The sequence below is a fragment of the Pristiophorus japonicus genome, chromosome 1 (assembly GCF_044704955.1).
Source record: "Pristiophorus japonicus isolate sPriJap1 chromosome 1, sPriJap1.hap1, whole genome shotgun sequence".
Taxonomy (NCBI): Eukaryota; Metazoa; Chordata; class Chondrichthyes; family Pristiophoridae; genus Pristiophorus; species Pristiophorus japonicus.
The window spans coordinates 39,211,845-39,500,202 of NC_091977.1; the positions used below are offsets into that span (position 1 = coordinate 39,211,845).

At 44.4% G+C, this 288,358-nt stretch overlaps 1 long non-coding RNA gene across 2 annotated transcripts; it reads right to left on the reverse strand.

Moving 5' to 3' along the window:
• Window positions 1-72,539: 72,539 nt before the first annotated feature.
• LOC139278525 (uncharacterized) lies at window positions 72,540-201,175 on the reverse strand. Of its 2 annotated transcripts, XR_011596298.1 has the most exons (4): window positions 200,902-201,175; window positions 93,557-93,659; window positions 73,341-73,503; window positions 72,540-73,103 (listed from the first exon to the last, which is right to left on the reverse strand). It is a non-coding gene; the product is annotated as an uncharacterized lncRNA (long non-coding RNA). The 2 variants fall into 2 exon arrangements; XR_011596293.1 differs by lacking the exon at window positions 200,902-201,175 and having other exon boundaries at window positions 93,557-93,855.
• Window positions 201,176-288,358: the final 87,183 nt, after the last annotated feature.

The window sequence follows — 288,358 nt, forward strand, 5'->3', positions numbered from 1 at the left end:
CTTTTCGCTGTCTAAATTTGCTTAAATGGCCAAAACAGGCATAAGTGGCTGGTAAGGTCCCCTTTTGAAAAAAAAACTGAACTAAAAAGAAACTGAACTAACTCACTGAAACTGGAGCAAACTAAATGTGGAGAATTGTGATTTTTAAGATACTCCAAAAAAAAAACTAGTTGCTCCAAAAAAATAGGAGCAACTCCTGTGTAAACTTGGGCCCACAGTACCAAAACACTTTGCAGCCAATGAAGTACTCTTGAAGTCACTGTTGCAATCTAAGAGAAAAAATAGCAACCAATTTGTGCGCATCAAGGTCCCACAAAGACCAAATAGATTAATGACCAGATAATTTGTGGTTTAGTTATGTCGGTTGAGGAATAAATATTGACTAGGACACCTCCCCTGCTCTAATTCGAATAATACTATGGGATGTTTTACATCCACCTGCAGATGGAAAGATGCAGACAGAGCTTTGGTTTAATATTTCTCATCTGACAGACAGCATCTCTAGCAGTGCAGTACTCCCTCAGTAACACACTAAAGTGCCATCTTAGATTATGTGCTTAACCCCACAACCTTCTGACTCTTGAGGTGAGCGAGCAGCCACTGAGTCAAAACAGACACCTGTTCTGGTTCTTTCCGTTTCTACTCAGAAAGATATCAAAAGCATTTTGAACATAAATCCTTTTATCCTCAAAAATTTCTGATCAATTAATCTTTTTTGCTGTCTGCACTTCAGTTGTTTTCTGCTATTCTAAAACTTACCAAGGTTGATGGACAATCTACCAACTTAATAATTCATTAGGAAGTAAACACTGTTGTGTTCCAATATTCAGAAACCATACATTGCGTTTCTCTGCTGGGTTACCTTCTTGATTCCATTTCTGTAAACTGACATCCTTGTCCATTAATTCCTGCCACCTTTTATGAGAAGTAAACATTACTTTTGAAACGTACAAAATTCTCAGTGCTTGGCAGGGAGGATGTTTCCCCTGGTTGGGGAATCTAGAACCAGGGGTCACAGTCTCAGAATAAAAGGTCGCCCATTTAGGACTGAGATAAGGAGAAATGTCTTCACTCCGAGGGTGGTGAATCTTTGGAATTCTCTACCCCAGAGGGCTGTGGAGGCTCAGTGGATTGAGAATGTTCAAGACAGAGATCGATCGATTTTTTGATATTGCGGGAATCAAGGGATATGCGGATTGGGCAGCAAAGTGGAGTTGATGTAGAAGATCAGTAATGATCTAATTGAATGGCGGAGCAGGCTCGAGGGGCCGAATGGCCTATTCCTGCTCCTATTTCTTGTGTTGTTAGATTCGCAAAGGCTAAAAAGAACATGCCAGTAAAATACATCCTAACATTAATGCTAAAACTGACAAAAGGGATTAATTGCTAATGATCTGAGCAAGAGAGGCATGGATAGGTCAGAAATTCCCAATAGATCCTTTGAGCTGTCTCTTAAATAGAAAGATGGGATGAAAAGCAGCATTGGTAAAGTGGCTTTTTGAAGTGTCACCTTTCAGAATATGTAAAATGATATGCTGCAAAGTGTAATGTGGGGCCAGAAGCAGAGATTAGTAAAGCGATCATTTTAAGAGCTTCCAGTGGTATGCTTATTTCCCATGTAGATCACTTCACAAAATAACACAAACACTTGACTAAAAGGAATATGTGCTTTTTAAGCATGAAAAGCAATAAGAGAGCACTGAATACCTCTGAACTTATCTGGTAAGGCTGATAAGTGGATTATTAAAGAGCTTTGCACTATTCTGTAGTCATTGAACTGAGGTTCGGAGGTCTGCATGCTCCTATTTTTAAACAGAATTTTTTTAATTATCAGGAGTCAAGTCTGAGAGCCACTTACAACCTGCATTTTGCAATACACTGAAGAGTTTAAAGTATACTGTCATCAGAGATTGCTGATGCTATCTTCACCAACCTCCTTCCTTATCTGCTCACCCCACCCACCACTGCTTTCTTGCCAGTGGATCAACAATCACAGCCCTTCTGCACATTTTCTCCTCAATGTTCATTCACTCGTAAACAAGACCCTTTCTATCCATAACATTTGATATTTTGGCTCCTGGGTGATGACACGTGCCCTTTACTGAAGCCTCCATGCCAGTCTATACTTTCGACCACATAGCAGTGTGTCCTTTCTCACCGAATCACACCTAGGTCGCTGACGTTACTCTTTTGGTCACTTCCCCTCCTTTGGGCAGCACCCTCCCTTGTTCCACCCCTGTTACCCTCTTTTAAAACTCTCCTTTTCTACCACCCCCACAAGCCCAATGCAGGTTTCTCCTCCAAATATCCTTCCCCCTTTCCTCGCCCAGCCTCTGTACTGTGCAACTTCTCATCCTTCCATCTCATCTTCTCTTCCTCTCCTTTTCATTTCACTGCTGTCCTATCCTCCCGAAACCTCCCCCCATATAAACTCTCCTATCCATTTCACAGCAACCCCCTGACCTTGCCATATCAAGTGGTTTTTCCACTCTCATGCAATCTATCACAGACAAGGACATCTCCGACCATTTTCTTGTATTCTTCACCACCTATATCTCACTACCTCTTTCGAAAAGGAGACCAAAAAAATTCCCCAAGTCACTTACAAAATGCCACAATGCCGAGACTTATTTTCTCCATTCGTCACAATTCTTATTCAATCTGCTCAAACATTCCCTCACCTCCAACTTGGACACCCTTGTCCACTTACTCTCTCTTTCTCTAGGAATGGCCACCACCTACTCTCTCTAAAGTCCAACGGGTACAGACATGAATGTATCTGGCACATAATTGTTTCAGCCATTCAGTACGAGGACCAGTTGGACCACATGAAGTGCTATCAGGCCTCACTTACTTCTGCCCAAACTGTCCACGACTGCCTGGAGAGCATTGATGACCCCCAGCTTCCTTTTACCACCAGTAACCATCTTCCATCTTAAGCCCTTCCCCTTCCACCCTTGCCCTCATTAGGAAATGTGAGGAGCTCTTGGACTTTTTTGTCACTAGGATTGAAACCAACCACTCGGCTACCTCTGCTGATTCTCCCCTTGCCCTTGCCTTCCAAGCCAAACCTCCCCCTAGGCTTTCTATTCAGCCGTTCAGCCGTTGTGCTTCTCCATCACCACAGATTCTTTTTCCTTCCCCAGATTAGGAAAGGAATTACACGTGAAATGTTGAGATTGTTAACAAGAGCAATCTAACCAGAGGAGAAACTTCTTCACTCAGAGAATTGTGAACCTGTAGAATTCTCTACCACAGAAAGTTGTTGAGGCCAGTTCGTTAGATATATTCAAAAGGGAGTTAGATGTGGCCCTTACTGCTAAAGGAATCAAGGGGTATGGAGAGAAAGCAGGAATGGGGTACTGAAGTTGCATGATCAGCCATGATCATATAGAATGGTGGTGCAGGCTCGAAGGGCCGAATGGCCTACTCCTGCACCTACTTTCTATGAAACACAAGGAGAACCTATTTTACGCAGCGAGTGTTTAGATTCTGGAAGGGTGGTGGAGGCAGACTCAATCGTGGCTTTCAAAAGAGAGTTGGACAAGTACCTGAAGGAAAAACATTTGCAAGGCTATGGGGAAAGGGCGGGGGAGTGGGACTAGCTGAAGTGCTCTTGCAGAGAGCTGGCATGGGGTCGACGGGCCTCCTTCTGTGCTGCAGCTCTGCTCCAGTGCAATTCTGGCAATAAAGTCCAATAGAGAAGACAACTTCAACCATTGATTTTTAAGATGGTGCCTAATGAGTACCCCTGAAATAGCTCTGACTTCAACATCTAAATCAATATTTTTTGAAATCAACTACCAATTAGACACATATCTTAACAGATAATATTTTGGAGGTTATTTTGAAGAAAGGATGAAAACAGGTGCTAACTGGGTGCTGTGCTAATAAGACATGCCTGCTTGAAAGTCTGGTTTCTGCATGCAATTTTGGCCCTAATTGCTGATTACCATAATGTGAACTTGCCTGGAGATGCTAAAACAGACACCTGCAGATTTAGCACTCAAGTGCTGATTAGACGCAATGTTCATGGAGCAGTATATGTGAGCTTCACACACCCACTTCCACTGAAGCTGTGGAGTGTGCTGGCTGACACACAGTGGCATGTTTCAGGATGACTCGGGGACCGAGGGAGAGGGCACACAGGTTCTCGGAAGCAGCGCTGGAAGTCCTGGTGGAGGAGGTCCAGAGAAGGAGGTATGTCCTGTACCCACAGGGGGGGAATGAGTCTACTTCGTCCTCCTGTCTCTCTCTCTATGTTCAGCCATGAACTCATTGAATGGCGGTGCAGGCTCGAAGGGCCAAATGGCCTACTCCTGCACCTATTTTCTATGTTTCTATGTTTCTCCTGCAGCAGTTTGGGCTGCTCTGCCTGGCCTCATGTCCTCCTCCCATTCCACTTGGAGGGACCCCTAGCAATATGCCCGTGACCAAGCTCTCGCTTTCTCCTGATGACTCATGTAAATTGTCCAATAAGGTAGAGTGGCACAGCAATTACTCTTTTTTGGAAAAGTCCTCAGAGAATTTCCGGAATAAGTGTTGACCAAGTGTCCCAGAAAGTCTCCATATGTGCTTCAAAAGGGGCCTTTAAACCTCCAGCAACAAGTGAACAGTAAAAGGTGATATGCCTTTAAGTATCGTCTGCATGCCCGACACAAGACTCCCAAAGCAAGCGCTCTACTCGGAACTCCTACACGGCAAGCGAGCCCCAGGTGGGCAGAGGAAATGTTTCAAGGACACCCTCAAAGCCTCCTTGATTAAGTGTGACATCCCGACCAGCACCTGGGAATCCCTGGCCCACGACCTTCCTCAATGGAGGAAGAGCATCCGGGAGGGCGCTGAGCACCTCAAGTCTCGTTGTTGAGAGCATGCAGAAACCAAACGCAGACAGCGGAAGGAGCGTGTGGAAAACCAGACTCCCCACCCACTCTTTTCTCCAACGACTGTCTGTCCCACCTGTGACAGAGACTGTAATTCCCGTATTGGACTTGTACAGTCACCTGAGAACTCACTTTTAGAGTGGAAGCAAGTCTTCCTCGATTTGGAAGGACTGCCTATGATGAAATCCTATACAACGACTTGTTTAGTCCCACTCAGCTCGTCACTGTTGGGAGAGGGCATTTGGTCAAGTGATATATGGGAAAAGGACGGAGGAGTGGGGCTAGCTGAAGTGCTCTTGCAGATAGCTGGCACGGGCCGAATGGCCTCCTTCTGTGCTCTAACCATTCTATGATTCTATGCACGAAAATGCCGTGCAGCCGCCTTAATGAGTGTTAGCAGGCAATTTAAATGGCAATCTGACCCTGAACGATCCTCCGGGCAGCCGTTCTAGTGCTAGTTTTAATTCCTTTACTAAGAAAAGGTGTCTTACACAAAACGTGGGCTCCTAAATCAGCAAGCTGCCGGGAAAAATAAAAAGAAGTAGTCTTAAAAACATCGAATCAAAATTAGCTGGAGCATCATTTCTGAGTGAAGCTGGTTTGTATTTCCTAAGGGCCCGAACCTGGTCAATGTGAAGGCCTGCTCAAGTGCCACCCAAAGGACTGTGAGAGACCTGACAGTACTTTGGAAGGGAGATTCCTCCAAAAGATCTACAAAGACTGCCCGGCGGTAAAGAAACGACTTACACCGTGAATCTGGGCAACAGCAGGCGGGATCTCCCAATCTCGGCGGCAAATGCAATCCTGGGGGGAGCGGGGGGCAACAGCTAAAAATAAAAATTTGCACAGAAAAAAAAACACTGGAAAACATTCAGGGCACCCCATCCAGATGAATCGCTGCAACAAAAAAAAAATAAAAGAAGTTTACTAACCTTTTTTTGCAGGTCTTCAAACTTACCGTTGGGGTGAGACCTGCCTCCACGCAGCGGTCCTTCTCCCTGCTGCCACCGAATCCCGCCTGGAGGAATCTGCCAGCTTGGCGGGCGGGAGGTCACTTACGCACCTTGCGCGTTAGCAGCCGTCAGCGGGCGGTTCTCAGCGGTCCTCCCCTCCCGCCGGCAGGAGGCCGAGTGGAAACTGGCACCAAGGGGAGACCGCCCAAAAAACTCGGCGGCAGCCGGCGGTCAGGCCACCAAGTTCGGGCCCTAAATCTTTGCCCAAACACTTCATTTTGTCACATGACAATTGCAGTAAAATCTCATGTTGAACAGATACTCTGCCAAAGCACTGAACTACTCCATTTCTGAGTTAGAGCCTGCTTAGTGGGTCAGCTAGTTTTAATTTCCCACCAGCTGATTTTTCTCTGAAAGCTCTATAACCCAGAGTGCATTAACAGGCAAAAACATAAATATTCTGAGCAATTTTTCTCCCCTTGTTTTGGTATGGAAACAGAAACAACTAGAGGTTTTTTATAATCTTTTCTCTTGGTTTCTGTATAACTTCAATGCTCACCTCTGCTGTGATATACAATTAAACAACAATGGAAAATATGTCCCGTAGAGTGGAATCAATTTTCCCTTCATAGATTTCCAGTGTGATCACCACAAGAATAATGTTATGTTAACCAAGCACATACACATGCATATATTTATATCTAATTGTGTGTGTGTGTGTGTGTGTGTGTGTGTGTGTGTGTGTGTGTGTGTGAGAGAGAGACATTTATATTGCAGTCATTGTTAACATTTTATGTCTTTACTTGACACTGTGACCTGACTTGGAGACGACTTCTTGGGCTAGATTTTCAGTTTTCGGCAAAAACGGTAGTTTTACGCTTCCATTTTTAAGCCTAACTTTCAGCCTTTACTTCTGCACATCAGTAAAGGAGGCATTGCACGACAGGACCGGGAGCACTGCAAGAGAGGCCTTGGGAGAGTGTGGGGGGGTGGGGAGGGGGAATATAAATTCCAAAAAATATTCACAAAACCCTTCGCCACTAAATCATTGAAAAAAAAATTTTAAAATTAAAATTTTAACTTACTTATTTTTACAGGTTTTCATACTTACTGCTGCTGGCAGGGCTGCACCGACAGGTTTGACCTGTCGGTATTCTGGGCGCGACGTACGGGTCGGGAGAGTACCGAAAGTGCAATGCAAGCACAATCTGCAGCATTGCACGCCGGCGCACCTCTCCCCGGTGGTACTTGGAAGTGCCGCCGCAAACAGGTACCGTTGGATCCCGCCGACCGGGTTTTCGCCGCGGAGGGTCAAATTGCGGCGAAAACCCGGTTGCAAACCTGGTGAAAATCCGGCCCTAGCTAATGTCATTCGAAAGAGAAAATCTCATTTTTCATCTATATTTAATGGCTTCTATCGAACACCTTACAGCATGCCTAATCTCTCTCAGCTTCCTAAGCAGACGGAGAGTGAAAATCTTATTGCAGGCAATACATCAAGATGGACATAGAAACGTTCATTTTAATCAGTCTATGGGTATATTTGTATTAAAGCAGGTACAAATTGGAACCATTGAAATACTGAACTTTCTGCTATCTTGTCAGTACTGTTGGTTGGGAGGTTGACAATTGCAATGCACTCTTGCGGTTCCTCACAAATCAAGAAAGCATCATCAAAACCTTTGAATATGCTTTGGTATTCTGACAGTGCCAGCCAATATTCTACAAGTCGTATCTTTTTATGTAGAACTCAGACACAGTAAAATTCCATCACGAGAGAAGAAATTCCAATCCTGTTCACTTCCGATGTTGTTGAATGGACAGGCACTCCTGTCAGAGAGAAAGAGAGTTTGTGAGAGTGTGTAGATTTTCCATTGTTCAGACCATAAAGGGTAGTGAAATGTGTCACACAACTCAATGGAAAAGGTGCTTTCAATCAGCAGAGTGCCTAATCTCTGTCAGCCTACTGACTGATGCGCTAATGCCCGATTTAGTATATAAAACACCAATTAACTCAGTAAAATTCTCCTTTGATATTTATGTTCCTACTGGCAAATAAAATTAGGATAGTTTGCAGAGCTGGCAGGCAAAAAAAAGGCCGATCGCGTCTGTAGGGTGAACTTTCTCCCCTGCCCCCCTGCCCCTGCTTAACATAGCCAATGCACGAGAACTGGTTGATGAAATCAACAGTTCAGAAATGATTGTAAATTTGCAAGTGATCTGGCTATAGGAGTGGAGTGCACTATCATTTGGAGTTGGACAGCTTGTTTTGACACTTTTGGGTTTCATGGCTGATCACGCAATCAGCACTGAGCTATTTTTGAGTGTTGGGCAGAGATTTGAAGTGGACCTTCTTATTCAAGGGTTTGTCTCATTGAAATTTGTAATCAGAATGACAACACTTCACTTTTCAAAGGAAAAGTTGTGTTTTGTTTTTAACCAATCCGATCGCTTGAGTAGGAATCACATCCCAAGACTAATACTGTCGACAAAGGTGCATGTGGCAAATCTTGAAAACTTAAGGGGCCAGATTTGACTGCGTCTGGGCATCTCGCGACATGCTCGGTTGGTTAGACTTTCTCCTGCACCTTTCAGCTCAAATGTGTTTTTGCCCTGGAAGTTGCTGATAGTGCGAGGACAACCGGGCATCTGGGACCTTGGCGAATAATGGAACCAACAGTGTATCTCCTTAATCAATGGTCGAAAAGGATTGAGAAATAAACCAAATAACAACTGAGAAGGTGGGTGAATTCGAACGAGTGCATTCGAGTCAAATCGGGTAAGGATTGAGACTCCACACTTTTAATTCTTCACTTTTTGGACCAGAGTGGTTGATTGGCAGTCATTAACAATTATCACGATGTCACAAAGGTACTTGCGCAATTAATTACTTGTCTTCAAATTCTGCGGCGAGTTTAATGGTCAATTAATGTGCAAATGCATAAACTGCATGAAACTCATAGGGAGTTTAAGGGCAAGATGCCATTTTTGCAAAGTTAACAGCAGAGTGACGCAAATCGGCCAGCAACTTGTGCCGATTCGCAATTCACAGTGTATTTTTTCCTCACCGGATAATTTGCTCATTAATGATGGTGTGCATCATTCACACACCGTTATTTATTCAGCAAATTCCAACTCTTTGTTCCTTAGATAGAGTTTTGTCTTTATCGTCCAGGTGCAGAAATGAAAATCTGGCAGGGAGATTTGTCTGGCCCTCACAGATTTTCCTTCCATTAATTTGATGTCAGTTAGCTTCTGTTACCAGCCTGTAAGTGTCCCCAAAAGATTTTGCTTTCTGTGCTCTGCCCAGACACTGCCTAACGCCCAAGCAGTAACAACAAAAAACTAACGCCGTAAGAGCAAAGTGTGTGACAAATGAAATTTTTTTGCCAAGGTGACCGACTTAAATTCTGATCGTTCCACAGAAATAGCTTTGTTTGTGCGCCAAAGCAGAGTTAATCGTTTGACCGGCTGCACTTTGATGCAGAAAAAAAATCCTCTTTTTTTTGTTTAGTCCATTAGTGTCATAAATATAATGAAAAGAGGGCAGTAAATGGATATTCTTCATTTGCAGTTGTACCCAGGCAAATTAGTTATTAGCAAGTAATAGAACAAAACATCTTTCATAGATAATTGGAATTTTTACAGCAGGGCATTATCTGGTTCATTTTTGAGCATGATGCAAGTAGGGAGCCGTGTTTCCTATTGCACAGACGGGTTATTAAGTTGGAGAAGGCAGTGAGCATCACTTACAGACTGAATAGTGTTTGTGGAGCACTGGCTTCAGACCCCTAGTGATATTTTTAAAGAAAGGAAAATAGGCTGACATTGGAATTGAAAAAGAAAAAAAGACTCACATTGTCATAGCGCCTTTCACGACCTCAGGAAGTCCCAAAGCACTTTACAGCCAACAAAGTACTTTTGAAGTGTAGCCACTGTTGGAATTGCACCTTATCACATCGCTCAGAAACTTCTGAAAGCCTTTCACACTAAGTGGATTTCTGACTTTACTGGGTGCGGAGAGGAAAATCTGCAGGAAGGTTTAACCGCCCCGACTGACTGGCCAGATTCTCCTTCCCTTCATAAGGTTATAAGGATGTACGGCACAGAAACAGGCCATTCGGCCCAACCAGTCCATGCCGGTGTTTATGCTCCACTCGAGCCTCTCCCGTCTTTCCTCATCTAAATCTATCAGTGTAACCCTCTAATCTCTTCTCCCTCATATGCTTGTCTAGCCTCTTTTTAAATGAATCTATACTATTCGCTTCAATGTGGTAGCGAGTTCCACACTCTCACCACTCTTTGGATAAAGAAGTTTCTTCTGAATTCCCTATTGGATTTCTTGGTGACTATCTTATATTGATGGCCTCTAGTTATGCTCTTCCCCACAAGTGGGAATATTCTCTCTCTCTCTCCACTCTATCAAAACCTTGTTCAAAATATTCCTTTGATGTTGGGTTCTGTGCAGTCCGTGTTGCAGCGCTCTCAATTTTTATTTCTCTTGAAGTCGATTTGCTGTCACCTGTTTTACACTATCGTACAAAGCCAAAATGAGTTACTTTGAAGTGAAGTTGCTGTTATTACTGAAAGCAAACACAGCAGCCAATTTGGCTCCACAAACAGTATTTGGATTAATGACCTCAGCTGCTTGTGGTGGTGTTAGTTGAGGGTAGAATGTTGGCCAAAACACCAGGGGAAATCCAGGGGCTGGATTTGCGTCTTTTGAGATTTTGAGGCAGTAATGGCGGCGGGGCGATCCGAATACCGCCTAGAAAATATTTGCGCCCTCATCTACAAAATTTTGCAAAAGATGAGGTTCCATGATCGGGGGTGCAAAATCAGGTGTCATACAAAGACGTTTTTGCGCCCAACCGAAAATTGCAACGTTAAAAAAATGTTGTTGATTTAAGGAACTTCATTGCTGCTCAGTGGCCTGCAACATAGCGTTGTATATTGTATGGTTTTATTTTGGTGGGCGGCGTTTTTGTTACTTTATTGCAGTAAAATTTCTGATTCATCCTTTGCCATTGGTGTCTTCTGCATCATTCCAATGTTCACCGGAGATGTGCCTTTATGGAGCCACATAGCGGGTCCAGTATTAGCTCCATCCCTCAGTTTCCTCCATTTAGGAGAACCGGTCCCTTATGATCTGACAACGTGTGACTCTTGATTCGACAGCATCTCCATGCTGCCTCCCCCGTGGATGAGGTGGTTTTCCAATGGGGGCCTCGCCAGGCTCCTCTTCATCATCATCCTCAAATATGAGGTGTCCATGCAATCTGGGAATGCCTGGCCCCTCTTGATGGCCAAGTTATGCAACATGCAGCACACCACAATGAATTCAGGTACTGTTGAGGGGAGTATAGAAGGCTGCCTCCAGAGTGGTCCAGGCATCGGTCTGCCTGTAGGAGATGGCATATCTCTGTCAGCACTTCCTTTCTGAAGCACAGCCTTCTCTCACACAGATCTTCAGAGAGCTGGAGGTATGAGCGTTGGTGCCTGAAAATCCGTGGGGGGTAAGCCCTCCTCCCCAGACGTCTTCAGCCTCTCCTCAACCGTGGGCCGACAAGCTTCTTCTAGCTTGACACCACCTGGCAATAGCATAGTGCATGATACACTGGCGAACTTGTAATGCCACCATTAAATGTTCTTACTCAGCTTGTAAGGGCGCTGTAACGGCAGATAAAAGTGTCTTTTGCAAGTCGGAGTTTCAGGCAGCGTGATGTGCCCAACCGTTGCAATCAATATGACCTGCAATGTTGATCCTCATCTCTCCATTTAAATACGCTGCCAACATTGCCTGCTGCACCCTGGGACCGCCTGTTTTTCAGACGTTTCTTGGGGCGGGCGGTAAATAACGCATTATGGCCGAAATTTGCATCTGGAGCATCAGCACAGCAATGCATGAGGAATGACGTCATGATCGCACTAAAACTCGAGGGCGGGGTGTTAAGTTTTTACGCCGCCGCAAACCATTAGCCAAACATGCCGGTCGGGCAGTAAGAGCTTTTGCCGAGAAAAGCCATTTACTGCCCTTCCGGGAAGCTAACTGAGGTGCAAGTGATAAAAAATCTAGCAGTCTTTCAATAGTGCCATGGGTTCTTTGATGCCTGCTTGAACAGGCAGAGAGCACTTTGGTTTAATGTCTCATCCAAAAGACGTCGGATAGAATGATAGCAAAGAGACGCTCCAATAGTCAGCTCTTCACTATCCTTGCAGATTGAAAGATGATATAGTGAACCACTTGACCCCTTTTTAAGACTTTGGAAAGGTGGCTTCACTTTACAGTGATATGCAGCTTCAGCTTTTCGTGAGTTTAGTGCCAACTGCGAAATAATCGGAAGCATTATACAACACATGTAACATTGGCATGTTGCAAAAGATCATGCCACATCAATATTGATTATAAAGTACAACTGTGATTATACTTTTCTGGAAGCTATAATAGAATCAAAGGTCTCAATTTTCCTCAAAATTGTTGTTTGGCGTACTTGAAGAGTTACGATGTTTTTTTTGGGCCCAAGTACGCCAAAAAAAAACTTCCAAGTTTCCCCATTTGATTTCTTCATTTTGGCACCGCCTAGCCTGTCATTTAGTTTTCAGGGTGGAGCCTTGATCCACGCCAAAAAGATCGGGTTGTCACAGTAACCAGGAACACAATGCAGGCTGAGGCTGGAAAGTGAAACATACAGCCAGCTCGCAACCTGCGCAAGCACATTAAAATACATCACAGCAACTTACTTCCATTAATTATTAAAGTCCCCCCCACCTCTCCCGATGCCGATCCCCTCACCTTTCCCAGGACGAATGGCCTCCCGGTCCCCGCAGCTAGCTATACCCAAAACACTTCCCCCCCGCCCCCGCACCCCCTCCACCGCCTCTCTCCCACTCTCTCTTATCTCTCCTGCTGCTGATGTCTGGGCATCTGCTGCACTGATTTACTTACCTGCGCCGATTTCCTTAACTCACCAGAAGGTTTTTCTGCAGAGGCTATATACGCCGGCCTAAGAAGAACTGGAGTAACTCTGAGCTGGCCAAACTTGCCTAACTGGCCAGAATTGGCGCGGGTGGCAGGTTACACCCCCTCGGACTGACAAGGAAAACTAACCTAAAACAATCATAACTAACTGAGTTACGCTGGTGCAAATTGATTGGGGAAACTTGTATTTTTTAAACTTAGGCCAAAAAAAGCGGCCTGCCCCAAAAAAGGGCACAAATCACTTGGTGAAAATTGAGCCCTGTACAGTGCTGAATTGATCACATCAGTAATAGGGGCTCATAACAAACCTCTAATTCTAATGAAATAAATGTTTCGAAGTCAGTTATTTCCAAGAAAGAAAACTAAACTTTGCAAAAGGAACCACGAAGGCTATGGAAGGCAACAAAGTTTTAAGAGTATACACAAAATGTACTTATGTGGGAAATTATACAGGTAGCCTTGTTCAAAAGCTTAATTGATGCAATTTGAAGGCATCCTTCAAAGTTCTACTCAGCTCATGCAATTGAATTTCTATTCATTATTTTGTCATTATGTTATTGACACCTCAGCAAGGTGTGAAAACATCGGGACATAATTATAGCTTCCATTCAAACAAGGTGGACAAGGTGAAGATTTATAAACCATTAAAACAAATCATGATAATTGACACTGTGGCATTGCACGATTAAAGAACACTTAGCAAGCTATTTTTCTCCATTGCCAATAATAACATGACGGCGTCGTTTGCATTGTGAAGACGTCATTCTTGTAAAAAAAGGCATTACATCACCTAAATGTCTGCAGATCTAGCTCCTGAAAAGGCAATAAACCCCACTTTAAAAAAGGTTATGTTATGCTAAAAATATTAATGTGGTCTGGTATTTTGAATGTTATAAGTGCATATCAGAATGAACCTTTCAAACTGTCAAAAGTATAGGATTTTAATCCTGGGGAACAGAAAGCTTTCCATTTTGGGCACGCTCTCCAAGGTCAGGTGTAAAATGGTTGGATGCCGAGTTAACCGCCTCCATTCTGCCTTAACAGTGCAACTCGCACCCCGCCGCCCCCACCACCACCCTCAGAAAAGAACCCTCCACTCCATCAATGTGTTATTTGTCCATTTCCCACATCAGCCAACCTTTGACCCCGCTCTCGATTTAATACCAAACCAGTGCTGATCTCAGATCAGTTTTTTGCTGTGAGCTCCTGCTTGCTGTGAATTGAGTTCAGACTGCTGAAAGTCATTTTACATTGAACCCATACTGCCAGCAGAGACCGTCACCCCACTGGTATGAGCAGAATTCAAGTCCAGATTCTGGAGGTGAAGATCAATGTCCAACCATATTGTATGATTCAAATCCCTCTCCTCCGTGCCCCCAAGCAGTTATTAATTAGTTTTCTTTTTGTTGGTTGGATCTTGGCTGGAGTATGGAATCCTCCTCTTTCAATTTATAGATGAAACATAGAAACATAGAAACGTAGAAAATAGGTGCAGGAGTAGGCCATTCGGCCCTTCTAGCCTGCACCGCCATTCAATGAGTTCATGGCTGAACATTCAACTTCAGTACCCCATTCCTGCTTTCTCGCCATACCCCTTGATCCCCCTAGTAGTAAGGACCTCATCTAACTCCTTTTTGAATATATTTATTGAATTTCCTCAACAACTTTCTGTGGTAGAGAATTCCACAGGTTCACCACTCTCTGGGTGAAGAAGTTCCTCCGCATCTCGGTCCTAAATGGCTTACCCCTTATCCTTAGACTGTGACCTCTGGTTCTGGACTTCCCCAACATTGGGAACGTTCTTCCTGCATCTAACCTGTCTAACCCCGTCAGAATTTTAAATGTTTCTATGAGGTCCCCTCTCATTCTTCTGAACTCCAGTGAATACAAGCCCAGTTGATCCAGTCTTTCTTGATAGGTCAGTCCCGCCATCCCGGGAATCAGTCTGGTGAACCTTCGCTGCACTCCCTCAATAGCAAGAATGTCCTTCCTCAGGTTAGGAGACCAAAACTGTACACAATACTCCAGGTGTGGCCTCACCAATGCCCTGTACAACTGTAGCGACAGGAACTGTATGAGCTGAACGGGGCATTCTCTTGAACTGATTAAATGGTCTCCAGATGTTGTGGTCTGAGACCTCAGAATCTGCCAGTGATGTTTGTTGAAATTTCAATCAGCATTATGTACAATGAGTTGCTTGAATGAAGATCTTTGAAAAGAAGTCTTCCACAGGGGATATCAATTTAATTATAATAACCTGTTAGTTCATTAGGGATTTTGTTTGTTTTCTGTTAACATTTGCAATACTCTGACGGTGTAGTTGTAACCACAAGTTGTTTTTTGTCCTTTGCACCAGCATATATCCTTTCGAAATGACTTTAAAAGAAACACATGGGCTCAAATGGCAGATTTCTCTTGAGATTTCCACTTATTTAAGCACAAAGCTTAGTCTATAGATTGGATTTTGTGAATACTTGATGGCTGACCACAAATGAAAGACAAATTAGTGATTTAATATGGCCATAAATCAGTGGATGAAAGTAGCTTGGATAGCTGGAACTGAACCATTATAAAGCCAGGCTTTGCAAACCCAGGCAATCTGGTGCTGTAGACTGTACAGTTCCTTCACGTTTGTTTGCACAGGAAATTAGGAACAGCAGTAGGCCACTCAGGCCCTCAAGCCTCTTTGGCCATTCAATTAAATCCTGGTTGATCTATATCTTAACTCCATCTATCAACCTTGGTTCCATAACCCTTAACACCCTTACTGGCGTCCATGTTGGTGTCTTTTACTGGGGGCACAGAGAGCAGTACCACCAGGGGTCGCAATTTGGATCTTTGGCTGTGAAAGATTAAAACCAGAGCTTTTCTAAATGGTTCACTTTTGTGGTTTAATTGAGTAAAACTAAGCAAAGAAACCCAAAAGTCAACTGTGGATTTGAATTTAACCCAAATGGAATTCAACTTCCACAAGCTGGAGCCGAGGGCCAAGTGGCCATTTCTTGTTCTTATGAAAATTCGAAGCTGAATAGCTCAAGTTCAAATGTTAACGCTGTTACAGTAATATAGGACTATGGTAAAATAGTGCCATGTTACTGGACTAGTAATCCAGAGCCTAGACTAATGAGTCATGAGTTCAGATCCCACAATAGCATCTAGGGAATTTCAATTCAATTAAATATATCTGGAATTTAAAAAACTAGTGTCAGTGATGGTGAGCATGTAACTATCAGATTGTTGTAAAAACCCATCAGCTTCACTAATGTCCTTTCGGGAAGGAAATCTGCCGTCCTTACCCAGTCTGACCTATATGTGACCCCAGACCCACAGCAATGTGGTTGACTCTGAAATGGTCTGAAAAGCCACTCAGTTGTATTCCAGAAGGTAGCTTACCACCACTTTCTCAAGGGCAATTAGGGATGGGCAATAAATGATGGCCAAGCCGGTGACGTCGACATCCCATGAAATGTAAATATATTCAATTTACCCACCTTCCACAGTTCTCTGAGGCAGCGAATTCCACAGATTCACAACCTTCTGAGAGAAGAAATTTCTCCTCATCTCAGTTCTAAATGGGAAGCCCCTTATTCTAAGATCATGCCCTCTAGTTCCAGTCTCCTCCATCAGTGGAAACATCCTCTCTGCATCCACCTTGTCAAGCCCCCTCATAATCTTATATGTTTCGATAAGATCACCTCTCATTCTTCTGAATTCCACTGAGTAGAGGCCAAACGTGCTCAACTTTTCCTCATAAGTCAATCCCTTCATCCCCGGGATCAACCTAGTGAACCTTCTCTGAACTGCCTCCAAAGCAAGTATATCTTTTCGTAAATCTGGAAAACAAAACTGCACGCAGTATTCCAGATGTGGCCTCACCAATACCCTGTACAGCTGTAACAAGACTTCCCTGCTTTTATACTCCATCCCCTTGGCAATAAAGACCAAGATTCCATTGGCCTTCCTGATCACTTGCTGTACTTGTTTCATGCACAAGTACCCCCAGGTCCCGCTGTACTGCAGCACTTTGCAATCTTTCTCCATTTAAATAATAACTTGCTGTTTGATTTGTTCTGCCGAAGTGCATGACCTCACAATTTCCAACATTGTACTCCATATGTCAAATTTTTGCCCACTCACTTAGCCTGTCTATGTCCTCCTGCAGCCTCTTTAAGTCCTCCTCATACATTGCCCTTCCTCCTATCTTTGTATCAACAGCAAACTTAGCTATGTTACACTCATTCCCATCTTCCAAGTCGTTAATATAGATTGTAAATATTTGGTGTCCCAGCACTGATCCCTGCGGCATCTCGTTACTGATTGCCAACCAGAAAATGAACCATGTAAAATGCCTTCTGGAAGTCCAAATGCACCACATCCACTGATTCCCCTTTATCCACCCTGTTCGTTACATCCTCAAAGAATTCCAGCAAATTTGTCAAACATGACTTTCCCTTCATAAATCCAGCCTGAATTTGCCTGACCAAATTATGCTTTTCGAAATATCCTGTTACTGCTTCTTTAATAATGGACTCCAACATTTTCCCAACCATAGATGTTAGGCTAACTGGTCTATAGTTTCCTGCTTTTTGTCTGCCTCCTTTTTTAAATAGGGGCGTTTCATTTGTAGTTTTCCAATTTGCTGGGACCTCCCCAGAATCCAGGGAATTTTGGTAAATTACAACCAATGCATCCACAATCCCTGCCGTTACTTCTCTTAAGACCCTAGTCCTGCTGCACCTTGTTCTCTTTCGTCTGTATCCTGCCTTTGATCTCAAACCAGAAAACATAGAAACATAGAAACATAGAAAATAGGTGCAGGAGTAGGCCATTCAGCCCTTCGAGCCTGCACCGCTATTCAATGAGTTCATGGCTGAACATTCAACTTCAGTACCCCATTCCTGCTTTCTCGCCATACCCCTTGATCCCCCAAGTAGTAAGGACTACATCTAACTCCTTTTTGAATATATTTAGTGAATTGGCCTCAACAACTTTCTGTGGTAGAGAATTCCACAGGTTCACCACTCTCTGGGTGAAGAAGTTTCTTCTCATCTCGGTCTTAAATGGTTTACCTCTTATCCTTAGATTGTGACCAATGCTTCTGGACTTCCCCAACATTTGGAACATTCTTCCTGCATCTAACCTGTCTAAACCCGTCAGAATTTTAAACGTTTCTATGAGATCCCCTCTCATTCTTCTGAACTCCAGTGAATACAAGCCCAGTTGATCCAATCTTTCTTGATATGTCAGTCCCGCCAGCCCGGGAATCAGTCTGGTGAACCTTCGCTGCACTCCCTCAATAGCAAGAATGTCCTTCCTCAAGTTAGGAGACCAATACTCCAGGTGTGGCCTCACCAAAACCCTGTCCAACTGTAGTAACACCTCCCTGCCCCTGTACTCAAATCCCCTCGCTATGAAGGCCAACATGCCATTTGCTTTCTTAACCACCTGCTGTACCTGCATGCCACCCTTCAATGACTGATGTACCATGACACCCAGGTCTCGTTGCACCTCCCCTTTTCCTAATCTGTCACCATTCAGATAATAGCCTGTCTCTCTGCTCGCATCGGAGTGTTACCTCCTTTATGACGTAGCAAATATTTTACACATTGTCTTAAAGATGCATAAACAAAGTTGAAGTGTTAACTTGAAAACAAAAGATAATGGTTGTCATGGTGCAGAATGCTATAGCATCTCAGCAGGTACCAAAACATTAGCATTCCTAAGCATCTAATACCAGTCTGAGGAGACATTTTGTCTCCAGTTCAAAACAATGATTTAAACACAGCATTCCTCTTTTCAGTTTTATAAATATTGAACCCCTAATTTCTAACAAGATCCAGCAGGACTAGCTCTGGGCAGAGTTAAAGGAGAATGGCACCACTACTGGAAAAGAATTTTGGTGCTTTCTTTTACCATTGTATTTTAAGACAGTAGTTGTGGCATCCCATTTTAGGGTTCAGCGCCCGGAAACAGGCAGTAATTTGAACGAAAATCCAGCCCGTCATAGTTGAGCGCCCGCAGGAAGATGTTGACAGATGTGCTGAGCAGCAGATATTTTCGATATCTTTGGATGCATGTTTATTTAAGCTGCGACATGCTACCTATCGCCTATCGTGGTGATATTTTTCAAGAGTTGGATTTAAAGAACACATCGCTGTGCACTCATTGACTGCCAAGTTTGGTATTGAAAAATAGTCTTGAATAATTCTGCTAGAATTATGGACATCATTATTTTGATGCTAGCTAACCTCACATTTACAATATATAATTTGTGGATTCATTTGATAGTCTGGGATGAAATATGGTAGCCTTGGGAGTTGTACATCCTATTATATTCTGCATTGATCTCTCTTTCTTGCGGAACTAGCTTAAGAAGTCCTCTCTTCAAACGCAGAGTCTCCAGCTGGACCAGTGATCGGTCATAAAATACTAAGTAGCGAAAAAGTGTTCATGAGGTTTTCATAAGATGGCCCTTCCTCCAGAGGCCAGTCACTTCTGGATGTAGACCAAGGTTAGAAATTAATCAATCTAATTAATTAGTAATGCAAGTAGAGAAGGGAGAGGATAAATTGACTGGATCTTCCAGCTTGGATTTGCTCTGGCCTTTGTTTTCCAGTGAAGAATTTTTTTCTTTTTGTGGGGAAAAGGGAAGGTGTGGAAATAAAGTGGGACAGCTTTTGTAACTGGAAAGAAAATAAAACCCCACAGATGTGTTGGGGTAAAAAGAAGACTTCACTTCCTCAAGGTGGACTCCCTGATATAAGGAATCGACACCCGCCCGTCCGTATAGCGACCACGGAATCACTCAGACGAAAACTTTGGTTCAACCGGTTTTATTCGAGCATGCTAGGGAAGGATCCGATGAATACTTTCCAGAACAACAGTTGGTAATGACGGTTATATATGTTCTGACGTGTGCGACCATCCTACAATACCACCAATTGGTCGACTGCTATTAGCGAAGTTACATTGATTTGTTGACTCTTCTCAGACAGCTCTGAGTGGTTCTTCCCCACCTGTCCATCTCCCATCACATGTCCCCCTCCTGGAATGTGTTGTTCAATGGTGTCAACTTTGCCTCAGTTTCTCATGATTAATTTTGTTTTCTAGGGTGGTGCCTCCTTATTCCTCTCCCAAGAACTCTAGTCAAAACTACCAGTCAATACCATCCTGTTCCCATGCTGCTATAATCCATGTTCCCAAACATTTGTGTCTTTGTTCTGTACTGAATATGTACGCTTCCATGAGTCTGTACTAAGGTTAATCCAACGGATGGTTCATTAACCATCAGGCATTGCTGCTTCCCTCTTCTTAACCCAATGTAAGTGAGTGTATAAGCGTGCTTTACATACATAAGCGAGTTTTACATATAATCGGTTCATCACAAGTCCGACTGGAATCCTGATTCCTCAGAACCTCCGAATACTGATAAGTAATCTGGACCATTTTATGTGTCAGATCAATTCACGACCTTCAGTATCCACTTTCATGACCATCGGTCTGTCTCCACTCTAGTGACCGTTTTTTTTATCCCCTTCCAGATGCTACTATAATAAAATCGTATTAAAAGAACTTGCTTTTATTTTGCGCCTTTTGCGATATCACGATGTCCCAAAGCACTTTACAGCCAATGAAGTACTTTTGATGTATAGTCAGTTATAATGCAGGAAACACGGCAGCCAATTGTTCACAGCAAGCTCCCACAATCAAGTAAATGAGGATAAAAAGCATGGGTGCAGAGATCCCATGAGCCATCTTCTAAACATACCTCTGCTGAGGATTTTGATTGTGGTTTTCCAATTAAAAGCAAACGCTTCCGATTCAGCCAGTTAGAGTTTCACAATTTACTCTTCCTTCAGTGGTTTCACCCATCAATGGATGAAGAAACCTACTGTTGATGTACCCCCTTGACTGCAAGTGCTTCTACAGACTGAACACAGCAGGTGACATTGGTGACATTGTGGCATTTCACAACATGGGGCACAAAAAAAGCATGCGTGTTCAGACACAAAAAGCTACAACAATGTTTGTCCCTCTGCAACAACACATGCTACAACACCAAACAGAAACTGAGGATGGGTTTCTGTTTTACCTTAATACAAATGCCGCGTATCTCCCAGAATCTCCCTCTGCTTACCAATCGTTTTTGACTTTTTCTCGGTGCTTGTCTTCATGATGTTTCTCTCATAACTTTTCTCTCATTTTTCTGCTTTTCTCCTTCGTCCACTTTACCCCTCTTGCATCTACATGTAAAATCTGTCTCTTTTCCTTCCTTAATCAATCTTTACTTTCAGTGTACACAATGGAGCACATAAATATTGGTTAAAATGTTGACAGTAAGATTTTGCTAATGTATTAAACTAACTGCAACAGTATGGTGCCACTCCAGCAATATGGCCTCTCCACACTGCATGCTGCTTCGGTGCACTCAGGAGAGTAGTCTGGACCAGGATTTACTGCACCCTGATAAAAGAGTCAAACCATCTTTAGGAGAATTGAATCTTTATCTTACATTGGATCTAGTACAGGTGAATAGGAAATACATACTGTAATGTATGCACCTGTGAGTATGCTCACAGGTTTGTAGAACTGTTGGGGAAACAAATTTTAATTTGATTTTATGTCTAAAAGTTAATTTGTTTAATTTGCCGGCTTGAGTGCCCCCCTCCCCTTTTAGCTAGGGGACACTTGTATAATTTGTGTTTTGGTGCCCTCAAAAAAAAAACCCAAAAAACAAAGGAGCACCTGAAAAGTATTTGGAGTGTGCCCCCCCCCATCCCCGCCTTTAATCAGGGGTCACTTGACTAAAGTATTACAACAATAATAGTTGCAGAGCTGTTGAGTTGGGGGTGGCTTAGCCAGTCACAAGACTCAATAAAACCCCAACCCAGCCAGTTGGGTTCAGGTGGTTGTGAGCCTGGTGGATGAACTGGTAATGTGTAATGTGATTGTTAAACTTTTGCGATTAAGCCAACTAGTGTTTGTTCTGAATTCTTAAGCAAAGAACCAATGAAGCAAATACATTACACATAGAGAGGCCAATTACCACAACATTCAAAATTGAAGAGAGATAAATGAAGACTCAATCATGCTAACTGGATAGCAACATTTTGACCTGATTGTGGTATTTTGGGGATTTGTAGGAACAGAACCAGTCATGTTTCGTTCATATCAATGTCAGACTTCTCACACTGTCAGACATGGGATTGATTTCTCAGAGAATATTTTGATGTTTTGTGGATTTGCTTGACTACATGGTGTGATCATAAAGCAATAAAAACAGTTAACCAAGATAAAACTCAGATTAGACAGAAGTGCCAGGGTCAAGACCCTACATGCTTCAAGTCAAAGCATGCATTAGTGTTACTTTTTTTTTGACTGCTCCTGTGTACTTCCATTGTAATACAATGAAGTTGCATTGCTTTTGTAAATCAACTCCAATATGGAACTGATATTTGAACACATTGTTAGGGTTCAAACACATTTTGATAGAAATGAACACCCATTAAGTGTCCAGTCTTTCACCTGTGAGTAACCTGATTTAAAATCACTGAAAATGACTTTTAAAAAAATGCTATACAGAACCATTTACTTTAAAAACATAGCTAATAGTACCTGTGTGCCTAAGAAAATGAACGCAATTTGAAGAGCCTTCCTGAACCAGCGCAATCGCTGTAATCTCGAAATTAGTTGGCGAGGCCGACTTCGACGAATTGAATCTTGAACCACCATAAAAGATCGTGGAAAACACGCCTGTCAGTGGTTTTGGGCACAAATCATTGACGTTTGAAATTCCCCGATCTGAAGCGCTGGTTCGGCTGATTCCGCCCAGATCGCGCAGAAATAACCAGCCGAAACTCAACCCCAAGATGTTTATTTATACATTGTTGCAAAGGAGGTGTGGAAGTGAGAGAGAGGTTCAGATTTTGGGTGAAAGAATTGGGAACGCAGCTTGTAAGAGTTCCGTCAGAAAGAGTGAAGCAATTGTTTGTGAGAGGATCGTACTGATGCAATATTCTCGAGCGTGCTTGCGCCAAGACTGTGGAGTGCTGGGGCCTGAGCATGTAGTTAATGGCTAAGCTGACAGAATGATGCTTTGATAAGCATACCAACTCACAACCTAGGTTTTTCAGAGAGGTGAGACTTGGAGTTTAAAAAGTTTAATCGTGTTTTGTGAAATATATCATTTCAGGTATTATATTACAAATCTTATTTTCAACTTTTAACCTGCATGATAGGCTGGGCATAGAAAAAACACAGCTAACATTTTCAATTATATATTTGAGTTTCAGTTTCTCCTTCTTTAACTGGGATATTTAGAGTTCTAATTTGTTGCTCTTTCAGAATTAAATATTTCAGTCAATCAGATAATGTGGTAAGAAACAAACTTGAATTGAAATTGAAATTGAGCTGAATGCCTTTTCAAGTACGTAATTACTTGGATCACAATAGTTGATTTCAGTCTATTTAAATCCACAAAAGTTGATTTCAGTCTATTTAAATCAACGATTTGATAACTAAAACATTGAACTTCGAGAAAATCAATAGGGATAAATTGAATTTGAATTATACAATGTACAGAAGAAATTAAAATGACAATAGATCCAATAGAAAACTTAGGTTTTCTCAACTAAGGAGTCAAAGCATTAAAGACACATACAGTATTATGCTGTCAAAATGTCAGAACAGTAAGTGACATGGTTTGGAGATGTTATGGCTGGAGAGAAGTGTCAGAGATTGCTTTTAATGTCAATATGTGACATTAGTTACTGATACAAAAGAACTCTTAATGGGCCCAAGTTTCCACATGAATTGCGCCTGATTTTTAGGAGCAACTGGTGGAGAACGGACTATCTTAGAAATCGCAATTCTCCGCATTTTTTTTTCTACAGTTCTAGTCAGGTAGAACAGTTCTACTTTGGAACAGAATTTTTTCTTCAAAAGGGGCGTGTCCGGCCACTGACGCCTGATTTCAAAGTTTCCACAGTGAAAACGTACTCCAAACTAAAGTAGAATGGAGCCAGTGAAGATTTCTGTAGAACTGAAAAAACCTGTTCTACACATTAAAAAATCAGGCGCAGGTTACAAATTAGGCGTCCAGAACGAAGTGGGGGGGGGGGGGGGAAGGGAACTCATTAAATTCTACAATAAATCCTTATTTATATTCTACAAATATTATACAAATAAATCCAACCTGAATAAACATTTATAAGCCAAGAAAAGATTAAATAAACCATCTTCCTACCTGTGTGAAAGTGCTTCAGCCAGGAAGAATTCTGCAGCCATTCGTGCTGCTGAGCGGGGGGGGGGGGCGGGTGGTAAGAAAGCCGTTCGTGCCGCTGAGCGGGAGGAGGAGGAGGAGGAGGAGGAGGGGGTGGGGGGAAGAAAGCCATTCGTGCCGCTGAGCGGGAGTGAGTGAGAGAGAGAGAGAGAGGGGGAGGGAGAGAGACGGGGAGGGAGAGAGACGGGGAGGTCGGATTGGATCCAGTCCGGGAGCGGGAGTCGGGTCCAGTGGGGGAGGGGTGGGAGCGCGGGTCGGGTTGGGTCCAGTCGGGGGGGGCGGGGAGCGGGAACAGGAGCGCGGGTCGGGTCAGTCGCGGGGGGAGCGGGTCTCGGGACGGGGGGGGTGGGGAGCGGGTGTCGGGTCTGGTTGGCGGGGGGGGGGGGCGGGTGTCGGGTCTGGTCCGGAGGCGGGGGTGGAGCGGGTGTCGGGTCTGGTCCGGAGGCAGGGGGGAGCGGGTGTCGGGTCTGGTCGGGGGCGGGGGGGGTGGCGGGGGAGCAGGAGCTGGCCGTGGGAGGAGCCTTATTCACGCAGCCCCAGTGAGGCCATTCAGCCAGGGCTAGGGGCTGCGTGCTTCGGGCCCCTCCCACACAGTTCGGCGCCTGGAGCTACTGTACTTGCGTGCCCACTGTAGCGCGCATGTGCAGAGGTCCCGGCACTGTTTTCAGCGCAGGGACCTGGCTCCGCCCCCCCCCACAGCTCATGCTGGCTGCGCTGAGGGCCAGAGGACCTACAGGAGAATACCGAGGATTTTTTTAGGCGCGAAAAACGGGCGCCCAGCTCGGAGGGGCGCCCGTTTTTTTTCTTGTGGAAACTTGGGCCCAATATTTCAGAAATGTGTTCATGACATTGTCAGATTAAAGTGTAACCAGTTGTCATAGTCCCAAAGTAGACAGGACAGTACTAGTATTTTGTTGGCTTGGTGTAATGTAGAAAATGTTAGTAACAGCTCTCTGATAGTTTTAATGAATATTAATGAAGCTGTCCAGAAAAGATAGGAAGAATTGTGACTCGCAGCAGGGACCAGGTGAATGAATGGCCTGTGACAAGAAAAAATGTAACCACTAAGTTAGCTCGTTCAGTAATTGAAAACTGACGCCCATTGAGTTTTGCTTCCTAAAAGTTGCTTTGACTGTGTTAGTGAAATAATAGAGTAGATTTTCAACTTGACGCACAAGTGTAATACTAGCACTGGGGATCGACTGTCCAGAGTAGAAGCTGATGATTTTCAATTCGATTGAAATCAATGGGAATGAAAATCAGGTAGTTTCTGTCATGGGCAGCCGGACACTAAGTAGAAAGTCTACTTTAATGTATCCTTTGTATTTATTGTGTCAAATTCATTGCTGGCAAAGGGAGGCAGAAGGATTATATTGAATATTTATTAATTTCTATGTCTGTACATCTACATGCATATATAAATACATGTTATAATAAAATCACTTTAACTAATAAAAATAAGACAATTGTATGAGATTGATGTTTTCAATGCATTCACCATTTAAGACATGTCAAAGCAGCAACTCAACTGTTTAAAATAATAGCAGCAGTAATCACAATGATAATGTATTAGTGAGTCTACATATTCAGGTGTGTGTCAGCCTGGGCTCAGTTGATAGCCTTCTTACCTCTGAGTTAGAAAGTTGTGTATTCAAGTCCCACACTGGAGACTTGGGGCTAGACTTTCCCCAGAGTCCCTCAATGCCCGATTGCTGCCCAGAAAAACCGCTAAAGTTTTGCAAGTAACGCTGGCGAAAATTTCCATTATTAAGTTAAAAATAATCGCCCGGCGAGAAAATGGATCTTGCACCATTATTCTCGCGGAGGTTAAAGGGGAAACTAAGTGAAACAGGCAGTTCTTAACATTTTTTAAAAATTTATGTTCGAGGCTACAGTTGAGCCTAGGGAGGGGGGGGGGGGGGAAATTTTTCAAACATTTTCACAAAAAAAAAAGTTCAAAAACATTCCCAAGACACTTTTACAGCTAACCGCTGTTTTACAATTTGAAAAAAAAAGAACCTTTAACTTGCCTTTCTTTGTAGAGTACTCACCTACCACCCTGCTTAAGCAGCTTTCACCGGGTGGTTTCCTCGGCAATTTGGACGGGCTTCCGTTGGGGACAAACTTACACCCTGGCCATTTTCTCGGCAGTGCACGTCGGCGGTGTTTTGAGATTTGGGCGGTACCATTCAAAAACTAAGGGGGAAGCTTTTGCCGGCCGGTTTCTCTATCAATATCAGCTGTACCGCCGAGAAACCCACCGAAAATTAAGGTGATAGTTTAGCCCGAGAACACAAATTCTAGGCTGACATTTCAGTGTCGTACTGTGGATGTGCTGCACTGTCAGAGGTGCCATCTTTTGGATGAGACTTTAAACCAAGGCCCCTTCAGCCCTCTTGGCAAGGCGTAAAAGATCCCAGGGGGACTGTTTCAAAAAAAGAGCAGAGGTGTCCTTCCTGGTGTAGGATTTAGTCCTATCGATGCACAAAAATAACTCCGATGGGTAATGGGGGTCAGAAGATTAATGTTCAAGTGGACGTTTGTTCCCATGAACTGCACTGTAGTTCAGATTGTTGTAAAGTGAGATGTCTCACTACCATGGCCAGCTAATCCCATCCATGATGCCATGAGAATACAACTTCACAGTCTCCCTAAACAGATGCTTAGCACACAATTTATGTTCCCTGGCCGTCTGTTAAAATCATTTTGATAATGTAAAATTTGGTAACATGTCATCAACTGAGAAGCGGGTGAAAGTGTATAGAGATATCTCTTTTTTTCCCACTGTTTAGGGATTATAGGTAATTCAGTCGATTATACTTCTTTAATCACCCATACATAAAAGACAGGTGCACAGGAGCATGTTGGTATCAGCACTGTAAATGGAAAACGTGAATGGAAGAAATATTTTGCTAAGTCACAATTTATGCCCAGATTTTGCTGCATGAAGTCAGATGAAAACCCATGATGGGCAGGTAAGGTTTAGATGAGTCAAAAGCAAAATACTGCAGATGCTGGAAATCTGAACTATAAACAGAAAATGCTGGAAATACTCATCAGGTCAGGCAATATCAATGGAGAGAGAAACATAGTTAACGTTTCAGGTCAATGTTCACCTGCTGAAGTTTCGGTGAATGTTGACTGCAAATCTAATTTTCTTGTAGGTTGTAGAAGAAAACTGGCTGGGGAAAAGGCAAATCATCAAGCTAAAAATGTATGCTTGTACTTCTTACTGTTGCAATTCGATGTAATTCTCAGTGTTACAATTGCTTTTTATTGTAAAAAAAGATGTTGAAGGAGCACGACCTTCATCAAAACATGCTTGGCACTTTTCCCCCATTTTTTTTTATTATAATGGTACGACATAAAGTTGTAAATCTGGTCAAAACACTGCCTTCATCTGGCATTCATCACCATCATAGGCAGTCCTTTGAAATTGAGGAAGACTTGCTTCCACTCTTAAAGTGAGTTCTCAGGTGACTGTGCAGTCCAATACGGGAATTACAGTCTCTGTCACAGATGGGACAGACAGTCGTTGGAGGAAAGGGTGGGTGGGGAGTCTGGTTTTCCACACGCTTGTTCCGCTGCCTACACTTGCTTTCGGAATGCTCTCAGCGACGAGACTCGAGGTGCTCAGCGCCCTCCCGGATGCTCTTCCTCCACTTAGGGCAGTCTTTGGCCAGGGACTCCCAGGATATTGCATTTTATCAAGGAGGCTTTGAGGGTGTCTTTGAAACGTTTCCTCTGCCCATCTTCCGAGTAGAGCGTTGCTTTGGGAGTATTGTGTCAGGCATGCGAACAATGTGGCCCGCTCAGCGGAGCTGGTTGAATGTGGTCAATGCTTCGATGTTGGGTGGTAACAGCCTCAAACACCGGCTGTGTGACCAGCTCCATTTTAAAAGGGGCCTAACTATTTACGATACTAGGCCCCTTTTAATATGCAAATTGAGGTGCTATGATATAAATAGGCGCCAAAAAGTTCCACGCACGATGGAACCGAAGAGGCCCGGCAAAGGTAAATGTGAGTTATTTCTGTGAGCCTTTGGGGAAGCAGGAAGAAATATAATCTGGACTACTACCGCCCTGGGACCTCCACCCTCGGCAATCACGACACCCCGCCGCACCACAACTTACTTCGGTGGCCACCCTGGCCTGACTTTGAGGCCTCAATCCAGCGAGCTGTACCGGGTAATCTATTCCTCACCCTGCAGCCCGCCTGAGGCCGGGGTCTCATAATCGTGGGGACCACTTCACCGCTGGAATGTTGAAATCAGTCGCCCACACATCAAAATAGACTCCGTTTCCTTAAAATACGACTATTTGATGTCAGTCCCAAAATGCATCTATTTTGGTGGTTCTTTCCAAATATTAACAAACGGTGAACAATTTGTCGTCGCGATAATGTCCTGGACTTCCCTCTATTGGTGGCTTTGTGGCAGAGCAGGAAAACCATCTGCTAACATAAACCCACTGCAATGTCCTTCCAGGGCCCATTTTTAACATGCAAGTCGGGTTTGGAATGTTAATATTCCTGATAGGAGCAAGAGAAATCTAGCTCTGGTGCAGGTTTCTCATGGCACAAGAATAGAGATATTTCTACTCAGAAATTCATGTCCCCAGTGCAAAGCAGTATTTTAAGCAGAGCTGAGTGAACTAACAGAATATGTCCTGACCAGATCGCCAAAGGCATTATATACAGACAAAGTAAATCCAACCTTCAGCAACAGCACACAAAATGGCTCCTCAATGTGATAGTCATCACAAGGATAGCTTCCTGTGCTTCCTCTCACCATTTATATTCTCAGGCAAAATAATTCAGCTGCAGATTTTCTGCCATGGATTTGAGGTGATATACTCTAAGATGCCACGTTACTCTGTTCATCAACCAAAATGGGCAGTAGTTTGGGCTAAAATCCAGGTCAAAGTCTCTTCAACTAACGCAATTTGAAAGCTCAGTTTCACCCTTCTACAAGGCTGCATAGAAAATAACCAAAAGTATTAATTTAGACCATCTCTCAATTTTGGATAGTTATACCTTGTGTTATAGTATTTAGAAATAGAACCATAGAAAATAGGTGCAGGAGTAGGCCATTCGGCCCTTCGAGCATGCACCGCCATTCAGTGAGTTCATGGCTGAACATGCAACTTCAGTACCCCATTCCTGCTTTCTCGCCATACCCCTTGATCCCCCTAGTAGTAAGGACTACATCTAACTCCTTTTTGAATATATTTAGTGAATTGGCCTCAACAACTTTCTGTGATAGAGAATTCCACAGGTTCACCACTCTCTGGGTGAAGAAGTTTCTCCTCATCTCAGTCCTAAATGGCTTACCCCTTATTCTTAGAATGTGACCCCTGGTTCTAGACTTCCCCAACATTGGGAACATTCTTCCTGCATCTAACCTGTCTAAACCTGTCAGAATTTTAAACGTTTCTATGAGATCCCCTCTCATTCTTCTGAACTCCAGTGAATACAAGCCCAGTTGATCCAGTCTTTCTTGATATGTCAGTCCCGCCATCCCGGGAATCAGTCTGGTGAACCTTCGCTGCACTCCCTCAATAGCAAGAATGTCCTTCCTCAAGTTAGGAAACCAAAACTGTACACAATACTCCAGGTGTGGCCTCACCAAGGCCCTGTACAACTGTAGTACCACCTCCCTGCCCCTGTACTCAAATCCCCTCGCTATGAAGGCCAACATGCCATTTACTTTCTTAACTGCCTGCTGTACCTGCATGCCACCCTTCAATGACTGATGTACCATGACATCCAGGTCTCGTTGCATCTCCCCTTTTCCTAATCTGTCACCATTTAGATAATAGTCTGTCTCTCTTTTTATACATAAAAATAAAGACTTATATTCATATAGCGCCTTTCATGATCACCGGATGTCTCAAAGTGCTTTACAGCCAATGAAGTACTTTTGGAGCGTAGTCACTGTTGTAATGTGGGAAGTGTGGCTGTCAATTTGTGCACAACAGCAATGTGATAATGACCAGATAATCTCTGTTTGTTATGTTGATTGAGGGATAAATACTGGCTAGGACACTGGGCATAACTCCCCTTCTCTTCTTCGAAATAGTGCCATGGGATGTTTTATGTCCAGCTGAGAGAATAGACGAGACCTCGGTTAGCATCTCATCTGAAAGACTGCGCCTCCAACAATGCAGCACTCCCTCAGCACTGCATTGGAGTGTCAGCCTAGATTTGTGCTCAAGTAATAAGGGACTTGAACCCACAACCTTCTGACTCAGAGGCAAGTGTGCTTCCCACTGAACCACAGCTGAAGCTGCTATGTACAGGAGATAGCTGTTGTTGCTGAGCGTACCCTTAGCAACAGATAGAATTTTGTTTTGTAGGGTTATTAAGTGATACAGAACTAAGGCATTCAAATGGAGTTAAGATGCAGATCAGCCATGATCTAATTGAATTGCAAAAAGGCCCGAAGGGGTGAATGGCCTACTCCTGTTTCAATATTCCGATAAATCTTTTTGAAATCATCTTCCTTCATCATTTTGGTGACCAAAGTGTGATTTATCCCATCAAAATTTTGCTTCTTCATAAGATACATTGTTTTCAAGTGATTATAAAAGCAAACCATGATTAAAAAAAAAACACTTGATGTACATTATCATGATAATTTTAATGACTCAGCATTGCTGATGGGACCCCCATTCACCATCTATTGTGGTTAGAAGATTGTGAGAAGTGTGCATCCAAATATCCAATATCTTTTGTCGGTAGCGAGACTCCCTGAGAACATGGACTCGTAAAACTACTTCCTTTTATACTGTCGGAGCTTATTAACGATGAGAGTTCAGAACAAATAGGATAGGTTAAGTTGCAGCAGTACAAATTTAGTGTATGCTGTTCCTTTATTTATTTCCCTGAAAGATTGAGATATATCCATGATATCCTGCTGTAATTCTGCTGTTAGGTCTGTTGGTATTGATGGAGACTGCCTCCACAGGCCTGGCCTTGGAATCTTGCCAATTAGATGCATACTGTATCTGTGCAGCGTAGTTAAGTGAATGTCATACTGGCTCCTTCAAAAGTGACATTTGTTGTGAAATTATTATTGAATAAAAGACTAATAAATAAGAATGGCAATATATTTTTTTCATATAATTTGATTCGATGTACTGAATGCTCTTTTTGATATACTGGAGTTTTTCATTCCACACTCCCACCCTTCTCCTCTGGATAGCTTGCTCCATTATGTCTCTCTCCTGTATTTTCCCAGGTTCTTTGCTGCTTTCACACACATGCTTTGAATAGAAGGATAGAATAATCTAAGCTGTAGATTTCTGAATGGCCACTGGCAGTGCCTTGTTATTGATATACAGGAAGGATACTTTGCTTGGGACTGGCATTTACTGCCATTCCCTAAAATTGAACTAGCAGTTCTGGCCCCAGGGAGCTTGTAAAACCTATTCAATAACGATTGGTGAGTTTTATTAACAGTGAATTGGACTTTTGAACATCTGATTGAAAGTCCAGTACTTTGCCACTTCCACTGAATTGCGATTTGCTAATTTTAGCATATGATATCATTTTCTGATCTAAAAATTTGCAGGGCTATAGGGAAAGTGCAGGGGAGTGTGACTAATTGGATAGCTCTATCAAAGAACAGACACAATGGGCCAAATGGCCGCCTCCTGTGTTGTATCATGCTATGCTTCTAAGATCTGTTTTCCATTTTGTCAGATGGATTTTTTTGGCTGTAGAGTACAAATTGCTTGCAATAGACGGTAGCTTATTAGTTCTGATATTTAACTAGAAAGTCAGAAGTTGTTAGTTAAAATCTCGCCATAATAAATTGTGAAATTTCCATTTTGCATTCCTTTCCTACCGAGGTTGTAATAACAAGCACACATCCTTGGACTATCTGTGGACCTACTGGCAGTTCTCCCAACACCTTCCTCCAGATCATTAATAAAGATGAAGAGCAATGAGTCTATCGCAATCCCTACGGGACCCCACTAATAACCGGTCTCCATGCAAGACCATTACCATTAATAACAACCAAGTGGCTTTGAGAAAGCAACTATTTTCTTATTCACCCCAGAATATGCCCTCTAATTCCACAGGACTCCATATTATAAATTATATCTTGTCAAAAGCCTTTTGAAAATTCAAATGCACAGTGCCGAAAGAAAGTTAGAGTGGATGGGAACATCGGAACAGGAGTAGGCGATTCAGCCCCTCGAGCCTGTTCCGAAATTCGATTAGATCATGTATTTTAACTGCATCTGCCCGCCTTGGTTCCGTAACCCTTAATACTCTTGCTTAACAAAAATCTCATCAGCCTCAATTTTGAAATTTTCAATTGGCTGAACCCTCAACAGCTTTTTGGGGTAGAGAATTCCAGATTTTCACTACCGTTTGTGTGAAGAAGTGTTTCCTGACATTGCCCCTGAATGGCCGAGCTCTGAATTTAAGATATGCCTTGCTCTCGATAGATTTGAATGTTATAAAGCTGAAAGGTTTTAGAGACAGCAGATGCTTTTAGTGGGGTGGAAAGAGATATTTTTAGCCACAGTAGAATATGCCCTCCAATTCCACATATGACATGATGAATTAGTCTGTTGTGTGGTATAGAATCACAGAATGATACAGCAGAGAGGAAGGCCATTCAGGCAATCATGCCTGCGCCGGCTTTTTGAAAGAGCTATCGATTTAGTCTCACTCCCCTGCTCTTTCCCCATAGTCCTGCAATTTTTTTCATTTTCATGTGTTTATCCAATTTCCTTTTGAATGTTATTATTGAATCTGCTTCCACCTCCTTTTGAGGTAGTGCATTCCTGATCATCCTAACTCGCTGCATAAAAAAATATTCTCCTCATCTCCTCGTCTGGTTCTTTGGTCAAAGGCTTTTTGAAAATCCAAATATACTACGTCAAAAGTAAGTTCGGGTCGATTGAACTGAGTGATAAAAAGTTGGAAAGTGTTCGAGGCAGCATGTGAATTTCGTCGGATAGAGAGTGAGATTGAATGCAGGAAACTCACGGGCTCGCCAAATGAGCAGAAACGCAGACAACTGCTTCGGATTGGAAAGTTGAATAGAAAGTCTATGAGAAAGAGTCAGAAAGGGATAAATGTCAGTAAGAAATAACAAACGTGAGACATCACATGTGGTGCTGGAGTGTTGTTTAAATAAGAAAGCAGCAAATGTGGCTGGCATAGTTTCTGCTGTCACAAAGGTTGCAGTAGTTTGCGAATATTTACCTTGTACTTGCATATTATTCATGGTGTCGGAGTAGAGAAGAAAAACAAGAGGATAAAGGGGCTGTCATTGCCGTAACGTAAAGTTTTGGATCAAAAGAGTTGAAGCACAATTCTCTGCGATCATTTTCCCGACCTTGTCAAAACTGTTGTGAGCTGCATCAGCCCATTTAAGCTGCTTTTGTTTCCACACATAAGAGGTAGCAAAGGTTCAATAGCAATCATGTACTGTCGCACAAACTTAATGTTCCATGCAGTAAGTCCAAGGAAAAAGCAGTGGTTGTTGATGATATCTGCAGGGAGCGATGCATCAACAGCTGCAATGATACAAACTCGATCGGGTCGAAATCCTTCTGTTGAAACCAGATAACCAAGGGAAGTGTCATGTATGTAACCACAATGTAACACCACTGTATTACTGTATACACAAAACCTAGATGCACACCTTGACCACAAGGGGTGAACTTGTGGGGGACACTCCTTACCTGATCTCCCAGGTATATAAAGGGAGGTCCCACACAGGGTCATCACAGGTGGAGTGCTGTGAATAAAGAGTTGAGGTCACAGAGTGACTTTGTCCCCAGAATGTGCCTCGTGTGGTTTCATGCTGTCGAGTAAGGACTTTACATTGGCGATGAGAAACGAGAACTCATGACCCACGACAATGGCCACTGGTAGTGCAGAGGAACGGTACTGTGTTGGGGAAGACTGGGACGATTTTGTCGAGAGGCTTAAGCAAAGCTTCGTTATGAAAGAATGGCTGGGGGATGCAGCGGCCGACAAGCGAAGGGCTCATCTTTTAACCAGCTGCGGACCAAAGATTTAGGCACTCATGAAGGACTTACTAGCACCCGAAAAGCCGTTGGACAAAACCTTTGAAGAACTTAGCAAACTGATTGAAAAGCACCTCAAACCGGTGAGTAGCATACATATGGCCCGACACAGATTCTACACCCACCGACATCGTGAAGAACAGAGCATACCAGATTTCGTAGCGGACCTCCGGTGTTTGGCCAGCCTCTGTAAGTTCACAGACGCCTGCAGGGGGGAGATGCTAAGGGACTTCTTTATCGAGGGCATCGGTCATGCGGGAATTTTCCGCAAATTAATTGAGACCAAGGATTTGACCTTGGAAGCGGCGGTGTTGTTAGCTCAAACTTTCATGGCGGGGGAGGAAGAGACGAAAATAATATATGCGCGCAATTCTGCCTCGAACATGGCAATGGATCAGGGAGTCAATATCATCAATGCGACTCAGAGCCCCGCAGACTGGCAGGGGCAGTCTGACATTCCCCAGGCAGCAATAGACCCCAGAGTAGGATTCCAACAGAGACAATGGCAGGCTGAACGGACATTCACGCCATCACAGCGGACAATGCGGCCAGGGATGGGGCCATTAACACCCACTAATAAAGTACTTAAGAACAGTCAAAGGAACTGTCAGTGCGGAATGCCTGGCCATAGTCCCTTTGTCCCCAACAATGGAAACTTTAACTCATGCTGGAGGTGTGGAGGAAAACACTCAGCCAGATCTTGCAGATTTCAACAGTTTCTCTGCAGAAACTGCAATCTCAGTGGCCATTTAGCTCGAATGTGCAGGAAGCCTGCAACCAGACTAATATATGAAGCGGAGGGACCAGAAGAGGGTCCTTTGAGGCAGGATGACTTTTGGGGCAAATCGATGGACGCCGAGATTCAGCGGGTCCATGCGGGGAACAGTTCATACACCAAAATGCCACCAATGATGATGAGCGTTTTATTAAATGGCATCCCAGTACACATGGAGCTGGACACTGGGGCCAGCCAGTCACTCATGGGCGTTCAGCAATTTGAGAAGCTATGGCCACTTAAAGCCAGTAGACCCAAATTAGCACGTATTGAGACACAATTACGGACTTACATTAAAGAAATCATTCCAGTGCAAGGCAGTGCAATGTTGGCTGTCACACACAACGGGTTATTGAATCGGCTGCTGCTCTGGATTGTCCTGGGTAATGGTCCCGTACTGTTGGGGAGGAGCTGGTTAGCCGAGATGAACTGGACATGGGGGGATGTTCACGCAATGTCATCTGTGGAGCGAAGCTCGTGCTCACAAGTCCTACAACAATTCGATTCACGATTCCAATCTGGCGTCGGGACTTTCAAAGGCACTAAAGTAGTGATACACATCACCCCGGACGCCAGGCCAGTGCACTACAAAGCCAGAGTGGTGCCGTATGTGATGCGGGAAAAATTCGAGAGCGAATTGGACCGGCTGTTGAGAGAGGGCATCATCTCGCCTGTTGAACTCAGCGACTGGGCGAGCCCCATCATTCCCGTCCTAAAAGCGGATGGCTCTGTCAGAATCTGTGGCCACTACAAGGCCACTATCAATCGGGTGTCCCTAAAAGATCAGTACCCGCTCCCGAGAGCGGAGGACCTTTTCGCCATGCTGGGAGGCGGCAAGCTATTCACCAAGTTGGGCCTCACCTCAGCCTATATGACCCAAGAACTGGTCGACGAATCAAAACTACTGACCACCATCACCACGCACAAGGGACTGTTCATTTATAACAGGTGCCGTTTGACATTCAATCAGCGGCTGCGATTTTTCAACGAAACATGGAAAGCCTGCTTAAATCCATTCCTGGAACGATTGTTTTCCAGGACGACATCCTTATCACGGGTCGAGACACGGGGGAACACCTCCACAACCTGGAGGAGGTGCTACGCCGACTGGACTGGGTAGGCCTGCGACTCAAGAAGTCTAAACGTGTGTTCTTAGCCCCTGAGGTTGAGTTTCTGGGCAGGAGGGTTACTGCAGATGGGATTCGGCCCACCAAATCCAAAACAGAGGCGATTCGACAATCACCTAAGCCCTGCAACACATCGGAGTTGCGTTCATTCCTGGGACTGTTGAACTATTTCGGGAACTTTTTGCCGAACTTGAGCACGTTGTTGGAGCCGCTACATGTGCTACTGCGTAAGGGTTGTGATTGGTTTTGGGGGGACTGTCAGGAACGGGATTTTGACCGGACGCGAAACCTACTTTGTTCAAACAAGTTGTTGACTCTGTACGACCCCTGTAAAAAAATTTGTTCTGACATGTGATGCATCGTCCTATGGGGTTGGGTGTGTGTTACAGCAGGGCAATGCTGAGGGTCAATTACAACCTGTGGCTTATGCCTCTAGGTCGCTCTCTCAACGGGGATATGGGATGGTCGAGAAAGAAGCGCTCGCATGTGTCTATGGTGTAAAAAAAATGCATCAGTACCTCTTTGGTAGGAAGTTTGAATTAGAGACGGACCACAAGCCATTAACATCCCTGTTGTCAGACAGCAAGGCTGTCAATACCAATGCATCAGCCCACATACAGCAATGGGCTCTCACGCTGACTGCTTATGACTACTCCATCCGGCACCGGCCTGGCACTGAAAACTGCGCTGACGCGCTCAGCAGGCTTCCACTGGCCACCACTGAGGGTGCAGCGGAGCAAAGCGCTGAGATGGTCATGGCTGTCGATGCCTTTGACAGCACAGGCTCCCCCATCACAGCCCGCCAGATCAAAATCTGGACGAACAGAAATCCCCTCTTATCCCTGATTCAGAAATGTGTCCTGACTGGTGATTGGGCGCCCGCACACGGAGCATGCCCTGAGGAGTTCAGACCGTTCCACAGACAGATGGATGAGCTCTCCGTCCAAGCCGACTGCCTACCAGAAGGGTAGGGAGGCATTCATCAGGGAACTCCACAGCGAGCACCCAGGCATTGTGCTGATGAAGGCCATTGTCCGGTCACACGTTTGTTGGTCTGGAATTGATTCAGACCTGGAACAGTGTTCGCAGGTGCACGACATGTGCCCATCTGGGTAATGCTCCTAGGGAGCCCCGCTCAGCCCGTGGCCCTGGCCCACCATGCCATGGTCACACATTCATGTTGACTACGTGTGCCCGTTCATGGGAAAGATGTTCCTTATTGTGGTAGATGCGTACTCGAAATGGATTGAGTGCATCATTCTGAATTCATGCATGTCACCCACCACCATGGAAAGCCTACATGCGATCTTTGCAACCCATGGCTTGGTTAGTGGTTAGTGTTAATGGCCCATGCTTCACAAGCTACGAATTCCGGGAATTTATGTCGGGCAGTGGCATCAACCACATCAGGACTGCGCCGTTCAAGCCGGCCTCCAATGGCCAGACGGAACGTGCGGTCCAAATCATTAAGCAAGGTATGCTTAGGATTCAAGGACCCTCCCTACAATGCCGCCTATCGCGCCTCCTACTGGCCTATAGATCCCGACCGCACTCGCTCACGGGAGTCCTGCCCGCAGAGCGAATTATGAAACGGACAATCAAAACCCGGTTGTCCCTCATTCACCCAGTCCTAACCGACATAGTTGAGGGCAAACGCAAGTCACAAAACGAGTACCATGACTGTAATTCGAGGGGGAGATGTATCGAAATAAATGATCCTGTATTCGTCCTCAATCACGCCATACGGCCCAAGTGGCTTGAGGGTACTGTAATTGACAAAGAGGGGAATAAGCTCCTCGTGGTAAAACTCAACAATGGTCAGATATGCCGTAAGCATCTGGACCAAGTAAAAAAAAGGTTCAGCATCGACACGGAGGAACCTGAAGAAGACCATGAGATGGAGCTCACACCACCGCTAGTGAATGAGCAACAAGAGCAATCAGAAGAATGCACAGTCCCTGCGGTCAGCCCAGACAGGCCGGAATCACCACAGCTGACAGACACTCATGTCAGTGTCTAACAACCAGAGCCCCAACTGCGGCGCTCCACGAGGGAGCGTAGACCACCTGAAAGACTAAACCTATGATCCTAACAAGACTTTGGGGGGGTGGGGGGAAGGTGATGTCATGTATGTAACTACAATGTAACACCAGTGTATTACTGTATACACACAACCTAGATGCACATCTTGACCACAAGGGGTGAACTTGTGGCAGACACTCCTTACCTGATCTTCCAGGAATATAAAGGGAGGTCCCATGCAGGGTCATCACTGGTGGAGTGCTGTGAATAAAGAGTTGAGGTCACAGAATAACCTTGTCCCCAGAATGTGCCTCGTGTGGTTTCATGCTGTCGAGTAAGGACTTTACATGAAGCATAGCTAACTCTTGTCTGAAGTGGCATTTGCCAATAGTAAACTTGGGTTCGGTATCATTAATACAGAGCAGTGTAGCACTCAAACTTCCTTCATGTTCAGCTTGCATGCACGCCAAGAGTCAAGCAGTTCTTTCGGACCACCAAATGAGCCCTGGCCTTTGATCAACGCACTGGCCTTGAAGCTCGGCTTTCAAGACAGGGCTTGATTCTCCAGGCAAGTGCAGTCCCACCCAGCTGGACGATAGAGGAGAGTCGTTGGAGGAGGATGGTATGTCAACTGTGTCAAATGTTGCAGAAGGTCTGGAAGGACGAGAGGAAATAGGCATATCCTCTGCCTTGTGAATAATTCCCTCCCTATTCACTGCCTCAACTTGAATGCATCAATTGATGTCCTGGGCCTACTTTTTTTTTAATTCACTCATAGGATTTGGGTGCCACTGGCAAGGCCAGCATTTTTTGTCCATCCAGAATTGCCCTTCAGAAGATGGTGGTGAGCTGCCGCCTTGAACTGCGGAGGGCAGTTACGAGTCAACCCCATGAGGGGTGATCTAATCGAGGTCTTGAAAATTAGGAAAGGTTTTGATAGATTGGATACAAAGAAAACGTTTCCACTTGTGGGCAACAGCATAACTCGAGGTCATCAATATAAGATAGTCATCAAGAAACCAAAAGGGAATTCAGAAGAAACTTCTCTACCTAAAGAGTGGTGAGAATGTGGAACTCACTACCACAGGGAGTGGTTGAAGCGGATAGTATAGATGCACTTAAGGGGAGGCTAGACAAGCATAAGAGGGAGAGGGGAATAAAGGGTTATGCTGATAGATTTAGAGGAGGAAAGACGGGAGGAGGCTCGAGTGGAGCATAAACGCCGGCATGGATTGGTTGGGCCGAATTACCTGTTTCTGTGCCATATATCTTATGTAATCCTAGGTAAACATTGCTGTTGATCTAGAGTCCCATATAGGCCAAACCGGGTAAGGACAGGTGATTTCCTTCCCTAAAGGACATCAGCGAACCAGATGGGTTTTTGTGATAATACGGTAGTTTAATGGTCACCATTACTGATACTAGCTTTTTTAAAAATTACAAATTTATTTAATTGACTGAAATGAAATTCTCCAGCTGTCGTATGAGAATTGAATTTGTGTCTCTGGATCATTAGTCCAGGCCATGGGATTACTAGTCCAGTGACATAGCCACTATGCTACCGTAACCCGTAAATTGAAAGCTCCTCATCAAAGCTGTCCTACCCGGCTACACATTCCAACTTCTCTTCTTTGGCCCAAACAAGTTGCTCACATTATGCCACCTCCTCTCTTCCCCTTTGTATAATTCCCACCTCCACTTCCTCAAGTCAGAGGGTGACAGATTCAAACAGTCTGGCACATGACCTGAGGTCATTCACCAGCAGATCTGACTTGACCATCTCAAGCAATACTACATTTTCAAATTCTCCATCTACTTCAAATGCAGCTATTACAGGCTTCATCTGACATTTTTACCCTGCTGTCTCCTTCTTTACTTCCAACATCAAGTACCTCTCAGTTTTTTTTGAGTTTCTGTGTTTTCCTCCCTCATTGCCGTGACCCCTGCCCCCTCACTCCTGTTTCAACCCCATATCATTCTGTAGATTCTTTCCCATCTACTCCCTTCAGTCCTCACCACCCTCATCTCCCTTCCTGCTCCCTTAAACCCTTCCTCACCCACCCAACCAGCTCCTAACCATTTAATGAGCTCCATTTCTAATATGCAGAGAAAACTAAGGCTAGGGCATGGAGCAGAGTTGAAGCAATATTTTATGTATTGAGAGCAGTTAGATAGCACTTCTTCTTATGAAGTGGCACCAACCCAGCAGTTACACGCCTGTCAGAAAGTACGGACTCTCATCCTCGGATGTGCCAGGAACATTATTTACAGAGGCTGAGCTTTGCAAACTAAGTCATCAATGAGTAATGCCACAAGCTACAACCTGACCTACAGCGAACCTTTGATACAAGTAATACACAGTCGCTGGTTGTAAAGGTCACAGTAACACTGATCTTTTATGCCACAGGGGCATTCCAGGCTGCCACTGGAGAAATCAGCTGTGCACATGTGCACAAAGCAAGTCACAGATGCATGGTTTGCCAGACCGAGCAATTTTATTCACTTCCATAAGGACAACCAGTGGCAATGTGGCAGGGCATTGCAATATTACAGAGTGCTAAGACACCTCAATTTTCAAAGAGCCAGAGATGCTCCCATGATCAATGCAAGGACCAAGCTCAACAGTAAAAGATTCCACTTGTTTGTGACCAGAACTACTATATCATGCGAGTGAATGCTCACGTCCCTGGCAACTGCCACAGTGCATTTATTTTAACACAATCCAGTGTGCCAGCACTCTTCCACCCTGAAAAGGCAGCTTCAGGGTGGCTTTTGGGAGATCAAGGCTAACCAGCACAGTCATAGCTGCTAATACCAGAGGTAGAAATGAGTGCCCCGTTGGTATGTTGAAGGCACAATTTAGGTGCCAGAATCAATGGATATGCTCTGCAATATGGTCCACTAGGGTCATGCGTGTGTGCTACTAGCTACACAACTCTGTCTTTCAAAGAGGCCTCATGAGCAGCAAGGGAATCTTCGAATGGTTACAGCACAGAAGGAGGCCATTCGGCCCATTGAGTCCATGTTGGCTCTCTGTGAGAGCACTTCAGCGAGTCCCACTCCCCCGCCCATTCCCCGTAGTCCTGCAAAGTTTTTTCCTTCAGGTACTTATCCAATTCCTTTTTGAAAGCCATGGTTGAATCTGCCTTCACCATACTTTCTGGCAGTACAATCCAGATCCTAACCTTTCGCTGATTAAAAAGGTTTTCCCTCATGTCACCTTTAGGTCTTCTGACAATCATCTTAAATCTGTGTCCTCTGGTTCTCGACCCTTCCACCAATGGAAACAGTTTCCCTCTATCTTCAGTGGATGTGGATGATGACCCTTTCCTGCTGCAAGTGACATTCGTGCCACACTTAAACTGAAGACATTCTCTTGACCACCATATTTGGCCAGTGTAACACTCCTGACTACATCTGGACTACATCCAGATATCAGCATGGCACCAATAACAGGTGTAATGACATATACATGTAATAAGCAATTATCTTCCACATGAGACTTTTTGTCAGATGAATGCATGTAGAGATGTGCCATCATTATTTTGTTGTCCATCCTTACTGTGTGTGTCTGTCTGGTGCTGCTCACCACATTGTTTCCACTTGATGCCATTGGGTGAAGTAGAAACCCTTTAACCGCAATTTAATTCCTCTGCTAAGTGCTACCTGAATGACAGAAGTGCATGAAATGGTAGGCTGCTGTATGTTAAAACTAGCCTCTTGGGACGGAGGTGGTCTTCACCTCAAAACTGCTAAATCCTGGATGGGCTTGCATCAGGCAGCAGCTCCATCACTATTGATGGCTTCACTCTTCAGGGTGTACCGCACTTCCTCTTCCTAAAGTGTTCGCGGTCTCGGGTTCAGGAGACTGCCTTCTGCAATCAATTTAGCTCTGCTATAATGGCCGACCTCATTCTAGAAAAATAAAGCCAAAAGAGGCACCTTCAATTAAGTAACAACAACTTGTATTTCTGTAGTGCCTTTATCGTAGTGAAACGTCCCAAGGCGCTTCACAGGAGTACTATATGATTTAAAAAATTGACACCGAGCAGCATCAGGAGAAATTAGGGCAGTTCAAAGAAGTAGGTATTAAAGAAAGAAAGAGAGGTGGAGAGGCGGAGAGGTTTAGACAGGAAATTCTAGAGCTTGGGACCGAGGAAACAGAAGGCGCGACCACCAAAGGTTGAGCGATTATAATCAGGGATGCTCAAGAGGGCAGAATTAGAGGAGCGCAAACATCTTGGGAGTGGGGGTGGGAGGTGGTGGGTAGTTGCGGGGCTGGAGGAGATTACAGAGATAGGGAGAGGCGAGGCCATGGAGGGATTTTTAAACAAGGATGAGAATTTTGAAATTGAGGCGTTGCTTAACCGGGAGCCAATGTAGGTCAGAGAGCACGGGGTGATGGGTGAGCGGGACTTGGTGGAAGTTAGGACATGGGCAGCCGAGTTTTGGACACCCTCTAGTTTACCTAGTTTACCTAACCATGACATGCAGTAACATGCAGATATCAGCATGGCACCAATAACAGGTGTAATGATATATGCATGTAATAAGCAATTATCTTCCACATGAGACTTTTTGTAGGATGAATGCATGTGGAGATGTGTGTGACTTATAGGCAAAAAAGGCTACTAGCTCCTGGGGATTAATGGTAAATAATTCAAGCACATTTGCACAATATAAGTGACAGATATCCTCAGTACTTTGCATTCTTGGTGTAATGTATGCACCTGTGAGTATAATGATCCTCTGATGACTCTGGAAATAAAATAGTTGTCGAGCTGTTGAGTTGGGAGTGGCTTAGCCAGTCATGTGATGCTCACAAGAGTCACTAAAACCCCAGCCAGTTGGGTTCAGGGGATCCACAATGAGGCAGGTGGTTGTGAGCCTGGTGGATGAACTGGTAGTGTGTAGTGTGATTGTTAAACCTTTGCTAATAAACCAACTAGTTCTTAATAGCAATGTGTTGCTATGAATTCCTAAGCAAATACATTACACTTGGAAAGTGATAACAGCTTATCTCTCTTGCCTTTCCTGATAAAATCATTAAACATCTTGCAGCACTGTTTCGGCTTGCATCAAGTGGTGGAACTGGGGGTCCTCCTTTTGCCAGATCCAAAGAGGTCCTTCCCTGTTGAACCTTACCCCCTAAAGCAGCACACCAAGTTTGGAATGCACAATGCAGAGGGCTCTGTACTCTACAGCAGTCCTCTCTGACATTTTTAGATGAAGTAATTGCTTTGTGCCGCCTAAATAAACTTGGGTTTTGTGGCCTCATTAAGCTGCTTAAGGCATTTATACCCTGCAGCAGCACACACTTTCCCATCCTCAAACAAGTGCGCTCCAGGTGTTTCCAATGTCTGGAGCTCAAACTATGTACATTACTCTGACCCCAGAAGTTATGGGCAGGGTCAACGCTGATGACATTGGGTGGGCGGAAAGCCTGCACCATTATACACCCTGTGGAGAATTCAGCCTAAAAGGTCCTTCCAAGACTCTGGATACCGGAATTGACAATGTCTAAGTGTAATCAGATACATCTGTTTTATACATCAGAGCTGTAGAAATACAGCCTAAGACAGATAACTTTGCCATGAATATGGATCAACTTTGAATTTAGGCATTCTAAAAGTAAAATCTTTAAACTGACTGAGGTAAACATCCTCAGGCAGAATGGAGACAGAACCATTGTCTAACAGTAAATGTATGGAGCCGTTTCCCTTTGGGAAATGCCAAAGTTATGACACTGCTTACTCGTTTTCTTTCAATGGATTTACAATTGTGAAGCTCAGTTTGTAAGTAAGTTCAGGTACAATCATTTTATTGTCTGGATGTGAAGATGTCTAACAGACTTTAATAAAGTGCCCTTATTTGGGATTCTTAGGTCATATTTAACAGTTGGCCAGATGGTGGAACCACTGACAGACATCTCCTCTCTTTGGAATTAGGGTAATCATTACTTGTTGTTAATGGCATTAATATCTCCCTTTACCAAATGTTGTAACCTCATTAATTGGGATTTTGGCCCATCTCATGATCGTTAATATCTTTTTAAGGGTCAGGCATACTTCACATACAGGAGAAGCACATGTTTTTGCCACTAATTGGGCTCCATCTGTCAACCGGCAAATTCAGTGACATTACTGGGTCCCTCAAGGCTACTCCATGGTTATCTGTAGTCTCACTAACACATTACCTGAAAAATTACCATTCAGCTGTCACATTGACTTTTGGAGCAAAAAGGTTGTGATGAGATGCAATATAAGTGCACGTCCTCTCTTTATTAATGGGTCAGATTTTACCACCGAAATAACAATGAAGCTAACAGTACTCACCGTCAGCAAAGTATAAATCAGACAGCAACTTCCGCCAACCGCATGAGAAGTTAAACGTGGAAATCCAGAAGTTGCTGGCCGAGATGTCCTGCTCCTCCAAAAGCTGGAGTACCTCGCCGAGAGACTCAGCATTGAAAAACACGGAGTGATGTGAAGTTCCGGTACTTACTTGATGATGTATACCCATTAAACTTGCCTGAAAAAGTTAGGGCTTGTCCATTCCGGTGTAGGTTAATTTTTAGTGGTGTGCTAAGTCTTATCCAAATGTTCACTGTGGCACTGAAAATTAACTTTTACAAGTGTGGAATCCCATTCCTTCAGATTTTAATTGGAGATGTTTAACTTTTTCTTTCTGACTCCTTTATCTCTTTCTCTCTTAATACCATCTTTCTTTCCCTCTGTTTATTTTGCTTTCTGTACCTGATTTGGCATTGAATTCACTATTTTAACTGACACTTCTTGGTTCAGATTTATTAACGATTCTTCAGTTTGATTGGTTGAAGAGCCACACTGTTGCTTGTCCTGTTCCTACAGATTCCAGATCCCCTGTAGAGGGCGCTGCACTTTTTGGCTCCCTAATTACTATAAGTTCTAGTGCAAAATCCCATAGAAAGTCGGTGGACATGCGTAAGCGTAACGAACATAATGGCCAGCATAATGTCCTTATGTTCGCCATGGAGAGCAAAATCTGGCACAGTGTTGCGAACATTGGTGAATGGAATGAATGATATCCCATTGTCGATCTGCACCACCTTATGTAGTAAGATTGGGTCCAGTTAACAAAAAAGTTGGTTCCATAGTTCAATCTGTACCAGAAAATAGGCCATTCTACCTCGAGCACAAAGCTGTTGCAAATCTGAGCTCTTGGATTGACCTGATAGCCACTCCACTGTGGCTATTGTGCCACATTCTTAGTGGGGTCAGTCTGGAGGAGTTCATCCTGCAACAACAATAACAACAACTTGTATTTATATAGCGCATTAAACCTAGTAAAAATGTCCTTGGTGCTTCAGAGGAGTGTTACAAGACAAAAAAATAAATTTGACACCAAGCCACAGAAGAAGAAATTACAGCAGATGAACAAAAGCTTGGTCAAAGAGGAAGGTTTTAAGCAGCATCGTAAAGGAGGAAAAAGAGGTTGAGAGGAGGCGAGGTTTAGGGAGGGACTTCCAGATCGGAGTCAGATTGAATTTTCCGAGGGCTTTCAAGATTGTATTTTGACAGCAGGTTTTATGTGCCAAGTTAACCACAAATGTAAGTTCTTATTTTATTGTGTAATAAAATTGGTTTACTTTCCAGTTATTCAAGAAGTGTGATTGACAGCAGTGTTCCGCGCCCATTTTTCCTCTGGTCCCTTTTGCCCTTGGTGTGGGTAAAGCAACTTCAGGTTCAAAAAGATAATACATTTTTTATTCATTCACGGGATGAGGGCGTCACCAGAATTTATTGCCCATCCCTACTTGCCCTTGAGAAGGTGGTGGTGAGCCACCTTCTTAATACGCTGCAGTCCATGTGGTGAAGGTACTCCCACAGTGCTGTTAGGGAGTGAGTTCCAGGATTTTGACCGAGCGACGATGAAGGAACGGCGATGTATTTCCAAGTCAGGATGGTGTGTAACTTGGAGGGGAATTTGGAGGTGGTGGTGTTCCCATGCACCTGCTGCTCTTGTCCTTCCAGGTGGTAGGGGTCGCAGGTTTGGGAGGTGCTGCTGAAGAAGCCAAGGTGAATTGCTGCAGTGCATGTTGTAGATGGTACATACCACAGCTACGGTGTGCTGGTGGTGGAGGGAGTGAATGTTTAAGGTAGTGGTTGGGGTGCCAATCAAGTAGGCTGCTTCATCCTGGATGGTGTCGAACTTCTTGAGTGTTGGAGCTGCATTCATCCAGTTAAGTGGAGTGTATTCCATCGCACTCCTTACTTTTGCCTTGTAGATGGTGGAAAGGCTTTGGGGAGGCAGGAGGTGAGACACTCGCTGCAGAATACCCAGCCGCTGACCCGCTCTTATTGCCACAGTATTTATATGGCTGGTCCAGTTAAGTTTCTGATCAGCGGTGACCCCCAGGATGATGGTGGTGGAGGATTCAGCATTGGTAATGCTGTTGAATGTCAAGAGGCTGTGGTTAGACTCTGTTGGAGATGGTCATTGCCTGGCACTTGTATGGTGCGAATGTTGCCACATATCAGCCCAAGCCTCAATGTCATCCAGGTCTTGCTGCATGAGGGCTTGGACTGCTTCATTTTCTGAGGAGTTGGGAAATTGCTTGGAAACTGCCTGCACAGAATGAATCCAACACTTGCATCCTGCGCTTCCAGTTTCTGCCACATACTGTAATTCTCTTGCTCCTTTTACGTACACTGTGATGCAGACTATCAGGCCCTGGGGATTTATCGGTCTTCAGCCCCTCCAATTTCCCTAACACCATTTCCTGACGAATAAGGATTTCCCTCAGTTCCCCCTTCTCGCCTGACCCTCGGTCCCCTAGTATATTCGGGAGGTTATTCGTGTCTTCCTTAGTGAAGACAGAACCAAAGTATTTGTTCAGTTGGTCTGCCATTTCCTTGTTCCCCATTATGAATTCCCCTGATTCTGACTGCAAGGGACATAGTCTTCACCAATCTTTTTCTCTTCACATATAGATAGAAGCTTTTGCAGTCAGTTTTTATGTTCCCTGCAAGATTACTCTCATACTCATGAGGGAAATCTTTATTAGTCAGGAAATGATGTTAGGGAAATTGAACGAACTGAAGGCTGATAAATCCCCAGGGCCTGAGAGTCTGCATCCCAGCGTAGTTAAGGAAGTGGCCCTGAAATAGTGGATGCATTGGTGGTCATTTTCCAATATTCTATAGAATCTGGTTCAGTTCCTGTGGATTGGAGGGTAGCTAATGTAACACCACTTTTTAAAAAAGGAAGGAGTGAAAACAAGGAATTATAGACTGGTTAGCCTGACATCGATAGCGGGGAAAATGTTGGAATCAATCATTAAAGATGTAATAACAGCGCATTTGGAAAGCAGTGACAGGATCATTTCAAGTCAGCATGGATTTATGAAAAGGAACTCATGCTTGACAAATCTTCTAGAATTTTTTGAGGGAGAACCAGTGAATGTGGTGTATTTGGACTTTCAAAAGGCTTTTGACAAGGTCCCACACAAGAGATTAGTGTGCAAAATTAAAGCACATATTATTGGGGGTAATGTATTGACGTGGATAGAGAACTGGTTGGCAGACAGGAAGCAAAGAGTGGGAATAAACGGGTCCTTTTCAGAATGGCAGGCAATGACTAGTGGGGTGCCGCAGGGTTCAGTGCTGGGACCCCAGCTATTTACAATATACATTCATGGTTTAGTCAAAGGAATTGAATGTAATATCTCCAAGTTTGCAGATAACACTAAGCTAGGTGGCAGTGCGAGCTGCGAGGAGGATGCTAGGAGGCTGCAGGGGGACTTGGACAGGTTAGGTGAATGGGCAAATGCATGGCAGATGCAGTATAATGTGGATAAGTGTGAGGTTATCCACTTTTGTTGCAAAAACAGGAAGGCAGATTATTATCTGATTGGTGACAGATTAGTAAAAGGTGAGGTGCAACGAGACCTGGGTGTCATGGTACATCAGTCATTGAAGGTAGGCATGCAGTTACAGCAGGCAGTAAAGAAAGCAAATGGTATGCTGGCCTTCATAGCGAGGGGATTTGAGTATAGGAGCAGGGAGGTCTTACTGCAGTTGTATAGTGCCTTGGTGAGACCACACCTCGAGTATTGTGTGCAGTTTTGGTCTCCTAACTTGAGGATGGACATTCTTGCTACAGAGGGAGTGCAACGAAGGTTCACCAGACTGATTCCCGGGATGGCAGGACTGATATATGAAGAAAGACTGGATTGACTAGGCTTATATTCACTGGAATTTAGAAGAATGAGAGGAGATCTCATAGAAACATAGAAAATTCTGACGGGATTGGACAGGTTAGATGCAGGAAGAATGTTCCCAATGTTGGGGATGTCGAGAACCAGGCGTCATAGTCCAAGGATAAGGAGTAAGCCATTTAAGACCGAGATAGGAAAAACTTCCTCACTCAGATAATTGTGCACCTGTGGAATTCTCTACCACAGAAAGTTGTTGAGGTCAGTTCGTTAGATATAGTCAAGAGAGAGATAGATATGGCCCTTATGGCTAAAGGGATCAAGGGGTATGGAGAGAAAGCAGGAAAGGGACACTGAGGTGAATGATCAGCCATGATCATATTGAATGGTGGTGCAGGCTCGAAGGGCCGAATGGTCTACTCCTGCAACTACTTTCTATTTTTCTTTTCTTAGTTATGGAAAGTGGCTTCTGTTGTGTCATTTAATTTTTAGACCGATAAAAAGTATTGTTAAAAATATATTTACAACATTGGTGCTGGTGTGTGAACGTTGTTTAACCTATTTCAAATGAGTTTAAAAAAACTAGAATTATTCTTTAAAATTACACATTGCTTCATGAAATTAAAATGCACCACCTATTGCATATTAAAAAGAATAATGAGGCCGTATAGCTTTACAGCTAATAGCAAATTAATATTTATGCAAGAAAAATCTATGTGCCACTGTCAGTGTAATAAAATTGCAGAGGCTTAAACCTCACTTCGTTTTTGACTTCGATAGCACATATTCAGCTCCTTGCTTAAAAGTAGCTGGGGGTGGGTGACACGAGTTCAGTTCATCACATATTCAAAAGCCAATTGCCTCTATTCAGTTAAACTAGTATGTTACATGGGCTGTGCATATTGTGATAAATACTTAGTTTTGGATTGCTGCCAGTGGTATTATCTATAAACAGTGATAAATGTTCAGGACAATCCTGTATGTACAGAGGTCAGACAGATCGAATACAAACTAAAACTAGGTGACTGGGCAGATAAAAATGAGCAGCCTACTTGCCCGTTGAGATCCCGTCCATTTCCGATATAAACTTGCAGATGGATGAGGCCACCTCAAGCAAGCATTTTATGCAAATTGGGCCCTATTATGTCAGTGGGACCACGATCCTATTTTAACCAGGGTCTGAGCCGGGAAGCTGTCGCAACTTCCTTGCTAAGCCAGTACGCTAGTGCAGCCTTCGGCCGCCTGAGGAAAAGAGTGTTTGAAGATCAGGCCCTCAAAGCTGCCACCAAGCTCATGCCTCAGAGACATGGACCATGTACAGCAGACACCTCAAGTCACTGGAGAAATATCACCAACGATGTCTCCGCAAGATCCTACAAATCCCCTGGGAGGACCGGCGCATCAACATCAGTGTCCTCATTCAGGCCAACATCCCCAGCATTGAAGCACTGACCACACTCGATCTGCTCCACTGGGCAGACCACATAATTCGCATGCCAGACACGAGACTCCCAAAGCAATTGCTCTATGCAGAGTTCCTTCACGGCAAACGAGCCAAAGGTGGCAGAGGAAACATTACAAGGACACCCTCAAAGCCTCCCTGATAAAGTACGACATTCCCACTGACACCTGGGTACTCTTGGCCCAAGACCACCCTAAGTGGAGGAAGTGCATCCGGGAGGGTGCTGAGCTCCTCGAGTCTCAATGCCGAGAGCATACAGAAATCAAGCACAGGTAGTGGAAAGAGCATGCAGCAAACCTGTCCCACCCTCTCTTACCCTCAACAACTATCTGTCCCACCTGTGGCAGAGTCTGTGGTTCTCGTATTGAACTGTTCAGCCACCAAAGAACTCACTTCAGGAGTGGAAGCAAGTCTTCCTTGATTCCAAGGGACTGCCTATGATGATGATGATGATGATGATGAGCTAGGCCAAAACAGGTCTGCAGCCGATCTGTAGGTACAAGAGGTCTTTCAAGTCACTCTCAAGCTTTCCACTGCGGGGTCCGTTCATGCAGGTCCTCCGGGCCTCACAAGGAAAAACATGGCCTCCACTACCCTCGAATCTCTGCCTTCTCCCCCTCCCGAAACCCTGTCTATGGAAGCAGTCGGCCAAGGGCCACCCGATCTTTACTTGCTGGCCATGCCCTTTTCATGTTCGTTTTAAGTGGGAAGCGGTCTGGCGGCATTTAATAAAGTCAATAGAAAGACGTGCAATAGAAAATGACAAAAGAACCGGGTGGGGGGGGTGAACAGTTGGTTAGTGGAGGAGATGGAGAGAATTCATTTTATGCAGCGACTTGTTGTGGTCAAGAATGCACTGCCTCGAAGAGTGATGGAAGCAGATTCAATAGTCACTTTCAAAAGGGAAATGTTCATATACTTGAAAAGGTAAAATATGCAGGGCCATGGGGAAAGAGCAGGGACTAATTGGATAGCTCGTTCATAGAGCACAGGCAAGATGGACCGATTGATCTCCTTCTGTGCTGTAAGATTCTATGAATCTATGCAAAATGTACGAGAGCAATTTTAACCTCACCTGTGAGGCGCGAAACTGATGGGTTCAGATCAGTGGCTCGTTTTACATTTTGCCCGATTTTACTTGTAACTTCAACGGCAGGTGAAATTGTGTGGGGTGTTAAAACAGGCGGCTGAACCAACCCAGTCAATTTTCCTCTGGGTGGGTTAGATTAGAATGACCTCCCCCCGCCCCCCGTATTCTTTGAAAGACCTGAAATAAAAAGGAACATTCCTTTTACACCGCACATTATCAGGTCATTGAAATGTCTCAAGGTTCTGCACACAGTGAATTACTCTTTGTCTGGAGTGTTGTGATGGGGAACTTGGCACTCATTCAGTGTCAGCACATTCTGCAAATGTCACTGAGACGAATTACCAGTTAATCTGAATTTTTTTTAGTGGTATTGCTTGGGAGGAAGAAATATATTGGGCTGGAACACCGGAAAATATCTATTCATTTTTGAATAGTATCATGTGATCTTCATCACCTACTTGAGATGGACATGAAGTAGTCTTTCGGATGAGATGTCTGCCCTCTCAGTTGGACGCAAGAGATCCTCAGTGTCCTGGCCAATATTTATACCTCAATCAACATCACTAAAACTGAATATCAGGTCATTATAACATTGCTGTTTGCGAGAGCTTGCTGTGCACAAATTAGCTGCCGCATTTCCGACAGTGCAGCAGTGACTACAGTTCAAAATATTGAAGTGGCTGTAATGCACTTTGGGGCATCCTGAGGTCCTGAAAGGCGTTATACAAATGCAAGTCTTTCAAATCTTTTATCAGTTTAACAGTATCAGTTTTAGCTCAATGGTTGAAATCTTGTCCTTGAGTCGGTCGGTTACAGGTTCCACCACAACTTGAGTGCTTAACAAGGCTGACACTCAAGGGGCATAAAAATTACCCATCATAGTTCCTCACATTACAACTGTTATTTATGTGAACCTCATCTGTGTGTAAGACTTGCCACTAGAGGGCACACCTGTGGGAGACCTATGGGTCACCTGTGTACCCTGGTGCAAGCAGGTATAAAAGGCAGGCCACCATGTTGCTGCCTCACTTTGGAGTCATATTAAAGAGACCGAGGTCATAATGGTTTGAGCTTATAACACAGTCTCGTGGAGTTATTCTGAACTTAACAACAGTGACTACAATTCAAAAGTACTTCATTAACTTTGAAGCACTTTTAGATGCCCTGAGGTTGTAAAATGAGCTATATAATTGCAAGTTTGTTCCTTAATCCAAAGACCAACCTGTAACAGTTAGCACTGCCTTAGTACTGTACTGAGTGCCAGCCAAGATCACCAGTGTTGCTTGTTTTCCTGACCCACCAAAACCATTTTTTTAAATGTATTCATTCATGGGATGTGGGCATTGCTGGTAAGGCCAGCATTTATTGCCCATCCCTAACTGCCCTTGAGAAGGTGGTGGTGAGCCACCATTTCAGAGGGCAGTTAAGAGTCAATCACATTGCTGAGTCTGGAGTCACATATACACCAGACCGGGTGAGGATTGCAGATTTCCCTTCTGAAAGGACATCAGTGAACTAGATGGGGTTTTACGACAATCCGGTAGTTTCATGGTCACCATTACTGCCATGGTGGGATTTGAGCTCATGCCTCTGGACCATTAGTCCGGGCCTCTGGATTGCTAGTCCAGTAACATAACCACCATGCTACCGTACCTGACAAAAGCCATATTTGCTCATTTTGGCCATTATTCTTCATTAGTGTTGTAAGTATCGGCTCCCCAAGGATTTATTGGACATTATCTGGACATTGCGTTTTAATCCTCAAGGATTTGTTGGACATATTTTTCTCACTGCAGAAAAAAGCTGGAAGCTGTTTGTCGAAGGGGCCCAGGTACTTCTCCATGTTGAACTTGGAATGATGGGCAGGTGTGGTCTGGGAAGACAATGGCCAAGATAAGGCAATCATTGCAGGTGATGGGCAAATGGAAGGTCCATTGTTAAGCAATGTGAACTCGTCAAAGGTAGATCAGATGAACTGATCAGTGATTGAGCCATTACCTGGATGAGATATCAGAACAATAGAAAGCCATTAAGTCCAGACCAGTGGGAAGCGAAAACCCATCATTGGCAAAACAGGAAGCCTCGAAAGAAAGGAAAAAACTTTATTGGGCTAGAAGAAGAAGACACACAAACAGGAAGCTTTGGAACAAGAACAAACTTTATTCTGCCTGAAAAGGCAAACAAACTGGGGATTTTAAAGAGGCTGCGTGGCCACAGCTCGCTCTCTGTTGCTCTCACTGCTTCGCCTCGACAAGAACCGAACCCTCCATGTGGGACGGAAAGAGGAAGCCAGAAGAGACACATTTTCATTGGGAGAAACAGCGAGTCAGCCAACAAATTGGTGAGCATCATCTCTGCACACACAATTTGAAGATCACAGCCATGGTGTGAGGGGGTATCATGTGTTCTCGCAACCAAATCTTGAGGGTTTTCAAGGGAGGTTTTAGACATGGATACTTCGCGATAGGGGCCTGTTTAGATGGGCCAGACTGTGTGTTGGTCTGTATTTGTTTGTTTTACACCCCAGGGTGTGTGTTTTAATTTTAATAAAAGCATTGCCGGTTGAGACCATGGTATTCGTTCCTGACTCATTCATCTGTTCAGTACAGTAATCACTCCCAGCTCTAAAACTATTGTAAAGTGGGGTGCATCAAAACCACTGAAGGGAAACCTCTTAGTGTTAGCAAATCTGATTTTGATGTATATTAATACAGTTGCAGCGTCCAAAATCCGGAGTTCCAGAATCTGGACTGATTGGTGGCAAAGTCGTCTGGAATCCGTAAAATGTTACAGAATTTGGACCCGCCAACCCTGCCGACCTCGAGGTCCCGCTGCTGCATGACCTCAGGCCTCGCCTCACCGCCCCTCGTCTCACTGCCGCTGCCTTTACCTCACCACTGCTGCCCTTACGCTGGGGACTCCTCGCCGGCCTGCCTGAACACTTCCTTGGCAACGGGCCCCGTTGCCAATTCCTTGGTAGTGGGGCCTGTCCGAACAATTCCTTGGCAACGGGGCCCGTCCGAACAATTCCTTGGCAACGGGGCCCGTCCGAACAATTCCTTGGCAACGGGGCCCGTCCGAACAATTCCTTGGCAACGGGGCCCGTCCGAACAATTCCTTGGCGGCGGGGCCCGTCCGAACACTTCCTTGGTGGCGGGCCCTGCCCAAACAGCTCCTCCTTGCTGGGGCCCCGCCCAAACAGCTCCTCCTCGGCGCCCCCCCCCCCCAACACCTCCTTGGTGGCGGGTCCCACCCGAACAACTCCTCCTCGGCGCCCCATCCGAACAGCTCGTCCTCGCTGTGGCCCCGCCCAAACAGCTTCGGGGCCCCGCCCAAAATCCTCCTTGCTTGGGCCCCACCCAAACAGCTCCTCCTCGGCACCCCAACCGAACACTCCTCCTCGGCGGGGCCCCGCCCGAACAGCTCCTCCTCGGTGCCCCGCCCGAACACCTCCTTGGTGGTGGGCCCCGCCCGAACAGCTCCTCTTCGGTGCCCCACCCGAACAGCTCCTCCTCGGTGCCCCGCCCGAACAGCTCCTCGGCGGGGACCCGCCCGAACAGCTCCTCTTCGGCGCCGCGCCCGAACAGCTCCTCTTCGGCGCCCCGCCCGAACAGCTTCCCCTGGGTGCCCCGCCCGAACAGCTCCTCCTCGGTGGGGCCCCACCCGAACAGCTCCTCTTCGGTGCCCCACCCGAACAGCTCCTCCTCGGTGCCCCGCCCGAACAGCTTCCCCTCGGCGGGGACCCGCCCGAACAGCTCCTCTTCGGCGCCGCGCCCGAACAGCTTCCCCTCGGCGGGGCCCCGCCCAACCAGCTTCCCCTCGGCGGGGCCCCGCCCGAACAGCTCCTCCTCGGTGCCCCGCTCGAACAGCTCCTCCTCGGTGCCCCGCCCAAACAGCTTCCCCTCGGTGGGGCCCCGCCCGAACAGCTTCCCCTCGGCGGTGCCCCGCCCGAACAGCTTCCCCTCGGCGGGGTCCCGCCCGAACAGCTCCTCCTCGGTGCCCCGCCCAAACAGCTTCCCCTCGGCGGTGCCCCGCCCGAACAGCTTCCCCTCGGCGGGGTCCCGCTCGAACAGCTCCTCCTCGGTGCCCCGCCCAAACAGCTTCCCCTCGGTGGGGCCCCGCCCGAACAGCTCCTCCTCGGTGCCCCGCCCGAACAGCTCCTCCTCGGCGCCCCGCCCGAACAGCTTACGCTCGGCGGGGCCCTGCCCAAACAACTCCTCCTCGGTGGGGCCCTGCCCGAGCAGCTCCCCCTCGGCGCCCCGCCCGAACAGCTTCCCCTCGGTGGGGCTCCACCCGAACAGCTTCCCCTCGGCGGGGACCCGCCCGAATAGCTCCTCGGCGGGGCCCCACCCGAACAGCTCCTTGGTGGCTGGGCCCTGCCCGACGACCTCATCGACGGAGCCGGCAGCCGAAACAGCTCCTCTGCGAGCCCCTACCCCCCCTTTTTGACATTCCGAAATCTGGAAACACCCGCACCTCGTCTTTCCGGATTCGTGACATCAGAAAGATGATCCAATGTCCGGAAAAACACGGAATCCGGAACGGCTTCGGTCCCGAGGGTTCCAGATTCTGGACGCTGCACCTGTAAAGCTATAGGGAAAAAGATAACAAGTCCACCAGCTGCTTTGAAACATTTGGTGGCCTGCTAACTCATGCTGACCTGCTGACTGCCAATCAGTAGGTTCTGGGTATGAGTGCCTGGCCTGGCTGCCATTTGAGCTCAAATTTGCCGACTTCCATCATCTATCAATCAGATTAGAAAAAGTGAAGTATTTATTCTTGGGTAGGCAGAGAGAAAGACGTTGAATTATTCAGCTTTCCCTACAAAATGTCACTTTCTGTCAGCCAACTATTGAGCAGCATGGATGGTAGTTGTCGGAAAATATTGCAACCCAGATTTGTCCCATTATCCTCGCTGGAGAAGGTGATTGAGTGGCCTGTATGGTGGAATAAATGAAGTGAAAAATGTGTATTTAGAGACTGCACTTATTAATGTTGGCGTCATCTGTTCAGGCAATTTTTGAAATAAATAACCTTGTAATCATCGTCAGGATAGTAGTGCTGTTTTAAGGCTCAGAAATATGTACAAGGATTGCCAGTGATACTTTTTGTTGAGCTAATTAAACACATATGGTTGCAAAGTTTTGATACAATATTGCCCATTTTCCTCAGGTAGTCAGTTATTTGCTATCTTTTACAGCAATTAGTTTGACTAGAGCTATGTAGATAATTACTGGGTTGACAGTGATTCATCGGATTACTTTTTGAAGTAAGGATTCACATTCTTCAGATTATTTTCCGGCACCTGGAATACAGTTTTCTTTTTTCCTTTTGATACCAAGTTCTAAACGACCTGCACATGTCGGTCTCTATCCTAAGATGATGCTTGAGTGCTTGCACCATTACTAGTAATCTGGCTGGTTTCTGACTGTGTCTACATTGGGACATGGCTGGGTTGACCCACACTAATTCTTTAAACATAAGTTAGTTCTCAAACACATCCGCATAGGTAGCATACGGCAGTGTGGTTAAGTTACTGGATTAGCAATCCAGAGGCCTGGACGAATGATCTGGAGATATGAGTTCAAATCCCTTTTTAAATTGAGTCAATAAATTCGTCTGGAATATGAAGCAACTAGTGACTATGGGCTCAAAATTGGCCCACCTCTTTTTTCGGCGCACACACCAGAGATGCGCCGCTTTTCTGCGTGGAAAAGTGCTCTGAAAAAATCGGTTCCCACTTTGGACACTGCCTGACTTCTGCCGGGCCAGTCGGGTCAGAGGTGGAGCCAGCGTCCTGCGCTGAAAACAGTGCCGGGACGTCTGCACATGCGCGTTGGAGTGTGCGCACATGCGCAGTAGCTCCTTGCCCCCAGCCTCTCAGTGTGTTGCTGCAGCGTGGGACCCGATCATCATCATCATCATACTGACTACTGGTGCGTCCCACCCCTATTCCAGGCCTACCGCACAGGCCGCCTGCTGCCTTTCCGGGCTGAAGATGAAGATAGAATCGGACTTACTTCTATTTTTTATTTGGATATTTTGAAAAAATTATGTAAATATGTTTTGTCTCTTGTGAATAGTGGTGACTATTTGTCAAGCCTATTTACCTGGTGCTATTGTGAAAGAAGAACATAAGTCACGGAGGAACACTCAGAGAATATCTTATTTATTGAAGTAGACTTTATTTAGATAATATGGGCTGAATTTTGGCCCAGTGTAATCATTGCAAACAAATAGTTGTTTAAATTAGTTATGAGATTAGGGCAATTTAATTCAACTATCTTTTACTTCTTTTATTTTTGTAGTTTAAGCTTCCATGAATGCTTCTGTTGTATCGTAAATTTACTTTGTGAAGTTTGTCATATGATGTCCTGTATAGCTGTTTGATCCTATTCACATTCTTTAGTCAAGTCATTAAGTTCTGCTGGCCTCCAATGTAACTATCTGCGCTGACTTCTTAACTCTCTGCTGATTTCTTAACTCTCCGCAAGGGTTTTCACAAGCGGCCACACCTGGCCACATACGCTGGCCTAAGTTAGTTTGGAGTAACTTATTAGCTGGCCAAAGTGGCCTAAATGGCCAAAACAGACGTAAGTGGCGGGTAACGCCCCCTTTTGAAAAAAAAAACTAAACTAAAAAAAATCCTAACTAACTCACTTACACTCGCAAATTGAATGTGCAAAAAATGGATTTTTAAGATACTCCAGAAAAATCATGTTGCTCCAAAAAAAACGGAGCAACTCCTGGCCAATTTTGAGCCCTATGAAACTATTGGATTGTCGCAAAAACCCATGGTTCACTAATGTTCTTTAGGGTAGGAAATCTGTCATCCTTACCCGGTCTGGCCTAGACATGACTCCAGACCTACAGCAATGTGGTTGACTCTTAACTGCCCTCTGAACTGGCCTAGCAAACCAGTTATTTCAAGAAGGTGGCTCACCACCACCTTCTCGAGGGCAATTAGGGATGAGCAATAAATGCTGGTCTTGCCAGCGACGCCCACATCCCGTGACTAAATAAAAAAAATAATACCTAATTCTATGAGAATGAAGTTCTGATGTCTCTGGAAATTTGAAGTTCCGATGGTGATGTAATTATGTCGATGATTGACAACACCCTGACTTATTAATGGAGTTTAAAGGTCTGGATTTATCGTTGGAGGCTGAGATTCTACCCACTTAGCTGCAGATAACACTGTAAGCCATTTATCCTAATGGTTAGTGTGGTTCTAGCTGGACAAGCAGCAGAAAGCTTATCAGTGCTCTGTACTGGTAAACTGTGCAGATTTTGCAGTAACCCTGTGTATACTTGGAGGGATCCCTATGCCTTGGCTCTGCCTACCTGTGTTTAAGCTCTCTGGATTTAGGCAAAGGAGGTGGGTCCTTATGGGAAGAGAGTGTATATTCTGGTTTGGGCAAACAGAACATTCTACAGGTGAAGGTTGTTTGGAGATTCTGGGTGTCTGAGCATTTTAGATACTCAACTGACCAGCAAAGAAAAACTTTCCATTGTAGCATTTAACTATATTACAGTTTTGTATGACATTCCAATGAAGTATTGTTGAAGTGTAGTCACTGTGATAATGTAGGGAAATGCTGCAGCCAAATTATGTGCAGCAAGTTCCCCAAACAGCAATTCATTATGTTTTTTTAGTTCTGTTGGTTGAGGGAGAAATGTTGGCCAGGACACGGGGAGAACTCCCCTGCTCCTCTTCAAAGTAGTGTCATGGGATCTTTAACATCGACCTGAGAGGGCCTTGGTTTAACGTCTCATCTGACCGTGCAGCAATCCCTCAGTGTTGCACTGAAGTGTCAGTCTCGATTATATGCTCAAATCTTTAGAATGGGTCTTGGATTCCCTTCTGACTCAGAAGCACGAGTCCTACCATACGGCCAAGGCTGACACCTTGACTACCGAGTCACTAATTGGCAATTTATTGTGACATTTCTCCTGCTGTTTTGAATCATGCTTTTATCCTGTATTGGGGACCTTGGCCATTCTCCTAGATTTTTGAGCAACTTTGTGGGTGCGGAGGGGGAGTAGTATTTAATTTGAGAGTGGAAGGAATCCAGGAGGCCTTGGATGTAATACAGTGAACCTCTGAATTACAGAGGGTAAGGGCTCAGTTCACACTACGACTCTCCACACTATAGGCTTCTGAAGCCAATTGGCCACATGATGGAGGAGTTGATGAGATGTGCCAAAGGAAATGAAAGTGGGTTGGGGAAATTATTTCAAATTGCAAGGAAATAAATTACAAAATTTCAACATCATTAAACCAAACTTGTCATCTGACATTTAACACTTTATTATAGATCTGAATAATGAGTAACTGCTCACTGATTTTCAGAAAGTTTCAAACAATAATACAGACGAGGGGGTGAGGGTGTGTTAAAAAAGTGTCTTTTGAAAAGCTAAAGTTTTTCATTTAGATTTTGCTAATCGTTGTCATAATGTTTGTATTGAATTCTAAAAGATTTATGGGCTCATCATGAAGGGAGAGTTGAAAGCTGTATTTTTATTCCCAACCAATAATGAAACAATGTAACTACATTGGGGTTGTTTAATTCGGACTGCAAGGTTGAAGAATAGTCTTAAGAACAAGGAAACAGCATAAATGAGCTTTATTAATGACTAGAATCATGAACTGCAACCATAAAATTTATCCCAGATGGATTTCAGAATCATAGCCCAGCTCCCATTACATTTTCATTACATCTCAATGATGGGTTAAAAGGTGAATTCTTATTTCAATTGAAAAACATAGGAAGCTTTGTGTCTTCTTTATGTAGTTACACTGGGATCATTCAGTAAATTACTAATGACGAATTTTTAATGACGATGATCACACACTGACTGGGTCACAGAACATTAGTTAATAAGAACATAACCTTTAGCAACAGGAAAAAGACTTTTTGTGCAAAATAGCCAAAACCTTTTCAATGACCGCAATTAATTATTCATCATATCATTTGAGTCTCGCACCTGAAATTTGAGTATTTACCAAACTCCTGTCAGAGTAGATATGATTGTCTAAGGTTTTTAAGCTAAGTTGTACTTTATTAAGATGAAACTTTATTATTATATTGAGATTATGATTCTGTGAAAGGAGAATTTGCATTAAACCAGATCTATCATGACAATCATTATAACTGGAGCATCAGTGCAAAGTGATTTTGATTTTACCGACACACCAGTTGCAAGCATCCTGACTCTGACCTGAGCGAGGCTTCATGGAGTAAGACGCCTTACTCCAATTCATTTAATTGTCAGTTCAGGTATTTACACTCCCAAGTTTATCATCAGTGCAAAGCTATTTCGAATTCACTAATTTTGTGGAGTATGACCGGTTTTTCTCTCTTTTTGCAAATGCTGTAACTTCTACAATTTGGTGATACAATAGAGCAAGCAAGACTTAACAGTGTATTGGATATGGATAGGAAATAAAGTGTGAGTATTACATGGTAGCCTTTGGCATGTCTGAGGGGTAATCTGCAATTTGTATCAACTAATATTAATTGTAAAGAAAGACTTGGATTTATATAACACCTTTCACGACCACCGGATGTCTCAAAGTGTTTTACAGCCAATGAAATAGTCACTGTTGTAATGTGGGAAACGTGGCAGCCAACTTGCGCACAGCAAACTTCCACAAACATCAATGTGATAATGACTAGATAAACTGTTTTTGTTATGTTGACTGAGGGATAAATATTGGCCAGGACACCAGAGATAACTCCCCTGCTCTTCTTCGAAATAGTGCCATGGGATGTTTTATCCATCTGGAAGTGGGACCTGAACCCACAACCCTCTGACTCAGAGGTGAATGTGCTACCCACTGAGCCACAGCTGACACTGTAGTCTTTATAAAAGAGCCAACTGACCAGTAAGTAAATGGGAATGACCAGAAGAGGGTTTGAGGGAACTGGTATTGCATTAGTCAATTGAGAACCAGTATTTACAGTCTGCAAATTACTAACCAGGCCTGTTTTATGTCAAGTTCCAAGTACATATAAAGCAAGTGGAGCAAAGCCAGATCATTTTGAATCAAACCTGCTTATTGCTCTGAAGGCACAGTTTGAGGGTTTCAGCAGTGCTGCCGTCAAACAAATTCCTCAGTGCTTTACCAGTGAGACAGATAAAGGTTTTGCATCGCGACTCGTCTCATCTGGTTGTCATTGCAATGAGAAGTCTGTATGCAGTATCAGTATTGTTTCTTAGGGTTTCATTGACAATGAGAACATATAAGAATGCTTGAGAACTCCCTTAACTTACTAATCAGTGTTGGAGTGGTGACATAAAAATAACTGGCACCGAGTTGTCAGAATAGACTCCATTTACTGTAATGAGCACTGCACTTCTCATATGGTGCAGGCTATTGACATATCTGATAAAAAATAGTACTACTACTGAAAGAATTCATGTCTGCATTTTCACTCCAGCCTTACTTGACTTTTGAAACAAATTAGGCAATGGGTAAATGTAGTTTTGTGTTGTGATTGCAATTGAATCTGTTGCTACATGACTCTGCTGATTTAGGATTGAATAGCACATCAGAAACCGCCTGGAATGCACAATTAGTGTTTTGTTGCTTTTTAGTATGAAAGATTTCTGAAACATAGCACACATTTGAACACGAGCAATATGTTTGGGATAAGCTTGAGTGTGGATCATTTTTTTTCCCCCTGATAATTCTCCATGGGGAACAGGTTACGATAACCATAAGACCAGCAGCGAGCCCTTGGCTTAGTGTAGGATTTCTGCTTCTGAGTTGGGTTCAAAGCCCGCTCCAGATAATCACGTTGAGTGCAGACCGGAGCTTCAGCTCTGAGTCCTGGGTTGACATCCAGCAGGGATGCTCGTGTGCGGTGGGAATGGGAGCCCATAAACCCTTCCGCTCTATGGGACTAACTATGATCAACTGGTATAAAGATGATAACACCCATGGAAGGAGCATTTACGTCACTGCATGTCAGACTGTTGATCAACCTGCGAATCCTTCCACTACTTCACACCAATGTTTCCCGTAATATTTTTTTGGTCGCACAATCCCATTAACGGGCTGTGTGGCCCATTCAAAAGTCCGTGTGTGCGCAGTTTTTTCAATTTAAAATCATATCATACAGGTGGTCCCTCGAGTGAGGATGATTTGCTTCCACGTGAGTTCACAAGTGTTTCAATGAAGGACCGGATGTTCCAGTCCTGAACTCCAGTTGAGGGGTGGAAGATGTTGGTGCGTGGATTTTTTTTAACGTGTGTTGACCATTGCACATCAGCCACCACACAGGATTGACAGAGCTGGGCCTTTATCCAGTGGCGAGGGTTAACCAGGACGACTGGAGATCTGCTCTGCTTCATGGATCTAGTGCTCACACAAGATCGCACTGTGGGCTGGCCCGTGCTGCCCCTGGGCCCTCGATACCGACCTATATCATTCCTTATGAAGCCGGCTCACTGGCTGTGTGGCTGCACAGCTTGAATGGAACATTGCTTCACACTCTTTGCAATGGAAAGGTATGCAAACAACAACAATTACAAGTCAACAGGTCTGCTTCCTCTAGCTGGCCCTTGCACTGTGGACTCTTGTGAGTTGGTGTTCAATTAAAAAGCAAGAATTAAGTTTTTCTTCCCGCTCCAAAAGCTATTACTGAGGATAGTTCCACAGACAGTGGCGTCTCTCCAGTAACTTGCCTAAATAGCCATTACTCATATCTGCATCTTGACAATAATTGTCGGCAGAATATCGGGTGCCTTATCAATTATCCATACGAGTGCACTGCAATAAAGTTAAAAAGAGTGAAACAGATTGCATTGATATAGCACCTTTTCATGTCCTCAGGACATGCCAAAGTACTTCAAAGACAATGACATGTTTTTGAAGTGTATTTCCTATGTAACCAAGTGTGGCAGCCAATTTACACACAGCAAGGGCCCACTAACTGCAATCAGATCAAGACTTAGGAATATCGGAACAGGAGTAAGCCATTCAGCCCCTCCAGCCTGATCCGCTATTGAATGAGGTTGATCTGCGACTTAACTCCATATACCCTCCTTTGACCCATATCCCTTAACACCTTTGGTTAACAGAAAGCTATCAATGTCTGATTTAAAATTAACAATTGATATTGCATCAATTGCTGTTTGCGGAAGAGTTCCAAACTTCTACCACCCTTTCTGTGTAGAAGTGTTTCCTAATTTCACTCCTGAAAAGTCTGGCCATAATTTTTAGACCATGCCTCCTCGTTCTAGAATCCCCAACAAGTGGAAACCGTTTCTCTCTGCCTAACCTAACTGTTCCCCTTAATATCTTAAAAACTTCAATCAGATCACTTGTTAACCATCTAAATTCTAGTAATACAACCGTAATTTGTGTAATCTCTCCTCGTAACTTACCCCTTGACGTCCAGGTATCATTCTGGACCAGTTGATTTGTTTTGGTGGTGTTGGTTGAGGGGTGAATGTTGGCCATACATTAAGCGATCTCCCTGCTCTTCTTTGGAAATGTATTTTGGGGGTGACAAAAAAAACAGTGGGAACTTTGGCTGAATTTCTCTTCCTTAATCCGAGGCATTATGGCCACATTTCTATCCTTGGCTTTATAAAGAGAGGCATAGAGTACATCAGCAAAAAAGTTATGCTAAATCTTCATAGATCACAGGCTAGGTACCAGCTGGATTATTGTGTACAATTCTAGGCACCATACTTTAGAAAAGATGTCAAACCCTCAGAGAGGATGCAGAAGCGATATACTAGAATGGTACCAGGGATGTTCTTCAGTTACATGGGGAGACTAGTGAAGCTGGGGTTGTTCCACTTACAGCGGAGAAGGTTAAGGGGAGATTTAATCGAGGAGTTCAAAAGCATGAAAGGTTTTGAAAGAGTACGTAAGGAGAAACTGTTTACAGTGGCAGAAGGGTCGTAACGAGAGGGAACAGTTTAAGGTAATTGGCAAAAGAACCAGAGGTGAGATAGAATCAAAGAAATTTACAGCACGGAAGTTGGCCATTTCGGCCCATTGTGTCCGCGCCGGTCGACCAAGAGCTATCCAGCCTAATCCCACTTTCCAGCTCTTGGTCCGTAGCCCTGTAATTTACAGCACTTTAAGTGCACATCCAAGTATTTTTAAAATCTGCCTCTACCACCCTTTCAGGCAGTGAGTTCCAGACCCCCATTACCCTCTGGTTGAAGAAATTTCCCCTCATATCTCCTCTAAACCTCCCCCCAATTACTTTAAATCTATGTCCACTGGCTGTTGACCCCTCTGCCAAGGAAAATAGGTCCTTTCTATCCCCACTCTATCCAGGCACCTCATAATTTTATACACCTCAATCAGCCTCAGCCTCAGCCTCCTCTGTTCCAAAGAAAACAGACCTAGCCTATCCAATCTTTCCTCATAGCCAAAGTTCTCCAGGCCAGACAACATTCTTGTAAATCTCCCTCTGCACCCTTTCCAGTGCAATCACATCTTTCCTGTAATGTGGTGACCAGAACTGCACACAGTACTCCAGCTGCGGCCTAACCACTATTTTATACAGTTCAAGCATAACCTCCTTGCTCTTGTATTCCATGCCTCGATAATAAAGGCAAGTATTTCATATGCCTTCTTAACTACCTTATCTGCCTGGCCTGCTACCTTCAGGAATCTGTGGACCTGCACTCCAAGATTCCTTTGTTCATCTTTTCAGTGTCACACCATTTAATGTGTGTTCCCTTACCGTGTTAGACCTCCCCAAATGCATTACCTCACATTTATCCGGATTGAATTCTATTTGCCATTGTTCCGCCCACCTGACCAGTACATTGATATCTTCCTGAAATCCGCAGCTTTCTTCTTCATTTTGAACCACACAGCCTATTTTAGTGTCATCTGCAAACTTCTTAATCATACCCCCAACATTCAAGTCCAAGTCATTGATATATACCACAAAAAGCAAGGGACCCAGCACTGAGCTCAGTGGAACCCCACTGGATACAGCCTCCCAGTCAACCATGACCCTTTGCTTCCTGCCTCTGAGCCAGTTTTGGATCCAACTTGCCACTTTGCCCTGGATCCCATGGAGAATTGTTTTCACGCAGCGAGTTGTTTGATCTGGAATGCACTGTCTGAAAGGGTGGTGGAAGCAGATTCAATAATAACTTTCAAAAGGGGGGAAAAAATTGTGCAGGGCAATGGGGAAAGGGCTATGGGGAATGGGTCTGATTGGATAGCTCTTTCAAAGAGCTGCCACAGACAAGATGGGCCAAATGATCTCATTCTGTGCTGTATCATTCTATAATACTACGATTCATTTGCTGCCCGGGCTGAGGTCAGCAAAGTCCAGCATCACCTTGATCTGTACAGCTCAGAAATGGTGACATTTACCCATGAGCCATCGGAATGAGGATCAATGGTATTTAGAAAACCGCACATATTCCCCCCACAACACACACATACATACACTAGCTCGAATGCAATGAATGAAGTACCATTTAAAAAAATTGAAATGATCTGGCAACACTTTTCCTTGATAGTTGTTTAAGATCATTATGAGCAATCTGCAAAAGCATAATTTTATGGATGCTGGTTCCCTGGGAAGAATATTGGCCTAGAAATCCCGGTCAAGCTCTTCCTGCGGGCAATCGACTGAAAAAGTTAAAAAGATGTGCACCTACTTGTTCCTGCTGCACCCGCTTGAACTTCTGATCATGAGGCCTTCACTCCCGATGCATCGGAGCGCGTGCACGTTGGGACGTCTGTATGCTGGAGCTGAAGTCACATGGCTTTGGGTAGCCAATCAAGGGACAGTATTTTCTCATTCATAATAATGGGAACTCCGTAAGTTGGAGTTACCATTATTATGAATGAGAAACCCCCCCAAACACACACACTAATAAAAAATCGAAAAATACACTACATATTTAAGATTCATTTAAATTAAAGTTCTTATTAAAAATATATATTTTCCCGACTTATTTTAAAGTTTTTTTATTTATGCCTTAAAATAAACTTACCGTAGTGGGGAGAGGTTTTAAACAATAAAATATGTTTTAATATGTGTTTATTTAACTTAATTTTAATGTTTATGTATGTTTTCAAACACTTGCGCCTGTAAAAGGAGGCTATATGCCTGCTTTTTCAGGCGCAAGATTTTTGAGGACATTTGCTGGACAAGATGTGCGTAAATATCGCAAATCTTGCCCTGGCAAATGTCCTCGCTCCCGATATGCGCAAAATCTGTCAAACCAGAAACTTGACAGATCGGAAAAGCCGGTTTTCAGCGTGTGTGCATTGCGCGCTGAAAACGGGCTTTTCCGATGCCTTCCCGGGTCAGTAGAAACTTCGTACAGACCCGGGACATCGGAATTTCAGGCCCATTAACAATCATTACAGCAACTGAATAACACCGAATGAGCCAACCTGACAGTAATTATGGTACGATCTGACTTTCTGACTAATCAATCTCCATTTAATTTAATGACTGATCACCAGATTAGCAACATCTGCAACTATTATCATCGAGGCTATTACACTCCAACAGTCAAATATTCGCACCCCCACCAGAAAATCTTCCTTATATTGAATAGCTTTTTTTCCCCCTTTAATAAAAACACTCTCTCGGTGACAGCAAAGACTGAATGTGAAATTCGTCACGATAATATTTTGCTTGCCTTGATGAATGCAGACACTTGCAGCTGTGACATTTAATGTTTTGACGACAAATATTTCTCCAAACACACAATCGAGGGCTGCGATTAATTCATTACAATGCGTCTTTGTGTTGAGGGATTTGACTGCCCGTGTAGTGACACCGTTGCTGATGCCTGGAACCATGCTCCCTGTCCTTGCTATTCTGGTCACTTTTTATTTTGGGAATTTTCAAGTGATTTCCTGATAGAGTTGAATGCTGTAATTCTGTTCACAAGATCAGCTAGATCAGTTGTCTCTGAGGTTCAGAGCAATCCCTCCTTGCAGCTGCAGCACTTGCTGAGCTCTCTGTAAGCACTTTTGTCAAATTCGTTGGGACATAAATTGCTCTGAGACTGTGTGGCACACCATGCATTCGAACACGATTCACAAGAGTTGCCCTTCAACCTCTGCCATTTTGGTTCAAATGCAGGCCACAGTAAAAATTCAAATGTCGCTCCTCTGTCATGGCTGCAGGATGTCAACCCCTTTTCCTCTTCCGTCAAAAAAAATTTTCAACAACTTCTTGCACGTCGCAGTTTCCCATGGACATACATCTTCGGTGCAAAGTTACTTAAAGCTTGACACTTAATTTAGTAGCATAGTCCCCGAGAGGCTGCCGGATTGACAGTGCATAGGATGAAAAATGTCAAATGGCATGGTGGAAGGCATTAGTACAAGTTAGTTTGAAATCTTCTGAGGATGGAAAGGCGTGGTGAATTGTCATTGCATTGTGAAGAAGCGAAGCATTGCAAATAGCTTGTGGACACCTTAGCTAGGAGTACACTCTGCTGTTCCCTTGGACAAAATGGCAAATCCCCCTCGCTGACAACAACACAGAAATGCTAACTAATTCCCTCCTGAGAATATAACTTGCATGAGCTCTTTAAAATGTTAATTGTAGGTATCTAGACACATTAACAAACTTAAATCTGTATCGGATTATTTCAGCTCATCGTTGCTCTGGACACAGCAGATATTATGGGATATTAGTCTAATTAGCATTTGTCATGCAATTGTAACTTGTGAAAAGGAAAGTTGTCATAGTTTATCATTTATTTATTAAAATATATTTAATGAGAGTAGGCCAATCAATTTGCCCACCTTGTTTATGTTGTGTGAAAATCAGGGATATTTTTATGCAACAATATGATCAGGGACCCCATGCCATGGTTACCATCTTTATGTCTCAAATGTGATCAGCCTCCTCATCTACCAAGTGGTTAACAATCCATCTGAAAGGCCACCAATGGCTGAATCCAGGTAGGTGGATGTAAACAGAATAGGGCAATGTTGGACAAATGAGGGCCAATTCTACAACCATTGAAAATTGGGTGCTGTGATGTCATCGAATCATAGAATGGTTGCAGCACAGAAGGAGGCCATTCAGCCCATCGAGCCCGTGCCGGCTCTCTGCAAGAGCATTTCAGCCAGTCCCACTCCCCCGCCCTTTTCCCGCAGCCTAGCAATTTTTTTCTTCAGGTACTTATCCAATTCCCTTTTGAAAGCCACAATTGAATCTGCCTTCACCATCCTTTCAGGCAGTGCATTCCAGATCCTAGCCACTCGCTGCGTAAAAAAGCTTTTCCTCATGTTGCCTTTGGGTCTTCTGCCAATCACCTTAAATCTGTCTCCCCTGGTTCTCGACTCTTCCGTCAATGGGAACAGTTTCTCTAAGAACATAAGAAATAGAAGCAGGAGTAGGCCATTTGGCCCCTTGAGCCTGCTCCGCCATTTAATAAGATAATGGTTGATCTGATCATGGACTCAGCTCCACTTCCCTGCCCGTCCCCCATAATCCTTTATTCACTAATCGCTCAAAAATCTGTCTATCTACGCCTTAAATATATTCAATGACCCAGCCTCCACAGCTCTCTGGGGCAGAGAATTCCATAGATTTACAACACTCTGAGAGAGGAAATTTCTCCTCAGCTCTGTTTTAAATGGGAGGCCCCTTATTCTGAGACCATGGGCTCAATTTTTCCGGGTCATTTGCGGCGTTTTTTTAGCGCAAATATTTAAATCAAAGTAGGTCCCTTGCAGTCAGATTCAGGTGAATTTATAATGGGGAAAAAAGAAATGGCAGACCAATTGAACAAATACTTTGGTTCTGTCTTCACGAAGGAAGACACAAATAACCTTCCGGAAATACTAGGGGATCGAGGGTCTAGTGAGAAGGAGGAACTGAAGAAAATCCTTATTAGGCAGGAAATTGTGTTGGGGAAATTGATGGGATTGAAGGCCGATAAATCCCCGGATCCTGATAGTCTGCATCCCAGAAGTGGCCCTAGAAATAGTGGATGCATTGCTGATCATTTTCCAACAGTCTATCGACTCTGGATCAGTTCCTATTGACTGGAGGATAGCTAATGTAACACCACTTTTTAAGAAAGGAGGGAGAGAGAAAATGGGTAATTATAGACCGGTTAGCCTTACATCAGTAGTGGGGAAAATGTTGGAATCAATTATTAAAGATGAAATAGCACATTTGGAAAGCAGTGACAGGATCAATCCTATTAAGCATGGATTTATAAAGGGAAAATCATGCTTGACAAATCTTCTAAATATTTTGAGGATGTAACGAGTAGAGTCGACAAGGGAGAACCAATGGATGTGGTGTATTTGGACTTTCAAAAGGCTTTTGACAAGGTCCCACACAAGAGATTGGTGTGCAAAATTAAAGCACATGGTATTGGGGGTAATGTACTGATGTGGATAGAGAACTGCTTGGCAGACAGGAACCAGAGAGTCGGGATAAACGAGTCCTTTTCAGAATGGCAGGCAGTGATTAGTGGGGTGCAACAGGGCTCAGTGATGGGACCCCAGCTGTTTACAATATACATTAATGATTTAGATGAAGGAATTGAGTGTAATATCTCCAAGTTTGCAGATGACACTAAGCTGGATGACAGTGTGAGCTGTGAGGAGGACGCTAAGAGGCTGCAGGGTGACTTAGACAGGTTAGGTGAGTGGGCAAATGTATGGCAGGTGCAGTATAATGTGGATAAATGTGAGGTTATCCACTTTGGTGGCAGAATATTATCTGAATGGCGGCAGATTAGGAAAAGGGGAGGTGCAACGAGACCTGGGTGTCATGTTACATCAGTCATTGAAAGCAGGCATGCAGGTAGAGCACGCGGTGAAGAAGGCAAATGGTATGTTGGCCTTCATAGCTAGGGGATTTGAGTATAGGAGCAGGGAGGTCTTACTGCAGTTGTATAGGGCCTTGGTGAGGCCTCACCTGGAATATTGTGTTCAGTTTTGGTCTCCTAATCTGAGGAAGGACGTTCTTGCTATTGAGGGAGTGCAGCGAAGGTTCACCAGACTGATTCCCGGGATGGCAGGACTGACATATGAGGAGAGACTGGATCGACTGGGGCTATATTCATTGGAGTTTAGAAGCATGAGAGGAGATCTCATAGAAACATAAAATTCTAATGGACTGGACAGGCTAGATGCAGGAAGAATGTTCCCGAGGTTGGGGAAGTCCAGAACCAGGGGACATAGTCTAAGGATAAGGGTAAGCCATTTAGGACTGAGATGAGGAGAAACTTCTTCACTCAGAGAGTTGTTAACCTGTGGAATTCTCTACCGCAGAGAGTTGATGATGCCAGTTCATTGGATATATTCAAGAGGGAGTTATATATGGCCCTTACGGCTAAAGGGATCTAGGGGTATGGAGAGAAAGCAGGAAAGGGGTACTGAGGTGCATGATCAGCCATGATCTTATTGAATGGTGGTGCAGGCTCGAAGGGCCGAATGGCCTACTCCTGCACCTATTTTCTATGTTTCCATGTTTGTATGTTTCCCCCACGAATTGCGCTGGGGTAACTGAGTCAGTTACGATTTTTTTACATTAGGTTTTTTTGACTAAACTTCTGGTGAGTTAACAGAAAGCAGCGCACATTGAGAAATCGGAGCAAAAAGAAGCCATTGTTTTTCATCAAAGTGTTTGGAGGGAGTCAAGAACATATCAAATATCCAGAATAAAGATGATTTTTTTTAACCTTTCAATGGAGTGCACGGAAGTTTGCTGGAATTCTGAAGTTTTCATTTTATTTTAAACACACACGCCGCCACCGAACATCTTCAAACATGGCTGGAGAGTCGCAGCGTCGGCCGGCAGAATCGGCCCCACGCCCGGACACTGGCTCGGGGCTCGGCTGTAAAACAAGCCTGGCAGGGGGGTGGGGGGGTGGGGGGGCGGGGGTTAGGTGGCGATCGGAAGACTGCACTAGGCAGCAAATGAGCCCGGGAGGCGGGGTGGGTGGGGAGGGGAGAAGTCACAAGACTGCAATGAGCCCGGGGTGGGGTGCAGGGGAGGGTGTGGGGGGGGGGAGGGTAGAAGTCACAAGACTGCTGGGACCTGGGTGTGGCCCATACAGACCTTGGGGAGACACAACAAAGAACCTGCCTGCCTGCTTTCCTGCCATTTTGAGCTTCTTGCAAAGGTAAAATTTAACCAGGGGGCAATACTGACAATGCCATACCTTGTGCAAGCCTTTTGCATCATGGTGCTACGGAGGAGACAAATGATTCGACATCATTGCATGAGGAACCTCAGAGCCCAAAGGGTGCTTGGCATGAGGCCTTTCCAAAAGTACAGGGCTGCATTGATTGTACCCACATCGCTTTGCGAGCACTTTTGGAGGACTCTGAGCTGTACAGTAACAGAAAAGGCTTCACTCCATTCATGTACAGCTTGTATGTAATGACATGCATTGCATCACGTCAGTTGATGCAAGATACCCTGGGAGCAGCCATGATGCGTTCATCCTATGCGAGAGTGTTATATCTGCCATGTTTCAGCAGCAGCCAGAAGGGCGCCACCTGGCTCATGACGCCCCGATGCGTAACCCGGACAGAAGCTGACTGGGAATACATGTCGCACGCAGCATCATGGAGTGGACCACTGGCGTCTTGAAACAGCATTTCCGATGCCTGGACCATTCCGGTGGCTACTAACCATACTCCCCTGAGATTGTCGGTCAGTTCACTGTTGTGTGCTGCATGCTGCATAACTTAGCCATCATGAGGCAGCGGCAGCTGTTAGTAGAAGACCCACCTGTGGTGAGAGTGGCTGATGATAATGATGAGGAAGATGCAGATGACGAGGAGGAGGAGGAGGACGAAGACGAGGAAGCCATGCAACTATCTGAAGCCGGGGCACGATGGCGGAGGAGGGTGAGCTGTCGTGTCCCTTTAACGATTGCTTGAGCCTTACACCGGCAACATATCCGTGAACGCTTTGCTGCCTGAAGGCTCAGCGACAACTATTCCACATGGACCATGTTTACTGTTTGGACCTGTTCCGTAATATTGTGTTGTGTTAATGGAACAAATAATGTAAATGATTCTGTGTTCATGTAAAATATATTTTATTCAAAAGTTTATCGAACAGTTCTTTGTACTTAAATTTAATAAAATTATTCTTGTATCAAACTTTAAAGTTTTCAGTTAAGATCACAAACCAACTTTAAATAACTTACTAACTTTTAAACTTGTAAATTTACATAACTTACAAAAAACTTTTAATTTGAGAACAACAGTTACAATAGTAACAATAACATTAACAACAACAGCAGCAGCAAAGAAATGCTGTACCCATCTCTCCTCCACCTTATTCTCAGACCGCCCACTGGGCTTGTTCTTGGTGACTCCACCACCCCTGCCCGCAGGTGGTGGCACAGTGTTTGGTACCAAGCTTATTCTTTCTAAGATCTCGGGTATTGTGCACCCTATTGAGGTGGTGGCGGGGGTGATGGGGGGTGCAGCAGGTGGCCATGTAGAGAACCCAGGTGATAATGTGGAGGGCCAGGCTTGGGGCACTTCAGAGGCTGGTGTGAGGATTGGAGTGGCAGTGGCAGTTGATTCTGTCAATGGGCGCAGGGCCTTGGCATGTTCCTTTATTGCAGCAGCTAAATCCAACATGCCGTCACTCATGCGCCCTGACAGTGTCTCAACGACCTGCAACATTCCCTCCCTCATGTTGAGCAAAACTGTCTCAACTACCTGCAACATTTCCTCCCTCATGTAAACTGATCGTGTTTGCACCATCTCTGACATTTCCCTCCCTGATGTTCACTGATAGCGCATCAGCTACCTGTGATATTCCCTCGCTCATGGTCCTCAACATCGTTCCCAGTTCTCGTGAGATTGCTGTTGCTTCTCCCGACAGTGCCGCTACCTCATCACCCACCCCACCGATGATGTCCAGGAGTGATCGCATAAGGTCAATGCTCTCCACATTCATTGCCATCCTCTGAACCACATCTGTTGGATCCTGCACCTCAGGAGAGCACTATAGAGCTCTCCTTCTCCTTCTGACCCTGGGTGTGCCTCGCTGCATCCCACAGGTACCCGCAGCCTCGGACAGTAGGAAACCATCAAATGTCCCATCAGCACTCAAACCACTAGACACGAAGGGGCTGGCACCTCAATGGGCAGCACCTGCACCTCCTCCAAAGTCAGTAGAACAGCGGGGGCTTCATCCATCTCCATCCCTCCCCCTCACTCCCATGCTCTGGGTCTGGAAAGTGGGATTAGAAGATGTTGTCCTCTTCAGGCTTGTCTTCATCTGAATCTTCTACATTGTCAGGGTTGGCCTCAAGTTCTGAAAATTATAACAGAACAGACAAATGGTTAGCAGCAGAGGAGGGGGCAGGGTGGGAGGCATGAGTAGGCTCACACAGTACACACAGCAGGCTGATTTGAAGGACCACGATGAATGATAGCATATTGCATCAACTGAAGAAAAGCTGACGGAGACATCCCCAGGAACCAAAGCATAATGAGCCCATGCAGTACTTAACATTTAGCAAAGCCACACTGTGGATTTTGCAGGACTTACTCTCTCCCTCGAGCGTAGGTCCAGCTTGTACAGTGGTGGTTGCTTTTCTCCAGGCAGGAACCATCAAAGCAATGACCCTCTCTTCCAAGAGTGTCAGTGGATGCAGATTTGCCAGGCCTCCTCCTGTTCGAGTTCTTTACCTTTTATTATGTGCCACCTTCTTCTGCAAAGATGAAAATATAACTTTTTAGAGAGGATGTCTTTCTGCTGGGTGGGACATATACAGCTGGTCACATTTACATATTCAATTCCATTGAATAAATGAAAATATTATTTACACTAATTAATTGATCAAAGTCCTTTTTACATTGGTCTCCAGATCGCATGGTGGTCACCATTGCACTGTAGTCTTCTGCAGCTTAGTTCTAACCTTTCTTCATTTCTTTGGGTGGAACTTTTACGTGACCTCTGCTGCCATCTGGCCTCAATCACAGTAACTAGTGCCTCCACTTCATCCTGTAAGAAATTCTTGGTCCTTGCGCCGTGATGCCTCTTGTATTGCAGCTCTGGTTGTTTCAATGCTTCAACACAGCACTCAACGTTCTCACATACACAACTGGCTCTTTACAGACCGGGAGCTGTGCTGTGCATGCGCGCCCATTGGGATCACGTCAAAAGGTGCGTCATTGTTTTTTTGGCGCAGACAACAGACTCCACCCGCAGAGGCGACTGGACAGGCTGTGTGGCGCTAAATTTGAAAAACACAGCGGGGAAACTTGAGACAAATATTTCTGGCGCATTTCTGGCCTAGAAAAATGGTGGTAACTCTGGCAATACGCCAAAAACAGGCTTAAGCAAAATTGAGCCCCATGTACCCTAGTTTTAGTTTCTCCAATGAGTGGAAAAATCCTCTCTGCATCCACCTTGTCGAGCCCCCTCATTATCTTATATGTTTCGATAAGATCACTTCGCATGGTTCTCAACAATGTGTATAGGCTCAGCCTATCTTCATAAGTCAACCCTGTCATCTCTGAATCAACCTAGAGAACCTTCTCCGAATAGTCACCAATCTAAGTATATCCTTCCTTTAATACGGAGACTAGTACTGTACGCAGTACTCTAGGTGTGGCTTCACCAATACCCTGTAAAGTTGTAGCAGGACTTCTCTGCTTTTATACTCTATCCCCCTTGCAATAAAGGCCAAAATTCCATTTGCCTTCCTGATTACTTGCTGTACCTGCATACTAACTTTGTGTGTTTCATGCACAAGGGCCCCCAGGTCCTTCTGTACTGCAACACTTTGCAGTTTTTCTCCATTTAAATTCTAATTTGCTTTTCTATTATTTCTGCCAAAGTGGAAAACCTCACTTTTTCCCACATTATACTCCACCTGTCAAAATTTTTTTGCCCACTCACTTATCCCTTGCAGATTTTTTGTGTCCACCTCACAATTTACTTCCCACCCATCTTTGTATCATCAGCAAACTTGGCTACATTATACTTGTCCCTTCGTCTAAGTCATTAACATAGATTGTAAATAGTTGAGGCCCCAGCACCGATCCCTGCGGCACCCCACTAATCATTGTTGGCAATCCGGAAAATGACCCATTTATCCCGACTCACTGTTTTCTGTTCGTTAGTCAATCCTCCATCCATGATAATACATTACCCCCAACCCCGTGAACTTTTATCTTGTGCAGTAACCTTTTATGTGGCACCCCATGGAACCTTATTGAATGCCTTCTGGAAATACAAATAAACCACATCCACTGGTTCCCCCTTATCCACCCTGCTCATTACATCCTCAAAGAATTCCAGCAAGTTTGTCAAACATTATTTCCCTTTCATAAAACCATGCTGACTCTGCTTGATTAAATTATGCTTTTCCAAATGTCCCGCTACTAGTTCATTAATAATGGACTCCAGCATTTTCCTAACCACAGATTCAGGCGAACTGGTCTATAGCTTCCTGCTTTTTGTCTGCCTCCTTTTTTAAATAGGGGCGTTACATTTGTGATTTTCCAATCCGCTGGGATCGCCCCAGAATCCAGGGAATTTTGGTAGATAAAAAACAATGCATTCATTATCTCTGCAGCCACTTCTTTTAAGACCCTAGGATGCAAGCGATCAGCTCCAAGGGACTTGTCTGCATTTATTCCCATTATTTTACTTCATTAATGATAGTAATTGTATTTAGTTCCTCCTTCCCTATAGCCCCTTGATTATCCACTATTGCGCTATTTTTAGTGACTTCAACCGTGAAGACCAATACAAAATATTTGTTCAATGTCTCTGCCATTTCCCTGTTCTCCATTATTAATTCCCCAGTCTCATCCTCTAGGGGACGAGCATTTACTTTAGCCACTCGTTTCCTTTTTATGTATCTGAAGAAACTCTTTACGTACTTGTAGAAATAACTAGATCTGTAACATGCCTGTGATACTCAATTTACACAGCAAGCATAAAGGGGAAGCTTAAGAGGTCCATTATGCTTCAACTTCAGTGTAAATTAGGTGCAAATCTCATAAACTAGCTGGCGTACTTGATTAGTGGCACATCTATACATTTGGAACAGGCACTGAAGAGGCGGCTGCTTTTAACATAAAATAAATTTGTTCACAGCAGTTTGTTGACCACCCCTGGCATCAGTGCATCCAATGCCCAATACCATTCGCCATCCCCACTCCACAATGGGAAAGTGCCAGGTGCGTAACAGGAAAAATGTTTTAATGCAATGGAACTCGCTGGTCCAAAACGGTGCTGGGTCTCTTAAAATACTCTTGACTGAGATCAATAGATTTTTTGGGTAAGGTATCAGGGGTTATGGTAAATGGAGATAAGATGCAGCCATGATCCAATTGAATGACGGAGCAAGCTTGAGAGGTTGAATACTCTCCTCCTGTTCCTATGTTGACCTGAGTCACTGTTGCTTGAGCAGGAGTCCAGGGAGCGACTCCTTGATCCGGAGCTCCCAGTGGGTAACAGCACTTGCAGGGAGTGCATCTTGAGAAATCCCTGCATGCAGCCCATGATTTGGAAAATTATAGTCTTACGCGCTTCACTCCCACTGGGCTGTGCTGGATCGCAGGGTATAGTGTGAAGCATCCCCTGAAGATCCAGAATTGCATGAGCATACATTGACCTGTGGGAAATCTGCTGTACAATTTCTCCAATTAATTCTCGGGTGTCAGAGCAGCTTCATGAAATATCTAACCTTGTTAGTTTTGTCCAGCTGTGTTACAGCACATAATATTACAGAAAAGCATCTAATGGTATAGGATCCTTACTGTCCATTGGGATACTTAGACAGGACCTTGATTTAATATCTCACTTGAACAGTAAGTGTCTTCCCCAACCCACTCAAACACAGCAATATATTCTGTATGACCTTAAAAATCCCTACATGGTCTTAACCTAATAGTGTTCAATGCAGAATGGACAAAGCGACCAATTTATATTAATTCCCCGAGGTGATTGAGTTGCCTAGATCAGTGTTGTTTCTCTCATTCCAAGTTGAATCAGTTCAGGCTAGCTCATTGAATGTATTCAAATCACAGATGGATAGATTTTTAACCAATAAGGGAATTAAGGGTTATGGGGAGCGGACGGGTAAGTGGAGCTGAGTCCACGGCCAGATCAGCCATGATCTTGTTGAATGGCGGAGCAGGCTCGAGGGGCTAGATGGCCTTATGACACTTCTGTGCGCTACCTTGTTATCACTTTGAAGTTGCATTTATGTACTCTGTGATAGCAAGAGAACTGATATATGTGAAACATCTCGTTGAGGCAATTTTAACCCTACCTGACCTGTCAAACTTAAATGCGGCCTATTAGTTAAAATACACCGGGACCTCATTTCTGGAGCAGTGGGTAAGTTACCAACTCACACTGTTAATCATCTGCCGAAAACTAGCCTGGAGTTAAAATTTACATCATGAAGGCATACCAGGAGACAAACCTAAATGCCAATTAATGTTCTGTTGTTTATCAGAATCTGTAAAAACAGTGTTCTTTAAAGGATATATTACCCCCTTGTGGACTGATTCTAGCTTCATTGTTTTTTTAATTATTTCCTCTGTAAAGTTGAGCTGATGCAAAACTCAACTGCTCATATCCTAAATCGCACCAAGCCCCATTCACCGATCACTCCTGTGCTCGCTGATGTGCATTGGCTCCCAGTCCGGCAACACCTCAATTTTAAAATTCTCATCCTTGTTTTCAAATCCCGTCATGGCCTCGGCCCTCCCCATCTCTGCAACTTCTTCCAGCCCTGCAACTCTCTGCGATCTCTGCGCTCTTCGAATTCTAGCTTCTTGCGCAAGCCCGATTTTCATCGCTCCAGCATTGGTGGCCATGCCTTCAGCTGTCTGGACCCTAAACTCTGGAATTCCTCCCTTAAACACTCTGATCCTCTTCGTCTCTCTCCTCTAAGGTGCGCCTTAAAACCTACCTCATTGACACGCTTTGGTCACCTATTCTAATATCTCCTTCTAAAGCTCGGTGTCAAATTTCTTTTTGATAACACTCCAGCGAAGCACCTTGGGATATTTTACTACATTACAGGTGTTCTAGGAAAGCAAGTTGTTGTTTTGTTGTCAGCACCTTGCTGTGTCTTTTGCCTTTGAATGGCAGGGGGGGTGGGAACCAATGCAGGGAGACAGAGGGAAACAAAAGGAGACAAAAGCAAAAGACAGAAAGGAGATGAGGAAAAGTGGAGGACAGAGAAACCCAAGAACAAGAAAAAAAGAACAAAAAGGGCCACTGTACAGCAAAATTCTAAAAGGACAAAGGGTGTTAAAAAAACAAGCCTGAAGGCTTTGTGTCTTAATGCAAGAAGTATCCGTAATAAGGTGGATGAATTAACTGTGCAAATAGATGTTAGCAAATATGATGTGATTGGGATTACGGAGACATGGCTCCAGGATGATCAGGGCTGGGAACTCAACATCCATGGGTATTCAACATTCAGGAAGGATAGAATAAAAGGAAAAGGAGGTGGGGTAGCATTGCTGGTTAAAGAAGAGATTAATGCAATAGTTAGGAAAGACATTAGCTTGGATGATGTGGAATCTATATGGGTAGAGCTGCAGAACACCAAAGGGCAAAAAACGTTAGTGGGAGTTGTGTACAGACCTCTAAACAATAGTAGTGATGTTGGGGAGGGCATCAAACAGGAAATTAGGGGTGCATGCAATAAAGGTACAGCAGTTATAATGGGTGACTTTAATATGCACATAGATTGGGTTAACCAAACTGGAAGCAATACGGTGGAGGAGGATTTCCTAGAGTGCATACGGGATGGTTTTCGAGACCAATATGTCGAGGAACCAACTAGGGGGGAGGCCATCTTAGACTGGGTGTTGTGTAATGAGAGAGGATTAATTAGCAATCTCATTGTGCGAGGCCCCTTGGGGAAGAGTGACCATAATATGGTGGAATTCTGCATTAGGATGGAGAATGAAACAGTTAATTCAGAGACCATGGTCCAGAACCTAAAGAAGGGTAACTTTGAAGGTATGAGGCGTGAATTGGCTAGGATAGATTGGTGAATGATACTTAAGGGGTTGACTGTGGATGGGCAGACATTTAGAGACCGCATAGATGAACTACAACAATTGTACATTCCTGTCTGGTGTAAAAATAAAAAGGGAAGGTGGCTCAACCGTGGCTATCAAGGGAAATCAGGGATAGTATTAAAGCCAAGGAAATGGCATACAAATTGGCCAGAAATAGCAGCGAACCCGGCGACTGGGAGAAATTTAGAACTCAGCAGAGGAGGACAAAGGGTTTGATTAGGGCAGGGAAAATGGAGTACGAGAAGAAGCTTGCAGGGAACATTAAGACGGATTGCAAAAGTTTCTATAGATATGTAAAGAGAGAAAGGTTGGTAAAGACGTAGGTCCCCTGCAGTCAGAATCAGGGGAAGTCATAACGGGGAACAAAGAAATGGCAGACCAATTGAACAAGTACTTTGGTTCGGTATTCACTAAGGAGGACACAAACAACCTTCCGGATATAAAAGGGGTCAGAGGGTCGAGTAAGGAGGAGGAACTGAGGGAAATCTTTATAAGTCGGGAAATTGTGTTGGGGAAATTGATGGGATTGAAGGCCGATAAATCCCCAGGGCCTATGGACTGCATCCCAGAGTACTTAAGGAGGTGGCCTTGGAAATAGCGGATGCATTGACAGTCATTTTCCAACATTCCATTGACTCTGGATCAGTTCCTATGGAGTGGAGGGTAGCCAATGTAACCCCACTTTTTAAAAAAGGAGGGAGAGAGAAAACAGGGAATTATAGACCGGTCAGCCTGACCTCAGTAGTGGGTAAAATGATGGAATCAATTATTAAGGATGTCATAGCAGCGCATTTGGAAAGAGGTGACATGATAGGTCCAAGTCAGCATGGATTTGTGAAAGGGAAATCATGCTTGACAAATCTTTTGGAATTTTTTGAGGATGTTTCCAGTAGAGTGGACAAGGGAGAACCAGTTGATGTGGTATATTTGGACTTTCAGAAGGCTTTCGACAAGGTCCCACACAAGAGATTAATGTGCAAAGTTAAAGCACATGGGATTGGGGGTAGTGTGCTGATGTGGATTGAGAACTGGTTGTCAGACAGGAAGCAAAGAGTAGGAGTAAATAGGTACTTTGCAGAATGGCAGGCAGTGACTCATGGGGTACCGCAAGGTTCTGTGCTGGGGCCCCAGCTGTTTACACTGTACATTAATGATTTAGACGAGGGGATTAAATGTAGTATATCCAAATTTTCGGATGACACTAAATTGGGTGGCAGTGTGAGCTGCGAGGAGGATGCTATGAGGCTGCAGAGTGACTTGGATAGGTTAGGTGAGTGGGCAAATGCATGGCAGATGAAGTATAATGTGGATAAATGTGAGGTTATCCACTTTGGTGGTAAAAACAGAGAGACAGACTATTATCTGAATTGTGACAGATTAGGAAAAGGGGAGGTGCAACGAGACCTGGGTGTCATGGTACATCAGTCATTGAAGGTTGGCATGCAGGTGCAGCAGGCGGTTAAGAAAGCAAATGGCATGTTGGCCTTCATATCGAGAGGATTTGAGTACAGGGGCAGGGAGGTGTTGCTACAGTTGTACAGGGCCTTAGTGAGGCCACACCTGGAGTATTGTGTACAGTTTTGGTCTCCTAACCTGAGGAAGGACATTCTTGCTATTGAGGGAGTGCAGCGAAGGTTCACCAGACTGATTCCCGGGATGGTGGGACTGACCTATCAAGAAAGACTGGATCAACTGGGCTTGTATTCACTGGAGTTCAGAAGAATGAGAGGGGACCTCATAGAAACGTTTAAAATGCTGACGAGTTTAGACAGGTTAGTTGCAGGAAGAATGTTCCCAATGTTGGGGAAGTCCAGAACCAGGGGTCACAGTCTAAGGATAAGGGATAAGCCATTTAGGACCGAGATGAGGAGAAACTTCTTCACCCAGAGAGTGGTGAACCTGTGGAATTCTCTGCCACAGAAAGTTGTTGAGGCCAATTCACTAAATATATTCAAAAGGGAGTTAGATGAAGTCCTTACTACTCGGGGGATCAAGGGGTATGGCGAGAAAGCATGAATGGGGTATTGAAGTTGCATGTTCAGCCATGAACTCATTGAATGGCGGTGCAGGCTAGAAGGGCCGAATGGCCTACTCCTGCACCTATTTTCTATGTTTCTATGTCTATGTTTCTATGAATATTATTTATCCTGTCAATAAATCTGAGAAAGTGTTTTTTATCAGTTTAAACAACAAATGTTAATGTACAGCTCAAACAATATCTTGGCCCTTAAAGAAAAAAAATTGTCATTTCGTGAAATGCATAGGAATATATTTTGCAAGAAAATGTATTTCACTAAATGTTCAATGGTAGAACCAAAGGACAAGGTCTGCACTTGAAATTTAAAATTAATCTGTCGATGCAATATTTCAGTGAGCAAGTGGTCAATCTATGGAACAGAGTCCTGATCGAAACATTGGAAGCAAGTTAGTATTGATTCAGTCAAATGCAAATTCGATTTCTTTCAGAAAATAACACTTTGGGATGCAATATATGAGTAATTTGAGAGATGACAAGTGGTAAGTGCCAGCCATGGCTCAATGGTAGCACTCTTGCTTATGAGTCAGAAGGTTGTGGGTTCAAGTCCCACTCCAGAGACTTGAGCAGAGACCAAATCTCGGCTTGGTCCAATGCAGTACAGAGCGGGAGTTCTGAGCTGTTTTTCGGGTGAGACATTATACCATCTACCCTCTCAGGTGGATGTAAAAGATCCCATGACACTATTTTGAAGAAGAGCAGAGAAGTTTAAAGGTGGGAGAGGCAGAAAGCCTCATAGCATTTAAAAAGTACTTGAATATGCACTTGAAATACTGTAACCTGCAAGGCTGCGGATCAAGAGTTGGAAGGAGGGATTAGGCTGGATAGCTGTTTGTCAGCCAGCACGGATATGATGGGCCAAATGGCCTCCTTCAGTGCTGTAAATTTCTGTGATTCTATGAAGTTATACGCAAGTGATCAGGAAGGCCAATGGAATCTTGGCCTTTATAGCAAAGGGTTGGCATATAAAAGCAAGGAAGCCTTGCTACAGTTATACAGGGTATTGGTGAGGCCACACATGGAATACTGTGTGCAGTTTTGGTTTCCATATTTTAGAAAGGATATACGTGCTTTGGAGGCAGTTCAGAGAAGGTTCACTAGGTTGATTCCAGGGATGAGGGGGTTGACTTATGAGGAAAGGTTGAGCAAGTTGGGCCTCTACTCATTGGAATTCAGAAGAATGAGCGGTGATCTTATCGAAACGCATAAGATTATGAAGGGGCTTGAGAAGGTGATGCAGAGAAGATGTTTCCACTGATAGGGGAGACTAGAATTCGAGGGCATAATCTTAGAACAAGGGGCTGCCCATTTAAAACTGAGATGAGAAGGAATTTTTTCTCTCAGAAGGTTGTAAATCTGTGGAATTCGCTGCCTCATTGAATAAATTTAAGACAGAGATAGACAGTTTCTTAACCAATAAGGGAATAAGGGATTATGGGGAGCGGGCAGGGAAGTGGACCTGAGTCCATGATCGGATCAGCTATGATCGTATTAAATGGCGGAGCAGGCTCGAGGGACCGTATGCCTACTCCTGCTCCTATTTCTTATGTGTCCTAAACCATATTTATCCCTCAATCAACATCACTAAAACTGATTAACAGGTCATTATCACATTGCTGTTTATGGGACCCTGCTGTGCGTCGTGTTTCCTACATTACAACAGTGACTACACTTCAAAAGTACTGAATTTGTTGTAAAGCGCTTTGGGATGTCCTGAGGTCCCAGAACTCTTCATCACTCGGGTTTTCTTTGCGTTATGTTTGGGTCTTTATAAATTAAGTGATAGAGATTGATTGCATCATTAGACAGCAACTCCATTATCATTGGATTATGCAACGACCAGGATGGCAGAAGACAAACTAAATGGGCCTTTTTCGTCTGGCAATTCCTTAAGTACAAAGACTGCTGAGTGAAAGAATTTGTCTTTTAATTTTAAGATGTACCATACAGTACAAAAAGCAAAACTGCAGCCTGTCCTATTGCCCAGATGGCTTGATACAGTTGACCATAGCTCACTCATGGAAATAAAAACTACATTCTGCACAACTCCACAAAGTATCTGTTATTTATGGAACCCGAGACACACTGAATTAATAATGGCTGTGTTATGTATTAATGCTGGGGGGTCACCAGACACCAGAGGGCGCCGCGGCCGGAGGTCATCGGGCTGTACGCATGTGGCATGTGTGCTTGGTCACCTGTATATAAGCTGGGTGTCTTTGTCACCCTGGCACTCTTGGGCTGCAATAAAGATGGATCAGTTGCATCTGAGTGAGTTTCCAGTAACCAGACTCTTGAGTCATTACAGGCTGCTTGATATCTTTCACCTTTTTTTAAGCCGTTCGAGTATGGTTCATTTCTTCCAGACAAACACAGAGTGTTTGCCACCTCGGTTAGTCTGATGGAGAGTATAACACTGAATTCACATCAAACGTAACAACCATTAAGATGCTGCAGCAAGTCTGTGATTATCATGGTGTGAAGGATCTCTGCTCTGCACAATTCACGGAATACATCTCGACACTCCTCTCTTGACTAGTGTAACTTAACACTAACCTGATTTAAATTAAATTGCGGAAATCCATAATGGGTAATTATCATTAATGCTCAATCTCCATTGACTTTAATGCACTTCATTAAGATATTTTAATGAACTCGCTGTGAAAGTTTATCAGCACAATATTTTATGCAAAGAGGAACAAAGGGCCTGATTTTGAACCTTTGTGGGTTTTTTCAGTGCAAATCCTCACATCTTGATATGTGATGGGGAAATTGTTAATTTCTCTTCATGTCTGGTATTTTCAGCTGATATGTGATGGATTCATGAAAATTATAACACACAAAACTGTGGAAATGAATCATGAAACAGATGCAAACGGCTGCTAAACATGCATAACAGATGCTAATATATGCTAATTGGGCCCGTCGCCATTTTGGAAAGCTGAAAGGAAAAATAGAATGCAAATCTACAGTCAAAATATCCGAGAAATGAAAATGTAATTAAAAAGATGCTAAGATTCAATGTCTATATGTGATATTAAGCAAAACAAGGTGACTAAAGGTCACCAATAATGTAACCAGTATAAGGCAATGAAACTGATTACCAACAGCACAAAATGTTTCCCAATAAAAATAATTAGCTGTTGGATGAGTTAAACAAAACAAGATTTGTTCTGTGTATCTAGCACATAAAATACACAGTTGCAGTGCTTGGAACAATTCGTCAAAGTCCGAAAATGAAATCTCTACCCCTCTGCAAGAGGCTCCATATCCCCAGCATTGTCTCTGAGCGAGGAAATCATCAGTCGGGACAGGAATTCTAACACTGCACACTGCCAATCAGGCTGCCACTGCCTATAACAGACGCCAGTCCGAGGAGACTGTGGGACAAGTGAGCAGACCTGCTTAAAAATGACAGGGACAATGTAAATTATATTACCATAGCATCACAGGGAAATATTTCACCACAGATGGGAGAACATTGTGATCTGGGACTATCACATACCTGCAGTTCCATATTTCATTTATACTTCGAACAACTTTAAGACTTTGAAAACCAAAGATTGGTGCAACTTCATTATGTTTAAAAGTCATGCCATGGTGTAGAGGGACAACGGCTTTGCAAAGATTTCTTGCAGCACAGTTTGGAACTGATGCGTTTTCAAGTCTGAAAATGCTTCTTGTGAATTTAAATTGGGTGCATCTGCAGATAACCCGGAAATGCATAATTACAAAGTTTTGAAAATGAGACCAAACGTCTGATAGTATTGGATACACTGTATATTTTTAAAATAAATAAATTCCTGCTTGAGCCATATATTTTTGCAGTGGTAGGAAATCAAAAGTGGTTTGCATTGATGCAAAATGCGTAATACACTTGGACAAAAAAAAACGTTTCTTGCAAATCCCAAACATTGCTCATCTCCACCATGCCTCTGCTGCCAACAGCTTTGTCTACTCCTTCGTCACCTTGAGAATGAATTTTTCAATGTTCTCGTTACAATCCTCTGTGGTTACCTCTGCCTACTGCAAGTCAGTCTGGAATGACGCAGCTCACAGTCTCATCCACACCTAAGGGCCACTTCCTCATCACATCCATCCTTGAGAAGCTCGAGTGGCTCCCCACATTGCAGTGAATTGACTGTTAAGATCCTTACCCTCACATTCAAATCCTGCATACTATTAACTGCCCCTATCTTTACAATCTCCTTCCTTCACTGACGCCCCATTGGTTCAATACTGACTTTTATCTTATTTCCCTTTCCTTTTGCTCCCTCAGGCAAATATCCTTATCCTTCCAAAAACTGTAAACTGCTCCCAAATAATTGGGGGGAGGTATAGAGGAGATATGAGTGGAAATTTCTCTACCCAGAGGGTGTTGGGGGTCTGGAGCTCACTGCCTGAAAGGGTGGTAGAGACAGAAACTCTGATGTGCACTTTAAGTTCTGTAACCTACAGGGCTACGGACCAAGAGCTGGAAAGTGGGCTTAGGCTGGATAGCTTTTGGTTGGCCAGCGCGGACACGATGGGCAGAAATGGCTACCTTCCGTGCTGTAAATTTCTATGATTCTATGTATTGTGTTCCTAAACAGATGAGATTGCACACAGGGAGGTTAAAGTAACAGTGACCTCAGTCTTTACTAAGACACTCCAGAGTGAGGAACAGGCCTTAGGGGCCGGCTTATATACAGTGCTCCCAAGGGATGCTGGGATCCCTTGGGACTTCAGGGATGCACTCCCTGGTGGCGGAACATGGGAGTGCATGCTTTACAGATACACAACATCACTTGCCCCCGCAAAGTCAAAGTGAAAACTATTTACAAGGTGAGGCGGTTGGGAGCCTTACTTTCCCTAGTGGACCGCCTCGGTACAAATGTCTGTTCTGGTGTGTTGGCTGTGCCCTCGCTGGGCTGGCGTGTTGTTGGTCCTGCAGGGCTGCTGGGTGAGCCTGGCCTTGCTGGGCTGTTGGGCATGATGGGTTCAACTTCCTGGTCTGGGGTGGTGTCGTTGATCCATTGGGTGTGTGTTGTGGGCTCGAAAAAGGTGGTGTCTGCTGTGGGTTGTTCAGGGCAGTCTGTGAACCGCAGCCTCATTTGGTCCAGGTGCTTTCTGCAACTTTGTCCATTGTCTAGTTTGACTACAAACAGCCTACTCCCTTCTTTAGCTATCACAATGCCAGGAATCCACTTGGGACCATGTCCATTGTTTGCCAATACAAAGGGTCATTCAGAGCAATTTCCCGTGACACAGTGGCGTGATCATCATTTACATTTTGTTGCTGCCGCCTGCTCTCTCCCTGATCATGCAGGTTGGGGTGAACCAGCGAGATTCTGGTTTTAAGTGTCCTTTTCATGAGTAGTTCAACCAGAGGCACCCCTGTGAGTGAGTGGGGTCTCGTGCGGTAGCTGAGCAGTACTCGGGACAGGCGGGTTTGGAGTGAGACTTCTGTGACTCGTTTAAGGCTCTGTTTGATTGTTTGTACTGCCCATTGGAGGCTGGTTTAAACGGAGCCAAGGTGACATGTTTGATCCCATTGTGGGTCATGAATTCTTTAAATTCGGCACTGGTGAAACATGGCCCGTTGTCACTGACCAGTATGTCAGGCAGGCCATGGGTGGCAAACATGGTCCTCAGGCTTTCAATGGTATCAGCGGCGGTGCTTCCCGACATTATTTCACATTCAATCCATTTTGAAAAAGCATCCACCACCACCAGGAACATTTTACCGAGAAACGGGCCCGCATAGTCTGGAGGGCAAGGACCACAAAATTAGTGGTGCCTCTCTGGGTGCGTTGCTCAACTGAGCACACACGCTGCATTGCCGTACACAGGACTCCAAGTCAGAGTCGATACCGGGCCACCACACGTGGGATCTGGCTTTCGCTTTCATCATTACTATTCCTGGGTGTGTGCTGTGGAGATCCGAGATGAACGTCTCCCTGCCCTTTTTCGGTAGCACTTCGCAGTTACCCCACAACAGGCAGTCTGCCTGAAAGGACAGCTCGTCCTTTTGCCGCTGGAACGGCTTGATTAGCTCTTGCATTTCAACGGGGATGCTGGCCCAGCTCCCATGCAGTACACAGTTTTTTTTACCAGGGACAGCAGACGATCTTGGCTGGTCCAAGTCCTAATCTGGCGGGCCGTGACAGGTGATTTATCATTTTCAAATGCTTCCATGACCATCAACAAGTCTGCGGGCTGCGCCACCATCAACAAGTTTGCAGGCTGCGCTATTTCCACCTCCGTGGTGGGCAATGGTAGCCGACAGAGCATCCGCACAGTTCTCGGTGCCTGGCCTGTGGCGGATGGTATAGTTATACGCTGATAGCGCGAGTGCCCATCTTTGAATGCAGGCTGAGGCATTAGTATTTATCCCCTTGTTTTCAGCGAACAGGGATATGAGGGGCTTGTGATCGGTTTCCAGCTCAAAGTTGAGGCCACACATGTACTGATGCATTTTCTTCACCCCGAACACACACGCTAATGCCTCTTTTTCAATCATCTCGGCCTTAGACAAGCTCCTGGAGGCATAGGTGACAGGTTGCAAATTTCCCGCAACGTTAGCTTGTTGTAATACACACCCGACTCCATACGACGACGCATCACATGTTAGCACAAGTCTTTTACACGGGTTATAAAATACAAGCAGCTTTTTGGAGCATAAAATGTTTCTGGCTTTCTCAAAAGCAATTATTTGTTTTTTTCCCCATACCCAGTTCTCACCTTTACACAATAACACATGTAGGGGCTCTAAGAGGGTGCTTAACCCCGGTAGGAAGTTACCAAAATAGTTGAGGAGTCCCAGGAATGACCGCAGCTCCGTGACGTTCTGTGGCCTGGGCGCGTTCCTGATAGCCTCCGTCTTGGCGTCTGTGGGCCGAATGCCGTCTGCTGCGATCTTTCTCCCCAAAAACTCCACTTCTGTTGCCATGAAGATGCATTTCGACCACTTCAGCCGCAGCCCTACGCGATCCAGTCGCTGGAGGACCTCCTCCAGGTTTTGTAGGTGCTCGACGGTGTCCTGACCCGTGATCAATATGTCGTTCTGAAAAACCACCGTGCGTGGTACCAACTTGAGTAGGCTCTTCATGTTTCTCTGGAAGATCGCTGCAGCCGACCGAATTCCAAACGAGCATCTGTTGTAGATGAACAGTTCCTTTGTGCGTGTTGATGCAGGTGAGGCCCTTCGAAGACTCCTCCAGCTCCTGCATCATGTAGGCCGAAGTCAGGTCGAGCTTAGTGAACATCTTGCCTCCTGCCAGCGTCGCAAATAGGCCGTCTGCCTTAGGTAGCGGGTATTGGTCCTGTAGCCAGAGACGATTAATAGTTACTTTATAATCGCCGCAAATCCTGACCGTGCCATCACTTTTGAGTACTGGAACAATCGGGCTGGCCCACTCCCTGAATTCCACTGGGGAGATGATGCCCTCGCGTTTCAGCCTGTCCAGCTCGATTTCCACTCTCTCCCTCATCATGTGAGGTACCGCTTGCGCCTTGTGGTGAATGGGTCATGCCTCTGGGACCAAGTGGATCCGCACCTTCGCCCCGAAAAGTTTCCAATGCCTGGCTCAAAAAGGGAAGGAAATTTGTTAAGAACCTGGGTACATGAGGCCTCATCGACATGTGATAGCACTCGGATGTCATCCCAGTTCCAGCGGATTTTGCCCAGCCAGCTCCTTCCAAGCAGTGTGGGGCCATCGCCCGGGACAATCCAGAGTGGCAGTTCATGCACCGTGCCCTCGTAGGTGACCTTGACCATGGTGCTGCCCAGGACCTTTGGTGTACGTTCTCAGTTTTGTGTGGATGGGGCTCAGGGCTGGTCTGAGTGCCTTGTTGCACCACAGTCTCTCAAACATCTTTTTATTCATGATGGATTGGCTAGCGCCAGTGTCCAGTTCCATGGCTACGGGTATGCCATTCAATTTTACATTTAGCATTATAGGTGGACATTTCGTCGAAAATGTGTGCACCCCGCGTACTTCAGCATCTGCCCCCTCTCTCTGAGGCTCGAAATTGCTTTGATCCACCATGGACCGATCTTCCTCTGCCACGTGGTGGTTAGCAGGTTTTGCAGAGCGTGCAGCTCATCTGCAAGCTCGTTTGAGATGCCCCATTGTTCCACAGCTCTTGCAAAAACACCCTTTGAAGCGGCATGAATAGGCTGAATGGAAGCCTGCACAACGCCAACAAGGTGTGAATTGCCTTGTATTCATCCTTTGTTGCAGACTCTGAGTCATCTGGGTCACCTGAGGCATGCTGGCAGTTGAAAACTCAGTTCCAGTTAATTTCTGAACATTGCGAGCACTTGTGTGCTGAGAGATTTGTTTGGTGTTATCACTGGTGGACATAAACGCCTGTGCTATCGCAATGGCCTTACAGTCGAAAGTTTTCGTCGGATGGTCTCGTGGCCAATGCCCAGTACAAAAAAGTCTCTGAGCATTTGCTCCAGGTAGCCATCAAACTCACATTGTCCTGCAAGTCGCCTTAGCTCAGCGACGTAGCTCACCACTTCCTGACCTTCAGTTCGCTGGCACGTGTAGAACCGATACCTCGCCATCAGCACGCTCTCCCTCAGGTTAAGATGCTCCCGAACCAGTGTACACAGCTCTTCATATGACTTATCTGTGGGTTTCACCGGAGCCAGAAGATTCTTCATGAGGCTGTAGGTCGGTGCCCCTCAGACCGTGAGGAGGACCGCTCTCCTTTTTGCAGCGCTTCCTTCTCCGTCCAGCTCGTTGGCTACAAAGTACTGGTCTAGTCGTTCGACATAGGCTTCCCAGTCCTCACCCTCCGAGAACTTCTTCAGGATGCCCACAGTTTGTTGCATCTTTGCGTTGGATTCATATACTCGTCGCCAGTTATTGTGTTCCTAACACAGATGAGACTGCACACAGAGAGGTTAAAGTAACAGTGACCTCAGTTTTTATTAATACACTTCAGAGTGAGGAACAGGCCTTCGGGGCCGGCTTATATACAGTGCTCCCAAGGGATGCTGGGATCCCTTGGGACTTCAGTTGATGCACTCCCTGGTGGCGGAACATGGGAGTGCATGCTTTACAGATACACAACACTTTGATTCAGTTCTTTGCCATGATGCCACACTCCTTTCAATTGCCTTCTAAAGACCCTTCTCTTTAACCATATCTTTGCCTGCTCCAAACACATCTCTTACCCTTTCTCCACCCCGCTTGATGTGTAATTGTTCTCCTCCACCCTGTAAAGCTAATCGTTCTTTACATAAGAACTAGGAGCAGGAGTAGACCATATGGCTGCTCGAGCCTGCTCCACCATTCAGTAAAATCATGGCTGATCTTCGACCTCAATTCCACTTTCCCTCCCGATCCCCATATCATTTGCATCCCTTAGTGTCCTAAGATCTAGCGATCTCCGCCTTGAATATACTCAATGATTGAGCACCAGCAGCCCTTCGGGGTAGAGAATTCCAAATATTCATAACCCTTTGACCGAAGAAACTTCTCCTCATCTCCATCTTAGATGGCCGACCCCTTATCCTGAGACTATGCCCCCTCGTTCTCGACTTTCTAACCAGGGAAACCACCTCTCAGCAACTAACCTGTCAAGCTCTCTGAGAATCTTACATGTTTCAATGAGATCACCTCTTACTCTTCTAAACCCTCGAGAGAATAGGCTCAATCTCTCCTCATAGGACAACCCCCTCATCCCTGGAATCAATATAGTGAATCTTATTTGCACCCCATCTAAGGCAAATATACGCTTGGTTAACCTTCAAAAACTGTACACTGTGATATATTCTAATATGTGATATATTCTAATATCGTGATATGACATCACCAACAAACACACTATCATCATCATAGGCAGTCCCTCGGAATCGAGGAAGACTTGCTTCCACTCCTGTAGTGAGTTCTTTTGGTGGCTGAACAGTCCAATACGAGAGCCACAGACTTTGTCACAATCGTCGTTGAGGGAAGGGGTGGGTGGGACAAATAGTCGTTGAGGGAAGGGGTGGGTGGGACTGGGTCGCCCCACGCTCTTTCCGCTGTCTGCGCTTGATTTCTGCATGCTCTCGGCGGTGTGACGCTCAGCGCTCAGCGCCCTCGCAGATGCACTTCTTCCACTTCGGGCGGTCTTGGGCCAGGAACTCCCAGGTGTCAGTGGGGATGTTGCACTTTATCAGGGAGGCTTTGAGGGTGTCCTTGTAGTGTTTCCGCTGCCCACCTTTGGCTTGTTTGCCGTGGAGGAGCTCTGAGTAGAGCACTTGCTTCTCCTCATCTCCATCTTAAATGGCCGACCCCTTATCCTGAGACTATGCCCCCTCGTTCTAGACTTTTTAACCAGGGAAACTGCCTCTCAGCAACTAACCTGTCAAGCTCTCTGAGAATCTTACATGTTTCAATGAGATCACCTCTCACTCTTCTAAACCCTCGAGAGTATTGGCTCAATCTCTCCTCATAGGACAACCTCCTCATCCCTGGAATCATTACAGTGAATCTTCGTTGCACCCCAAATAAGGCCACCAGTCCCTTCTTTAACCTTCCAAAACTGTACACTGTGATATATTCTAATATGTGATATATTCTAATATTGTGATATGATATCACCAACAAACACACAACAAACGCCTCTCTGCCCATCTGGGGCATGACTACGCAGTCTCTGAAAAGAAACTGCCATCATGTGCATTACATCAGTAGTCCACTAGGGGGAAGCTCTATTACATACACAGTATTCCAGGTGTGTTCTCACAAAAGCCCTATAGAATTATAGCAACACTTCCTTACGCTTGTACTCCCACCCCTTTGCAATAAAGGCCAGCATACTATTTGCCTATCTTTATCTGAAGAGCACTATAGTGATGTTGTGCTATTTATGTATTTGAACAGAGATAATCTGCCCTACTTAGAACTAGGTCAACTGTTTTCAAAGCACCCTCCCCGATCAGTCTCGCTCTGGATGTCGAAACACATTGACCACTTACTATCAATGCCACAACATTTTAAGTGCACACAGCAGTATAATTGCATGGAACCAATTCTGTGCAAACGATACATCTGAAACATTCTGGTTTGTTCAGGCCATTGGCAGAACATAATCGAAATTGTGCAACACTGGCCACTTGGGAAATGAGGAGTATTGTAAATACATGTCCAGTGCACTTTGTGTAAGGGTTAATTAAAACAAGAGTGGAAATGCATTGAAGAACTCGCATAACCGAATTGTCAATCTAAAAACCTAAATTGAGTTTTCAAAGGCAAGGCTCAAAACAAATCTTTTCCCTGGTCCTGTATATATTCACTTGCTTTCAGTTTTAATTAAAAAAAGGGAACAAGGTGACAAGAAGCTTTTGTACATATAGATAATTTAATTAGGAAATGGAGCTTTTTCGTATCTAATTAAAAAGCCTGGGATAGATTCTAGCAGAATAATAAAGTATCTCCAAACCTCCTTCACAAGTTGGAAATGGAAAAAAAAACCAGCTAATAGGTTTATTTAATTCAGCGGTTTAACGTAGTATTTGACCTAATTGTTCTGTGCCTTCTGGTAGGTGTAGAAGATTAAAAAATCTTTACAGCACACACTATATACTCAAAGGAAACAAAGAACTAATAGTTTCTTGGGTTGCTTAAGTTATTTTAGTTGAGTAAATTCATTGGAGACAATGTAATAATGAGCAATGCTGAATTTTATTTCAAACAACCAAACTGTGGGCTCCGTGTAATTCAAAATCTACTTCTCAATCTTAACCGCTTTATAAGTTTACTTTTTGCTAATGAAGACCACAGGTTTTTTTTTTCCTCTTCGACTCCTATCTTTTTGCCACTGACTTGACAGTATTATTAGAATTGATCACCCGCAGTCCGCTTAATCAATCACGGAAGAACGTGTGAGCATTTGGACTGCAGCTTCCGACAGTATCAAATTGAGATCAGAGCAAGAGTTGTCAAATTGCACTGAAGTAAGTGCCACAAAGAAAAGAAGAAATAGAAAAGTACACCTCCTATGATTACACATATTGGGGACTGAACGGGGATGGCTCCCTTTTTGAAGGGTCTACCGCTGGGTGCCGGAAACGTCTACCTGAGTGAGAGGGTGGATCCATTCAATACATAAACATATCTTGTGACGTACACAGGCCCCCGATTTTCCATTTTAGGACTCTGCATGCACCGTGCACACTTGCGGTTTCAACTTGTGGTCCACCCGAAGAGGAGCCCTGAAAGCGGGTTCCTATTTATAATTGTGGGACTGGGAGGAGCAGGACTGCTCCTGTGGGCTGTGTGAAAAATAACCTGCACTGCTATCGCACTGGGTACCATCCCCCTTCCCTCGCACCCTCTCTTCCAGTCTCCCCACCCCCCTCCGCCCCTCCCCACACCTTGATATGGACTCTGCTTCCTGCCGACACTGTCGGTCTGTCAGACTGCACGGGGGGAGATCGGCTCCTCAATAACACGATAAGTACTTTCAATCTCCTTAATTTGTTCAGATTAGTGCTTGGGCTGCTATGAGATCACAGGTTTTTCAAAGTTACTAAAGAATACAGTTTATTGCTTCTTAGTTTAAAAGTGAGACCGTTTGGAGAAAAAAGATTCAAAGCATGTTTTGGGGAAAAAAAGTGACTTGCCAAATATCACCCAGGAAATCTAAAATTGCTTGACTTCCGAATACAAGAATGAACCAACCTTTTTATAAATGATGTTGCTTGTATCCTGTGTTTCCTCACACAATCAAATTTGATTTGACTCCAATCCCAACGGTGGTGTTAGACAATTTATCAGGAAGGACCTAATAATAAAAGAGAGGATGAATTTATCCTGAGTGGAAATTAACTGAAGATTTGTGACATTCACAGAAGGATAATGGTTGTCGGACTCTGCAATGGATAGAATGGATTGAATTAACATTGTTGCTACCAGTAAAAGGCTGCTAGGGCTAGAGGGATAATGGTTATTCGTTAAGATGAGAATATAGGTCAATTAGTTTTTCAGTTTTCAACCATTTAAAATTCAGATGGTTCAAATTTGAAACGGCTCATAAATTTGATTCCTCAGCCTTAATGAGGGATTTTTATTCCCCATCAGCCACCATCTCTCAACAGAAAGGGCTCCCATTCACTAAATGTTCAACTTGTTTGTAACCACAGGCAGCATCTCAAGCAGTTCGATGCCCGATTTCCTGACAAGAGTAGTAACGGGTTTCTTACTGTGCCAGTCCTCAAGACCCCGTCTGTTCCACCCAGGCCATTGGGTAGCTGGGGAGATGAGGGTTAGCCCCTCACGAACTGGCTCACGACTCCTATCATGAACCTGGGCGTGCACGCACTGAACGCCACTATAACGAGATCCGTGCAGCAACAAAGGTTCTGATTGAACAATCCATTGCCGTCTTGAAACAATGGTTCTGCTGTCTGGACAGCTGCTTGCTGCAGAAGCGACAATCTGGCCATCCAGAAGGGAAGTTACCTTGGAGCTGCTTAAGGAGGAATACGTGGAGCAGGAAGAGCAAGAAGGAGAAGAGGAGCAGGATGTTGTAAAAGAAGGGCCTGGTGCAGTAGTACAGTGAGCGGAGTTGTAAGGCAGCAAATGAATGAGGAGCTTCTCCTGAGCAAACTCTCCCCTGCCCAGAGCACCTACACTCTACTATTTGACTGAGGCCTGACACCTACTATATCAATGCCCTCAAACAGTGTGTTCCTGTCATATCACTTAATATTATGAAGACCAACAGATGTACCAAAACAAAACAGTTTTGCTCCCATCAAACAAATGGTTACAAGGGCTTCATATCTACAATCACCCTCATGCAAAGTCTGTCTTGTGTGCTCGTTTACCTATTCTGATATGGCTATGAGGTGGTTCCACAGTCGCTACAGCTTGGGAGATGAAACATAGAAACATAGAAAATAGGAGCAGTAGTCGGCCATTTGGCCAGTTGAGCCTGCACCACTATTCAATATGATCATGGCTGATCCTCTATCTCAACACCATATTCCCACTTTTCCCCCCATATCCTTTGATGCCTTTTGTTTCTAGAAATTTATCTATCTCCTTGTTAAATATAATCAGTGACTTGGCCTCCACAGCCTTCTATGGTAGAGAGTTCCACAGGTGAGAGGCTGCTGAACTTCCACGGAGGGCAATAAAAGGCCGACCTCGAGGAGCTCTGCCTGTTGAGGACATGCCTGCTGACTGCTGAATCTCGACCCATTGCACTAAGAAGGTTCATGTGGGCCATGGATATCTTCCTCTTTGCAGTCACGTGATCTGGTGCACAGTCAGAGCGCGACACCCATTTTGCATACAACAACGCACTCAAAACAACTGCTACCCGAAAATATTTGGCGGAGAGCTATAGAATACTGATTTTAATTTATTTCTGAGCGAGGGCTTGATAGTTGAGTAAACTTTATCATTCTTTAGTTTGAAAGCTATCTTAATTAATTGGGGACCCATAAAATTATCAATTTATTCAATGAAAATGCATTGTATTTGATGAATATAAGAACATAAGAAATAGGAGCAGGAGTAGGCCACCTGGCCCCTCGAGCCTGCTCCACCATTTAATAAGATCATGGCTGATCTGATCATGGACTGAGTTTCACTTCCCTGCAAGCTCTCCATAACCCTTTATTCCCTTATTGCTCAAAAATCTGCCCATCTCCACCTTAAATTTATTCAATGACCCAGCCTTTATAGCTCTCTGGGGCAGAGAATTCCACAGATTTACAACCCTCTGAGAGAAGAAATTCCCCCTCATCTCAGTTTTAAGTTGCGGCTCCTTATTCTGAGATGCTGTCCCCTAGTTTTAGTTTCCCCTGTGAGTGGAAATATCCTCTCTGCGTCCACCTTGTCGAGCCCCCTCATTATCTTATTTGTTTCGATAAGATCATCTCTCATTCTTCGGAACTCTAATGTGTATAGGCCCAACCTACTCAACCTATCTTCATAAGTCACCCCCCTCATCTCTGGAATCAACCTCGTGAACCTTCTCTGAACAGCCTCCAATGCAAGTATATCCTTTCTTAAATACGGAGACCAAAACTGGACGCAGTATTCTAGGTGTGGCCTCACCAATACCCTGTACTTGTAGCAGGACTTCTCTGCTTTTATACTCCATCCCCATGTAATGGCAATCATATGTTAAACAGAATTGGATACATGGAATTTGAATTTCTTCATGTTGATAATTTTAGTTTTTAAAAAAGCATCCTTGAGTATACATTTCTTGTTTGTACAATACTCGAACTGGTTTTCTTTACTAAAATGGGCAGGAAGAGGAATTTAATCCCCCCATCTAGTGTGATTACAGAAAATAAGGAAAGCAATCTGGAGATTTAAAAGATTGCCTCTATAGATGGCAGTATTTTGGAGACAGAAGGTTGTAAATATTGTGGGACTGTGAAAAAGGACATTATCTCGCTGAAGGCTCTTATATTCCAATCGTCCTCCTTGTAGTTGTGATGAGTTCCTCAAATGGACCATTAGATGCATGTCTTGCAAAAAGAAAAAAAAATGTGCATCAAACAAAAGGTTTTGATGTTGCACTCCTTTGAAAATATTGTAATGGGTCATTTATTTTTAATAATTTTTGACATTTGAAAATAAATGAGAAATTGTGGAAGAGTACCAAAACACAGCAACCTCTTGTATTGTAAGTGGATTTCTAGAACGATGTGAAGTATGAAGTATTGTCATACAATATTATACTTTTATATGACTTTAGATAGACAGAGTAATTTGAATCAAAGATTGATTTGGGATTAGCTGTATCTTTGAAAGGTAATCTAAAGCCAATCTTCTGAGTTAGTGATATAAAAACAGAAAATGATTGAAATACTCAGCAGGTTAGGCAGCATCTCTGGAGAGAGAAACAGCGTTTACGTTTCAGGTCAATAGTTTTCGTCTCGAAAATCTTCCAATTCTGCTGAAAGGCCATCAGCCTGAAACGTCGTCTCTGTTTCTCTCTGCACAGATGCTGCCTGACCCGCTGAGTATTTCCAGCACTTTCAGATTTTCAGCATCTGCAGCATTTTGCTTCTGATTTTGTGGCCTTTCTGGTTTCACTCGATGCTTGTATTCTGAAATTGTTATGCTCGGCGATCACTTGATGTCTGGAGAAGGTCATTTGCTTGAGTTTTGTAGACGGCACAAATTCATTACTTTCATGCTGATTGATCGGGGACATTTCAGTAAGTCATAGCAATCTTCATTGCCTTACCATTTCAGACAAATCTGTATCTCACAAGATCACAAGAAATAGGAGCAGGGGTAGGCTATTTGACCCATCGAGCCTGCTCTGCCATTTAATAAGATCATGGCTGATCTGATCATGGACTGAGTTTCACTTCCCTGCCCGCTCCCCATAACCCTTTATTCCCTTATTGCTCAAAAATCTGTCCATCTCTGCCTTAAATATATTCAATGACCCAGCCTCCACAGCTCTCTGGGGCAGTGAATTTCACAGATTTACAACTCTGAGAGAAGAAATTCCTCCTCATCTCAGTTTTAAATGGGGGGCCCCTTATTCTGAGACTATGCCCCCTAGTTTTAGTTTCCTCCATGAGTGGAAATATACTCTCTGCATCCATCTTGTCCAGCCCTCTCATTACCTTGCACCTCCACCCATGCCTCTATATCTACATTATCACTTCCTGGTCTCACGAGTCACCTCTCACACTCACTCTCATCCTAATGCACTCACTCTCATCCTCCTTTAAATGTGCCTGCTTAAGCTTCAAAGAAAGAGCAGAAATATAACCGGGTCGCAGTCTTGCAGTCTCTAGTTCCCTGTAAGTAAAGTTGGCTATTAGTTTTAAACCTGAATATTACATAGGACATACAGCACAGAAACAGGCCATTCAGCCCAACCAGTCCATGCCGAGATTTATGCTCCACTCGAACCTCCTCCTGTCTTTCCTCATCTAACTCTATCAGCATAACCTTCTATTCCTTTCTCTCTCATCTGCTTAGCTAGTCTCCCTTTAAATGCATCTATACCTTTCCATTCAACCACTCCCTGTGATATCAAGTTCCCCCTTCTCACCACTCTCTGGATAAGGTATTTCCTTCTGAATTCCCTATTTGATGGTCTGACAGTGTGATATTTATCACATTTTGTAGTGAAAGGAAGGAGATTGTTGGACAGTCATGTCGGGGGAGAAATTGGACTCCTTTGCGCCTCCCGCTCGTGCCTCATTTGGGGGGGAGGGGGTGGCAGGTGATAATGTGGTGCCAACGGCTTTCCGACCGGGCACGGTGATAGTACCCATGCCCGCAGGTTGGCGCTGGTGGTAAACTTTAACGCCTCGATCTCCTGCGCCTTGGAGATCATGACGTCATCAGGTGTGCAGGGTCTCATTACCGCCCCGATCCTAAATTCGTTTCCGTCCCCTGCGGCATCGCCGGGCATCAACAACGGCAGCTGCAGGAGGCATTGTGAGTTCGGCCGACCGCTTGGGGAGCAGTAATTAAAAAGGCATTGGTGATCAGGTAGACCAAAAAAAACATTTTCCCCACTCTGTGCTGCTTTTTGAATTTTTCCAATATCGCAATTGATTAGCCCTGCGCTATGTTAGAGTACTTGGGGCTGATCTTCGTGGATCACAGTTGCTGTCGCCGACCACTCGAATCCTTACCTTGCAACGCCCTCAGCATTGGCCCTTCCCTTAAGGGAGGGAAGGGCCCTGTGATTCAGGCACCGCAGCACGAGGCATTGTGCCACTACCACCCCTCTTGCTTCCCTCCAAGGGAAGTGGTAGCACTTGATTTAGTGCTCCACTTCCCTCCTGGAGCAATAAACCAGAAGTTCGCGTCCGCTGGAATTGGGTAGCGCCTGGCGATACTTTTGCACTCATGCAAAAGTTATTGCCCCAAACGGGACGCTCTGCAATTTCGATTTCCATGCTCTCTAGTGTGTAATTACACAGGACATTTTTGACTGCATTCGTGGTTTTGCGAATGAGAGTGACCAGCTGAGGTTTTACTCTCCCTCTCCATGGGCTCAATTTTACCCAATTATCTGCGCCATTTTGTTGGCCTGCACCGTTTTTTGGGAGTAAATTAAAATCTCCAAGTTCCCCCAAAGTTTCTGCGCGAGCGCAATTAACCTAACTCGGATTTTTTTTAGGCTACGATTTTTTTTTACCTCATTGGGGGCGTAACCTGCCACCCGCGCCAATTCTGTCCAGTTAAGCAAGTTTGGCCAGTTCCAATTTACTCCAATTTTTCTCAGAACGGCGTATGTGACCACTCTGGAAAAACTTTCTGGGCAGTTAACAAAATCGGCGCAGGTATGAGAATCAGCTCAGCAGATGCAGTTCCATGGCCCGGACGGACAGCAGCAGCAGCGAGGGAGAGAGGGGGGAGGAAAGGGGATGGGGACGGGGAGGCCTTTCGGCCAGGTTTAGGAGCGGCAGCATGCACCAGGAGGAGGGAGTCCCTTCGGCCAGGGCTAGCAGCGGCAACCGCCATCGGGACGGGGGGGGGGGAATTTTGGCATAAACACTTTATTAATTTAATGCTGGAATTCTGCTGCAACGTGCAAGGTACTTGTACAGGTTGCTGTGAGCTGGCCAGAATGTGTTGTATGTTTCACTTTCCAGCCTCAGCCTGCAGTGTGTCCCTCGTTACCCTGGCAACCCGATTTTTTTTGCACAGATCTTCGGCTCCACCTCCAAAGCTAAAGGACAGGCTAGGCGGCGCCAAAATGAACAATTCAAACTGGGAAAGTCGGAGGATTTTTTTTTGCGTAACTCTTCAAGTACACCAATAAACGGCTTTGGGGAAAATCGAGCCCCATATTGTATTGTAGAAGTTATAAAATAATATCTTTATATTTTCCAGTCTTCGCTTTGGGGAAAAGAAATTGGCAGCGTTGTTACGACCGCTGTGACCTGGTGCTACGGTGAATACAACGATATGTATTCTACAAATGTGATGATGCTTGGGAAGCACACTTTTGGAATTTTAACAGCAAACTATTGCCTGCGAGCATTAATGTTCACAGTGGAACACAGCACTTCATAACATGGAAACTAAATATAATGCATCACAGCAGTGACATGCTGTGACAATACATGTGTTTTGTCTGAACCAGCATGTGAGCTGCCCATTAAACTTCCGAACCGTTTTCTTTTCTTTCTGTTGTCACAGATTTTATTCCTGATGGGTTTTACCCAATTTGAGAAATGTTTTTAATGACTCTGTGACCTCTTCCTCTACATTGTCTGGCTTGATGCCATTCTGTCATGGTGTAACTCCTTTGCTGTTGGATTCCTTACTGTGGGGAAGTAACCCTGCTTTTCCTCCAGATCGTTTCTTTCTTCCTGTGGCACTGGTGCATGGAGCACAAGTGACTACTTGAATGATTCTGCCTTTGTTCTTGACTGCACCGTGTTAGTTATCCTTTGAAGAAGAGCAGTCGCGCTAACTGTATTGCAGATGTCTTCATTTCTGATTCCGGCTCTTAGATTTTTCAGCAATCAAATGGAAGCATTATCAACCCAGTTGGCTATAACATGATTTGCAACCTTTTTCTTCATCGCATCCTTGTAGGTTGCTCGAGTTTAATATGGTATTATGTAAAATTTCTGTTCACTGGGAAAGATTGGATTCTGCTGGAGCAGGGAGTGTTGTGCAATAATTTCTGAATGCAGCTGTTCTAATATCTATATGAGATAGATATTTCTGATTATATTTCGAGAAATGGGAATGCTGCAGATTAGTGATGTATAGAGGGGGGGGTCTTCAAATAACTGATGAAGTGCACAGTGTACAGGTGCAGCATCCGGGATCCGGAATGTTCCGAAATCCGGACTCTGGACCGATGGGTGGCAGGGTCGTCCGGAATCCGTAAAATATTCCGGAATCTGGACCCACTGACCCTGCTAACCTCGGGGGTCCTGCCGCTGCCCGACCTTGGGCCTTGCCTTGCCGCCGCTGCCCATACCCCGCCACCGCTCGCCTCGCCCTGCTTGCCATTGCTGCCCTTATCTCGGGGCCTCCTCACTGGCCCATCCGAACACCTCCTCTGCGATGGGACCCGTCAGCCTAAACCCTTCCTTGGCAGCCGAACAACTCCTCCATAGCAGGGCCCACCCAGAACAGCTCCTCCACAGCGGGGCCTGCACGAACAGCTCCTCCATGGTTGGGCCCACCCAAACAGCTCCACGATGGTGGGGCCCCGCCAGAACAGCTCCACGGAGGCAGAACCCACCCGAACAGCTCCACCTCAATGGGACTGGTAGCCCGAACAGCTCCTCGGCAGCGACCCCCCCCTGTATGATGTTCCTAAATCCGGAAATACCCGAACCTGGGCTCGTGTCTTTCCGAATTCGTGTCATCAGAAAGACAATCCAAAGTCCGGAAAAACGCAGAGTCCGGAACAGCCTCGGTCCCGATGGTTCGGGATTCTGGATGCTGCACCTATATTAAAAGAGAGAAAATGCTGGAAATACTCAGCAGCTCAGACAGCATCTGTGGAGAGAGAAACAGAATTGACGTTTCGGGTCGATGACCTTTTGTCAGAACTCAGTGAACCATGTTGTTGTATGGTGCTGATAGACATTTATGGCTCAGAAGATGGCCATCATTGAAAAGGTGCCAGCTTTTCACCTAGAGCAATGAAAACTAATCCTAGTGCCCCTTTCTATCCTTATTGCTTTGTAGGTTTGAATCTTCTGTTTTGATTTTGATAATGACAGTATTGGTTTGTAAAGAAGTGTTTTTCTGTTACTTGATCTGTCGACTGACAGGTTGCCTACTGAGGCAGTGGCTGATTTACAAAAATTAGTTCGCAAACGTTTCAACTTGGAAATTACTATTGGTGATATCAATGGGAAAACACATCGGGCTGGATTTTGGTGAGCATTTCTGCCGGGTTTTTCGGTGGTCTTCTTCGTTTTCAGTGAAAAACCACCCGGCGGGAATTTCATCAGAGTTCTGCCGGCGGTTTCGAAATACCGCTGGGGAGCGGACCACCGGTGTGCACTGCCGGAAAAACCAGTACCGCGCAAGTTTGCTCACAGCGGTGACCCATAGGTGAATATGTATCTGTTGGCGGCCTGGCCGAACCAGCGGCCATAATTGTTGGCCCCGACCTGGCAGTCGTCCGAAAAAAAAACATATTGTCGACGGCAGCGCCACCTCCCTTTTAAGAGTGACAGCGCCACCATTTCAGACCGACAGCAAAAGTCGTCGAGGACACAGGGTGGTGGCAGCACTGCTCCAGCGGGGCAATTTTGGTAGGGAAATTTCACGAGGGGGGCCCCACCAGACGGTAAGAGGTCAATGCATGCATGCCGCGGTTGGAAAACAGTGCGGTCAGAGGCTTTATCGGAAGGGGTAATTTCAGCCCCATAATGCGTTCATGTGACAGGGTGTTAACCGTGGCTCAGTGGGTAGCACTCTTGCCTCTGAATCAGAAGTTTGTGGGTTCAAGTCCCACTCCAGAGACTTGAGCACAAAAATCTACAGAGACACTCCAGTGTGGTACTATCAGAGGTGACGTCTTTCGGCTGAGAGGTTAAATCGAGGCCCAGTCTGCTCTCTCGAGTGGATGCATAAGATCTCGTGGCACCATTTCGAAGAAGAGCAGGTGAGTTATCCCTGGTGTCCTGGCCAATATTCATACCTCAATCACCGTTACAGTGCTGTTTTTGGGAGCTTATCCGTGAGTTTCCTAAATTACAAAAGTGATGACACTTCACACAGTACTTCATTGGCTGTAAGGTGCTTTGTGACGTCCTGTGGTCGTGAAAGACACTATATAAACGCAAGTCTTTTTCTTTCATTCCTCTAACACCAATTTAATGCCAGCATTAACTTACTTAAAGCCACAAAAACAGCAGACTGAGGAATGTCATATGAAGACTTTGCTTTTTCATCCATTATCACCATTAATATAGAGAACGTACATCAAAACCTGTCATGCAGCTTTTGAGTGTCATTATTGCCAAAGTGTTTAAATTGTCCTATTTTTGAAGTTCACTCACATTCATAAGGGTTGTCTGATAACTATCATCTCTGTTCCAATCGTATTTGTCTTCTGAAATAACTATCCATTTCACTCTGACTCTGCAACCTCCTTCAGCCGTGTGTCCTCCTCCCACTCCCACAGTAACCTTACTCTGGAATTCAGTCTTTTAAAATACCATGCCTTTCCACTTCTGTTTCTTCTTGTAAAAACAATTCTGATAAACCATCGTTTTGATCACAACCACCAACCAGGACGACTGGCAAGATATGATGTGAGGTCACCATTCCCCTCCCATCCAACGCAAATACCCCACTGGATGTCCACTCAGTATTCAAAGACTAGAAAGTTTTTGTTTCTTACTCACCGGGAGCAGTACATTGTTGTAGGGCAAAAAGAAAGATGGCTAGAAATTCGTCTCAAGCGGTGGAGCCAAATGGACGGTATGGGATCGGGTGGTATAAGAACATAAGAACAGAAGAAATAGGAGCAGGAGTAGGCCATACGGCCCCTCGAGCCTGCTCCATCATTTCATAAGATCATGGCTGATCTGATCATGGACTCAGCTCCACTTCCCTGCTGCAGTCAACGGAACTAATATCAGGTGTTGTGTATAACGGGCTGCCAATCCAATACCGCCCATTTTGGGCCATGAATTTCTCAGCCAAAGTGTGAAGAATATATGTAGGACACAGAGCAAGTTGATGGTTTCTCATCAATGGCACAATTGAACCAAACAGGCAATTTTTTTTTGAAGTGGAAGAATAAAAAAATCATAATATTTCCATTCATTAAAAAAACTGGTGAACAATCGGTAAGCATCGCTGGAAAAAAAACGCAAACTCCTTTCAACGGTTCCCACTGTCACACTGAACCCTCCTAAAAATAATATTTGCAACAAACACAACAATAAATCAAACCGTTTGAGAAAAATCAACTAAACTTACCCACAGCTACCTTAAAAATGCTTCCAACCAATGTCTCCTGCACAGACTGTCCTCTCTCGGGGGCATGGAGTTCCCTTTGGCTTCACTGCTGGAACTTGAATCGCCAAGCCTACTTAAGACCCTTGAGAGAGGGTAGGCCTGTGCAAGGAATTGTTCATCTGGGCCTTGGGTCCCAATAATTTTCAGACCTACGTGCATGGATGACCTCAGTGTTGACCTTCCCACGTGTATTTTAGCTCGCATGTTTATATTTTTAGCTTCACAATATTTCTCTTCTGCTACAAACGCTGAAGAAATACGAAGGACTTTGTTTTGGTGATCCAATGTGTGAGCTTCAACTCAATTTTTCCTATCGGTTCTTCGCCAAGCTTCTCTCAACTTGACATGTGTGTAGTAAGTAGCAGCAGTGCTCCAGAAGCTGAGAGGAACTGTTTCTTGATTAGTAATCCCAGTCGCTGATTAGACACTATCCCTGTAATCTCCTCCAATCCCACAACTCTCCGACATCCCTGGTTTTAATCATTCCTCCATTGGTGGCCGTGCCTTCAGCTGCCAAGGCTCTAAGCTCTGGCATTCCCTCTCGGCCCCTCTTCCTCTCTCCTCCTGTAAGATGCTCCTTAAAACACACCTCATTGGTCAAGCATCTGCCCTAATATCTCTTTATGTGACTCGGTGTCAAATTTAGTTTTGTAATGCTCCTACGAAGTGCCTTGGGACATTTTACTACGTTAAAGACGCTATGTAAGTACAAGTTGTTGTTAACGTTGTTGTCGAGACTTACAGAAGAGAGCGGTGACAGAAGGAAGCACAAAAGGCATTAGACAAAATCCCAGATACAAACATCACAGTAACAGAAGTATGTGGGTCAAAAACAGAGAAGGAAAAGGCCGACAAACAGAAGGACACAAAAAGAACTAGAAAGTGGGTAAATAACAAAGAAACACCTGCAGGAAGAGAGATTGAATTAATTTTTTTCCATGAGATCTGCTAATCTTCTATAAAATATGCAATGTTAATATGTATCTGTCTCACGGCTATGTTGTACAAGCATTGGACTCCCACCTCGGATTTTAACTGGCATTGGCACTTCGGATGTTGGTAAAGGTTAATTTTCCTGACTTTTCCTGACTTTTCAGGGCATCGACACAGTAGAGCAAAGTAACCAAAGAGAAACATTATATTCATTCGACATACTGTGAGGCCAACCAAGCAGTACAGGTGTTAGCTGAGACGCTGAATTTTAAATCCAAGGTTTACAAGTCAAATTGACATTTGTTCTTCCCCACATACAGAGGTGTTTCACTATATTTAGAATATGGGATGTTTGGGAGGGCAGATCCTCATTGTGAGTTCACATATGCTAATCTCTGCTACACTGGGGTTAGAAATAGCATAAAGAAAGATTTGCAGTTACATAGCGCCTTTCACCACCTCAGGACGTTTCAAAGTGGTTTATAGCCAATGAAGTACTTTTGAACTACTGTCGTTGTTGTAACATAGGGAACATGACATCCAATTTGTGCACAGCAAATTCCCACAAACTGCAGTGAAATTTTAGGTGTTGATTAAGGGATAAATATTGGCTCGGACACCAGGAAAATTCCCCTGCTCTTTCTGGGGTCTTTCATGCCCACCTGAGCGGGCAGACAGGGCCTCGGTTTAGGTTTATCGTCTCATCTGAAAGATGGCACCTCCAATAGTGCAGCACTCCCTTAGTACTGCACTGAAGTGTCAGCTTAGATTATGTGTCCATGTTTCTGGAGTGGGACTTGAATCCACAACCTTCTGAGTCAGAGGCAAGAGTTTTACAACTGAGCTATGGCTGACATCAGAGATGTTAGATGGATGATCGATGCCTACACAAGATCGAAATCAGTCCAAATCCAGTGAATTAATCAGAACTGGTCCAATGAAGGCTAACCAGAGTATGAAATGAGGATGATCCCGCAACCTTGTTAGTGACTGTCCCCAGATTTTAAATGTAATGTTCGCCCAAATTGTCTATAACTCTGCTTTTATAGCTCTGTAAAATTGTAACTGTACACTTTTGAGCAAGTACTACATAGACCAATGGATAAGAACTTTTCAAGATTACTTTCGACTGTCACGATGCGTGTGTACATTAAATATGAAAATTCGCATCAGTGACACAACAAAAGGATCAACTTGCAAAATATAGGAAAAACTTAAATGAAAATAGAACAAGGCAAAATTGAACATTGAAAAGCAATCCTGAGCAAAGTCACAGCCACTGTAGTTTTCGATGCAATAACTAAGACTAAAAATATAAAGAGAATTATTATTTATACAGATACCCATCTAAATGAAATAAGCCCTTCTATACTGATGATAACTTAATGCATGTGACCCTTGCATGATTTTTTTGAAGCTTCATCTTCAAAAGGAAGAATCAAGAGCCCCTTCAGTTAAAAGAGATATATAGGTGGCGGAATTTTAAAGGAAAGTATTGTAGCAGCCAAGCAATTGTAAATTCAGTTGCATCAGTTAAGTCTGTGTTAATTATAACGCACAAGCCTCTGTTGAGGTGCTGTCTCACGCTGTGCGTGTGGCTCTTGGATTTTTCCTTTTGAAGGTTAATCTTCAAAGAGAAATTCAAGTCATACTAATAGTGCTTTATAACTGAGATAGCAGCAGAGGAAAGTAAGCAAAGGGGGTGGTTGCGGACTTTGCGGCAACTTTTATTAGACTGTCGTTGGATAACAATTTTAATTACTGACGAGACTGTGGCATTACTTAGCACTGGTGCTAAATTTTCACCTTTTGTGACCGTTCCACAAACTTCATCTGATGTCTTTTCTGCGAGCAACATATTTATTGAACCGTTGTGCTTTGACAGACTCTATGATGAAATATAATACAGCACTGACCTCTCTGTTCAGTACAATAGCTCTGCTTATTCCCTGAGGACTGTTCAAAGATGCTACATAACTAATTAAAAATCTTCAATAGCTTGAAGGACTGTTGGCCACGGTAAGGTGAAGGTTTAATCCCTATTTGCATAATACAGTATACTCAAACAAAGGAAAATTGTTTTCAACAGCTAAACGCACAAACCTTTGTGAAACAGAGAGGATTCAGTGGCCTAGAAATCCAGTGGCGTGTGTCCATTTTACAGGCCTAAAACGGGTACCTAAGGGTCTAATATGGTGGGTGGCAAGGCACGTTCATTCTGCGTCAGACGTGTGCCACCCCCACCATATTGGTTGGTACTGCTCACTTGTCGTCCAGGACACATGCCTAAAACTGGCATTTGGCCCTTTGCCTGTGCAAATCGAGGGCCTCGCACCTGTTTGAAGCCTCTTTACCAAATCCGACTACGAATGATTGTAGTATGCGCTATGCATGCTGTGGTCACTTTCTCCAGGTGCTCAGCAGCCAAGCCTTGATCCTTGAAGGGGCCGCAGGCAGACTGCCAGCTGAAAGGTAAGTTCAAAAGCTCTTACTTGACATACAGTGGAGCCAGGAGTGCTCCACATTGCTCCATATAAAAAAACATGAGCTGTTGCTGGCTGCTTCTCATCGCCCCTTCTGTTTGCCTCCCTCTTTTTCCTGCTGGACTCACCCGAAGCCCTTTGGCCGGCATCCGAACCGGTCAATCTTGCTGCTTCACCGTGACCGGTACTATACTAATAAGGCTGCTGGGCCAGTTTGCCGTGGTCCTCCCGTCGGCCTCATTAGACGGATGCAGCACGCGCTGCCCCAGGAGCACATCCCAATTCGGGCACTGGCACATTTCTAGGCCATTGTGTTTAAACCTCTTGCTCTCGAGCATATAAATCTAGGCTGACACTCTAGTGCAGTACTGAGGGAGTGCTGCACTGTCAGAGGTGCCGTCTTTCAGATGAAACATTAAAGCGAGGCCCCCCTCTGCTCTCTCAGGTGGACATAAAAGATCCCATGGCACTATTTCGAAGAAGAGCAGGGGAGTTATCCCCGGTGTCCTGGCCAATATTTTTCCCTCAATCAACATAACGTAAAAACAGATTATCTGGTCATCATCATATTGCTGTTTGTGGGAGCTTGCTGTGCGCAAATTGGCTTTTGCGTTTCCCACATTACAACAGTGACTACATTCCAAAAATATTTCATTGGCTGTAAAGTGCTTTGTGATGATCGGTGGTCGTGAAAGGTGCTATATAAATCCAAGTGTTTATTTTTTCTTTCTTTTCTCTGTCAAGTCGGCAGAAGAAGTAATGTTTGGTTGCAGCAGAGCATAACAAAAGAGTTTTGCCATGGCTTTATTGATGTGCAAAGTAGACCACACATTCAATTTTGTTTGATTGCAAGAGAAAACATGCTCTTCCGCTTCAGATCGTGTGGTGCAGAATATTTTTTACATTTGCTTCCTAACTCTGCACTTTATACAATATTATTCCAAAATACTCAATGGTGCTTTTAGTATTGAATTCATTAAATGGAGCTGAGGTCATACACTCCTGTGTTTAACATGACAGCGATTAATGGTATTGCTTTTTGTAGAAGGTCTGTACGGATGTAAAAGGGTAACAATTCCAGGTATTTTGCACATTAACAAACAAAGCACATAATTTTAAGAGAATAATCTATTCAATAATGTAGATCGAGGTAAGAAAGAGATTTTTTTTGCCTGGAAACATCCTACTCCCTGTCGTGGATTTTTTTAAATCGTATTTGTCTTTGACTTGTGCTATATTAAATATTTCACAATCTTTTACTATTCATGGTAATAACAGACATTTCGCATTTGGAACTACCGGACCCTGCAACAAAATTGCCAGCACCTCCGTATGAAGTGGTCAGTGTCCTTCTGGACACACTTGCCACTTATCCTGCAATCGATTTTCCCCCACCATTTATTTTCTCAGAAAGCTCTCTCCTCATATCATGAGATTTACATGTTTTCTTCTCTTTTCCTGGGACTTTGTGACATGCGCACACTTTATCTTCTGCATCGGGGAGATGGGGAGAAGCTTTTTCTGCTGGTAGGGGAGTCTGGGCCAAGGGGACATAACCTTAAAATCAGAGCCAGGCTTTTCAGGAGAGAAAGTTAGAAATACTTCTTGTTGGTAGAAGTGTGGAACTCTCCCCCACAAAATGCGGTGGATGCTAGCTCAATTAATAATGTTAAATCTGAGGTTGATAGACCTTTTCTAGCCAAGGTGGGTGGATGGAGTTAGGATACAGACTCGAAGGGCTGAACATAAGAACATAAGAAATGGGAGCAGGAGTAGGCCATTCGGCCCCTCAAGCCTGCTCCGCCATTCAACAAGATGATTCAATTGCCTATTCTGTTGCTATGTTCCTATGTATATTGCCAGTAGCTATATTCTGGTGTTCATCAAGGCGAGTAGGGTATGGGAGTGTGATTTCTGATGCTTTATCACAGTCTCGCTGCAGCTTAAACACAAGTAGAGTTTATACGTTAAATTAAATGAAGGACTGTATGATTTACATCACACGCCTCACTTGAGGTAAAAAGTAAATCGCACATTATTGACATAAGCTTCACACATACAATGCCTATTTTTGTGGCCCTAATTTATTAGGTGTTGGACAGGTATGCCGGAATTCGTTGGACCAGGCCATTAATATGGCCTGATCGCACTCCCAGCACAGTCCTACAAAAAGTAAATTTGCTCACCTAGCTTCCAGCTTTGAAGCCAAGTCCCCACAGACTTCCACCCTCCAATCTGAAGGAGTCATTGGAGCAAGGCCAATAGAGCCCCCTTGACTCAATTAGAGTACCCAATCGATTTGAGAAGAGGACATTGAGGCAGGAGGCTTTGTCAATCTCCTCACTGCCTCACTTACGTGACATGGTTGAACCCTGGTTTGCCCCATACCTGCCTAGGGAAGCTCTGGAAATGTAAGGCAACAGAAGCGGGTGGAGACCCAGTTTACTTCACCCCCTTTATACTCAGCTTTGCATTCAGCCCCAATATTTATAAAACCATTACCATTTTAGAATATCACCACATAACCTTTTATTCTCAGTTCTTTACATTACATATGTATTAAGCTCACTTTGCATAAAATACAAAATTATTTATTGTATGTATTTATTTCTCCACCTTCCCTAAAATCTTTAAGATTTTTTTCTCTCAGTCTTGCATCCCATGGTGGATTTGTAGTTCTCGCTGAAGATGTTACTGGTGGCGCATTGTCCTCGAAAGGGGTTCCCAATCATTGAGCTTCTAGTCTCCAGAACTGAGACCAAGTACTGTGGTCTGGGCCTAACTGACTTTTTAAAAATTCATTCATGAGATGTGGGCGTCACTGGCAAGTCCAGAATATATTGCCCATCTCTAATTGCCCTTGAGAAGGTGGTGGTGAGCTGCAGTCTGTGTGGTGAAGGTACTTCCACAGTGCTATTATGTAGGGATCCAGGATTTTGACCCAGCGATGATGAAAGAACAGCAATATATGTCCAAGTCCAGATGGTGTGTGACTTAGAGGGAGACTTGAAGGTGCTGGTGTTCCCATACGCTTGCTGCCCTTGTTCTTTTTGGTGCTAGAGGTCGTGGGTTTGGGAGGTGACTGACAGACTAATTCTGACCACAATGTTTGAACTCAGTATCTAAATGTCTCAGTACAAACTTTACCTCAGAATTATAGATTCATAGAAATAGAATCATAGAAATTTACAGCACGGAAGGAGGCCATTTCGGCCCATTGTTTCCGTGCCAGCCAACAAGAGGCTATCTAGCTGAATCCCACTTTCCAGCTCTTAGTCCATTGCCCTGTTGGTTCCAGCACTTCAAGTGCACATCCAAGTACTTTTTAAATGTGGTGATGGTTTCTGCCTCAACCACCCTTTCAGGCGGTGAGTTCTAGACTCCCACCACCCTCTGGGTGAAGAAATTTCCCCTCAAATCCCCTCTAAACCTTCGATCAATTACTTGAAATTTATGCCCCTGGTTGTTGACCCCTCTGCTAAGGGAAATAGGCCCTTTATATCCACTATATCTAAGCCCCTCATAATTTTATACACTTTGTGTATGCAATAACTGTTAGACTGAGTATTGTTTAACTCCAAGAGGTATGACCTTGGCTCTGCTTTATTGAGGCCCAAAGTGACTAATATACAAAATGGCTGCCCTTTTATATTGAGCTGCACACACGTGCATGCAGCCCAGTGGCCTCCAACAGTGACGCCATCTCGTGACGAGTGATACCAAAAGTACATACATGACAATACCCCCCCTCTGAGAAATTAACACAGTCTTTTACACATTGAGACAGTTCGGTGTTTTATGCTCCCAGGTTGACTGTCTCAGTTCAACTCCAGCCTTGGGTGAGTGTTCAGAGTCTGTTGTGACTGGTAGCTGGGTGGCTGACCTGGTGGGAGGGGCAATGGCCATGTCAGGGATTGAAAGTCCATTTTCATTGAACATGTAAGTGATTGAAAGTCCCGATTCATTGATGACCACTGAGTCCTCTGATGACTCGGGGTAAGTTGGTTGGTCGTCGAATGTCTCTTCCTTCGACTGTTCCGGTTCATCTCTGTGCCGCAGCTTTGTCTGATCCATATGTTTCCTGCATGTTTGCCCATTTTTGAGTTTGACAATAAATACTCTGTTGCCCTTCTTGGCCATGACAGTACCAGTGATCCACTTGGGACCCTGAACATAATTCAGAGCATATACAGGATCATTTACAGAACTATCGCGTGACACAGCTGCGTGATTGTGATATCCTTGCTGACTTTGTTTTCTATATTCAATAGGCTTATTCAAGTCAGGGTATACAAGAGATAGCTTGGTCTTAAGATCTCTCTTCATCATTTGTTCAGCAGGCGAGACCCCGGTAAGCATGCGTGGTCTTGTCCTGTAACTAAGCAGTATGCATGACAGGCGGGTCTACAGTGACCCTTGGGTTACTCGCTTCATACTCTGCTTTATGATTTGGACAGCACGTTCTGCTCGTCTATTTGATATAGGTTTGATCGGTGCTGACCTTACGTGTTTGATACCATTGACTTTCATGATCTCTTGAAACTCCTGACTGGTGAAGCACGATCTATTGTCGCGAACAACGATGTCAGGCAGACCATGTGTCGCGAACATGACACTGAGATTCTCAATGGTAGCTGTGGATGTGCTGGATGACATGATTATGCACTCTATCCACTTCGAATATGCATCCACCACAACTAAAAACATCTTCCCCAGGAAGGGACCTGCAAAGTCTATGTAGATCTTGAACTATGGTTTGGACAGCCACAACCACAGACTCAGCGGCGATTCCGCTGGTGCTTTGTGAGCTGCATGCAAGTGTTGCACTGATGCACACATGATTCCAGCTCAGAGTCAGTTCCTGGCCACCAGCGGGACCTGGCGATGGTTTTCATCATTACAATGCCGGTATGTGTGCTATTTAGCTCATGTACAAATTTCTCTCTCCCTTTCTTGGGCATAATAACACAATTTCCCAACAGTATACAATCCGACTGAATAAACAGTTCGTCTTTGCACCGAATGTAAGGTTTGGTCTCCTTGCACATTTGCTTGGGTATGGCAGACCAATCACCTTTGAGGATGCAACTCTTCACCACCGATAAAATCGGGTCTTGGCTGGTCCAGGTCTCAACATGTTGAGCCGTGACAGGGGTTCATTCACTCTCAAAAGCATCCATAACTAACACTAGGTCCGCCGGTTGTGGTGGTTCCACCTCCGGTGTGGGCAACGGCACACGGCTCAAAGCACCGGCACAATTCTCGGTGCCAGGTCTTTGGTGAATGACATTATCATAAGCGGTTAATGTCAGCGCCCACCTCTGGATGCGGGATGAAACATTGGTATTGGTGCCTTTGTTTTCAGAGAACAGTGAAACGAACGGCTTGTGATCTGTCTCCAGTTCAAAGCAAAAAACAAATGGGTACTAATGCAGCCCATACACACAGGCTCGTGCTTCTTTCTCTACCATGCTGTCGGCTCGTTCCGCTTTAGACAAACTTTTTGAAGCATACGCGACTGGTTGAAGTTTCCCGACTCATTAGCTTGTGGGGTGGCTTGACCCATCCACCTCCACGGCACGAACCTGGTATTGCAGTACTTCCAGGAACAGTGCAGTGGCTCTAGGCCTTTTGGCTAAGAGCATTGGCACAGAGTGATCCTTGATGTGTGCAAGGTGACCTCTGGCGTTTGTGATTTGACAAAGAATTGGAACGATGGGCTACGAATTAAAAAAAAAAATTAGCTTGTTGGAGTCCGCAACCAATTTCATATGACGAAGCATCATATTAGTATTAGACTAATACTAAACGTTTACATGGGTCATAATGTACCAGCAGCTTGTTAGAGCAAAGCAGATTAGTGGCTTTCTCAAAAGCTCTGTCTTGAGACGCACCTCACACCTAATTGTTGCCTTTTCTTAGCAGCATGTGCAGTGGTCTTAATAAGGTGCTCAATTTAGGTAGGAAGTTACTGAAGTAGTTGAGTGGACCCAGGAACGAACACAGCTCCGTCACATTCTGCGGCTTGGGTGCATTCTTGATGGCCTTGGTTTTCCCTTCCGTGGGCCTGATGCCATCAGCAGAAATTTTCCTCCCCAGGAATTCGACCTCTGGTGCCATGAAGATGCACTTCGAGCGTTTCAGTCTGAGTCCCACTTTGTCCAGACGATGTAGAACCTCTTCCAGGTTATTCAGATGTTCCTCAGTCACGACCTGTGATCAGGATATCATCTTGGAACACGACCGTTCTGGGAATGGACTTCAGTAGACTCTCCATGTTCCTCTGAAATATTGCTGCAGCCGAGTGAATTCCAAAAGGGCACCTGTGATAAATAAACAGACCTTTATGCATGTTAATGCATGTATGTCTCTTCAACGTCTCTACCAGCTCCTGTGTCATGTAGGCCGACGTTAAGTCCAGTTTGGTGAACGACTTCCCCCTGGTTAGCGTTGCAAACAAGTCACCAGCCTTCGGTAACGGGTACTGATCCTGTTTCGAAACCCTGTTGAACGTAGCCTTGTAGTCTCCACAGATTCTGACTGTGCCATCACTTTGCAGCACAGGAACAATGGGGCTGGCCCATTCATTAAATTTAACCGGTGATATGATCCCTTTACTCTGGAGTCTGTCCAGTTCGATTTCGACCATCTCCCTCATCATATACAGAACTGTCCGACCTTTATGATGGACGGGTCTTGCATCTGAGTCCACGTGGATCTGTACCGTGGCTCCCGTGAAGTTGCCGATGCCTGGTTTGAACAGCGAGGGGAACTTGCTCAGCGCTTGGGCACATGTATCTTTCTCCAACGACAAGATACCTTGATGTCGTTCCAATCGCATCTGATTTTTTTAAGCCAGTTCCTGCCGAACGGTGCTGGGCCATTGCCTGGGACAATACACAGCGGTAACTCGTGAACCGCACCGTCACATGACACTTTAATCATGGCACTGCCACTCACTGTTATGAGTTCCCTGGTGTACGTGCGCAACTTGGCATTGACTGGACTCAGCCTGTGCCTCACGGCCTTCGCTTGTCGAATGCCCTCTGGCTCATTATCGATCGACTCGCCCCCGTGTCCAGTTCCATCGATACCGGCACCCCATTAAATTTCACGTTGATCATTATCTTAGTTAGGAACGAGTACAATCCATACACTTCCTCCTTTGGTATCTCGGATTGCGTATCCAGATCCATGCTAGTCTGACCATCATCCTACATGTGGTGTGTCGCAGTACACTTGCTCATCTGCAGACACTTGTGCTGGAGATGCCCCACTCTCAGACAGCTTTTGCTACTATGTTGCTTAAATCGGCACTGCTGGTGCTGGTGATTTCCCCCACAACGCCAACACGGAGAAATCGGATGCATTCCCGCTGGCGAACTTTGGGAAGCCATAGGTTTTGCGTATGCAGTCGGGTAGGCCCTGCCATGTGCCGCTCTGCCGAACGCCGAATCAATCATATTTACAGTACTTACCAAGTTTCGATTTTTCATTGATATCTGCTTTAGACTTCTATCCGTCGTCATGCATGACTGAGCGATCGTGATGGCCCTGTTCAAGTCCAACGTCTCCATCGCCAGTAGTTTACGTAGGATCATCTCGTGGTTGATGCCGATTACAAAGAAGTCCCGCAGCGTGTCTGCCAACACAGCCCTGAACTTACACGGTCCCGCTAGACGTCTCAGGTCGGCAATGAGTTCCGCCGCATTCTGGCCCTCTGAGTGAACGTGCATGTAAAATCTGTATCTCGAGATGATGAGTTAAGGTGGGTTAAGGTGGTCCTGTACCAGTGTACACAATTATTCATAGGTCTTCTTTGTTGGACTCACACGTGAGGAACACCATCCGGTGCCGATCTGTGTTGGCCACGAAGAACTGACTTAAATGGCTCACAAAGTCTGCCCAATCTTCGCCTTCCACAAATCGCTCCATCAATCCAATTGTGCTCAGTATTGCATGCAAAGGTTCTTGTTGCCTCATCGCCAAATGTAGTGTATGCAATAACTGTTCGACTGAGTACTGTTTAACTCCAAGAGGTATGATCTTGGCTCTGCTTTATTAAGGCCCAAAGTGACTAATATACAAAATGGCTGGCCTTTTATACTTGGGCTGCACACACGAGCGTGCAGCCCAATGGCCTCCAACAATGACGCCATCTAGTGGCTAATGATCCCAAAATTACATCCATGACACACCTCAATTAGGTCTCCCCTCATCCTCCTCTGCTCCAATGAAAACAAACCCAGTCTATTTAATCTATCCTCATAGTTAAGATTCTCCACTCCCGGCAACATCCTCGTAAATCTCCTCTGTACCCTCTCCATACAATCGTGCCTTTCCTGTAATGCGGTGCCCAGAACTGCACACTGTACTCCAGCTGTGGCCTAACTAGTGTTTTATACTAGTTAAAAAACTTGTATAAAACACTAGTTTTATAGGTCAAGCATAACCCCCCTGTTTTTGTATTCTATTCCTCTGATAATAAAGGTAAGCATTCCGTATGCCTTCTTAACCACCTTATCTACCTGGCCTGCTACCTTCAGGGATCTGTGGACATGCACTTCAAGGTCCCTTTGTTCCTCCACACTTCTCAGTGTCCTACCATTTAATGTGTATCCCCTTTCCTGGTTATCCCTCCCCAAATGCATTACCTCACACTTCTCGAGATTGAATTCCATTTGCCACTGTTCGACCCACCTGACCAGTTCATTGATATCTTCATTCACTCCACAGCTTTCTTCATTATCAACCACACAGCCGATTTTAGTATCATCTGCAAACCTCTTAATCATACCCCTTATATTGAAGTCTAGATCATTGATGTATACCACAAAAAGCAAGTGACCTAGTACTGAGTCCTGCACAATGCCACTGGAAACAGCCTCCCAGTCACAAAAACACCCATCAATCATTACCCTCTGTTTCCTGCCTTTGAGCCAATTTTGGATCCAACTTTCCACTTTGCCCTGGATCCCATGGGCTTTTATTTTCATTACCAGTCTGCCATGTGAAACCTTATCAAAAGCCTTAATAAAATCCATATACACTACATCAAATGCACTACCTTCATCGACCATCCTTGTTAACTTCTCAAAAAATTATATCAAATTAGTCAGACATGATCTTTCCTTAACAAATCCATGCTGACTGCCCTTGGATTAATCCGTGTCTTTCTAAATGGAGATTTATCCTGTCCTTCGGAATTTTTTCCAATAATTTTCCCACCACCGAGGTTAGGCTTACTGGTCTGTAATTACTCTGTCTATCCCTTTCTCCCTTCTTAAACAAAAGTACCACATTAGCTGTCCTCCAGTCCTCTGGCACCACACCTGAAACCGGAGAGGATTGGAAAATGATGATCAGAGCCTCTGCTATTTCCTCATTTGCTTCGCTGAGAAGCCTGAGATACATTTCATCTGGGCCTGGGAACTTATCCACTTTCAAAGCTGCTAATACCTCCTCTCTCACTGTTTACTTCATCTAATATTTCACACTCCTCCTCCCTGATGGCAGTGTCTGCATCGCCCCTCTCTTTTGTCAAAACGGATGCAAAGTATTCATTAAGAACCATACTCACATCTCCTGCCTTCAAACATAAATTATCATTTACCAGCTTACATAGAGTCATAGAACAGAGGAGGGGGCCATTAGCCCATTTTGCTATGCCGGCTTTTTGAAAGAGCTCTCCAATTAGTAACACTCCTCTGGGAAATAATTCTTCTCATCTCCCCTCTGGCTCTTTTGCCAATTCCTGAAATTCCTGAATTACCGACCCTCCCACTACTGGAAACTATTTATGATCCAACCAAAGCCATCATTACTTCCTGGCTTTTATATTTAATCCCCTTATATATAATATCCGTAATCCCTTTGTGCCTTTTATTGGTCTTTTTTACCTGCAGTCTTGCTTCTAATTGCCTAAATAATTGCAATTTTACAACTCGATGTTCCTCCACTCTGTTTAGAATCTTACTATTTAGAATACACTTCCTTTCATTGTTCATTTCCCCATAATTCTTCTGGAAAAGAATATACTGCTTCATTATTCTCGCCATTGAAATATATTCAATCACCTCTCCACCCACTCCACTCACTGACATCCTCTTGAAATCTCCTTTCTGTCTGCCCATTTGCAACTCCTCCGAATTTGATTTCATAAGCAAACTTTGATACTGTTCCTCTTGTGCCTTTGTCCAATTCATTTCTATAAATGATTGTGAGGTCTTCGCGCAGATCCTGGAGAGAAACCATTAATCACATCCTGCCAATCTGCAAAATACTCATTTGATCTGCTGCCTGCTTTCCTGCACCCTCGTCGCCCCTCCATCCACGCAGCGACATCCCGTCTAATACCATCTGCCTTCATTTTGACAACAAGCATCTTTGGCACCTTCTCAAATGTCAACTGAAAATCGATGTATGTGCCATGCTTTTATCCAAATGCCCCTGCCACTTTTTCAAAAAAAATTGAATTAATTTAGTGAAACACAACCTGCTCTTCACACATCCAGGGTGGCTGTTCGTGATTGATCCGTGCCTTGATTTAATTCTATATTATGGATCCTACCACAACTAAGATAAGTCCAATTGGTTTGTATCCCTTATCCTTTTCTCCTTTCTTGAACAGTAGTATAAACTATTTTATATTCATCATTGTCCATTTGTATAACCTCAAGAATTACAGGTAACCTGTAACACCAATATGTCTTTCCCAGTGCACCTCACTATTCTTGGTTGAGGTTTTTTACTTTTTAAATAAGACTTTTCCTTTTTGATACTTACCACCAGTAGCAGCTCTTCCACATCCTCAGGAGATACTCCTGCATTCCTACTATTCCTTTCCGCCATAAAAACAGAAGCAAAGTACTTGCTAAGTATCTTGGCCATTCCCTTATTGTCAGCTTGACCTCCTTTTAGGCTCTAAAGTGGTCCTACCCACCAGTCTTATTTCATATTCTTGCTTAAAAAAAATGAGCCATTTGATTAGTCAGTTTTGTGGTATTTTCTGATTTGTGAATGGTTATTATTTGGTTATTTTGTGGTGTTGTTGGGTACCTGTCTCGTGATTGGCATTGTTACTTCTGTTTAGTCAATGGGATATTTGAGCCAATCAGCTTAACTTAATAGCTTCTTTGTGTAAATCATAATTTTTTGCTCGATTGCAACAACAACTTGTATTTATAAAGCGCCGTTAACGTAGTAAAACAGCCCAAGGCACTTTCCAGGAGTGTTATAAGACAAAAGTGTGATTGCGAGCCACATAAGGAGATATTAGGGCAGAAGAGGTAGGTTTTAAGGAGCGTCTTAAATAAGAAAGAGAGGTAGAGAGACTGAAAAGTTTAGGGAGGGAGTTCCAGAGCTTAGGGCCTAGGAAACAGAGAGTGATTATAATCAGGGATGCTCAAGAGAGCAGAAACATATAGAAACATAGAAAATAGGTGCAGGAGTAGGCCATTCGGCCCTTCGAGCCTGCACCACCATTCAATAAGATCATGGCTGATCATTCACCTCAGTACCCCTTTCCTGCTTTCTCTCCATACCCCTTGATCCCTTTAGCCGTAAGGGCCATATCTAAAACTCCCTCTTCAATATATCCAACGAATTGGCATCAACAATTCTCTGCAGTTGAGAATTCCACAGGTTAACAACTCTCTGAGTGAAGAAGTCTCTCCTAAACCCCCTTATCCTTAGACTGTGTCCCCTTGTTCTGGACTTCCCCAACATCGGGAACATTCTTCCTGCATCTAACCTGTCCAGTCCCGTCAGAATTTTATATGTTTCTATGAGATCCCCTCTCATCCTTCAAATCCAGTGAATACAGGCCCAGTCGATCCAGTCTCTCCTCATATGTCAGTCCTGCATTCCGGGAATAAGTCTGGTGAACCTTCGCTGCACTCCCTCAATAGCAAGAACGTCCTTCCTCAGATTCGGAGACCAAAACTGAACACAATATTCCAGGTGAGGCCTCACCAAGGCCCTGTACAACTGCAGTAACACCTCCCTGCTCCTATACTCAAAACCCCTAGCTATGAAGCCAACATGCCATTTGCCTTCTTCACCGCCTGCTGTATCTGCATGCCAACTTTTAATGACTGATGTACCATGACACCCAGGTCTCGTTGCACTTCCCCTTTTCCTAATCCTTAAGTGCAATCCAAGTATCTTTTAAATGTGGTGAGGCTTTCTGCCTCCACCACCTTTCAGGCAGTGAGTTCCAGAGCCCCCGGCTCCCCTCCCCCACCCTCTGAGTGAAGAAATTTCCTCTCATATCTCCTCTAAACCTCCCCCCCAATTACTTTAAATCTATGCCCCCTGATTGTTGACCCCTCTGCCAAAGGAAACAGGTCCTTCCTATTCATTCTATCCGGGCTCCTCATAATTTGATACATCTCAATCAGGTCTCCCCCTAGCCTCCTCTGTCCAAAGAAAACAGACCTTGCATCTCCAATCTTTCCTCATAGCCAAAATTCTCCAGTCCAGGCAACATTCTTGTAAATTTCCTCTGCACCCTTTCCAGTGCAATCACATCTGTTTTGTAATGTGGTGATCAGAACTGCACACAGTACTCCAGCTGTGGCCTAACTAATGTTTTATACAGTTCAAGCATAACCTTCTTGCTCTTGTATTCCATGCCTCAACTAATAAAGGCAAGTACTCCATATGCCTTCTTAACCACCTTATCTACCTGGCCTACTACCTTCATGGATCTATGGACCTGCACTCCAAGGTCCCTTTGCTCCACTACACTTTTCGTGGCATACCATTTATTGTGTATTCCCTTGCCTTGTTAGATCTCCCCAAATGCATTGCCTCCCACTTATCCGGATTGAATTCCATTTGCCACTGTTCTGCCCACCTGACCAGTACATTGATATCTTCCTGCAGTCCGCAGCTTTCTTCTTCATTAGCAACCACACAGCCTATTTTAGTGTCATCTGCAAACTTCTTAATCATACCCCCAACATTTAAATCCAAGTCATTGATATATACCACAAAAAGCAAGGGACCCAGCACTGAGCCCTGCGGAACCCCACTGGATACAGCCTTCCAGTCACAAAAACACCTATCAACCATTACCGTTTGCTTCCTGCCTCCGAGCCAATTTTGGATCCAACTTGTCACTTTGCCCTGAATCCCATGGGCATGTCTGCCATGTGGGACCTTATCAAAAGCTTTGCTAAAATCCATTTAGCGCAGACATCTCGGGTGGTGAGGTGGGGGGGTGGAGGTTGTGGGGCTGGAGGAGATTATAGAGATAGGGAGGAGCAAGGCCATGGAGGGATTTGAAAACAAGGATGAAAATGTTGAAATCGAGGCGTTGCTTAACCGGGAGCCAATGTAGGTCAGCGAGCACAGGGATGATGGGTGAACGAGACATGGTGCGAGTTAGGACATGGGCTGCCGAGTTTTGGATGACCTCCGGTTTACGTAGGGTAGAATGTAAGAGGCTAGCTAACAGATATAGGTGAATGTTGAATCAAAATTGTTCAATTCAAAAATTATCTGATAATTCTGTTTTCTGTGCAAAACGTCCCACTTTGCTGTGTTACTTTTCATTGCTTGATTCAAATTATTGGAGCATTTTCATTTTTTATGGAGTCATATCAGGAGTTGATGATGCATTTGAGATGTGATACTTTTCAGTGGTATGATATGACATATGACACGAGATGCAAGATTTTTAATGATACAGATCTGCTATTCCCTAAAACACACAATGAATTAATATATACCCTGCAGATCAAACAGTGAAATACAAGATTATTTTTTAACCAAAGTGGAAGTCCAAAAATATTGCAGGATGCCAGCAGTGTTGAAAAGATTAGTAAAGAAGGAAAGAAAACACTTGCATTTATATAGCGTCTTTCATTAACGCCGGATGTCCCAAAGTGCTTTACAGCCAATGGAGTACTTTTGAAGTGAAGACACTGTTGTAATGTAGGACATGCGGTAGCTAATTTGTGCACAAGGTCCCACAAACAGCAATGAGATAATGAATATCTGGCTTCTTTCTAGTAATATTGGTTGAGGGATAAATGTTGCCCAATTTTTCAAAATAGTAACATGGGAACTTTTCACCCACCTGAGAGGTCAGACGGGGCCTCGGTTTAACATTTCATCTGACGTACAGCAGTTTTCCCTCACTACTGCATTGACGTATCAAGCTAGATTTTGTGCTCAAGTCCCTGTATCTTCAGACTCAGCGATGAGCGGGCTTCACACTGAGCTACAGCTGACACTAAGATCAATTAAATGGTGAGGCTGTTACATTCACATTTTGTAGGAGGGAGAGAAGGCTGAGGGAGGAAGAGTTCTGCAGCTTTGAGATGAACAATACCTCAGAAAAATATTTAACTATCAATTAGGAATAGTGAATATTTGTTAATTTGGAAAGTGAAAAAAAACAGGCTAATTTTGCATTATTGTCTGAATACAATTTAATATGCTTTTGAAAATAAGCTTTTTTGCAATCATGCATGGCCTTTGTTTTCTGAGGTTGTTTGGTGTTGAACAATTTTGCAAACCTTGCTGAAAAACTCCTGTGCCAAAGAGTATAAAGGCAGATGGATGCATTATTAACGACCAAAGTGATTTCAATTGTGAACTTAGCAAAACTTTACTGAATCCTTGAACAAATGTTACTGATACAAAATAGATTTTGGATTATTTTTGTTGTCTTTATTCCCTGAGCGTTAAGCATCGCTGGGAAGAGCGCAGAGAAGTATATCCGGTGGAGGTGATTGCACATCATTAACTTAAATGAACAGATAATCATGCAGATTCCGCAAACTATAAGCAGTGCTCTCCATGCAGTTTGTCTCTCTGTGCTCCACCCAACTAATATTTAATGTCAGGCTGTAAATAGGCCTCATTGTTTTAAAAAAATATTAAATGCACTCTTATCATAGAAATTTACGGCACAGAAGGAGGCTATTCGATCCATCGTGTCCGTGCCGGCGACAGAGCTATCCAGCCTAATCCCACTTTCCAGCTCTTGGTCCGTAGCCTTGTAGGTTATGGCACCTCAAGTGCATGTCCAAGTACTTTTTAAATGTGGTGAGGGTTTCTGCCTCTACCACCCTTTCAGGCAGTGAGTTCCAGATCCCCACCACCCTCTGGGTGAAAAATATTCCCCTCAAATCCCCTCTAAACCTTCGACCAATTACTTTAATTCTATGCCCCTGGTTGTTGACCGCACTGCAAAGGGAAATAGGTCCTTCCTATCCACTCTATCTAGGCCCCTCATAATTTTATACGCTTCAGTAAGATCTCCCCTAAGCCTCGTCTGCTCCAAAGAAAATAACCCCAGCCTATCCAATCTTTCGTCATAGCTAAAATGATCTCATGAGTCAGAATGCTGTGGGATTGAGCTTCGCAGCAGGATTTGATGATTATGATGCAGACTAACAGTCTGGGAATGCTGCATTGCAGGAGGTATCATTCCTTGAATGAAACATTAAACCAAGGCCCTGACCCTATTGCCTACCCACTGCCTATTCCAGTGGTTCAGATGAGCAGCAAATATCCCATAAGACACTATTCGAAGAGAGGGCGTTCTTCTAGTCAACATGCCTCAATCAACTAATACAAACTAAAAAAAAATGAACTGGTCCTTCATTTCATTGCTGTTTGTAGGACATTGCTGATGTTGAATAACAGTTATGTCATTGTGTTCCAAAGCTGATTCATTGTGAAATACTTTGGGAAGCTTTTGACTTGATGAGGTGCTGAATAAATGGAGGTGTTAGTTATTTTTTAAGAACACATATAAAATATTCAAAACAAACACCTGCTCTGACATTGATGTCACATTTGACTGACTTCCTTATCAAAAGTCGGGCAAGCAATTCTTTTCAAATCAGGGTGTCCTTTGCTTTCCCTCACGCACACCTCACAAAGATTCCAAATCAGTAAGAAAGACTTGGATTTATATAGCGCCTTTCACGACCACCAGACGTCTCAAAGCACTTCACAGCCAACGAGGTTCTTTTGGAATGTAGTCACTGTTGTAATGTGTGTAATGGACAGCCAACTTGCGCACAAGCAAGCTCCCAACAAACAGCAATGTGATAATGACCAGATAATCTGTTTTTGTTTTGTTGATTGAGGGATAAATATTGGTTAGAACATCGGGGATAACTCCCCTGCTCTTATTCAAATAATGCCATGGAATCTCGAGGGCGCAGACGGGGCCTCGGTTTAACATTGCAATCAAAAGACGGCACCTCCGACCGTGCAGCGTACCCTCAGCACTGCATTGGAGTGTCAGCCTCGATTTATCTGCTCAAGTCCCCGGAGTGGAACTTGATCCCACAACGTTCTGACTCAGAGAGGCGAGTGTGCTACCCACTGAGCCACAGCTGACACCTGTAGGTGAAGGTGAAGGTGAAGGACTGTTCTTGTCCCAGTAAAGAGCTTTCGAGCAACCCGATACCCGGCAACAGCCTCCTCCGCAAACACCTGTCATGCTACCATCCCTGACCAGTTTGTTCTGCAGCAAGCTGCTGCAGTGGAAATCTTTCTTTTTCTCTTTTTTTTGTTTGTTTTATTGCAAGGAAGCATGACCTATCTCAATTGCAATGCTTGTGCTCAACAATCCAATGATTTTGAAGTGAGTTCCTTCTGTGCACTTGACAATTTTCTGGTGGTGCTGGTTTAAAATATACTTTCTTTTTCTTCTTCGTTTTTATCTCTGGCAATCTAGTTTTATCTCGTGCAGCATTTGTTGTTCAATTGAAAGGCTATGAGCCTAAAATTAAATGGATTCCTTTCCTTCCACACAATTTTTGAAATTACTATTTCAAGAGTTAAATATCTGTAAAGCTCGAGTTACATAAGTTACATGCACATGAAAAAAAATGTTTTACGGGGAGTCCTGTTGTGCCAAAGATTGCAGTCTACTCGTTATATTTTTTTTGAGAACCACAATTTGGGCTTTGATTTGCATTGACTCTGATCTCCTGCTCTCAGTTGGAGCCATTTGCTGTGTGAGTCCTTTTTTTGTTTGCAGCTTTGGTGGAATAGGTTGCCGATACTTTCAATCTTTACAAGGCTCCTCCCCTGTCCTGACCCCACACAGTGCAGATGTTAGCTCCTCAGTTTTGCTGTTACCGACGGACAAAGACACCGCAGCCCCCAGCTCTGCTCGTTTCAGCTTCCGAACCTGCAAACGCGTCAACGCTGGCATACGCGGCTTTACTGTTGTTGCCCCATGCTGGCACTGTCACTCCGCGTATGCTGCAATCTACAAAGGCAGCTACAAAGCTTCTCTCAGTTTGATAGAGTACAGTCTACGCCAGTTAATGGGCACCCTGTTGACGGGCACCTGTTAATGGCAGCGTTTGTTTGAAGGCAAAACTTGCTCAGAAGTTTAATTCCCTGTGCATTCTAACAGAGAAAATAACTTATACGAACAGTTTAAGCAGAGGTTGCTACGTTGTAAGCAGAGTTTTCAAACAGAATGATAACTGCTTGAGTAGATTGAGTATAACTCTGTTACTGTCAATATGGTGAATCTAATTGTATTGTCAGCACTCGACCATTGCATATAATGAGGGTTTGTTCTTAGAAAAAAACTTTTGACAGATTTGAAATCCAATGAAGTGATTCGATCTAAAGCTTTATATCGTGAGACATACATGGGGGTTATTCCCACCCCCAAAAAATAAGTGACTGGAATTGAAAAGTCAACTTGACAGATATGACTGATTCCTAAGTATTGAAGGTCCACCGCTTTAGGTAGTGTTGAGGGGGTTGCCTCATCAGGGGAGAGCTGCAGCAGCCAAGTTCATGACACCGTGGGTGGCTCTGCTGCACAGGAGGGCAGGAAAAAGAGTGGGAGAGCTACAGTGGTAGGGGATTCTATTGTAAGGGGAATAGATAGACATTTCTGCGGCCACATTCAAGACTCCAGGATGGTATGTTGCCTCCCTGGTGCTAGGGTCAGGGTTGTCTCGGAGCGGCTGCAAGAAATTTTGAAGGGGGAGGGTGAACAGCCAGTTGTCATGGTGCATATGGGGACCAACGATATAGGTAAAAATGGGATGAGGTCCTACAAGGGGAATTTAGGGATGTAGGAGCTAAATTAAAAATTAGGACCTCAAAGATAGTAATCTCAGCATTGCTACCAGTGCCACGTGCTAGTCAGAATCGGAATCACAGGATATCTCAGAAGAATACGTGGCTTGAGGAGTGGTGCAGAAGGGAGGGATTCAAATTCCTGAGACATTGCAACCGGTTCTGGGGGAGGTGGGACCAGTACAAACCGAATAGTCTGCTCCTGGGCAGGACCGGAACCAATGTCTTAGGGGGAGTGTTTGCTACTGCTGTTGGGGAGGGGTTAAACTAATATGGCAGGGGGATGGGAACCTATGCAGGGAGACAGAGGGAAGTAGAATGGGGGCAGAAGCAAAAGATAGAAAGAAGAAAAGTAAAAGTGGAGGGCAGAGAAACCCAAGCCAAAAAGCAAAAGAGGCCACATTACAGCAAAATTCTAAAGGGGCAAAATGTGTTAAAAAGACAAGCCTGAAGGCTCTGTGCCTCAATGTGAGGAGTATTCGTAATAAGGTCAAGGAATTAACTGCGCAGATAGCTGTTAACGGATATGATGTAATTGGCATCACGGAGACATGGCTCCAGGGTGGCCAAGACTGAGAACTCAGCATCCAGGGTTATTTCAACATTCAGGAAGGATAGACAGAAAGGAAAAGGAGGTGGGGTGGCATTGCTGGTTAAAGAGGAAATTAACGCAATAGTAAGGAAGGACATAAGCTTGGATGATGTGGAATCGGTATGGGTGGAGCTGCGGAATACCAAAGGGCAGAAAACGCTAGTGGGAGTTGTGTACAGACCACCAAACAGTAGTAGTGAGGTTGTGGACAGCATCAAACAAGAAATTAGGGATGCGTGCAATAAGGTACAGCAGTTTCATGGGCGACTTTAATCTACATGTTGATTGGGCTAACCAAACTGGCAGCAATGTGGTGGAGGAGGATTTCCTGGAGTGTATTAGGGATGGTTTTTGAGACCAATATGTCGAGGAACCAACTCGAGGGCTGGCCATCCTAGACTGGGTGATGTGTAATGAGAAAGGACGAATTAGCAATCTTGTTGTGCGAGGCCCCTTGGGGAAGAGTGACCATAATATGGTCGAATTCTTTATTAAGCTGGAGAGTAACACAGTTAATTCAGAGACTACAGTCCTGAACTTAAGGAAAGGTAACTTCGAAGGTATGAGACGTGAATTGGCTAGAATCGACTGGCGAATGATACTTAAAGGGTTGACGGTGAATAGGCAATGGCAAACAGTTAAAGATCACATGGATGAACTTCAACAATTGTACATCCCTGTCTGGAGTTAAAATAAAACAGGGAAGGTGGCTAACAAGGGAAATTAAGAATAGTGTTAAATCTAAGGAAGAGGCATATAAACTAGCCAGAAAAAACAGCAAACCTGAGGACTGGGAGAATTTTATAATTCAGCAGAGTAGGACAAAGGGTTTAATTCGGAGGGAGAAAATAGAGTGTGAGAGGAAGCTTATTGGGAACATAAAAATTGACTGCAAAAGCTTCTATAGATATGTGAAGAGAAAAGGATTAGTGAAGATAAATGTAGGTCTCTTCCAGTCAGATTTAGGTGAATTTATAATGGGGAACAACTGGCAGACCAGTTGAACAAATACTTTGGTTCTATCTTCAAGAAGGAAGACACAAATAATCTTCTGGAAATACTAGGGGACCGAGGATCTAGTGAGAAGGACAAACTGAAGGAAATCCTTATTAGGCGGGAAATTGTGTTAGGGAAATTGATGGGATTGAAGGCCAATAAATCCACAGGGCCCAATAGTCTGCATCCCAGAGTACTTAAGGAAGTGGCCCTAGAAATAGTGGATGCATTGGTGATCATTTTCCAACAGTCTTATCGACTCTGGATCAGTTCCTATGGACTGCAGAGTAGCTAATGTAATACCACTTTTTAAAAAAGGAGGGAGAGAGAAAGCAGGTAATTATAGACTGGGTAGCCTGACATCAGTAGTGGGGAAAATGTTGGAATCGATTATTAAAGACGAAATAGCAGGGCATTTGGAAAGCAGTGACAGGAGCGATCCAAGTCAGCATGGATTTATGAAAGGGAAATCATGCTTGACAAATATTCTAGAATTTTTTGAGAATGTAACTTGAGGATGAGGACAAGGGAGAACCAGTGGATGTGGTGTATTTGGATTTTCAAAAGGCTTTTGACAAGGTCCCACACAAGAGATTGGTGTGCAAAATTAAAGCACATGGTATTGGGGGTAATGTACTGACGTGGATAGAGAACTGGTTGGCAGACAGGAAGCAGAGAGTTGGGATAAACGGGTCCTTTTCAGAATGGCAGGCAGTGACTAGTGGGGTGCAGCAGAGCTCAGTGCTGGGACCCCAGCTACTTACAATATACATTAATGATTTAAATGAAGGAATTGAGTGTAATATCTCCAAGTTTGCAAATGACACTAAGCTGGGTGGCGGTGTGAGCTGTGAGGAGGACGCTAAGAGGCTGCAGGGTGACTTGGACAGGTCAGGTGAGTGGGCAAATGCATGACAGATGCAGTTTAATGTGGATAAATGTGAGGTTATCCACTTTGGTGGCAAAAACACAAAGGCAGAATATTATCTGTATGGTGGCAGATTAGGAAAAGGGGAGGTACAACGAGACCTGGGTGTCATGGTACATCAGTCATTGAAATTTGGCATGCAGGTACAGCAGGCGGTGAAGAAGGCAAATGGTATGTTGGCCTTCATAGCTAGGGGATTTGAGTATAGGAGCAGGGAGGTCTTGCTGCAGTTGTACAGGGACTTAGTAAGGCCTCACCTGGAACATTGTGTTCAGTTTTGGTCTCCTAATGTGAGGAAGGATGTTCTTGCTATTGAGTGAGTGCAGCGAAGGTTCACCAGACTGATTCCCGGGATGGCAGGACTGACATATGAGGAGAGACTAGATCGACTGGGCCTGTATTCACTGGAGTTTAGAAGGATGAGAGGGGATCTCATCGAAACATATAAAATTCTGAAAGGGACTGGACAGGTTAGATGCAGGAAGAATGTTCCCGATGTTGGCGAAGTCCAGGACCAGTGGCCATAGTCTAAGGATAAGGGGTAAGCCATTTAGGACTGAGATGAGGAGAAACTTTTTCACTCAGAGAGTTGTTAACCTGTGGAATTCCCTACCGCAGAGAGGTATTGATGCCAGTTCATTGGATATATTCAAGTGGGAGTTAGATATGGCCCTTATGGCTAAAGAGATCAAGGTAGGGAGAGAAAGCAGGAAAGGGATTCTGAGCTGAATGATCAGCCATGATCTTATTGAATGTTGATGCAGGCTCGAATGGGCCGAATGGCCTACTCCTGCATCTATTTTCTATGTTTCTATGTTTCTATGTCCTTCTTTAGTAGCAGACTGGAAAAGACCACTGCAATCTATCTAATGTATCTAATGTTTGAGATGGGAATTAAATCTGAGGCATGTTTCAGGAATATTGTTGATAACAACAAGGATGTATTATTAATCCTCATAGTATTTCCGATAACTGCAAACATGCCAGTCTCCAGAATCTGGGCTCTGCTGTGCTTTCTGCTCCATGTTATATTATTAAACGGAGTAACTATTCGCATTCAATCTCCCTTCTGCTCATGCGTCTCCCTACGCATGCGCAGAAGCGAGAGTTCGGACAAATATCACCGACTCCGCCCCTCCCCAGCGCAATTCCCACTAACCCTATTCTGCGCAGGTGTCCTTCTCATTCCCCCACCTTCCAACCCCGACGCCCAATCTGAAACGGCTCCACACGTTGCCTCCACTGCCTCCGATCCATCAGCAGCCCCGAGACTCCAATCAGGCAGCGGGCGGCCAGGACCAGTTCGAGCGGCAGTTTGAGTAAAGAGTGTGGGAAGTGGGGAGAGAGAGAAGCGGGAGAGCGGGTCGGCGGGGAGAACGAGAGGCAGGGCGCCCACGAGCAGTTCGTTTCTCATTCAACGCCAATTTGAGTGAAGAGTCAAGCGGCACCGTTAAGCGCTCCATGAGGAGAGAGCTTGGGCGGCAGTGGGAGGAGAGAGAGCTTGTCGGGGGTGGGCTGTAGGGAGAGAGAGCACGGCACATGGCGGGGGGGGGGGAAGAGAGAGCATCGGCGGGGGAGGAGAGAGAACGTGGCAGGGGGAGAGAGAACGTGCGGGGGGGCGCGTGAAGAGGGAGAGCTTGGGGAGGGGAAAGAGAGAGCATATGGGAGGAGAGCTTGGGAGGGGTGGGGTGAGAGAGAGCTTACGGTGGGGGGTGGGGAGAAAGAGAGCTTGGGGGGGCAGCGAGAGCTGGGGGGTGTGGGGGAAGAGAGAGCTTGCGTGGGAAGAAGCAAAAGAGAGACACAGGTGGAGAGGGGGGGGATCAGAGGGGGGAACTCAGAGAAAACGGAGCATGTTCTTCCAACCCCCTGGCGCGTGCAAGCTCGGTGTATGCGTTACAAGGGACATCATTGAGGTGAATGAAATCCAGTAGTCCCAACATTGTCACTATTCACTTCATACCCAATAAACATGTTCACAATCTGCAGACAATGCCCCATCTAGGGCAGGTGCGGCGGGGGGGGGTGAGGTAAGGGCCTGCGCTTCGGTAAGGGATTTCGGCTGTGGGAGGCAGTACATGTGCTGCGGTAAGGGTCTTCAGTTGGCGGAGGCAGCACTTGCGCTGGGGTAAGAGACATCGGCTGGAATTGGTGGCTTTTGGGAGATCTATCCACTGTGGCTTCTGAAGTCAAAATGGATCGTATTACAAATTTGAAAGTCAGTCAGAACTTGTGTCGGGCAGTTCCAGTTATGCATTCCAGAGGAACTTCAGGGTGTGGCTTATCCTCCAAGGGGACCAATCAGCAGTAGGTCACATGAAAATAGAGAGCCAATTAGAGAAACGGCTGCCTTTCAGTTCGTACAAATAGACGCATCCATTATTAAACTGAGTTGTTTTTTATTAAATCTTGACACAAATGGGCTGCCAAATAGAACACACACTGGGGACTGGTAGTTTGTCGAAAGCAAACCAGAAAATATCTTTTGATTGACTCCACATTTTTATTACTGAGAAATCTCCGTGAGGGGCCAAGGCTACTTTTGCAAGTTTGTAAAGAGTAGAAGAGAAGACGAAATAAATCAGAAGGTTGTGACGAACTTGGGTTGTAAAGGCCTGAAGATTGTAGTGCAGACATGTATTATTTGAAGATTGACTAATAAGAGTGCTTCGATGAGCACAAGAAATGAGAGAGGCAATGAGTTTGATGACCGCGGGTGATGATATGTGATGCTGGCAATCGACCAAGCAGCAAAGAATAGCATAGCTATGTGATGAGATGGAATAGGCAGATGTAATCTCAGGAGATGATAGCAGCAATAAAGAAGTGTACTGGTTACCAACATCGATAAGGCACATTGGTCTCACAAATGTGTGGGACAGGCTAGATGGACCAGAGAGTCTCTACCTGTCGGTCATTGTTCGTATGTTCGTATACAGATCGAGACGATTGCTAGGGGAGCAAATCACTCAGGAAAGCAAGGAGGTCTTTAGGGCCCAAGTTTCGGCTCAAGTTGCTCCTATTATTTTTGAGCAACTAGTTTACTATGGAGTATTTTAGAAATCACAATTCTCGGCATTTAATTTGTTCCAATTCTGGTTAGTTAGAATAGTTTTGTATTAGTACAGTTTTTTCTTCAAAAGGGGGCTTTATCAGCCACTAACGCCTGTTTTGCAAGTTTAGGCAGCGAAAAGTTACTCCAAACTAACTTAGAACGGAGTAAGTGTCGATTTTTGTACGCTCAGAAAAACCTTGCCTACACTTTATAAGTTAGGCGCAGGCAGCAAGAGTTGGGGGGAAGGGAAGTTCGGGGATTTTACAAAGCATTAAACATTTCACTTTTACCAATAAAGAGCCATCATCAATAATAAATGAGAAATAAATCAATAAACTAACCAATACATAAATCAATCAAAAAAATAAAAAATTAAAAAATAAAAAATAAAAAAATAAAAAAATCAATCAATAAATAAAAAATTAAAAGTTTCTACTCACCTACTGCAGCACCAGGAGCCCTCCAACAGCCTGCCGAAGAGTTGGTCACGTGGGCCCCGTCACTGAAGAGGTGCTCGGGCGGGCGGGCCCCATCGCCGGAGTGTCAGGAGCTGCTCAGGCAAGGCCCACTACCGAAGAGGTGCTGGTCGGGCAGGCCCCACTGCTGAAGAGGTGCTCGGGCAGGGCTCACAACCGAAGAGGTGCTGGTCGGGCGGGCCCCACTGCTGAAGAGGTGCAGTTTGGGCGGGGCCCGCCACTGGGGAGGAGTTTGGCCGGGCCCCGCCACCGGGGAGGAGTTTGGGCGGGCACCTCCGTCGAAGAGCTGCTGGTCAGGCGGACCCCACCACCGAGGAGGTGTTCGGGTGGGGCCCGCCACTGAAGAGCTGCTGGTCGGGCGGGCCCTATCGCCGAGGAGGTAAGGGCAGGCTGGCCACTCGGCCCGGGATAGAGTCGCCCGGAGACAGGACGCGCTGGGAGGGCCAGGAACTGCGCACGCGCGCAGCTGCCGGCACTCTTTTTGGCGCAGGGCTGTAGACCCCCCCCCCCGCAGCTTGTGTTGCACTGTGTTGACTGTGAAACAGGCCTGCTGGATTCAGAGAATCGTGAGGTAAGTTCGGGCCTCTTGGAGTGCGCCGTTCTGGGAGGACATCCAAAACTTGGGCCCATAGTTTTGAGATCTTGGGAAATTATGAGTAATAGGGGACAGTGAGGAGGCATTGAGGTTTCCTTGCTGTAAACACTCAACCCTTAATATGTATATCTAATACAGTCGCCATCGTGTTTTTTTGATTTGCATCAACTCTGGTTCTCAGTTTGTGTCATTTGCTGCAGGTACTTATTGTTTCCTAAATTTTGTTTCGCTCAGGGCAGCCTATTTTCTGGAAAGGGTCCTTCAACAGGCATTAGGCCCTTCATTAATATATTCAAGGGGGTTTAACTCCTGTTAGAGGCGGCCGGCCGGGCCACCTAAAAAAATGAATTTAGCAGTGGGACCAACTCATACAGACACAGGCCATCCCACTGCTAAATTATTATGCTTTGTATGTGTTTTATGCCCGAAAAAAAGGTACAACACATACAAATAACTGCCCCCATATAGCACATTCAATTTTATAGATTCAGGGGCTGAAGTTGCCCCGTGTCCAGTCTGGGGGCGGTAACCTTGTGCACCCGCATCAGTTAACGCCCGCGACAGGAGGCCTGCGCCTGGCGTGGAATTACCCTTTGCGCCCTCAAATGAGGCGGGGCACTGTCTCAGGCATTCCACCTTTTTGGAGGGTTGCTCCCAAGGCGTCAGCGTGGCACTGAGGTCAGCACCGCGCTGAACAGGTCAGTGCTACGCGGCTGCTCCACATAGCGCTGACGCGCCACAAGGCCCCTCCCCCTCATTTAAAGGGGAGCGCTGTTGCTGACTCTGCATGGCCCTTTGGTGGCCACCAGAGACATCCCGACGGTGCCAGCGATCCGGCAGGCAAAGATGAGCGCTGGGCTGCATGATGGCGGCCCGGTTGAGACGAGCGCCACCATTGGCACGCCGATGGAAATGTCACCCAACAAAAAACAAAATGGCGGCCCGGGGCACACCCGCTAAGTTCCAAATATACAGTACGATATAACAACTGGATCAATCTGATGCTCAAAGGATTTTTTTCCTTAATGAAGGATGTTTTTGGTAGATTTTGGTCAATGGGCAGTACTTCATGATGTCAAAGGAGGAGCAGGTTTATCCAAAATGACTGCTTTTGTCAGCTCAAATCATAAGCATAAAACGCAGCCGACCGAGGTAGCTGAGACACCGATTCTTCTCATTATTCGTCTCATTATTTTAGAGTATTGCAGAATAAGGTAGAATGCACTTTCTCTTTAAAGCCCATGGGGATTTGCACAAATATTCTTCGAAGGCGATAAATGATATTAAGAACCGATATACATGTGTGTATGTTCTCGTGTAAAGCGTTCCCTTATTTTTGCTGTGGTTTACAAACTTCCTTTTTTGTTCTGTTTTGTTTTGTGATTGGTGTGAAGGGGAGGTAAACAGTGGCACCTTTCCCCATTTCCTTCCAACCCCATTCCTTTTCCTTCACCCAGAACATAATCAGTGGGTAGGTTGCAGAACGAGAATAACAAGATGAAGATTGCTGCCATATCAGTACACTTTCAAGTCTTTTTTTTGCCTTTCCCTGTTCCTCCCGCACCTTGATTTTTGCTAATTTACAATATTGACTGCTTGATCGGACGGTAACACTTAATATTTTGTTCTTGCTCAGAACACTACAGCTGCAACACAGAATAAGGCTCAAGTGCTTTGCTGTAACCCCTAACTTCTGTAATGAGACAAAAACAATATGTACTCAGGATAGCACTAACCATTGTTTATGAATTATTTTGGAACAGTCTGTACTGTCACCACCCAAACACAAAAATGGTGCAGCTGCACAGTAAGCTGTGAATAAAATGGCCAGTTGCAAATATTGAGGATTTTTTTTTGCACAATTATGAAATCACTTCAGAGAATTAAAAGGGAAGAAAGACTTGCATTTACATAGCTCCTTTTACAACCACCAGATGTCTCAAAACCCTTTACAGCCAATGAAGTACTTTTGGAGTGTAGTCACGGTTGTAATGTGGGAAACACGGCAGCCAACTTGCGCACAGCAAACTCCCACAAACAGCAATGTGATAATCACCAGATAATCTGATTTTTTGTTATGTCGATTGAGGGATAAATATTGGCCAGGACACCAGTGATAACTTCCCTGCTCTTCTTCGATATTGTGTCATGAGATTTTTTTTCTGAGAAAGCAGGCAGGGCCTCGGTTTAACATCTCATCCAAAAGACGGCACCTCCGACAGTGCAGCAATCTCTCAGCTCTGCACTATCTCTCAGCTCTGCACTAGAGTGTCAGCCTAGCTTTTTTTTTTAATGTGCTCATGTGCTACCCACTGAGCCATTGGCTGACATTGGTATGCAAAGATAGCTTCATAATGAATGACAAAGTAATGCAGTACTGAGAGCGTTTCTGCAGAAGCCTAGCCATCTGGTGGAAGGGACAGACTCTCTCCCACCTTGACAGATCAAAACTATTTGTTCAACTAGATGTTCATTCATCTCACACAGAAGAAGCAAACTTGTCGCGAAAGCTAGCAGAAGTGGTGCTTAAGAATCTGCATGGTAAGATTGTCTTTGTTCAGTTGTTGCTTCCAATCTTAGTGAGCGGTCTCAATAATGAACAATCCCAATTCCCGAATCACCAAACCGGCTGACCTTGACTTCAACACAATCCCTTGATGTGCACTTCTGCCTGAAGGACTTTGTGAAATAACCTAGCAGAAATTCTTTCAACTCTTTCTTTTTAAGTTTTTAGTGAAAGCAGTGTCCTTTATAGGATCCTATATTGTGGATTCAATCAGCTTTATTGGGTTCACCTACCGTCAAGTGTTGCTGATTGACCCTTCAAGGCAGCTGTAACCTAGTTGACACGTATTCAGTGGCAATCTATTCATTGTTCTCTGCTTCCAAAAACCGAAATGAAAGCTGCACAGCAGAACAATTGTGCTGGTTCAAAATATATTATTTAGCCTTTTCAGCGATAGCATGAAGGATAGTACAACTTTGGAACAATATCTATTGTGACGAGGTTGAAGTTTTCCTAGGGAAGGAAAATTGCACCAAAGTCCAGTTTGTGCACTCAAAGTACAGGGGGCCAAAATTCAGCCCCCGATGAGGCCCATTACTGACGGAAAGCGGCGGACACACGGTGGTGTCGAATAGCCGCCAATTTGTAGTCGAATAGCCGCCGCTCGCGAAATTCTCCCCGGTGGTTTTTCCTGCGGTCGCCACTTACGCCCCGCTACTGCTGAACCCTCATAAGCGCATCATCAAAGCGCGCACTGCCGATCTCCCGCCCCGCAAGCAAAATTCACCTAAAAAAAAACTTCCGGCCACAGCTCGGTGCCCCCAACAGTTTTTTCTGTTGGTGCACTGTGCTTGCAGTGTGTGTAAAATGGCGGTGCGGCCTCCGTTAAAGGGGAGGGCGCACTGTCGCGGCCACCACCTTTTTTTTGTCGGCCGACTGCCAAGTCGGCCCGATAATTATGCCCCCAAGTTCGACCGGGCCACCAGCAAGCAGCCTGGCACCCCCTCTAGGGTGCCAGGCCGCTGGCCTTACCAAAACTCTCCCTGGTGGCCCAGTGGACTGAAATTAAAGAGCTGCAGAGCTCGTAGAGGCTCTCCCCTTTAACTGAAGATGTTGGGGAAATCCAGAACCAGGGGTCACAGTCTAAGGATAAGGGGTAAGCCATTTAGGACCGAGATGAGGAGAAACTTCTTCACCCAGAGAGTGGTGAACCTGTGGAATTTTCTACCACAGAAAGTTGTTGAGGCCAATTCACTAAATATATTCAAAAAGGAGTTAGATGAAGTCCTTACTACTAGGGGGATCAAGGGGTATGGCGAGAAAGCAGGAATGGGGTACTGAAGTTGCATATTCAGCCATGAACTCATTGAATGGTGGTGCAGACTAGAAGGGCCGAATGGCCTACTCCTGCACCTATTTTCTATGTTCCTATATTTCTATGATGCGCCAGCGTGATGACATCACCAGCCCGGCACTGATGACTGACAGGGGCGGAGAGACCGTCCCGCCTCCACTTACACCCCCATTATGACGGACACTCTGCTCCTGTCCTCACATCCACCCCAATTATGGTCAACTTCCACCCCGCTCGAAAGAAAACAACAGAGTTGAGTTTCACAAGATGGACCGCCGCATCCATTGCAGTGACCAAAACACAAGAAAAACGGTAGGTGCGACCCGTTTCTGGCGGGTGTGAATTTTGGCCCCCCCAGGGCTCTGCCATTTTACCCCCAGATTCTGACGAGTCAGGGATCTAGAATTCAGGCATTAGTGAAAAGAATATTTGATTAAAATACATGGTTCTTCACCATTTCATGATGACAAATAATGAGCGACAGCAGCTTTAACTTGCTTGATAGCTATATAAAATGATCAGAGATGCTTACAGTTCTATTTTCTAACTCAGATATAATGCTGCAGATATCAATGTGAGCTGTAGTCCAGTGGGATTGAAATCATTGGCTCACTTCTAATTGTAAAATGTCATTATTGTATCACATAAGCATGCAGTTGTATGAGAATTACCAGTTTGGGAGTGAAGGAATATGGGACAATAATTCAACTCAAAACATCAGGAGGCCCATAATGCAACCACCCTCCAACTTGCCCTTTGGCCTTGCGAGTTACAGCTCATCAGAATCCTTAATGTGAAATATTTCCCTCTGTACTGCTGCTCCTTGTCAGCAGTTCCGTACCTGCACAATTGCAAGCTCAGAGAACTGGTTCATTTTGACTGGAGTGTTGGCAGTGATGCTCAAAAGCAGCTACACGTGCCTAATGGTGTGGACAGAGGATCTAGTTGGCTACAGTTCGAGCAGAGCCGCTGTAATGAATATTGATGAAATGGTTTACAGTGTTAAATACTTAACTTTTAATTGATTTTGAATGTTAACCTGCTTTTGCAATTATTGTATTGGACTGCAAAGCTTCACAGTAAAAGGAATTGTTTCTCTCAATTAATGGAGTCCCCTCGACTCACTCTGATATAAATCCGTTAAGTGTATGAAAGGCACAGCACTCATACTTTATTTATGTCGTTTCACAGAAACAAACAGCTGTAAATGTCAGAAACATTAAATTCTCAGAGGTATTAATTTAACAAACTCCTCAGTTCTCTTGGCTGGTGAACTGACACTTGCTTTTTAAAATGTTTTTCAATGTTTGCCTGCAGTTCGTTCTGCTTCGATATATTTGCGCGCTATTTGGTGCAGTAAAATACAATAGTAAAAGTTATTATTTTTTTCAAATGAAATTGGCAGTTCTGTAGAAAATAATGAAGTTTATGCTGACTGTTTCATATTCATGAAACATGAAGCCAGTTGATAATGATCACCTTTGGGATTGACGTCAGGTGGGCTTTATAGACAGGTAGTCTCTTAAACCAGGTTGAAAATCTGGTTTGATAGCATTCAGAACAACATTAACTTACCATTATCAATGGGTGGTCTCGCTGCACAGGTGGTCTTAAAGGGATGGTGTCAGGATGATAAAGTGTCTTCAAGCAGGTTTCTCCACAGAGGAGGCAACCATCCATTGCTTCATTCTAACATGTAGGCTGCTCAAGGACTGTCGCTGGAACACACAGTCCACCACAGTGATACTCTCCCTTTTTTCTGTTTATGATCATTGCATTCAAAGTGTAAAGAAAGTCCAGAACGAATACTTTCGATTCTGAGTGGCCCTTCATTTCGTATTTAAAATATAGTCAAATCTTTATCTGAATAACGACTCGGAAGATTGTTCTCATCGGTGCCGTGACGTCACGAACAGCAATGAGACCGGAGGAGCTCCATTTAATGCGATGTGGGTTAAAACGTCAGACTCTGGCTCTACCACTGTCTGACAATGCAGATTGTCCACCCAGCAACCTTCTTTCATGTCGGGGTTGGGTGGTTTCAGATCAGCTCCCAGGCTGCTGCAAAATGACTGCAACAATTGCTGAGTGTGGGGCCAGTCTGGATGCCTCCCGTTTGGTAGTGTGACAAGGGGCTCAAATTTCCCCAGGAGTTGCTCCGTTTTTTTTTGGAGCCACTTGATTTTTCTGGAGTATTTTTTTAGTTGTAATTCTGGCCATTTAATTTGCACCAGTGTAAGTAAGTTAGTTAGGTTTTTTTTAGTTTAGTTTTTTTTTTCAAAAGGGTGCATTACCAGCCACTTATGCTTGTTTTTGGCCATTTAAGCAAGTTGAGCCAGCTAAAAGTTACTCCAAACTAATTTAGGCCAGCGTAAATGGGCACTCTTGTATGTTAAGTCACCGCAAGGTTTTTCTGAAGAAATCAGCGCAGGCAGCCAGAGATAAGAGGGGGAAGGGGACCTTGCAAAGCACTAAACACCTTCACAACAACATTAAAGAAGCATAAATATGCTTAAAGCACGAAGCACTAAACAAAGCAGTACATTTACACCAAGCACTAAACAAAGCACAAAAAGTAATAAACAATTAATTGACAAATAAAAAATAGAAGGAACCCTGCACCTAAAGCACCAAGACCAAAGTAATAAGCAATCAATCAGTAAATGACAAATAAAAAATAGAAGTCTTACCTTAGGGAACGCAGCGGGCCGCCGATGAGGGAGCCCATTCGGCCAGGGCTCGGGACTGCGTGCTTCGGGCCCCTCCCACACAGCTTGCAGCGCGCACTCACAGATTCGGCTTACCAGGAGCTACTGCACATGCGCACAGACACTAGCGCGCATATGCAGATGTCCTGGCACTGTTTTCAGTGCCGGGGCCTGGCTCCGCCCCCAATCCACTGGGCCACACTATGCCATCACCGAGGAGAGGCTGGGGAGCGGCCAGAATCGAGAGGAAGATTTTCGGCGGACAAAAGCAGTGTACCTCAGGTGAGGGTGGCAGAAAAAGGGATTGGGGAAATCTGAGCCCAAAAGACCTAGAAATATAGGCATGAAACAGGTCCACAAGGACAAATTTCAGGAGGCAACCTCCCATGCCTGAACAGTGTTGGAAACCTGTCTGATGCCATGTATGGATTTGGGGCCCTGTAGAGATATAGACATAGACATAGACATAGAAAATAGGTGCAGGAGTAGGCGATTCAGCCCTTCGAGCCTGCACCACAATTCAATAAGATTATGGTTGATCATTCCCTCAGTACCCCTTTCCTGCTTTCTCTCCATACCCCTTGATCCCCTTAGCCGTAAGGGCCATATCTAACTCCCTCTTGAATACATCCAATGAACTGGCATCAGCAACTCTCTGTGGCAGGGAATTCCACAGGTTAACAACTCTCTGAGTGAAGAGGTTTCTCCTCATCTCAGTCCTAAATGGCCTAGCCCTTATCCTAAGATTGTGTCCCCTGGTTCTGGACTTCCCTAACATCGGGAACAATCTACCCGCATCTAACCTGTCCCATCCCGTCAGAATCTTGTATGTTTCTATGAGATCCCCTCTCATCCTTCTAAACTCCAATGTATAAAGGCCCAGTTGATCCAGTCTCTCCTCATATGTCAGTCCAGCCATCCCAGGAATCAGTCTGGTGAACCTTCGCTGCACTCCCTCAATAGCAAGAATGTCCTTTCTCAGATTAGGAGACCAAAACTGAACACAATATTCCAGGTGAGGCCTCACCAAGACCCTGTACAACTGCAGTAAGACCTCCTTGCTCCGATACTCAAACCCCTAGCTATGAAGGCCAACATACCATTTGCCTTCTTCACCACCTGCTGTACATGTATACAAACTTTCAATGACTGATGAACTATGACAACCAGGTCTCGTTGCACCTCCTCTTTTCCTAATCTGCTACCATCCAGATAATATTCTGCCTTCGCGCTTTTGTCACCAAAGTGGATAACCTCACATTTATCCACATTATACTGCATCTGCCATGCATTTGCCCACTCACCTAACCTGTCCAAGTCACCCTGCAGCCTCTTAGCATCCTCCTCACAGCTCACACCACCACCCAGTTTAGTGTCATCTGCAAACTTGGAAATATTACACTCAATTCCTTCATCCAAATCATTGATGTATATTGTAAAGAGCTGGGGTCCCAGCACTGAGCCCTGCGGCACTCCACTAGTCACTGCCTGCCATTCTGAAAAGGACCCGTATATCCCGACTCTCTGCTTCCTGTCTGCCAACCAGTTCTCTATCCACGTCAGTACCTTACCCCCAATATGATGTGCTTTGATTTTGCACACCAATCTCTTGTGTGGGAGCTTGTCAAAACTCTTTTGAAAGTCCAAATACATCACATCCACTGGTTTTCCCTTGTCCACTCTACTCGTTACATCCTCAAAAAATTCCAAAAGATTTGTCAAGCATGATTTCCCCTTCATAAATCCATGCTGACTTGGACCGATCCTGTCACTGCTTTCCAAATGCGCTGCTATTTCATCCTTAATAATTGTTTCCAACATTTTCCCCACCACTGATGTCAGACTAACCTATCTATAATTACCCGCTTTCTCTCTCCCTCCCTTTTTAAAAAATGGTGTTACTATAGCTACTCTCCAGTCCATAGGAACTGATCCAGAGTCGATAGACTGTTGGAAAATGATCACCAATGCATCCACTATTTCTCGGGCCACTTCCTTAAGTACTCTAGGATGCAGACTATCAGGCCCCAGGGATTTATCAGCCTTCAATCCCATCAATTTCCCTAACACAATTTCCCGCCTAAAAGGATTTCCTTCAGTTCCTCCTCCTCCCGAGACCCTCGGTCCCCGAGTACTTCCGGAAGGTTATTTGTGTCTTCCTTCGTGAAGACAGAACCAAAGTATTTGTTCAACTGGTCTGCCATTTCTTTGTTTCCCATTATAAATTCACCTGAATCCAACTGCAAGGGACCTACGTTTGTCTTCACTAATCTTTTTCTCTTCACATATCTATAGAAGCTTTTGCAGTCAGTTTTTATGTTCCCGGCAAGCTGCTTCTCGTACTCTATTTTCCCGCTCTTAATTAAACCCTTTGTCCTCCTCTGCTGAATTCTAAACTTCTCCCAGTCCTCAGGTTTGCTGCTTTTTCTGGCCAATTTATCTGACTCTTCCTTGGATTTAACACTATCCTTAATTTCCCTTGTTAGCCACGGTTGAGATGTCCCGATCGGCTGCCTAAAACGCAGTAGACCACTTGATTATGCTAATAAAGGGGATAATGCCTGTTTTAATACCAGAAATTGATTAACTCTCAGTATAGGGCTGGCTGTGTTCAGGATAACCTGGTCTATATGTGGTCTAACCAACCGCTGGTGGTCACCATCAAGAAGTTAAGTTCTTTTAAAAATACTTCCGTCAGTATGGAGCAGGAAAAGCAGTAGTGTTCCACATTACAACCACAGGCCGCCATGATTGCCGAGTTGCCTCTGGGGCTGTGAATGGTGGCCACAATTCGCCAGTGCTCCTGAACGCTCAGCAAGGCTGGGTTCCAGCACTCTCCCCACCTTAACTATATCGCACTCATCTCAGATGTGACATCTAACCACCTACCCCTTTGGGACTTGTTCTCCATATCTGCTGCTTTCCTGATCCAATGTTCCTTCTTGCTGTCTTCACTTTGTCTTTGAATGTCAGTGTGTGCCTCCTCGTCTTGGATTACTTAAATATCTACCAAAACTCACTTTTCTCGATCTCATCCAATTTCTCCACTTCTGCAATTAATCCTTCCATCCATCCATCTATCTGTCTCTTCCTTCCTTTTGTCCTTCCTTCGCCTTTCATCACCTCAGTATGTCTCAAAGTGCTTTACAGCCAATGAGGTACTTTTGAAGTGTAGTCACTTGTGATGTAGGCTACAATTTGCACACAGCAAGATTCCACAAACAGTAATGTGATAATGACCAGGTAGTGACGTTGGTTGAGGGATAAATATGGGTAGAAAACTGGGAAGAACTCTCCTGCTCTTCTTCAAAATAGAACTGGGAGATCTTTGACACCCATCTGAGAGGGCAGACGGGACCCCAATTCATTGTCACATCTGAAAGACTCTATATTATTATGAGGCACATCTACTTATAAAAGTCAGAAATATTTCTGTGTAACAGATCTAGCCCACATGTTTCCTTTCTTGTAAATTTTTTTCGCTACAAGCCCTTTTATGCCAATTTTAACAATTTGAGCATTTCAGCACCGATGTGGGCTCCGAAGAGCACGGAAGAACAAGTCTCTAATGAAATGAAAGAATGTGAACCAGCTGACAGGCTAGACACCAGGAAGCATCAGGCTCAATTTCTCCTCTGCATTTCATAAATATTATTTCTCTACCATTTCAGCACAGAAGGGGATAATTGAAAATGATTATTTTTTACTTTTAAAATGAAGTATTATTGCTGGATTCTTTTTTGGGTTTGCACATGCCCATTACATTTAACATTGGCAGTTGTCACTGTGGTGACTCTTCAACATCTGCTCTGATATTGATGTCTCTTTGTTCTTGTGAAGCAAGTAAGAACTATGTAAGCTGTGCAATGCTGAGCGCAGAACTTGGTTTCGAGTGACTTTTTCATGGGAGTGCCAATTCTGCTTATAGGGACTGAGGAAGTAATAGTAACAGACTATCTTCGGCTGTGGAATAATCTGCGGAAAAGCTAAACTCAAAACAAACATTTCTCCAGTTCATAGAATAGTTGGAACACGGTCTTTCCTCAACTCATTGTCAGGTATTGGTGTTCTTTGACAAATTGAGGGATAAAGGTCACTCTTGCTTGTAATTACATGACAGCCAGTGTGTCTGTATAGGAGTTATTCAATGTATCCATAAAATGGATGCAAGTCATTTTGCTGTGAGGCGTGATTCACCTACACACGAAAGCTGTCACCTCGGCAGGCACTGCGGGAAGGCTTCAGAGGATAACAGTGATTAGACTGTGGGTACATGCTACGAACACATTTGTTTCAAAGCTTGTGAAATTACATTTCATTTATTATGTGTACACTCCTTTTGTTCCTCTTTTTAGTTAGCGAATGGATATATTAAGAAATGTATTAAATGTTGAACTATGTCAGATATTTCTGCTTTCAGATGTCCTCTTACAGTGTTTTAATGAGAGTCTATTTATCATTTGGTAGTGACAGCATTCTAGCGTGCTGCATTTCTAATCTGGGACTGACACCTTTTTCTGATAATGCGTCACGTAGCAGTTATCCCAATCTGCCAAAAGGCAGGGATTATTTAGAAACTCATTTGCGATCTTATTCTCTCCTCATAATTACTTATTCTAGTCATTAGCAGGCATTACATTGGCAGCAACCTGATTCTGCAAAGTGTTCTTTTAACTTTTTGTCCCTAATATGACAATTTTCCTCCTGTAATTAGGTAGCTTGATCATTGTTAATGAATAACAATGAGCGTTTGTAGCAGTAGCCTTAATGATTTCCCTGTAAAAATGTTTCTCATGAGGGTAGTTTCTGAGAGTGGCCCTGTGACCAGTGTGATATCAGGTCTCATGAGGCCAATTGATTTTTAGCAGCATGTCACACCAGAGGCACTTGTGTATATATGTCTGCGTGAGATGAAAGTATTTATTATCAACAAAATACCCTATTAATACCACGATGATGCTTTACCATTGCTAAACATACGCTTTTGATTTCAATTTCAACATTCTAAAGGCATTTTATAGATAAAGGTTTATATTTAAGACTGATACACGTTTCACATAGTCTACAAAATAAACCATTGGCAGAAGACTTCACTAATATCATTTCGCCAAAAGTAAGTGCTCTTTTCAAAATGGTTGTTTGAGGTGCGGAGACTGACGATGCTTGAATTACTCGCAGTCTCTTCTACATTGAGATCTCTTGACATGTTTCTGCTGTGAACTCTCATCCTCATGTTCAAATCCCTCCATGGCCTCGCCCCTCCCGACCTCTGTCAGCTCCTCCAGCCTCCGAGAAATCTGCGTTCCTCCAACTCTAGCCTCTTGTGCCTCCTCACTTTCTTCACAGCACTATTGGTGGCCGTGCCTTCAGCCGCCTTAGCTCTAAGTTCTGGAAATCAGTCCCTAAACCTCTCCACCTCTCTCCTCCTTCAAGATGCTGCATAAAACCGACCTTTTTCACCAAGCATTTGAGCACCTGACCTAATGTCTCCTTCTTTGGCTTTGTGCAACTTTATTTTATCTGATTACGCTCCTGTGAAGTACCGAGGATATTATATTACTTACAGCTGCTATATAAATGTAAGTTAGAATCATAACAGGACAGAAGAAGGCCATTCAGTCCTTCGACACTGTCCCGACAGTCTGCAAGAGCACTTCAGCTAGACCCACTCTCCTGCCCTTTCCCCATAGTCCTGCAAATTTATTTTCTTCAGGTACTTATCCAATTCCCTTTTGAAAGCCATAATTGAATCTGCCTCCACCACCATCTCAGGCCGTGCATTCGCTGTTAAAGAGATTTTTCCTCGTGTCGCCTTTGGTTCTTTTGCCAATCACCTTAAATCTGTGTCCTCTGGTTCTCGCCCCTTCCACCAATAGGAACAGTTTTGTTCCATCTGCTCTATCTGGACCCCTCATGATTTTGAACACCTCTATCAAATCTTCTCTCAACCTTCACTGCTCTAATAAGACCAATCCCAGATTCTCCAGTCGATCCACGTAAAACTGAAGTCCCTCATCCCTGGAACCGTTCTTGTAAATCTTTTCTGCACCCTTCACATCCATCCTAAAGTGCAGTGTCCAGAATTGGATACAATACTCCAGTTGCGGCCGAACCTGTGCAAATGGCATGTTGGCCTTCATAGCAAGGGGATTTGAGTACAGGGGCAGGGAGGTGTTACTACAATTGTACAGGGCCTTGGTGAGGCCACACCTGGAGTATTGTGCACAGTTTTGGTCTCCTAACCTGAGGAAGGACATTCTTGCTATTGAGGGAGTGCAGCGAAGGTTCACCAGACTGATTCCCGGGATGGCGGGACTGACCTATCAAGAAAGACTGGATCAACTGGGCTTGTATTCACTGGAGTTCAGAAGAATGAGAGGGGACCTCATAGAAACATATAAAATTCTGACGGGGTTAGACAGGTTAGATGCAGGAAGAATGTTCCCAATGTTGGGGAAGTCCAGAACCAGGGGTCACAGTCTAAGGATAAGGGGTAAGCCATTTAGGACCGAGATGCGGAGGAACTTCTTCACCCAGAGAGTGGTGAACCTGTGGAATTCTCTACCACAGAAAGTTGTTGAGGCCAATTCACTAAATATATTCAAAAAGGAGTTAGATGAGGTCCTTACTGCTAGGGGGATCAAGGGGTATGGCGAGAAAGCAGGAATGGGGTACTGAAGTTGAATGTTCAGCCATGAACTCATTGAATGGCGGTGCAGGCTAGAAGGGCCGAATGGCCTACTCCTGCACCTATTTTCTATGTTTCTATGTTTCTATACAGGCTCATCATAATCTCCTTGCTTTTGTATTATTTGGGCCCGAAATTCAGTACCACTGGAAAGCAGGTGCTCCTCCCACCTTTTTGTGGCCATTAGCGCCGAAATTTTTTCATGGCTGGGCCACCCCATATTCAGCTCCAAAAGTGAACAAATGGGTTCCAACACTAATGAACCCTTCCAAAGTGGATTTTTCAGTGGTGTGGCTGTCTTAATTTGAGCGTTATCACCACTGAGAAATTCAGCATGCAGGAAAAGGTTTCTAACGAGCCAACTGCTCCCTGGCCTATTTAAAGACCAGGGTTTTCAGCAAGGCTCTGGTGGGGGAAGGAGGTTGGAAGGATGGCTGGTGGAAGAGGTGCAAGGAGAGCCAACAGGTTCACTAATATGGAGCTGGAGACACTAATGGATGGTGTGGAGGACTGAAGAAGAATACTGTTTCCTGATGTGGGGAGACCTGGCAGACCGCCAGTACATAAAGCATAGAGGGAGATTGCAGGGGTGGTGTCAGGCACCGCCATATATGTGAGGATGCACCCTCCCAGGAGGGTGCTGGCCAGTCTGCACCTGGCCCGCCCAGGGTTGCGATGGGTCAATGCCTCCTAGCTATGGGACGACGGGGATCCTCCTCCTCCTCCTCAGGTGGTACTGCTGGCTCGACCTCCAGTGGCTGTTCCCTCATGATGACCAGGTTGTGCAGCATGCAGCAGACCACAACGATTATGGAGCACCGTTGAGGAGAGTAACATAGAAACATAGAAAATAGGTGCAGGAGCAGGCCATTCAGCCCTTCTAGCCTGCACCGCCATTCAATGAGTTCATGGCTGAACATGAAACTTCAGTAACCCCTTCCTGCTTTCTCGCCATAACCCTTGATCCCCTGAGTAGTAAGGACTTCATCTAACTCCCTTTTGAATATATTTAGTGAATTGGCCTCAACTACTTTCTGTGGTAGAGAATTCCACAGGTTCACCACTCTCTGGGTGAAGAAGTTTCTCCTCATCTCGGTCCTAAATGGCTTACCCGTTATCCTCAGACTGTGACCCCTGGTTTTGGACTTCCCCAACATTGGGAACATTCTTCCTGCATCTAACCTGTCTAAACCCGTCAGAATTTTAAACGTTTCCATGAGGTCCCCTCTCATTCTTCTGAACTCCAGTGAATACAAGCCCAGTTGATCCAGTCTTTCTTGATAGGTCAGTCCCGCCATCCCGGGAATCAGTCTGGTGAATCTTCGCTGCACTCCCTCAATAGCAAGAATGTCCTTCCTCAAGTTAGGAGACCAAAACTGTACACAATACTCCAGGTGTGGCCTCACCAAGGCCCTGTACTACTGTAGCAACACCTCCCTGCCCCTGTATTCCAGGCATTGGAACCTCTGCTTAAGGGTGCCTATGCACTGCTCGATAATGTACCTGGTGGCACATTGAGTGTCATTGTATGCATGCTCTGGTGCTTTCCTGTGGTTCCACAGTGGATGAGCAGCCAAGTGGACAGGGGATATCCCTTGTCCCCAAGCAGCCAACCGCAAGCCTGATTTGGGCCGGTGAAGACGGCGGGCACACTGGTGCAGAATGCTGAGTGCTGCTGCCTCCTTTGCCCGCTGCCAGTCTGCACGGTGCTGACGGTGATGCCTTCTCCTGCGTGCTGCCCTGCTTCTGACCAGGTGTACCAGGTATCGCCCTCCCAACACTGCTTCCGTCCTCAGGGTGAACCCTGCCAAGCAAGTCTCTGTAGCCCACAGGTCTCCACTAAAGAGTCAGACCTGACAGTTGTAAAAAAGTACAAGGGTATGTGCAAACCTCTGAGCAGCACTCAGCAGGTTTAATGGAGCCAAAACAATAAATAAAACGATTTAAAAAGCAAAATACCGCGGATGATGAAATCTGACATAAAATCACTCATAATTAATAAAACTATATGAAAACATAAATACTACAGAAAGTGCAATGATATAAAACAATAAATTAATAAAACTATTTCACATCAAAGGGCCCCGATCGCGGCAACACTTCAGCGTTGTTGCATTCAAGCACCGACTCGAATACCTTGTGGGGGTACTGCCTGAAGAACTCCGACCTTTTTGAAGCTGAAAATCCCTGTCCTGGCCGCTTTCTAGCAGCCCGCACGCTGCAGACCTCAATGCTGTAAACTTACCTTTATAGCGGCTTCAGGGATGGTGAATTTCATCCCCGATACCTCTCTTTATGAATCCCAGGATCCTTTTGCCTTTTTAACCGCTAACTCAACCTGCCCTGCCACATTCACCGATTTGTGTACATACACCCCCAGGTTTGTCTGTTCATGTACCCCCTTTAGAATTATACCCTTTAGTTTATATTGCCTCTCCTCGTTCTTCCAACCAAAATGTGTCATTTTACACTTTTCTGTGTTAAATTTCACCTGCCACGCATCTGCCCATTTCACCAGCCTGTCCACGGCCTCTTGAAGTTTTTGTGAAACATGCAAGTTTGTTTCCTGTTGGTCCCTTTAGATTTCAATTGGGTTGGAGATGCTGAGATTCTACCAGTTAGTTGGGCCTGTTGTTTGGAGCTGTTGTGCTTACCAGTAAGTTGGTCTCTTCTCCTGATGTACTATCTCGTGTTAGTAGTTTGTTTGCGTTTCTGGGGGGCCGGGCTTCAGGAATAAGGCCCTCAATTCTAAGCAGTGGCCAAACATCATTCATATTGTGATATACATTTCCCACATTACAACAGTGACTACACTCCAAAAGTACTTCATTGGCTGTAAAGCGCTTTGAGACGTTCTGAAAGGCACTACATAAATGCAAGTCTTTCTTTTTTCTTCTATACCGCATAGATGCTTTAACTACATATTTGTTGTGGACAGGGCTCAAGTTCGGCGTAATGGGGAATACATCATCTTGCACCGAGTGTTGAGAGCTATGCGAGCCTGCATGTTGCAAGGAACCCTTGCTATCCAGTGAGTAGACAGAGCCACATTGGATAGCCAGGCCATCTTTTCCATTACAAGTCTCTTGGTCTTCTCTCAAAGAACTGCTGACTGTGAGGGTATGGCCAAAAAACTGCTACACAAAACTCTATTTGTGGAACTCGTGTAAAGATTGTAAGAAAGAACTTGCATTTATTTAGCACTTTTCAAGACCTCAAAACACCCTAAAACACTTTACAGACAATGAGGTACTTTTTGAAGTGTAGTCACTGTTGTAATGTAGGAAATGCGACAGCCAATTTGTGCAGAGCCAAGTCCCACAAACAGCAATGTGATAGATACCAGATAATCTGTTTTGGTGATGTTGGTTGAGGGATTGATATTGGCCAGGACACCAGGAAGAACTCCGTGGAAATCTGGTGTGGGAATTGAACCCACAACCTTCTGACTCGGGCAAGAATCCTGCCACTGATCCACGGCTAATGCTGTGGGATGTATGATCTTGAGTTGGCTTTACATATTTTGCTGCAGCTAATTGAGTTATGCATCTGTTGCTGTTTCTCTTATCATTCATCCTTAATTAGCTGACTGCCTAAGTCTCATTTGTTCTTCAGGTTTTCTGTGTCAGGTCCTTTGTCATAGAAGGGAGTATGATGCGCATGACAAAGATGTATCTGCCAGGGTCTGTCATAGATTGAAGGAAGAAATATATAGCGTTGACACCAGAAAAAGGAGTAATTTGACCCAACATGCCTGTGATGCTGTTAACTTTTCAATTGGAGCTGCCTCATCTAATCTAATCTTTTTGCCTTTTCTCAGTATCCTTAAACTGTCTTTTATCAAATATTTATCCAATTCACTTTTATTTGATGTTGAAGTCTCTGCCCTAGTGCCCACTTGTGGTAAAGCATTCTATATTCTCTGTGTGGTCCCCTTCATTCTTCTCATCATAATCCCAAGTTTATGTTCCCTGTTATCAATTTGCCAACTGATAAGAGACAATCTTTCACAATTTACCTTCTTGCAACCTTTCATAACTTTGAAAACTTCGACTAGATTCCCCCCAATCTCCACCATTCCAGTGAATAAGCGTCAATTTTTCTTATTTTCTTCTATCATACCTGTATAATTTCAGTAAGTCGTCACTGCACCCTTTCAATGGCTATAATATTGCTCCTATAATAGTCTGCACACAACTGCATAGAATATTCTGATTGACCGTACCATAGAATTGTACGAATTCAATATCACCTCCTTGCATTTATATTTAATTTCCCTGTATGTAAAACCCAGAGCCTCTTTTGCAATGTATGATGTTCTTTTCTAGCTGCACTCTAATCTTTAAAATCTATATTTCTGTACCTTTTATATCTTTCTGTTCCTATACTCTGTTAAGAATCTTACCATTGAGGATAGACTACCTTTCACTGCAATTTTCCCAAAATGTATTGCTTCTCATTTATCTGCATTAAACAGCACCTGCCACCTATTTATCTACTCAGTTTATTGGAGCGATTGCCGAATCTGGAGATTTGCTGGAATTCCAGGTTTGCACCAATAGTCCAGGGAGATAACTGCGTCCAGTCCGGAAACCAGACTTTTGGACAATATTTTATAGTTTGCCCTTCGAAGGTACAACAGTCTGTAAAATGTATACTTATTTTTCTTGTATCTGTGCTTGTGGCTATCTTATAGCTATCTTCAAGAGTGCTTGTCTCAACTATGTGAGCTTGGGGAGTAGGCCCGGTAAAATTCAGTTGGGCCGCTAATGATATTTGTTTGAATTACTGACTCTGAAAAAAATATACTGCATGAACTCCACCAACTGTATCCTATGTGAAAAGAAATGATGACAAATGGAAGATGTGATAGAAAAGTGGATTAAAACACTCATGGTACCTCTCGGACCCAGATTTAAACCTGCTCAACTGATTGTATGAACATCTCCTCTTTGTCTGCTGACTATATATTTTAATTGAACATTCAACACAGTTCCCAGTGGATGCAAATTCACAACACAAAACTACCAATAATCTGGCACTAATTGCCACTAAATTGAGAAGCACAAGGATGGTTGACGTGGAAATGGTAATGTCACACTGTGCAGCATAGGAGGTCTTGCTGAGATGGTAGTTAAAAGTACTTTTATTAGGACAGAATAGAGATAGTTTCCTTTATCCTGTCCAACTCATAGTATGCCTAGGGATGGGTAGCTGATCACAACAATGCCTGAAAAAATATAGGGCCGTAAATTGAGGCCTCTCCGAAGAGGCCCCTTATGTTCCGGGTTTCGGCACGAGAAGCGCATGTACCCAAACCCAGCACTTACGATCTGTCAAAATTTCTTTTGACAGATCACACGCATCCCCAAGAGATGGGCCTTCGTGGGTGGAAATTTGTGCTATTTGCCCAACTCCTGCCCAATGAATGTTCTTAAGGCGTAAGGCCTGCTTTTACCAGCATAAGAGTTTTAAATGATAGAAAAATTACATTTTATTACTAAGTTTTATATTAAAAAACCTGTCCATTAACTTAAGTATATCTTAACCCTATTAAAATCTATTTAAAAAAAAATTCAAAAACATCATTTTTTTCTAAAACATTTCATTTAATTAAATTTCAATTAATTTTAAATATATGAGGTTTTTTTTTAATTTATGTTTTGTGTTTCTGTGTTTTTGGGAGTATTCTCATTAATAGTAATGGGACATCCGTACAAACAGAACTCAACATTACGATCAAAGAGAATACTCAATATTCATTGGGGGTCCAGGCCCATGTGATCACAGGATGCGCCTAAACTGATGGGATATGTGGGCCTCTGAATTGAACTGCGCATCTAAGCTTCAGAGCGGAAGTGTTCGTTCCTCCGGGACCACTAGATATTTTCGTAAAAAACATTTTGGTCGAACGCATCTGACTGAAATTTCTGGCCATAGTATCCCACACCGCTGACACCCTGATGTTGGTTTAAGCCCCACAGCAAGATTTGAGCATGTAATCCAGGCTGACACTAGTGTACTAGTGGAGACATTAAACTGAAGTCTCACCTAAGTGAACTTCAATGTTCTCACAGTATTATAGGAAGAACAGTGGGTAGTTTTCTTAGTGTTCTCAGTATAGGACAGTAAGCCTGACATCAGTTGTTGGGAAATCCATTGTTAAGGAAGTGGTATCAGGGTACTTAGATACTCATAACATGATTAGGCAGAGTCAACATGGTTTTATAAAAAGGAAATCATGTTTGACAAATTTATTCGAATTTTTTGAGGATGTAACTAGCAGGGTAGATAAAAGGGAACGAGTGGATGTAGTACAGGTTGAACCTCTCTTACCCGACACCCTTGGGACCTGGCCTGTGCCGGATAAGGGATTTTGCCGAACGAAGGGTGGTCATGTTAAATTGGATGGTACAGTTAATGAACAAGGAGATATCGGGGCTGGCTGGCTTGGGGCTGGGAGTGCAGCAAAGAGATTGTGGAGGGTGGGGCAGGGAGGCGGGGCGATGGATCGCGTGGTCAGGCCAGCAATTGCAGGAGTTGGCAGCGAGGAATGACTTCAATTTGTTAATGTCGGAGCGGCCGGGAATGGTGCCGGACGAGGGGTGGTGCCAGATAAAGGAGTCTCGGATAAGGGAGGTTCAACCTGTATATTTGGATTTCCAAAAAGCATTTGATAAGGTGCCACATAAAGGGTTATTACACAAGATAAGGAATCATGGGATTATAAGTAATTAATTCGCAAGAATAGAAGATTGGTTAATGGACAGAAAACAGAGAGTAGGGATAAACCGGACTTTTTGAGGTTGGCAGGCTGTAACTAAGGGGTGCCGCAAGGATCAGTGCCAGGGTCCCAGCTATTTACAATCTATATTAATGATATTTTGTACATCTTTATGGAAGAGGACAATAACAATATTCCGACAGTGGATAGTCAAAGGGCTATAGCGGGGGAGGAACATAACACAATCACAATCACTAAGGAGGTGGTACTCAGTAAGATAATGGGACGAAAGGCAGATAAATCCCTTGGAGCTGATGGCTTGCATCCAAGGGTCTTAAGAGAAGTAGCGGCAGGGATTGTGGGTGCATTGTTGTAATTTACCAAATTCCATGGATTCTGGGGAGGTCCCAGCAGATTGGAAAACTGCAAATGTAACGCCTCTACTTAAAAAAGGAGGCAGACAAAAAGCAGGAATCTATAGACCAGTTAGCCTAACATCTGTGGTTGGGAAAATGTTGCAGTCCATTATTAAAGAAGCAGTAGCAGGACATTTGGAAAAACTTAATTCAGTCAGACAGAGTCAGCATGGATTTATGAAGGGGAAGTCTTGTTTGACAAATTTGCTGGAATTCTTTGAGGATATAACGAACAGGGTGGATAAAGAGGAACCAGTGGATGTGGTGTATATGGACTTCCAGAGGCATTTGACAAGGTGCTACATAAAAGGATACTGCATAAGATAAAAGTTCAAGGGGTTGGGGGTAATATATTAGCATGGATAGAGAATTGGCTAACTAACAGAAAACAGAGAGTCGGGATAAATGGTTCATTCTCTGGTTGGCAACCAGGAACTAGTTGGGTGCCACAGGGATCAGTGCTGGGACCCCAACTATTTACAATCTATATTAATGACTTGGAAGAAGGGACTGAGTGTAACGTAGCCAAGTTTGCTGATGATACAAGGATGGGAGGAAAAGCAATGTGTGAGGAGGACACAAAAAATCTCTCTCAGTTTGAAATAGAATACTGGCTGAGGTCTAGTACAAAACTGACATCAACTGCGTAAGCTAAACTGAAAACGTTTGGTCTGTTGCCAGAGGTCTTCTCATTTATTTGATTTTTATTAAAGTTTAAATATAAGCGTTAGTGTGGATATGAAACCTTCCTTGTGAAGAAACATTTACTGCTATAAAGAAATATTTCAAAGCAAATGCACAGTGATAGTTTAAAGAATATGCTATCAAAATTATTGATCAATCAACATTTATAGATAAAGGTTAAGAGATAAGCAGATCTGAGTACCAGCAGCAGATTTATTTTTGTCATAGAAAAATGGGAAAATCAGTGATTGACACAAAATGAGAAGCATAAAGTAAGTACCATATCATGAAAACACAATAAATAGGAGCAGGAATAGGTCATATGGTCCATTAAGCCTGCTCCGCCATTCAGTAAGATCATGGCTGATCTTCTATCTCAATTCCACTTTCCCACCCAATCCCTATATCCCCTGATTTCCTTAGTGTCCAAAAATCTAGCGATCACACTCTTGAATGTATTCAAAGATTGACCATCCACAGCCCACTGCGGTAGAGAATTTCAAAAATTCACAACCTTCTAGGTGAAAAAATCGCTCTTCAGTCTTAAATGGCCAACCCCTTATCCTGAGACTGTAACCCCTAGTCCTAGATCTCCAGCCAGGGTAAACAACCTCCCATTATCTACCCTGCCAAGCCCTCTAGGAATGTTATACATTTCAATGAGATCACCTCTCATTCTTTTAAACTCCAGAGATTAAACACCCATTCTACTCAATCTCTCCTCATAAGACAACCCTCTCATCCCAGGAATCAATCTAGTGAACCTTCGTTGCACCTCCTCTAAGACAAGTATATCTTTCCTTGGGTAAGGAGCTCAAAACTGTACACAGTATCCCAGTGTAGTCTCATCAAAGCTCTATATAATTGCAGCAAGACTTCCTTGCTCTTAATCTCTAGCTCCCTTGCGATAATGGCTAATATCAGCTTTTGCTAGTCCTAAAAATAATGTCATTCCCAAACAGTGGTCGCCATCCCCTCTAGATCTTGGCAGGGTCCCCCTTTTCTCTGAGTTACTTGCGGCCCTCCCCCTTTCCTAATTCACGTGTTTCTTTTTCAATTAAGGCATATAGATCAAATGAAATAATTTTATCCCTTCCCAAGAACACATGAAAGAGTTATTGTTCCTTCCCTCTCCCCCCAACCCCGGTGAGTACCCTTGTTCCCAACAAGTGTGGGTGTGGAGTTGCATGAAATGTTGCAGCGAAGGTGAGCAGATATTTTAGGAGGGAGTAACCTGTCAGATACTGTGTGTTCTATAGTTTGATGTGTAATATTTGGCAACTTGCATAAGTATGGAAACTTGCACTCTGGAGTCTATTTGTGGAATGAACTAAATATGGCTTAGTCAATTAGTAACAAACAGTCCGTATTAGGATTGTGATTGGTTCTCCTACTGCTCTAAAATGGTTGATATAATCCAGGATAATTTACACTTTGATTATTTCTGTTTTCCACGCTACTTGTATACTGCCTGATTAACCATTGTTTCAAAGATAAAGTCAGCTTATTTATCCTCATTATAACTCAAGGTTTTTTTTATTCATTCATGGGATGTGGGCGTCTCTGGCAAGGCCAGCATTTATTGCCCGTCTCTAATTGTCCTTAACTGAATGGCTTGCTTGGCTGTTTCAGAGGGCAGTTAAGAGTCAAGCACATTGCTGTGGGTCTGGAGTCACATTTAGGCCAGACCGGGTAAGGACAGCAGATTTCCTTCCCTGAAGGACATTAGTGAACCTATGGGCTTTTACAACAATCCGGAAGTTTTCATGGTCACCATTCCTGATACCAGCTCAAGATTTATTTAATTAACTGAATTAGCTGCCATGGTGGGATTTGAACTCTTGTCTCTGGATCGTTAGCCCCGGTCTCTGAATTACTGGTCCAGTAACATCACCACTATGCTACCATTCCCTTGGTATGATAATATAAGGATCCAAAAGCAGTCATGACCTGTAAGATGTCATTCTTGGATCTTGTAACTATGTATGGTAAACCTTCATTAAATGCATGGTATCATTTTAATTTGAGTCCAATCAATTGATGGAGTTCTTCATACTCATTTACAACTCAGTGTCACTTTGGCTCAGTGGGTGGTATTCTTGTCTCTGAGCCAATAGGCTGTAGGTTCAAGCTCACCCCTCCCCCCACCATCCCCGCCACCCCGCACCCCCCCCCCCCCCCATCTTCCCATGACTTGAATCTATTATTTAGGCTGACCCTTCAGTGCAGTAGCGAGGGAATGCTACATTGTCAGATTTTTTTCTGGATGCGACGTTAAGCTGAGGTCTCACCTGCTTGTAAAAGATCCTACTTTATATTTCACTGAACAGCAGCAAGGTTTCTTGGTGTCCTGGCCACTAACCTCCCTAAAGCAACCTGATTAAAAACATAGGTGAACTGCTTATTTCTCTCATTTGCGGTTTGTAGGACCTTGCTGTGCACAAATTGGCTGCCACATTTGCCTGCATGATGACTATATTTGAAAAGTTATGCATTTGCTGGGAAGCATTTTGGGCATTCCTGACATTGTAAAAGACATTATATAATGCAAGTTCTTTTGTTCTATTATACTGGGCTTTCCTGAATACTGAGGACCAAATATTATTAGAAAATGATTTACCATCTGCTGCCATCTAAGAAGATACAAGCTGTTTGTTGTGACATTTCACACCATTATTATGAATCTCTATGCATGGGTCATGCCAGCTAGTATAAATCATAAAGACACAGTGATTATTGAAACAGCCTACAAGTAAGTACATTGTAGAAAATGATAAAGGACACACCACGCGCAATAATATGTCAACATTATCACTTCCAAGATCTCAAAAAAAAGTTGAAAGAAAAGTTCAATTTGCAGCTTTAAAAAAATATAACCCACGAAGTACTGCAGCTGTAAAACAATTGCAAAACCGTCATTCTTTTTCAATGATTGCCCAATCTACAATATTGGCATGCAATTTTTAGGTTCAGAAAAAGGCCATTAAGCCCAGTATGTCTGACTCTTTTTGAGGCATCAACTGCACACACCTTTCACAACATATTCCTCGGTCCCTTCTCTCTGATGCCTCAAATGCCTCAAATTGCTTCTTGAACCCATTAATTCTGTGTGCTACAATGCCTTTTCTTCTACTTTCAGCTAATTGATATTGAAGTCTGAATATATAGACCTGTTAAAAAACTGAGATTTCTGGACCCACTCAATGGAATGGGGGCAAGATATTGGGGTAGAGTTTCCGCTTTGGGCACAATCGGCGATCCGGGTGCAAATTGCACTCAAAATTGCTTTAGTTTTGGGAGTGTTTTTTTTCTTTCTCTCTCGAGTTTACACTCAAAACTCATTTACATATCACCGACGTAAAATCCGCCATGAACCAGTGCAATCGGGCAGCCTTTCAGAACGTAATTTGTTTTTCAAACCTTTTGCTTTAAAAAATATTCCTTGATATATTTAAGAGTGGTAACTTGGTGCAGTTTGATTAATACAGCTGAAAACACTAAAGTGTCGAGTCCACTGAATCAGGTAAGTAACCCGATTTTAAGCAACTGAAAATGACTTTAAGAACTATTTGCTAGTTATATTGGTGTGCAGTAATTTTCTCAGTAAATTTTCAAAAAGTGCCTATTAGTGTTCTTGCACCTTTAAAAAAAAAATAAGCATAATTTTCAGAGCCGCCTCGAAGGGCCACAACCGAACGGAAACTCCCAATGGTGATTCATTCGATTGAGACCGCGGCCAGTTTTGTGGGCGGGGTCGGCTTCTAGCGCGATATTTTTTAAGCTAACTCAAAAGATTGCGGAAACACGATTTGCGCAGAACGTAATTAGCACTTAAAATTCCGCAATCTTTTGCGCTGGTTTTGCTGATGGGGGCGATTGTGTCCAAAAACCAGCACAACCGAGCAGAAACTCCAAGTACTTGTCGCACGAATCCTAAATTCAGAAGTGAATTCAGTCAATTTACTTTAAAAGAGCAAAAATCAAACCAAATGAGTTGACTTTATGTGGCATCTTATTGCAACTCTCAGGGATATTTCAAAGTGCTTTGCATTCAATTAGTTACTTTGAAATGCAATGATTGTCACGTAGCATCACAGCAAGGACATTATTGAACAATTCATCTGCTTTTGGTGTTGGTTGTGAGAAAAATGTTGCCCAGGATACTTTTTGAATAGTGCCTGGGGTCATTAACATCCACCTGAATCATCAGAACTGACAAACAGGGCCTTGGTTTTATCACCTCATCCAAGGAACAACAGCTCTGACAATGTAACATTCTCTGAGTACTGCACTGCAGTTTCAGGGTAAGCAACAGCATATTCTTACATTTTAATTACATTTTTGTTGCTGTAAAGGTAGAACAAATAATAATTTGTGATTTATAGAAGTATTGTGGGTATAAAGGCAATTTTGTAAAATGTTGATAATCAACATCTACGAGATAAAACAATTATATTGAATTCTAACCGATAACCATGACATCACATATGCTTGATTGATGAAACTACAAAAGGTTGTTTGCATAATTTACCATGCATTTTGGTACAATTAAGCTTGTGGGTTCAAGTCCCACTCCAGAAAACTTGGCACAAAAATCTAGGCTGACACTCTAGTGCAGTACCGAGGGAGCGCAGCACTATCAGAGGTGCTGTTTTCTGGATGAGATGTTAAACCGAGGCCCTGTCTGCTCTCTCAGGTGAACATAAAAGATCCCATGCCACTATTTCGAAGAAGAGCAGGGGAGTTATCCCCAGTGTCCTGGCCAATATTTATCCCTCAACCAACATCACTAAAACAGATTATCTGATCATTATCAAATTGCTGTTTGTGGGAGCTCGCTGTGCGCAAATTGGCTGCCACATTTCCTCCATTACAAAAGTAACTACGCTTCAAAAATGACTTCATTGGCGGTAAAACGCTTTGGGATGTTCGATAGTCATGAAAGATGTCATATAAATGCAAGTCTGCCTGCCCAATGTTGGGGAAGTCCAGAACCAGGGGTCACAGTCTGAGGATAAGGGGTAAGCCATTTAGGACCGAGATGAGGAGAAACTTCTTCACCCAGAGAGTGGTGAACCTGTGGAATTCTCTACCACAGAAAGTAGTTGAGGCCAATTCACTAAATATATTCAAAAGGGAGTTAGATGAAGTCCTTACTACTCGGGGGATCAAGGGTTATGGCGAGAAAGCAGGAAGGGGGTACTGAAGTTTCATGTTCAGCCATGAACTCATTGAATGGCGGTGCAGGCTAGAAGGGCTGAATGGCCTGCTCCTGCACCTATTTTCTATGTTTCTATGTTTCTATGTCTGTTTTTTTATTTCTCAGAATAAAATGGGAGGGAACTAACCAACTTACTTGTGGGTGTCAACCATGAGTTATTTGTTCCACTTAGTTGTGGGATAAATTGTTCCTCATTTGAGGTTTTGGACCCAGCCTGTTTTCATGCTGATCTTTTCCATCGCTTGCTGAGAATTAGAATTACTACACTGAAAAATATTTTTAACAAAACACACATCAGGTTCACAGAGAATATTGGAGGAGATGAAGGGAAATATTCCAACTCTGCATTTTTGACCAAATGCCTCATTTAGGCTACTTACAATCAGTGTCATTCCTTTAAACATTTCCAGTTGAAAAAACACTTGGAAGCAGATCCAAAAGCCAGACTAAAATTTACTATAATAATGGGCTTCAATTAGTAGTTCCTCCTCCCTGGAGGGTTCAACGCAATTGTCTCCAATTTGAAGAGCACATGGAGAGGTATGTGACACCTCCCAGGGGAAGTCTATGAATAGAATCTAATTTTTATTAAAGGTGGTGCCACTGCCAGGGCTCCTTTCTTTATAATCCGTTAGAATGAATTGTGTCTGACATAAATATTATTTGGGTCATTTGTTTGTGTTTCTGTTGATTTTTAAATACATTTGTTTGAATGGTTGAGTGCTGATGACATCATTGAGGGACATGACTGGAAGCATTTACGGAGGCAAACAAGGTGAGTGAGATGAATTTACATCTGTGGGAAAAAGTCATTAACCTTGATTTGCATCACCAATCACACCGTTCCAATTGTGTGTTAAATATAGCTCTCTTCCTCCATTAGGCCGAGGAACTTCTCCTCAGCAATTCAAATTCAAACAAAATATATTCAAATAGGAAATGGAGAGAAGCACAATCAAAAACAATCCCTATTTAACTTTGGTTGTGATGTGAATAATGGTTCTTCGAACAAAAGAAATACTTGAATTTTATAGCACTTTTCATGACCACAAGTCATCCAAAAGCACTTTACTACAACAGCAACTTGTATTTATATAGCGCCTTTAACATAGTGAAACATCCCAAGATACTTCACAGGAGTATTATGAGATAAAAACTTGACACCGAGCCGCATAAGTAGAAATTAGCGCAGGTGACCAAAAGCTTGGTCAAAGAGATATGCTTTAAGGAGCGTCTTGAAGGAGGAAAGAGAAGTAGAGAGGGGGAGAGGTTTGGGCAGGGAGTTCCAGAGCTTAGGGGACGAGGCAACAGAAGGCACGGCCACCAGTGGTTGAGCGATTATAATCAGAGATGGTACTGTACTGGAGTGTCAGCCTAGATTTTGTTGTGTTTCAGTCTCTGGATTTGGACTGGAATATGGGTTACTGGGAATGCTACTTACCAACAGATATTCGTACACACTTGGCTAATTGGTTAGATTGGGTTTTGGGGTTGCAATCGCTGGAGATGCAATACTGAGAGAAAACATTTCTGTGTGCATATTGGCTGCCGCCTTTTCTACATTACAACAGTGACTACACTTCAAACCGTACTCTGTAAAGCACATTGGGACCCGCTGAGGTCAGAAAAGACACTATTATCAATGCAAATCTTTCTTTTCATAGAATCATGGAATGGTTACTGCATGGAAGAAGGCCATTCAGCCCATCGAACCCGTGCCGACTCTCAGCTAGTCCCACTCCCTCGCCTCTTCTCTGTAGCTCTGCAATTTTTTTTTCTTTCAGATGCTCATCCAATTCCCTTTTGAAAGATAAGGTTGAGTCTGTCTCCACCACTTTCAGGCAGCACATTCCAGATTTTAACCACTCGCTGCGTTGCCTTTGGTTCTTTTGCCAATCACGTTGCATCTCTGTCCTCTGGTTCTCAACCCTTCTGCCAATGGGAACAGTTTCCCTTTTCTATCATCATACCTGAGCAGATTCATCATATCTCTTTGCTCCAGTTTTAAGAAGCAGATCTCAAAACCACACGATATCAATTGACCATGACAACATGTCCGACTGATCCACCACAAGTTTTGTACAAATTGATGGAAATTCCTTCTTTTGTCTTGTAAACCTTTGTTAATGATGTAGAGAAATTGGTGTTCACTAATTCTCTGCACCCCACCCCTTATCCCTCCTAATGATGAGCATAATAAGTAGTTAAATAGCTGTTCAGTTCCAAAACACAGTCTCTTCCCTCAGAAAGGGAAAAGAAATGAAATGCCGGCATGGATGTACATCAGCAATAGTTTGCACACGGACTTTTGTCACCGCTTCCAATTCACAGTAAAGAATGCTTCTTAATTTGTGTCTTGAGGCAAACTTCAAAATTGCAGTATTGTTGTCTTTTTATTTTGCTGCAGCGGTTCTCAAAGGATTAATTAAACTAATTTAAGGTAAAGTCCATTACAGTTACAAATTAATACAGCTTGCACCTTGGGTTTATTGCTGTTGTTAGCTGACATCCCAGAGCTTATTAACTTGACAGTTTACATATTAAATATTAAAGGACCTGACAATCCAAAATTAAAGTTCATAACGATAGAAATCCATTGAAACTCTGACTGTAACACAAATGTTAAAGAAAGGATATATAAACTGATGCGTTGTGCTCTCGGCAAATATTGGAATTTCAGGTACAGACCGAGTAGGTTTTCTGGCCATTTAAATTATAAATCATGTGCAACATACACTTAAATTTCCAGTTTATATTTCTACTGGGCGAGGTTCTCTGAATACGAAGTCAGAAAATTACCACTCTGTTATGCAGTATATTCTATTTGTGGCACATGGGCTAGAATTCCCTAACAACCCACCCAAAAGACTGCTAAGATTCCCAAGATTATCGCCGGCAAAAACTTCCCCCCAAAAAAGAAAAAAATCCGCCCAGCAAAAAAAATGGGCGTTGCACCCCGATTTTGGGTGAAAAAGTGGAATTTAGGTCGATTGGGCAGTTCTTAAAGAAAATGGGCGATATTTTAAAAATTCACTGAAAATTTACCCCAAGGCTGCTGGTTGGGCCCAGAAGGAGAAAAGCACTAAAAATATTTTTTAAAAAAAACAAACATAAAAAAAAATCATAACAACATTCTCAGGACCCTTTTAACTTAAATCACAACAGGATTTTAAAATAATGTGAGTAAAAAACCAATTACTTACCCTTTTCTTGCAGGGCTACTCACCTGCCACCCAGCTCCGCTGATTCTTCTGGGCGTTTTTTTTATACTTGCCTACGGGTCACCGCTGAGCTAAATATCGCACCATGGTGATCTGTGGACGGTGAACGTCGGCAGTCAGGTCCCCAGCGGTACCTCGAAACCACCAGCGCAACTCAGCTGGGCAATTTCTTACTGACCTGGTTATCGCCTACAATGGCCACTATCACCCAGAAACCAGGCGGTGAGCCAATGCAATTTCTAACCCAGTGTATTTAAAGTATCACAATGTGTGGCCTTTTAAATAGAAAAACATACGTATTAAAAAAAGCCAATTATTTTGTCATCCACCCCGCCCCTCCCTTCAACAGTAATACCTGGCAACACATATTTTCTGTACTTTGTCTTATATTTTTTTATTTTATCATTAACTTGAACCCTGAAGATATGAAGCTGCAATATCCTAAAATGTGAAATGTTCAGACTGAAACATTTACTGTTAATTTTTACAGACTATCTGAAGGATATGCCACAGTGAAGACGTGAATGACCCTTTAACATTACAGCCCATATGAGATCTGTAAAAATCAGACCTTGACACATACAATTACTTTAATTAGTGGGCAGTTTCTTAAAAAAAAATATTTTTATTGCAGCAGTTTTATACCAATAAAGAGCCATAGTGCCAGTAAATACTTCAAAAGCTGTTCCAAGTGCAATATAAGTAGGATGAGCAAGGCTTCTGGCTGCAATCAGGCTATTGTTGGCCACATTTTCTGACAGCTGCTTTTTGCCTTTCCTTGTGGTGCAAATAAGGTTGTTTTACAAGCTGGCGAGCAAACTGTGACTATACTGGGGAAGAAATCGATCCTCATTGTGTCCATTTTACAATTGGAAAACAAGGACAAAAAGGAGCTATTTTGTTGGGCTATGTCCCGCAAACCAAAGATGCATGAAATAAGTTCGACACCATTTACAATATTTAGGCGTTCCGGCCGGCTGCCTTAAACAGGCGTTAGGCCACTTGCATATGTTCATGAGGGGCCAAATACCTGTTTAAGGACCCTTGAAGCAAGCTAACGTGCAGAAAAATTACCGCAACGTGTAATTTTGGGTAAATATATCAATAAGTAAAAATAATAAAATTATACCACCAGCTGCAATTAGCAATCAGATAACATTTATACATCATTGTGTACGCGACCATGTGAAAGACATTTATGGTGACAACCCTGCTGCTTTGAAATAAATCATTTACCTTGCATGCCATTACACCCCAGACATATCGTTGGATGATGACGTCAGTAAAAGTCATATTTCACAAACCGAGAAATGCAGATTTTTTTCAAAGGCACCGTAAGAAATACCTACAACATAGAGGTCGAATTAAAACAGAATTATAGCAAAGACTGAATACTTGACAGAGAAGCCCAATTTCAGATAATGTTTCAGCTTTCGCATAACTGTAGCGCTAACAAGGGGTCATTTTGACTGTGAGCGAGAATGTAAACTGGATGATATGGTTATCTTGTAGCTGATCCGATGTCGTCTGTTTTACAGTATTGCCCAAAGTCGCCATTACCCCCAGTGAGTGACCGCATAGTTTTGGGAACGACATGCAGCCCTTTTGAGGGTGAGAATACTAGTGTGGATTTTTCCTGCCATTAGTCTTTTATTTGAAAACATGTCTGGCTTGAAGTCTGTGTGGTTCACATCACAGAATTTGGTAAATTTCTAAAATCACTTGCCCTTGTTACGAGATGTATACCACACCCTCGTTTGTCGAGGTGCATTTTAAATATATGTACATTTTTATCTGTATATTTTCTCAGGAAAAACACAAAGATCTAATTTGCCACATAACAAATTTTAGCTTTTTCCCCCCAAAATGAATTTTCGCAAATCATGTTGCTACTTTCACAAAATTGCATCATTATTAAATAAATAAATATATATATATATAGCCAGTTTGAAGTTTTTAAGACATCCTGCAATAATTAGACGAAATAATGGTCCACTGTTCAAAACAGCTGCTTGAATATTTATTAGCAAAATCTGATGATTTCACTGATCCCAAACATAGGCCCTCTGAGTGAATTTAACTTTATAGATAGCAGGTAGAGAGCAGAGTGATACTTCGGGAGGTCAGGTAATGGCAAGTTAACATAAGAACATAAATCGGAACAGGAATAGGCCATACGGCCCCTCGAGCCTGCTCCACCATTGAATAAGATCATGGCTGATCTGATCATGGACTCAGCTCCACTTCCCCACCCGCTTCCCATAGCCCCTTATCCCCTTATCGTTTAAGAAATTGTCTATTTCTGTCTTAAATTTATTCAATGTCCCAGCTTCCACAGTTCTCTGAAGCACTGAATTCCACAGATTTACAACCCTCTGAGAGAAGAAATTTCTCCTCATCTCTGTTTTAAATGGGCGGCCCCTTATTCTAAGATCATGCCCTCTAGTTCTAGTCTCCCCCATCAGTAGAAGTATCCTCTCTGCATCCAGCTTGTCAAGCGCCTCATAATCTTAGACGTTTTGATAAGATCACCTCTCATTCTTCTGAATTCCCAACCTACTCGACCTTTCCTCATAAGTCAACCCCCTCATCCCCGGAATCAACCTAGTGAACCTTCTCTGAACTGCCTCCAAAGCAAGTATATCCTTTTGTAAATATGGAAACCAAAACTGCACGCAGTATTCCAGGTGTGGCTTCACCAATACTTTATATAGCTGTAGCAATCTGCAAGTGCAGCACAAAGCACGAGTCACATCGTCAGACAACAATAGATGAGACCACGAGGGAGCATGCATCGAGTCACGTGTCGAATTATTCTTTTACACAGGACTCTGGAAATCAAAATGATGGAAAGTGCATTCCACCTGGGGTCGGATTTTACACTGGAGTCACAAAGAGCTGCGTTGTAGCCTGCAGCTTGTAAACTGTTTTTTTTTTGCAGCCTGATACAGCTATAAACACAGAACAAGTTAAAGGAGCAATGCCATCATGATAACTGTGTCCAAGGATGTGTTTGCTTTACCACATGAAAGAGGTTGAATTGTTGAGATTATTGATGGGGCATATGCTTGTACATTCAGTATTTGTAATCTCGGTTTTCATAAAACTTAAGATAAGGGAAAAAATAAAGGATGCATTTATTTGTACCAACTGAATTGCAGCCGTTTCTCTGATTAGCTCTCCATTATCACATGATCTGTGGCTGATTGGTCCCCTTGGAGGATAAGCCAGACCATGCAGTTTCTCTGGAATGTGTGAATGGAACATCACAGCCGAACTGTGCACATTGTAACACGGATTGTTAACAGCTTTATTGGGTATGAAGTGAATATCGACAGTGTCGTGACTTCTGGATGTAATCCACTCCAACGATGTCCCATGTAGGGGGTTGTAAGAACATGATCCGTCTTCTCTGAGTTCCCTCTCTCCCTTCCGATCCCCCCACCCATGTCTCTCTTCGCCCCCCCTCCCCACCCTAACTAGGCTCTCTCTTTCTCCCTCTCCCCCGTCTCTCTCTCTCCCCAGTCTCTCTCCCCCCCCCAGTCTCTCTCTCCCCCCTAGTCTCTCTCTCCCTCTCCCCCAGTCTCTCCCTCCCCCTCCCCCGGTCTCTCCCTCCCCCTCCCCCGGTCTCTCCCTCCCCCTCCAGTTTCTCTCTTTTTCCCTCCAACCCTAGTCTCTCTCTCTCTCTTTTTCTCTCCCACCCAGTCTCTCTCTCTTTTTCCCTCCCTCCTCCCAGTCTCTCTCTCTTCCCCCCCCCTCCCTGTGTCTCTCTCTCCCCCCCCATCCCTGTGTCTCTCTCTCTCTTTCCCCCCCCCCCCACCAGTCTCTCTCTCCCCCCCCACCAGTCTCTCTCTCTTCGCCCCCCCGGTGTCTCTCTCTCTCCCCTCTCCACCCCCCCGGTGTCTCTCTCTTCCCCCCCCGCCACCCCGCCACCAGTCTCTCTCTCTCTCTCTCTCTCTCTCCTCCTCCACTCCCAGTCTCTCCCCCCCAATCTCTCTCTCTCTCTCTCTCTCCCTCCCCCCGTCTCTCTCTCTCTCCTCCCCCCCAGTCTCTCTCTCTCTCCTCCCCCCCAGTCTCTCTCTCTCTCCTCCCCAGTCTCTCTCTCTCTCTCTCTTTCTCCCCCACCTCCCCCCCCCAATCTCTCTTTTTCCCCCACCTCCCCCCCAATCTCTCTTTTTCTCTCCTCCCCCAGTCTCTCTCTCTCTCCTTCCTCCCGAGTCTCTCTCTCCTTCCTCCCGAGTCTCTCTCTCTCTCCTCCCCAGTCTCTCTCTCTCTCTCTCCTCCTCCCAGTCTTTCTCCCCCAACCCAGTCTCTCTCACTCTCCTCCCCCCAGTCTCTCGCTCTCTTTCTCACCCCCGCCCCCAGTCTCTCTCTCTCCTCGCACCAGTCTCTCGCTCTATTTCTCCCCCTTCTGCCCCACAATCTCTCTCTTCTACTCCCCTCTCGGCTGCCCGCGGCTTGTCGGCCCGTTCGGCCGTTGCCGGGCTCTGTTGGGGCCAGATGGATCGGAGGCTCGGCACTGTCCAGGCCTCGGTGCTGCAGTGGAGGCAACGTGGTGTTGTGGGGCTGCTCAGGCCCGGGGCTGCTCGGAGGCTCGGCACAGTGAAGACAACGTGGTAGATGGGTCGGAGGCTGGATGGCCGTATGCGCAGAAAAGGGTTAGTGTAAATTGCGCTGTGGGGGGTGCGGGGGGGGACAGAGTCGGAGACTATTTGTCCTAATTCTCGCTTCTGCGCATGCATCAGGTAATGCATGCACAGAATGGAGACTTAGCAGAAATAGTTACTCCGAAAAATAAGTCACGTTGCAACATGGACTGCAGGTCTTTCAATAGATAGTTCCTGGCAGTGAAACCATTCAGAAACACTCCAGTGAGAGTACACCGTCCCTTTTAATATAAGGATTGTGCCACATTTTACCCTTCTACCCATTGCGGCTGAAATGTTAGAAAACAAAAATACTAACATTTGAGGAGAGAGAAAAAGAAATAAAAATAACAGCCCATAAAAACAATCACATGCTGATAAAAATGTACTCAGCAGGTCACACAGCATCTGTGGAGAGAGAAACAGAGTTAACATTTCAGGTTGATGACCCTTTGTCAAAACTGGAAAAATAGATTTTAAGCAAGTACAGAGGCAGGTAAAGGTGGAGGAGAGGAAAGAACAAAAGGGAAGGTCTGTGATGTGATGGAGGGCAGGACAAATGGGATGGTGCAAGGCGAAAGGAGATGGTAATGGGACAAGAAGCAAAAGATGGGTCTAGAGGAGGTGTAAATGGGAATATCAGAATCATCAGCAACTGCTGCCATCTGAAAAAATGGGGGCAGAAGTCAATAGTCAGGAGGCGGAGCGGGAGATCACTGAGGCCTACAATAGGCCCATCAGCATGGGGGGCAGCAGCGTCGAGTCGGGAGGCGGAGCGGGAGATCACTGAGGCCGACAATAGGCCCATCAGTCCGGGGAGCAGCAGCATCGAGTCGGGAGGTGGAGTGGGAGATCACTGAGGCCTACAATAGGCCCATCAGTCCGGGGAGCAGCAGCATCGAGTCGGGAGGCGGAGTGGGAGATCGCTGAGGCTAGCCAGTGCAGCTGCTGCAGGGAGAGAAGTAAAAAGAAATAGAAAGAAATCGAAAGGTGACATCACAGCCAAGGGGATAAGTGATTGGCTGGTGATTGATGAGTAGTTTTTCTTTTTCTTTTCTTTATCAGCAAGTAACCTTTAGAATTATTGTTGCCAAATTAAGTTAATCTAGGGGTTAAGTCATGGCAGGAGAGCTCGGACACGTGTTATGCTCCTCCTGTATTATGTGGGAAGTCAGGGACGCTTCCAGTGTCCCTGACGACTATGTATGCGGGAAGTGTATCCGGCTGCAGCTCCTGACAGACCGCATTGTGGCACTGGAGCTGCAGGTGGATTCACTCTGGAGCACGTACAAAGCTGACAATTACGTGACTAGCACATTTAGTGAGTTGGTCTTACCGCAGGGAAAGGTTACGCAGCCAGATAGGGGATGGGTGACCAACAGGAAGAACAGTGGAAGGAAGGTAATGCAGGGGTCCCCTGCAGTCATCCCCCTGCAAAACAGATACACCGCTTTGGGTACTGTTGAAGGGGAGGACTCATCAGGGGAGAGGAGCAGCAGCTAAGTTCATGGCACCGTAGGTGGCTCTGCTGCACAGGAGGGCAGGATAAAGAGTGGGAGAGCGATAGTGATAGGGGATTCTATTGTAAGGGGAATAGATAGACATTTCTGCGGCCGCAATCGAGACTCCAGGATGGTATGTTGCCTCCCTGGTGCAAGGGTCAAGGATGTCTCGGAGCGGGTGCGGGACATTTTGAAGGGGGAGAGTAAACAGCCAGTTGTCGTGGTGCGTATAGGTACCAACGATATAGGCAAAAAAGGGGATGAGTTCCTACGAGACAAATTTAAGGAGCTAGGAGCTAAATTAAAAAGTAGAACCTCAAAAGTAGTAATCTCAGGATTGCTACCAGTGCGACGTGCTAGTCAGAGTAGGAATCGCAGGATAGCTCAGATGAATATGTGGCTTGAGGAGTGGTGCAGAAGGGAGAGATTCAAACTCCTGGGACATTGGAACCGGTTCTAGGGGAGGTGGGACTGGTACAAACCAGATGGTCTGCACCTCGGCAGGACCAGAACCAATGTCCTCGGGGGAGTGTTTGCTAGTGCTGTAGGGGAGGGGTTAAACTAATATGGCAGGGAGATGGGAACCTATGCAGGGAGAAAGAGGAAAGTAGAATGGGGGCAGAAGCAAAAGATAGAAAGAGGAAAAGTAAAAGTGGAGGGCAGAGAACCCCAAGGCAAAAAGCAAAAAGGGCCACATTACAGCAACATTCTAAGGGGCTAAGGGTGTTAAAAAGACAAGCCTGAAGGCTCTGTGCCTCATTGCAATGAGTATTCGCAATAAGGTGGATGAATTAACTGTGCAGATAGCAGTTAACGGATATGATGTAATTGGCATCACGGAGACATGGCTCCAGGGTGACCAAGGCTGAGAACTCAACATCCAGAGGTATTCAACATTTAGCAAGGATAGACAGAAAGAAAAAGGAGGTGGGTGGTGTTGCTGGTTAAAGAGGAAATTAATGCAATAGTAAGGAAGGACATTAGCTTGGATGATGTGGAATTGGTATGGGTGGAGCTACGGAATACCAAAAGGCAGAAAACGCTATTGGGAGTTGTGTACAGACCATCAAACAGTAGTAGTGAGGTTGGGGACAACATCAAACAAGAAATTAGGGATGCGTGCAAAAAAGGTACAGCAGTTATCATGGGTGACTTCAATCTACATGTTGATTGGGCTAACCAAACTGTTACCAATGTGGTGGAGGAGGATTTTCTGGAGTGTATTCGGGATGGTTTTCTCGACCAATATGTCGAGGAACCAACTCGAGGGCTGGCCATCCTAGACTGGGTGATGTGTAATGAGAAAGGACTAATTAGCAATCTTGTTGTGCGAGGCCCCTTGGGGAAGAGTGACCATAATATGGTAGAATTCTTTATTAGGTTGGAGAGTGACACAGTTAATTCAGAGACTAGGGTTCTGAACTTAAGGAAAAGTAACTTCGATGTTATGAGACGTGAATTGGCTAGAATAGACTGGCGAGTGATACTTAAAGGGTTGACGGTGGATAGGCAATGGCAAACATTTAAAGATCACATGGATGAACTTCAACAATTGTACATCCCTGTCTGGAGTAAAAAGAAAATGGGCAGGTGGCTCAACCATGGCTAACAAGGGAAATTAAGGATAGTGTTAAAATCAAGGAAGAGGCATTTAAATTAACCAGAAAAAGCAGCAAACCTGAGGACTGGTAGAAATTTAGAATTCATTAGAGGAGGACAAAGGGTTTCATTAGGAGGTGGAAAATAGAGTATGAGAGGAAGCTTGCTGGGAACATAAAAACTGACTGCAAAATCTTCTTTCGATATGTGAAGAGAAAAAGATTAGTGAAGACAAACGTAGGTCCCGTGCAGTCAGGTTCAGGTGAATTTATAATGGAGAACAAAAAAATGGCGGACCAGTTAAACAAATACTTTGGTTCTATCTTCACGAAGGAAGACACAAATAACCTTCCGGAAATACTAAGGGACGGAGGGTCGAGTGAGAGTGCGGAACTGAAGGAAATCCTTATTCAGCGAGAAATTGTGTTCGGGAAATTGATGGAATTGAAGGCCGATAAATCCCTGGGGCCTGATAGTCTGCATCCCAGAGTACTTAAGGAAGTATCCTCAGAAATAGTGGATGCATTGGTGATCATTTTCCAACAGTCTATCGACTTTGGATCGGTTCCAATGGACTGGAGGGTAGCTAATGTAACACCACTTTTTAAAAAAGGGGAGAGAGAAGGCGGGTAATTATAGACCTGTTAGCCTGACATCAGTAGTGGGGAAAATGTTGGAATCAATTATTAAAGATGCAATAGCAGCACATTTGGAAAACAGTGATGGGATCGGTCCAAGTCAGCATGGATTTATGAAAGGGAAATCCTGCTTGACAAATCTTCTAGAATTTTTTGAAGATGTAACTGGTAGAGTGGACAAGGGAGAACCGGTGGATGTGGTGTATTTGGACTTTCAAAAGGCTTTTGACAAGGTCCCACACAAGAGATTGGTGTTCAAAATCAAAACACATGGTATTGGGGGTAATGTACTGACGTGGATAAAGAACTGGTTGGCAGACAGGAAGCAGAGAGTCGGGATAAACGTGTCCTTTTCAGAATGGCAGGCAGTGACTAGTGGGGTGCTGCAGGGCTCAGTGCTGGGACCCCAGCTATTTACAATATACAGCAATGATTTAGATGAAGGAATTGAGTGTAATATCTCCAAGTTTGCAGATGCCACTAAGCTGGGTGGCGATGTGAGCTGTGAGGAGGATGCTAAAAGGCTGCAGGGTGATTTGGACAGGTTAGGTGAGTGGGCAAATGCGTGGCAGATGCAGTAGAATGTGGATAAATGTGAGGTTATCCACTTTGGTGGCAAAAACACGAAGGCAGAATATTATCTGGATGGTGGCAGATTGTGAAAAGGGGAGATGTAACGAGACCTGGCTGTCATGGTACATCAATCATTGAAAGTTGGCATGCAGGTACAGCAGGCGTTGAAGAAGGCAAATGGTATGTTGGCCTTCATAGCTAGGGGATTTGCATACAGGAGCAGGGAGGTCTTACTGCAGTTGTACAGGGCCTTGGTGAGGCCTCACCTGGAATATTGTGTTTAGTTTTGGACTCCTAATCTGAGGAAGGATGTTCTTGCTATTGAGGGAGTGCAGCGAAGGTTCACCAGACTGATTCCTGGGATGGCTGGACTGACATATGAGGAGAGACTGGATCAACTGGGCCTTTATTCACTGGAGTTTAGAAGGCTGGAGAGGGGATCTCATAGAGACATATAAAATTCTGATGGGACTGGATAGTTTAGATGCAGAAAGAATGTTCCCGATGTTGGGGAAGTCCTGAACCAGGGGACATAGTCTAAGGATAAGGGTTTAGCCATTTAAGACTGAGATGAGGAGAACCTTCTTCACTCAGAGAGTTGTTAACCTGTGGAGTTCCCTACCGCAGAGAGTTGTTGATGCCAATTCATTGGATATCGTCAAGAGGGAGTTAGATATGGCCCTTACAGCTAAAGGGATCAAGGGGTATGGAGAGAAAGCAGGAAAGGGTTACGTACTGAGGTGAATGATCAGCCATGATCTTATTGAATGGTGGTGCAGGCTCAAAGGGCCGAATGGCCTACTCCTGCACGTATTTCCTATGTTTCTATGTTTCTGTGAAATTGTTGAACTCAATTTTGAAAGTGCCTAATCAAAAATGAGGTTCTGTGCCTCAAGCTTGTGTTGAGCTTCGTTGCAACAGTGTAGGAGGCCGAAGACAGAGAAGTGACCCAGGGAATTAAAATGACGGGCAACTGGAAGCTCAGGGTCATGCTTGCGGAGTGAACTGAGGTGTTCCGCAAAACTGTCACCCAATCTGCGTTTCGTCTCCCCAGTGTGGAGGAGACCGCATTGTGAGCAGTGAATACAGCTTACAAATTTAAAAGAAGTACAAGTAAATCGCTGCTTCACCTGGAAGGAATGTTTGGGGCCCTGGACAATGGGAAGGGAGGAGATAAAAAGGCAGCTGTTGCATCTCCTGCTCTTACACAGGAAGGTGCCGTGTGAAGGGGTGTGGGTAGTATAGGTGATAGAGCGGTGGAGCAGAGTGTTGTGGAGGGAATGGACCCTTTGAAATGCTGAAAGGGACGGGGAGGGGAAGATGAGTTTGGTGGTGGGATCATGGCGGACGATACTGAGAAGTGTAGAGGAACAGAGGAACCTTAGAGTACATGTCCACGGATTCCTGAAGGTAGCAGGACAGGTAGATAAGGTGGTTCAGAAGACAGACAGGATACTTGCCTTTATTAGCCAAGGCATAGAATACAGGAGCAGGAAGGTTATTATTGAACTGTATAAAACACTAGTTCGGGCACAATTAGAATACTGCGTGCAGTTCTGGTCACCACATTACAGGAATGATGTGATTGCACCAGAGAGGGTACAGAGGAGTGTACAAGGATGTTGCCTGGGCTGGAGAATTTTAGCTATGAGGAAAGATTGGATAGGCTGGGGTTGTTTTCTGTGGAACGGAGGAGTCTGACGGGAGACCTGATTGAGGTGTATAAAATTATGAAGGGCCTAGGTAGAGTGGATAGAGAGGACCTATTTCCCTTAGCAGAGGGGTCAATAACCAGGGGGCATAGATTTAAAGTAAGTAGTAGGAGGTTTGGAGGGGATTCCAGGAGACATTTCTTCACTCAGAGGCTGGTGGGGTGTCTGGAACACACTGCCTGAAAGGATGGTAGAGGCAGAATTCCTCACAGCACTTGAAGTGCCTTAACCTTCCGGGCTATGGACCAAGAGCTGGAAAATGGGATTGGGCTGGATAGCTCTTTGTCGGCCGGCACGGACACGATGGTCCAAATGGCCTCCTTCTGTGCTGTAAATTTCTATGATTCTATGATGATGCATTGAATGTGGAGGCTGGTGGAGTGTAGGGTGAGGACAAAGGGAACCCGTGAGATAGGACGGGGGGGTTAGCGTTGAGAGCAGCAGTACGGGAAATGGAACAGACACGGTTGAAGGCCCTATCAACCATGGTGGAGAGAAATCCTCACTTAAGGAAAAAGGAAAACATATCTTAAGCACTGGTATGGAAGGTGGCATCTTTAGAACAGATGCGATGGAGAAACTGGGAAAATGGAATAGAGTCCTTACAGGAAGCTTATAGTGGATACTGATGTACAGCCTATCCCCAGAAATAAAGACAGAGAAGTCGAAGAAGGGAAGAGTCGGAGATGGACCATGTGAAGTTGAGGGATGGGTGAAAATTGGAAGCAAAGATGCTGAAATTTTCCAATTTTGGGCAAGAGCAGGAAATGGCACTGTTACAGTTATCAATGTATCACAGAAAGAGGCGAGAAAGAGTACCTGAGTAGGACTGCAACAACGGATCTTCCACATATCCCACGAAAAGGCAGGCATAGCCAGGACCCATACAAGTTCCCATAGCAATAGCTTTATTTGGAGTAAGTGAGTGGAGTCAAATGAAAGAACAAGGTCAGCCAGCTGGAGGAGGTCGGTGGTGAATGGGATTGTTTGGGCCTCCATTTAAGGAAGAAGTGGAGAGTCCTGAGGCTGTCCTAGTGGGGAATGGAGGTATAGAGGAATTGGTTGTCCAGGTGGAAAGGAGCTGGTTAGGGCCAGGAAACTGGAAACTGTTAAAATTGACAGAGTGCATCAGAAGAGTTGTGGATGCAGGTAGGAAGAGACTGAACAAGGAGAGAAAAAATAGTCGAGATAGGAATAAATCAATTCCATGGGGCGAGAACAGGCTGAAACAACCGGTCTACCAGGGCAGTCCTGTTTGTGGATCTTGGGAAGGAGGTAAAAGCAGGCAGTGCGGGGTTGGAGGATATGGGGGTGGGGGTGGGACGGAGCATCTCCAGAGGAGATGAAGTCAGTGACAGTCTTGGAAATGATAGCGTGATGTTCAGTGATGGGGTCACGGTCCGGGGGGAAGGTAGGAGGCGGTGTCAGAGAGTTGCCGTTCAGCTTCCGAAAGGTAGAGGTTGGTTCACCAAGCAACAACAGCGCCACCCTTGTCAGCAGGTTTAATAACAACGTTCGGGTTGGAGCTGACAGAATGGAGTTCGACAAGTTCAGGGGGAGGTAGGTGAGTGAGGAGAGTAGAGAAATTGATGTCACACTGGCAGTTCCCAATGAAAAAGATCTAGAAATGGAAAGTGGCCGGAGGGGTGCAGGTCCAGATGGAATGAGAATTCTGAATATGGGAGAAAGGGTCCACTGTGCAGGGGGAAGAGTCCTGGCCAAAGAAGTGGGCGCGGTGGCGAAGGCGACTGAAGAAGAACTCAGCATCGTGCCCAGTTCAAAATTCATTGAGGTGGGGTGTAAGGCGATGAAGCTGAGGCCTTTGCTAGGACTGATTGTTCGGGGTCAGAGAGGGGAAGGTCGGAGGGGATCGTGAAAACACGGCAGGGGGTGAGATTGGTAGGTGGGGTGGGGTCAGAGGGAAGTGAAGGGGAAAAATGTTCCGCAGGAGCGTTGGTACCCAAAGGTTTTTGAAGCTTGCGATACTTGGCGCCTGAAAGGAATCTCATCTCCTCTCCTTCATGATAGTGCCATTGGATCTTTTAAGTCCACCATAAAGGGCAGACAAGGCCCCAGTTTGTAGCACGAACTATGAATGCAAAATACGTTTTTCCCGGTCTGCAAGCGGGCCTATAAAGGAATTTGTGCCCTTGTCATGAAATTTTGCATCCCAGCTCCCAAAAGTGGAGTTCCAAAAGTTTGCATGCAGCATTTCATTTTGGAGCACTGACCACACTCATTCAGCTCTGCTGGGCAGGCCACATAGTTCGCATGCCAGACACGAGACTCCCAAAGCAAATGCTCTACTCGGAGCTCCCTCACGGCAAATGAGCCAAAGGTGGGCAGCGGAAACGTTACAAGGACACCCTCAAAACCTCCCTGATAAAGTGTGACATCCCCACTGACACCTGGGAGTCCCTGGCCAAAGACCGCCCTAAGTGGAGGAAGTGCATCCGGGAGGGCACTGAGCACCTCGAGTCTCAACGCCGAGAGCATGCAGAAATCAAGCGCAGGCAGAGGAAAGAGTGTGCGGCAAACCATTCCCACACACCCTTTCCCTCAACGACTATCTGTCCCACCTGTGACAAAGTCTGTGGCTCTCGTATTGAACTGTCCAGCCACCAAAGAACTCACTTCAGGAGTGGAAGCAAGTCTTCCTCGATTCCGAGGGACTGTCTATGATGATGATGACAGGTCAATCAAATACCTCCCTTAAGAATGTTTATTGTCATTCACGGGATGTGGACATTGCTGGCAAGGGCAGAATTTATTGTCCATCCCTAATTGCCCTTGAGAAAGTGGTCGTGAGCTGCCTTCTTAAACCGCTGCTGTCCTTGTGGTGAATGTACTCCCGCAGAACCAAATTCTGAGACTGCCTTAATGGAAGGAAGGGTGAGAGTGGACCTGTTGATAGGGGGAAAGTGCCCAACAGAACTTTCCAACAAATGAATGTACAATAAAATTAACATTTGTAAAATATCTAGTGTCAAGATACATAATACCCTAAAAGTTTATCAAGCTTTGAGAGCAAACCAGAAAAAAAGATAAACCCATTAGCTGTGTTGAACTTGTCTTCAATGTTCAGTGACTATGATCAGATAGGTATTACTGCTTTGTGAACCATGGAATTTTAATTGTTCCATGGGAAATGCTTGTGAATTGCTGTTCCAGTGCACCAGAATGTTTCATGACAAGCTGCTCTTGAGGTGAACTTGGCTAAGTTGCCATACTAATCTTAACTACTGTCTCTATGACTAACTGCGCTCATAAATCACCAAGTCTGCAACAATTGAAGGTACTTTGAGAGGTAAGATCTTAGGGAGACCATGACAGAGGTGATATATTACAGAAGAATGACTGGAATCAGAAGGATAGAACATGATAGAGAATGTGTTAAGTCTGCGATAAATGCACTGTGGAGTTTCAGTATTTTAGGCACTTTCGGATGAAAAGCTGTGTTATATGAATCAAGTAGTTATAGTAACTGGATTGTGCATTAAATTGAAGATTAAAACAATTATTCACTGTAAGATCTTTACAGACACATTACTATCCTACACAGGGGATTACATTGAATTTATACTGGCAGAGAAGATATGCACAACAACAACTTGCATTTATATAGCATCTTTCACGTAGTAAAAAGTTCCAAGGTGCAGAACAGGAATGATTATCAAATAGATTTGACACCGAGCCAAATAAAGAGATATTAGGACAGGTGAACAAAAGCTTGGTCAATGAGATAGCTTTTATGGAGCATCTTAAAGGTCGAGACACAGAGAGGCTTAGTGAGGGAATTCAAGAGCTTTCGGCGTAGGCTGCTGAAAGCATAGCCATCAATGGTGGAGCAAAGAAATTCAGAGAATAATAAGCATAAGCAGGATGTTCTGTGTATTGTATATGTCTCACAGAAAATATCTAAAAAACTGACTTTCTAATCCAATCTTTATTGGAATTATTACGTTTATTCGACAAAAGCTTTACAATGTTGGAAATGAAAAATAACAACGTTGCAGAAGAGATTTTTTTTTGATTAACAACAGAATGAAACTGTTCAATCCTAAGCCACCGTTGGTTTGTAAACAGATTCCCTTTGTCGCTACATTTCTGGCACTCTTCTGCATGCCATAGGTTCTTGCAACTGGTCATTGTCTCACTAATATGATCAACAGGTTTAACATGGTGTTGTATAACACTCATGCTTATTGCAATCCTTGCCCCTCAGATCTGGAAATGTGGGAGAAACAGGGAATTCTTCGTGCAAGGCATGCTGAACACCGAGGCCATGATTTTATTGTGGGGTGAGATCCTTCTGCGTGAGGGGCTAGGACGAGCAACAAGCTCGCATGCTGAGGTCTGGACGATTTTGGGCTGGACTTTGGGCTTAGTTGATTTCGGGGCGGTAAAGTTTGTGCCCGGGAACAGTTTGCGCCTCAGTCAGCAAAATTGGGCAGTTGGGCCCTGAGTGTGGGGCGGAGCACACCTCTCTTCGGGCGCTTGGCCAGCTGAGCATGGGAAAATACCGAGATAAAGAGCCATTCTCGGAGCACTCGGAGAGAGGCCTGGGGAGAAACAAAAACCTGAAAAAATCCCACCAAAAACATTCCCAATAAACAACTCGCGCCAACACAACCTATATCGTAAAAAACAAAATAAAAAACAATCACACTTACCTGAGGTCGACGTTACTTGCCTCACTGCCGGTGTAGGTCAGAACGCCAGCTTTCACAGGCAGTCCCAGCAGGGAGCGCTACGGATCGGGCGGGAGCCAAAAATCAAGCTGGTGTCGCAACCAAGGGCGTAATGCTCTGTGCCCTGCCGAAACTGGCCCCGAAAACCCCGACGGGGCGCTGGAAGTTGGCTGCCCGCCCGGAAAAGCTTACCGCCGTCATCGCCGCCCCTCCAGAGCATAAACAGAGGCAGCAACAAGCCGAAAATCCAGCCCTTTAACTCTTGGGCCTTGTTACCATATGCAGGCCCCGACTTCCGCTCGAACTTGGCAGTAATCACTGCCTGGCAGGTGGTGGACTTGGAAATGCAGGGGACAGGAGTCCACTGCTGAGCATCCACGAGAACGGCTGTCGGCAGTCAGGTAAGTGGTAAGCGGGGTGGGGGTGCGGGGGCGAGGAAGGAGGTGATCCAGATTAGGGGAGTGAGGACAAAGGAGGCCCAAGGATTTGTGGTGGGGCCCGGAGAAGCACTCCCTGCTCCTCCAGACCCACGAAGAAACCTAAACTTTGGGGAAAAAAAACTTACTTGCCTCGGCCTCTTCTGGCCCTCGATCCAGCTCCCAGCAGATTTGGCCTGGCGGAGAAGCCACCACTGGTCCCTTGCTCAGGCCTCCAGTTAAAATGGCAGATTGGGATCTGACTATGTCTTTGGCGAGGACTCTGCCGACATGGGATGGGCGTCCTTGCGACCTGCAATTTTAAATTGCAGGTGGTCAGATCGGGCAGGGAGAGGGATGGGTCAGTCCCACGCACCATTTTAACTGAGTTAAAATCAAGTGATAGTATCCTCCAAGTGTAGCATTGAGTTCAACTGCCCAGATAATGTGATTCTAGTCATCTAAACATCACTGGATGGGGTATATCAGAAAGATCTGGATTGAGACTGTTCGGATCAGTTCAATATACCCTCCCTCTTTCCCCTTTTCTCCTGAAGGCAGGAGCTCATGCTGAACTAAAGTTCCACAGCCACTTTCCCCATAAATACAACTTCCTTCAGCAGATTCTGCCTTTAACTTTGAATTAATTTACTAAATCGAAACAACATTCACTTCTGAAGGGGGTTGGAGACCGGCGGGCATAAACCAACCATCTCGACTGAACAGTCTGCTCCTGAGTCACATGCTTTAATGAGGTGTCAAATTGCTTGTGCAAGGATTCACTGGTGAAGCACTGCCCAAAAGGCTTTTAACCTAAACATGGTACGGGAGTTTTAAACCAGCAGAGGATAATACTAGTTATCTCGGTTTCGATTAAAGACTGTGTTGTGGGCAAGGAAGGAAGAAATGGCTGTATAATTTCTCAATTAGCACAAGCTAGATGTCAGATACTGATATATTGTCACCACAACATAATTTGTGCAACAGATTTTTTTTTCCAACTTAAAAACGGAAAATTTGTGACAACACAGCCTTGTTGCCAAATAACAGGGGGTAAAAATTCATCTTGAGCGCAAACGCAAAAGAGATGGCGTGGCAGCGGAGGCGCCTCATATTACTCACCCGCTATTCCGCTCCATTAACTTCCACAGCAAGCCATCTACTGAAACTAAAAATGTCACCGCTGCAAATCTTCGGTTCAATAACATCAAGGGTTAGAAATTCAATTGATTAGCGCCACCCGTTAGCGCCCGCTAATGTCTTATCGACCGGCCGCAGCGATTGTAGTGCCTGCTACGAACTTCCATCTGGTTTTAACGGCAGTGCTAACACTTAGCTCCTGGCCCTGTAGCGCCATTGAAATGGTGATGTCAGTGAGTGTGCAACGCCCTGTTAGCGCCCCAGAAGCAAAATTCATTTAGTTTGCCGGACAGGTGCTCAGCATGCCACAGAAAGCTGGCATTCTGACCTCTGAAGCCTCTCCCTGGGTGCTATTCCATGCCATCTACATGATTTTTAAGCATTTGTAAACCTTCACCCAAACTTGGCTAGCGATCTGAAGTTAGCACCCCGATATTGCCACAAGAGAAGTGTGCACCGCTGCTTTTAGCACTCCACTGCCCTCTTAGGGTGGTAAAAATGAATATCACGATGTTAGTGCCTCAAAATGGGCTACAATCAATTTTTGCCCCCAGCACTCCATTTTTTTCACATTTCCACAGAAATCATAACAGAAAACTTTCTTCTACAAGATATTGCTTTGAAATTGGTGGTTCACTATTCCGGTGGTTTCAGGAGTAACTGAACTCAGGAAAATAGACCCAAAAGTTCGATTAGCGCCATGTAACTGAGTTGTTTTCTCTGAAACTTGCCCCATTGGCCACCAGTGTTCGCTTTTTTTTGTTGCTACAATTGCTGCACTGCAGACTTTTGCAAAGAGTTTTTATTCTTGAAAACAAATTCTGGTCAGGAATAATGATGTTGAATCTCAAGTAGCTGTGCAGATGCCTGCGCTTGCAAACCTGAGAGAACATCAGACAACAACGCCCCTTTAATGTTTTCCTCCAGTTGTGCAAGATGTCAAAGCATTTGTATTTTGTTTTGATTGAGGACAGCAAGGAGGAAAAGCTCTTTAAGTCAGTCGTCAGAAACTTTGATTGATGGTGTCCATGGTAACAATCAAGACCGAGAACGTCGTACCTTTCAAATTGAAAGCTGAGGTTAATGAGGGTAGCCCACAGTAAGATCGAAAGTACAAATATTGATAGGTCTTAATCTTTATCTTCACAAAACACCTATCAAGCAGAAGCTTATATTTCCTTTAGCCAGAAAAGGATTGACGTACCCAAGCAAAAAATGATCCCCCCTATAATTTTTTGATCAGATGGCATTGAAATATCTCAAAGTAATTGACTTCTGTAAATAATTATAGCCTTTGTTCAGTGATGCTGTCAAGCGTTTTCATTGCATTTATGTAAAGTGCTTTGACATTTCCAGGAAGCTGGAATATGTAGAGGAGTATGTCCAAAATGTTGATCCACCCAGACTGTACACAGTATTTCTGTTCAAAATCACCAACAACAATATACCGGAAATTAATTCCAGTGCCTCATAAAATATCTGTCCTTCCTGCGATAAGCAGCCTCCACATCTTAGTTAACAATCCACCCTTTATTTTTCACGTTCCACAAAATAAATGAAACAATTAGAAAATACTATCCTTTTTGGTGGAAAACAAAGACCTAAAAAAAAATGCGTGTGTTAAAGGGAGATTAAGTGACGTTTTCTTACATTTTGATCCCTCAGGAGTTCCCGTTATGCCCTCTAATGTTTGGATGTGATCTATTTTTACCATGGCCTTAAATTTCTGGATTGGATTTCTGCTCTGTATTATTTTATTTCAGCTGAAATAGACAAGGAAAGGATGTGTTGCCCATTTAAAAATGTACAATTATAGTGATAATATATGCAGGCTAGTTTTCTGTATCATGATGTGAAATAAAACTTGATCTCGCTGACTTAATAACAGCAGCTTGCTGCTCATTATAAACACTTTACCAATTCAATATCTGTGGGCTTTTATACAAATGTTAAATGTTAACAAACAATGTTACCTGTATATATTTTGACATCTTATCTATCTTATACCATCATGCACCAGCAACACCCATCAAACCATAAAGAAAACTGTTTTTCTTTATCGATAAGATTTGCATCAGTTCTTCAAAAAAATCTCCCCACAGATAAGAGGACCTATCATCCTTAGTTAAAAAAACAGCTGCAGTTTGCAGTTCTCAGGTTTTTAAAGTTAAGCTTTGAGTTTAGTATGTTTTAACGCAGTATAGAGCTTGAGCAACCCACTTTAACACTGTCACTGCGCTGCAGAGATCAGAACATCCATAGCAAACATCATGACGTTGCTGCAGTTTTTATAACTTTTTTCTGATTCCAACTGTGAATACAGAAGAAACTTGTAAAGTTGGAGCTGGCACTGCACTTGTTTAAACTTCCGATTCTTTCACATAAACGGAGTAAACTTCACTAATTATCTGCTGCACTGGCAGACAGATACTTAGTGCCTCATTTGTGTGCATTTTGAAAGTTCATAAAAATGAGGCCTGAGCTTCCCAGCGCATGCAGGAACTGAGGATACTGGGGAGATAAATTTAATTCCACATGTTCAGAGAGATTTTTTAGTGTGACGTGCATGGCGGGGGGTCTTTGAATGCTTGGCAATGCATCAGCACTTGGAGCTTTGAAAGTCTTTCCCTACAGCAGAAATTGTATCAAAAGCCAAGGATTATATTCCCTGCAAGGTAAAGTATCCTATTGAAGATTTGTAGCACTGTTTATTTATTCATCACAGTTTCTGTTTCAGAACCTATCATCTGCCCTGATGATAATATGTAAAAGAGATAAAAAATTACTGAAAGCCGACTTTTATGTTTTTCGCCCTTTCTTTCGCTCTGTTCCTCATTGCTGTGTTGTGTTCATCTTTCCCTCTGATTGTTTATTCTGCTAAATTCAGCACTGTCAATTTAGCGTGGCAAAGTCAAAGATCTGAGGAAAGGTGGGGGAAATGAAAGTACTATTGTACTTGTGCCTCATCTTATAAGAATGTAATATGAGCACTCTCGCCTCTCAGTCAGAAAGTTGTGGGTTCAAGTCTGCCTCAGGACTTAAGTGCACCACCTAAGCTGACACGACAGTGCAGTGCAAACAGGATGCTGCATTGTTGGAGGTGTCATCTTTCAGAGGAGACGTTATAACTGAGGTCCATGAGGTCATTTTAACCCTACTTACCAAGTGTAAACTGGGCAGGTAAAATCGCCCGGATTACTTAACTACCCTGCTCCTAATGCCCAATGTTTTAGACGCAGGCTGAAGGATGGACAACTAAGCCGCTCCCACCAAAAGCTGGCAGGGTCTTCCTTTAAATGTGCAAACCGGGGTCAGATGACATCATCTTGTAAATCTGTCTTGAGTGGGGAAGTTGCTGTGGCTTTCCAGCCAGGCTGAGCTGATGAAGTTGCCCGAATAGATACGTTTTTGCACTTTCCTTTGTCGGGCCAGGATGAGCAGGAATGCTCCACCGGGCCCCACAAGGAAAGTTCAAGCCTCCCGCGCACTTAGCTGAGTGCCGGCAGGTAGCCCTGGGCAGCCCAATTTATTTAGAGACCGAGTGCCCGGGATTTGGAGTGGCGGCATGTTAATGAGGCCTGGGCGTTAAAATAGCCTGGGCCTGATTTCTGCAGCAGGGAGAGAGTTTCCAATTCACCTCACCACCCACACGTGTAAAAACCTGGAGTTAAAATGTGGAGCCCCTGTCTGCCTCTTCTGGTGGTTCAGGTGGATGTTAAAGAGCAGGGATGGCATGGAACTAAACAGGAGGGATTTCTCTATCATAAAACAGAAAATGCTGAAAATACTCAGCAGGTCAGGCAGTATCTGTGGAGAGAGAAAACGAATTCATGTTTCAGGTCATTGATTTCCAGCATCCGCAGTATTTTGCTTTTGTGTTGTTGCAGCAGGGATTTCGCTGGTGCCCTGACCAATATTGTTTCCACAAACAATAAAATGGTTTAATCTCATTGATGTTTGTGTTACCATGCCGTGCCACATTCATCCATATGACAACAGTCACTCGACACAGCAAAAGCTACCTACCCCGATGAACATTCCAGATGTAGTACTGAAGAGTTGTGTCCCAGAACTGACTGCATCCGTCACAGAGTTGTTCCAGTACAGCTACAATACTGGCACCTATTGGTCAATGTGGAACACTGCCCAGGTGTGTCCTGTCCACAAAACGCAGGGCAGATCCAACCCATCAGGCTACTCCCAATCATCAGCAAAGTGCAGGGAATCATTAACAGCGCTATCAAGTGACGCTTTGTCACCAATAACCTTCTCACCAGTGATCACTCAGCTCCTGATCTCATTACAGCCTTGGTACAAACATGGGCATGAGCTGAATTCCAGAGGTGAGGTGAGAGTCGCTAGCTTTGAAATCATTTCACTGAGTGTGGCACCAAGGAGCGTCGGTAAAACTGAAGTCAATGAGTATCAGGAGAAAAAAACTCTCTCGTGGCTGAAGTCATACATGGCACAAAGAAAGATGGCTGTGGCTGTTAGAGGCCAATTATTCCAGCCCCAGGACATCACATGAAGGAGTTTCTTGGACAGCATCCTCGGCCCAACTATCTTCTGCATCATCAGTTACCTTCCCGCCATCATAAGGTCAGAAGTGTGGTTGCTCACTGATGATTGCACAGTGTTCCGCTCCATTCTTAATTCCTTGGCTGATAAGTTGCAAGTAACATTTGCCACCACACAAGTGCCAGGCAATGACTATCTCCAACAAGCAAGACCTGAACCACCTCCCCTCGACATTCAATGGAATTACCATTGTCGAGTCCCCCACCATCAAAATCTGGGGCGGGTCACCATTAACCGGAAACTTAAAAGGGCCAGTCATATAAATGCTGTGGCTACTATAGCGGGTCAAAAGCTGGTTCTTTTACGACAAGTGACTGACTCCCCAAAGCCTCTCCATCATATACGAAACACAAGTCAGGAATGTGATAGCATAATCTCTACTTGCCTAGAGGTGCAGCTGTAGCTACAATCAAGGAGTTCAACACCATTCAGCACAAAGCAGTCCACTTGATCAACATCTTCAGCACCAGTCTAAGCTTCCACTCCCTCTACCCATGTACCATGGCTGCAGTGTGCACCATCTACAGGATGCACCATAGTAACTTGACAAGGCTTCTTCGGTCGTGCTTTACAAATCCGCGACCTCCACCACCAAGAAGGCCAAGGGCAGTAGGTGCAAGAGAACACCATCACCTCCAAGTTCCCCTCCAAGTTACACACCATCCTGACTTAAACCGATATTGCCATTCCTTATCATGAATGGATCAAAATCCTGGAGCACCCTATCGCAATATCTACTCATGGCAACTGGAGACGGAAATTAAATGCTGGCCTTGCCAGCAATGCCCACATCCTGGGAATGAATTTTTAACAACCACTTCAAAGTAATTCACAGCATGTGAAGTGCTCTGAGACATTCTTGAGAGATGTGATAAGGTGCTAGCTATATAATGCAAGACTTTCTTTCCATTAGGTTTTTTTCACTTCAAGAAAATTGCCCAGAATTTACATTCTGCAAATTCTAGCTGTGAATACATTTCCTGTCAGAGGAGAATGATTAGTTCCCTTACTGTGCAGGGAAAGTATATGCAACACTTCGACTAACTGAGAAACTTTTTTTTAAAAATATTAAATTGGGTCTCCTCATTTAGCATCACCGGGAATGCACTAAAAAGGGAATCTTAATTACCTATGGGGCTACAGTACAGTATTACCAGAGGATGAAAAAGCATATGATATGTCTTGTATAATGTATATGTGACTAGATTAACTTAGTGCACTGGTTGAAGTGACACCCTAGGTAGAGCAGATGGAGCACATTACTTTTAAATCATTTCAGGTCAGATTTGTTCTTGCATCAGCAGTTCACAGTTCCTCTTTACTGATACTGCCTGCTTTCGATTCCTCTGATATTATCCTTAAAGACGCTGAAGTGGGTTGATCGCCTTTGCCTGGAGTAGCACTGTTAACAGTCAGCGGTCTGTGTCCGCAGAGAACTGATTGACAGCCACCATCTGCTGGCTTTAATGTTTGCATCACTTGGTTTTTCAAGTAGCCCGCGGCATCCAAATAAGGGCGCAATAGCTCCTTTGTTTTTTTCTCCATAATTAAAAAATCATTTTCCATTGGGAAATAAGCAATTGAATTATAGTTAGAGGACTCAATTTTCCCTAGTGATCCGCGCCATTGTTTTGGCATGCGCCGCTTTTTTTGGCCTAAATTTTTTTAAATCCCAGTTTCCCCAAAGATTGTGCGCTAGCGTAACTCAGTTAGTTGCAATTTTTTTAGATTTGTTTTTTTTTTTGCGTAACCTGATGTCTGTGCCAGTTTGGCCAACTTACAATTCTCCGAGGATGGCGTATGTGACTACTCCCAAAAAACCTGCAGGGTACTTTAGAAAACCCAGTGCACATTAAAAAATCGGCATTGTTTTTAGGCGAAGTTTTGGAGGGAGTCAAGAACACATCAATATGCATCTTCAAGTTTCAATTTTTCCAATTGAAAACACAGAAAATGGAAGTTTCATGCAATTCTTTAAGTTTGGATTTCTTTTAAAGTGCCACGCCACCAGCGATTGTCTCCAAACTGGGCTCGAGGATCGGAGCATCGGCCGGCAGAATCGGTCCTTCATCCAGACACGGGCTCGGGGCTCGGCTTGAAAAGAAGCAGGTGGTGGGGGGGATGTGGAAGCCAAAATGAAGGGATGAGAACCCTTACACTATTCAGCAAGAAGCATCAAATGAAGCCTGGAGGGCCAGTGGAAGCCAAACAGTCCCTCGAAATTGAGGAAGACTTGCTTCCACTCTAAACGTGAGTTCCGAGGTGACTGAACAGTCCTATATGGTTATTACAGTCTCTGTCACAGGTGGGACAGACAGTCGTTGAAGGAAAGGGTGGGTGGGACTGGTTTGCTGCTCGGCAGCAAACAGCATCAAATAAAGCCCGGGGGCGTGGTGGGGGGTGTGGAAGCCAAACTGAAGGGATGAGAACCATTACACGATGCCACAATGCAGCAATCAGCATCAAATGAATCCCGGGGCAGGGTTCCTGATCTCAGCAACACATTGCGCATGCTCAAACCTTGGTGTGGTCCATTCTAGGGCGTCGACCTTGGGGAAAGAGACAACAAAGAAGCTTGTTGTGCCTGCCATTTTGCGCTTCTTGCAGTTATTGATTGCCAAGGCATGAGACAGTAGCAGCTGTAAGTAGAAGACACACCTGAGGTGAGAGTGGCTGATGTTGAGGAGGAAGATGCAGCTGACGACGAGGACGAGGAAGCCATGCAACTACCTGAACCTGGAGCACGATGGCGGGCTGTTGTGCCCCTTTAACGATTGCTCGAGCCTTGCGCCAGCAGCTCCGTGAATGCTTTGCTGCCTGAAGGCCCAGCAGCAATATTCCAAATGGACCACGTTTACTACTGGGACCTGTTCGATCATGTTGTGTTGTGTTAATGGAACAAATAATGGAAATGATTCTTTAGTTCAAAAAGTTGTGTTAATAATGGAACAAATAATGGAAATGATTCAGTTATAATTTAAAATATATTTTATTCAAAAGTTTAACAAACTTAAATTAATTTTAATAAAAATATTTTTGAATCAAACTTTAAAGTTTTCAGTTATCCACTTTGGTGGTAAAAATAGAGAGACAGACTATTATCTGAATGGTGACAGATTATGAAAAGGGGAGGTGCAACGAGACCTGGGTGTCATGGTACATCAGTCATTGAAGGTTGGCATGCAGGTACAGCAGGCGGTTAAGAAAGCAAATGGCATGTTGGCGTTCATAGCGAGGGAATTTGAGTACAGGGGCAGGGAGGTGTTGCTACAATTGTACAGGGCGTTGGTGAGGCCACACCTGGAGTATTGTGTACAGTTTTGGTCTCCTAACCTGAGGAAGGACATTCTTGCTATTGAGGGAGTGCAGCAAAGGTTCAACCAGACTGATTCTCGGGATGGCGGGACTGACCTATCAAGAAAGACTGGATCAACTGGGCTTGTATTCACTGGAGTTCAGAAGAATGAGAGGGGACCTCATAGAAACGTTTAAAATTCTGACGGGGTTAGACAAGTTAGATGCAGGAAGAATGTTCCCAATGTTGGGGAAGTCCAGAACCAGGGGTCACAGTCTAAGGATAAGGGGTAAGCCATTTAGGACCGAGATGAGGAGAAACTTCTTCACCCAGAGAGTGGTGAACCTGTGGAATTCTCTACCACAGAAAGTTGTTGAGGCCAATTCACTAAATATATTCAAAAAGGAGTTGGATGAAGTCCTTACTACTAGGGGGATCAAGGGGTATGGCGAGAAAGCAGGAATGGGGTACTGAAGTTGCATGTTCAGCCATGAACTCATTGAATGGCGGTGCAAGCTAGAAGGGCCGAATGGCCTACTCCTGCACCTATTTTCTATGTTTCTATGTTAAGATCACTTACACACTTTAACATTACTTATAAACTCTAAGATCACTTAAAAACTTTAAGATCACTTATAAACTTTAAAACTTGTAAATTTACATAACTTACAAAACACTTTTAATTTGAGAACAGTTACAACAGTAACAACAATAATAATAACAACAACATCAGCAAGTAAAGGCTGCATCCATCTCTCCTCCACCTTATCCTAAGATCGCCCGCTGTGCTTGGTCTTGGTGACTCCACTCCTGCCCGCATGCGATGGCACAGTGTTTCTCGGGTTGATACCAAGCTTATTCATTCGAACAACTTGAGTAATGCACACTTCTTGATAGGAATAGGCAGTCGATAGTGTGGAAGACCTGGCTTGGGCCTCTTCAGAGACTGGTGTGTGGATTGGAGTGGTAGTGGCAGTTAATTCTGTCAATAGGCGCGGGATCTGGGCGTGTTCCCTTATTGCAGCAGCTAACTCCAACATTTGCTCCCTCATGTGCCTTGACAGTGTCTCAACTAACTGCAACAATCGCTCCGTCATGTTCGCCGACAGTTTCTCAGCTACTTGTGACATGCCCTCCCTCATGTTGTGCAACACTGTGTCCATTACCTGCAACATTCCATCCCTCATGTTCATTGACAGCGCATCAGCTACCTGCAACATTCCCTCCCTCATGTGCACCGACATTGTATCTGCTGCCGAAGACATTCCCTCCCTTGTGTTCCCGGAGCCTTGTGCCATTTCTCGTGAGAGTGTTGTTACTTCTCCCGACAGTTCCGATACCTCATCACCCACCCCACTGAAGGTGTTCAGGAGTGATTGCGTAAGGTCAATGCTCTCCACACTCATTGCCCTCATCTGAATCACATCTGTTCGATCCTACACCTCAGGAGAGCGCTGTCGAGCTCTCCTTCTCCTCCTCACCCTGGGTGTGGCCCGCCTCATCCCACTGGGACCAGCAGCCTCAGACGGTGGGTCCCTGGGTGTGGCTCGCTGCACCCCACTGGAATCCCCAGCCTCGGATTGTGGAAAACCATGGATTGTCCCAGCAACACTCGTATCACTCAGGAAAGAGGCTGGCACCTCAATAGGTGGCACCTGCAACTCCTCCAAAGTGAGTATAGCAGTGGGGGCTTCATCCATCTTCTCCCCCTCACCCCCATGCTCTTGGTCTGGAAGGTGGGATTAGAAGATGTTCTCCTCTTTAGGCTTGTCCACATCTGAATCTTCTTCTGCATTGTCAGGGTTGGCCTCAAGTTCTGCAAAATATAACAGAACAGACACATGGTTATCAGCAGAGGAGGGGAAGGGTGGGTGGCCTGAGTAGACTCACACAGTGCAGGCAGCAGGCTCATTTGAAGGACCACGATGAATGATAGCACATTGCATCAACCGAAGCGTAGTTGACGGAGACCTCCCATGAACCGAAGCATGGCTAGCCCACGCAGTACTTAACATTTAGGAAAGCCAGACTGTGGAATTTGTAGGATTTACCCTCTCCCTCGAGTGTGGGCACAGCTTGTGCAGTGGTGATTGCTTTTCTCCAGGCAGGACCCATCAAAGCAGCGACCCTCTCTTCCAGTGGTGTCAGTGGGTGCAGATTTGCTGGGCCTCCTCCTGTTCGAGTTCTTTCCTTTTTATTATGTGCCACCTTCCTCTGCAAAGATCAAAATGCAACTTTTTAGAGAGGATGTCTTTTTGCTGGGTGTGACATATACAGATGGTCACATTTACAATTATAATTCCAGTGAATAAATGAAAATATTACTTACACTAACTGCTTAACCAAGGTCCTGCCATTTCTTTTTGCACTGGCCTCCAGACCTCGGGGTGGTCACCATTGCACAGTAATCTGCAAGTTGGATCCAGCCTTGCTTCATTTCTTTTGGTGAAACTTTTACGTGAATCTGCTGGTGTCCAGCTCTTGCCATCTGGCCTCCATTACAGTAACTCGTGCCTCCACTTCATCCTGTAAGAAATTCTTGGTCCTTGAGCCACGTTGCATCTTGTATTACAGCTCCTATTTTTCCAATGAGAATTTAAGTTCTCACACACAACTGGCTCTTTAAAAATGACCGAATGCAGACTGGGAGCTGTACTGGAGATGCGGGCCCATAGCAATCACGTCAAAAAAGTCCTTTTATTTTCATGCATGCACAGAAGACGGGAGGCGGTGGGGGGAGGCTTCATTTTTTCACCGCAGACCTTTGGCTCCGCCCCATGAAGCTACAGGACAGGCTCAGGCTGCATGGCACCAATTTCAAAAAATAGAATGTGGAAACTTGGTATTGATTTTTTTGGAATTGTTGGGTCCAGAAAAAAACGGGCGTAACTCTGGCAATACGCCAAAAAATGGCATTGGGGAAAATCGAGTCCAATGGCTTTAATTCTGCTTTTCCTTTATTTAATCTCATCTCAAAGAACCCCACAATTGGATATTTTTGTCTGGTACTCTCAGTAATCTTGCCATTCTTAACACGAGGAACAAAAAAAGTTATGCTTGATTTTGCCGAGAAAGAATAAAATTGGATTCAGCGAAATACTTTGCAATGTATTTGCTTCATGGATTCTTTGTGAAAGAATTCAGAGCAACACATTGCTATCAAGAACTCAATGGTTTATTAACAAAGGTTCAACAATCACACTGCACATTCCCAGTTCATCCACTAGGCTCACAACTGCGTACCTCATTGTGGGCCCAACTGACTGGGGTTTTACTGAGTCTTGTGAACATCAAGTGTTAGACTTTCCACTTCACATCGCCCACATATCGCCCAAAACAGCCTTTCAGCGCCCATTTTAACAAAAAAGTGGAAATTCAGGCTGGATCATCACCGAAGATTTATCCCCCGACTTTCGGCTCGCATCGTCGAGCTGATCGCTGAGGTGATCGCCCAGTCCAACTTTCAGCACATCGCCGGCACATCGCTGGGCTGATAGCTTGCCGAGAACATCGCTGGAGAATAGTTGCTTTGTCCTGGCCTTCCTCACAGAACTCGGCCCTACGGACGCCATTTTGAACATCGGTGGAAGGTTGACCTTCAAAGCACAATTGAGCCTATTGAACTTATTAGAACAGAAGGGTACATATTACCGACAAGACTTTACAAATTAATGTATCGTGTGGATTTAACTGCCCAGAAAACTTGCCGCGGCTACATCAGTCGCAGATGGACACAGGGATTTACGGGGAGCGCACAGAGAAGGGGACAGTTGGCTAGATGACCTTCCCCTGTTCTTATTGCTTATGTTCTTATATTGTCAACCTGAGAGTAGCACAAAGGCTGCATTCATGACATGACATGACTTCATCCGTACATTGCATTTTAATTAAATGATGTTACATTACTTTAAAATTGTTTCACGCATTACTCACGTGACACATGGGAGGGTCCCGCAACACCACGGGTAGTGCCGAGTGAGCACTGCTGCATGCTCCTCCTGCTCACTTAAAGTCTGAATGTAAGCAGGGCCCTCTCTGGTGCACCTCCGCTGCACCCTGTTGTTAGATATCTTCTTCTGCAAATGTGAAAAGAGCATGACAAGCTAATTGACTAGGTAGTTTCATGGAAAGACAACAGCTTCAAATGTTACATGCAAATGAGATCCACAATTGATTCACAGTTATAACAAAGATCAGCGTGTTTTGTATCTACATATGTATATATGCGTATATATGTATGTAAGAATTTACAAAATTTAATTCAATCCAGGAGATTTACCATTACAGTTTTAATTACAATCTTCATCAATACAATAAAAAATCTGTACTTACCCTAACTGACGTCACAAGACTGTTCTAGCGCTTCCGGCACTGGTCGGGCAATCTCAGACCACAGCTTCCTGTAAGCCCAGGGTGGAAGTTTGCCCTTAGCACCCCAGATAAGTTCTGCCCACCTGGAGTGGACTTCCTCGACGAGGGCCTCGTTGGCCTTGTCCGAAAATGGCTTTGCCCTTTTCTGAGCCCCATCCACGCTCTCGGATAATGATGATGATGATGATGATATCTCTACAATTTATCCAAATCTCCAACGGCAAAAAACACCACAAAACTCCACAAATCTCCTTCCACAACTCCAATAACTCTCTCCTTTATCTCTCTTCTTTCTCTCCCTAACGGCCTTTTGTGCATGTGTGGGTTGACCCCTGACCTCCCGAAACGCGCAAAATGCTGTCAACAGGAAAAAAAAATCGGATGCACAGAAGGCAGTTGCGAGGGAGGCTTTTGCCTACCACATCGCTGGCCATTCGTCGGGCGAGCGTCACATCACTGACCTTTTGCCTCGCCCATTTGACATCATTGGCCTATCGCCGAGTGGAAAATTGCCATCCAAAAAATGGGCATTGAGCCAGTGATCGATAAGGCTGGGATATCGAACATCGCTGGAACATCGCCCAAAAGCAAAGTTTAAAGTCTAGCCCCATGTGACTGGCTAAGCCACTCACAATGCAACAGCTCTTCTTTTAAATTAAAGCTTTAAGCCAAGTGCCCCCTTTGGTAAAGGGGCACAATAACAGCTCTACAAACCTGTGAGCATACTCACAAGTGCATACATTTACACAGTTGAATTTGTTTTTTCATGTGTTCTGCAGGACATGATTTCCTGACTTACTGTAGCAAATTCTATGAAGTTGCTATGAGCCCTGCATGCCTTAGTTTGACAACTCAGTGCTCTGATCTATTCCAGACCCCATGAAACACTTATAGTTTGCCTCCTTATGAACTTGAGTGGTTAGGGTCAGTCCAGGTATTAGCGATGACCTCCACTGTCTACTTCAGCTTGGTGTCATTGTACCGAGACTGGCACACGCACGTGATCAGTCTATAAGGATCGTTGCATTAGCACATCCACAACTGACTATCAATAAGCCTGCATGCTTTGTGTAACTGGTTAGAGTCCCCATAATCGATTTACACCCCAACACAGAAATAAGAAAATACGGTGCTGAAATCTGTAATGATCCATGCAAATCGCCAATCTAGATTGGTGTCCCATGTCAGAAAATACTTCACAGTATTTTCTCAGCTCTATTTTATTGCACTGGCCAGTTGAACAGATATTTCTACACAGTATTGTGGAGTATTGGCCAGTTGGTCAAAATTATTACCAATGCTACTGTTTATAAAATTGTGTCTTTTTTTAAAATTAAAATGAATAGAAAACTGAAATAGGACCTGCATGCTTGCTCGGTTTAATGCTGGTATCACCTATTCTATTGTACTGTTGTACTCCACCCAGTTGTTTTTATGTGTCAAGGGAAACGTGTTACGAGTCTTAGAGGCCGACTTTCAGCGCTGTCCCGCCTGCAGCCACCAAGTTTCCGTCGGAAATGGACGATTTCTGGGCGATTCCTCCAGAACTTGGTGTGGAAGGGTTCCGCCCACGTCACATCATCCCGCCCGCCCATGCCGGATTTCTGTAAAAGGCCATTTTGATGCTTTTTCCTGGCCTCCCGTCGACCTGCCGCCCAACAGAAGGACCGCTTTGGAAAAGCAGGTCTAAGCTGAGTGACATTCAGCAAGCATGTGCAGATCAGGGGGAGGGAGGGAGTGAGAAAGAGAGAGCGAGAAATGGAGTGCAATGGGGCAGCTCTGGCACATCAGCTGGAGGGAGTGCTGATTGCCATCACATCACGGCAGCCAGTCGGATTTCAGTGGGACTGTTGGAAAGAAGTTAGGTCAATATTGCATTACTTTATTGGTGATGGTGATGTTTAAATTGGATGTCATAAAACCGACTGGAGATTTTTTTGTTGCACCTTGCTGAAAATCCTTCATTTAGAAAGCCAATGGCAAAGGGAAAATTATTATGAGTGACTGAAAAGTGTTCAGCATCTCACATTTTGTACATCCAAGCTGATTTATTAATGATCTCGCACAATGTATTGCAATGTAACTGATCACCATGTCATCTCAGGGGTGGCACTCCTTCATGTTTGGCCTCGCAAAAAGAGGGTTTAAGTGCAAGCCTTAAGGTCTGCCCTGCAACTTGGTAAACTAAAGTAATTGAATGACAGCCTTCCTGCATTCATTGTCGTCTTGCGATGGCCTGATGACAGGACCCATTGTACATTGCAGTCAGATGTGGATGGGAAGATGTTCCTGATGAAGCAGATAACCTGAGGGACAGATGTGGGTTTTGCGCAACACACCACACATGATGTTAAAATGACACATGCACAAACAGAGGGTCAACAATGTGAGTGTATTTACAAGTGCACAATGACAAATGTTACATAACATTATGACATTTACATACATTTACACGAGGAAGCAACACCCACCCCTCTACCCAGCACCACCACCTCTCTTCCCCCCTCCCCGCCCCGCAGCGATGCCTGAGTTCCTCTTCCTCCCCATGCCTACATGACAGAGTGGCCCTCCCCTGCCCCTCATTGCCTCTGGTTGAGGAGGTTGTGCAGGAGGGCAGCGGGATGTGTGCAGATATGTGCGTATCGGTGAGAACATAGGGCGCAGGACCGAAGGCGCCGGGATTTCCTGCTCCTCCGCATCTGTCTGCTTTGAGGGTGTGGGGTCGGGGTCGGAGGCTTGCACTACGCATGCAGAAGCTATCTCCTGCCTTAGACACATATCTGGCACATAACCTTTTTGGCCTTGGATAGGAGGGGGTGAATAAATTTGTACTCGCGTTTGCAGCATTGGTCCCCATCCTGCTTCACATTGCCCACTGCAGTGACTATCTAACCTATGTCCATCCAAAGACGTCCGTATTGGGCTGGTGCAGGCTTGCCACACCCATCCCGGGTTGGGCAGAACACTGCCCTGAGGAGCTCCTGCAGCCATGTCCTGAGGCTGAGATGATTGGCCTCCAACAACCACAACCATTTTCCTTTGTGCTAGTTTTGACTCCAGCCAGTGGAGAGTTTTTCTCCTGATACCCAATCACTTCAATTTTGCCAGGGCTCCTTGATGCCACTCATAGAATCGTAAGAGGTTTACAGCACGGAACGAGGCCATTTCGGCCCATTGTGTCCGCGACGGCCAACAAGAGGCTATCCAGCCTAATCTCACTCTCCAGCTCTTGGTCCGTAACCCTGCAGGTTATGGTATTTCAAGTGCACAATCAAGTATTTTTTACATGTGGTGAGGGTTTCTGCCTCTACCATCTTTTCAGGCAGTGAGTTCCAGACCCCCATAACCCTCTGTGTGGAGAAATTTTCCCTCAAATCCCCTCTAAACCTTCTACCAATTACTTTAAATTTATGCCCCCTGGTTGTTGACCCCTCTGTTAAGGAAAATAGGCCCTTTCTATCCACTATATCTAGGCCCCTCATAATTTTATACACCTCAATGAGGTCTCCCCTCAGCCTCCTCTATTCCAAGAAAAACAAATCCAGCCTATCCAATCTGTCCTCATAGCTAAGGTTCTCCACTCCCGGCAACATTCTCCTAAATCTCCTCTGCACTCTCTGTACCATCCTTCCTACAATGTGGTGATCAGAACTGCAGGCAGTACTCCAGCTGCGGCCTAACTAGTGTTTTATAAACTCCTCTTTGATGTTAAGGGCATTTGGTTTTACTTCACCTCTGGAATTCAGCTCTTTTGTCGATGTTTGGTCTCAAACTGTGATGTGTGATGCATCCCAGATCTGAAGGGCAAGCTTACTATCAATCTGTGCCATTCTCATTCTTATGTAAGGTGCTAAGGCTGTGTTTATGCTGCAGCTACTGGTCTGATACGAACAGGTACAGAATTGTTGCAACCTGACCACATGACTTCTGCTGCCTGTCTGCAAATCAGCCTCTCGGGATCAGATGGGACCTCTGTACACTCATGCTTATATATTCACTCCCTGCCACTGAATTAAAATATATGAACGCGCAATTGGAAGCATTCACATTCTTAAAACAATTCTGTTCAAGTTTATGACTGAGTATCGCGAGGCACTTTTTAAACCTGGTTTGTCGACAGTAATCACTGCAACAAAAACGTCATTTTATATAGCAGCTTTAGATAAACCTCCGAACCTTTAGATACTTAAAACATGTGTGCACTTTTGCTTTATAGTTTCCTCAAAAGTATTGTCCGGTACATTTCTAACAATGAATATTATAATGTGCAATTATTTGGAACCAAAGGATATTTTAGTTCACCCTCGTCAGTGACAGACATTTTCTTTAAATGACATTTACTCATTATTTTAATGTTACCGCTAGACTTGATTATTCCAACGCACTCCTGGCTGGCCTCCCACATTCTACCTTCTACGTAAGCTTGAGATGATCCAAAACTCGGTTGCCCGTGTCCTAACTTGCACCATGTCCCACTCACCCATCACCCCTGTGCTCGCTGACCTACACTGGCTTCTCGTTAAGCAATGCCTTGATTTTAAAATTCTCATCCTTGTTTTCAAATCCCTCCATGGCCTCGCCCCTCCCTATCTCTGTAATCTCCTCCAGCTCCACAACCCCACGAGATATCAGCGCTCCTCTAATTCTTCCCTTTTGAGCATCCCTGATTATAATCGCTCAATCATTGGTAGCCGTGCTTTCTATTGCTTTGGCCCCAAGCTCTGGAATTCCCTGCCTAAATCTCTCTGCCTCTCTACCTCTCTTTCCTCCTTTAAGATGCTCCTTAAAACCTATCTTTTTGACCAAGCTTTTGGTCACATACCCTAATTTCTTTTTACATGGCTTAGTGCCACATTTTTTGTCTTATAATACTTTTGTGAAGTGTTTTGGGATGCTTCACTATGTTAAAGGCACAAGTTGTTGTTGTTGGATAATCCCTTAGCAGAACGGGATAAACGCTGTGGATTCTTATCAGAGTTAACCAATATCTGGCAGGGAAGGGTTAAATTTCCTTGTGTGTGTCTCAGGCACAAACAAATTCAAAAGTCGAGAAATTTGTCTCGGGCAGTGGGGCAAAGCGGGCGGTGTCACATCAGCCACCCATTATATGCAGCAGCTGATGTTAGTTCCGATGTTTGCAATGGGACTGAATATCAGGCGCTGCGTATAATGGATGCCCGAACCGATACCGCCCGCTTTGTGCCACTGCCCGAGATGAATTTCTAGGCCCAAGTCTTTGTTATCAGTGTAAGGCCACTGGCAAAGCAGGAGCACCAGTGCGATAATTTACTGACTCTGTGCCTATGAGATGGGCTTGGGAAACACTAAGGCAGCGCTGTGCATGCTATGGGCCTTAAAATCCGAACTGACATCTACATTATACATTTTATTTAATTATCTCATGGCACCTATAAGATCTTTGAAGCCGATATCTAATAGTTGCTGCTATTTCCCTGCTCCTCACTCAATTGTATGCACACGTGATACAAATACATCAAGGATGCTTTGTTTTCTTTCGTGGCATTTTTCTGAGATTCTATTCATAAAGCTAAATGCAATGTTATCTATAACAGGCAAACATATGCTATTAATAGTGGCGAACATATGCTGTAACTTTTCACACTTTGCTCATGCCTCCAACTAAGAATATATTTAAGCAACGGTGCAGTCTTATACTAAATTTGCTAATCCTCTTGTAATAAAGTCCCTTAATCCTTTGAGTACCAAGCTTCAGCCATGGCGATGCATTCAGTTTCTATCACATCATGTGCATGCAAGTTATTTTCAGAAATTATTAATGCTCAATATTATAAAGGTAGAAATAAAAACAGCCCATAGAATGTTACTTCGCTGAATAAATTAAGAAAGTGATATCATAAATAGGCATAGAATCAGTAAATTATTGCACTGGTGCTCCTGCTTTGGCACTTGCGAGCAAGTCTTAAATCTTGTTTATGGCTGAGATACGCACAAGTAAAGAAGGACAGACGCTTGAGTGTGCTACATTGCGTTGCAATGAGTTCAACTGACTCTTTAAAATATGAGTCCAGTTTGTTGAATGTCATCTGAGCTCTGAGATTAATAGAAATCTTGAAAAAGACACCTAAATACCTTTTGGTTCATGTAAAACTAAAGAATTACTTCAACAGCGAGAACTTGCATTTCTGTACTGATCGTCAACATGCAGGAAGATGTCTCCAAGCATTTCACATTAAAGGGGATAAAGCAATGGATGCCAAGCAGCTGGAGGCGATGGGCTGGGGTGGAGACGATTACAGGGAAAGGTTGGGGAAACAAAAGCATGTTTGAGAAAAGGGTTTGAAGAGGAAGCATGGATGGAGGTGGCATGTTGTGGGAACTAGGTGAATAGTTCCAGAGGGCAAGAGCACAGTAACTAAAATATGTTGAATCGTTCTGGGATGTGGGCATCGCTGGGAAGCCAGCATTTATTGCCCATCCCTAGTCGCCCTTGAGAAGGTAGTGGTGAGCCACCAGCTTGGACCGCTGCAGTCCTTGTGGTGAAGGTACTCCCACAGTGCTGTTAGGGAGGGAGTTCCAGGATTTTGACCCAGCAACGGTGAAGGAACGGCGATATATTTCCAAGTCAGGATGGTATGCGACATGGAGGGGAACTTGCAGGTGATGGTGCTCCCATGTGCTTGCTGTCCTTGTCCTTCTAGGTGGTAGAGGTCACAAGTTTGGGAGGAGCTGCCGAAGCAATCTTGGCGAGCTGCTGCAGTACATCTTGTAGATGATAGACACTGTGCGCCAGTGGTAGAGGGAGTGAATGTTGAAGGTGGTGGATGGGGTGCCAATCAAGTGGGTTGCTTTGTCCTGGATGTTTTGAGCTTCTTGAGTATTGTTGGAGCTGCACTCATCCAGGCAAGTGGAGAGTATTCCATCACACTCCTGACTTGTGCCTTGTAGATGGTGGAAAGGATTGGGCAGTCAGGAGATGAGACACTCGCCACAGATAACCCAGCCTCTGACCCATTGTTGTTGCCACAGTATTTATGTGGCTGGTCCAGTTAAGTTTCTGGTCAGTGATGACCCCAAGGATGTTGATAGTGGGGGATTCGGTGATGGTAATGCCGTTGAATATCAAGGTCACGTGGTTAAGACTCTCGCTTGATAGAGATCTTCATTGCCAGGCACTTGTGTAGCGGGAATGTTACTTGCCACTTATCAGCCTAAGCCGGAATTGTCCAGGTCTTGCTGCATGCGGGCATGGATTGTTTCATTTTCTGAGGAGTTGTGAATGGAATTGAACACTCTACAATCATCAGTGAACATCCCCACTTTTGACATTATGATGGAGGGAAGGTCATTGATGAAGCAGCTGAAGATGGTTGGGCTTAGGACATGACCCTGAGGAACTCCTGCAGCGATTTCCTGGGGCTGGGATGATTGACCTCCAACAACCACAACCATCTTTGTTTATGCTAGGTATGACTCCATCCAGTGGAGAGTGTTCCCCCTGATTCCCATTGATTTCAATTTTACTTGGGCTTCTTGATGCCACACTCAGTCAAATGCTGCCTTGACGTCAAGGGCAGTCACTCTCATCTCACCTTTGGAATTCAGCTCTTTTGTCCATGTTTGGACTAAGGCTGTAATGAGGTCTGGAGCCAAGTGGTCCTGGCGGAATCCAAACTGAGCATTGGTGAGTAGGTTATTGGCGAGTAAGTGTCGCTTGGTAGCACTGCCAATGGCACCTTCCATCACTTTGCTGATGATTGAGAGTAGACTGATGGGGTGGCAGTTTTGGCCAGATTGGATGTGTCCTGTTTTTTGTGGACAGGACATACCTGGGTAGTTTTCCACATTGTTAGGTCGATGCCAGTGTTGTAGCTGTACTGGAACAGCTTGGCTAGAAGTGCGGCTAGTTCTGGAGCACGTCTTCAGCACGGCAGCCGGGATGTTGTCGGGGCCCATAGCCTTTGCTACATACAGTGCGCTCGGCCATTTCTTGACGTCACATGGAAGGAATCAAATTGGCTGAAGACTGGCTTTTGTGATGGTGGGAACCTCAGGAGGAGGCCGATGGGGATTATCCACTCGGCACTTCTGGCTGAAGAAACATAGAAACATAGAAACATAGAAAATAGGTGCGGGAGTAGGCCATTCGGCCCTTCGAGCCTGCACCGCCATTCAATATGATCATGGCTGATCATGCAACTTCAGTACCCTATCCCTGCTTTCTCTCCATACCCCCTGATTCCTTTAGCTGTAAGGGCCACATCTAACTCCCTTTTGAATATGTCCAACGAACTGGCCTCAACAACTTTCTGTGGTAGAGAATTCCACAGGTTCACAACTCTCTGGGTGAAAAAGTTTCTCCTCATCTTGGTCCTATTTGGCTTACCCCTTATCTTTAGACTGTGACCCCTGGTTCTGGACTTCCCCAACATCGGGAACATTCTTCCTGCATCGAACCTGTCCAGTCCCGTCAGAATTTTGTAAGTTTCTATGAGATCCCCTCTCATTCTTCTAAATTCCACTGAGTATAAGCCTAGCCGATCCAGTCTTTCCTCATATGTCAATCCTGCCATCATGGGATTCAATCTGGTGAACCTTCGTTGCACTCCCTCATTGCAAGCACGTCCTTCCTCAGATTAGGAGACCAAAACTGAACACAATACTCAAAGCAACACCTCCCTGCTCCTATACTCAAATCCCTTCGCTATGAAGGCCAGCATGCCATTTGCTTTCTTTACTGCCTGCTGTACCTGCATGCCTACCTTCAATGACTGATGTACCATGACACCCAGGTCTCGTTGCATCTCCCCTTTTACTAATCTGTCACCATTCCGATAATAATCTGCCTTCCTGTTTTTGCCACCAAAGTGGATAACCTCACATTTATCCACATTGTCCTGCATCTGCCATGCATTTGCCCACTCACCTAACCTGTTCAAGTCCCCCTGCAGCCTCTAGGCATCCTCCTCACAGCTCGCACTGCCACCCAGTTTAGTGTCATCTGCAAACTTGGAGATATTACATTCAATTCCTTCGTCTAAATCATTAATGTATATTGTAAATAGCTGGGGGTCCCAGCACTGAACCCTGCGGCACCCCACTTGTCATTGCCTGCCATTCTGAAAAGGACCCGTTTATTCCTACTCTTTGCTTCCTGTCTGCCAACCAATTCTCTATCCACGTCAGTACATTAACCCCAGTACCATGTTCCTTAATTTTGCACACTAATCTCTTATGTGGGACCTTGTCAAAAGCCTGTTGAAAGTCCAAATACACCACATCCACTGGTTCTCCCTTATCCACTCTACTAGTTACATCCTCAAAAAACTCTAGAAGATTTGTCAAGCATGGTTGTAAATGCTTCACTCTTGTCTTTTGTACTTGCGTGCTGGGCTCCGCCATCATTGTGGATGGGGATATTCATGGAGCCTCCTTCTCCCATTCATTGTTTAATTGTCCACGACCATTCATGACTGGATGTGACAACACTGCAGAGCTTTGATCTGATCCGTTGATTGTGGATTCGCTTATCTCTGTTTATAGTATGCTGCTTCCGTGTTGCAGCTTTCCTAGTTTGGTACCTCATTTTTAGGTACGTCTGGTGCTGCTCCTGGAATGCTCTTCTGCACTCCTCATTGAACCAGAGTTGGTCCCCTAGCTTGAAAGTCATGGTAGAATGAGGGATATGCCGGGCCATGAGGTTACAGACTCTGGTGGAATACAATTCTGATGCTGCTGATGGCCCACAGTGCCTCATGGATGCCCAGTTTTGAGCTGCTAGCTCTATTCTGAATCTATCCCATTTAGCACGATGGTAGTGCCACACAACACAATGGAGGGTGTCTTCAGTGTGAAGATGGGACTTTGGGCCCAATTTTGGCCATGACTTACTCCAGTTGGTTTTTCTGCCGTAAGTCAAAAAGCCCCATTTTCCCCAATAAGCTTGCTCCAGAGTAACTTAGTTAGGTATGATTTTTTTTAGTTCAGTTTATTTTTTTCAAAAGGGAGCGTTCCCAGACACTTATGTCAGTTTTGGCCATTTGTGCCATTTTGCCCAGCTAACACTTACACCAAATCGACTTCGGTCAGTGTATGTGGCGAGCTCTGAAAAACATTGTGGGCAGTTAAGAAATCGCCGCAGGTAACTAAGTAAGGACTTGCACCCAAGCACCAAGCAGCAAACATTCCAAATAAAACTTCAAATAACCAAATAAAAATAAAGAACTGAGGTAAACAATTGATTAACAATTAAATATTTGAAGTAAATCCTACCTTGGGCCAGGGAAGGCAGCGGACCAGCCTGTACGGGAGGCCATTCGGCGTGGGATAGGGCAAAGACGCATCGGGAGGCTCGGGCGGGGAGGGGTGGTGGAGAGGGAGAGGAAAGGCTGGGCTCGACGGCATCAGGGGCGGGGGGATGGTGGTGGGCGGGGAGAGGAGAGATTGTATTAAGGCTCACGCCTATTTCAAGCAGGAGCACTGGCTGTCCATTTCTGGGGCTGCTCAAAAATCGAATCAGGTCAGCAAGCAGCCAGTATTTTTAAATTCAAATGGGGCTACACAGCGATGCACTTCAAAAATGGCCGAGTATCAAGTTTTGGCGCTACTGCGCATGTGCAATCATCGGGGCCAACACCTATGCACATGCGCGACACTGCCGGCACTCATTTTGGCGCAGGCCTGTAGACCCGCCCACTCATATATCTGCATCGCACCAGGGCACTGGAGTCTCTGCAGAGCAGCCAGGATGGGGCCTTTTTTTTTCTGGGCAGTTTATAGCGCACAAAGTCAGCGCACAACGGGTCAGTGCGCCAAAAGAACAGCATGGCCAAAATTGGGCCCATGGTCTCCACAATGACTGTGCGGTGATCACTGCTACCAATGCTGTCATGGACAGATGCATCTGCGACAGATAGATTGGTGAGGACAAGGTCAAGTAGGTTTTTCCTCGTGTTGGTTCTCTCACCACCTGCTGCAGGCCCAGTCTGGCAGCTATGTCCTTCAGGACTCGGCCAGCTCAGTCAATAGTGTGTTACCGAGCCACTCTTGATGATGGATATTGAAGTACCCTGCATGGATTACATTCTGTGCCCTTGCTACCCTCAGTGCTTCATTCAAGTGGTGTTCAACATGGAGGAGTACTGATTCATCAGCTGAGGGAGGGCGGTAGGTGGTAATCAGCAGGAGGTTTCCTTGCCCATGCTTGACCTAAAGCCATGAGACTTCATGGAGTCCAGAGTTAATGTTGAGGGCTCCCAGGGCCATTCACTCCCGACTGTATGTCACTGTGCCGCCGCCACCTCGGGTGGGTCTGTCCTGCCGGTGGGACAGGACAGAGCCAGGGATGGTGATGGAATGGAGGAGTCTAGGACATTGGCTCGCGCAGCAAACAAAAGGTGCAGGAGATCAGGAATGGCCTGATATTAGAGTAGCAGAAGGTATATGCAGGGACAGAAGGCTGCAAGAGATCAGCACGGCGTGGTGCAGTGAGGGCATTGTGGAGATTGAAAGCAAGGATGAGAACTTTAAATTCAACTCACTGAGCCACAGGGAGCCAGTGGAACTTGGTGGAGGAAAAGTGTTGGGTGTGCAAGATCTCGGGTTTGCACTGAGAGAGGTGGGCAATGTTACATTGGTGGAAGAAAGTAGTCTGGGTAAAGGACCTGATATGTGGGATGGAACTGAGCCTGGGGTAAAGCAGAATGCTAAGATTTTGCATTTCCTGACACAGCCTGAGATGGCAGCCAGGGAAGTTGGTGAAATGGAGGCCAGAGACACATCGTTGCTGGTGGAAGCCAAGATGATGGCTTTGCATTTGTCACCATTCAAATGGAGGAAATTATGCCACTTCCATTTGATTAGGCAGTTGGAGAGTGGAGCAAAATGTTTTGGATCAGTGGGGGAGATAGACCTGGATGTTGCCAGCAGACAAGTGGAAGCCACTTTCATGCTTCCAGATGGTGAGGAGTGGGTTGGACACTTGATACACTCTCACCATGTGGGAAGAGTTGTAGTTCCTATGTTATACCAGGTATGAATGGAACGATAAAAGAGTAATGCAATTGCAGAGCAAGAACGTTGGAAGAGGAGGGTTGCATGGTCAGTCGTGTCAATGAAAGAAAGAAAGACTTAGATTCATATCGTGCCTTTCATGGCCACCAGACATCTCAAAGCACTTTACAGCCAATGAAGTACTTTTGGAATGAAGTCACTGTTGTAATGTAAAGCAAAGAGGAGAAGTTGGGTGAGGAGATGGACAAGTGGATTCAACTTCCTCTGGGTATTATTTGCCCTGCGACGCCCAATTCTTTCTCTCTGTCATCCCCCTTTACTCCACGACCACCACCATTCTGTCTGATTGTTGTCCGACGTCACATCATGCATAAAAGCCAGAACTTTTTCCGGTTTAGCATCTGCAAGGTTGAAGTCACGTTGTTCAGCCTCTACCAAAAATGTGATGTCCTTGCTCCTAACTTCATATCCCTCAGCTTGGACAGGCTGACCGCAACAGTGCCCAACCTTGGTGTCCTGTTTAACACTGGATTAACCTTCAAATCTTATGGCTATCCCATTACCAAGTTCGTCGGATTCCATGTCGGCAACAATCGCCTGCTTCCACCGGTGCATCCCCGCCAGTGTTACTATTCATGCCTTCATCACCTCCAGGCTTGACTTCTCTATCATTTAACAGGCCCCAAGCTCCACCCTATACTAACTTCAGCTCATCATAAACTCCACCATGCACAACATGTCCAGCTCACCCCTCTGGTCATTATCACATTGCTGTTTGTGGGAGCTTGCTGTGCACATATTGGTTGCCGTGTTTCCTACATTACAACAGTGACTACACTTCAAAAGTACTTCATTGGCTTTGAAGTGCTTTGGGATGACCTGAAGTCGTGAAAGGCGCTACACAAATGCAAGTCTTTATTTTTCTTTTTTTCACTCTGTCCTTGCCAATGTTAACTGGCTCCCCATTTCCCAGTGCATTCAATTCTTTCTTTCAAATCCCTCCTTGGTCATGCCCCTTCCAGCTCTTCACGATATACTAGCTTGCACCCTCCATCTTCCCAGCTCTGATGGATTGTGCAGTCCTCCCATTGCCTCCACCATAGGTAGCACATCTATTATTCTTCTACACCCCTTCCTCAAACTCCCCTACTTTCAGAAGCTGCCTAAAAATTGATCTCTTTGACCATGCCTTCAATAAATAGCTCAAATACTTTTCCTATGCTTAGCATTTGTTTCTCTTCTGTGAAGTGACAAAGCAAAGTTCACAACATTAAAGGTGCAGTATAAATGCAAGCTGTCAATATTTTTAGGGCGCTGGATATGCATACAGAAGTTGCCATTAATCCATCACCAGTGCACTCACAGTAGTGTAGAGAGCAAATTCAACCTAAAAGTGTTTGTTTTTATCTTTGCTTGTTTTTAGAAGTGCTTTTGATATAGTTTGGAATTTCTGTCAGAACAGCTAAATGTTGGGTCGGAACTGATTGGAAGAAGTCAAGACCAATGGCAGCATGAGAGTAATACCATGGAGATGGTTAAGTTATTACTGTACTGTGACGACTTAACTGAAGTGACAAACTATGTGACACATGCTATAATGTTTCAATATCAATCACCTGATCCCTTGTACCTTCTGGGCCCACTGCGCCGTTACCTTAACAACAAGAAAAGTCAAAAGCTGTCATTACTTCCTTTCCTTTAAATTATTTTGTAATATGATTTTAACAAATAGGAAATAACTGGCAGTGAATTTTTAACACTTCAATCCTTAAGTTCTGTTGAGTTTTACAAGCTATCTCAGCTTCTCTTCTGCAACTTATGACAACCTCAGAAGGGGTTGATTGCATTATCGCCTTATATCTTGCCGCCAGCCATATATTATTATATATTTACTTCAATCTGATATCATTATTTAGTATCTTTTATGTATTGTATATAGACCCTCTGAGATGCCACATTCCCCAAGGCCATTCAAGTCAAAGAATATCAGGGATGCATTGTTGGTGCTACAACATTGGGCCAAATCCTGCTGAAGCAGGGCATCTCGCAGTTATCTTTGCTGTTAGTGAGACTTTTACCTGCACCCTTCAGTTTGAAAATAATTTGCGCCATAATATGCTGGAAGTACGAGCTGATAATGTGACCAATAGTGTAACTCCTGAACCAATGAGCTATAAGGATTGAGAAAGAAACAGATGAATGATAGAGAAGGAGGGTGAAGTTTAATCACGTCGAGTACAGAAAGAGATCTAAAGGCCGGAATTTTGCTCACCTCGGCTGGTCTGTGGCGGGTAGTGTCTGTGGCGGGTCCCAACCCCGCTGCTGGCTCCATCCCGCTGTCCGAAATGAATTTCCCTTGATGGGTCTTGTTAAGTCCACCCAGCGTTTTTCCTGGCCAATTAGAGGAAGCGGGTCTGGTGACGTAATTTGTTGACGCTTCATCAGCCTGTTTCCTTAAAGGGACCATGTCCAAATTTATTTTGATATTTTTGCTGTCAGTGTCCTACAGCATTGAGGTGCTGCAAACATTGGCAATGACTGCACAAAGGCACAGGGCTGCACCTTGCTTCTCCCATGGCTCCCTCTATTTGCTTATGGATGGGGACACAGCTCGCAGGAGGTTCTCTTCCCTTCCAATGGGCAGAAGAGACCTCTCCAGGAGATCAACACAACCTGGTTGCATAATGCAGAGGAGGGCTCCAACAGGGATGTGGTCAGGAGGACCTGGGTGCAGTGCTGCAAACATGTCAATTATCTCAGTAGATCACAAAATGTTACTACAAAGCCACACTCAACCTCATCCTGCTGTGCCACTCATCACATCCCCATCATGCTGCCTTCCCTACCATTCTCCTGCACATCCTTACTCATACCTACTTATCTTGGCCCTCCACCCATCCCGCTCTATCTACATTATAACATCCCCATTTCACTAGCTACCCCTCACACTCACCCTCATCCTAGTCCAATCATACCAACTAACAGCACACAAGGGTGTTTATGCAATGTCCATGTAAAGTTTCTGTTGATGTGATGTAAAACATTAAAAACTTTCTTCTCTTGCATTCTTGGACAGATTTGTGTGCACCTTTGGAAGTGGCTTATTGAGTGGCATTGAATGATGAGACGTAATGATACCCCCCACAATGGGCATGTGTGTGAAAGGAATGGCTTGGGCATTGTAGGAATCCTTGTAGGCATCATGTGGCAGCCAGGGTGTACAGCATCAAGTGAAGTACATCTGGCCATGGTGAGGCCATCCCTGGCCTCCTGGGCATCAATGTGGTTGGGTGTTGATGTCCTATGCAACATCAGTTGATTGCGGAGAAGGTTGGTGTTGTTGGTGCTGCTGGTGTGTCTGGTACTGCTAGTGTTGGGGCTGATTGTGGTGGGATTCAGAGGACCAAGGTGCGTGAGTATAAATGGCACCTATGCTGATGGAATAGATCACAGGTGAAGTAGAGATGACAAGCGATCTGTCAATGGTGAGAGAGTTAATGAGGTTAGACTGGATGGATACTTGTGTAAAGACTTGCAGCATGGTAAATATGTTGTGGAAATACAGTTAGGAAGAGCTTATGGCTGAGGGAAGATATCTCAGTAAGGTGGGAGCTTTTCCTTGACATTTGAAGCTATCAGCTCATCAGCTGATCCACTGGCCACTGACATCCCACCTCAGCTTCACAGACGTGGTCTAACAATAGCGTGAAACCAGTGGGCAAGCAATCAAATTCAAAAGGTAAGTTTAAAACCATTGTTAAGTGTCAGTAAACAAGCCACTAATCATTTAAATTAGCTCCCCGCCATTGCCTGTCTGGTCTGCTCAGCACCAGCAGACCCGACATCGGGAAAGGCAAATGTGTCAAACAATTCACAAAAAACTGCCGACCCGCCACCGATCCCATCCGCTGAGCACAAGCAAAATTCCGGCCAAAGAAAGGAAAAGAAAACTTAGATTAAGAGAGAGAGAAAAAAAGAGACAGAAAGGAAAAGTTACAAAAATATTTTTAAATTTAAAATATTACATTTTACAATCTCCATTAATTCACTACCTGAAGCAATAAAACCCCATATTTATAATTGTTCACTTTCTGGGCGAGAGGCTGATTGGCAGCATTAACAATTATTCCGTCATTAAAAGGCTACTTATGCTGTTAATTACCAGACTTAATTTTCTGTGGTAAGTTTAATGGGCAATTAATGTGCAAAGGCAGCAAATTCATAAAAATCACAGGGATGTTAATGGTGGAGCTGCATAAATCCACCAAGAACTTGTGGCAATTTGCAAATCACTGGGTACGTATTCCTCACCACAAGTTGCTGGCTGATTTGCACATTAATAATGGCTTGCGTCGTTCACCCAAATCCGTTGTATTTAATCTATTAGTTACCTTTACATTTTCCTAGTTTCTTTTGCTCATTGCTGTTATGCCGTTCTGAAAGTCAGGGTTCAAAACAACCATCCTCAAAATGAAACGTGATTTAATTTCATTTGGTCACTGTAGAATTTACCAATATCTCACAAAGATTCCAGGTATCTTTCCCCTACAGAGGAGAAGAATCCCTTTCTGGGCTTTTAAAATGAATTTAAAGGGGCAGACGAAGCCTGTGGGGGATGCATTCATGGAGACCCCCCCCCCCCCCCAGTGTTTGGACTCATAGGAAAGGGAATTCAAAATGGGCCTAAATTACAGAAGCTTGAGATCCCCTAAACATCTATGGGAAGGAGCATATCAATTTTAAGATTCTACAACATTTTGGCTGCGAAAAAGAGTTACCAAATACAGGAGGTGGGACTAAATTCATGTATTAAGGATCCCAGACTGTATGGGGGAACTATTCACCCCCTAAGAGATAATCAAATTACCCAATCAAGCACAATGGAAATCATGGTCAAGAAACTGGACAATCCTAAAACAATGCAAAACCAGTGATAGCACATTCTCACACCCTAATCGAGTTACTGCTGACAAAGGAGACATTTGAAAATCAATGGACAGAACAGTTTAAACAGAGCCCAAGAGATTTGATGGGAGATAACGGAGCCTTTTTTTGGGATATATCTATCCCCTAGTTTTTACAAGGAAAGGAGCAGCACGCAGACTAGCAGAACAAGGAAAACTAGCAGAAGACAGGAGAGAAGCAGAGCACAGACTTGAACACAGACGGAAACAGGCAGCTGGAGCTGGGGAGTGAAGAAATGAAGTAGTGAAGGAAACTACAAGAAATCGTCAAGGACCGACCGAGCACGAGGCGCATGAAACGGAAGGTTGTCAGGAACCAAATTGACAAACACTCTACAATCTACTTCTGAACGACCCAATGGGGGAGAAATTACCAAAAGGGACTAACTAAAACTATTCTTAACCAAAGAAAGTGGGTACTTACCCCATACATCCAAAACGCAACTTACCGCATCAACGGACGCACCCCAACTGAATACGCAGTCCGAAGTCCTCTCCTCTGTCCAGGGTACGGCTCGCCTAGAAGACCAAGTGCAGCAAACCCTGAAACCGTGATTCACAGGCAACTGTCTGAAGGGATTGGTGAGCATAGCCCCTGAACCCTCAGAGCTATAACTTAGTTAGTTAGGGGAATTGGGAGGGGGGAGGCTGGGATAACTTGTGTAAATGTATCTGCATTCCCCTTTTTACCCCATTTAGAGTTTAAGCTGTATTCTTTTTCCCCACAGGCTGTAATTTGACATTTTATTCAATGTGTTGTACCCTTCAGTGTGTATTGGTCTCTGTGTGTGTTATTAAAGGTGTGCCTTTTACTTCTTTTTAAACACAATAAAGCCATACCTGCTTCCTACCTTGAAACCGATTGTCTGTCCAAGTCTGTCACAGTCCCTTCATAATTCCAGTGTCGAGAACCAAGGGTGTGGGAGCGATTCGGAACTGCTCATATAAGGTCAGAAGGGAAAGCTGACCCCCTGAAAACCACCCCTTACATCACACATTGGTTAACATATTTGCACAAAGTGAGTTAATGACCTTATTCAAATAGCACAATGAGGGATTTCATTTAAACCAGCACACTACCAGAGGAAATGAAAGGCCTCTGGGCAGTGTGTGTCTCCAGTAAAATATAATTTTCTATTTCTCTGCAGTGAATTATCATTTCTTGGGAGGTGAAATTAATACCCAGACTTGTATCATTGTATGGGAACAATTGACAATTTCACAGCAGCTCATGGCGATGTAACATACCAGTGAAAATAGAAAGAATTCACACACACGTAGAATATCAATGATCGTTCCAGATTGTGTACAATTGTAACTCTCCACTGAACTGGAGCTTTGAATAAATGGAATTGAAATGTTCAGAATGGCTAACTATTCACAAATGTTATAAGCATATCTCATCAATTTTCATTGGTACTACTAACCAAAAAATTAAAATCTGACAACGATCAGTAACCAATCTCTGGTTTGTCTTGGGACTGTGCAGGCTGTTTGAACATCACCTTTGATTCACTGGGATTTTGGGGTTTGTATTGAATCAGTGAGATGAAAATCAACTCTCTCAAGACTCAAGAGTCCTGAGAAAGGAAGTGAGGCTGGCTGGCCTCAGGCAACTTCCTTGTGGGAAATAGTCCACCCTGGAAATCTGCCCCTAATCTCGCACTAATTTACACTCAAGAAGTGCTCGCAGGAGGAGCACTGGTGTGGGAAGTGGAAAGATTCATACCAGTGCAGTAAGGATGCTCTCCTGAGGTAACGCACATCATTGAGAGCATCTAACTTGAGCGTATTCACAAGTGCTTATTGCTGATACTGGGTGCAAAAAGTAGAACCTGGTTTCTTCCCCAAGTTTATAGAGCACAAAAAGAAAATTAGCCCAAAAGTGAAATGTAAATTAGTGTTACAAATGGGAAAAAAAAATAACCATCGCTCATTTGTTTGAAAGTAGCTACTCCATAAGATTAACAGCAGCGGGACAGAACAATCAACTTTTATAGAAACAGTTTATCAACTTTTTGGCATGTAATGAAATGAAGCGTGTAGTTTTGATAGCATTTTTCACTGTATAAATATATATCCATTAGAGTGAAATAAACATCTCCTTCGTGGTCGTTTGGTATATGATTTCAAACTGGTCTGTTAAGGAGGTCAATTGTGATTTAAATAGCAACTTTTCAAATCTGACCTTTAATTTGTGAAAATAAATCACTTTGGAGACCCATTATTTCTCAATTAACAAACGAGGCTTCATTTATCAAGGAAAAAGTCACTGGAATTAATCACTGTTGGCCTCTTTGGTCTAATTTGTAATGTTTTTTAGAAAAAAAAGTTGTTTAATGCGCTGTGCAAGAGATGCCTGAAGCACACCGCTGGATGGTTTTAATAATAACTGAAGGAATTCTGCCCCATCGAAAATCAATTATACCATATCATGGTATGCCCTGAGTCTTCTAGGTGATCAAAAGTGATCGCTGGGTCATTGGCAGGTTATCAAAGCACAAAACCTGACTCAGTGAGCTGTTGGGTAACCCCTGACTAATGAAGCTGTTTTGATGATTAAGTTAACAGCCCACGACGTCTGGAAAATGTCTCCCGCACGCTGGTGATGTCACCATGCCACTGATGTATTGAAACTCATATCTAAAACAAACACTTGGATGATTTAAAATAAATAGTTTGGATCGTTATGCAGAACATCCACTTTTACTCCATCAATGGTTTTGTTACGGCACTTGTCAACTTTGTTGAAGAACCAGCAAATTTGTCTAATTTGTGGGACAATGTTTGGTTTATTTAAACTATACCTTGGCCAAAAGCTTGACAGGAAGGCAATGATATCATTTACATGCCTTTGAAGGATGGCAGATGCCAAATGGAGTATTGATTCACAGCAGTGAATTCTTTAACCGCTGCAGACGCCAATACAGAACAAATCTATACACGTGAAGATCAAAAAAAGGCTAATTTTGAAATGTAATATTTTGAAATACTGCTATCTCCATTGTTGATTGGCGATTATATGGAAAGATTGGTAACAGTCTAGGTAAAGCCTCGTACTGGAAAAAGGTCAGATTCTCATAAATTTTCTGCAAGTAATTGTCTTGAAAGTAAAGTATAGATCTTCTGAATCTAAAAGAGAACATTTCTAGTGGTTGTCATGTCCAGATTAGGTCCAAAGGGATTGATTTGCCGTCCATTTCATTGCCACCCTCTGGGGCTAATGACTTTTCGTGCAAAGACTTTGAATGGTAGAAATGGATGCTGAATTCTGCTCCAAATTAAGCCTGTACAGAATTTGCTCTGTCTGCATGCTTCAAATTAATTCAGACTGCACAATCTGAAGTTACAGGAAGGAATCCATCTGACCTCGATCAGGTGATTGGTGCTGGGGTTAAATGAGTGGCGAGTGCTTTTCGACAGGGAGAAATGGCAAATCAAGGAGATAATTCAACCCAGAACGTGAATGATTGCAGAGTATTATTGACAAGAGGTCTGGAATCAGATCACTCACATACGTTCTTAGATGGCAACAAGAGCGTGGCAGCCGGAAGCCGGGAAATAGTCACTGCCATAATAATTCCAAATAAAGGGCTCAATTTTCCCCAATTATCTGCGGCGTTTTTTTGGCGTGCACCATTTTTTTTTGGAGTAAATTCAAATCTCCAAGTTTCCCCAAAGTTTCTGCGCTGCCTAAGTAATTCACTTCTGTAGGATTTTTTTTTTACCTCATTGGGGGTGTAACCTGCCACCCACGCCTATTCTGGCCATTTAAGCAAGTTTGGTCAGCTCCGATTTACTCCAATTTTTCTTAGGACGGCGTATGTGACCACTCTGGAAAAACCTTCTGGGCAGTTAACAAAATCGGCGCAGGTAAGAGAATCAGCTCAGCAGACCAAGTTCCACGACTGGAACAGCAGCAGCAGAGAGGGGCGCGGAGAGGAGAGAGGGAAAAGGGGAGGGGAGGCCTTTTGGCCAGGGTTAGGAGCTGCACCCTGCACCGGGAGGGGAGGGAAGCCTTTCGGCCAGGGCTAGCTGCGGCAACCAGCAGCAAGAGGAGGGAGGCCTTTCGGCCAGGGTTAGAAGCAGCACCGGAAGGGGTGGCAGGGAGGGGTGCGGAGAGAGACGGTAGACTTTCGGCATAAACTCTTGAATAATTTAATGCTGCTAAGCTGCTGCAATGTGCAAGGTGCTTGTACAGGTTGCTGTGAGCTGGCCAGAATGTGTTGTATGTTTCACTTTCCAGCCTCAGCCTGCAGTGTGTCCCTCGTTACCCTGACAACCCAATCTTAGGCTCCAGCCCCAAAACTAAAGGACAGCCTAGGCAGCGCCAAAATCAACAATTCAAACGGGGAAAGTTGGATGATTTTTTTCTTGACGTAATTGGGCCCCCAAAAACTGGGCGTAGCTCTTCAAGTACACCAATAAACAGCTTTGGGGAAAATTGAGCCCGAACTGTTATTTTTCAGAGATGATTTGGCAAATCTCATTGCATTTAACCCAGAGACTGTGATTTCCCAGTGCAGAGACACTCCAAGGCAGTGCTGGTTGGAGCATGGTGGTCCATGCTCGCTTCACCACGGGACTGTAGAAACAGCCCTTTAATGAATTTGTGCTCCCTCTGTGCGGACGTTCACTCACATATGTATGGAAGCCGGGTGCAAAGGTTAACAGGCCCTGCAGAGCTTTCTTACCTACTGCATACAATTCTGAGGGACCTGCTGATTGGCATGCCCAAATTCCTGATTTATGCTCTTAGTGTGCACAGATTCTATCGGGAATATTTTTTTAAATTCACGTGGAATGTAGGCATCGCTGGCAAGGCCACCCTTAACTGAGTGGCTTACTCAGCCATTTCAGAGGGCTGTTAATAGTCAACTGTAATTGCTGTGTGTCTGGAGTCACATGAACCAGATGATTTTTTACGACAACCGCAGCAAGTTACATGGTCACCATTACTGATACTAGCTTTTTATTAACTGGAATTTTAAATTCCCCACTTGCCATGGTGGGATTTGAACACATGTCTCTAGATTATTAGTCCAGTAACATAACCACTACAGTATGGCCCCCTATCAGGAATATGAATTTGTAAAATCGACCCTTTTATTCTCTCAATCAAACCAATGTATGTCCACCTCCATGGTAGAGCGGCTTGGACTGTTTAATTTTCAGAGGTTACCTCTCTTCATAGTGCAATGCCCTATGACCTGAAGTAATTTTTCTGTATCTTTTTGTAAGTAAATAATGATCACGACTGGACACAGTTCCACATGTATGGTCCAACTATACCTTTACCAGTAAATGGGACTCGCTTGAATTTAAATTCAATGTTCCAACCTCAATATTTTACTTGTATTTCCTGACCTACAATGCAAGAATACTTCCAAAGTTTGGCCGCAATTACCAAATTTCCCCCCTCACTTTATTTAAAAATATAGCCTTATTTTGCAATCAATTTGCTATTTTTTGTAACAATATAAGGAAGCCATATAGGACCGAGATGAGGAGAAACTTTTTCACCCAGAGAATTGTGAACCTGTGGAATTCTCTACCACAGAAAGTTGTTGATGCCAGTTCGTTGGATATATTCAAAAGGGAGTTAAATGTGGCCCTTACGGCTAAAGGGATCAGTGGGTATGGAGAGCAGGCAGGAGTGGAGTACTGAAGTTGCATGATAGCCATGATCATATTGAATGATGGTGCAGGCTCGAAGGACTGAATGGCCTGCTCCTGCACCTATTTTCCATGTTTCTATGTTTCTAAGAGAATGTACAGAAGCAGACAAGACCATTGCAGTCCACTTTATGTATCCCAACGTTTAAAAATCATCCTGGGACTAAAATTTGAGTTGGGCCCAAGGATAGGGTGAGATTTGAGGTACAATCTGGTTCCATCACATTGTTTTAGCTCAAGCTATTTTCCAATGGATGTCTTTTCTACCTGCCGCTTTCGATCAGACAGTGTTAGTTCTTAGACTGCCCTGATAATTCTGCCCAGAATACACTTATAAGGCTTTAGTGGAACTCATTTCCTGGGGCCGGCATGAGTCCTATTGATGCCTTCTCAAAGGCTCCAAACCTTCACCATGTAAGGTAATTTATCCTGATTGCTTAACTTAATGCTCCCTTTGGAGTTAGAGAGTTTTACAATGTTTATAATCCTTGGTCCCTGGTTGGGCATTGGACAGACTGCTGGAATGACTTTCGACCACTCTGCTTCCCGCTGATGCAGTTTTTCAAGCCCTGGTTGCCCACCACACCAATGCAGATGATTACATTCCAGCAATGGCATCAGGTGTACATATGGCAGAAAGGAAAAGTAAGATTTTAAAAAAATGTTATTTTTTAAATGTTTTAAATCTCTTCGAACAATTTGCGACCTGCAGGGATGGGATGCCACAGTTTCAATTGTTCCCTTTCTGGGCCAGAGAGGTTGAGAAGCATTGCATAACATGAATCTCATCATTAAAAGGATCCTTACGCTGTTGAGTACTAGCCCTAACTTTCTGTGGGAAGTTAAATTGGTATTTACTACACCAATTCAGGAATTTGTTGAAACTCACGGAGCGGTTAACAGTGAGATGATGTTTTCGTGAGGCTTTTCGGAGTAGCGCAAATCGTCCAGCAATTTGTAGCACACGGGGTATATCTTCCTCACCACAAATTGCTGGACAATTTATCCAATGAATATCAGCGAACACATTAAACATGCCATTATTTTCCTCATAAATTCTGGGCCACTATCCCGGTATCCAACTTCACTGTCTCACTACTCTGTGTATTCACCAACCTTTGTGTGAAATAATTCAAGTTAAACCACCTTCTCTCTTCTAAGCTTGCGTCCGTGACCCTGGTTACAGGATATGTGGCTGTGTCAAAGACATCCTGAGCAGTCAATTTATCTATATATGAAATTTCATGGAGTTTACCCCTCAAATTTCTTTCTCTGGTGTCAATGTTCCCAGTTTCCTTAGTCTTTACTTGCAGCTCTAACGTGCGCTCCTCATTCTCGGTTTTGTTTCACTGCTCTGTATCTTCTCTGACCCAAACGGGGAGCATTTATTTTTTCTCCGCCCCAATTCATGGGGTGGAGAGTAGAGCGATAGTCAGCTCTTTAATTTATTTTTGTGTCGGTGCGGTGTTCCGGGCAGCTGCGGGGGCGGCAGTGCCAATGGGTCGGGTTGGACGCTGATCTGCGACATAAGCACTGCGCTGATGACATCACCGTGACGCAGACGTGCCGCATCACACTGGCGCGTCACAATGTCACTCCCCTTCAGTTTAAAGGGGAGGGCCGCTGCGAGCTCTGCGGCCACGTGAGTGGCACCCACTGGGCCACCAGGGAAGGTTTCAGCCGGGCCAGTGGCCTGGGACCCAAGAGGTGGTGCCGGGCTGCCTGTTGGCGGCCCAGCCGAACCTGTGGCCACCTTTGTCGGGCCCACCTCAGAGTCGGCTGACAATTAAAATAAAACGGCGGCCGCGGCAGAGCGCCCTCCCCTTTAAGGGTGGACATGCCCCCCCACCCACCCCATCCCACCGCCTCAGGCACACATAGCTTCCCACTGGGGAAAGCTGTCATTGGCACCAACCGGCAGGGCAATTTCCCACGCGAGACGGAAAGGGGGTGGCTACACAGGCAGCGCCGTGACCATCACTGCAGGCAAAAACATGAAGTGCAATTTATAAATTGTCGGTGACTCCACGCCGACTAGGCGGTGAGTCCTTACCGGCCCCGTGGCCGCCTGTTTGAGGCCGCCATGGCTCTGATAGAAAGGGGCAATTTCGGCCCCAAGATGTTTCCGTTGTTATACAATGACCAGAATTGTACAAGCTATCTCAATATTTCAATACTAAATTGTGGTTGTGATTCACTGTTGCTAAGCTTCTTTTTGAATCTTATGCCTTTCCTCTGAACATTCTGATTTCTAATGTAACTAGTATCATACACAATCTTGGACATTCTTGAAGTATTGCTTCATCAAAACCATTGAACAGCTCCGAAGGTCAGCAAGTATAAGAGCTGGGGCAGCATATCACTTCAACCTCCAGCGCGAGCTGCTCCAAGGATTTTGAGATGGACGACTGGGTGACGTCATAAAAACACTGATCGGCGTTTTGGAGCGTGGGCAGGAATATCGGCAGGGCCCAGGTGCAGAGGAGTGGGAAGGCTGGGGCGGATGAGCAGCGAGTGTTTGTGGCGAGATACGGTGAATATTTATGGCGGAGGAGCGGCGAGAGGTCGTAGCGGGGGTGCGACAGATGAGGGTACGGGGCCCAGAAGAGCCGAGGGCCCAAGGGCAGCACGGGCCAGCCCACACTGCGATATGTATGCGTGCTAGGCCCGTGCAACAGAGCAGGTCTTCAGTCGTCTTGGTTAATCTTTGCCACTGGATCAAGACCTAGCTCTGTCAAGCCCATGTGTAACGGTCACCACACGTTAAAACAATTCACACACAGGCATCTTCCATCCCCTCAATTGGAGTTCAGGACTGGAACATTGGATCCTTCATCGAAACATCCGTGAACTCGTGGAAGAAATCATCCTCGTTCTTAATGACGTCCCAAAACTGATCCCTGGGGCACATAGCTAGTTACAATTACAGCTGCTACTATTGATCACTCACCCTTTGTTACTATTATTTAACTGTTTTATTTTCCAATTTACAGTTAATTTTTCAATTAACTGTTTTATTTTCCAATTTGCAAGCGGGCAAACTGATCCCAGCTCTCCACCAATGATATGCTGAACTGAACAATAACTTGGATTACTGTGTGCAATTCTGGTCGCCATATTACAGGAAAGATGTGATTGTACTGGAAAGGTTGCAGAGGAGATTTGAAAGAATGTTGCCTGGACTGGAGAAATTTGGCTATGAGGAAAGATTGGAGATGCGGGGTCTGTTTTATTTGGAACAGAGGAGGCTAAGGGGAGACCTGATTGAGGTGTATAAAATTAGGAGAGGCCTGGATAGAGTGGATAGGAAGGACCTGTTTCCCTTGGCAGAGGAGTCAACAACCAGGGGGCATAGATTTAAAGTAATTGCGGGGGGCATTTAGAGGAGATATGAGGGGAAATGTCTTTACCCAGAGGGTGGTGGGGGTCTGGAACTCACTGCCTGAAAGGATGGTAAAGGCAGAAAGCCTCGCCACATTTAAAAGTACAGAGTTATGGACCAAGAGCTGTAAAATGGGATTAGGCGAAATAGCTCTTGGTCGGCCGACGCGGACACAATGGGCCGAAATGGCCTCCTTCCATGCTGTAAATTTTTATGATTCTATAAAGAAACATCCCAAGACACTTCACAAAGTCATAATCAGACAAAAACGAATACTGAGCCAAAGAAGGAGACAACTAGAAGGAGGGACAAAAGCTTGGTCAAAGAGGTGAGTTTTAAGGGTGATTTTAAGCGAGGATTGGGTAGTGTAGAAGCAGAAGGGTTTAGGAAGTGAAGAGATTTAAAAAAACATAATTTTAAATTGGAGGTGTTCATTAACCTGGAGACAATATAGGTCAGCAAGGCCAAGAGTGATGGGTGAGCTGGAATTGATATGAGAATCTTAAGCGAGCTGGAGTTTATAGAGGCCACAGAATGGGAGGCTAGCCAGGAGAGCATTGGAATTGTCGACTCTGAAGCTTATAAATGTATAGATGAGAGTTTCAGTAGAAAATGGGTTGAGGCACGAGCGGAGGTGGGCGATATTACAGAGGTGGAATTAGATGGTCTTTGGGATGGAGAGGATATTGGGTCGGAAGTTCAGCAAACAGTCTTGTTTAATTTTTGTGCAAAAATATATTTTGCAGTCTTATAAAATAAGTTCTTTAAACTCCTATCCATGTTATATATAGGATATAAAAACAGAAAATGCTGGAAATCTCAGTGGGTCAGGCAGCATCTGTGAAAAGTCCGTAAGTGTGACCCTGAGCTTCTGATCGCCTGTCACTTTAATTCTCCACTCCACTCTCACTCTGATATAGAAACATAGAAACATAGAAATTTACAGCGCAGAAGGATGCCATTTCGGCCCATCATGTCCGCGCCGGCCAACAAAGAGCCACAAGGTCCTTGGCCAGCAGCCCTTAAGGTTACCTATAAACCTATGAACAATGACAGAAAGGCAAAGAGCACCCAGCCCAATCAGTCTGCCTCACACAACTGCGACATCCCTTATACTGAAACATTCTACACTCCACCCCCAACCAGAGCCATGTGATGTCCTAGGGGAGGCAAAAACCAGAAAAAACCCAGGCCAATTTAGGGAGAAAAAATCTGGGAAAATTCCTCTCCAACCCATCCAGGCAATCGAAACGAGTCCAGGAGATCACACTGGCCGTATTCTATTCCCTATAGTACTTACCATTATATCTGTGCCGTCCAACAAAAGGTCATCCATGCTAATCCCAATTACCGAGGTCCGTAACCCTGCAGGTTGCTGCACTTCAAGTGCCCATCCAACCATCTCTTAAAAGTGGTGAGGGTTTTTGCATCCACCACTCTTCCAGGCAGCGAGTTCCAGATCCCCACAACCCTCTGCATAAAGAAACCATCCCCTCAAATCCCCTCTAAACCTTCCACCAACCACCTTAAAACTATGCCCCCTCATAATAGACCTCTCCACCAATGGAAATAGACCCTTACTATCCACTATGTCCAGGCCCCTCAATATTATTTGTAATCCTCAATGACGTCTCTAAACCTCCTCTGTTCCAATGAGAACAAACTCAGCCTTTTCCAATCTGTCCTCATAATTAAGATTCTCCATTCCAGGCAGCATCTTAATAAATCTCCTCTGCACCCTCTCTAGTGCAATTACGTCCTTCCTATAATACGGTGACCAGAACTGCACGCAGTACTCCAGCTGTGGCCTAGCCAAAGTATTATACAATTTAAGCATAACCTCCCTGCTCTTATATTCTATGCCTCAGCCAATAAAGGGAAGCATTCCGTATGTCTTCTTAACCACCTTATCCACCTAGCCTGCTACTTTCAGGGATCTGTGGACAAGCACTCCAAGGTCCCTTTGTTCATCTACACTATTAAGTGACCTACCGCTTAATGTATATAACCTTTCCTTATTAGCCCTCCCAAAGTGCATCACCTCACACTTCTCTGAATTCAATTCCATTTGCCACTGCTCTGCCCACTTGACCAGTGGATTGATATCCACCTGCAGCCCATGACTTTCCTCTTCATGATCAACCACACAGCCAAATTTAGTGTCATCTGTAAACTTCTTAATCATACTCCCTATATTCAAATCTAAATCGTTGATATATACCACAAAAAGCAAGCGACCCAGTACTGAGCACTGCGGAACCCCACTGGAAACATCTTTCCAGTCACAAAAACATCCATCAATCATTTCCCTTTACTTCCTACCTCCAAGCCAATTTTGGATCCAACTTGCTACTTTGCCCTGGATCCCCTGGGCTTTAACCTTCATGACCAATCTACATGTGGGACCTTATCAAAAACCTTGCAAAAGTCCATATATACATTGTACACACTACCCTCATTGACACTCTTGGTTACCTCCTCAAAAAATCAATCAGGTTAGTCCCTTAACAAATCCGTGCTGACTGTCCCTAAATAATCCTTGCCTTTCCAAATGCAGATTTATCCTGTCTTTCAGGACTTTTTCCAATAGTTTTCCCACCACTGAGGTTAGGCTGACAGGCCTGTGATTACTCGGCCTATCCCTTTTTCCCTTCTTAAACAAGGGTACTACATTAGCAGTCTTCTAATCCTCTGGCACCATGCCCAGATCCAAAGAGGACTGAAAAATGATAGTCAAGGCCTCTGCTATTTCCTCTTTTACTTTGCTCAACAGCCTGGGCTGCATTTCATCCGGGCCTGGGGACATATCGACTTTCAAAGCTGCTAAACCCTTAAATACTTCCTCTCACTATATTTATTTCATCCAGAATATCACACTCCTCCTCAATAGCAATATCTGCATTACCTCTTTCCTTTTTGAAAACAGATGCAAAGTATTCATTAAGAACCCGACCAACATCTTCCACCTCCACACAAAGATTACCCTCATGGTCTCTAATAGGCCATTCCCTTTCTTTAGTTACCCTCTTACTCTTAATATATTTAGAGAACATCTTAGGGTTTTCTTTAATTTTACTGGCCAAGAATTTCTTGTGCTCTCTCTTAGCATTCCTAATATTCTTTTTAATTTTGCCTCTTAACTTCCTGTATTCCTCCAAAGATTCTAAAGTATTTAGCCTTTGGTATATGACATAAGCGCCCCTTTTTTTTCTTAATCTTCCCCTAGACATCCAGGAGGCTCTAGAATTATTTTTCCCAGCCTTTTTCTTTAAGGGCACATGTTTGGCCTGAGCCTTCTGGATCTCCTCCTTGAATGCCTCCCACTGTTCCGACACTGATTTACCAACAAGTAGCTGTTTCCAGTCCACTACCGCATGGATGAACTACAACAATTGTACATTCCTGTCTGGCATAAAAATAAAAAAGGGAAGGTGGCTCAACCGTGGCTATCAAGGGAAATCAGGGATAGTATTAAAGCCAAGGAAGTGGCATACAAATTGGCCAGAAATAGCAGCGAACCTGGGGACTGGGAGAAATTTAGAACTCAGCAGAGGAGGACAAAGGGTTTGATTAGGGCAGGGAAAATGGAGTATGAGAAGAAGCTTGTAGGGAACATTAAGACGGATTGCAAAAGTTTCTATAGATATGTAAAGAGAAAAATGTTAGTAAAGACAAACGTAGGTCCCCTGCAGTCAGAATCAGGGGTAGTCATAACGGGGAACAAAGAAATGGCGGACCAATTGAACAAGTACTTTGGTTCGGTATTCACGAAGGAGGACACGAACAACCTTCCGGTTATAAAAGGGGTCGGGGGGTCTAGTAAGGAGGAGGAACTGAGGGAAATCCTTATTAGCCGGGAAATTGTGTTGGGGAAATTGATGGGATTGAAGGCCGATAAATCCCCAGGGCCTGATGGACTGCATCCCAGAGTACTTAAGGAGGTGGCCTTGGAAATAGTGGATGCGTTGACAGTCATTTTCCAACATTCCATTGACTCTGGATCAGTTCCTATGGAGTGGAGGGTAGCCAATGTAACCCCACTTTTTAAAAAAGGAGGGAGAGAGAAAACAGGGAATTATAGACCGGTCAGCCTGACATCGGTAGTGGGTAAAATGATGGAATCAATTATTAAGGATGTCACAGCAGTGCATTTGGAAAGAGGTGACATGATAGGTCCAAGTCAGCATGGATTTGTGAAAGGGAAATCATGCTTGACAAATCTTCTGGAATTTTTTGAGGATGTTTCCAGTAGAGTGGACAAGGGAGAACCAGTTGATGTGGTACATTTGGACTTTCAGAAGGCGTTCGACAAGGTCCCACACAAGAGATTGATGTGCAAAGTTAGAGCACATGGGATTGGGGGTAGTGTACTGACATGGATTGAGAACTGGTTGTCAGACAGGAAGCAAAGAGTAGGAGTAAATGGGTACTTTTCAGAATGGCAGGCAGTGACTAGTGGGGTACCGCAAGGTTCTGTGCTGGGGCCCCAGCTGTTTACACTGTACATTAATGATTTAGATGAGGGGATTAAATGTAGTATCTCCAAATTTGCGGATGACACTAAGTTGGGTGGCAGTGTGAGCTGCGAGGAGGATGCTGTGAGGCTGCAGAGCGACTTGGATAGGTTAGGTGAGTGGGCAAATGCATGGCAGATGAAGTATAATGTGGATAAATGTGAGGTTATCCACTTTGGTGGTAAAAACAGAGAGACAGACTATTATCTGAATGGTGACAGATTAGGAAAAGGGGAGGTGCAAAGAGACCTGGGTGTCATGGTACATCAGTCATTGAAGGTTGGCATGCAGGTGCAGCAGGCGGTTAAGAAAGCAAATGGCATGTTGGCCTTCATAGCAAGGGGATTTGAGTACAGGGGCAGGGAGGTGTTGCTACAGTTGTACAGGGCATTGGTGAGGCCACACCTGGAGTATTGTGTACAGTTTTGGTCTCCTAACCTGAGGAAGGACATTCTTGCTATTGAGGGAGTGCAGCAAAGGTTCACCAGACTGATTCCCGGGATGGCGGGACTGACCTATCAAGAAAGACTGGATCAACTGGGCTTGTATTCACTGGAGTTCAGAAGAATGAGAGGGGACCTCATAGAAACATTTAAAATTCTGACGGGGTTAGACAGGTTAGATGCAGGAAGAATGTTCCCAATGTTGGGGAAGTCCAGAACCAGAGGTCACAGTCTAAGGATAAGGGGTAAGCCATTTAGGACCGAGATGCGGAGGAACTTCTTGACCCAGAGAGTGGTGAACCTGTGGAATTCTCTACCACAGAAAGTTGTTGAGGCCAATTCACTAAATATATTCAAAAAGGAGTTAGATGAGGTCCTTACTGCTAGGGGGATCAAGGGGTATGGCGAGAAAGCAGGAATGGGGTACTGAAGTTGAATGTTCAGCCATGAACTCATTGAATGGCGGTGCAGGCTAGAAGGGCCGAATGGCCTACTCCTGCACCTATTTTCTATGTTTCTATGTTTCTATGAATGGCGGTGCAGGCTAGAAGGGCCGAATGGCTTACTCCTGCACCTATTTTCTATGTTTCTATGTTTCTAAATCACTCCTTAACTTAGCAAAATAAGCTTTTCTCCAATTCGGAACTTTTATTCCAGGCGTACTCTTGTCCTTATCCATAACCAACTTGAATCTGACTGAATTATGTTCACTGGCACCCAAGTGCTCTCCCACTAATACCCCTTTAACCTGCCCAGCTTCATTCCGCAAAACTAAATCCAAGATTGCCCCCTCTCATGTTGGACTTGCTACATACTGACTAAAAAAGTTCTCTTGAATGCATTTCAAGTATTTCGCACCCTCTATACCCTTCACACTAAATTTGTCCCAATCAATATTTGGATAGTTAAAATCCCCTACTATTACTTACCTATGGCTTTTGGACTTCACAGCAATTTGCCGACATATTTGCTCCTCGATCTCCCTCCCACTGTTTGGGGGTCTATAATACACGCCCAGCAGTGTGATCACCCCTTTTGTATTTTTCAATTCGACCCATATGGCCTCATTTGATGATCCCTCTAACATATCATCCCTCCTCACCGCTGTAATAGTTTTTCAAATCAGTACCGCAACCCCTCCCCATCCCCCCACCGCCCTCACTTTTTAACCCCCTCTCTCTCTTATCTAAAAACCCTGTAGCCAGCAATATTGATCTGCCAAACCTGCCCCTCTTTCAGCCATGTTTCTGTAATGGCTGTAATGTCATACTCCCAAGTGTCTACCTGTGCTCTTAGCTCATCCGCCTTATGTGCTATACTCCTTGCATTAAAGTATATACCATTCAGCACAGGAAGACCTCCTTGTTTACTACATACAAAGCCCTGTTTCCTCTGTCTTACAGATTCGGTTTCTAGATTCTTGCTATCCAATTTCTGCTGAACTTCCTTCCCTTTTGAAGTTGTTCTCAGGTTCTCATCCCCCTGCCAATCGAGTTTAAACTCTCCCCAACAGCACTAGTAAAACTCCCCGCGAACATATTGGTCCTGGCACTGTTGAGCTGCCACCCGTCTGATTTGTACCGATGCTATCTTCCCCAGAAGCAGTCGCAATGCCTCAAAAATGTAAAGCCCTCCCTCCGACACCAACTTTCCAGCTACATGTTCATCTTCTCTATCCTTCTATTCTTATACTCATTAGCACGTGGCACCGGGAGTATCGCTGTCCTCAGACTCCTTCACTGTTCCAGTGAAGCTCAACGCAAGCTTGAGGAAGAGCATCTTTTGATTACGCACTTTTACAGCCTTCTGGACTCAACATCAAGTTCAACAATTTCAGAACATTACCTCTGCCCATCTTTGGCTCCCTTCCCCACTGCCTCCCCCATCTCCAATGGCAGCTGGTCATTATTCTACCATTCACACCCAATCTGGACCAACCTTTTTCTAACTTCTGTCGTTACCATGTCAATTCGGCCCATCATCCCTTTTGTCTCTCTAATCTCGCCTGCCTTCCACCGTATCACAGATCTTCCCTTTTGTTCTTTCTTCCCCTCCCCCTTTCAGTGCTCATTTAGAATGTTCTTTTCGAACATTTGCCAGTTCTGACCAAGGGTCACAGACCTGAAACGTGAACTCTGTTTTTCTCTCCACAGATGCTGCCTGACTCACTGGGATTTCCAGCATTTTCTGTTTTTATTCCAGATTCCAGCATCCACAGTATTTTGCTTTTATATATTGGTTACATGGAAAGCTCTCCTTTACTCAAGATTCCATGACAACTCAATGATGTTCTCCATTCAGAACTATTAAAAAGATCAAAATTAAACCTTAAGTTCTCAATTTGCACGATGAATAACAATGATGCAGGTCCTCCGAATAAATGTAAAATTAAATTCAATATTACCAAAAATAATAACAGACATGAGTACTGGGACTAAAATTACAACCGAGAGCAGGCCTGGTCACTTAAGTTTAGGAAGCCTACTTCTTCGGGGCTTTGCCTTTGGAGAATTCATAAGAACATAAGAACATAAGAATTAGGAACAGGAGTAGGCCATCTAGCCCCTCGAGCCTGCTCCGCCATTCAACAAGATCATGGCTGATCTGGCCATGGACTCAGCTCCACTTACCCGCCCTCTCCCCATAACCCTTAATTCCCTTATTGGTTAAAATTCTATCTATCTGTGACTTGAATACATTCAATGAGCTAGCCTCAACTGCTTCCTTGGGCAGAGAATTCCACAGATTCACAACCCTCTGGGAGAAGAAATTCATAGAAACATAGAAAATAGGTGCAGGAGTAGGCCATTCGGCCCTTCTAGCCTGCACCGCCATTCAATGAGTTCATGGCTGAACATGCAACTTCAGTACCCCATTCCTGCTTTCTCGCCATACCCCTTGATCCCCCTAGTAGTAAGGACTTCATCTAACTCCTTCTTGAATACATTTAGTGAATTGGCCTCAACAACTTTCTGAGGTAGAGAATTCCAGAGATTCACCACTCTCTGGGTGAAGAAGTTTCTCCTCATCTCGGTCCTAAATGGCTTACCCCTTATCCTTAGACTGTGACCGCTGGTTCTGGACTTCCCCAACATTGGGAACATTCTTCCTGCATCTAACCTGTCTGAACCCATCAGAATTTTAAACGTTTCTATGAGGTCCCCTCTCATTCTTCTGAACTCCAGTGAATACAAGCCCAGTTGATCCAGTCTTTCTTGATAGGTCAGTCCCGCCATCCCGCGAATCAGTCTGGTGAACCTTCGCTGCACTCCCTCAATAGCAAGAATGTCCTTCCTCAATTTCGGAGACCAAAACTGTACACAATACTCCAGGTGTGGCCTCACCAAGGCCCTGTACAACTGTAGCAACACCTCCCTGCCCCTGTACTCAAATCCCCTCACTATGAAGGCCAACATGCCATTTGCTTTCTTAACTGCCTGCTGTACCTGCATGCCAACCTTCAATGACTGATGTACCATGACACCCAGGTCTCGTTGCACCTCCCCTTTTCCTAATCTGTCACCATTCAGATAATAGTCTGTCTCTCTGTTTTTACCACCAAAGTGGATAACCTCACATTTATCCACATTATACTTCATCTGCCATGCATTTGCCCACTCACCTAACCTATCCAAGTCACTCTGCAGCCTCATAGCATCCTCCTCGCAGCTCACACTGCCACCCAACTTAGTGTCATCCGCAAATTTGGAGATACTACATTTAATCCCCTCGTCTAAATCATTAATGTACAGTGTAAACAGCTGGGGTCCCAGCACAGAACCTTGCGGTACCCCACTAGTCACTGCCTGCCATTCTGAAAAGTACCCATTTACTCCTACTCTTTGCTTCCTGTCTGACAACCAGTTCTCAATCCATGTCAGCACACTACACCCAATCCCATGTGCTTTAACTTTGCACATTAATCTCTTGTGTGGGACCTTGTCGAAAGCCTTCTGAAAGTCCAAATATACCACATCAACTGGTTCTCCCTTGTCCAATCTACTGGAAACATCCTCAAAAAATTCCAGAAGATTTGTCAAGCATGATTTCCCTTTCACAAATCCATGCTGACTTGGACCTATCATGTCACCTCTTTCCAAATGCGCTGCTATGATATCCTTAATAATTGATTCCATCATTTTACCCACTACTGAGGTCAGGCTGACCGGTCTATAATTCCCTGTTTTCTCTCTCCCTCCTTTTTTAAAAAGTGGGGTTACATTGGCTATCCTCCACTCGATAGGAACTGATCCAGAGTCAATGGAATGTTGGAAAATGACTGTCAATGCATCCGCTATTTCCAAGGCCCTGGGGATTTATCGGCCTTCAATCCCATCAATTTCCCCAACACAATTTCCCGACTAATAAGGATTTCCCTCAGTTCCTCCTCCTTACTCGACCCTCTGACCCCTTTTATATCCGGAAAGTTGTTTGTGTCCTCCTTAGTGAATACCGAACCAAAGTACTTGTTCAGTTGGTCTGCCATTTCTTTGTTCCCCGTTATGACTGCCCCTGATTCTGACTGCAGGGGACCTACATTTGTCTTTACTAACCTTTTTCTCTTTACATATCTACAGAAACTTTTGCAATCCGTCTTAATGTTCCCTGCAAGCTTCTTCTCGTACTCCATTTTCCCTGCCCTAATCAAACCCTTTGTCCTCCTCTGCTGAGTTCTAAATTTCTCCCAGTCCCCGGGTTCGCTGCTATTTCTGGACAATTTGTATGCCACTTCCTTGGCTTTAATACTATCCCTGATTTCCCTTGATAGCCACGGTTGAGCCACCTTCCCTTTTATATTTTTACGCCAGACAGGAATGTACAATTGTTGTAGTTCATCTATGCGGTCTCTAAATGTCTGCCATTGCCCATCCACAGTCAACCCCTTAAGTATCATTCACCAATCTATCCTAGCCAATTCACGCCTCATACCTTCAAAGTTGCCCTTCTTTAAGTTCTGGACCATGGTCTCTGAATTAACTGTTTCATTCTCCATCCTAATGCAGAATTCCACCATATTATGGTCACTCTTCCCCATGGGGCCTCGCACAACGAGATTGCTAATTAATCCTCACTCATTACACAACACCCAGTCTAAGATGGCCTCCCCCCTAGTTGGTTCCTTGACATATTGGTCTAGAAAACCATCCCTTATGCACTCCAGGAAATCCTCCTCCACTGTATTGCTTCTAGTTTGGTAAGCCCAATCTATGTGCATATTAAAGTCACCCATTATAACTGCTGCACCTTTATTGCATGCACCCCTAATTTCCTGTTTGATGCCCTCCCCAACATCACTACTACTGTTTGGAGGTCTGTACACAGCTCCCACTAACGTTTTTTGCCCTTTGGTGTTCTGCAGCTCTACCCATATAGATTCCATATCATCCAAGCTAATGTCCTTCCTAACTATTGCATTAATCTCCTCTTTAACCAGCAATGCTACCCCACCTCCTTTTCCTTTTATTCTATCCTTCCTGAATGTTGAATACCCCTGGATGTTGAGTTCCCAGCCCTGATCATCCTGGAGCCACGTCTCTGTAATTCCAATCACATCATATTTGTTAACATCTATTTGCACAGTTAATTCATCCACCTTATTACGGATACTCCTTGCATTAAGACACAAAGGCTTGTTTTTTTAACACCCTTTGTCCTTTTAGAATTTTGCTGTTCAGTGGCCCTTTTTGTTCTTTGCCTTGTGTTTCTCTGCCCTCCACTTTTCCTCATCTCCTTTCTGTCTTTTGCTTTTGTCTCCTTTTTGTTTCCCTCTGTCTCCCTGCATTGGTTCCCAACCCCCCTGCCATATTAGTTTAACTCCTCCCCAACAGCACTAGCAAACACTCCCCTTAGGACATTGGTTCCGGTCCTGCCCAGGCTCAGACCGTCCGGTTTGTACTGGTCCCACCTCCCCAGAACTGGTTCCAATGCCCCAGGAATTTGAATCCGTCCCTGCTACACCACTGCTCAAGCCACTTATTCATCTGCGCTATCCTGCGATTCCTACTCTGACTAGCACGTGGAACTGGTAGCAATTCCTTCTCAAGTCGGTTTTAAATTGGCTCCCCTGTATTTTGAGGTTGTGCCCCCTAGTTCCAGTCTCCCCGACCAGTGGAAACAACCTCTCTGCCTCTATCTTGTCTATCCCTTTCATTATTTTAAATGTTTCTATATGATCCCCCCTCATCCTTCTGAATTCCAATGAGTAAAGACCCAGTCTACTCAATCTATCATCATAAGGTAACCCCCTCATCTCCGGAATCAGCCTCGTGAATCGTCTCTGTACCCACTCCAAAGCTAGTATATCCTTCCTTAAGTAAGGTGACCAAAACTGCACGCAGTACTCCAGATGCGGCCTCACCAATATCCTATACAGTTGCAGCAGGACCTCCCTGCTTTTGTACTCAATCTCTCTCGCAATGAAGGCCAACATTCCATTCGCCTTCCTGATTACCTGCTGCACCTGCAAACTAACTTTTTGGGATTCATGCACAAGAACCCCCAGGTCCTTCTGCATCGCAGCATGTTGTAATTTCTCCCCATTCAAATAATATTCCCTTTTACTGTTTTTTTTCCCAACCGTAATTTTGTTTACTAAAATTGTTTTCCAAATTAGGAATGTACCCCTTACAAGATATTATTTCAGAGAGTACTGCCCTCAGTGGTTGCACTCTTGTCCCTTCGTCTGAAGGTTGTGGGTTCAAGTCCCAGTCCAGAGACTTGAGCGTAGAATCCAGTGCAATACTGAGGGAATGCACTGTCTGAGGTGCCAGCTTTCAGATGCAATGTTAAATCTTCTTATGTGGACGTAAAACTATTTCGAAGAAGAGCAGGGGAGTTCTCCCCAGTATCCTGTGTTAATTGTATTCAGGTGGTGTATATCACTTGGGTGTTAATTGTGCTCTAGTGATAGGTATTAATTGGAGACTCTCTTGTGTTCCTGTATGCGGGAGCAGGCTCGGGAAGGAAAACATCTCATCTTGGGGTTGCATGGTATGTAAAGTGCTTGTCTGTAAATAAAGGCTTTTAAGTGACTGAAGACCAGGCTCTGGTATTCTGTCCTTCACCACCTCGCTATCCAAATTTGACATCCTGGCCAATAATTATCTCTCAACCAACATCACTAAAACAGATCATCTGCTTGCGTGACCTTGCTGTGCGCAAATTGGCCACTACATTTCCTACATCCCAGTGACCACCTCTAAAGTACTTAATTGGCTGTAAAATCCTGTGCGATGTCCTGAGATGTTATACAAATGCAAGTCTGTCTTTCATTCTCTCTTTGTTTCTCTCGCTTCCTCTTTCATTCTTTTCTCTCCTTTCCTTTCCTTTTATTTCATTGTCGTTTAAATTATAAATGATCTGATTCTAGTCTGTGCAATTCTAGCCTTGCATTTGATGTTTCTGTTATTTGTTGAAACTGAAAACATAAAATCATCTATATTTAATGCAGTTGAGTTTACTGTCGGACCCAAATCGTGTAACTTTTCTAAAGGCAAAGCTCCTTAGAAGCAGGCTTCCTGAATGTTGGGGGACGAGGCTTACTCTTAGGAAGTACTTCTGAAAACCCAAAGCATAAAATATTGGTTCACTATTATCAGCATATAGTTCTACTCAAATTTTATTTGATAAAATCATGGATCAATAACTGTTTTGGGGAAAACAAATCCATTCTATATTTGGATGAGTGCATTCAAAGCACAGACTGGATACTAAACTACTAGATAGAATTACATCGTATATATAGCAGAGAAACAGGCCACTGGACCCAACTAGTCTGTGCTGGTGTTTATATTCCATGCAAGTCTCCTCCCATCCCATTTACCTCATAGCCTTTTAGCATATCTATTCCCTTTTCTCCTATGACATTCAGTGACTTCATTGTTTAGTTTGAATTCTATCCCTTCACCAGCACAAACCTATATTAAAGTTTTTGTGAAAGGACCTCCTGGACAGCATTAACCGATCAGTCTGATTTAAAAAAAATAATTCACGGGCTGTGGGTGTCTCTGGCACGACCAGCATTTATTGCCCATCCCTAATTGTCCTTAAGAAGGTGGTGGTGAGCTGCCTTCTTGAACAGCTGCAATTCTTGAAGTGAAGGTACTCCCACAGTGCTGTTAGGGAGGGAGTTCCAGGATTTTGACCCAGCGATGATGAAGGAACTGCAATATATTTCCAATAGTGGATAATCAAAGGGCTTATTGGGAGGGAGGAACTTAACACAATCACTATCACTAAAGAAGTAGTACTCTATAAAATAATGGGACTAAAGGCAGAAAAGTCCCTTGGACCTGATGGCTTACATCCTCGAGTCTTAAAAGAAGTGACTGCAGAGATATGAATGCTTTGGTTGTAATCTATCAAAATTCCCTGGATTCTGGGATGGTCCCAGCGGATTGGAAAACCGCAAATGTAACATCCCTATTTAAAAAAGGAGGCAGACAAAAAGCAGAAAACTATAGACCAGTTAGCCTAACATCTATGGTTGGGAAAACGCTAGAGTCCATTATTAAGGAAGCAGTAGCGGGATATTTGGAAAAGCATAGTTCAATTTAGCAGAGTCAGCATTTTGTTATGAAAGGGAAATCATGTTTGACAAATTTGCTGGAGTTCTTTGAGGATGTAATGAGCGGGGTGGATAAGGGGGAACCAGTGGATGTGGTGTATTTAGATTTCCAGAAGACATTTGATAAGGTGCCACTGCACAAGATAAAAGTTCACGGGGTTGGGGTAATATATTAACATGGATAGAGGATTGGCTAACTAACAGAAAACCGAGAGTTGGGATAAATGGGTCATTTTCCGGTTGGCAAACAGTAACTAGTGGGGTGCTGCAGGGATCAGTGCTGGGGCCTCAACTATTTACAATCTATATTAATGACTTGGATGAAGGGATCAAGTGTAATATAGCCAAGTTTGCTGATGATGCAAAGATGGGTGGGAAAGCAAATTGTGAGGAGGACACAATAAATCTGCAAAGGGATATAAACAGGCTAAACGAGTCGGCAAAAATTCGGCAGATGGAGTATAATGTGGGAAAATGTGAGGTTATCCACTTTGGCAGAAAAAATAGAAAAGCAAATTATAATTTAAATGGAGAAAAATTGCAAAGTTTTGCATTCCAGAGGGATCTGGGGGTCATTGTGCATAAAACACAAAAAGTGAGTTTGCAGGTACAGCAAGTAATCAGAAAGGCAAATGAAATGTTGGTCTTTATTGCGAGGGGGATAGAGTATAAAAGCAGAGAAGTCCTGCTATAACTATACAGGGTATTGGTGAGGCCACACCTGGAGCACTGCATACAGTTTTGGTCTCCCTATTTAAGGAAGGATATACTTGTATTAGAGGCTGTTCAGAGAAGGTTCACTAGGTTGCTTCCGAAGATGAGAGGTTTGACTTATGAAGATAGATTGAGTAGGTTGGGCCTATAGTCATTGCAGTTCAGAAGAATGAGAGGTGATCTTATTGAAACATAAAATAATCAGGGGGCTCGACAAGTTCGATGCAGAGAGGATATTTCCACTCATAGGTGAAACATAGTCTCAGAATAAGGGACTGCCTGTTTAAAACTGAGATGAGGAGGAATTTATTTTATCACAGAGTTGTAAACCTATGGAATTCTCTGCCCCAGAGAGCTGTGGAGGATGGGTCATTGAATATATTTAACTCAGAGATAGACAGATTTTTGAGTGATAGGGGAATAAAGGGTTATGGCGAGCGGGCAGGGAAGTGGAGCTAAGTCCATGATCAGATCAGCCATGATCTTATTGAATGGTGGAGCAGGCTCGAGGGGCCAGGTGGCCCACTCCTGCTCCTATTTCTTATGTTCTTATGTTCTTAAGTCAGAATGGTGTGTGACTTTAAGGGATACTTGCACGTGGTGGTGTTTCCATGTGCCTGCTGCCCTTGTCCTTCTGGATGGTAGAGGTTTGGGAAGTGATTTTGAAGAATCCTTGGTGAGTTATTGCAGTGCATCTTCCAGATGGTACACTGTGCTGTTTATATTGCTGTTGTATTTTGATCTCCTCAATTGATGTTTTTGTTTTATATTAGTATTATTTTCATTGGAACTTATTTTGTTTGCTCACTTGAGATTTAAGTGTCCTATCAGAAAAAAAGTCATGATCTGATTTTTTAAGATTCCAGCGTGTATTCCATTAACAAGTTGAAAAAATGGATTATAAATGCACACACAAAATTGTAATTGTAGTTGGTAAAGCTTAATCATGTTGCATTCGTGGACCTGCTATAAATGCAAATGTGTTTTATTCAAGATTTGGTTTGCTTTTGGTTTGAAGCTAGATTCAATAAATTGCCTTAACCGACACTAAGGAGCATGTTTTTTCCACTTCTATTCGTACATATTTTGATTGATGTGCTGTAGGCTGGATGGACACATCATACCACTACTGGGTAGTGCTCTCTCATCTCCCTATCTCTTCATCCTTCCGTCCACTGGACTGTCAAGAATTAGCCAAAGTCCTACTCATCTACCATAGATCAAACAAATCAAAATCTCATGCTGTTTCTACCCTCCTTGCAATAACTACCAGGAAGGAAATATGAATCAATTCATTATTTAATTAAATTAGCATCTACCTTTGTGTCTCTGTCTTTGATTCATGTGCCCCACTGGCCATCTGCCATTATAGCAGGAAAACAAAACTAAATACTAAATATATTAGCACTGAGGGATTCGTTTCTTAAGGGATCTGGAACTTGGGGGTCCAAAATGGAGTCTTTGAATTGACTGATTCATACTTTGGTCATTTTAAGTTCAGAATTAAGCTTAATTTTATATTGTAACACAATATAATAATATTGTGGATCTATTTGTGAACTAATTAAAGCTCAGCACATCGAACCAAGAGTTAATTTAGTGTGCTGAAGGGCCCCTATTTCATCATCCACGTACACATTAGCAATTAGGTAAAATTAACTCTTGACAGTTGAGTTGGTTCTGAGAAAGCAGGAACCTTTTGCTTAATCTACCAATTAATGTGTAATAGCAAAGGCATTATTTGCGCCACACTGCAATAAGTAGGTTATGCATGCGGAGTATAATTTCATGTTGTGGAACTGTATTCAAATGCCTGCAAATAATGTATTTCTATGAACTAATAATGTAATTACAAAGTTGTTACTCTGTTATTACCATTGTTAGTCACAGAAGCTGAAGCGTAGTAAAGTGTTTCTAAATAGTGCTGCTTTGTATTTTACCTATCTCAGGCAAAGAACATCTAAAGATGGCGATTGTACTGTTTACTCCTTAAATTCATGGCAGTTCTGTAACTTTAGTGTTTATTGTGAACATTCTCAAAGTAAGAGTGTTTTCGCCATTCAGTGACCACACTTATTTGGCTGTGCTGCGCTTTGGGACTAAGATCATGAAAGGCACTATATAAATGCAAATCTTTTTCATTATAAAACATATTTAGCAAAATGAATAGTGCATAAGTAATGAAAAGCAGCACTTAGAAATAATTAACACCCAGAACTTTAAATCATATGAGAATTTCAGTGTGATTACATAGGATGGCAAAGGGGTTAAAATAGAATTATTACAATAGGGCTATTCTGAATGATTGCATAGCCTGAAGCAAACAGCATGCCTCCACTACACTTAGAAGATTTCATCTCATATTTACTTCAATGGACATTGGGGACTGCACAGCGGAACTGTAGCCATTGCAAGTTATTAATATTTTCCCCCTGTGTTATTACTATCCAGAATCTTCAGAGACTCCATGAAGCAGTGGCTATAAATGCCCAAAGTGCAAGATTGGACCCATGCCAGTTCTCACTGAAAGGAATTGGAAGTGAAGTCTTGGACGCTTTGTCACAGTTGCAGTACAGGTACGATTCAAGGATTTATAGCCTCCTGTAGTAGGATCAGTTTTTCCAAACCAACAAATAATATAAAGGTAAAACCCTCACTAAATTAATTGACTGTAAATCCAAAATCAATCACGGTATCACTTTAGTTGCATTCGGTTTTGTAATGAAAAATCTGAAGTCATTCATAGTATCATTCTAGATACATTCGGTTTTATAATGAAAAATTTAATATTGTCAGCAGGCACCATTCCAAAATGCCTTGGGCAAATGCAAACATCAAAGTGTAACACTTGAAGAGCTTTTATCTGCATCTGCTGTTTACCGGTCAATTTTTCTCAAGTTTATTAGCTAGTAACAGTAGCTCCTATGGGAATGCTTAAGGAAAATATGATCATGCAACTGCTTATACTCTATATTTTAAGCACAAGTGTACATCTCTCACTTGCTGTTCAGAGTCTGATGTTTTCAAATCACAGCACAATGTCTGTCGTTTATTCTTTTTATCAATAGCAGCTCCTTGCACCTTTAAAAGCATCTCTTCAGAGGTAAGGCTCCTCAACTCAAAAGCAAAGTTTTCACGATTGTGCAATGAACTTGCATACAATGAAGAATATCTCATAGTAATTTTAGTGGATTTCTGCTGTTGAGTATGGTCAGGTAATAGTTACAGAATAAGATTCATGGGAGAGAGATGCACAGCTGTAGTGGCATCTGAGGGGTTTAAGTGACATCACAAGCATCATTTGGACTCCAAGTTCGAACCATAATCTTCAAATTATCTGTATGTTTTAACTTGTATCGTTTTTTTGTAAATTGTAAAACTCTTACTTGCTCCTTTCTCTGATGGTTCATTGGGTTTTATCCAATCATTGTCCAAGCATTGTAGACCCTGAAGGTTCTATCTGCAGCCTGTCCTGCGTTGGCTAAACTCCGTGAGGGCAGCACTCACATCACTACACTTGGTCCTTTGGGTAGGGGAGGGAAATTGCAATATGCCTACTCTTGATGTCTGTACAACATCTTTTGCTAGAACTGCATGTGTATTGACATCGGGTCCATGGGATTGGACTCTGGTGTGATGCTCTCCTCTCATGGTCATGCAGCCTGCTGACAGTCACTTTCCGGGGTCGAAGATGAGATACTGGTGGAATACGGTCGCCCGCAGAGCCAGAACCCAGCAAGGAGTCTGTTGAAATACATGTGAAATTAAGTCTTGTAAGTGTGCTGGAGGCGTGCTGCTTGCTGCAGGCAGTGCAATCATTCAGAATAGACCTGTTGTAACAACTTGAATTAAAGCTCAGCAAGGAGTCACACCTTGAGGACAGAAGGTAACGGGAGAACAATGGCTGAGGAAAATCATTGAGAAGAGAGAAAAAACTACATTCTATCATTTTGTACACTGAAGATGGGTGCTGTTTTGTGCGTGTAAAGTATTGAATCCTCAGTGTCCGTTGTTGACCAGGATTGCGGAGTTAATTGCTGGAGTAAATTCCTGTCTCCGCACCAAAGCCCATCTTTTCCTGAATATTTCCATTATCATTTTACCTTATTTTGTATGAAAACTGTATCATTTTTGGTACGCTGATGTAGCCAGGGGATTAAATATTATGTATTACACTGATAGGGAAGGGGACTGAGTTACAATACTGCCCTTTCACCTCTGGGAGCTGTTTAAATCCAGACACTGGATGAAAATGAAAAACTTACTTTCACTTAACCTGGGGTGCGAAAAATAATCGGCGGCAGAGTGACCACTGTTGTGCACTCCGCCCCGATTTTTCCTCATGGACGGCAGGGTGTGTATAACAGGCAATCGCCAAAATTCAAACTTAGCCCTTGGGTTTGAATTACATCAGCTTAGTTACTACAGGGCGTCAGAGCACAACGCCAGAGTATTCCATCGTGAGCAAAATTTGGTGCAAAATATTTACACTTAGCGAGGCTGCAGGTAACGGAAGTGAAGCACTGATGTGACACTGTTGGGGTCGTGACTGCAGGGCACTGTTGAGAAAAATAATTGGAACTCAACAGTTGTTGGCAATGGTCTCAAACACTGGGAATGGCACCTGATGCACGTGGTGGCAGTATTCATCAGAATTAGATTGCGGCTTGGCAGGAAATGAATGGCTCACTGAGTTTGTGAGCCAGACCTGAGTAGTTTCTTGTATATGTATGCTATTAAAATAGCTATCAATAAATTAGGCAAACTGCATTTTATTGGAATTAGGATTTAATTTGCTGCTATGTATTTTATGCAAGATCGTAATGACATTTTCAGAACACAAGGAATTTGCTGTTATTCTCTAGTGAGGTTTATGACACAGTGAAATGGAATCCTGTTGAAAATATGAATGTCATGGGAATTTCATGAGCATTAATGTACTTTAAGCCATTGTATGTTTACTAAATTTGACATCGCAGCCATACTCAGACATATTAAAATGAAATCATTTGCCACTTAAGTGTAGCTCGAGTTACCTGTCAATCCTCCATATGCTGTCAGTTTAACCCTTGGAGTACACCACTTCCTCTACAGATAATAAAATGGATGTAATCAATATCCACTTGATTGCTCTCAAGTTCACCTTTGGAAGAAAAGCTACATTATTATCTGCTGTAACACCTGTGGTTTAAAAACAGAGGTTACAAAAACTGCAGTGCAGTGAAAATTTTTCCAAGACATTGCCCTCGGGGATGGGAATTAATTTCCTGCTATACACCAGAGCTGCCTTGTCCAATAGCGAAGCTAACTACCCATATGTTCAATTCATGTTTTCCATCAGTTTTAAAGATGTTTCAACATGACAGTCATGGAGGATTACTAAAACGCAGCAGGTTGAGAGTGTCAGTAACCGGAGCCATAACTCTCTTTTTGCGCATCAGACGTACGGTATTGAGATTACTGGCGCGCTCAAATGCGAATAGCAACAGCACTAACATCTACAGACCCTTCTGAGGCCACATTGGGCAGCTGTCATCAGACCCATAACCCATCTGTCTTCCGCACGCGGCCCGGTTGTGAGCTCCAGCTGATGAATATATTCTGAAGAGGTTCTGTGATCTGACAGGTCCTTGCCAGCAGGCTGCATCATTCGAGTCCTGGTCACTGTGTCGGCCCACAGCCGCGAAGTCAAGCCTCAAAGATGAGCAGCTTAAGAGCTTTGTGTAATTAAACTGTTGGATCCCTGCCGACATGGCTGTTTGTTTTGGTGTGATCTAGGCAGCAGTCCAACAGTTTACTGAAGCATCTAGACTTTTTGTTTGAATCTCTCTCTTTAAAAACAAGATAGCAGGATATAGTTTTCTACTTGCCAGATAATTTGACTGACGCCCCTCCTCTTCCCGGCTTAATATTCTCTAACCATGGTGGTTTGTACTGACTTGGATGTGCATGTGAATGTTGAACGAATAAAAATTGCAGTTGTTGAAATAGGGTTAAGTTCCATTTAAAAATAAAAATTGCTGCCTCTGTTCAGCCACCAGGGCAGCAGTGTTGTTTCACCATCAAAGTATTATTCTTTTGGGGTGGAGGTGGAGCAGTATTTTCACATGTTATGATAAAGTCATGATGTCCATGAATTGGGACATGTTTTCCTCTGTTAGCTCAACTATCAAGTAAGAGGATGACAAGCCAGGACAATAATTATTGATGACTACCTCAGCACTTATCTCAGAGATGCCTGGCTGTTCCCAGAAAATGCTTCGCTACAATTGGATTTTCTTGTGGGAAGTTCAGTCTCTTTATAAGATGAAACAGTGGATGTCACTTGGTGTCACAAGAAAGAAAGACTTGCATTTGTAAAGCACCATTCATGACCACCGGATGTCCCAAAGTGCTTTACAGCCAATGAAGCACTTTGGAAATGTAGTCACTATGGTAATGTGGGAAACGTGGAGCCAATTTGCGCACAGCAAGCTCCCACAAACAGCAATGTGCTAATGACCAGATCATCTGTTTTAGTGTTGTTGATTGAGGGATAAATGGCCAGGACATTGGGAATAACTCCCCTGCTCATCTTTAAAATAGTGCCGTAGAGCAAACAGGGCCTCTGTTTAAAGTATCATCCAAAAGATGACACCTTTGACAGTGCAGCACTCCCTCAGCACTGTACTGGAGTCTCAGCCTCGATTTTTGCGCTCAAGTCTCTGGTCAGAGGCAAAATTGCGACCCACTGAGCCATGGCTGATAGAGTAACAAGTTAGATCCATGTGTTGCCAGATGAGATACGACTTAGATAATTTTCTAGCTCTAGCAGAATTCATATTTTCTTCTAGGAAAAATTTAATTTATCAGGTAGAGTACAGAATATGGAGAAAAAAATATTTAAATGGAAAAAGCTCTCCAGAAAACCGCTTGCACTCGAGCTTCATAATTCCTTCTATTTTACCAATTGACCTTTGCTATGATAATGAAGTATGTGCACAGGTAACTGAATATACAGCACCATTATAGTCGACTCAGTGTGGGTTCCAAAGCTTCTAATACGAGCAAACAAAAAACCGAAGTTAAAGTCCAATACCCTTGCAGTGTTAAAAAGGTCTTTGCGCCATTGATATTTGCAGACTCTGACAAAAATTAAATATTGTTAGTTCTGTCTCAAAGCACACTCAATCCAAGCATAAAACTCCAATGTACCATGACAATTGACTCTATTATGCAAAGAAGAAGTCCAAATCCAAGGACAATCCTTAGCCAAGCACAAATGCTCCTGGCAAGCTAGTGATTCACTGAGCAGGATTAAACTAAATGTGAAACCTTTTCAAAATAATCTTATTGTATCCTTATAGACTTTCTTGCGAGTGCATTTTATGGGAATCTACAAAAGAAATTGAATTTCCTAAGAAACATTTATTTCATCTTCGGTACAAGTTAAACAGTTTCCATTAAAGACTGTTGGACTAAGAATGTAATCCCCAAATACAGAAATTCCTGACATGTATTTGAAAATGTAGCAGTGGAAATTCTGCTGTAATTTAGACAGGTCGAGCTACAGCAGATTAAGGGGCAGATTTTTTTTTGAAGCAGCAACATTCCTCCAGTTAGCTTGCGAAGTTGCATTAAACTAACGTAAGTACTATTCATCTTCAGTGCCCGCCACAAACTCCATAACCTCACCACTGATTCCATCTCCCTTCCTGACCACTTTCTCAGGCTGAACCAGACTGTTCACAGCCTCAGCGCCCTGTTTGACCCTGAACTTAGCTTCTTCCATATCCTATCCATCATAAAGACTGCCTACTTCCCCCTCTTTAATATCGCCTGTCTCCGCTCCTGCCTCAGGGCATCTGCTGCTGAAACCCTCATTCATGCTTTACCTCCAGACCCAACTATTCCAATGCTGGCCTTTCGTCTTCCACTCTCCACAAACATAAGCTCTTGCAAAGTCCTGCTACCTGTATCCTAACTCGCATCAAGGCCTGTGCTCACTGACGTACATCGACTCCTAATCCACCAATGACTTGATTTGAAATGTCGTATCATTGTCTTCAAATTTCTCCATGGCCTCACGCCTCCCTTCTAACATTCTACACAATCCAATGAGAAATCTGTATTCCTCCAGGTCTGGCCCCAGTTGCTTCACTCCACCATTGGCAGTCAAATATTCAGGAGTCGAGGTTTGTGTTGCAGAATTTCCTCCCTGAATCTCTTTCCACCTCCCTCTCCTCCTTCAAGATCCTCCTTAAAATGCACCTCTTTGACCAAGCTTTGAATCAGCCCTGCTAATATTTTCATTTTTAGCTTGGCATCGATATTTTTCTGATTACGCTTCTGTGAAGCACTTTGGGATACTTTTCTACATTGTAGGAGCAAAATAAATGCAAACCCAATCCAGACCACCAGATAAACCACCCAGCTGGTGAAGATGAAAACCTGCCCAATGCATTGCAAATCTGTGGGCCGCGCAGTCCAGCTGTGGGTGTCTGGGGCCTGCGATCAGTGGGGAGTGGAGTGTTTCTGTGCTCTTTCCTTCCCTCCCCAACAGAAGATTTTATTTACCCCCTTGGCCTCATCACTAATAATTACAATGAAAAAATTGCTGCTGGCTGGCCTTCAGTTATATAGCCTGTGACTCAGGTCTGCGTTCCCAAATCTATTTCCATCAGGCAATTAGTTGGTATGTTGCTACTCCTTGGGAGTCCTGGCTGCTTTGGTTTGACCAGGCTTCTAAGAGGCTGTGATCATGGGGACTCTCAATGTAGCAAATCTTTGGCCACCTTTGCTTCCCTTGCTCCTTGCAAGGCCCTGCAGGACCCTCCTTTGCATAGGCCGGACCGTTGAGTTAAGGTAGGGATGCGCCAGAAGGTCTGAGTGTTTTCAACTCAAACTTCTTTAAAATACAAAAGAAAGAAAGAATGACGTGCATTTAAGTAGTGCCTTTCGTGACCACCGGACATCTCAAAATGCTTTACAACCAATGAAGTACTTTTGGAGTGTAGTCACTGTTGCAATGTGGGAAACGCAGCAGCCAATTTGCGCACAGCAACCTCCCACAAACAGCAACATGATTATGACCAGATAAACTGTTTTTTATTCTTGATTGAGGGATAAATATTGGCCAGGACACCGGGGATACCTCCACCGCTCTTCTGAAAGATAGTGCCATGGGATCTTTTATGTCCACCTGAGAGAGCAGACGTGGCCTCGGTTTAACATCTCATCTGAAAGACAGCACCTCCGACAGTGCAGCTCTCCCTCAACACTGCACTGGAGTGTCATCCTAGATTTTTGTGCTCAAGTCTCTGGAGTGGGACTGAACCTACAACCTCCTAACTCGGAGGCGAGGGTGCGACCCACTGAGCCATGGCATTCGATTTCCGTATTAAATAAATAATTTTCTTGCTTCAAAATTAAATTCACTTATCAGGAATTTGTCCTGAAATATTACAGTATCCTTTCCACAGTTTTTCACACATGCTAGTGTCCTCCTGATGAACTAGCTAAATGTTAAAAATAATGAGAACAGCATTTCCAATGCTGGAAATGTATATCAGGTCTGTCAACATGTGTAAAGAGAGAAGATAGCTGTTGTTTTGGGTTTTAAGCTATCCTTTTTCTTCACACAAGCTGAGAGAGCTGACAGAATGTTATCTACAAATATATTTGTTCCTATTTGCAGCGGGGGTGGGGGGGGGGGGGGGAGTTGCGGGGCGGGCAGGGAGATTTCTGCAAATTTACATCAGAATTGTAAACTTGTTCTTTACATGAATTTATAATGTTATTAAGGAATGAACAGTGGGAACCTTGCACCTTAATTTGACAAAAGACTTAACTATGAGGGAAGAATTATGCTTCATGCTGTTCTTGCTTCTAACTTTCTGATTTGGAAAATTGTAGAAAGAATCTAAGCATCAAGAGTGACTGTCTGTAAATCCAGAGAAAAATGTGTAATCTGAGCAAAGGAAACCTTAAATCTCAATTTTACATCTAATGACTGTGATGGAGAGTAAAATGGGATGAGGTATGAAACCATTCCCACCAGGTGGTTAGGTTAAAATTGGGGCTGTGGTATTTTTATTCGTTCATGGGATGTGGGCGTCGCTGGCAAGGCCAGCATTTATTTATTTATTTTTTTTTTTTTTGGAAATTCGTAGCCAATCGTTCCAATTCTTTGTCAAATCACAAACGCCAGAGGTCACCTTGGGCCCATTCAAGGATCACTCTGCGCCAATGCTCTTAGCCAAAAGGCCTAGAGCCACTGCACCATTCCTGGAAGTACTGCAATACCAGGTTCGTGCCATGGAGGTGGATGGGTCAGGTCCCCCACACACCTCCGTGGAGGTGGATGGGTCAAGCCACCCCACCCACCTCCTATTTCCAAAAAAGCAAGCGTATACCTTCCTGATCCAGGGAGAACCACCTTGGGGTTATGGTGGTTACTCCCCTGTCAGGTCAGTTACGCATGATCCTAGCCAAAAGGCCGGCCTGGCCTGGCAAGGCCAGCATTTATTGCCCATCCCTAATTGCCCTTGAAAAGGTGATGGTGAACCGCCTTCTTGAACCGCTGCCATCCGTGTGGTGAAGATACTCCCACTGTGCTGTTAGGGAGGGAGTTTGACCCAGTGACGATGAAGGAATGGTGATATACTTCCAAGTCAGGATAATGTGTAACTTGGAGGGGAACTTGCAGATAATAGATTTCCCATGCACCTGCTGCCTTTGTCCTTCCAGGTAGTAGAGGTCACGGGTTTGGGCGGTGCTGCCAAAGAAGCCCTGGCAAGATGCTGCAGGACACCTTATAGATGGTACACGCTGCAGCTACGGTACGGCCTGTGGTGGAGAGAATGAATGTTGAAGGTGGTGGATAGGGTGCCAATTAGCGGGCTGCTTTGTCCTGGATGGTGTTGAGCTTCTTGAGTATTGTTGGAGCTGCACTCATCCAGACAAATGGAGAATGTTTTATCACAGTCCTGACTTGTGCCTTGTAGATGGTGCAAAGGCTTTGAGGAGTCAGAAGATGAGACACTCGCTGCAGAATACCCAGCCTCTGACCTGCTTTTTGTGGACGAGAACAGGAACTGCAGGGAGGATGAGCAAGCTGACCACAGCATCATGGTACAGGGGGCCATTCAAGTTGGGGAGTAAAAAGAAATGTGGTAGTGGTAGTGGTAGAGGACAGTATAGTTAGGGGGATAGATACTGTTCTCAGCAGCCGAGAGCGAGAGTCCCGAAGGCTGTGTTGCCTGCCTGGTGCCAGGGTTAAGGACACTTCCCCTGGGCTGGAGAGGACTTGGAGTGGGAGGGAAAGGATCCAGTTGTCGTGGTTCACGTGGGTACCAACGACATAGGTAGGACAAAGAAAGAGGTTCTGCTGAGGGAGTATGAGCAGCTAAGGGCTAAATTAAAAAGCCACGAGCAGGTAGTAATCCATACTGCAATTCCACTATGTTGTAATCCAGGTCGTAATCGTGACTGGATAACAGCTTTAGATAGCCAGTTTACAGGATAGATTAAAATCTCGATGCTGCCAGTAAGCAATGTTTTCAGAGCTTACGCGACCTAGTCCTTTTGCGCAGCGTGGTTGAGTTGATCTCCTTCCTTCTCTGCGACACAGGCATTAGCTTCTGGAGCGTTGAGTCGATGAGCCCTTTTGGTGTTGGGGTTATTTGTTCCACTTGGTTCCTCGGTTCCGACTGCACCACCAACAATATCTGCCAACTGGTTTATCCCTCACCTTCCTGATCTCATGTAAAGTTAAGCAACACATTTATCTCTGCCTGCAACGGACTAGTGCAGCCACAATCTATCTTCTTCCTCTGATTCTCTGTCCTGAAGGTACGTTCTACTGGTAAGGGTACCTTTTGCACCTATTAGGTTAAGATTACTGCCAAAGACAAAGGGAATCATCTTTTAATAAGAGAAACTATATCCAACGAAGAAAATCTCACACAGAAAAAAGACAAGCTTCTTTTGCTACACCACTAACCACTACTACTGACTGCTACTCGAGAGGTGTACCAAACACCCCCTTCAAATGGCGCGCAATCTGAAATTTAAGGAAAAATCCCTTCCATACTATTGGCCAATCTGAGTGGCACACGTGTTTGTCAGTTTCATCCTTTTTGCTGCTGTTCATTTCCAACAAACACGGAAGGCTAATGGTACTTTTGAGCCACTGAAGCATGCATTTTAGAGGGGCGATATTAACCCTACTTGTTCAGCAGAAACCTGGAGGGTGGGTAGTTAAAATCGACCTGACTCTTGCCTGTCCGAAAGCCGCCATAATTGCAACATCTGCAATTTAACCCGCTCTCCTGAGCAGGCAGCAAGGGCACCCGCCCGGAGCCAACAGGGTCATTCTTTACATGTGTCAGCTGTAACTCAGGGTAGCAGAAAGTTAAAGGTTCAAGTCCCACTCCAGGGACTTGAGCATAAATAATCTCGGCTAGGCTGAGGGAGTGCTGCACAGTCAGAGGTGCCGTCTTCCGGATGAGAGGTTAAAACGAGGCTCCGGCTGCCCTCTCAGGTGGACGTAAAAGATCCCATGGCACTATTTCAGAGAAGAGCAGGAGAGTTATCCCTGGTGTCCTGGTCAATATTTATCCCTCAAATCAACAGAACCAAAAAAAAAATTATTACCACATTGCTGTTTGTGGGAGCTTGCTTGTATGCAAATTGGGCACTACATTTCCTACATTACAACAGTGACTACATTCAAAGAACTTCATTGGCTGTAAAGCGCTTTGAGACGTCCGGTGGCCGTGAAAGTCTTTCTTTCTTCCTTTGTTTCACTTTATTGGTGTTTACAGCTGAAATGATTCAGTGAACAGGAATGAATAGTGAATATTTATCGAAAATAGCTTTATATTCGCAAGCTGCATTTGCTGGAAATTGGCATAATTTGAGGAGTGCAGAGATCTCGGAGGGTTGTAGGGCTGGAGGCGGCTATGGAGATAGGGAGGGGCGAGGCCATGGAGGGATTTGAAAATAAGGATGAGTATTTTAAAACGGATGCATTGTCAGACTGGTAGACCAGCCAATGTAGGTTAGTGAGCACAGGGGTGATGAATATTCTCTGCATATATGTGCAAATCATTATGACTTACAAACATTGTGTTCTATAGTATGTTCGATGATGTGATCACAATTTTGCTGAACGGACAGTGTAGAAGTCCTTCGAGTCTTTCACAGAAGTGTGAATGATGCATTGGATTTATGGTAAATGGAATAAAATAAATCGATGTATTTATTTTTGTCAAAATGTAAATATTGCAAGCTTTTATAAGTGGTAGGGTTGGCTAAAAGAACATATCAAATGACATTTCATGAATAGATCCTGACACAAGAAATGCCTGTCTAACATAATAGCATCTAAAATATTGATGCCTGTTGTACTTTCTGCTAATGAAATTTGACTGTAACAATGCAGTCATTTTAGACCAAGTCTGTGGTCTCTTTAACCAAGCCTTATCTCAAAGCGTATGACAAAGTAAGCAGAAATAATTCCACACAGTTTTTCCGATGTAAGAAAAAAGGTTCCTTCTTAGGAGGCAAAAAGTTATGGTTGATTAATAGGAAAACCCTGCTGCTATCTTGAGAGCTATTGCCAGAAATGGTTGCGAATCGTATTCACCAGCACATGAAAGTGAGATTACCCGCCTTCTGGATATCCTCAACATCACAAGTGTATGATATAGAAAAACAAAAAGTCCCATTTTTATAATAGCTCAGAAAAACTTGCAACCCCCACTTGTGATGCAAATGACTGATGGTGCATGCAAAAGATCTTATTAATTTGAGGCTTTTTGTTATCTTGCTCTCTAACTTGGAACAAGAGAAAAAAAACTAATTACAGTAAGCCACAAAGAGATGTGTTCACAATTTGCAGGTGTTCTGAATTTACTGGGCCTGATGTTGATTCAAAGTAGAGTCTCCCATTGCAAAGCTTCTTTAGAAAACTGGGTTCAGTTGCCTTTGTTTTTTGGTCTTCAGTAATTGGATTCTCCTTGGGTTACAATTACATTACAATGTTTATCGCATAAGCTGAGCTGTGCTATTGCTTTTGCACTAAAGGTACTTAAATCAATTTCAAAGCACTGATCTGTAAAAGGTGAAACAAAGAACAAAGTCTTGTGTATCATTTTAAGATTTTGCACATGTCAGACTGCATTTAACCTCATATTTCTCTGTTGTCTGTGCTTCTGCGTTGAGTCATTACTTAATGAGCTTTAAATAATCTGTACCACAAAGAATTCCTGTGGAAACAAAGGTATAGATGAGAAAAATATTACAAAGAAAGATTTTAAGACATGCATTTATATAGCGGCTTTCACGACCACCGAACGTCTCAAAGCGCTTCACAGCCAATGAAGTACTTTTGGCGTGTAGTCACTGTTGTAATGTGGGAAATGCGGCAGCCATTTTGCACACAGCAAGATCCCACAAACAGCAATGTGATAATGACCAGATAATCTGTTTTTGTTATGTTGTTTGAGGGATAAATATGGGCCAGGATTCCGGAGATAATTCCCCTGCTCTACTTCGAAATAGTGCCATGGGATCTTTTATGTCCACCTGAGAGAGCAGATGGGGCCTCGGTTGAACTTCTCATCCGAAAGACGGCAACTCCAACAGTGCAGCAGTCCCTCAGCACTGCACTGGAGTGTCAGCCTAGATTTATGTGCTCAAGTCCCTAGAGTGGGACTTGAACCCACAACCTCAAGCTGACACTACAAAGTAAGGAAAATTACTTTCAACCTACTGAGTAACAGAAGCTCAGCGTAGGGTGGGAAAGCACAAAATGAATTTACGAAAACAATACTCTTCAAAGAGTTCTGTGATAAAACTAATTTGCAGACTGTGAATTTGAAAAGAGATTTTTTTTCACTAGTTGATTTATTTAACCTGTTGTTTTGTTAAAAGCTGCTAAATGATTCAAGATCAGAAAACCTTTTGGAAAAACACATTTCCCTGTGTGATTCTATAGTTAACCTTTGTAATATCATATTCAGCATATTTCCCAACCTACTGACAGTATTATTATGGCATAGGGTGACAGCAAGGTGAGGTATCACTAACAGTTCGCTGGAATGTTAACTATAGAATCCTGTAGGGAAATGAATTTATCCCCAAAAAAACAGTTTCTGATCACTTTGTTACGCAACAAGTACCTGGTCCAAAGCCAATTCATGTTCAGAACAATCGACAATCAGCAGACCTGAGCTTCACTGCGGGATATCGAGTTGCTGTGTGCTGAGCGAAAGCAGAGCTCTCAGTGCATGGTCGCACCACCCCCACCCCCTACAGAGAGCTCTACTCCGTGGCTTCTGAATGCTGGTTAATTGTTCACAGTCGAAGAAGCCCGGCTGGAGGCTGTCTTCACTTAAAAGAATGAGTTAGTTTCTGAGTCCTAAGGTAGTCCATTGGTCTGACTTTTTAAGCTTTGCTTTGCTGTGGTGGAAATTTTACTGTTGGAGTTGTGAAAAAGATGTGAGGCTGGATTTTAGCGACCTCGTCGGGTCCGGGGCAGGTGACATCCTTAGCGAGTCCCCACCCCGCAGCTGATTCCATCCCGGTCTCCTACATGATTTTACGATAATTAGGTGTGTGAAGCCCGCCCTGCGAGGTTCCTGGCCAATTAAAAGGATGCGAGTCAGCCGATTTCCTTAAAGGGACCATGTCCAATTTCATTTTGCAAGTTATGCTGTCAGTGTTTTGCAGCATTGGGGTGCTGCAAATACTGAAAAGCACTGCACAAAGATGCCAGGCTGCATCCCAGGCTCTCCCATGACTCCCACCATATGCTTATGGAGGGAGTCACAGCATGCAGCAAGGTTCTCTTCCCTTCCAATGGACAGAAGAGACCTCCCCAGGATACCAATGCAGCCTGGTTGCACATTGCACAGGAGGGCACAAGCAGGGATGTCGTCAGGAGGACCAGTCTGCAATGGCACAAACATTTCAATGATCTCAGTAGATCATGAAACATTACTGCAAAGCCACACTCAACTTCATCCTGCTGTGCCACTCATCCCATCCCCATCACTCTGCCTTCCCTACCCTACTCCTGCACATCCTTTCTCACCAACTTACCTTGCACCTCCAAATCATCCCTCTCTTTCGACAATATCACTTCCTCATCTCACTAGCCATCTCTCACATTCACCCTGATCCTTGTTCAATCATAGCAACTAACAACACACAAGGGTGTATTCTTTGCCATTGTCACCAATGTTCATCTAAAGTTTCTGTTAATATGTTGTCAAACTTTCAAATCTTTATTTTCAACACTTAGCCTTTTTGGACAGATCTGCATGCACCTTTGGAAGTGGCTCAGTATGATGCAGTGACTGGTGAGACATAACGTTACACACCCACACCCCCCCCCCCCTCCCTCCCTCCCTCCCTCCAATGGTGATGAGTGTGAAAGGAATGGTTTGGGCATTGTAGAGTTGCTTTATGGTCTTGGTGTGGGGTGGTGCCAACCTGGCACATCATGTGGCAGCCAGGGTGTACAGCGTCAAGTGGTCAGTCTGGCCATGCTGAGGCCATTCCTGGCCTCGCAGGCAGCAATGTGGTCAGGTGCTGATGCCCTGTGTCCTGTGCAGCATTTGGTGATTGCGGAGAAGGTTGGTGTTGTTGTCGGTGTGACTGGTGCTGCTGGTGTTGGGGCTGATCGTGGTGGGATTCTGAGGACCAAGGTGAGATTTTTTCAAGGGCGCCAATGCTGCAGGAATAGATGACAGCTGAAGTTGAGATGACAGAGATGGTAAGAGAGGTTGCTCCAAGGAATGGTGAGAGAGGTTTCTCCAAAGAGGTGACACTGAGTAGAGAGTTCACTGTAAACACTTCAAACCTGCATGAAGCTGAAAAGTGTATTCCAAATCCTGAAGGCTCCAGCTTCTAAAATTGGAAATTTAACAGCTGTGAAATGGGAGCTTTTATACCATTTTTGCAACTGTCAACTATTCACAGCAATGGAGAGTCATTGAGAACTCGGCACATTTACCTGATGTGATCCCCGAGCGCCAGGAACCTCATAAACATGGAAGCTTCTTAAGTATCTCAATTGCCTGGCCCGGTGCTTGGTGCCGGTATGCAAACCATCGGCAGAGCCGGCACTTGGAAAAGTAACAAGGAGGCGGGTTCAGAGTGGATTTCTGCCCCACTGTCAATCACGGTCATTTTGACAGCGGATCCGCCTCCAAACTCGCAGTCGCAGCGGCGTAAAGTTTTGGCCGTGGTGTGTGAACATTTCCTCCATCAAATTACACGACAGAGATTGTGACAAGGCAAATGCAAAGTGACTGAGGAGCGACATAATCTGTATAATGTATCTGGCCGTTTGAGATGATTTTTGCCAATGGCTAAATTCAGTAACGATCTCAAGGCTCATAGAGTACCAGTAGACCTGATTCCACATGTTCTTGGCTTTCTTTGTTCAATTTTCTTGCTGTACAACAATTGTTTGTTGTGTTGGCCAACAGTATAACAGTAACTACCAGTCAAGCAGTAATTAATCAGACAGCTTTGGGACATTCGGAGGGCACAATAAAGAGTTGCATAAATGCAAGCTACTTTTTATGCTTCTAAATTGGAATTTCCCAGGCTAAGCATCTCTCCTTAAGCGCTTCAAGTTTGGAAGTGTGTTCTCAGAATATCCATTTGCACAGCGTACTTTCCCGTGTGTATCTTCAAAACATTGCATTTCAATTACAAGGTCTTATAACAACAACTTGCATTTATATAGCCCCTTTAATGTAGTAAAACGTCCCAAGGCACTTTACAGGAGCAATTATCAAACAAAATTTTGCACCTTACCTCAACAGCTGGCAAATATTTCTGCATTCCTCTGGAGCACTGTGCAGTATTTTAATTATCCGCTTCTATTTTGACTAGCCAACTGTAATTAATGTTGCACCTGCACTGTGGATTAAAGATCTTAAAGATCTCTTTCACTTGCAAAGGGCAGGAGAAGAGGACACAAGGGAAAGTATTAAAATATTCCCTCTTGTCTTGGCTGTGGGAAACCGCATTATGGATTCACACTGTACATCTAATGAACCAAATTATTTTACATGAGGAAGTATCATACTGAACCACCTAAGGAAAAAAAACAACATGATATCTAAAAATCAATGACTCTGCAGCAATGCCTTACTTTCTTATATTTCAATTAAAGATTGCCTTTAACTGAATTGGCTAAAAGTTCTGTTGGAAAAAAATGGCAAAGGTAGGAAAGAGCGATCAGTGTTGTGTACGTAAATAAACAGACCAACTGAAACAGGAGTAATGTAACTTAAATGTGTTCTTTATAGCAACTCCCCAAATGGTGTCCCAAACCAGCATGTTTACAGCAGTGTGTGAATAGCTCCCGCAAGGTCCTAATGCCTGTCTAGTGAGGGTTTGTATAACAAACAAATCGGGTATGAAACCAACATATTCCCCCCTTCTGAAAAATATGAACAGACAAAGTCCTTGAGATATCCAGGCCATGTTCTGATACACTGAGACTGGTGTGGAGCATGCGGTGTTTGATCGAGGTTGTCGGTTGGGAAACAGAACGGTGCCTCTGTTCCATCCTGCTGGTCTGTTGGCCTATAAGTTGGGATCAGTCTACGAGCATTCCATCGAGTTCCATCATTGACCTCATAGGTGTGAGGGCTGGACTTTCGCCCGATCTGTTTTGGAGGCGAAAGTGAAGATGCGAGCTTATGACTATGGTTTAGGCGCTTAACTCTGACACAATCTCCGTTCTTCAGTTGTGGCTTTTGAGCGTGACATTTTGTGTCAGTGTATGACTTCGCTTTTCATTGGCGTTCTGAAATCTGGGATGCGAGTGTGGTTATCTTCGCGCTAAGTCGACTGGGGATTTGAGAATGTCCAGAGGCCAGTGAAGATTCCTGCCCAATCATGAGCTCAGCGGGTGTCTTAACCATTAGCGAGTGCTTTGTTGAACGGTATGTGCGGAAAATGGTTTGAAACACTTCGTCGAATGTTTGGGGTGCTGCGAGGTTGGCTTTCAAACCCTCTTTGATGACGTGGTTAAAACGCTAACACCTCCATTGCTTTGAGGATTGTACCGTGCAGTAAGGCAATGCTCGATAGCATGACGAGTGAGGAAATCCACGAACTGGTCAGACACAAATTGTGGTCCTTTGTCAGTGGTTATGACTTCTGGGAGGTCCCACTTCGTGAACATATGCTGCAGAATAGTGATGCTCATTGATGAGGTCACTGAACTTGTTGTATCGATTTCTGGCCATTTGGAATGTAGGTCATGTACGACAACAAGGAAGTGCTAGTGCTGTGGAGCTGCTTCAACTGGACTGAAGATAACCAACGGAAGTTGTTGCCATCGTCTTTGTGGCCATAGAATAGGCTTCATTGGCACTGGTCAGATGTTTGTGGCCTTTTCGCTCAGACTGCATACTTAGCAGAGTGAGATGAACTCCTCGATGCAAGTGTCAATCCCAGGCCACCATATTGAATCGTGACATCTCTGCTTCATGCGGACAATGCCAGGGTGTCCATCGTATGCCAATGAGAGAATGCGCTGTTGAAGCAACTTGGGAATTACTGTTCCATCACCACGAGCTATGCAGCCATCGTTCCAAACGGAAAATTCATTGTGAAGTCTGTGGAATGTTTTCTGCTCTTCCAGAATTTGCTTAGACCACTCAGTCTGGAGGAAGTGACACACGTGCTGGAGAGTAGCATTCACGCTGTGATACGATTTTGAGTTCATCGCAGGAGACAATGTTTCTGATGGACTGAGTAATGATCGAGGTGACATATATGTCGTTCTCTGTGAACAAGTCAGCAACAGAGTCCGAAGCTGGTGTCGAGCACCTGAGCATGGCAGCTACGTGGTTGCAACTTCCAGTGATGTAATATACATCAAACTTATACTGATGAAGGCGATCTGACCATCGACTGATTCGTATTAGTCTGTGCCCAGATCCAGCTGTAGCAAGTAAGCACTTGGTGATCCATACGGAGGGCAAACTACAGAATCAGTGGGAAGCTGTTTAACCTACGCACCTCCAGGCCAGGTCCAAGATCACCCCAACCTCTGTCATTGAGCTGCAGTACGCGGACAATGCCTGTGTCTGTAAAAAATTTTGAAGCTGAACTCCAGGATACAGTCAATTTATTCACTGAGACATATGAAAGCATGGGCCTTACGCTTAACATCTGTAAGACAAAGGTCCTCCACCAGCCTGTCCCCGCCGCACAGCATTGCCCTCCAACCATCAAGATTCACGGGGTGGCCCTCGACAACGTGGACCATTTCCCATATCTCGGGAGCCTCTTATCAGCAAAGGCAGACATTGATGCAGAGATTCAACAACACCTCCAGTGCACGAGTGCAATCTTCGGCTGTCTGAGGAAAAGAGTGTTTGAAGGATTTTTAAAAAAGGCTTTTGTTTCCTGAACAATTGGGACCACTTCTGGGGTAGGTGGGACCTGTACAAGTCGGACAGGTTACACCTCAACAGAGACGGGACCAATGTTCTCGCAGGTGGTTTTGATAGTACGGTTGGGAGGGCTTTAAACTAGCTTGGCAGGGGGATGGGAACCCAGGAGAGGGCTCTGAGCTAGTTAGAGTGGGTGAGAGCTCAGATGAACAGAACCCCAAGAAAGAATGCAAAAGGCAGGAGGCAACAGAGCAGAGTAGAGAAGCACTGGGGTAAGTGTAAACCACAAGGTGATAGGAAGGAACAATATGTATAAAAGGGCTGCAGGAGGGGTCAAAACTAAAAATCATGGTTTAAAAACTAGTATTAAAACACTTTACCTAAACGCACGCAGCATTCGAAACAAAGTAAATGAGTTGACGGCACAAATCATTACAAATGGGTATGATTTGGTGGCCATTACAGAAACGTGATTGCAGGGTGGCCAAGACTGGGAATTAAACATACAGGGGTATCTGACAATTCGTAAAGATAGACAAGGAAAGGAGGAGGGGTAGCTCTGTTAATAAAGGATGATATCAGGGCAGTTGTGAGAGATGATATTGGCTCTAATGAACAAAATGTTGAATCATTGTGGGTGGAGATTAGAGATAGTAAGGGGAAAAAGTCACTGGTGGGCGTAGTTTATAGGCCCCCAAATAATAATTTCATGGTGGGGCGGACAATAATCAGGGGAATAATGGAGGCATGTGAAAAAGGAACGGCAGTAATCATGGGGGATTTTAAACTACATATCGATTGGTCAAATCAAATCGCACGTGGTAGCCTTGAGGAAGAATTCATAGAATGCATACGGGATTGGTTCTTAGAACAGTATGTTACAGAACCTACATGGGAGCAAGCTATCTTAGATCTGGTCCTGTGTAATGAGACAGGAAAAATAAACGATCTCCTTGTAAAAGATCCTCTCAGAATGAGTAATCACAGTATGGTTGAATTTGTAATACAGATTGAGGGTGAGGAAGTAGTGTCTCAAATGAGCATACTATGCTTAAACAAAGGGAACTACAGTGGGATGAGGGCAGAATTGGCTAAAGTAGACTGGGAACACAGACTAAACAGTGGCACAATTGAGGAACAGTGGAGGACTTTTAAGGAGCTCTTTCATAGTGCTCAACAAAAATATATTCCAGTGAAAAAGAAGGGCGGTAAGAGAAGGGATAACCAGCCGTGGATAACCAAGGAAATAAACGAGAGTATCAAATTAAAAACCAATGCGTATAAGGTGGCCAAAGTTAGTGGGAAACTAGAAAATTGGTAAAATTTTAAACAACAGCAAAGAATGACTAAGAAAGCAATAAAGAAAGGAAAGCTAGATTACGAAAGTAAACTTGTGCAAAACATAAAAACAGATAGTATAAGCTTTTACCGACATAGAAAACGGAAAAGAGTGACTAAAGTAAATGTTGGTCCCTTAGAAGATGAGAAGGGGGATTTGATAATGGGAAATGTGGAAATGGCTGAGACCTTAAACAATTATTTTGCTTCGGTCTTCACAGTGGAAGACACAAAAACCATGCCAAAAATTGCTGGTCACGGGAATGTGGGAAGTGAGGACCTTGCGATAATCACTATCACTAAGGGGGGTAGTGCTGGACAGGCTAATGGGACTCAAGGTAGAAAGTCCCCTGGTCCTGATGAAATGCATCCCAGGGTATTAAAAGAGATGGCGGAAGTTATAGCAGACGCATTCGTTATAATCTACCAAAATTCTCTGGACTCTGGGGAGGTACCATCGGATTGGAAAGCAGCTAATGTAACGCCTCTATTTAAAAAAGGGGGCAGACAAAAGGCAGATAACTATAGGCCGGTTAGTTTAACATCTGTAGTGGGGAAAATGCTTGAAGCTATCATTAAGGAAGAAATAGCGGGACATCTAGATAGGAATAGTGCAATCAAGCAGACGCAACATGGATTCATGAAGGGGAAATCATGTTTAACTAATTTACTGGAATTCTTTGAGGATATAACGAGCATGGTGGATAGAGGTGTACCGATGGATGTGGTGTATTTAGATTTCCAAAAGGCATTCAATAAGGTGCCACACAAAAGGTTACTGCAGAAGATAAAGGTACGCGGAGTCAGAGGAAATGTATTAGCATGGATAGAGAATTGGCTGGCTAACAGAAAGCAGAGAGTCGGGATAAATGGGTCCTTTTCGGGTTGCAAATCGGTTGTCAGTGGTGTGCCACAGGGATCGGTGCTGGGACCACAACTGTTTACAATATACATAGATGACCTGGAAGAGAGGACAGAGTGTAGTGTAACAAAATTTGCAGATGACACAAAGATTAGTGGGAAAGCGGGTTGTGCAGAGGACACAGAAAGGCTGCAAAGAGATTTAGATAGGTTAAGCAAATTGGGCTAAGGTTTGGCAGATGGAATACAATGTCAGAAAATGTGAGGTCATCCACCTTGGAAAAAAAAACATTAAAAGGGAATATTATTTGAATGGGGAGAAATTACAACATGCTGCGGTGCAGAGGGACTTGGGGGTCCTTGTGCATGAATCCCAAAAAGTTAGTTTGCAGGTGCAGCAGGTAATCAGGAAGGCGAATGGAATGTTGGCCTTCATTGCGAGAGGGATGGAGTACAAAAGCAGGGAGGTCCTGCTGCAACTGTACAGGGTATTGGTGAGGCCGCACCTGGAGTACTGCGTGCAGTTTTGGTCACCTTACTTAAGGAAGGATATACTAGCTTTGGAGGGTGTACAGAGACGATTTACGTGGCTGATTCCGGGGATGAGGGGGTTACCTTATGATGATAGATTGAGTAGACTGGGTCTTTACTCGGAGTTCAGAAGGATGAGGGGTGATCTTATAGAAACATTTAAAATAATGAAAGGGATAGACAAGATAGAAGCAGAGAGGTTATTTCCACTGGTCAGGGAGACTAGAACTAGGGGACACAGCCTCAAAATACGGGGGAGCCAATTTAAAACCGAGTTGAGAGGAAATTTCTTCTCCCAGAGGGTTGTGAATCTGTGGAATTCTCTGCCCAGGGAAGCAGTTGAGGCTAGCTCATTGAATGTATTCAAATCACAGATGGATAGACTTTTTAGCCAGTAAGGTAATTAAGGGTTATGGGGAGCGGCCGGGTAAGTGGAGCTGAGTCCACGGCCAGATCAGCCATGATCTTGTTGAATGGCGGAGCAGGCTCGAGGGGCTGGATGGCCTATTCCTGTTTCTAATTCTTATGTTCTTATTATGTTCTTACGGCTAAGGGGATCAAGAGCCATGGAGAGAAAGCAGGAAATGGGTACTGAGGGAATGATCAGCCATGATCTTATTGAATGGCGGTGCAGGCTCGAAGGGCCGAATGGCCTACTCCTGCACCTATTTTCTACATTTTTAAGACCTGGCCCTCAAATCTAATACCAAGCTCATGGTCTACAGGGCTTTAGTAATACCTGCCCTCCTGTATGGATGTGAAGCATGGACGATGTATAGAAGGCACCTCAAATTGCTGGAGATATATCACCAACGATTTCTCCGCAAGATCCTGGGAGGATAGGCGTACCAACATCAGTGTCCTCGACCAGGCTAACATCCCCAGCATTGAAGCACTGACCACACTCGATCAGCTTCGCTGGGCAGGCCACATAGTTCGCATGCCAGATACGAGTCTCCATAAGTAAATGCTTTATGCGGAGCTCCGTCATGGTAAACGAGCCAAAGGTGGGCAGTGGAAGCGTTACAAGGACACCCTCAAAGCCTCCCTGGTAAAGTTCGACATCACCACTGACACCTGGGAGGCCCTGGCCGAAGACCACCCGAGGTGGAGAAAGTGCATCCGGGAGGGCGTTGAGTTCTTCGAGTCTAAGCGCAAAGAGAGTGAAGAGGTCAAGCACAGAAAGGGGAAGGAACGTGCGGCAAACCAGCCCCACCCACCCCTTCCGTCGACGAATGTCTGTCCCACTTGTGACAGAGTCTGTGGCTCTTGTATTGGACTGTTCAGCCACCAGGGAACTCACTTTGGGAGTGGAAACAAGTCTTCCTTGATTCTGAGGGACTGCCTATGGTGATCCGTACGGAGGGTAAATTTCCTGACATAGAGGTAGATGTGCCAGTGTTCACATGCGTAGCTGCAAGTGAGTGCTTCGCGTTCCCCTGTAGAGTATTTATGTTCTGCAGATGAGAGCGTGCGAGAAGCAAAGGCTACTGGGTGTTCCAAGCCGTCAATCCATTGCGAGAGCACAGCACCCATGGAGGTGCCTGTTGCATCCGTGGTGAAGTACATAGTGGCGTTCAGATCAAAGTGCACGAGGATAGGAGGGGGTGTGATTTTCTCCTTAAGTGTGGTGAATGCCTGGGAATCTGTCCATTCCCAAGGGACATCCTTGTGCAGCAACTTGCAAAGTGGTTCGGCAATGTGCGTGTAGTGCGGGACAGACTTCAGATAGAAGTTGCAAGTGCTGAGGAATGCCGAAAGTTCTTTGATGTTGGTAGCCTCCTGTATTCGTTGGATCACATCATTGTTGTCAAGCGTCGGCTTCACACCTTGTGCTGTGACTCTGTATCCCAGAAAGTTTATTTCTCCTGCAGCAATGTAAACTTATTGGCATTGTGTAAAGTTATGTGTCGCCATAATCTCGTGAAGTCGCTGGTCATGTTCTTCCATTGTCTGTACATGGATGACGATATTGTCAAGCAGATTGAGGGCTCCCTCTATGCTTGCGAGCATAGTAGTGACAATCTTCTGAAATACACTTGGTGTAGAAGATAGTCCGTAGAACATGTGTCGATACTGATACAGACCATCATACGTCGTGAATGCCGTGAGCGGTTTGCTGTTCTCTGCTCGGGGTATCTGCAGGTAACTGCGGCGCATGCCGAGTTTCGTAAAACTGATCGTGCCGTGGAATTCTGAAGACAGTTCGTCGATGGTAGGAAGAGGATACTTGTTGGGGATGATGGCCTTGTTGACCTCTTTCAGGTCGATGCATTGGTGGATCTCCCCATTTTTACGTCAAGCAATGACTAAGTTCGAAACCCAGGGTGAGGAGTCGATGCTCTCACTGATTCCCTGAGATTCGAGTCGCATTTATTCTGCGGATACTTGGTCGCGAACCGCGAATGGGAGACGGTGAATTTGCTGCGTAACCGGTTTGACGGAAGGGGACGATGGCAGGATTTTGTTGTCACTCCAAACCCTGTGAGGATTGAGGGTTGCTGCTTATCAAAGTCCACCGTGTACACAGGTGTGCCGGTTGGGTCGTAAACTTTGAACCCAAGCTTGTCAAAAAGGTTAGCACCCTTGAGGCTTCATCCCTTCGTGACATGAAAGGAAAAGTTCTCCAATGTTATGTCCTTGTAGCATATCGGGACAGATATGAACCCAAGTACCTCAATTTTGGAGTCGAATTACGCATGTCGAGTGGAAGTTGCGGGTTTATGGGTTTTGTATACAGCCTTGCTCAATATGGAGACTTTGGCCCCAAGGTCAATGAGGAGGCAGATGGGTGTCCTTGAATTTGCCCGATGTGCGAAAATGGGCGGTGCCATCACAAGCCAAGGATAACGGCCGCCCGCAAAAAGAGCGCAGGCAGCCACGGTGCTGCCTGCTGACTTAAATGAGCGCAGAAACTCGCGTGCATGGCGATTGTTATCACGCTCCTGGTAATTAAAATACTTGTGGTAACTGCAATGGCAGCGCTGCCGACTTGCATTAATAGGCGGCTACCATTTTTTCTTCCAAAAGTTCGCTAAAGGCGCTAAAAGTTCACATTTCTCGACCATAAAGTTTTAGCATAACTTCCTCGCTTATGTACTCTATGCCCCATTTAAAAAGCCAAGGATCACATGTGTTTTTTTTTCAACAGCCACAGATTTGAAAGTGCCAATTTACCCTGCCACTTTCAAAGGTTTGTGTATGTAAACCCCCAGGTCCTGCACTCCCATGCTGATGATAGAAGTTCTTCAGAATCTTGGTTAGAATTCATTGTTAATTTATATTTCCCTAATTTAATTGTATGCACTCTGATCCAACATTATGAGATAATAATCTTGGTTCATTTTAACTTTACATGAGGAAAATAAGATAAAAGTCATAAACAAAAAAGTCCACTCGCCCCATTCAAGCTTGACCCTGCAGTGGCATCCAACTACATTTGGAATGCTCTTAATGTCTTTGACTGTAATACTTTATCAGATAGATTACTCCAAACATTTTCATCCTTTGAGTAAAGAAGTGTTTTCTAATATCTATTTTAAATTTACTTCCGACCAATTTAATTGTTTGTTCACTGGTCCTACTGATTTTTTTTGTTCTGGGGATGTGGGTGACAGGGAAAGGCCGAGCTTTTTGCCTATCCCTTGTTGCCCTGAGAAGGTAGTGATGGGACTACTCGTTAAACAACCACAGTGCCCGTGGTGATGGTGGTCTCATGATGCTGTTAAATAGGGAATTCAAAGGGATTGACCTATCAAAGATAAGGGAATGGCAATGTATGTCCAAGTCAGGATGACGTATGACTTGGAGGGGAATTTGGAGGTGATGGTGTTCCCACAACATTACTGCTCTTGTTCTTCTCAGTGGTAGAGGTCACAGGGGAGGGAAGTTGCTGTCAAAGTAACCTTGTGAGTTGTTGCAGTGCATGCTGTAAATTTTACATACTGAAGCCATACTATAGTGATCAAGGGGGTGAATATTGAGCCTGGTGACAGGGTGAACTACTCTAGCCTGGATGGTTAAGCTTTTCAAGTATTTTTGTAGCTGCACTCATCCAGGCAAATTATGAGTATTCCATCACAGCGCCTGTAGATGTAAGGTGACCCACTCGATGCAGAGTACCTAGCTTCTGCCCAGTTGTAGCCACGTTGTAGATTTGGCTGGTTTAGTTGAGATTTTCCTTATTTGCTGACCCCACACATATTGATGGTGATGGACTCAGCAATAGTGATGCATTGAAAGTCAAAGAGAGATGTCTGGTCTTTCTCTTCTGTGAGATGGTCAATACCCGGTACTTATGTGGTGCGAATCCTCCCTGCTACTGGTCAGCCCAAGCCTGGATGTTAGATTGGCAAAACTTCAGTTTCAGAGGAGTTGTGACGGTACTAGACACTGTGGAATCATTAGTGAACAAATGCACTCCTCACTTTACAATGGAAGGAAGGTCATTAATGAGGCAGCTGGTGGTGGTTGGACCCAGGACGCTGCCCTGAGGAACACCTGCAGCAATGCCCTGGGGCTGAGATGATTGGCCTCCAACAATTATAAGCATCTTCCTTTGTGCTAGGTATGACTCTAGCCACTGGAAGGTTTTCTCCCATTGACTTCAGTTTTGCTACGGTTCCTTGGTACCACATTCAGTTGAATGCTGGCTTGATGTCGAGGACAACTACTCTCACTTCTCCTCTGAGACTAAACTCTTGCATCCATGTCAAAGTTATGATGATTCCTTCAGTTCAGCCAGTATCTGAACGGAGTGTCAGTGAGCATATTATTGGTCACATGATGACACTATTGATGACTCGTTCCATCACCTTAAACATAAGAACATAAGAAATAGGAACAGGAGTAGGCCATGCGGCCCCTTGAGCCTGCTCCATCATTCAATAAGACCATGGCCGATCTGATCATGGACTCAGCTCCACTTCCCCACCCGCTCCCCATAACCCCTTATCCCCTTATCGTTTAAGAAAATATCTATTTCTGTCAAATTTATTCAATGTCCCAGGTTTCACAGCTCTCAGGCAGCGAATTCCACAGATTTACAACCTTCTGAGAGAAGAAATTCCTCCTCATCTCTGTTTTAAACGGGCAGCACCTTATTCTAAGATCATGCCCTCTAGTTCTAGTCTCCCCCATCAGTGGAAACATCCTCTCTGCATCTTGTCAAGCCTCCTCATAATCTTATACGTTTCGATAAGATCTCCTCTCAGTCTTCTGAATTCCAATGAGTAGAGGCCCAACCTGCTCAACCTTTCCTCATAAGTCAACCCCCTCATCCCCAGAATCAATCTAGTGAACCTCCTCTGAACTGCCTCCAAAGCAAATATGACTGGGAGGAGGTAATTGGCCAGTTTGATTCATCCTGTTTTTAAGGATAGGATACACCTGGACAATTTTCCCCATTGTCGGATCAAACGAGGTCAAAGAAACATCCTGTTGATCACCACCTATCACAAATAAGTCCTCATCCATGTTGAACACCACTTGGAGATACTCTGTGGGAAGTGAGGGCATAGTATTCACCACCAATTGTGTCTCAATAGTACCACCAGGTTGAATCGGCCAGGACCTGGGCTTGTGTCAATTGGTGCGGGAACCAACGTGAAAAAATAACTCGCTTGACCTTATTCTCACCAACCTAACTATGGGCCCAAGTTTCCACATGATTCGCGCCTGATTTTTAGGAGCAACTGGTGGAGAACGGACTATTTTAGAAATCGCAATTCTCCACATTTTTTTTTCTGCAGTTCTAGTCAGGTAGAACAGTTCTATTTTGGAACAGAATTTTTTCTTCAAAAGGGGGCGTGTCCGGCCACTGACGCCTGATTTGAAAGTTTCCACAGTGAAAACATACTCCAAACTAAAGTAGAATGGAGAAGTGAAGATTTTTGTAGAACTGAAAAAACCTGTTCTACACATTAAAAAATCAGGCGCAGGTTACAAATTAGGCGTCCAAAACGAGGTGGTGGGGAAGGGAACTCATTAAATTCTACAATAAATCCTTATTTATACTTCTACAAATATTATACAAATAAATCCAACCTGAATAAACATTTATAAGCCAAGAAAAGATTAAATAAACCATCTTCCTACCTGTGTGAAAGTGCTTCAGCCAGGGAGAATTCTGCAGCTGTTCGTGCCGCTGAGCGAGAGAGAGGGGGAGAGAGGGAGGGAGAGGGAGGGAGAGGGGAGAGAGGGAGAGAGGGGAGGGAGAGAGGGAGAGAGGGGAGGGGGAGGGAGAGAGGGGAGGGGGAGGGGAGGGGAGGGGAGGGGGGGGAAGAGAGGGGGGGTCGGGGAACAGGAGCGGGTGTCGGCTCAGGGAGGGGGGGGAGCAGGTGTCGGGTCGGGGGGGGGGGGAGCAGGAGCTGGCCTTGGGAAGAGCCTCATTCACGCAGCTCCAGTGAGGCCATTGGGCCTGGGCTAGGGGCTGCGTGCTTCAGGCCCCTCCCACACAGTTCGGCGCCTGGAGTTACTGCACTTGCGTGCCGACTGTAGCGCTCATGTGCAGAGGTCCCGGCACTGTTTTCAGCGCAGGGACCTGGCTCCGCCCCCCCACAGCTCGTGCTGGCTGCGCCGAGTGCCACAGGACCTGTAAGTCGGTGGAGAATACCGAGGATTTTTTTAGGTGCCGTTTTAGGCGCGAAAAACGGGCGCCCAGCTCGGAGGGGCGCCCGTTTATTTTCTTGTGGAAACTTGGGCCCAAAAAGTGATCACCCCCTTCGTCTTTGTGAAGGTAAAGCCACATCCAGTTGAGAATAATGGTGCAAAACTGATAACAAATAATAAAATAATAATAATAACTTTTATTTATGCAGTGTCTTTAACGTAGTAAAACATCCCAAGGCGCTTCACAACAGTGTTTCAGACAAACAGATGAATTTGATACTGAGCCACAGAAGAAATTAAGGCAGATGATCAAAAGCTTGTTTAAAGAGGTAGGTTTTAACGAGCGTCTTAAAGGAGGAAGGGAGGTAGAGAGGTGTTGAGCTTTAGGGAGGGAGTTCCAGAGCTTAGGGCCCAGGCAGCTGAAGGCACGTCCACCGATGGTTGAGCAGTTATAATGAGGGATGTTCAAGAGGCCAGAATTTGAGAATTTGTGGGATTGTGAGGCTGAAAAGAATTACAAAGATAGGGAGGGGCAAATCCATGGAGTGATTTGTAAACAAGGATGAGAATTTTGAAATTGAGGCATTGTTTAACTGGGAGCCAATGTAGGTCAGAAAGCACAGGGGTGAAATGTGATCTTGATCTGGGCACTGCACTTTTGGGGAAGTCCAGAACCAGGGGTCACAGTCTAAGGATAAGGGGTAAGCCATCGAGGACCGAGATGAGGAGCAACTTTTTCACCCAGAGAATTGTGAACCTATGGAATTCTCTCCCACAGAAAGTTGTTGAGTCCAGTTCGTTGGATATATTGAAAAGGGAGTTAGATGTGGCCCTTACGGCTAAAGGGATCAAGGGGTATGGAGAGAAGGCAGGAGTGGGGTTCTGAAGTTACCTGATCAGCCATGATCATATTGAATGGTGGTGCAGGCTCGAAGGGCCGAATAGCCTACTCCTGCACCTACTTTCTATGTTTTCTATGTTTCTATGTTTGACTCGGTGTGGGTTAGTACACGGGCTGCTGAATTTTGAAGTTTATGCAGTTTACAAAGGAGGAGGAGGCTCCATACACGTCCCCAACCTCAACTATGGTGAACACCAACATGTGAGTGCAAGAGACATGGTTTGACTTACCTTAAAGCAATGTTCTGGCTTCATCTTAACTATACCATTTGATACTATATAAATCTGACAGTGTTCCTCTTAACCACCTATAAACTTAAGCTTCTCTTTTCATTGTCGCTTAATTTCCCTTACGATCACTCTTGCTGTACCCTATTAAATGCATGCATGACCTTTTTGAATCATGATCGCAAAATTCTAAGCACTCCAAGTGTGGTCTGATCAGGGCCTCAGCATAGGTTCTGTAGACTTCTATCCACTGACCATGCATCCCAATATTGTATTTTAAATTCCTTATCCACATTGTTTTGATAATGAAAGCAGTCCTTTTCAAAGTTTCCCTGTGCTATTTCTGATCTACTCATTCTGTATCTGTGTTGCCCATTGTTTCATTCAATATACTTTCCATTTCTCAGTTTTAAACTGTATTTTCTATGTTTCTGCCCAATTGGATAATGAATCTAAATCCTAAACAGGGTGCATGAATAGAGGGGCCGAGGGGAATGTGTGCACAAATCGTTGAAGGTGGCAGGACAGGGTGAGAAAGCAGTTTAAAAAAAAGCTTATGGGATCCTAGGCTTCATGAATAGAAGTATAGAGTACAAAAGCATGAAAATTATGATGAACCTGTATAAACCACTGGTTCAGCCTCAACTGGAGTATTGTGTCCAATTCTGGGCACTGCACTTTAGGAAGGATGTGAAGGCCTTACAGAGGGTGCAGAAAAGATTTTTGAGAATGATTCCAGGGGCGAGGGATTTCAGTTCCATGGATCGACTGGAGAAGCTGGGGTTGTTCTCCTTAGAGCAGAGAAGTTTGAGAGGAGATTTAACAGAGATGCTCAAAATCATGAGGGGTCTGGACAGAGGAGATAGAGAGAAACTGTTCCCATTGGCAGAAGGGTCAAGAATCAGAGGACACAGATTGAAGGTGATTGGAAAAAGAACCAAAGGCGACATAAAAACCTTTTTACACAGCGAGTGGTTAGGATCTGGAATGCACTACCTGAAAGAGTGGTGGAGGTCGACTCAATCATGGCTTTCAAAAGGGAGTTGGATAAGTAACTGGAAGAATACAAATTGCAGCACTACGGGGAAAGGGTGGGAGAGTGGGACTAGCTGAGGTGCTCTTCCAGAGAGCTGGCACGGGCTCGACTGGCCTGCTTCTGTGCTGTAACAATTCTATGATATTATCCAATTTCCCGATTGCTCATCCAATTGTAGTAACGTTTGCAAAATTATTTACATTTCATCTACATTTTTAATTACAAATCATTGTTAAACTGAAGACAACAAGAGGAGCTTCTTGAGAATATTGAACACAAATTTATAACCCTAGCTAAGGACTCATTTTGCTGCATCGGTGAGACATTGCAGAAAAGGGAAAGCATTATATCCTGCTGGACTTTGAGGCTAGGCTGAGCAAACCAGACAATTAATTATCAGCTGCAACCAACAGGAGGGTAGCATCATGTGCGTACAACATCACAAACACACCTATCAAAGGAGAGGGACACATTTAATGTCACAAAATATCCAGCACGAGCAAACACACTCAGGACGAAAAAGGAAACTATGCAGGATAATGAATAATTATTTTTGAAAGAAATCGCCCCAAAACATTAAGCTTTCAATTATTTCAGTGACAGTGAAATCAAATACTGAACCGTGATGGGTTTGCAAAATAAAACTGACATCTTACCTGAACGTGCTTTCCTTCAATAGATCTGTTATGCCACTCAATCACTTACTTTATATTTCACAATCAATGACGATTATACAACCATCGGTAGAGAGAGAGGATTTACAGACTGCGACTGAATCTCATTGAAACCCATTAGGGAAATAATGATAATGAGAAAAAAGACAGGATTTTTTCACCTCAGCCAGACGGCTACAAATGAGGAACATTTTTTTCCCACCATGTCCATTAATTCTATTGAAGTTTATTCTGCAAAATGAAAACCCAGCTGCTCCAGGCCAGTTTTGTCCAGCAGAAATCGCTGACTAGCTACAGGTGTGGCTTCGCTGACACTGTTTTAGCCACATGCCCTAATATTAGTAGAAAACACCTTGCGACATTAAATGTGTACCTCTCCTTTGAGAGGTGTGTTTGTGATGTTGTACTCAAACAATGCAGGTAAATGTACTTCACGTGTATATTTACTTCACAAACATCTATCACCATTTAGTAGCCAAAGCACACACATACTCGGCTCATCATCATTTCACCAATGGTTAAAGAATAAATATTGAGATCACAATGGTTAAAGAATAAATATTGTGATCATATGTCGAACAACGGTTTCTATTATTCAATTTTGTATTTACTAATCAGAAATGCAATTAGTTGCACAATCTGACGTATTGGACAATGCTGTTCTAGGCTCCATGACAACTCCACTTGAGGAAAAAGGATCAAATAAAGGCAAGCCATGCCAACTTGCCACTTCAAGAGGGGGAAGAAAATGTTCAAATTTCCACAAAGTGCATACAACTGCTGATGCCAGCAGAAGGCCTCAGCTACATGTTAAAGGACCCACACCCACGAGTCAGGATAGTCATCTCTCATCAGTACAGGGAATCAAGCAAACAAAAACAGTGGCACACACCATTCCTGATCAAAAGGAGTTAAAGTTTGGCAATACCGATAAGCATCGCTGTTTTATCTAAAAGGGAAAGGTGATTCTAAATCTAATGGCAAGAATTCATCCAAAGTTGGTCCCATCTCTCAGAAAAAATAATGAGAAGAATCCTAATTCAATTTAGCATGTATTCATGTTTGTAAACCAAATTAGAATTTCAGAACACTTGTAATATTTTTCCTGACGATATATCAAGCGGCAGTATCCGTATTAGTAGAGAGCGCGGACATTGGCAGCACTGTCACCCAGTCGAAAATGGCGGCCGCCGTGGGACCCACCTACAGTGGGCGGAAGTGTAACAACCACCTTTTTCTTCCTGAAATGTGCCTTATTGGCCAGCATTAACTGTTCGAATTTCTCGGCCAAAAAGAGTGAATGAAAGATTGGATAAAGAGAGAGAGAAAAAAGTGACAGAAAAGAAAAGTTGAAAAAAATATTAATTTGGACTTTATAAAACAATCAATACCAGAAGAATGATGCTCCACACCTGTAATAGTTAATTTTCAGTGCCAGAGAGGTCGACTGGCAGTAATGAATAAATACAACTTGTTAAAAGGGTACTTAGCTTCAAATGACAAGACGTAACTTTCTGTGGCGAGTTTTGTTTGTATCTACTGTACAAGTCCAGAAACTTCCGCCATTCAATGTATTTCAACGGTGAGGCAGACACGAGATGCTGTTTTTGCGAAGCTAACAGCGGAAATGCGCAACTCGGACAGCAAGTTTCGGATAATTGAGTTTAACCGCGCATCTGCTCCATGCCTGAAGTCACTGTTCCAGTTACACATTTCCGCATAAATAACAATGAACGCCATTAGTCTCACTGTTATTTTGACAGCAAAATCTGGCTCAATATTTGTCTGAGGTTTGGTGCATTCATTAGGGACTGGAGCTTCCAGTGTTAATCACAGCTTGGACCTTAGACCCTCAGAGCTGGGGGCATCCATCAAAAACAGACCAACTTTTGGATGTTTGCCAGGACAATGTTTGTCCAGATTTTGCAAGGAGCTCAACTTTATTTTTAAAGGAAGTTATCTTTCTTTTCTGCTGCAGTTGGTGGTTTGTGTGGAGGATGGGAAGAGTGTGAGGTCTGCCGGTCAGAGTTAAATGCTTTCAGGCAATTATCTAATGATTATTTTCCCTTTTTCAAAATATTGCATTATATACTGTTGAGAGAATCACCAGAGCTGTTTATATTGCATTATATTCATGTAAGCAGTGAATAAGAGAGCAGACGCTGCAGAATGAAGGAAATCAGGAGCAGCATTCTACTATTAATGAATAAAACTTGGACTCATGCGTATTTGTTGGTCTCTTGAGTTTATTTTTCCCCGGATAAAATATTGCAGTTGTGTCATGGTAAGCAATAAGGGAGCTCTCTTAAGTAAAATTTTCACAGCCTATCAGTCGGAACAAGGAAATCAGCAAATATTTGATGAGCTGATCTGTTGAAATTGAACTTAATAACAAAACTGGTTACCATCCAATTGATATCTTCAGATCTGGCACTGAAGTTAAATATTTGCTTCCTGTTTTATTTCCGCCACCATTTTGTAAATGTTAAAGAAGACGTACCATGATACAAATAATGAATAACAGCAAAAGACAAACTAGTTCACCTACCCAGTCACATATATAGCACCTTTAATGTACTAGAGCATCTCAGGGGCGTTGTCAAACAAAATTTGACACCGAGCCACATAAGTGGATATTAGGACAGATAACCAAAACCTTGGTCAATAAGGTTGGTCTCAAAGGAGGAGAGAGAGGTAGAGAGGCAGAGATGTTTTCGGGTGGGAGGTGGAATTCCAGACATGGTGCAGCCAATATGCACCATCAATTACCAACCCCCTGCACACACAACTAATAATCTCGCAATCTCGTGGGAGAGGCAAAAAATCAGAGGAAAAATCTTACGCCAATTTAGGGGGAAAAATCCTTTCTCACAACTTTCTCTGTGACCTTTAAAAGTAATCAAGCAATGTCCAGGAGACTGCAGCAATTGTACCAGACTGATTCCTGGGATGAGGAGATTGTCCTATGAGTAGTGATTGAGTAGGCAAGGCCTATATTCTCTAGATTTTAAAAGAATGAGAGGTGACCTCATTGAAACATACAAAATGATTACAGGACTTGACAGGGTAGATGCAGGGAGAATGTTTCCTCTGGCTGGGGAGTCTAGAACCAGGGGTCACAATCTCAGTATAAGGGGTCGGCCATTTACGACTGAGATGAGGAGAAATTTCTTCACTCAGAGTTTCATGTAAGTATGCTTGGGGTTACTAGCCACCAGAGGGCGCCATGTCAGAGGTCATTGGGCTGTACGCACGTGTGTGCGGGCCAGGTATATAAAGCAAGCCACCATGTGACGTGGGCACTTTGGGCCCAAATAAAGTTGAGCCAGGTTTGCACCTGAGTGAGTTTACAGTATTCAGTCTATCGAGTTATTACATACATAACACATAGGGTCATGAATCTTTGGAATTCTCTACCCCAGACGACTGTGGAGGCTCAGTCTTTGAGTATGCTCAAGACAGAGATCAATAGATTTTGAATATTAAGGGAATCAAGGGATATGGGGATAGTGCAGGAAAGTGGAGTTGAGTTAGAAGATCAGTCATGATCTTATTGAAAGGCGAAGCAGGCTCGAGGGGCTAATTCTGTTAATTCTTATGTTCTTATGTTCTTATGTCACTAATTAAAGCTGTCCCTCATCTACTTTCTTTGACTGGAATTGTCTTCCACTCTCAGGAAAATTAACAGCTCTGTTTTGAAGGCACATTCATACTTACACTACACTCTGGTAATCTATCCCAGAGGCCAGTGAGTCACTATAAAAAGGAATACTTTGTGGCACCCAGTCGAGATCTGTTCTAGCACAATCTGAACTTTCATTTTTTGATCCTTCAGTTCACTTGTCCCTTAAAACCATGACTGCAAGAGATGTTAAGCTTTGATTCTGGCTCAGTGTTGTACATTGGAGTTGAGTCCGTTATACTTCACTGATAGCAGCAAAAGGAGAAACTTACACTCTGCCTCTAAAAAGGACTCGAGGGGGGAGAAATTTATTACCGGCCCGCTTGGGGGCAGTAATATTTGAGAGGCGGGAAACGTAGCGACAGGCGCTAATGTTTCCCACCTCCTCAAAAAATTTGGATTAGCGCTCCTGGAAGGAAGTGGAGCACCAAGACAAGCTCTGCACTTTCTTCTTGGAGCGCGAACGGGGCCGTGCAGCGCTGCCACGTCCAAGGGGCCCCTCCCTCCCTTATCAGGAAGGGTCCACGCTGCAGGCTCTGCAAATTAAAAAGGACCTAGCTGGACCACCGTGTGAGCGGGGCTGCCGCGCAATCAGCCCGGAACTCGAGCAACGCGATCGATGCCAGGACCCCGCAAATAAAACGGAGCAGAACCGCGAAAACCAAGGTGCGGGTTTTTTTTTTTACTTCCCTCAGGTACCTCCCCATTAATTATTGCCCCGGTAGCGGCTGGCTGCCCGATTCGTGCCTCCTGCAGCTGCCGGTATTTTCGCCCGACTGCAGGGGTGCGAAACTCAATTTCAGAACCGAGCGATACACGCGACGATTGCATCACAATCTCCGGGCGCAGGAGATCGGGGCGCAAAGCCGTAACGCCGCTGCTAAACTCTCGCCCAATATGGCAGGAGTCATTGTCAGCGCTGCGCCCAGTTGGTACTGCATTTGAGCCCCGTTAGTGCCCCCAGTGGTGCTCATGGGAGGCGCAAATGCATTGAATTTTGACCCATGCTCTTTTAACAGTAACTACACGTCAAAAATGTTTAATTGCCTATAAAGTACTTTGGGGCATGCTGAGGACGTGAAAGACGCGATATAGATGCAAGTCTTTCTTTACTTCTTTAAAAAGCAATGCAATTCAGCGCATCCTGACTAAGGTTTAGTAGCATCCTGGGGCTCAATTATGAATGTTTACCGAGTCCTGAGAGTATTAACTGACCCGTGGTCATGTCCCTCGATTCACTATTTTTTAAAGTTGTTCCCTCATCTGTTGCCCCTCCAGAATTTCATCGCTGTGCAATCTCTTAATGATATGCTACAATTCGCTGAAAAGCGAAAGGGACACGAAAAGAGCGTGCATGTACTTAATCAAATATTTCTGCAATTTTTCTGTGATTGATTACACAGTCTGCTTTTCTGATTGTGCAACACGAAACATAGAAACATAGAAAATAGGTGCAGGAGTAGGCCATTTGGCCCTTCGAGCCTGCACCATCATTCAGTATGATCATGACTGATCATGCAACTTCATTACCCCATTCCTGCTTTCTCGCCATACCCCTTGACCACTTTAGCCGTCAGTGCCAACGAACTGGCCTTAACAATTTTCTGTGGTCGAGAATTCCACAGGTTCACAATTCTCTGAGTGAAAAAGATTCTCCTCATCTCGGTCCTAAATGGCTTACCCCTTGGGGTAAGCGAGGAGCTGGGAAATCAGGTGAGGCTTGTGCCTCACCCAATTCTAAGTTGTCGGGCCATTAAATTTCCTGCTGCCACGCAAATTGTGAGAGGGCCTTGTTAAGAGGCACTGAGTCATTTGAAAGTATTTCAAATCACTGAAGGCCCAATTTCCTGACTATTCAGTCACTTTTTTTCCATTTATACTTTTATGTATGTTTTAAGTGCGAGATTATTTTTTTAATGGGAAATAAGTGAAAGAATTAGTGTTCCCTAAAGCAGAGATTCAACAGATGGTATAATAGAATAATCATAGATTCTGAAAAGAGCACGTTTGATTGGCTGAATGACCTAATCTTGTTCTGAATTTACTTTCCACTTAGGTCTCAGCCTCTGTAGCCATCAATGAAATGCAATAAAAAAACAATCAAAAATCATTGCTGAGGAGCAAGAGTATTCTCCCAGCTCCACATTCACAATGGGCCCTCCTCCCCTGAATAGCTTTGCCCCTATAGGAGACCCATCACACACGCACAGTTTCCCATAAGTCAATCTCGCGCAGGTTCACATCACAGGCAGTTTGATCCCACTGGAAAAAGTCAGGAAATTGGGCCTTCAGTGATTTGAAATACTTTCAAATAACTCAGTGCCTCTTAACAAGGCCCTCTCACAATTTGCTATTTCACCCCACCCTCTCGCAGGACCTTCAGGCCACAGTTGGCCCAGAGAAGGGGCGAGCTGCCTGTGGAGGTCGAACATGAGCTGGCAGATAACCTAAATTAAACAAATGAGGCCCAAGACCCAATCTCGGGCCAGCCTTGGGGCCCCCCAGTTGGGTCGCCGATGGCAATGAGCTAATTTCCACCCCAATGCATCTGACTGCAATCATAGAATCATAGCATGGTTACAGCACAGAAGGAGGCCATTTGGCCCATCGAGTCCATGCCGGCTCTCTGCAAGAGCACTTCAGCTAATCTCACTCTCCCGCCCTTTCCCCATAGCCCTGTAAATTTTTTCCTTCAGGTACTTATCCAATTTCCTTTTGAAAGCCACAATTGAATCTGCCTCCAACACCCTTTCAGGCAGTACATTCCAGATCCTAACCATTCGCTGCGTAACAAGATTTTTCCTCATGTCACCTTTGGTTCTTCTGCCAATCACTTTAAATCTGTGTCCTCTGGTTCTCAACCCTTCCGCCAATGGGAACAGTTTCTTTCTATCTACTTTGTCTGGATCCCTCATGATTTTGGACACCTCTATCAAATCTCCTCCCAACATTCTCTGTTCTAAGGAGACCAACTCCAGCTTCTCCAGTCTATCCATGTAGCTGAAGTCCCTCATCCCTGGAACCATTCTTGTAAATCTTTTTCTGCACCCTCTTTAAGGCCTTCACATCCTTCCTAATGTGCGGCGCCCTGAATTGGACACAATACTCCAGTTGAGGCCGAATCCGTGTTTTATAAAGGTTCATCATAACTTCCTTGCTTTTGTACTCTATGCCTCTCTTTATGAAGCCCAGTATCCAGCATGCTTTTTTTTACATCTTTCTCAACCTGCTCTGCCACCTTCAATGATTTGTGCACATATCTCTCTGTTCATGCACCTCTTTTAGAATTGTACCCTTTAGTTTATATTGCCTCTCCTCATTCTTCCTTCCAAAATGTATCACTTTGCACTTTTCTGCATTAAATTGCATCTGCATGTCCGCCGATTTCACCAGCCTGTCGATGTCTTCTTAAAGTCTATCACTATCTTTCTCACTGTTCACTATACTTTCAAGTTTTGTGTCATCTGCAAATTCTGAAATTGAGCCCTCTTAACCCAAATCTAAGTCATTAACATGTGTCAAGAAAAGCAGTCGTCCGAGTCCCGACACTTGGGGATCGCCATTGTATACCTTCCTCCAATCCGAAAAAACAACTGTTCACCATTACGTTCTGTTTCCTATCACACAGCCAATTTGGCAGCTGACTGCACGGCCGCCAATGGTGGAGCGATTAAAATTGGGGATGCTCAAGAGGCCTGAGTTGGAGGAGCGCAGATATCTCGGAAGGTTATAGAGCTGGAAGAGATTACACATATAAGGCCATGGAGAGATTTGAAACAATGATGAGAATTTTAAAATCAAGACGTCGCTTAACCGGGAGCCAATGTGGGTCAGCGAGCACAGGGGTGATAGGTAAACGGGACCTGGTGCGATTTAGAATTTTGGATGGACTCAAGCTTGTGTAGAATAGAATGTGTGAGGCTGCCCAGGAGTGCTTTGGAATAGACAAGTTTAGAGGTAACAAAGGCATGGATGAGGGTTTCAGCAGCAGATGAGCTGAGGCAGGAGGAAATTATTTGGAGGAAATTTCTGCTCATCCACTTCTGGATGTCGGTCAAGCAGTGTGACAATTTATAGACCATGGAGGGTTCGAGAGAGGTAGAGCTGGGTGATTGTCAGTGTACATGTGGAAACTAGCACTCTGTTTTCGAATGATGTCACTGAGGGGACAGCATATAGATGAGAAATTGGATGGGGCCAAGGGTAGATCCTTGGGGGTCAGCACAGGTAATTGTGCGTGAGCAGAAAGTGAAGCCATTGCAGGTGATTTACTGGAAACGACTGGATAGAAAAGAATTGAACCAGGCGAGTGCAGTGGAGAGGCATAGGAACATTTAACTCGTCTTAGCGAGGCAGTTTCCTTATTCTCTGCCATCTTCTATTTTTCCAGCTCATGTGTGTATTATACAGAGTGTTTAGCCTGTTTGCCACATGTTCCTAAGACATTCTTCAACACAAGAAGTGCACTATTTTTTTTAAATGTGTTTACATAGCGTTTTATGTCTCTCCAACATCTCCAAGCGTTACACGTGCAATAAATTAGTTTAACATGTGGTGTAGCCGAACATGGCAGTCATTTTGTATGTACTAAGATCCAGGTGGCATCCTCGACCTGGACCTGACTACCGGGCCTCCACCGCCCCTCTCCAGCGGTGTTCGGCAGTCTGGGCCTCCCCGATGACAGCTGGACCTCCCGTGGCGACAGACGACCTCCTCCTCAATGACGACCGGGTCCCCCTCTCCTACATCGGCGACTGGCCTCCCCATCTCCTTCAGCGACGACTGGAGCTCTCCTTCCCCACTGGTGACCTGGCCTCTTCTCCTCCTCCAACATGTGGTGAGTTCCATGGCTGTGACCCCCCCCCCCCCACTGCCCTCCCACCCTGAACCCCGGTGGTCCACTGACCCTCCCAATGCCTGCCCCCAACCAGGCCTCGGACCACATACCACCAAGGGCGCTACCCAGTGCCGAGCCTGCGGCCAACATCTCGCCGTAGGCAACAAGGTCCACATAGCAGTCGTCTTGGACTCCCTCGCCACTGGATCAAGACCTTGCTCAGCTAAGCCCGTGTGGTAGCCGGTGTCCAACTACCACCTCACATTAAAAGAACTCACGCACAGGCCTCATCCAATCTGTTACCTGTGACAATGTCTGTGGCTCTCGTATTGGACTGTTCAGCCACCAAAGAATTCATTTCAGAAATGGAAGCGAGTCTTCCTCGATTCCGAGGGATTGCCTATGATGATGACTTAAGTACTGATATTCTTTTGCAGAGGGTTCCTTGGAGTACTCTTGTCCTCATGTCCACCTCATAAATCAGCACCTCCGCTATACCAGCGCTATATTTGGGCACTACCCCATTCCATCACTTGCCCACAGACTGTTTCCTGCTTACTAATTTGATCTACCTTCCCTCACGCTGCTCCCAGGCCACCGCTCCTTTTATAGCCCCGACCTGTCGCAGATGTTCCCACGCAGGTCGGGGCCACCACACAGGTTGGGGCCTTAAAAGGAGCGGCGAGCGGTGGCCTGGGAGCAGCGTGGCAGCATGCCACTACAGGGTACAGCGCGAGCCCATCCGGGTGGGCGATGGCTGTGATGAGGGCGACTAGATTGGACGTTACCATAACCCAGGTCGGTGATTGGAGTGTGGACAGGTGCAGCAGGCGAGGTCGGGGCGAAAGAGTGACGAGAGATTGCAGAGGGATGTGATCGGGGCCCAGGAGAGGCGTGAGTTCAGGGCCCAGAAGAGGCGTGGGCCCAGGGGCAGCACGGGCCAGCCCACACAGCGATATGTGTGCGCACTAGGTCTGTGCAGCAGAGCTGGTCTCCAGTCATCTTGATCAACCCTTGCCACTGGACCAAGACCTAGCTCTGTCACACCCGTGTGGTGGCTGGTGTGCAACGGCCACCACACATTAAAAAAATCCACGCACTGGCATCTTCCACCCATCAGGATGCAGTTCGGGACCTGGAATACTAGATCCTTCACTGAAACACCTGTGAACTCATTGAACTCATCCCTTTTCGGCGTGGAAGCAAGTCATTCTCGATTCAAGGGACCGCCCAAGAAGAAGACCTTCCATTTGCTTTTTGGCAGACACTTCTTTTCCTCTCATCTTGTTTTTATATGGCTAACAAATATTTTTAAACTATTTGCAGTCTTTCGAAAGGCTGAAATAAATGTGTCAATAGATGACTACTTGACCCTATGTGACCACAAGCCTTGAACTGTTTGCTGTAGGGCTGCTTACTCCCATCATTTGCTGCCCAACCACTTTGCTTCAGGCACAAACTAGGCAAGGAACACAAATGCAAAAGCAAAATACTGCGGATGCTGGAATCTGAATTAAGAACAATAAATGCTGGAAATCTCAGCAGGTCAGTAACATGCGTGGAGCGAAACAGAGTTAGCGTTTCAGTTCTGACGAAGGGTCACAGACCTGAAACTTTAACTCTGTTTCTCTCCACAGATGCTGCCTGGCCTGCTGGGATTTCCAGAAAGAACGCAAAAGTACTGCTTAAAACTTAAAATGCAGTGCAAAGCCAAACTTTGCCCAAATTGGCTAATGGCCAGAAAATGGATCCTTATGTTTTTAATTAAAGTGGTAAAATATATGGAGAGCTGCCAAGTCTTAAACAGGAGGGTGGACCAGCAAATAGGAGGGGAGAGTGGAAGGAGCTTGCGTTTTTCTTTTTTTTTGTACCTCTGTTTTCACAGAGCGGCACCACAGTGTAAGCATGTCTAGTTCATGAGGCCCGAGGCACCAATTTCTACTGCGCAGGGAAAATTACAGCCCTGGAAATCAGTTAATATTGGGATGTTTGATTCATGCTCGAATGAGCTGTCACTTGTGATTCATCCACTTCTAATCCCGACCGCGCCAATGTGATATTTTCATTCCCTGCACATTCCAGTCTTTTTTTCATTCGCTGATTGAAGTAGCTTAGAATTTGCAAGCTTGTGATGACAACCTCAGCAATTCTGTGCCATGGATCCTTGTCCACAAGGATTGAGACTATCTAAAACTTGTTGAGCCAACAGAGATGATTTTAACTCCCAGCGGGAAGCCGGCTGGAGCAGACGGCAATCCCATTCAGGAGTCTTGGTCGGAGGCCCAGCAGAATTTTATGAATTAAGACGCGCACAGGACACCATTAGCATTTTAACCCGCCAGTTGAAGCTGTCAGAAGGTCAGCGAGTCCCTCGAAAGTAAGTGAAAAAAACTTTGCTTAGCGAGGCTCGGAGGAGTGTTAGTGGTCATCGAGGTCCAACAAGAGAAGTTCAGACCTCTGCTGCCCTGGGCTTCAGCCTTCCCCAGCTGCAAGATCCTCCCCGCGCCCTCTCCCACACTCTACTTCTGGACTTACCTTGCTGTCAGCAGACATCTCTTGGCACCAATCAGTGTTCTGCAGGTCCACCAATTTTCATCCAACCACCGACTGCTTTCTTCCCAAAATTTGAATGCTACCTATTTCAGAAGGCAAACAGCGGCTGGCTGGTGAGGGTGGAGGGGTGGGGAAGGCAGGTCAGGATCATAGAATCATACAGCACAGAAGGAGGATGAAGATTGGGAGGCTGGCAGCATGCCAGCCAGCACCAAGCGATCTCTCGGCAGCAAGTCCAGGAGGGGTGGCATTGTGAGGATCACGCGGATGGGGAAGTGGGGGGATCCCAGGGCAGCAGAGGCCCAGACTTTGCTTGTGGGCATCGAGGATGCATTCCTACTCTTCCTGGCCCCATTCAGGAAAATTCCTCAGCTGGCTTTCTGACAGCTTTACAAGGCAGTATGGCCTTGGCAGGTGCTCCACACAGGAGCCTGTTAAAATGGCATTGATCCTCGTGTGTGACATGGGGTTCTTATCTGCCGGATCAACCAAATGGGGAATTGATGGGAACATGTGAACAGAGCAGAAAATGGAGATGCTCCATTTTAACTGCGCATCTATTCCTTTCCTGCCAATGAGGGAGAGTTAAAATTCCCCTTTACATAATCATATTCAGGTCCCGGAAATAAAAGGACATATCACCTGTCCAAGATTCACATTTTTGACAAGAAACCTGAACCAAAATCAAGAGTAATGGTAAAGATTCTGTGAGTTTAACACTTTGCAACTGGCTACCAAATTGGATTCACCTCTGGCTTTAATCCAGCCCGTGCTGACAGGATGAATGTCCTATCTCTGTTGTATTGAAGGTTCATACTTTAGATGAACTTAGGCATCTTCAATTGAGTTCATATTGTATACGGGGCCACAGCACAACATTCTTTGTATTTCATACAAATTAACAGCCAATGGTTAACCTTAAGGAACATAGGAGCAGGAGGAGACCATTCTGCCCCTCGAGCCTGCTCCACCATTCAGTTTGATCATGGTTGATCTGTATCTCAACTCCATTTTCTTGCCTTGATTCCATATCTCTCAATACCCTTACTTAATAAAAGTCAATCTCTGTTTTGAAATTTTCAATTGACCCAGTCTCAATTGCTTTTTATGGGGAGAATTCCAGATTTCCACTACCCTTTGTGTGAAGAAATGCTTCCTGACATCACCCTTGAATGGCCTAGCTCTAATTTTGAAGTGACTGTCCCTTCTTCTGGACTCCCACACCAGAGGAAATATATATAAACCATCTGATATGTCTTACCCCAAAATAACACAGATGCATGGTAGTATGGCAAAAGAAAATCATGAGAGAAATAAATAAACAGCAAGAATGTTTCACACCATCGCATTTCATAGAATCACAGAATCGTGCAGCACAGAAGGAGGCCACTTGACCCATTGTGCCTGTGCCAGCAATTTGAAAGAGCTATCCAATTAATCTCACTCCCCAGAGTGCTGCAATGTTTTCCCCCTCACGTATTAATCCAATTCCCCTTTGAAAGAGCTTCAAGTTCTGGATACAGAAACATCGAACCATAGAAAATAGATGCAGGAGTAGGCCATTCGGTCCATCGAGCCTGCACCACCATTCAATAAGATCATGGCCGATCATTCCCTCAGTACCCCTTTCCTGCTTTCTCTCCATACCCCTTGATCCCTTTAGCCGCAAGGGCCATATCTAACTCCCTCTTGAATATATCCAATGAACTGGCATCAACAACTCTCTGCGGCCGGGAATTCCACAGGTTAACAACTCTCTGAGTGAAGAAGTTTCTCCTCATCTCAGTCCTAAATGGCCTATCCCTTATCCGAAGACTGTGTCCCCGGTTCTGGACTTCCCCAACATTGGGAACATTCTTCCCGCATCTAGCCTGTAGTCCCGTCAGAATCTTGTAAGTTTCTATGAGATCCCCTCTCATCCTTCTAAACTCCAGTGTATAAAGGCCCAGTCGATCCAGTCTCTCCTCATATGTCACTCCTGCCATCCCGGGAATCAGTCTGGTGAACCTTCGCTGCACTCCCTCAATAGCAAGAACGTCCTTCCTCAGATTAGGAGACCAAAACTGAACACAATATTCCAGGTGAGGCCTCACCAAGGCCCTGTACAACTGCAGTAAGACCTCCCTGCTCCTATACTCAAATCCCATAGCTATGAAGGCCAACATACCATTTGCCTTCTTCACCGCTTGTTGTACCTGCATGCCAACTTTCAATAACTGATGAACCATCACACCCAGGTCTCGTTGCATCTCCCCCTTTCCTAATCTGCCGCCATTCAGATAATATTCTGCCTTCGTGTTTTTGCCCCCAAAGTGGATAACCTCACATTTATCCACATTATACTGCATCTGCCATGCATTTGCCCACTCACCTAACCTGTCCAAGTCACCCTGCAACCTTTTAGCGTCCTCCTCACAGCTCACACCGCCACCCAGCTTAGTGGCATCTGCAAACTTGGAGATATTACACTCAATTCCTTCATCTAAATCATTAATGTATCTTGTAAAGAGCTAGGGTCCCAGTACTGAGCCCCCCAGCACTGAGCCACTCGTCACTGCCTGTCATTCTGAAAAGGACCCGTTTATCCTGACTCTCTGCTTCCTGTCTGCCAACCAGTTCTCTATCCATGTCAGTATATTACCCCCAATACCATGTGCTTTGATTTTGCACACCAATCTCTTGTGTGAGACCTTGTCAAAAGCCTTTTGAAAGTCCAAATACACCACATCCACTGGTTCTCCCTTGTCCACTCTACTAGTTACATCCTCAAAAAATTCCAGAAGAATGGTGAAGCATGATTTCCCTTTCATAAATCCATGCTGACTTGGACCGATCCTGTCACTGCTTTCCAAATGCCCTGCTATTTCATCTTTAATAATTGATTCCAACATTTTCCGCACTACTGATGTCAAGCTAACCGGTCTATAATTACCCGTTTTCTCTCTCCCTCCTTTCTTAAAATGTGGTGTTACATTAGCTCCCCTCCAGTCCATAGGAACTGATCCACAGTCAACAGACTGTTGGAAAATGATCACCAATGCATCCACTATTTCCATGGTTACTTCCTTAAGTACTCTGGGATGCAGACTATCAGGCCCCGGGGATTTATCGGCCTTCAATCCCATCAATTTCCCTAACACAATTTCCCGCTTTATAAGGATATCCTTCAGTTCCTCCTACTCACTAGACCCTCGGTACCCTAGTATTTCCAGAAGGTTATTTGTGTCTTCCTTCGTGAAAACAGAACCAAAGTATTTGTTTGACTGGTCCGCCATTTCTTTGTTTCCCCATTATAAATTCACCTGAATCTGACTTCAAGGAACCTACGTTTGTTTTCACTAATCTTTTTCTCTTCACATATCTATAGAAGCTTTTACAATCAGTTTTTATGTTCCCAGCGAGCTTCCTCTCATATTCTATTTTCCCCCTCCTAATTAAACCCTTGTCCTCCTCTGCTGTAGTACAAAATTCTCCCAGTCCTCAGGTTTGCTGCTTTTTCTGGCCCATTTATATGCCTCTTCCTTTGATTTAACACTATCCTTAATTTCCCTGGTTAGCCACAGTTGAGCCACCTTCCCCGTTTTATTTTTACTCCAGACAGGGATGTACAATTGTTGAAGTTCATCCATGTGATCTTTAAATGTTTGCCATTGCCTATCCACCGTCATCCCTTTAAGTATCACTCGCCAGTCTATTCTAGCCAAGTCACGTCTCATACCATCGAAGTTACCTTTCCCCAAGTTCAGGACCCTAGTCTCTGAATTACCTGTGTCACTCTCCATCTTAATGCAGAATTCTACCATATTATGGTCACTCTTCCCCAAGGGGTCTCGCACATCAAGATTGCTAATTAGTCCTTTCTCATTACACATCACCCAGTCTAGGATGGTCAGCCCTCTAGTTGGTTCCTCGACATATTGGTCTAGAAAACCATCCCGAAGACATTCCAGAAAATCCTCCTCCACCGCATTGCTACCAGTTTGGTTTGCCCAATCAATATGTAGATTAAAGTCGCCCATTATAACTGCTGTACCTTTATTGCACGCATCCCTAATTTTTTGTTTGATGCTGTCCCCATCCTCATTACTACTGTTTGGTGGTCTGTACACAACTCCCACTAGCTTTTTCTGCCCTTTGGTATATCATTAACACAGCCCCAACTGAGTAAATAATAGCAGGCCATTACTTCAATTTACACATGTATACATTTAAATATTATTAAAGAATGTATTTTTTGTAACTGAGAAATTTAAGTTACGCTACGGCTGAACCTATGTTAAGTGTTATGAATTGTGTTCTGCTTTGCATGAGTCAGACGTTGGTGTCAATATTTGTTCGCAACTGCCAGTTATTTATGCTCATAATGATCCATATGAATTAAATTTAAATTTATTACACACAGATAGCTGGAACCTTCAGATTAATCTCCCATCTCCCACTGTCACCTCGCTCCTGACAGTTCAAACTGCTGTTATCTGTTAATCATTCTTCATGGACTAGATGGTAAACAAGATTGTGTATCTCTTCTGGGATATGATCACTTTGACATAGCCATGCCACAAATAGTGGCAGAGAATATTCCAAGCATACGTTGACAGCTTCCTGGAAGTAATACAAATCCTTTAATTTAATTCAAGGAAAATGTCTCTTAGCAACAATCTAACATCTCTATTTTGAGATGTGGGTACAATTCTGGCAAGATATTTGCATAGTGACTTCAACTGACATCATGAGAGTTTGCTAAGTAGCCAAAAGAAAGGATGCCAGTGGCTATGCTACATTCCTCTTTGCATTTACTAATGGATTCACCCAGATTTTTAAAAATTAATTCCTGGGATGTGGCTGTCGCTGTCAAGACCTGTATTTATTGGCCATACCTAATTGCCCTTGAACAACTGCTCGGCCATTTCAGAGGGCAGTTAAGAGTCAACCGCATTGCTGTGGGTCTGGAGTCATGTGTAGGCCAAACATAGAAAATAGGTGCAGGAGTAGGCCATTCGGCCCTTCGAGCCTGCATCACCATTCAATATGATCATGGCTGATCATGCAACTTCAGTACCCCATTTCTGCTTTCTCGCCATTTCCCTTTAGCCGTAAGGGCCACATCTAACTCCCTTTTGAATATATCTAATGAACTGGCCTCAAAAACTAGGTAAGGACAGTGGATTTCCTTCCCTAAAGGACATTAGTGAACCAGATGGGTTTTTATGACAATCCAGTAGTTTCATGGTCACCAGTACTGGTACTAGCTGCTTATTCCAGATTTTATTTTGATTGAATTTAAATTCCCCAGCTGCCGTGGTGGGATTTAAACTATCGTCTCTGGATCATTAGTCCAGGCCTCGGGATTAGTGGTTCAGTGACATAACCACTACTCTACTGTTCCCTCCTTTACGCAACAAATGTAAAGAATGCCAGCACCAGCTTAGTTCCAACACTGAATGATTTCCCAAGCAGTTGAAAGCACGCAACAAGGGATGAGTTGGCACCAATGTTCTCCGTTAGAGCAGACTTGTTTTTTATTGGTACATTGAAGAAATGTCAAGCACAAGGTTGTAAATTTGTTGATTAGTCCCTATTGTCAGTTCTTGACGAAGGGTCATCAACCTGAAACGTTAACTCTATTTCTCTCTCCGCAGATGCTGCCTGACCTGCTGAGTATTTCCAGCATTTTCTGTTTTTATTTGTCCCTATTGTAAAGTTTGTGTACCACTTGAAATGTTGTACTCCTAGTTGCACAGGCGGAATGTCTCTACATCCTGCAACAGAAAACCTGTTGTTGGATTGCTGTTGGGAGGCACGAAAATTTCTAATTAACCACAGTGACTTGCAGTCAGAAACTCATTGCAAGTTGGTCAACTCTGCAGATGATAGCAAACAAGGAGGGGCACTGGATTCAGAGGAGGCAACCCAGAGAGAACCACAGAAACAACAAGACGTTTCTCAGAGCGTACAGATAGAGACTTAAAAAGTTGAAGACAAACAGAAAGACATAAACACTTAGGCCTTTGTTTCCACTTGATTGCGCTGTTTTTTTCGGCGCATTTCCTCAATATTGGCATAACCGGCGCAAAAGATCGTGGAACTTTAAGCGCATATTATGTTCAGCACACCTCGAATTGCTGTGATCTTTTGCACTAGTTTTAAAAACATCATGCTAGAAGCTGGCCCCGCCCTAAAACTGACTACCTCGCCCCCCCCCCCCCCAGAAGTGAATCAATCACCATTGGGAGTTTCCGCTAATTGCACTCCGTTGCAGGCCTTTGAGGAGGCTCTAAAAATGAAGCTGGAACTTTTGGGCACAAGGACACGACTAGGTACATTTTGAAAGGTTTTGAATGATTTTTTAAAAAATTACTACACCCCAATCTAACTAGAAAACAGTTTTGTATATTTTTAATAGCCATTTTCAGTAATTTAAAATTGGATTACTCACATGTGGTGACATAAATGGCTTATTTTTGTGATAAACTCATTTTCGGCGAGGTATAAATCAAATTGCACCAAGTTATCATTCTGAATCAAGGAATATTTTTTAAAGCTAAATTTTTTTTTAAAATAAAATGTTAAAAGCTGCCCGATTGCATTGATTCGTGGCAGATTTTGAGTCCAGCGATATGTAAATCAATTTGATAAGAAATTATTCAAAATGTGCGCTATTGGTGCCAGATTTGCCAATTGCATGCAAAGTGAAAACTTGACACCAATACTATAAACACAGGGATTTAAGGGGTGGGAAACCAGAATGGAGCTGGCAAAATGAAGAGAAAGAGACACAAGTTTATTTTTCTTATTATACCTGAGCACAGTGATGGCAGAGCAACAATAAGAAACAATGTGCTTTATGCTTATATAGCACTTGCTATGTTACATATTTTATACAGATATCTGTAGTTACCTCGGAATCAGAACTACTTTAAAATGGGTTCTGTGAACGCATTTTGGGGGAGATTTTCTGCTGTGTATGAAACAGAAACCAAGAAAATAGGTACAGTAGTAAGCCATTCGGCCCTTCGAGCCTGCACAACCATTCAAGATGATCATGGCTGATCATGTAACTTTAGTACCCCATTCCTGCTTTCTCTCCATACCCCTTGATCCCTTTAGCTGTAAGGGCCACATCTAACTCTCTTTTGAACATATCTAACAAATTGGCCTCAACAACTTTCTGTGATAGAGAATTCCACAGGTTCAAAATTCTCTGAGTGAAGAAGTTTCTCCTCATTTCGGTCCTAAATTGCTTACCCCTTATCCTTAGACTGTGACCCGTGGTGCTGGACTTCCCCAACATCGGGAACATTCTTCCTGCATCTAAACTGTTCCATCCTGTCAGAATTTTATCTATTTCTATGAGATCCCCTCTCATTCTTCTAAATTCCAGTGAAGATTAGCCGAGTCAATCCAGTCTTTCTTCATATGTCAGTCCTGCCATCTCGGGAATCAGTCTGGTGAACCTTTGCTGCACTACCTCAATAGCAAGAATGTCCTTCCTCAGATTAGGAGACCAAAACTGCACACAATACTCATGGTGTGGTCTCACCAAGGCTCTGTATAACTGCAGTAAGACCTCCCTGCTCCTATACTCAAATCCCCTCGCTATGAAGGCCAGCATGCCATTTGCTTTCTTTACTGCCTGCTGTACCTGCATGCCTACCATCAATGACTGATGTACCATGACACCCAGGTCTCATTGCACCTCCCTTTTTCCTAATCTGTCACCATTCAGATAATAATCTGCCTTCCTGTTTTTGCCACCAAAGTGGATAACCTCACACTTATCCACATTATATAGCATCTGCCATGCATTTGCCCACTCACCTAACCTGTCCAAGTTACCCTGCATCCTTTTAGCGTCCTCCTCACAGCTCACACCGCCACCCAGCTTAGTGGCATCTGCAAACTTGGAGATATTACACTCAAATCCTTCATCCAAACCATTAATGTATATTGTAAAGAGCTGGGGGTCCCAGCACTGAGCCCTGCGGTACTCCACTAGTCACTGCCTGCCATTCCGAAAAGGACCCGTTTATCCTGACTCTCTGCTTCCTGTCTGCCAACCAGTTCTCTATCAACGTCAATACATTACCCCCAATACCATTTTGCACACGAATCTCCTGTGTGGAACCTTGTCAAAAGCCTTTTGAAAGTCCAAATGCACCACATCCACTGGTTCTCCCTTATCCACTCTACTAATTACATCCTCAAAAAACTCTAGAAGATTTGTCATATGATTTCCCTTTCATAAATCCATGCTGACTTGGACCGATCCTGTCACTACTTTCCAAATGCGCTGCTATTACATCTTTAATAATTGATTCCAGCATTTTCCCCACTGCCGATGTCAGGCTAATCGGTCTATAATTTCCTGTTTTCTCTCTCCCTCCTTTTTTAAAAAGTGGGGTTGCAAGAAGCTACTTTCCAATCCATAGGAACTGAACCAGAGTCCATGGAATGTTGGAAAATGACCACCAATGCATCTACTATTTCTCGGGCCACTTCCTTAAGTATTCTGGGATGCAGACTATCAGGCCCTGAAAATTTATCGGCCTTCAGTCCCTTCAGTTTCCCTAACACCATTTCCTGATGAATAAGGATTTCCCTCAGTTCCCCGCTTCGCGCTAGACCCTCAGTCCCCCAGTAATTTCAGGAGGTTATTCGTGTTTTCCTTCGTGAAGACAGAACCTAAGTATTTGTTCAATTGGTCTGCCATTTCCTTGTTCCCCTGATTCTGACTGCAAGGGACCTACATTAGTCTTCACTAATCTTTTTCTATTTACATAGAAGCTTTTGCAGTCAGTTTTTATGTTTCCTGCAAGCTTACTCTCATACTCTATTTTCCCCTCCTAATTAAACCCCTAGTCCTCCTCTGCTGAATTCTAAATTTCTCCCAGTCCTCAGGTTTGCTGCTTTTTCTGGCCAATTTATATGCCTCTTCCTTGGACTGAACACTTTCGCTAATTTCCCTTGTTATCAACGGTTGAGCCACCTTCCCTTTTTTATTCTTACGCCACAGAGGGATGTACAATTGTTGTAGTTCATCCATGTGATATTTAAATGTTTGCCATTGCCTATCCACCGTCAACACTTTAAGTATCATTCTCCGGTCATTCCTAGCCAATTCACGTCTCATACTGTCGAAGTTTTCTTTCTTTAAGTTCAGGACCCTTGTCTCTGAATTAAATGTATCACTCTCCACCTTAGTGAAGAATTCTACCATATTATGGTCACTCCTCCCCAAGGGGCCCAGCGTGACCAGATTCCTAATAAATCCTCTCTCATTACACAGACCCAGTCTTGGATGGCCTGCTCTCTAGTTGGTTCCTCGACATATTGGTCCAGAAAACCATTCCTTATACACTCTAGGAAATCCTCCTCCACAGTACTGCTACCAGTTTTGTTAGCCCAATCTATATGCAGATTAAAGTCACCCATGATAACTGCTGTACCCTTATTGCACGCATCCTTAATTTCCTGTTTGATGCCATCCCCGACCTCCCGACTACTGTTTGGAGGTCTGTACACAACTCCCACGAACGTTTTCTGCCCTTTGGTGTTTTGCAGCTCTACTCATACAGATTCCACATCATCCACGCTAATGTCCTTCCTTACTATTGCGTTAATCTCCTCTTTAACCAGTAACGCTACCCCACCTCTTTTTCCTTCCTGTCTGTCCTTCCGTAATATTGAATACCCCTGGATGTTGAGTTCCCAGTCTTGGTCACCTTGGAGCCATGTCTCCGTAATCCAATTACATCATATCCATTAACAGCTATCTGCACAGTCAATTCGTCCACCTTATTCCGAATATTCCTCGCATTGAGGCACAGAGCCTTCAGGCTTGTTTTTTTAACACTCTTTGTCCTTTTAGAATTATGTTGTAATGTGGCCCTTTTTGATTTTTGCCCTTGATTTCTCTGCCCTCCAATCTTGCTTTTCTCCTTCCTACCTTTTGTTTCTGCCGCCTTTTTACTTCCCTCTGTCTCCCTGCATCGGTTCCCATCCCCCTGCCATTTTAGTTTCAACCCTCCCCAACAGCACTAGCAAACACTCCCCCGAGGCAATTGGTTCTGGTCCTCCCCAGGTGCAGACCGTCCGGTTTGTACTTGTTGCACCTCCCCCAGAACCGGTTCCAATGTCCCAGGAATTTGAATCCCTCCCCCTTGTACCATTCCTCAAGCCACGTATTCATCTGAGCTATTCTGCAATTCCTACTCTGACTAGCACGTGGCACTGGTAGCAATCCTGAGATTACTACCTTTGAGGTCCTACTTTTTAATTTAACTCCTACCTCCCTAAATTCTGCTTGTAGGACCTCATCCCATTTTTTACCTATATCGTTGGTACCTATATGTACCATGACAGCTGGCTGTTCACCTTCCCCCTCCAGAATGCGCTCCAGCCAGTCCGAGACATCCTTGACCCTTGCACCAGGGAGGCAACATACCATCCTGGAGTCTCGTTTGCGGCCGCAGAAATGCCTATCTGTTCCCCTTACAATAGAATCCCCTATCACTATTGCTCTCCCACTCTTTTTCCTGCCCTCCTGTGCAGCAGAGCCACCCCTGGTACCATGGACTTGGCTGCTGCTGCCTTCCCCTGATGAGCCATCTCCCCCAACAATACCCAAGGTGGTGTATCTGTTTTGGAGACAGATGACCACAGGGTAGCCCCTGCACTACCTTCCTTCCACTGCTCTGCCTGATGGTCACCCATTCCTTATCTGGCTGTGTAATCTTTACCTGCGGTGTGCCCAACTCACTAAACATGCTATTCACGACGTCCTCAGCATTGCGGATACTCCAGAGTGAGTCCATGCGCAGCTCTAGTGCCGCATTGAGGTCTGTCAGGAGCTGCAGCTGGATGCACTTTCTGCACATTTAGTCGTCGGGGTCACTGGAAGCATCCCTGGCTTCCCACATAGCACAGGAGGAGCATGACATGGGTCTGGGCTCTCCTGTCATGACTTAACCCTTAAATTAACTTCATTTGGCAACAATGCCAAGGGTTTCCTACTGATAAAGAAAAGAAAAAGAAAAAGATAAAATACTCACCAATCCATCAGCCAATCACTTACCCGCTTGGCTGTGACGTCACACTTAGATTTCTTTTTACTTCTTTGTTTTACCTTCGGCCTCGATCTCCTGGCGTGGGTTGCTTCTCCGACTCCTCGCGCCCTTTTATCAGGGCCTCGATTTCACGGCGTTTGGATTGGGGAAAGGTGAAGAATCACCATCTGTATCAAATTCATGAGGTAGAAAGGACTGAACAGGAGGTAAATTTCTGATATGGACTGACAATTGACCAATCAGACAAAGAAGATATAAAAACATAAGAAATAGGAGCAGGAGTAGGCCATATAGCCCCTCGAGACTGCTCGGCCATTCAATAAGATCATGGCTGATCTGATCTTGGCCTCAACTCCACTTTCCTGCCTGTTCACCAAGACTATGGGCTCAATTTTCCCCAATTATCTGAGTAATTTTTTTTGGCATGCACCGTTTTTTTTGGAGTAAATTAAAATCTCCAAGTTTCCCCAAAGTTTCTGTGCAAGCGCAACTCAATTAACCTGGGATTTTTTTTATGTTATGATTTTTTTTTTACCTCATTGGGAGCGTAACCTGCCACCCGCGCCAATTCTGGCTATTTATGCAAGTTTGGCCAGCTCCGATTTACTCCAATTTTTCTTGGGATGCCGTATGTGACCACTGTGGAAAAACCTTCTGGACAGTTAACAAAATTGGCGCAGGTATGAGAATCAGCCCAGCAGATGAAGTTCCACGGCCCGGACAGCAGCAGCAGAGAGGGAGAGTGGGGGAGGCCTTTCGGCCAGGGTTAGGAGCGGCATAGGCACCGGGAGAGGAGGGTAGTCCTTCGGCCAGGGCAAGCAGCGGCAACCAGCATCGGGAGGGGGAGGCCCTTCAGCCAGGGCTTGAAGCGGCAACCACCCAAACCGTATCAGTTATTCTAAATATTAACTCTCCGAACGCCTTGGTTAGATTACAGCCTGTAACTCAATCCCAGGTACCTGTTACTTTATATGTAAACTATCTGAACCCCTGGATTTGATTCCAGCCTGTAACACACTCCAGGTGTCTATTATTTGATGAAGAAACCATCTGAACCATTTGATTACATTTCAGTCTATATTTGTTATTCCATGTACAAATAATTGAAAACACTTGATTGGATTCTAAACTGAAGACTCGCTCCTGATTATCCATTATTCTCAGTATGAAACATCCAAACCCATTAATTTGGATTCAAGCCTGTAATTCATTCTTGGGTATCTTGACAATTTATATATATATATATATCAGGCACCCAAACCATTTGAGTATCAATTCAACTTTGAACTCACTGTGTGCAGAAGCAATGGTGTAAAAATTTGCAGATGATACCAAAACAGAGGTATCGTTAATTCTTTAGAAGACCAAAGGAAACTGCAAAGGGATATTGATAAAATGGGAGAATGGGCTAAAAAGTGGGAGATGGAATTCAATGTCAGAATGTGTATTTTGGTGAAAAGAAATAGCAGCATTAATTCTTGTTTGAATGGAACAGCAGAGGGACAGGTTCACAGAACAATAAACGCAGCACCTCAGGGCGATAGGATTATAAACAAAAGCTAATGATGAATCTATATAAAACCTTATTAAGACCTCAGTTAGAGGCATTGGGAGGGGGAGGCCTTTAGGCCAGGGATAGCAATGACACCCGGCACTGGCACCGGGAGGCCTTTCGACCAGGGTTAGGAGCGTCACCCGGCGGGGAAGAAGGCCGGTGGGGAGCAGTGGGGTGGGGATAGACTTTTGGCTTAAACACTTTAATCATTTAATGCTGGAATGCTGCTGCAATGTGCAAGGTGCTTGTGCAGGTTGCTGTGAGCTGGCCAGAATGTGTTGCATGTTTCATTTTCCAGCCTCAGCCCGCAGTGTGTCCCTCGTTACCCTGGCAACACGATCTTTGTGGCGCTGATCTTAGGCTCCACCCACAAAGCTCAAGGTCAGGATACGCGGCGCCAAAATGAACTATTCAAACGGGGAAAGTTGGCTGATTTTTTTTTGCCGTAGTTGGGCCCCCCAAAAACGGGCGTAACTCTTCAAGTACGCCAAAAAAACGGCTTTGGAGAAAATTGAGCCCAAGGAATGGAACTACATTGATGCACTACGGCGTCACACGTATTCAACATAAGGATAACTGCTTGGGTCATTGTTGTTTACAGTGTATCTTTCCCTACATTACAACAGTTAATACATTTCAAAAGTGCTTTGTCAGCTGTAACACACTTTGGGACATCCTGAGCTTGTGAAAGACTCTGTTTCAATGCAAGTTCCTTCTGTTATGGGCGTAAACCTGTAAATACCATGTCTAACCACCAGAGGGCTTATCCCCTGGAGTCCCAAGGGATCCCACAATCCCTTGGGAGCACCTGTATATAAGGAGGCCTCACAGGCTGGAGAAGCACTCTGAGATCTGTAATAAAGGACTACGGTCACACCGTACTTTGAGCTTGCAGTATCTCGTCTGACTCTTTATTCAAGACATAATACCTGCTTTCTATCAGTCATAGGCAGTCCCTCGGAATCGAGGAAAACTTGCTTCCACTCCTGAAGTGAGTTATTTGGTGGCTGAACAGTCCAATACGAGAGCCACAGAGTCTGTCACAGGTGGGACAGATCGTCATTGAGGGAAGGGGTGGGTGGGACTGGTTTGCCGCACGCTCTTTCTGCTGTCTGCGCTTGATTTCTGCATGCTCTTGGTGTTGAGACTCGAGGTGCTCAGCGCCCTCTCG